Source organism: Agelaius phoeniceus, chromosome 5 (assembly GCF_051311805.1).
Source record: "Agelaius phoeniceus isolate bAgePho1 chromosome 5, bAgePho1.hap1, whole genome shotgun sequence".
Classification (NCBI taxonomy): domain Eukaryota; kingdom Metazoa; phylum Chordata; class Aves; order Passeriformes; family Icteridae; genus Agelaius; species Agelaius phoeniceus.
The window spans coordinates 17,984,797-18,220,588 of record NC_135269.1 but is presented as its reverse complement, the minus strand read 5'-3'; the positions used below and the strand labels follow the sequence as shown (position 1 = coordinate 18,220,588).

The 235,792-nt window shown below is 40.5% G+C and overlaps 2 protein-coding genes and 1 long non-coding RNA gene across 6 annotated transcripts; 2 read left to right on the top strand and 1 right to left on the bottom strand.

The window, feature by feature from the left end:
- Window positions 1–27,279: 27,279 nt before the first annotated feature.
- Window positions 27,280–147,678, top strand: ANO2 (anoctamin 2). The gene is made up of 23 exons (XM_077177994.1): window positions 27,280–27,373; window positions 31,614–31,765; window positions 33,239–33,293; window positions 33,810–33,858; window positions 36,699–36,754; window positions 37,010–37,051; window positions 39,867–39,931; window positions 51,577–51,711; window positions 54,103–54,263; window positions 58,167–58,249; window positions 67,223–67,234; window positions 72,147–72,230; window positions 109,977–110,039; window positions 115,941–116,142; window positions 119,876–119,987; window positions 121,204–121,261; window positions 122,117–122,217; window positions 129,593–129,741; window positions 137,893–138,045; window positions 138,152–138,204; window positions 140,212–140,393; window positions 145,577–145,682; window positions 147,118–147,678. The coding sequence occupies exons 1-23, from the start codon at window positions 27,359–27,361 to the stop codon at window positions 147,397–147,399; spliced, it is 2,370 nt and encodes a 789-aa protein (XP_077034109.1). The 5' UTR covers window positions 27,280–27,358; the 3' UTR covers window positions 147,400–147,678.
- Window positions 147,679–175,284: 27,606 nt separating this feature from the next.
- LOC129120039 (uncharacterized) lies at window positions 175,285–203,919 on the top strand. 4 transcript variants are annotated; one of them, XR_013182316.1, is made up of 6 exons: window positions 175,285–175,551; window positions 186,343–186,446; window positions 187,930–188,070; window positions 189,459–189,714; window positions 189,839–189,947; window positions 203,090–203,919. It is a non-coding gene; the product is annotated as an uncharacterized LOC129120039 (long non-coding RNA). The 4 variants fall into 4 exon arrangements; XR_013182315.1 differs by having other exon boundaries at window positions 186,343–187,020; XR_008534172.2 differs by lacking the exon at window positions 186,343–186,446.
- NTF3 (neurotrophin 3) lies at window positions 188,879–233,504 on the bottom strand. Its single transcript, XM_054632308.2, has 2 exons — window positions 232,958–233,504; window positions 188,879–190,004 (listed from the first exon to the last, which is right to left on the bottom strand). Exons 1-2 carry the CDS (start codon window positions 232,973–232,975, stop codon window positions 189,210–189,212), a joined length of 813 nt encoding a protein of 270 aa, XP_054488283.1. The 5' UTR covers window positions 232,976–233,504; the 3' UTR covers window positions 188,879–189,209.
- Window positions 233,505–235,792: the final 2,288 nt, after the last annotated feature.

Genomic DNA, 235,792 nt, shown 5'->3' with positions numbered 1-235,792 from the left:
CCTACTTGGGGGTTGGAGTTTGTCAAGCAATGTTCCTAAATTGCAGATGTTTTGAACAGCCTTGCAGAGGAGTATTCTTCTAACTCTGGTGTCCTTCAGAAATGCAGATCCTTTCTGACACTTATCTAAAAAGAGAGGAAGATAAATGAAAGCAGTTCCCTGTCTGTGCCTTGGATAACCAAACCACTTGCAGCGTATTCTGCAAGTAGCTGTGCTGTGATAATCTGATCATCTGGACCACTCAGCTCAGTTAATTGGCTGTTACTCAAGATTTAATACAGATCTCCTAATTAGGCAGACTCCTTTACTGCCTCTTTCACAAGCAGTGTGGTCCTTTAACACTCCCTCTCAGTCCTTCCACTTTTGGCAGTCTATGCAACTTCTTCATGGTGGCATTTTGGACAAGGACCTGGGAACACAAACAGTGAGGTGAATTGCTGCACATGTGGGCAACTCTTAAGTTTCCAAAAAGCTGAGGCAAAGGAGTGCCGAGAGGCTGAGTGAGCAGGTAGTGACTGGCTGTGAACTGAAACTGGAACTGGTCACCGATCTCTGTCCTGGAGGTACCTTGTCCTCAGAAGCCATTTACAACTCAATGGAGTTTGACTGGAGGGATGCTCCCCAGCCATTTTTGTAGAATGAGTGTAGTTCCTGAACATTTGCTTTCTAAGTTGAAGTCAAGATTCCCTGTACTGCTGTTCTTTGAAGATACATATATATGTAAATATACACCAAAACCATGCATGTGTGCATATTTAAAATTTTATATATATTCACATACATACACATACACAGAGCTTGTTTCTATAGATACTAATTCCTCCAGAATGTTTACAGAATGAGAACATGTAAGGCCAGATGTCATAAAGGCTTACAGGGTGGAATGAGGTCAGGCTGCATCTGAAGCAGAAGCCTCTGAGGCAGTGCTGTACCAGGCAGGTACTATCAAATGTGGAATGCATTCAAACCAAAACATTTTGGTTCAATTGGTTTAATTTAGGAAGTTGAAAAGCTTTTGGGAGAACAGGAATCCTCCAGATACAAATATGGCAATTGCACTTTCATCAAAAAACTTGTTCTGACTGGGAGTCCCTGACTGCCTCACCAGTTTACCAGTGTTAATCTCTTACAGTTTCTGGAGGCTTGGAAGCATAATGGAGATGAAATCATGTTATAAATGAACAGCAGCGTTTTCCCTAGGCCTAGTTAAAAGGACTGGAAAGTAAAAGAGGTCTTTAATTGACTGTGTAGAGGTCTTGTGAGATATCCCAGACTTAGTCTGAAAATACTGGAGAAACATTGTGTGCAGCCTTTGGAAATGAAACCTTCACTTATTAATTATTTTTCTTGGAGTTTCCCTCGTGGCATCATTACGTGCTTCGTTAAAGTGAGCCAAGCATGAGTCTGCTCAGGAGATGAGACAGGGAAGACTAGTGAGTCAATCTGTTGGACTGTTCAAGTGCTGCTGGACCCTAATCTGGTATTGATAGGAAATATAAGAATAATCATTACATTTAGGGGTCAGACACCCTTGTCCAAGCATTTCCTTCTTTAGCATTCTACTGTCTCCTCTCAGAATGTGGTGGTGGGGAAGCAGTTTCAGTCTGAGTATAGGGGATAGAAGGGTCTCAGCTAAATGAAGGGGAAATACAACCTCCAGACTTTAGACACCACAATGGATGTGGTGTCTCCCTGGATAGATGGAAGCTGTTGTTCTTATTCCTGGAGAAAAGTCCTGATTAGACAGAGGCAGTGGTGTATTGTCTCTGTAGTGATGATGGTGCTGACCATGTAGGCAGATGTGTACAGGATGTCTTCTCCTGGATATAAAACACTAATGCTGGAAGGACCGAGACATGGTTTTTCCCTCTAAGAGCCTTTCCAAGAGAATGAGAGTATGGATCAGTCAATCCCATTTCAACTGTGGCTCCACTAGAGGGGGAAAGAGTATGAAACATTTGTGTGTTGAAACAGGTTCTGTATCCACTGGTTTTTATTAGCATTTTTCACTGTACTACTGCCAGTATGGAATTGACCTGTTGGAGTGAGGAGGCCTCTAAGAGAATCAGAGGGGTGAAGCAGCTGTGCTGTGAAGAAAGACAGATAATTGGGAATATTCAGCCTGGAAAAGAAAGGGCATTGGCGTGACCTCATTAAGGGCGTCCAGTGCCTGAAGGGAGCCCACAGGAAAGATGGAGAGAGACTATTAACAAGAGCCTGGAGTGACAGGACAAGGGGGAATGGCTTCACACTGACAGAGAGCAGGTTTAGATTGGATATTGGGAAGAAATTGTTCCTGTGAGGGTGTTGAGGCCCTGGCACAGGTTGGCCAGAGCAGCTGTGGCTGCTTCATCCCTGGCAGTGTTCCAGGCCAGGTTGGATGGGGCTCAGATTAACCTGGGCTAGTGGAAGGTGTCCCTGCCCTTGGCAGTGGGGATAGAAATGAGGTTATCTTGCAGGTCTCTTCCAACCCATTTGTGATTCTGTGATGATCTCCATCCCCTCCAAACCCTCCATCATTCTGCTACTGTGACCATGTAATTTGTCAAACGCAAGAGATGGGGAGCATGTCTAAAAATTCCAGATATTACCCCCAAAGACCAGAATATGTAGGTATAATCTTAGATATACTTGATGAGCATTTCACATGTGTAAAGAGTTCTTTATGAAGAATGACCACTATCCACAAGTTTGTACCTCTACCTGATGCCACTGGATTTGCTCATATCACTAGAAACGAATAGTGTCTACTGACTGCAGTATTTTACATTCCATTAGCGAACCACCTGCACAAAACCTGCTTTATGTATTTATCTCTCCTTTTTAGACTTTGCTCTACCCTCCTCACACCCAGCTCGCAATGGACAGAAGACAGCAAAATCAGCAAGGGACTCTTTTTCAGCCTACAATAGCAAATACCTGACTGTTCCTCAGAATCGGACTTCCTGGCGCAGAAGCGGGACCAATGGAACTCTTGAAGCATCAGTGGTGTCCTACAGAAGTTCTGTAAGTAGGGTTTCATGTTCATTGACCTAGGTCAAGTGCATTTGGGATTATGAAGAGGCTGGAAGCAGAGTGAGAAGAGCAGGGTGCACTCTCCTGTGTGTTGGTTAAATCAGAACAGGAAGAAGAATCTTTATGAGGAAAGTGATACCACAGCCTCAGGTGGTTCATTTGTCTCTCTGTGTACAGCAAGAATTAATTTCTGCAGTAGTAATCTCACCAAGATTTCTGGATTGTTTACTTTGGCCAAAATCCTTCAGAGCAGGAATGTAGGGGGTTGCTCTTACCCCCAGTGGCAGAAAAGATCTGCAGGTTGATCACTAAATTGGGTGTTCCTGTGTCAACCCAGAGTCAGCTGTGACCAAGGGGGCTGGATTGGATTGATTCCATGTGGAAGTGTGGTGTGGCTGTAGCATTCAGAGGAGAGCTGTCATTAGAGGAGGCACATTTGGGATGTATTTGTAGTAATATATTTGCTACCAGACCACTAGAACAAAATAATCATAAAGTGCTGATCCTACCTTCCCATTTTCTTATTCCTTGGTGTGATGATTTCTTGTCTTGGAAACATCAAGAGGCAGTGAAAGCAGGACTTAAGCTGGTCATTTACATCACTGCTTCTGACTTTTACAGTGGCTGTGAGAGAGGAGGAGAGAAAGATCTTGATAGTTCCTTCAGAGGCATTTTTGAAATTGTGACTTTTTGTGTTCCTCCCTAAAAAATTCTTCTTGTGCCAGAATGTCACATGGTAAGGCAAGCAGTGCAAATTTAGGGGCAGGAAATGTCTTTAGTGAAATCTGTGGGAATTTTAATTAGCTTTCCATGAATTGGACACTCATAATTACGGGGATGGCATCTTGCTGCCAAGAGAGAGGAAAAGAGTCCATGGAGAGGGTATCACTCTTGACTCTCCTCATCCCCTGTGTAACTCCAGCAACCCCAAGTGTTGCTATGGTGCTCTCTCAGGTGGCTGGGATGTGGCAGGTGGCTCCACACAGTAACAAACAGGAAAACCTAGGAGTGATTTTCACATTCTACAACCTCCTTGTTCCCTCTCCTACTTCTTGTTCGTGCTTCTTGGTTCTGCCCACACTCTCCAGTAAGGGAGGAGAGGATCCTCAGAGCTCATCTTCTCTAGAGCCAGCTAATGCATTGCCTTGCACCAGTGACCTGCTGTGGTGACATCATTCCTTCTGCACTGTATAGCCTGAAACTCTCTGGGAGGGACACTAGAAATCTGCCACGGGTTTTCCCTCGCTGGGGCAGAGATGGATCTGGAGAGTTTGCATGGGCTTCCCGTGAGTAATACATGAAAATGTATCTAATCAGGAAATGGGGAATTGAAATAAAAGGATGTCTCAAAAGCAGTTTTATATTCTGCCAGGATGTAGTGCTGAGTGTAATTTTGGATGTGCCTAAAAGGACTGTATATATACTTTAGACATGAAGGGTGTGATGAGTGTGATGTGCAGAACAGATTACTCAGTGATAATTTTGTGAAAGGATGAAGGATGTAGCATACATGTAAACCCAAGATTTATTTAGTGACGTGACGACTGAAAGCTGCTTTGTGGGAGAGTATGTGAAGCAAAACACTCTAGAGAGCTCTCTGAAGGGCTTTACACGGCAGCATTGTGCTGGAAATGGTGGCTGCAAACAGTTTCAAAAACTCATGGGCTGCCTTTAATGAATGCCTCAGTGTCAGACTTCCACATGAATGCTGCAGAATTCCCATCCAGGCTGATGAGTGATGGCAGGATTACTGTTGGAGCTGCATCCCAGAAGGGTTCTGAGAGGGAGATGGTGAAGCAGGGATGGTCTGAGGGGCTGACTGGATGCAACATGGGTGGTTTGAAGGATTTTAGCCATAGATTTCTTTTTGCAGGAATTACTGTGTTACTGGCCAGTCTACAGTCTTTTCATATGTTAAAATATAAGCTAGCATGGCTAGCCATTCATGGGACATATCCTTTCTAATCCCTGGTATTTTCAAAAGTGTTTCTGTCCAGCCTGGCCCTTCTGCACCTTCTGAACCACATTAAAGATATATTTCTCCTATTCTGGCTAAGATTGATTTCTTCCCTTCCAACACTGATTTTGCTTCCCTTCCCTGCCTGCTTTGCTCCACAGCACATGGCACATGGCCTATAATGTGGTCCTTATTCTCACTTCTCTGTGCCCTTTCATAATGTGGGTGTCCTCTCCCCTTGGTTTGTGCACGTGCAGAATAGGGCAGAGTTGGGGTGTGCCTCTGTACCTGCTTAGGAATCCCAAACGTTGGGATAAACTAAACTAAACTATGTTTAGTTTATGGCCAGAGGAGGAATGAAGTGAGGCTGGTGTGCAAAATTAGTATTTGTAGGTCATACCTGGATTCTTAGTGGCTTCATGTGATCATGTGGAGATAGACCCCCCCCCCCCACCTACTTGGGCCTTTTGGCTTTCTTGTCTGTGCAACTCCCATGTTTCTGTCCCAGATTATCAACAACTATGTGGAAGGGACCCAGACAGGGGCGAGGGACAAGGCCTCCCCGAGTGGCCTGCACTTCAGGGACAGCAAGAGAAAGGTCGACTACGTCTTGGCCTACCACTACCGCAAACGCCTGGCCCGCCATGTGCCTGGTGCCGCCTCCCCGGAGCCAAGGTGTGGATCTGCCTCCGTGGCCCTGGTTTCAAATGGAAGCACTGGGAAGGGTCGTGCTGAGCCCCAGCAGCAGCAGCAGCAGGACGATAGCCAGCGTGCCCTGCAGGAGTGGCCAGGGCTGCCTGGCCTGGAGGTGGTGGAGCTCAGCCCGCTGGACACCCTGGAGGAGGAGAGGCGGCTGCAGCGGGAGGAGTACGAACGCAACCTGCTGGAGGCGGGGCTGGAGATCGAGAAAGACCCTGAGGTAAGAGGGAGAGATTTGTACCTCATACATGGCATCGGGTGTCCCGCTGGATAATGGACATTTTGGATGCCCAAAAAATGGTGTGAAGCTAAGAAGGTGGCCAGGGTGTGTTTGTGTTTCTTGGTCCTTTCTACCTGAGAAAGACATGGTGGTTATTGTTGTTTAATGTAGCGTTGAGTAGAAATTTCAATCTTACTTCAGGTGAAAATGTATTCCTTTGTCTAAATGTTCTTATGGCATGAAGCAGACACACTTTTCCTACCAAAAATCCCCCCAACAACTTAAATATTGCTAAAATGAAGAAAGTATCTCTTAAGTAATTTGCTGGAACACTGCTAAGACATTTCGTATATCCTCACAATATTTTCAGTGTGACTCTCAGCTTTCTTCTCAGCCATATGTAAGTTTTGTGTCCTTCCTTCATTCCCCCCCCCAAAATGAGCAGCCCCTATGCTTTGACAGGAGAAGATCCCAGCCTATGATGTTTTTATTCTTCCATGTGTGTGATGCTGGAATGACCCTATGCTCACATCAGCTGGGAGCTGTGGTTATTTTACTTGGCTGTTGCCAGTCAGTTGAGCACAGGTCTTCCAAATCCCATGTTGTTGCATTGAGCTCTCTACTATCCCTCTGTGCCCCTTTAAAAGTCATGGATATTTATATCCAATGAAGGGAAATCCCTGCTGGGTTCTGGTTTTAGGTGCTCTTGACACCAAATTTGAGAGATTTAGAGTACCTTTTTGTACGTGGTGAGAACTTACAGCTCGTGTTGCTTCCAGTGCAACCAGTCAACACTTCCACAACATGGAGCAAATCACAGACTGAATCTGAAAATTTGAGACTGACTGGCTTAGCATAGTGTATGCATAATTAAATCACTGGCAGGAGTAGAAAGAAATAGAAAAGTCTTTTGACTCTTAACATTTTCCTTGCTTAATTTTCTGAGTTGCAGGTGGCTCTGGGTTGTATTTCACTGCACAGCCTGGCTGAGCCATCCTTGTACTGAGCAGAAAAAAGTGATCTCAGATCCTGATTCTTTTATGATGTGCTCTAGGGTTTTGGTTCAGTACACGACCATCTTACTGCTATGATTTTTATACCAAATTGCATAAAACCCAGGAGAACAGCTGTTTTTGAAGACCCCTTTCAGTTCTGAATTTTGTCAGAACCCAAAAAGTCAAGCAGGAGATTTGGATTTGATTATTTGACACATTGCTTACCCTAAGTCTAGCTGGATACAAATTCTGTTTTGGCCTCCTTCCAAGTGATGGAACATGCTCTTAAATAATATACAAAGTGATAAATGATGTCATAAAGTGTTGATCAAAAAAGTCCTTTTTGTCACAGTCTTCACTATGAAGAGAAAAAGGCTTTTTGTAAAGGAACTGGGAAGTTCACAGGAAATTGTTGATCAGTTCTTTTATGGAAAAAATGAATTGATTTTGAAAATTACAAAAAAAGACATTCCATCACTTCTCTAACTGTGTGTGTACAGAGTCACTCCTGTCCCCCACCTTTCCTCCTGTCCTTCCCCAACACACAAGCTGTCTAATCAAAAGGGGAAAAAGTTTTCCCTTTCAGAATCTCCTGAATTTTTGGGGAGAAAAATCCATGTAAACTTAAAAACCCAACCAGCCAAACAAACCTCCCAGCCTGACTCAAATAAAAAATCCACATAGACTTAAAAACCCAACCAGCCAAGACCTCCCCAGCCTGACTCAAATCAAAGCTTATAGTGCTGCAGTTGATTTTATTTATGGGGTTAAAATTCACTGGTTTTTTGCAGTAAGGTGCTTCCTATTTGTCAGTGGGAGAAGGCCTCTCTCCTGTCAGCTGCTAAGGACAAAGCATAGCCATAATCATGTCATGTATATTGCTTAATTCAGTAGTATTTAAAAGTCTGAAAAAAAAAACCCATTTTTTTTTCCAAAATCTATCAATGCGCTGTGTGGATACTCCAAGGAAAACATCTCATGTCCTTAGTACATGTGAGACACCTTGCAGGCACTCAGTATGGACATTTAATTGCCTCAAAATATTCATTCATCCAAAGTGCAGAGGAAAGCCCAATAGTAGCTAACATTAAATTTAAAAGGATATGGAAATTTAATACGAGTCCTAGACCATTATCCCTGTTAATGAATGCCTCCTGAAGCCAAGGAGGATACAGAGTAATGGAGCATTGGAAAAAGACTGGGGTCTTTTGTGCTCTGTCTTTGGACTTTGTATTTCAATCTCTCAGCACTCAGAACAAGGCTTTACTTCTTTGGGGAGCCAATTACATAAATATTTGATGCATATTTTTCAGTGACTCTAGTTGCAGAAGCATTAATTAGCTAAAACATGTTCTGCTTCGGTATGTTACTTATATGGAGCTGAAATGTAATACACAGCTCTTATAAAATTAAAGTTGAACAGGCAAGGCAAGGTTTGCAATGGTAGTGAAGTGAACGTGATGAAAATATTGACAAGTTGATTAACTATTTAAGGGGAAATTATGTCTCCATTTTAGACAGGATTTTGAAGTAGCCCCATGGGATTTAAGTGTGATTAAATCATCAATAAAATAATGATCCGTAATAAAAGGTGGCTAAGTAGAATGGCTGTGCTGTCAAAGCTCAAAATCCATATTATAGATCCTGGGGTTTTTTTTAATAACTGTGCTGTGGCTTGAATAGATGAATGGGCAGACTGACTCACTTTTAATTTCCATCCAGACTCTTGGTGCTCAGCTATGAGGTACCTTAGTCAAAAAGGCTTCCAAGAGATTCAGAGAAAATTGAAAAGGAGTACAAAAATCATCTATGTTTTGTTAGTAACATTTATAAAGCTCTTGGGTAATCAGTAGTAAATTTCATCATTTGTCTGCAGATTAGGAAATGGAGTCATCAATATCCTGAATTTTAGATAAAGGTAGAATAGGGCTGTATATGCTGGTGCTATTTACAATGGGATTTGGGCCAGAGGCATCCTAATTTTACATATATTTTCTACGTAATGCTGTTTCTAGCAGACTTGCTTGGTAGTAATGGCCAATAGCCTCCTGAATTTGTGTTTTCATTTCTCTGTGTCCTGAGTTCTGTCACCTTCTGGGAGAACTACTTCAATTCCTACAAACTGCCTGGCAGATGAGAAGCCCACAGGGAATGGCTCATACATCTCTGCTGGGGGATGGACACTTGCAGGATAGGGCATGCACAGTAACAAAATCAGCTGCTTGGCCTGTTCACAGATGATTCCCTGAAAATATTTTAATTACCAGCACTCTCGTTTGCAGCAGAAGTTTTAATGTGTAAATTAAATACCTGGGGAGGTTTTGAAGGGTGACACATGAAGCCCTGAGGGATGTGATGCTGCCACAGTGCCTACAGAGGAGGCTTGGTGGCTGAATAGTGATAATTTCTCCAAGGCAATCAGGCTAGTGCAGCTTGAATAGCAGCTTCATGAAAAGTAGTAAAATATGAGATAGTTCGGGGAATTTGGCCCTGGGATTCGTTGCTTTTCTGAGCTATTAAATGGCAGCGGTCATGCTGCTGTTATTGAGGTGAGGTGCTGGGTGAGGACTGCCCCACCTGCAATACCTAATGAACCCTGACCTATTCTTTGTCACAGGAAAAAAATCCTGATTTTCAGAGTTTCTTTTGGAGGGAAAATGGGACTTTGTTTGCTTTCCTGTCCCCAGGCTACTGCTTGCTTTGTCTCTAGCAGCAAACAGCCCTGCAGGTATCTTTGGTGCCAAAGGAGTGTTCACTATTGACTTTCTGATGGTTGGGTAATTTTTCTGTGATATCACTATATTTTTTAGAGGCATTGCTGGTTAGCCATAAATTCACACCTCATGAAAAATCCTTTGCCTAAATCAGAGCCACTGAGAATTTTGCTTTGGAGCAGATGCAACACTGTAGATAAGTGTTCCCTGTTTTCAATATGTTGCTTTTATACATATATATATATATATATATATTAATTTATGTACTGCTTTATGTTGTAGATATAAAGGATCTGAGCTGAGACAGTGCCCCTCTCTCTCTTCTTCTCTTTTCTCTTTTTTTTTTTCCTTCTGTCTGCAATGAGACAAATGAAAAGGTATTCTATAAGGTGTCATTCTTCCTTCTCAGATTCAGGAATGGATTCTAGCAGGGAATCTGGGGGATATCTACAGGCTGGGGGATATCTGACAGTCAAAATTAGTCCTTGCAGGATAGGACTGTCTTATGGGGAAAAAACCCCTCAACTGTTTGTGTGTGTGGTGAGTGAGGGGGTGGAATTTGCTATTCTTTGGCATGTCCAGGGAAAGGTAATGTAAATAATGACTCAGGGTTGTGGGATTCTTGTACGTTTTGAGCTCTTCTTGCTTTACTGATTACTCTAATGGCTGCGTGTGTGTCATTCTGCCCAAATCTGAGTTGCTATAATGTCATGTTGATCATGACATTATGCTCAGACAGACAACCAATATTTTTCCAGGAAGTGAGACACTGAGAAGGAAAGGAATGATTCCATGTAGGGAAGAAATGTCTCAAGACATTTTACATTGTGTACACTTTCAAATGTTATATTGTACTTGAGAGGGAGGCATTTTGGAATGAAAACTGGATTCAAGATTTTCAACATGAACAGTGGAGAGGTCTTTTCAAGAAAAAACAAAGTAATTTCCCCTCAGTAATCAGAACATCCTCTTCAGCTCAAACTTAAATCCTTTGCAGACCTAAGTTCTAGGTAGGGGCAGAGTTCCAACAACTATGTGCTAGTTCCTGTGAATGAACACAGATTTAGTGGGGGGAAGCTGTCATAGAGAGAAAAATTCATTAACTGTCTCACATGGCTACATCCTGAAAAAAAGACGGAACTGTGATGTACAATCCACCAGTTGTATTCAAAGTGTCTTTCCTGGTCATTGCAAGGTCTGTTAAGTCATAGGACAGGGCAAATCAGTCAAAACTGTACCACAGAGTTGCTTCTGTCATTCCAGTGGTCCCAGGTCAGCCATTACTTTGTCCTGAATAGAACTACAAGGAAAAAAATAATTTAGCAGAGTGGCATTGGGCTGCATGGCTCTCATTAGCATTAATGAGAGTTTGGTGGCTAAATCCCCATGCACAGCATGGAAAATTTACCCTTCTGAGTGGGTTCTCTCCTTGGTAGACAGTGCTGATAAATGTGTAACCTCTATTGAACCTCTTTTGTGTACAGGTATGTGCTCACAGTATCAGGCCAAAGAAAAAAATCATGTTAGATCTTGATTTATGTAATATTGTGCTACATTCTGTAATATCCTGAAATTTCTGTGCAGTTATTCCAGGTCAGCATTAATGTAACAATGATTTCATCCCTGAAACCAAATGTTTGGACAAAATTATTTCTTTTAAACAGGTGCATGGATTTTTATTTGTTGTTTCTTTGGGGGGCTTTTTTCTTTGTTTGTTTTTGTTTGTTTGTTTGTATATATTGATAATGGATATGTTTTCTTTAAGCTCTGCCATCTAGGAATTAACTAATTGGTTCTCTGCTGGCTTCTCCCTTCAATTCCTGGATTCTATAATAATTTTAAAGCATTATAAAATCAATAAAAGGATTGACACCCATACACTGTACTTTTAAGGAAATCCTGCAGATGGAGTTTGGTAGATGATCTTGGAGTTTCATAAGACGTCTCTTGGTAAAATAAATACACAAAATATATTTGGGAGAGAATGAGTTACTTGTAGCTAGGGTGGGAAAAGGACTGAACAGCTATGTGGATTAATATTTCTTTTTTCTTTTTTTTTGGTAACAGCAACCTTTTCAGGGGAAAAAACAAGACACCAATAGGAGCATTTTCCTGGAAATGTAGAGGTGGTCATTCCTTTCCATAGGCTGGAGCTAATGCAGTACTCTGGAAAAATACCAGAATCCTTCTCTTCCAGAGGAGCCCAGTTGCACTTGCCTTAGTCATGTCTCAGCTACGACATGGGGAATTTCTCTCCAGCCTTTGTCTACATGTTCACTAAGCTCAGCTGTGGTTTAGCTGGAGTAATTCAGTAATACAAAGAAAAATTAACATTTCAGAGATATATAATATATATATATTCAGGATCTTGCAAATACTTAAGCAGAACTCCGTGCTGACACCTCCAAAGTGTTATTTCAAACTACTGTAATTTTTCCTTAATCACTTCAAAATGGGGAAGGATATTGCTGCCCATCCTATACTTAGGACTTTTCCTCAAGTCACTCAAAATCCTAAATCTGTTCCTGTTTAAACTGGTTACAGAGTGTGAAGGATGACTTGAGTTTCCTAATGCTTTGAAAGTTTCAACTCCATGCATGTCTTTTAAGTCACAGGGTTTTCAAGTTTTTCTGGATTAAATGTCATTGTTTCTATCTGTTGCTTGCCTCATTCCCATTATCCTCACTCATTTGTAAGTTTACCTGTCTTGGAAATCACTTGTGTTCCTGCTCTTTTTCCAACTCTCATATTCCATACTTTATTTTGCAGGCTTTGACTGATCATTCTTTGCTTGCCTCTGAAGATGTGCAAATGTTCAGCTGCCACTGAGCCCTGTAAGGTCATCAAGACAAAAGTAATGTCCTAAAGATTGTGTCTCTAAGGAAGGTCACTGGAAGGCTCTTCCACCCTTTCAGTATACACATTTTGGTTAGTGGGATCTAGGAAATTTCATACCATGTTTTTCTTGTTAAATTAGGGGTACTTTCAGGCTCTTACAGTGCAGTCAACCCACTGTGGTGCCCCGCAGCCCTGGTAACGCTCCTTGCTTGTCGCAGGTCTCTGTGAGTTCACTGGATCATGTTCATGCTCTGCCTGCAGTGGCACTGCTCAGCTTTCACTTACCACTGGTCAATGAGTGGTACCTGCTTTACCTCACCAGTGCTTGACCTGCTCACCTGCCTCTGGCCTCTGCATATTCCCCCCTGTCACTTCACTCCAGTCTCCTGCAGGGCTGCTCGCCTGGCCACCGCAGGGTGCTCCATTTCTGTCCACAAAGCTCTTTCTCCTTATCCTGTATCCTGTGACCTGTTCTTATTACTAAGAGGAAATTACTTTGTTTTTTCTTGAAAAGACCCCTCCACTGTTCACATTCAAAATCTTGGAAATCCTGCCACTTCTTGGTGCCACTGTGTCTTTGGTCAGTGTGAAGTCAGCCCTTCACCCTTCCCTGCTGCTCATCAGCTGCCATCAGTTGCAGGTCCACGTGAAGTCACAACATCCAAGACATCTTGATGACCCCTATGAGTCCCATTCACCTCAGATTATTCCATGGTCTGTGATCTTTTCCACAGAGAAAATCCCCAGCTGGGACAGCTGGACATGCAGACTTCATACTTCCCAACTGCTTCTCTCTCAAGAACTTCTGTGCAAAATTTCCTTCCTCCCTTATTCTGTCTTTTATTTCAAAGCCTTATTTCAAAGCTGTCCTTAGGAAACTGCTCACCCAAAGCTGGCCAAGTTCAGCTTCAGTGAGGCACCAAAGTTTGCTCATTAAGGTACTTGCTTTACTTTTCAGCTGATGTGTTGCAGGATGCACCTGAGAACACCACAGTAACGACCTAAGACACAGCTTGCACCACTAGGGACCCCTTGTTGTTTTTCACCTGGGAACCACAGTTCACAAGTGACTCTCCTGGAAAGTAGTTGTTGGTTTAGGGATGTTTTGTCACATCTGGCTGCCAACTGACAAGACTCTTCACACAAAGTCAGCACAAAGAATGCTTTTAGCAAGATCCAGCTGTAAATTGTTAATTTTCTTATCTTCATAATGTTCAGACTGTCGGGACAAACCCCCCCTATCAGGTGACTTTCTAGATGATGTTATAAAAGACAGCTCATTTTAGTATTTAAAAGTAGGTGTGGTTTTATAATGTAGTGATTGGTAACCGTCTTGATATCAGTATAGCAAATTCTGTAGTCGTGTACTGTGGTCCTAGCAATTCTCCCTTCCATTATTTTATAAGAAGATGAAAATGTAACTAGAATGTAAAACCAATTTTGTTAATGTTGTAGAACTTTAAGTACCACAAAAGACTAATAGGCAGCTCTAAAATGCATTCCTTCACTTGTGCATGTCAGTGCTAATTATCAAAGATAATAATTGGCATATAATTACAGAGCACTCCAATTTAATTAAAACCATAATAAAAAATGTAGCCAAGGGATTATACATCAAAAGCTGTAAGCTGAATCCAGGAATTGAGGCAGTTGGCATCCTACTGCTACCTGGACCCCTGAAACCAGATGGGAAAGTGGAAGAAATGAAAGAGGCAGAATCAGAATCCGAGGATGGCTCAGGCTGGAAGGGACCACAGTGGGTCACTGGTCCCACCTCTCTGCTCCAGCAGGGCCATCCCACAGCACAGGGCACTGGATTGTGTCCAGAGGGGTCTGGAATATCCCCAGTGAGGAGACTCCACACCCTCTCTGGACAATCTGTTCAGTGCTCGGTCGCTGTCCAGGACAGAAGTTCTGCCTCCTGTCCAGGTGGAACCTCCTGGGCTCAGTCCCTGCCCGTTCCTCTGGTGCCATTGCTGGGCCCCTGGAGCAGAGCCTGGGCCCTGCTCAGAGCCCTCCCTGCAGGCAGGGACACCCAGGGCTGAGGGCCCCTCTCAGCTGGGGCTCCTCTCCAGGCTGGACAGGCCCAGCTCCCTCAGCCTTTCCCTGCCAGAGATGCTCCAGGCCCTAAATCATCTCCACAGCCTCCACTGGCCCCAATCCAGGAGCTCCCTGTCCCTCCTGTGCTGAGGAGCCCAGGACTGGACACAGCACTGCAGATGTGCCACGCAGGGCTGGGTAGAGGGGCAGGATCACTCCCTGAGCTGCTGGCATTTTCTGATCACAGGCCTAAGGGCTCTTTCAAGTACTAGCAGGACAAGGTAAACTCCTATTGCCTGATACTCTCCATATCCAGGTGCCAGTATTCAGATACACTTTTGTATAATAAGTATAAAAGGATAGGTGCCTTTGAAGAACAAATTTCATCCTGACTCTCAGCTGCCTGTTCAGAGGAATGACAGGAGCTTGAGGAGCTGCTGTTACCTCCTGCAGTTCCTGGAGTGAGGTCTGGCCTGACTCATACCTGTGTCTTTCTCCATGTCAATGTCAAAACTGCTACTTTTAGAAGGAGTAACTGTTTTTCAATTTAAAATGTTGTTAAATACATGAGGGCAGAGACAAGAATCAAACTTAACTAGCCAAAAACTGTCATGAGACTGAAGGTATTTTTGGGCACAGGACCTCCTGTTCCTGTGTTCCCTGGCACCCTATCTGGGTTCCTTTCTGTTCTAGTTTCCTGTTTTCATCTCCTTTATTGTTGAACAGAACACAGCCAAAAAGTGGAGGTGAAAACTATGTGAATGCTAAGTTGTTTCACTGGAAAATGGGTTTATCCTACCATCCCAGGATGGTTTGGGTTGGAAGGGACCTTAAAGACCACCTCATTCCACCCCCCTGGCATGGGCAGAGACACCTTCCACTATCCCAGGTTGCCCCATCCAACCTGGCCTGGAGCACTTCCAGGGATGGGGCAGCCACAGCTTCTCTGGCCAAGAAATGTGTGAAGTCGTTTGTGTGAAGGAGAATGAGAATGAAAAATTGAAAGTTTTCCCTTGACAGCATGTCTGTATTTATCTTTACACTTATTTACCACAACTGAAAATCTGCTTTGCACAGCTTCTGTTCTGAAAATGTTTTTCTTTTACCTCCACACACTTGATGTAAATCTTCAGCTTTTCTTCCTCCCAAAAAATTTGTGTTGTTATTCTGCCACTTGCCTTTTAACAATTGACAGCTGTATTTATTATAGATCACTTTTTAGAAGGTATTAAACTTTAGTTAGTAATCATATGCCTAATAAATGATGTAGAATTTTGTAGTTATTAAATATTACTTAAAAATCTGTTTTGTTCAGTTAGTGTCAAGAGGTGCATTACCACCATGAATTTGGTATTATTTTTGTCCAGAAGCCTGGGTTGGACAAATGAATCATGATTAGATGTTGATATATTGATATATTAATTGCAAGCAGGCAAAGTTTGCTGGAGTGGAAATGGAAATGTGAAAAGCCCAGATGGTGTTTAGTCTTTGGTGGGGGCAGGAGGAGAAGCTTTGAACCAGAGTAGTTTCCCTGGAGGGGCAATGTTCAAGCAGAAGTTTCTAATTTGGTTATAAATAATTGTGTTTATATATCTATATCTATATCTATATCTATATCTATATCTATATCTATATCTATATCTATTTCTATATATGTCTATATCATCTATATCTGTATCTATCTATATCTATATCTATGTATCTATACTAACATGTGGACTTAAGGGGAATTAAGGCATTTTTTAGACTTCCAGAGTTATGCAAACCTATGTGTGTTTGTGCTTTTAGTCAAGAAAGCATTGCAAATAGATTCATTTGTTTTTGTAAACCATCTCTAAAAATATTTGAAAAGACCTAACACATGTTGCAAATATTTAGTTAATAGTCTTTGTTAAAGCAAAATTTGAGGAAGCTCCAAAATCATAATATCTTATCAATATTAGAGGTCATTTTGTATATGCATGAATGTTCCAGTTGAAGCCTGCTTCAGCCAAAACATCAGTTCAGTTATCCATGATTGATGTGTGAATTCCTTGGCAAAAGCCCCAATCAATATTTTTAATAGTGAATGCTAAATTTAAATTATATTTTTAATGTTTTCCCATCATATGCGTGAATTATTTAAATTATCCTTGATCACAAGTGCAATATTTGTGTAATAGAAGTGCCAGGATGGATATGTTGTTATGAAAGGCAAAGGCACAATTTTCTGTTTTGTTTCTTTAGCGAGCTAAAATATGCATCTAATTTTTCATGCCTTAGTCTCCTCTCTTTTCATTTGCCAGTTGCTGCTTAAATCTGCTGATTTTTTTCCTTGTTTGTTTTTCTTGCTTCAAGTTTTGCAGATTAAATCTCTCATCTCTGAATACTCTCCTTACTGCATGCCAAGAACGAAAAGCATTTTGTGATCAGCATTAAATTGATACTGATAGACAGAGTTGGTCATGCCCCCTCCAAATGGACTCAAGTTTTGCTTGAGACATCTTTGTTTACTGCTGACTGACAAAACAAGTGGGGGGGAAAATAAAAAATCAAACCCCTCCCACTTTTCCCTTTTGATCTCAGTCCTGATATATCCTTTGTTATAAACCTAATGATGTCACTTGAAATGTGATCATGCTGAACAGTTCATGTAGGCAACAGTTCTCAGGTGATGCCAGGCCAGAGGACAGTGAATGCTGTGGTAGTTTGTTATGAGAATGTGTCCTGAGGTTCTTTCTCAAGCAAAGAATCTCTCAAGTCCTCAGGAGAACACCCTCCTAAAGCTCTCAAAGCTTGGCATAGGAGTTTTTACTCCAAAAACCACTTCCTATGTGTTTGTGAATGCTCTCCAAGTATCCTCTTAGTATGTGAGGTTAAGTATGTGACCGCATCAGGGCTTTAAAGTCATGGCTATATTCTGCAGGCCTTAATGACAGTAATATAAATAAGTTTTTGTTTTCCCCACTGGTTTCTGAAAGCTTTGACTTGGCACTCATGAGCCACTGTCATCATGTATAGAAGGAACCACATTGGAAAGTAAATGTGTTAAGGGCCATTAAGAGAAGGCTTTGCGGTGACCTCATTGCCTTCCAGTGCCTGAAGGGAGCCCACAGAAAAGAGGGAGACTCTTGACAAGGGCCTGGAGTGACAGGACAAGGGGGAATGGCTTCACACTGTCAGAGAGCAAGTTTAGACTGGATATTACAAAAAAATTCTTCCCTGTGAGGGTGGTGAGGCCCTGGCATAGGTTGGCCAGAGCAGCTGTGGCTGCCCCATCCCTGGCAGTGTTCCAGGCCAGGCTGGATGGGGCTCTGAGCAACCTGGGATAGTGGAAGGTGTCTCTGCCCATGGCAGGGAGTAGGAGCAAGATGATGTTTCAGGTCTCTTCCAACCCAAGCCATTCTATGATTCTGTGATTTAGGTGTTCTGTTGCTGAGCATATCTTCCTCTGATTAAGTCACAGCCTAGCATAGTGTGCTTGTGGCTTTGTTGCTTGGTCTCCCTTTTGTAAACTTCTAATATTTAGCAGAAAATCATTATGGTAGAAGTAGAGGAAAAATATGACAGAACCATGCCAAAACAAAAGCTCAAAAATGTTTATTGTGATGTAATGCATATATATTTTTAAAGGCACGAGTGCAAGCAGTGTTAATGTATGATTTTGAGCGAGCTGATATAAAACAAGCAAAAATATTTATGAAAATGACAAAATGCAGAGTACTTCTAATGAGAAATAACATGGATTTTAAGATGTGGAAGATGGAAGGTACTTATTGTTATCAATGTATAGCACCTCATTTATTACAAAAATCAGGTAGTGATTTCCTGTAAATTTGAATTTGTGTGATGCCACCAGGATTGGAATAACAAATCTTACATTTTTTTCCATTGCTAATTCATTTCCCTCATGGCATAAAACACTTTGGCAGTGTATCATGTTAATATTCATATTCTGCATTCTATTTGCTAATTATCTTTTTAGTAATTGAAAGTTAATAGCCCACTTGACCCTTGTGTCTCTAGAAGTGATCTGTTCATTTTTCCACATAAATTGTCATATTTCAATGCCAAGCTAAAAGTTAAATCTCACTAAGATGTTTTTGTTGCATGCTGTTGTGAAATGTATTGGAGAACCTACAACTTTTCAATGTGTCAAGCTTTAGCAAACATTGGTATTTTGGTGTTTGCTGACAGTTTATTCTTAGAATCATAATAGAAAATGAAATTCGTGTTTCTTTTATAATGATTTGACAACTGATTTTTTAATAATCCTCCTTTATTTTTAGTGTTACAAAGGAGCAAACTGGCACTTATATATTCTGACTGGCTGGTGTCTACTTTTTGTATTGTCAAAGTGACTCTGAATTTATGGTGATGGAGAGCTAAATCCGGCCAACAGAGTTTAGGGCATGCAGAGAGCAGTACTGCCAGGATGGATGAAAAAAGTATGTCTTGTAATACTGATATCTACTGAGTGATTCCCTCTGGACCATATTTTTGGTGAACTGAGTGTATTGAGGCATGGTTTTCAAAAGTGTTGATAATTCAGCACATTCTGCAGAGATCACTAGAACATGCTGGCTAATTAACATTCCTGAAAATCCAATATTGTCCATTTACTGGCTGATTTCAGTGATTACCATGCTCCTGTGGGAAGGTACTATTTTGAGCCCTGGTACCACATTAGTTGAGGGTGCTGGATCTCCTAGAGCTACGGAAATATTCTGACACTGCAGTTTCCATCTATGAGTGACGTATTTCTTGGACACTGAGTCCCAGCCAATTTGCCAAGCTTCTTGTGCTCCTCTCAGCTGCAACATTTCTAGCAACTATTTATCTCTGCTTGATGAATCGCTCAGATTTCCAGGCTGCAGCTGCTGCTTTTGCTGCCTTCTAATCATCTGCAGGGTCTGCAAACACCCAGCAGAACTCCTCAGCTCCACATCTCCACATTTCATCTGGAGCAGGCTTGTGCCTCGCTGGCTGGGAACTGCTTCTCCAGGTATTGGCAATACTTCCATGAAATGATCCCGTGGCGGGAGAGATTCCCTCAGTGCAGTACAGGGTCTCCAACAGCTGCAGTGGTAAAATGTTTAGGAAACAGCAGGAATGGAACTTTTGTGATGCTTTTGCTCTGATGTTCTCCTGGTGACAGCTATGTCCAACTCAGCTGCTTTCCCCCATGTGATGTTGTTTGCCCACCTAGGAACTGTCTGGGGATCTCTCTCCCAAAGTCTGGCACAGTTTCTTCTTAAAATGCTATTCAGTTTTTGTACCCAAAAGGCAGAGGCACTTCCTTGCTGCATTGATGTTTATGTCCTTTTGTTGACTTTTAATTTGGCTTTGTCTGAGGCCCTGTAGTGCTTGTTCTGAAAGAGACTCCAGGCAGTCGATCCACACCCCATCTCCTTATCTTGCAGGGTTTTATAGAATTCCACGATAACTTCCTCAAGTTTCCAGAATAAAAGATCTCAGTCTTTTCAGTGATTCTATGTAGATGCCATAACAAGGCTTTTGTGTGTCCTCTGAACCCATTTTTGGTCTAACTTGTCTCTTTGGAGGTGAGGAGGCAGAGAGTGCACACTGAGTTCAAGACGTGGATACTGCTATGTTTGAATGGGGTTTTTTTCTTAGTCTTTGTATCTTTCCTAATAAAATGTAAGCTTTACTTCGTGGCTCTTATAAAATACTGAGCTGCTATTTTTTAAAGGATTTTCTGTTGCAAAATTGTCATTACTGACCAGTGTAGGTGAAATCAGAGCCCAGCATCTTATTATGTGAATCTAGATTTAACCCACAGATATTGCTTTATATTGATTTACATTGAGAGCTCTTTGCCATTGTTCAGGCTCTTACAAAGCTTTTCTATAATTTTTCAGAGTCTGCCCTTATCCTTGCTTCCTGAAAAACTTAATCTGCTTTATCTTTCTCCAGGCCACTTAAGCTGCTGTTGGACACTGCTAACACTGCAAAATCCCCTTAGTGACTTTTTATTTTTTTCCAGCAGTGCAGGTTCTCCTCCTACCCAGTTTCTTCTTGTTTCACTGATTATTTCTCCACCCCTGGACCTGTTGCCTTATCCAAAACGAGTCACGTGATGATACTGTGGGACTGCCCCTGACTCTCCCCCATCTCTCCCTGTTTGCAGTGAGGCTGTAGATGTCCATGGAGGTTTTGAATTTCCTTCCAGCAAAAAAACCAGCCCAGATACTTTGATTATCTTCATCTTAATCCTCTACCAGTCAGAGGATTATGCAAATACAACCAACCTTCCTTTTACTGCTACTGATCTTTGGAGAGAGAGACCTTGAAGGGCCACACCATCCTGGGAAAGCTTGTAGCCTCTGATTAGGAGAACCCTCTTTTTAAACTGAATACCTTTGGACCATCTGTTAACACTTTTAAATTACAGAACACCCCCTAAAGTATATTTGCTAAGAACGAATTTAACTTTAAAACTTTCAAGACAAAATTGAATCATCCCTTCATATGATTGTTGATCAGCTATGGAGGAATGAAGCAATATCTTCAAGTACCTTTCCTCTGATTTTTCAAATTGGTGTCCTAAGTATTTTGAATTTTTTTCTTTTTTCTCCAAATCCTTTTTTTCCTTGAAATTTAATTTGCTAGAGTGAGGGTTCAGTCTCTGTTTCATTAATCCCCCCACTGGGTACATGCCTGTTATCTGGTCTAAAGATTGACTTCCATGATCTTGCTGCTTCATCTGGAAAATTGTTTAGGCCATAAATCTCTGTGCAGATTAGTGAGACTCATTCCCTCAAGAGGAATTACATTTTGCCCTTTTAAATGTTAACTCTTTGGCCTCAAGAAGTTTGTTGATTTTATTATGGATAATAAAGTTTGATATGATGTATTTCACAGAATATTGGCTTATTTTTTAGCTAATTTGGCACTGAATGTAGCTAGGCCAGCTGCTTACGTGATTTTTAGTTGACACTACCGAAATACAGGAGGTGGTAGTGAAGACACAGTCCTCCCTTCCTCTGTGAGGCAGTTTGATTTGGCTGAGGAGACTCTTAATTTTACATTTTACTATATTATTTATGGTATTCAGTCTCAGAAGATGTGTTGAAATTCTGCCAGGCCTTCATGGCAAGAAATTTGTGTCATTGACACAGGAAAAATTTGCTGATAAAGTTATTGTAAATAATTAGAGATGATTTTGCTTTATGTTTGAAAGTCATACTTTTCATGCTGTAGGGATTAGTGGACAGAGATAAACATTTGGAAAATATCGATGAAAGTGCAGTAATTTTAAATACAAAATGTGTATTTAAAATGAATTAAAATGAATGACAATCCTGGCATATTTGTTAGTCACCTGCATATAGATCCTGCTTTGAACAGTGCAATAATGCACAGGTCTGTGCCCTGGGTTTTTTATTTTTTTTTGTTTGGCAGATATATAAATATATTCTACATTTGTGCTTGCGTTTCTGGCAGCTCATTTTCATTCAATTTTTCATTGCCATTAAAAATTTCCATCTTCTCTGGGGAAGCACACCTGTGTTTTTAGGCTTCCTGTATCATCTTCCATTCAGAGACATTTCCTGTCTGTACATGAGTGGGAAGATTTTGGTTGGAGAGGTTGCAATGCCATGAGGAAACATTGCAAAGGTTGAGTAAAGCCAATTGTTTCATTCCACAGTGCTTTACCTAAGAAATTGAGATTATTTAGGGTTTTTTTAGGTGTTTTGGCCAGATTTTTCATGACCGTGTGTTCTGTTCTTTATTATATTCTTTAACTGTTTGTGTTCACAGTGGGAGTAAGAGAGCAAAATAAACAAGATATTGACACCATCACTGTCGGTAGAAATTAAGAAAGAGAAAAGTAAACTGTCAAAATGTGTACATTTTGCAGCTTTGCTTAAGGTCTTGAGCATGTCTACGCACTGAGGTAAATCTACACCCTGGAGAAATAATGGAAAAAGAAAGGGGAAAGTTTGGTAAGGGTAAAAGGGTTTTGTGAAGGCAAATATGAAAATGACAGGATGCATTATATATAGCCATACTGTCTTATTAGTTTATTGCCTTATTTGAGCATTTTTCAATCTGGAACATATTTATCTTCACAAAAGGCTTTTGATAAAGGGAAGTTCCATTGTCTTCATACACTAAGAGGCAGTATTAAATTACCAGCCTACAATTATAAGATACAGCTTCTCCTATAAGCTAACATGAGCAGGGAGTTGCTCTGGACTGAGATGTCCATGTCAGGACATTATGAGTGTTGTTGTCTCACCTGGACCGGTGCTCTGCACTTCCTTTTCCTAGTGGAACAGGCCCACACTCTCATTGACTGATTTTGTATCTTGGACACAAAGCTCTGGAAACAGAAACACACTGTTTCACAGATAGAAATTCAATCTATTTGGCAGAAAACACAGCCACTTTTACACTCCCTGCCTGAATCTGGCAGTGCTGTGTCATGCGATCCAGTGCTACCCATGCTGGGGGCCAGTAGCTCAGCACTTGGCTTTGCTCTTGTGAATCGAAGGTGACCACAGTTCTGGGATAATAACAATAAATTGCTTTTTATTTGCAGTATCACATCACTTTGGTATTTACCTCAATTTCCAGGGTTGGTATCAGGAGAACAGATGTTAATTTTGAACAATTGCCTTTGTAGACATGATGGATCCATTTGGTGAGGAAATTAATGGGAAGACGATTACTTTTACTGAGCTAATAGGATCTGTCTTTTCCTCATTGCAAACTGTTTCGTTGTCACTTTCCCTGTGTTGTTTCATTATATTAAATGGAGCCATTAAAATATTGCTCCCAAGTGTTTTTCTGTCCGTTGAATAATCACTGAAGAATAAAATATTTAAAGTTCAGTTATTTGGGTTTTTTTCCCAATAAGTTTACATGATTTATGCCTTTTCCATTTCCTGTGCACATTTAAAAAAAAATTCATTAGAAAGATTGGCAGTTCCCTGGACCCCCTTAGACATTAGTTAATGACTTATTTTCAGCTTCTTTCTACCCTTTGGTGTTACTTTTTCTTCCTGTTAAGATACATAGCAGATTGTTTTTTCCTTTGGACAAGTATTTAAAAATAACTATTTATTTAATATGTAAGTTATTTATAAAGTGTATTCCTTAAATATGGAGTGATTAGTGATTTCATGATGAGGAAATGATGATAAATACTTACTAAGCTGTAGCATTTAGCAATGAATTCTGTATTTGCAAAGTTCCTAGGAACAGTGTACTCACTATAAAAAAAATAAGAAAAAAAGCCTGGGGCTCTTCCAAAATCAAATCATTGGTTTTGCCCTTTCTTGGCTTGATAGTGACTGACAAACTTGATGTCTTTAGTACCGTATGATTTAGCTTGTGTTAGAGGTGCCTAAATAAATTTAATTTTGCTTAGTTGTCTAGCCATGTTTCAGAATGTTCAGCTTTCAATAAAAAGAATAATCATTTTATATATATCTATATGAAAACTTCTGTAGTTATCATACATTTTTTTTCTGCTGTGGCCATGATGGTGATAAATTTGCAATAAATCTTAGACTTGCAGCTGATTCAGGTCCTCATTTGTTTTACTGTTAAGTCAGGAAAGATAGAAAAATCTCCTTTAGAGAAATTTGAATTTTATTCAGCCCATACATTTCCAGTCCAAGACAGAAAAAGTGCAATATAGGCTGCTGTTAAAGCCCTGCTTTAGAATCATGATAAACTGAAAGAAATACTCAATACATTTTTCTTCATGTGCTGATTGAAAAGCAAAGCAGACCTTCCAGATTTTCTTCCATTTGACTTTAATGCTGAGCTTTCCTATTGAAACAGGAAAGCCAAATTCAGCTTCAGAAAACAGGGAAGCAGCCAAGATATAAATATATCTTGAATAATTCTGAATGAATTTATTAAAAATCTTCCACTCTTGAAACTTATTGGAAGAAGTCTGTAATATGGAATATAGATTTGACAGGGAAAAAAAAGGCATCATGAAAGTGACAAATCTGTTTGTCATCTGCCTAGGAATACTTTGTAATTCAAATAATATAATCAGGGAGTGCAGTGATAGAGACATGGAACACTGCAGGGCCAAGGATAAAGTCCTGTGGGACATCAGCTGCAAGTGAAAAAGGACTCAATTAAGGATGGCTGTACTAAATAACGAGTGAATGGTCTAAAAAAACCAATGTTTGCCAGCACCACATGTTGGCTTTACTCACACATCCAGAGTACAGTGAATCAGCAGGAGTGATTCTGAGCATTCAAGATAGAAGACTGACAGCATTTCATTAGATCAAAGTGATGAGCATGTGAACAATTGTCATTTCAGGTGATTAATCAGAGGATAGCAGTTAGGAGGTGTCTCCAGTAAACAGTTATAAATCCACTCTGGCAAGGAGAAAAGCAAGTTCTAACTTTTGGAGATATTTGCAATACAAGAAACCCTCTGGGAATAAGTTAATTGAGCAGATCCTTGCCAGATGTCATAAGGAAAAAAGGGCATTTAAAGACACCTGGAACTGCTGCAGGTGAAGCCTGGAAAAGTGGGGAAATGAATCTAACCAGAGGAGTAGTCCTGTAGGTTTTTATTTTGGAGAGCCCATAGAAAATGAGCTAGATGGCTTGTCTCTTGAGCTATGATATTAATTTGGTTTCAAATTTAATTTGGTTTCAAATTTATTTTAAAATTCTTTGATTAATTTGAATGTTAGGAAGATACAGGAGTATGGTTCTAGTAATCCCAAGGTGAATATCCAGCAGCCCATTGTTCTGCATCTGGGAGCCCCCTAGTCTGGTTTTCCCTACTTTATTCACTTTGCATTAGTGTTTATTAAAATTACCTCAATTTCCCATCATGGGGGGATTTTAAATCTTTTAAAAGATTTGTAATGGTCTGATTCCTCATCATCTGCTATCACTTCATGAACAGCACAACTTTCCAATTTATTTTTGTTCAAATATACAAGGGTCATATTCTTCATCTGGTCTCTTTAATCAAATTATTTGCCTAATTTTATTTGCAATCTGTGTAGTCATATGAGCCCGAGGTGGAAACAACCAATTAGATCACACTGTCATTCCTCTTGCCAACATGGAGTATAATCCCCCAGACAGGGACATGTGCTTGATTTTAGCCAAAAGCTCAGAAGAAACTCCTGATCTTCACCCACTGAAATGTAACCTCTCATCTGTTATTAATCTATTTTCAGCAAATGATTACCAGAACATCTGGTCATGCCCAGTAAATTTTTCCTTCCTTCTCTTAAGGCTGACTTCCCCAGTGGACTGATGGAAGAGAGATTCTGCAGCTCTTTCTGCTCTTTAAAATAGCATCGGTCCACTGAAGAAATGTTAGCTGAAGGTGAGGGAGTGATTTTTATCATTCATGTTGCACCTATAGGGGAAATAAGAGCAAAGTGACTGCACTAGTCATAGGATTTCCATCTAACTTTTTATTTTTGATTTTTAATCAGGAAGCATAAGAACACATTCAGCAAACACATGTTTGGGGTTTACATAAAGATGGAAGCAGCTACACAAAGATCATTAATCTTGGCTTTAATGAAGCCTTGAATCAGAGGATCACTGAGGTTGGAAAAGAACCTCCCAAGATCTTCGAGTCCAACCTTTAACCAGTCACCATTTTGTCATCCAGCCCAGAGCACTGCCACATCCAGTCATTCCTTGGACACCTTCAGGGATTCACCATCTCCCTGGGCAGCCCCTTCCAATGCCTAACTACCCTTTCAGTGAAGAAATTCCTCCTGAATATCTTCTTGTGTCTACTTCCATGCCTTTCTCTAAGGGATATCATCTGACAGTCTGTGTTCAGGAAGATGATGGCAGAGGAGAGTTTTCAGGAAGGTTTTGAAATCTGAGAAGGCAGGAGCTGTTTGGATTTTTGTCAAGGAAATCCCCTCAAAGAGGAGGTGCAGTATGGGAGATGGTGTGACAGCTGGTCATTGCCTTGATTTCTCTGATATTCACTTTCTAATCTCCCTCCCAACTTTTCTTTCCTACATTTCCACAGCAAGCATTTATTCCTGTGATTTACTGGTACAATTTCTTTGTGTGCCTTGAGGAAAATGCTGTCTGAACCTTCCTTCATTTAATTTTCATGTTTTTCTCAGGGGTGCTACTTTCTGCTCTCAGGGTTCCTTTCTGTAGCTCCAATGTGCTACCAGGACGACTTTTGCATGGCTTGCAAAAAACTGGCTGTGCCAAAGCTGCTTTGGGCATTTTATGCTTCTGGCCAGCATAACCAATCATTTACATAAACACGAGGCTCATATCTCTTACAGAAGTTAAATTTTTATGTTTTCTTTAGGTTCGCTATTCTAACTGCAGATATTTAGGGCAACAAATGTTGGGCCTGATTCGCTGTAAGGAACCACTGATCTGATGAAGTGTCTGGAAAATAGTTGGGCAAAATGGAAAATGAGAACTAAAGCAAAGTCCACCCAGAGCAGGATAATTTTATTTTATCTTGTTTCTTCAGATGGACACAAAAGCCCACTAAAGAAATCAGATCCTTTCTCAAATATCAATGTACAAAAAAAAGCGGTATCTTGGGCGTTTCTCATTTACATAATTCCAAAATCTGGACCTGTAGCTTTCTGTCATCCTGGTGCACACACAGCTACACTGCAGGCAGTAGATTAATGGATTTTAGAGCATAAAAGATTCAGCTTTTAAGGAAAATGTCAGTTTGCTGTGATTGTTGCCTGCTGCTGGATGATTTTGTTGGAGCTGACAACTTGAGATATTAGAACTGCATTGTATTCAAGAATATTTAAATACATTTTTTCCCTTTTTTTTTATGTTTCAGAACAAGAGCCAAGGAGTTAGTTTTGTCCGTATACACGCGCCTTGGCAAGTCCTCAGTCGAGAAGCAGAACTCCTTAAAATAAAAATGCCCACTAAAAAGGTAAATATCTCCCATTTTCTATCAATATGTTTTATGATTGAAGGATCAGAATCATCATTGAATGTATAGAAGCCCATGGAGTTCTTTTGTTTCAAAAATCAGAGAAAACTAACTGCAGACTTATTTTTTCACATTTCCAAGTCTTTTGAGATGATTAACTGTTCAGAGCTATATTTAAGAGGGGATTTCCAAAGGGGTTTTTAAAGGCCACAGAGGCAGCTGGCTGATGGACTGCATTCAGAAGGGTGATGACAGAGGTGAGTGTTAAGGAGGGCTTTGAAAGCTGAGAAGGCAGGAGCTGTCTGGACTTTTGTCAGGGAAATTCTCTCAAAGATGAGGGGTAGTGTAGAAGATAGTATGAAACTGGTCACCGTCTTAAGACTTCTCCAAAGAGAGAGAGGCTCTTCCCAGAGAATCTGTTTTGGTGGTATCAATGACTTAGTGAATTCAGATCTGGCTGTTGTCACTAAAACTTCAGCAAACTCTTCTTTTCTGTCTGTTTTCAGAAGAGTTGCTGGCAAATCTTGTAAATTCCAAGTAGCAAAGTCCCCAATCTGTGTTCCTGAAATTATTTAGTCCATTGGTTAACAACTCCACTAGAGTCAGGGGAACTGCCTTGTGCTTTTAGTTAGTGATACTCATCAACTGCACTAAAGAACATTTATTTCTTTGCATTGTCATTAGAAATAAAGGAAAAATTGATTTTGTTTTCTCCCACTGTGTTGATCTTTGAGTTTTTCATCTTGTTTTAACCCACCAAAAGCTTCATTCTGGTTCACATTTCATGCTGTTACAACATGTCATTATCAGAAGACTGCCCAAATCAATCTTGCATACTCTCAATGTGTTTGCATCCCAGGGGAAAAAAAAAGGATATTTCCAATCAATCTTTGAAAATGAGTAGGTTTTAGACAGCTACAGTACTCCTAGAAACTTTCTACATATTTACCTCCTCTCTTCGATCTCTTCCAAAATTAATTCATTTTATGCATTTTTAGTGCCTACTTATTTCTCCCTCCTTCTGCTCTTATGGGAATTTTCTCATCCAAGTTTCTTTCAGATGCACCAAAGTAAATTTTACACTATTTTAATTGATGAGTATTGCCATCATTTTGACCTGGTTAAGGGCTGTCCAGGAGCTGATAATCTCTGATGGCACCCACCTCATTCACAACAGTTCTGCATCCCCCCTCTCTCCTCTGATTGGGAGAAAAAAATCTTCTATTACCTCCAAAAATAAAAAAATCCTCTCTTATCTCTAGCTGCAGAAATGGCAGCATTACCAGAAACAAGCTTGACAGAAAAGCTCTATTCATATCCTAGGGTTTGGGTGTTTTTTTGAAATTAAAAACAGTTGGAAGAGGAATTTCCTTTGAAAGAAAAGAAGTCCACTTTGAAAAAACTGAAATCTTGTATTTTGGCCATATAAAGTAAAAAAATTCATTCAGTAACCACTAAAAGGAAAGTTCTGGTTCTGTTCAAAGATACAAAATACTGCTGTCAAGGCACCTTAGGAATTTTCTGTGATGCTATTTTTATTTATTTAAGGATCATACTAAACCATTCAAAAAAGGCATTTTCAGGGGAAAGTATTAATCCACCTCTAAACATGAATTGGTTACAAATATTTTTTCCTAAAACATTCTGTTTTAAATAATCTTTCAGAATATAAGGCACGCTGAGCAAAGATACCCTCTGAGCCCTTTTAACTATATATAAACTTCTGGATATGATAACAGAGCTATTTTGGTGAGTGAGACTATGCCAGGGTCAAATATGAGTATGGGAAAAAAATAGGAACAACTGGGAGGGCTGCTCTGTGGCCAGTGCTGTGATGTCTCCAGCTTTAGTGAGTCTTGGGGGATTGAATCCTGTGACTGGAGTGCTGGGATAGGGAAGTAGTAAAGGCTGTTCAGGAGAGATAGGCAGAGATGGAGAGGTGGAGGAGTTGTCCTGTATGGAAGGGAATAGCTGCAGTTAAGGGATTATAAGACTGACATCTTCTAGGTGAGGGTTAGGGGGATGGAAAACAACGCAGATGTCATTGAGTGTTCTGTAGGATTGATGAATCATTCCATAGGCAAGCAGGAGAAATTTCTTGTGCTTGTGGGAAATGGTCACTTTGCAAACATTAATCGGGAGTGCTGTGACAAGCAAGTCTGAGAAATTCCTGAAGGGTGTTGAAGATAATACTTTGCAGATACTTTGAAGATAATGCAAGGATTCAGTGAGCCAATGAGGAAAAATGGTCTCCCAGACTGGATACTTGTGAACAGAGAAGGACATATGGGATATGTGATAGTAGGAGGTTGCCTTAGCTACAGAAACCATAAAATGGCTGAATTTAAAATATTCACTCTAATGAGAACAAAAAAGGTCAGCAGAAGTGTTGCTCTAGGTTTCAAGAAAGTAAACTCAAAACCACCCAGGGAGCTACTCAGCACTGCTCCCTGGGAATCTGCTTTTGAGTGCTCCATGAGTGCTTGATTGAACAGGGAATTCCTCGTGGAGCTTGAGAAGAAAAAGCAATTTTGCATCTCTAGCAGCAAGGCCAGGCCTCGCAGGAAGTTTACAAAGCTGTGGTTTGCATATTCAGAGAGAAAACACAAAAGGCCAAAACTTATCTAGAGCTCAAACTGGCCAGTATTGTGCCACACAATTAAAAGACTTTTTAAAGTATGTTAATAACAAGAGAAGGTGTGAGGAAAATATTGGAACAATCCTTGTTGAAAATGGTCACCTGAAAAATAGGAATGATAAAAAAGGGGCTTTCAATGCTTTTTTTGCCTCAGCCTTTAATATTAATTGTCTTTGACTGCCTGATCCTGAGGCAGAGAACTGCAGCTGTGGGAACAGTTTGTGGCTTTCCATTTGTGGCCACTGAATTTTTAAGGGCGCATCAGTATCCACTAGATGTCCAGAAGTCCATGGGGCCTTATGAATTGATCCCACAGTACTGAAGGAATTAGCAGGACCCATTCAATCCACTCCCAAAGGTCTTGGTACTTGCTGAATGGGAGCTACTTGGTGTTACTACAATTTACACAAGGGAAGAGCCAGGAAATGAGATCCCTAATATTCCAACATCAGGACTTGGAATAATTATGGAGAGAGTCATACCATGTGCAGCAGAAAGGCATTTGAAGGACAAAGCATTCCTCAGGCACAGACAACAAAGGGAAAGTCCTGGCTAACTAATTCTGTATCCTTCTACTATAAGGTTCCCTGCCTAGTGGTTGAGAGGAAGGTAGTAGATATAACTAGTTTTTTTCCCCTGGATTTTAGTAAAGTTTTTAATATTATTATATTTTAATATTATCCTTCTGGACAGGTGGTTTAACTGTGAGAAGAGCACATACCTGGAGCTCTGGGTAAAGAACTGGTTTCCTTTTTTCTTGTATTAATAATTCTGCTCTAAGGGTTTTTTTCCTGGAATTAGCTTGTGAGGGAAAAGAACTTTTTGGAACTGCAACCCGTATGGATTCAGGTGCATATACTTATATGGGAATATGTCTTCAGAGAAGGCACTTCTTTTAATTACAGGTTTAAACATATGTGTACAGCAAATTATTTTTTTTCCTGTTGCAGTGTGATGCCATTTCCTGTTTCACCTATCCCAACCCCCCAGGTGTGCCAATCTCTCCTTTCCCCTCCCCCTTTGCCCTCCTGCTGAGAGCTGTCCATCAATCTTAACATTCCAGCAGGGTTATGGTGTGGTTGGCAGAAGTTCAAAAGATGCCCCTCAGGTTCGGGCTCATTGGCCTGTCCCAGTCTCTTTATCCCTTGAGCCTTCCCCTCCTCCCACCTGGTTGGTGCCTCACCTGTCCCTTCCCCTCCTCTGTCCCCGGGCTTAAAAGGAGACAGGACTATGCGGTCGGTATTCTGTTGGGAGCTGTTACAACGTTCAGAGGTCTATTATCCTGGAATAAAACTCTGGATTAAAACTCTACAATAGAATCCTCTCCTGTTTCTCTTCACCATCGCCTGAACCTTTTCCACCAGAGGTGAACTGAGTTTCTACTATGCCTGGATTTGTTCTGAGTGCCCAGCTGCAGCATCCAGCCAGCCAAAGGTATCTCTGAGTTGAAACACCACAGCTGCTGCCTTTGGTCTAGCAGCAAGGGTCAGACGAGGCCAGGCACGTCCCACCCGGAAATATTTGGATTAATATTCCTATATTTTCCTTTATTTTAGTGTAATTTTGAAAGGGGCAAACTAATGTACAGTTTTATTTCTTCAGATGTATGAAATCACAGAAGAAAAAGGAATACTCAAAACGTTAAATGAAATATGGTGCAAATTCACTGAACCTCTGCAACCCCAGGTGCCACAGCAAGAAAATACCAAGATGAAAACCTTGTCCTACCCATTTTCCCGAGAGAAAATATATTTGTGAGTACTTTAAAATGTGATGGACTGTGAATGTGACAGCCTGGTCAGAGAGTGAGAAAACTGGATAAGTTTTCTCACAGTGGACATGTGAAAATTTTAGGGAGTTGTAGAGAAATGATGATAGCTTTTTATTATAAACAACCTGCAGGTGGGGTTTTCCTGCTCTGTTTTCCTGTTTTTCTCAAAGATTGTTTATAAGAAAGGTGTTTTTATTAATTAGCCAATCAGGTGAAATGTATTGGATCAGTCTATTAAAAGAGAGAATTTTTGTGTTAAAGCTGCTGCTGTGCAAACCAGCCTTCTGGTGAGTCTGTGTCATTTCTTACTCAACAGTGATAATGGACAATGAAGAAAGCTGGAATGTATCATTTTAGAGTTGTAATTTCTTTTTCCCACATTTCAGTCAAAATTCAGAAGTTCATCAAGCATATCTGGAAATCCTGAGGGAACATCCAAAATTGTCAGTTTTTCAGTGGATTAACAGAAATACAAGCTGCAGAGACTTTCTGCCAGTGTTCCTCTTACTTCTGTAGGATAAAGCACTGGAAGCAGTGCATCAAATAAATGTCTGTATGTTTAGCTTGAAATGTAGAAATCCTCCCAACAAATTCCTGATTATTTGGTTAAGGATATTACTGCCTCTTTTGAAAAAAGCAGGAGCTAGTAGAAATACAGCAGTGTTTTCCATCTTGATAGATTCATTGTAGCAATTAAAACTCAGCTAATAATATGCAGCTAAGGAGTACTTTATGTCAGCTCTTTCACTCAGAATAATATTTCTGGGCCCAGTTTGACATGAAACACTCTTTTTTTCCTTCTGGGTGTCTCCTTGTATTTATGTCCGATAAATAAAATTCAGTAATAAATACAGTGACCCACCATTTCATTTATTGCCCTCTGACAATTCTAATTAATTCTGAATATGAGTCAGATGGAGGAGAATTGATGGTTGATGGAGGAGAATATACTGGGAAGCTAATTTCACATATGATGATTTTGAGGTTTAAGGGAAGGCATAATTGTGGTGGAATAGTTACTTGAAATCAAGTGAAATGCTGACTGTTCAGTGGCCAAGAAAAGAGTAATGAATATCTGCATCAGGCTGGTTGAAACCTACTAACACAACCTCAGTATGTTATTGTGTTGAGGGCATGTTATAAGAAAAATATTAAAAGGTCATCTTCTGTAAACAATAGAGAGGTTCTTCTTCCTCAAAAGGTATTTTATATTAGCTAATAATTTTGCATATAAATGCCCACCATCAGTGCAATCCTGGTAGAGCTCTGAATGATTGGGTCTTATATAGCACATTCTGTTATGCTGTGCTGTGTAATCTGTATTCCCTTTAAACATCTACTTTTCTGATTAGCTGTGGTTTCTGAGTGACTTCTAAATTAGGATTTTATATGCTGTCTTACGTGTTGCTTCCATGTCTTAAAACAGAGCTGATTTTATTTTTTCTCAATGTTTTAGGTATAACATCAAAGACAAAGATACCTTTTTTGACAATGCAACCCGCAGCCGAATAGTAAGTTAGTAAAAATAACATAGCCGTGTCTTCTTGTCCTGAGTGGGATTTGCTAGTGGGGTTTAGAATGGGATTTACAGGGAGTGTTTTAGTTTCAGCTTTGCTGTTTTCATTAATTTATGCATTTGTGTATTCTTGCTGAATACTAATTCCTGACATATGTATATAAGGACTTCCTTTCTGGAGCTGCAGGAGTGGGAAATGCTCTGCAGGGAAGCTATTGACTCCTCTTCAGTGTTCAAAGCTCTTTTCAGCCCTACTCCTAATCTTTAACTAGATTTCCTGCCATATAGTTCTTATACTTCAAATACTTCTAAAAGGACACAACACAGCAGGCTTTAGCCCACAAATGTTAGGGCAGATAATCCAGTCATTAAAACTGCTAAATGATTTAAATATTTGTGCAAATGAACACGGCAGAAACCACCTATTTTAGAACTTTGTTTTATTGCTAATTCCATTATGAAATTCATGCTAAAAAGGATCTGTGTGTTGTCCCACTGTTCTTTTTTGCAGGTGAGGGAAATTTTGAAGCGCACATCCACAAAGACCAGAAACAGCATGGGTAAGGTGGAGGAAAGAGAATTAGAGGTGTTCTTTTGAAAGGAATTTTGTAGGTATCTCACAGAATATTGATTTTTCTGGCAGGACACAAAATATGCTGGCACATCTTCCCAAAAGAAAAAAAGTTAGAGATTGAATGAAATTTTTTTTCTGAGGCATATAATCAGAATTTATAGTTCATGGTTTAGATGGTAATGGGAGCTGGCTTTTCATTTCTACAGGTGCAGCATCTGGCACACTACTCACATTTAATGAATTGTTATAAAATTGGATTTGATTACTCTATGATCTGCTTTGGAAAATTCAGATGTCAACTGCAATATGTTGTATTATTTCTTGCAGGACCACATTTTTCTTGCCATTTCAATTGAATAATTCACCTTTCCAGGTTATTTTTATTGCTTCAGCTTTAAAAATTACCTCCCTGAGCTGCCTAGTGAAATATATGACTTAAATATGACTGTTTTGAAGATACTTTTGGGATAATGCTGAAATATTTGGAGCTTGACGTTCAGAATTTATTTAATTTTCTTGAAGTTCAGAGTTTATACAGGTGTACATATTCTCTTTTCTCTACTCTTTTCTCTCACCCTTTGTGAGATCATGGCACATGTGGAAAAGAAGTGATCGTCCTCCCTGACATATTTTCTGGAAATCTTTCTGTAAACTTGGCTACCTATGGACAGATCACAGTGACCAAGGGTAACATTCCTGGCAAATAAAGTGCTGCAGCAAGATTCTGCACAGTCCTGATGTGATTTTGGGCAGGGCAGCTCCAATAACACATTTTTGGTACAGGAAAATAGATTAATTTGGGTTTCTTTGAACAGGAGATAGATTTTGTTTTAATTACATAAAAAGCATGACAAAATGAAACACACAAAAAATGCTTTTTCTTTTTCAACCAAAACCACTTGCCTTTTTCCAGTATAAACTTTTAAATTTATGACTACCACACTGTTTCCTTTTAAAAAATATTAAAATATGTTTTTAAAAATGTCGGGCATTCTCAATTTCTAAAACATTTTTTGGCAGTTGCTGCTTTTTAAACTGTTTACTTGGTGGTGTTCTATGTTTTGATCTGCTCAAAAGTCTCTAGTAGGGCAATAGAGGGGAATGCTGCCTTATTTTTCTGGAGTGCTGGGAACCCTCCTGGAGACTTTGGAATTTTCTTCAGAGAAAACTGGAGAGAAGCTCAAGGACAGAGTAGGAAGGGACAGAGCACTTGACAATGGAGATATTTGCCTCTTAAGGTTTTCTTTACTTTAATAGCTTGTTCTGGTTCATAGTGGAATAAAACACATCATTAGAGATCAAAGGACTAGTAAATAACTTCTCAGGAATTTTTTAACTCTAGCATGAAAATACAGCCTGATGCACTTTAAGCTCAGGCCAGCTCAAGAAGTCATTTGACATGAAATAACTATTTTAGCATTCCCATCCTTTCCATCTTTCTGGTCTGTAGCCAAAACACGATTGTGCATCATGTTTGACCTAAACTCACTTATTCCTTTGATCTTCTGAGATCCTCCCCCAAAAGACCTCTGTTTCATATGTCATAAGGCTTTCCCATCTCACTGGTCTTAAGCATAAAACCACTCATCAGGAGAGGTTTAAAAGATTTTTTAAATTTTTTTTTCTTTTATTATTAGAGTTCATTGCTTATTTTGCACAAGAAGCAGGACAGTGATGTTGGAAGTGCTTATAGCAGTCTGGTTTTATACACCTGTTTTATGAAATTAACAATACTTCAAACACTGCTTATGGATTTTTTTACATCTGTGTAAGGCTGAACCTGATTCTGCTCCTATGATATTAAAAAAGGAAGGCTTATTTTCTTCTAGCATAACTCTGAGTCACTGTAAACTTCCAAACACTGAATGTTTTCAGGAGCAGGCTTGTCACTATCAAAGCATAATTTCCTGATTCTATGAATGCATGTAATTGTACTTGTCCTTCTGTGAAGGGAGACATTTACTGGTACTGCCTGTCTAGCATCCCTGACCAGAAGGTTTCTCCCAAATATTTCAGGACAATGTGTAATTTGACTGTGGATTTTCATCACTAAAGACATGATAGCTGGTTACTTGTTTTTCTGGGCATTGAAAGCAGAGAAGCCTGGAATAAATTTATATATCTATGTTTTTCTATATAACTAATAATTAGAAATTACTCATCTTGGGTTGCCTTTTTATGGAACAATTGTTTTCACCTCCAGGGACTGGATATGGAATTGCTGTAAGAGTTGCAGGTCTTGAGAGCCAGTAGGGATCTTGTGTCTGTGTACAGGTGCTGCAGTCACTGCCTGGAATTCCCTTGCAAAACTAAATTCCCTGAAGTGCCCATGGCCAGGTTGGATGGGGCTTTAAGCAACCTGGGATGGTGGAAGGTGTGCCTAGGGGGCAGGGACTGATGGATCTTTAAGGTCCTGCCATCCAAACCATTCTACGATTTCATAACCACAAACTTCTGTGGAAGTTTTTGTGGGGGTTGTTTTTAATTGTTGGCCAGTGGGATCTGTAGTTGTGACCATTGTAAAGATTCAAGAAGGACTTCTCAATGCTTTGCTTCTCAGTCATGTGGCTCTTCGCTGTCAGGGTGAGAAAGTGATCAGAAGAGTCTTTGCACTGTGCTGTTCACTGAAGAAAAAGCATTTTATGGAAGTGAGTTTCTCTGAAAAATGTTTTCCACAGCCAGGAACCCTATGTGGCTCTCTTCTCATTCTGAATATTGTCAGTTACACAGCTCTGTCCCCTCTGGAATGTTATGAAATGGAATCTGTAATAATGTTTTCTGTTCTATTGTGCCTGTTTACCACCTGCATTTTTCTTTTTCTTTTAGGCATTGGCACGTTAATAGCAAACAATGTTTATGATGCAGCCTACCCACTTCATGATGTATGTATGCACTATGAAAAAAATCCAGTCCTCTGCTGGTGTCACTCAGGAGACATCCATTCACAGACATTCTTAATTGCTGTCTGTGACATTGAAAATCTCTTTTAAGTATGATTCTAATATGAAAATTCCCATATAAGTACATTTCAAGTTGTGACCTAAAAGTAAAATTAGTAATGTAGGAACAAGTAACCAAACATTTCTTTAATTTTTTTCTGCTTTTACATCAATTATTAAATTATTTTCTTTCTCCAGGGTGAATATGAAGGCCAAAATGATGACACGAATGAAAGAAAGGTAAAATACATAGCAAAATTTATTTCATATTATATTTAACATAATAAATGATGTTCTAAATCTCATTGTAAAGCATTAGCCATTGTACAAACAAGTAGATGTTTTAACAAATGTATGCGCTTTTGGAATTACATATTTTCCTCTATTTCTACGTTTTAAAATGTTTTCCCAAGATTTTTATAATGTCTTCTTATAAAGCATGTCAGTTAATTTAATTTGAAACTTATATCTTGAAATACTTCCAGATTCCCTCTACATAAATATACATGATTTTCAACCTGTCAGGAAGCTAAAATTATTAAATAACTCATATAATAATTTTATTTTCCTAACCAAATGCTCCTAGAGAGCTGTGGTTACTAAAATAAAATATAGTTGTACTTTTCATTTGATTGTGCACTCAACTAAATGCATGGAATTTCTAAAAATCTGGTTCTAATTATATTGTAATTAAAGTTTCTAGCTATCAAAAGACATTCAAAAATAGATCAATCCTCAAAATAAACAGTGTGAATTCAAACTCTGTTTAATATATATGCTTACTTTTAGAAATGGGAAAAAAACAATTTATTTACTAATAAATAATTAATTTAGTTTTATAGATTACTAATAAGTCATCTATTAAGATCCTTTCCATATTGTTTTATAATGTTTGCTCATTTTCTTTTCCTTGATATGCAAACAGTGGGATAAGAAATGCAGAGGGAAAATAGAAGGGAGAGAAAGGGGAAGAAGGCACAATGAAGAAAAAGGGAATGTTTGGAAACCTCCAATATTTACTATACCATGAAGACTGAGTTCATACAAAGGAAGGTCATACAAATAAATCTGATTTCTTCAATGCTGAATTAATAAAATTTGAAAACATAATCTTTGTAGTTTTTGGTAAATAATGTTGCCATTCAGCCGCTAGATGTCTTCATGTGCCGTATACAATTTAATTTAGTGTATGGACCTTGGTAAGCAAAACAAAGTTAGAAAACAAACTATAAAAGAAGCATGTTTATTTGTGTCTGTTACTTTGAACTTTTTGTTCATGAAGGCATTATCTCCTCTGGACTTGGAGAATTTTCTCCGAGAGGCAGCTTCACAGATTACTGACTTGGAATATTTTAAAACAAATATTTTAGAGGAAAAAACTAAATGAACATCGGTCAATGGAGGAAAATTGGGTACTGTGGAATGTGGGGGGAAGAGGGCCTAGAAGGACCAGTGTCTGGAAAAATATTCCCCCTACTAGTTGTATTTTGTGCTGCCCTCTTTTTATTCTGCTTATTAGGCTCAGTTATGAAGTGTTAAGTATTAAAAACATAAAAGCTTCTTTCCAGAAATACTTCATTGATTATTCACATATGTCCCTTCTGCCTAGGCCTTGAATCTTCTGTAGTATTCCTATGCATAACATCATCTGTTTTCTATCTGAATCTAATAGTCTCAGTGTTTAATTTCCTGAAGAACCCTGATCACGTTTAAAAGAAAAGAGGGCATTTTTAAGCTTTTTTTTCCTTCTGCCCTCTTTTATTTTGCCCTCTTTGACTTATCTGTATCTTTTAATTCAATTTTCTCTTGTAAAAACCCCAAATATGAACTCAGTCCTTACAGGGTACTTGAGCCAATAGGGCAGCACAAGTAATTAAGATTTATGTACCAGTTTATAACATAAAAGGTTAATCCTTATCAACCTTCTTCAGGATTTCCTCAGAGAAAATGCACATTGACACAACACTTTTGTCCCATCCTACAAGAATTAGAAATCTGCAATGGAAACCTTAGACTGAGAGGGTTTCAGTTTTTCCTAAGACTAAAGGAATTTCCCAGTTTCAGTGTGATTTCTGCTCTAAAAAAAAAGTCTTTTTTAAGAATGGAATTGAGCAGCAGCATAATGGTAATAACTCACCATGAGTATAAACACTGGTTTAGTCTTTAAGTTTCTGGCCCACTGGCAACTTGTAGCCCTTCATTGCTGTCTCTATGTTTGACATTAAAAAAGTCCATTAGGGCTTTGTAACCCGCCTGGGAAATCCAGTCATCATATTCTAGAGCAGCATCCCTATTATTAGAAGCAGATCAGAAAATTCCTATAAACTTACAGAAAGTACCTGTTCCTAAATGGAATGCTATTTTAGACAGTTTTCTTTTTGCTCTTCAAATTCCATTCTGTAGCTGTGTTCAAAGAAGCCTTTGGGGAGTTTTAGAATCGTAATAGTTTTAACTTTCTTCTTTTGTATATGTGAGTGAATGTATTTATTAGTATGATTATTTATGAAAATAAAATAAAATTTTGTAGGTAATGCTTGGGGGTAATGGCAAGGGGTGTTTTTGAATAGGCAAGAACAAGCCTTCATATGAAAATATCCTTATGGCAGCCAGGACAATCCTCTTCAGTGAAGTCGTGTCCCAGAAACCACGGGAATCAGAGAGGGAATAAGCAAGTCTATCCCAAGTTCTTTGCCTGTTGCAGTTGAGTGTGTTGTGGTCAATCTACCCCAGGTCCTGCAAGGTTTCCTTTTATCTCTGTTCCTATTCCAGCTGGATTCCTCCTACTGCAAAAAGTTTCCGTAGAATCTGATCCTTCCTTTGAGCTCTCTGTAAGCTGTGGGGGGAATCTGCATGTCCAACAGCAGACGTAGCCTTGTGTTATGTCCCCAGCATGGGAACACAAGTGGCTTTTGTATGGGCTCTACTGGGTTTATCAGCCCCAGGAGTGCAGCAAATATTTTTCGCTCTTAGATGATTTTTGTGAAAACAGAAGGGATAACTTTTTTCAATTTAATTTTCAGACTGTTTTTTTTTCTTTCTTTCTTTGTTTCTTTAGCTGCTGTATCAAGAATGGGCAAGATATGGAGTGTTTTACAAGTTTCAGCCTATTGATCTCATAAGGTAATGTGGACTTGCATAAAACACCAAGGGACCTGGTACTGAGGTGATGCAGATTAACATTTCCACTTCAGCAAATGAAACCTTGGATTGATCAGAACATTGAAAATAATATCCCCACTGCTTTTTTTGTGGCTCTGATAATAATTTACTATAACAAAAATCCATTAACCATTGTTACCTATGCTTTTGGATAGTGTTTATTCCTGGAAGAATGTCATACTTGTTTTTGGGGTCTTTTAGGTATTGACTTGTTCAAAGGAGAGGAATTGCCTTTTACATTGGTGCATTTTTATTGGAGGGTTTGGTTACAAAATCTGGCAAATAATCAGAAGCTGGGATTCACATCATGAATCAGTGTGAAAGTATTTGACAGTTTTGAGATTGATTTAATTTTTTTACTCCTGATTTTACAAGTTTTATTCATCTGAACACATCCACATGTGTTCCCAGTGGGTTTTTCTTTTGTATATTTATAAATTTTATCTTTACAAACATGGAAGAAGTTGGCTCTAAAATAAGACAAAACAAACCAGTCATGATTTTTACGGATTTACCACGGTAATTAAAAGAAAGGCAAAACAATTTTTGTTGTATCGTATTTTGTTTGGACTATAAACACTAAGTAAAGAAAAAAAATATTTGAGTGAACAGCTGACTAGAAATATTCTTTTGTAAGATGTCTACCTAGGAAGAAATAAATGAAGATATTAAGAAATAGGAAGAAAAACCCTCAACAAATATCTGGTTTAAAATAATTTGTAATATAAGAAAGATGACAAATGTTACCATTTGTCTTTTGAATAATCAAACTCTAACCATTTTTTATTATATGATCTGCTCCTATGTGATTGCCTGCAAAAGCTGCTGTTGGTAATATGGATAGCCAATAAGTTTTGTAAAATATTTTTTTCTATTTTGAGCTAAAGCTGAAGTACTGCACATAGTTTTTCAAAGAGTAAAGCACTAACTTTTAATGTGAGAGGAACTACTCCTTATTGGGAGCAAGATGTTGCAAAATGGCAAGTGGAAGTGAGGCCATCAAACCCTACTAATGTTCTGCAAAGTTTTGAAATTTCCTCCTTTTTTTGCTTCAAAAGTTTTGTGCAAAATTTATGTACCTTTTTTATGGCAGTTACTGTGGGACAAGCTTCTGAGTGGAACAGGTAAACTCAGAATGAGATTACAGTACCCTGCTGTGTTGTTGGTAAATATTACCAGTGTTAAACTAAACTGTCACTGCCTAGAGGAATTCTCAAGTTTTAGCAGACCTGACAGCTCAGCTGAGTTAAAAATAGAGGTACATCTGCTTACACTCCATCTTAATTTGTATTTTGCTGTCTCCATTATAATGTTTCACTGTGCTGATATGATTTCATAGAAATCCTGTGGTTTAAACTTCTGTGAGAAACAGAAAAGAAGACCAAACATGTGCAATTGATTGTCTGTTCTCAGAGATGACTTTTCTTGCTTTTATCTTCCATATTTTGCTTGACTGCAAGTTTGACTGTTACCAATAAAATAAATGTGGTTTTTTTCCCCTGGGTAATGTTAGAGCTTTAGTGTAGATGTACCTGGAGAATGGCCACTCCTCTCTTTCTGCTGGTGATGTGGATTTCTTCATTTTTGTGCCATGGGGGTATCTGAGCTCAGCCTTGATGTGGGTACTTATTCCCTTAGCAGACATCAGTCACACATTGTGCTTTTTGGTTATTTACTGTGACCCTCCTTTCTTAGACTAATTAGATTGTACTCAACTTTTTTTTCTGTGGTTTTTTTTTTTGTTTTTTTTTGGTTTTTTTTCTGGTGCAACTTAAGTCTAAATTTAGGCCTTGATGGACAGATGAAGCAACATCCTTTTTACTTAAAGCCTTTCCTGCCCGCTGTTTTCAATAAGTGCCCTGCTAATTTTTAAATACAGCGTGCAACATATATTTAACTATTACTGTTTCACTCTTATTCAGTAGGAATGCCAACTGAAAGTCATTCTTTAACTCAAGTGTCTATGCTGGAAGATTAGATGTGGCACTGTAGAATTATTATAGGTTATTCCTAGTGCCTCAGGACCTTCCCTCTGACCACACAGTTGTTGCCAGTTCCCAGATGATTTTACACCTAAGACAGGAACCACATATTTGTTATACTCACTCTTGGTACAGACTGGGGATTCTCTTCTAACAGCTGTAATCCTCAGGGAATTTAACTGCACAGTCAGTCTTGGAAAATTTTAAAGTTCTTAATAACAAAAGGAAAAAAAGGACCATTATAATATTCCCCAACAATTCCATTCACTCCTGTCTTTTAATCTGTAAAAATATCCTTCTCTGGCTTTATGGACTGCTTTGGGCTATAAGAAAAAGCAAATATTTTTGGCAAGGAAATGCAGCTGTGAGTAAGTAAGGTTTTCCACCAAATAAGAACACAGTGCATGTTACATATTTCTATTCTAAAGCAGAACAATTTCACTTTAAAACTTTAAGGAAATATATAAGCAGATTGTGCAAGTAATACAGTGCATATCTTCTGCTGTTACCCTACTGCACTTTAAGGCCAACATCTTTTTATAGTTCCAAGAATCTCTATAGTGAAGATTCCTTCCCAACGTGAAATCGGTCCAGCTTGCAGTTTGTCATCATTAAAGCTCTAGGTGCAGGGGGAAGTGCTGTGCCAGCATACACTCATGCTTGATGTCCCTCCTGCCAGATTTTACAGCAGAGAGCTTCCTGGAGGGGGCCAAAAGCATGTGGGACTCTGGAGCAGAGTCTGAGCTGGTGAAAAATCAACATTTTCCCCATAATTATATCTCTTTTCCCTTTCCATGATCTCATTACTCCCCACAACTCCAGTTTATTTATGAATGGCCTTTATTTTCATGGATGCCATACATCCATGAAAATGGTTTGCATTTTAGGAGTTTGATGGTAGGGCAGCACTTTTCAGCTGAGTTGTAGGAAGTTTTCCCTCCCCTCACTGGAACCTCTCATCACAGGCCTTACCCAAGTGCTCCAGCCATTGTTTATTGCAAGGCAGAAGGGTTTTACTTGTGGTGCATAAATCACCAAGGAATTTGTGTTGAATTATTCTGCTGGATACAGGCCTGTGACTGGAGTGAGATGATTTACTTACAGCTCTGCATTTCACAGACTTTGCCAGTCCTGTAGGAAGTGCTTCTCTCTGTCTCTTTTGGCAAGGGCTTTGTCTTATTTATTGTTGCTTGTATGAGAGATGGAATTTTAAACCAGTAGGTTTGGATTGTAGTGGTGAGGAAAAACAGATCCTTGCTTTCTGATAAACATAATTCCCAGGCTTCAGATCACTGTCTGAGCACTAGGATCCTCATTACCACCTAGATTCCTCTCTCCTGCAGTGGGATTTTCAAAAGCTAGATCGAGCAGGAGGTGTGTATATCTGCATCAGGACTGCAAAGTCAAGTCTTGGATGACTTAGGTTGCTGCACAACTTCCTCAGATCTCCCCCTTTGACTGAGGAATTTTGTAGGCAGCTAGAAATCAGTTTTCATCATGTTAAGGACTGTCTCAGGCTAAGTTCAGTAGTGCCTGAATGATGCCTAAAGTTCACAGCCAGACACTTTTATTTTTGAATGGACATGACTGACAGGTCCCACCCAAAATGTGTCTTTGGATGTGACATCAGTGAATTTTTATAGGAAATGGAAGTTTCTTTCAAACTAGAGGAGGAAAAGACAGAGGTGAGAGGCCACATTTGGAGACAAATTGTGCACATTTAACTATTTATCTGTATGTGAATATTTGTAGGTGTGTGTGGCTAGGAATTGCAGGGAGTAGAAAAAAGCTGCTGTATTTGGGTGGCTATAGGTCTGCTTACTTTTCTTGTAGAGCTGCTCTTAATGTCTTATCTCTGTAGAAGGTTCTGGTTGTGGCTTACAGGGCAGAGAGAAAGTTCTTTCCTGACTCCTGAGTGCTGACCAGGGGTCAAGACCGACACGTTTCTGGTTTAAGAGTATTCCCTCATGCTAAGATCTTTTGTATGAGGATCCTCTCTATCCGTAAGTTATATTAGGACAGACCATGGCTTTGTCTGATCCAGTAACATTGGACAAAACCAGGATCACAAGGGAAGAGATCAAGAACTGGGCACCACATAAAAATTATGCCCAGAAAACACAAGTTTAAGGAAAGCTTTCAATATGGCAAATCTTCCACAGTCAGTACAGAGAGCAGAAAAATTAAGATTTTTATGCCCTATTGAGCAGGGCGTAAGAAAAGGATGGAACCAGGCTCTTTTCAGCTGTCTCCTGAGACAAGAGTTGATGGGCACAAAGGAGAGTGAGGTAGAGTAGTCTGTAGTTCCATAGGTCCTTCTTCTTGTCCTTCCTGAAAATGGGGGTCACATTTGTTTTCCTCCAGCTTTTGGGCATTTCTCCCAGTTGCTGCCATAAATCAAAGGTTATCAAGAGCTGCATTGTAATGACATCTGCTAGCTCCCTCAGCCCTCATGGGTGCATTCCATCAGAACCTACAGACATATGGATTTCCAGTTTGCTTTAGTATTCCCTGACTCAATCCCCTTCCACCAAGGTGACTGAAAGATAATTTTTTTATACTTGTTTTTAATTGGAAATGATACCTCTGCTTATTAGCCACCAGACGGTGTCTATCTGACAGCAGTTACACTGTGCAAGTGCTAACAAGGACCTACTTACTAAAATAAATACATGAAATTAATTCAGGGTCTGCAGTAAGGGTTAGCTATATGAACTTGAAAAGCAAGAAAACTCTCATGAAATACTATTTATTATAAATGAAAGATATTTAGGAAAAGATGCTGGTATTTGGGGTTCTCACTCTTGTGAGATGAATAAAATCACTTTAAATGAGATGAATAAAATCACAAAAATTATCTTGTGGAAACTGGAGATTAGAGGAGTGATGAGATGCAATGACCTCACATTTGTTCAAGTACAAAAAAGGCAGAAAAGCAAGTTGTAATAGGTACTAAAAAAATAGGAAGTAAAAGACTAAGTAACCTCCTTTCCTAAAAGAAACTCCAAAAGAAAGGTTGATTCACATGAAATAAGTTACTCCTTATTTGTATTTGTTTCTTATAGAGAAAATATTATCTGTATAACTGAATGAATTGCTTCTTATATAGAGTGTCACTTGGTGCCCTGAGTTGTTTATAAAATGAAACTTACTTCCACACAGGTGAGCTCTGATTGACTTTCATTAGCTTTGAATTAGCCTCAGGTAGCCATGGATTTTTAATTTTCCAGGTTAGGAAGGTTGCAGACTTTCTAAAAAATGCTAAATATAGAGAATGAACAAAAGAAAGGTGAGGAGAGGCAGAGTGTCCATGGGTTGTCTTATGCATTAATTCTTGGATGTGACACTGTGTTGCTCCTGTTGAAAATGCCTTCCCTGAGCACAGTGCGCTGTGGTTTCTGCAGGCTCTGGGACATTTAGAACTTTTTTACACTAAGCACATGACAGGAAACATCAACAGAATAATGTAATCAGGCACTTAATCCTTTCAAAGCTGTTCTGAAGTTTTGTATTGTCCCAAAACAGAGAGGAGAATACAATTACAGTGCCTCTGACTACCCAGCATCGTGTTGTTTGCTTATCCATTTGGCAGTTGTCAGCCTTAATTTCTGTCTCAAACACATTACATGTCTACTTATTATGCTTCTATTGTTCTTTCTCCTACAGTCAGTAAACAAAGGCTTTTTTCAGTTTATAATCCATCACTACAAGCTATGCACTTTCAGCTGTATTCTGACAATTTCTTGGAATGGAAGCATAAGGTTTGTGAATCTGTGAGGCTTAGAGAGTGGTTTGTCCTAGTTTTACATCTTTTCAAGGTTTGGCCTTTTGCTATTTTAAATTGCATTTAATACACAAATCCTGGCTATTATTATCAATTATTATTATTATCATAATCATCATCAATTATTATTATTAAAAATAATAATAGTATTTCCCCTTGGTTTTTGAATCCACTAGAAATTTGAGAATTTGAATATCCCCTTCCTCCACAACATCAGCTTCTCCCTGTTACTCCGCTGAAGAGTTATTTTTCTTAAGAGCCAAAAAAACAAGGAAAAAACATAGTTTTACCTCTAAGTAAAATTTGCAGTTTCTGTTCTCCATGGAGTTGCAATATTTTGACAGAGGATTTTTTTCTTCTCCTATAAAGAATCACAATTAAAATTCCACAGTGCCTTGAAAGATAAATATATCTGTAATTTAGGTAAGTTTGACTCCAAACTTTTGTACCATTGGAGGAAATATATACCTAATGGCAAATATTTTTTAGGTAATGTTTTCAAACAAGATCTTTAATGAAAACAGCTTGATTAAATGGCTGTGGTGGCACATTTTTTCATTCTGTTTTCAGGGGAAAAGGTTCAGGTTCTAAAATCCATTCAAAACCACACTTTTAATCAATCTCTAATGGACATTCTTGATTTTTATGCCCCTTATAGGGGGGAAAAAGTGCTTTTACCTTGGACGAAGTCTCCTTTCTTTGTTTTCTGTATGCAGAACCAGCTGGCCTTTCTAAAGGACATTTTCTTTCCTACCCCAAACTCAGATGCATTGCAGTTTATCTGAGCTTCTGTAGTTGTTATTTTTCCCACTCTTAAAATTTTAATTAAAAAAGTTTTTCAGTCCCTTGGCATGTTGTTCCAAGGGGGATTGTCTTCTGCCAGGATCTTTTCTTGGCTTCCATATTGCTCCATTTGGTGCACTCTCTGAGTATCTGGATTTAGCACTGATATGTTCCTTCTTGAGAATCCTTGGATGGAATATGTGCTGTCAGGCACAACCCTGGTGGAAATCTCCACGATCTCTGAATGCACAGCAGCCTCAGTGCTGCTGCTGAGCAGTAATTCCACCCAGGTGTCCCAGATGGTTGTAATAAATGCTTGAATCTTGCCCTGAGAAAATTTTCAAGCGAAGAAAGAATGGCAAATCCAGAAAAGTTTCAACATAGGCAGCTCCACCTGGAGTGAAATCTTGGGGTGTTCGGCAGTATTCCTGATTGTCTTGTAGTGACTGGGGCTTTCTATATACTCCAGCAGTCTTTCTGAAAGAACTCTGCAGTTTTGAGATGGAAACTTTGGATGGTGGGAACTATTATCTCAGAATCAAATGAAATATCTCTGTTTTTAACTTACCATGTGCTAGAAATTGCTTCTCACTTTCTAAGGGTAGTCATAGTTCTACCTGCAGCATAATGGTTCATTTTCTTCTGGTTGCAAAAGTGCTGAAAGAATAAATTGTGTTCCTGGGGGCTGTTGCTGCAGGTCAGAGATGGAACATGGACCTGGACGGGGAAAATGTTTTAAACTAGCCTTGGCAGTAAAGGTGTTCTGACATGAAACTAAACTGCTTGTCCTCTTCCCCAACAGCAGAAACACCAGAATTTCACCGCCAAACTGTGCAAATAAGTTTATTTGAAGGCATTAGATGTATGTGTGACCATTTGCACAGGGGAAACCTACCCAAGAGGCAGCTGTAAATCAGTTTTGTTTTGCATAGAAACTATTGCATCTAAATGCCTTCTCCACCAAAAGGCTGGTGGAATGAAATGGAGACATGAAGTAACAGCTGGCCTAAAGTGGGCTGTGGAAATTTAAAAACTGAAGAGTTCTGCACCGATTTCCTGGTTAGGTGACTCAGTGTCCACAATGCCTTTTCCTTGCTTTTTTAGCTTTGTTCCTGAACGTCTCCAGAGTTCTTTCCAGCGTGTGTCACGCACCACACGCTTTATTCACATTCCAGGTACCCACACTTGTTTTCACAGAATCAAAACTGAAGGGTTTTTTCCTTCTCTCTTTCTCCCCCGCTTCCCCAAACCTTAGTCTATTTATAAATTGTACAACTTGGCATGGGAGCACTATGGCCAACGTTTGAGCAGAGGGTTTAATAATCAGTTATTCTGTTTGATGTTGGTTTTGCAGCCAGACAGACAAAAGTGCATTGCAGATGTCTGATTTAAGTGTTATATGGGTAAAGCAGAGGGAACCGAGCCAATGTTTCTGCTGTGGTCTTCTCAACACTTCTAATTCTGGGAGGGAATACACTTTCTACAGGTGGTTGTTGTTGCTGTTGCTGTTGGGAGTTTTTTAATGCTGTTTCTGATAATCTGCTGGAAGAGCAGCTTTTGTTCAGTTTGTTCAGGAGTTATGGGTAATTTGACCAAATCTTTCCTTAAAGACGTGATTCTTGTTCATGAGAACTCAGTACTTGGTAGGTGGTCATTTAACCAGCCTTTATAAAGTCTTCTAAAATGAGAAGCACAAAATTTCATCTTATGATATGTCAACATACATAAGAAAAGCCTTGATAGGAGCACTACACATTCTTTATCAAAGCCATTTGCCCTTTAGTTTGGGGATAACCCCTGCCTCCATGGAATATGTGTATATAAAGGGGCATTTCCCTTTGTGCCAGGGGCACACTTTTTGTGACATTCTACAGTATCCATGAGCACACACTTTAGCTTTGCCTGGATATATGTGAGGCATATGGGAATTAGCTACTGAGGTAGGGCAAGACTCTGGTCTCAATTCTCCTCTTTTGACATGCCAGCTTAAATCGTAGATAATTCCTGTAGGATAATAAATCAGACTGGTTTTATCCCAATGTAAATGAGGGAACATGCCAAGTTCTTGGTGTAAATGTGTAAAAACTTCTAAAAATACTTTTTCTTGCCTTACATCATCCTCTACCCTTGAAGCACATTTTTTTCCTCCTCTGTTCATTTACTACTGAATCCAGCAGCAGTAGATGTTGATACAGGGGGTCACAGGTGTTTGCGCACCTTCACTGCTATTCAGAGGAACCAAAGAGTTCTTGGAATGTGTCACAGAAAAGACATGTCAGTTTCCTGTGTTCTTCTGACTTGATAAGCTCACATCTAAGTTGTTCATTATGTTTCCAAGCTCTGTCATTTCTTCTCCTTAGATTATTTCACTTTCTGGCACATTGGTGGACTGAGCTTGGGCAGAGCATCTTAATTATTTTCATTTTTCAAAACAGTTAAGTCACAAAACACAGTACAGTTTTCTTCTTCGCAACTGCATTTTTTATTCCATACTGCCAGGACATTGTTGAGCTCTTTTCACTTTCTTTTCGCATGGATACAAATAGCAACACTTCCCTTTATAGGTTACAGGTCACATTTCTCACTGGAAGGCTTAAAAATTTAAGGGGAAGCCTCTTGAGCCATAAACTTCAACTTTCATGACCCTGATCAGCTACTCTTTACTGCTGCTGGCATTTGAACTCTTTCTGTACCAATCTATGGTCCTTTGTCAAAAGAACAGAGAGTTTTGAACAACTTTGGACGATTTTTTTGTGCCTGCTCTGACCTATTTGAAACACTTTACTAGCTGTGCGCATTCCCCATTTCTACAAACAGGGAAGCAGTAAGAAGATATAATCAGGATAATCTCCCTCTGGTCCTCCTTTTCCTGCTTTAGTGTCAAATTTAAGGTTGTCACTTCCCAGTCAGGAGGAAACTTGAGAGCAAATGGATCTTCCCTGTATCCTGTGCTGTTCCAACACCATTGCTGCTGTAAGTTGACTCACACAAGAGGCTTGAAGAAAACCTTTAGGCCTTCTGGTTAGTTCTATATTTAAATCAATTATTCCTTCTCTCAGTTCATATTAAAAAAAGTGGATTAAAATGTGTGTGTTAAACAAGTTATAATAACAACATAGTATACTAACAAACAGGTATATTAAAACTATATATTTATTTTCAAATGTGAAAATAAAGGAAAGCTTCTTATAATTATCACCAAACTTACCTGGCATGTGCCAGGTAAGAGGGCAGTCCCACAGTATATGGCTTCTATTTGCCACAAATTTTTATCATTTCATAAAATATATAATTTCATAAAATATGATATATCATATAATATTTCCTTGTATTCTCTTTACATCCATTGTCCCAAGGTGCTTCAAATCTTAACTTAGTGCCATTCAAGCCATGCTGTGATGATTTCACTTGTGCTGTTTGATAATTCATACAGTTTGTGGCTTAGGGTACCTTGCAGTATCAGGTGTAGAGGCTGTACTCTTTTCCTTGAAGATTCGTGAAATTTCACAAGTTCTGGATGACATCCCCTCATACTGAAGATAATGTTGTCTGTATATCTCCTTAAAATGCTTTTGTTGTGCTTTCCCCTTAAGGACTGTTCTAAAGCATAAGCAAGTTTGGTTGGACATGAGAAATAGAGGCACTCAAAGAAGGCAAAACTGAAATAGGCAGGATTGCACTGCCAGTTTTCCATGGGAGAGCCTGGAAGTGTGGAGTTAGCTGCAGCTGTGATGGTGTGAGAACAACAGCAGGATCAGTAGTAATAAAAATCCCTCACTGTTGCTTCCCTTATCCACCTCTTCTGAGATGGAAGTGACTGTGGAGTCTTTTCTTGCTGTCCCTTGGTTCTCTGCCATGATTGCACTCCTGCTCTGTCTCTCCTGTGGCATGTCTGGCCCTTAGACCCAACTTCTGGAGTAGAAGATTTCAGTTTGGGCCTCCAAAAATCTCATTTAAGCATTTTCAGTAGGAATGATGCAAATCTGGGGTGCTGAACTTGGATAAAACTTTCCTAAGGTAAATGGCATCAGAATAAATCTCGGACTGGGATTGTGCTCAACCTTTATGAGGAGGTTTTCTTTCTTTTATTAGACACAATATAATGAATTTATTGTAATTTTTGCTGCTGTCAAAGTGTAAATGTCTCACTGACTCACACTCCATGCCATACCCTGAGTGCTGTCTTTGTAACTGCTTTCTGTACAACACTGTCCATCATCTTCTCTGGCTTGTGAAATGTTTTTAACCTTGTTATGTTTTATCTAAATTTTGGTGAATTCTTGAGTTCTATGAAGGTCTTTGGGTTTTGCAATATTTGTAATCACTCCTAACTGTACATTAGAATGATCAGTGAGGGTCATCCATGCTTAGTTTACTTCTTGCAGTGTGATTCATGAAGATGCTGGGCTGAGTTCTACCAGTTATTTATCAACATCTGCAGTGGGCTGTTCTTCAGAGCAGACACTGTTTTTTCTAACCACCTGTCCAGGGGCTGTTAACCTGACAAAATTATTCTTTCTGAAAAGCCAGTGCTAAGTGTGCAAGTAAACTTTCCTCCTTTAGCAGCAGTTCCAGATTAGTCATCTTTTAAGATACTAGAGGATGTTGTCAGTATGGTCCCATAGATGTTATTTCTATGACTCTCACTAACAGAATCCAGGAGTACAACAGAGGAAAAAAATTAATGTGCTCCTCTAAGGCATTAAGTATTTTCCAATGTTTTTTCCTATTTCACTGACTTCTTTTAAGAGATGCAAAGACCACTACAGTTTTCTCTGAACAGATATTATGTATTGCAGTGATACCTGCTTAATTTCAGCTCAGGAGAATGTACCAGGACCATCTTTAACTTCTCAAAACAGAGAAGCCCAAATTGCCAAATGCCTGAATCATCCCCTTCATTGATCCTATTGTCTTCAAGATCCACAGGGTTTTCATTCATGTCTTTCACAATTCGTATTTTAACTTTCTGGGTCTGTTTAGTAGCTGTAAAACACATTTTAAAATTATATCCTTGGCATGTGCTTTTTCTTTTTCTTTTTTTTCCTCTTTTTCAGGAAGTATTTTGGAGAAAAGATAGGACTTTATTTTGCATGGCTGGGTTTATACACAGAATTCCTTATTCCATCTTCAGTAGTTGGGATTATTGTATTTCTGTATGGATGTATAACCATCGAAAGTGACATTCCTAGGTAAGCTTATCTGTGATCCATTGTTTGTTATTTGAAAATTATAAGACTGTGCTTTTTCTTATTAATCTGTAGTGAGAATAACTGGTTTTAGTCGTCTGAAGAGCGGTGATGTATAATTACCAACCCTGCGAGCATGAAAAAAACACAGAGGCATTGAAAAGCTATTCGAAGGGCACATATTTATTTGATTGGTCAGTGTCTCACTTCCTGAAACAGAAATAGATAGTGAGTCCACTGTATTGAGTTTGTTTTCTAAGATATTAATTTGCTTTTTATGAGTACACATAGCTCACTGCTCAATCAGAAAGTTGTTGTATGAAACTCACCGAAATTAATGCCAACACTGTCCATGACTCTTGAAACACTTGATTCCCATTAAAATCAGACCATTTGTACAAGTAAGATGAACAATAGTACAAGACTTAGCAAATGCCAGCAGATCAAGGGATGTGCTTCTGTCTCTTTGCCCCTCTCTGCTGAGCCCCCCCTGCAGGGCTGCATCCAGCCCTGGGCCCAGCACAGGAAGCACAGGGAGCTGCTGGAGCCAGGCCAGAGCAGGGACACCAAGGGGATCAGAGGGATGGAGCAGCTCTGCTGGGAGGAAAGGCTGAGGGAATTGGGATTGTTCAGCCTGGAGAAGAGAAGGCTTTGAGGTGACCTCACTGTGGCCTTCTTCCAGTGCCTGCAGGGAGCCCACAGGAAAGAGGGAGAGCGACTTGACAGGGGCCTGGAGTGACAGGACAAGGGGGAATGGCTTCACACTGACAGAGAGCAGGTTTAGATTGGATATTGGGAAGAAATTGTTCCTGTGAGGGTGGTGAGGCCCTGGCATAGGTTGGCCAGAGCAGCTGTGGCTGCCCCATCCCTGGCAGTGTTCCAGGCCAGGTTGGATGGGGCTCTGAGCAACCTGGGATAGTAGGAGGTACCCTTGCACATGGCAGGGCAGTTGGAACTAGATGATCTTTAAGGTCCTTTCCAACTCAACCCATTCTATGATTCTATATTTGGTCTTCACAGTATTCCCCTTCTAGACACAAAATAATGCTGAGTTTTGTGTGTCCTGAGGGCAATATACTACACAAAGACTGCCAAAGTGATACCGTGATGTTAATGTCTGCTTCCCAGTGGGAAAAAAAAAAAAAAAATCTGTGTCTGATCTGTGTCTGACTTCTGCTGGAGACAAGATACTGCAGTACTTGTATGCTGATCACACTCATGACAGTCCCTGAACTGTAAGCTTTTAAAATCACTGCAGTAGGAAAAGGTTACTGATAGGTAAATGATGAACAGCCCCACATCTGAGGCAGGGTCTGTTTTCTTAGCTTGATCTGAATAAATCTTGGTGCTTGTCACGGTGAAAGCTTGTACTAACATTTAAAATCCAATGAGATTTATGGCTGAGATGTATCTGCAGCACCCTCTGCTGCCTTTTGAAATAGAGAATTACTGTAACAACATGAGACCTGGAAACAGCTGCATGCTTTTCAAACTATATAATATAAACATATTCATAATAGAGCTTGAATAGTCCTTTTTTTTAATTTGAAGTCATAAGGAAAAACCTATTTCAGGAGGGTCCATATAGGAACAATCATAATCACCGTATGCCAGCTATCACTGAAATAATGTGCCAACTCAGCTCATGATCCTGGCAAGGACATTTGAACTTTGCACTACTCAGTTCACCTAAGTGAGACTGTGCAGGTATGAAAGGCTTTCACATCCAAACGTCATGGAAAGTACTGAAAGCATTCCCAGCCCTGACGAGAAGTGTTTGGCCTGTTAAAGTGATAATGATAATGTTTTTTTCAAAGAGTTTTAGAAACTGAATACATACATAGCAAACAAGACAGAGTTTAAATGATAGTAAAGATCTTAAAAGTAAAGATCTTAAAGTCTGTAAAAAATCTTTTCTCTCATATTTTTGTGCCACCATATAAAAAAATGCATATTTTGACAACAGCACTGAATTTCTTTTGACACCACTTCAGTCTTTTTTTTTCAGTGTTTTAAATCTGATCTGTATCAAATCACATAACTTGACTGCAGAGATGCAAACTCCACTTTTGTGTTTGAATTTTGGTTTTTTAGTGTGCTTAACCTTGTCTTCAGTGATGTTGTCTTCCTTAACTCACTAATACAGTGCATTGATCAGTCTGGTTGAGTGTTGCATCATTTTCCTGTTGGCAAGGTGCCTATAAGTGTTTAAAAAATTACTATCCATGGCAATGAACCTTGAAGAAACACACAGTTCCTGCTCTCTGCAAGGGCAGGCCACAGATATTGCAGACAGCTTGTAGTAGCTGTGATGTGCTGCTCGATATCAGTACTGCACATCCACAGTTTCTGAGCTGGGATACTCAGAGGAACCTGTGCCCTTGTCTGTCACAGCAAAGAGATGTGTGACCAACGCAATGCCTTCACCATGTGCCCCCTGTGTGACAAGTTCTGTGATTACTGGAACCTCAGCTCTGCCTGTGCCACTGCTCGAGCGAGTCACTTGTTTGACAACCCTGCCACAGTTTTCTTCTCCATCTTTATGGCTCTCTGGGGTAAGTATTGCTTTGCAAGCTATTTGGACTTTTCACGGCATAACAAAGTGTTGTTTGATTGAATGGGATCCCTATAGCTTTTGGAAGCTGGCAATCCTCAGAAGTCCAGGGAGAGCTGTCTGTATTGAGACTGGGGAAAGAAATATCACTATCAACAGAAAGCCCTGGAACAAATGGAGTTGTGTAGTTCAGAGAAGAAAAAATGCTTTTTCTTCCTCTGCTGTCATGTTTAGAATCACAGAGTTATCAAGTCTGGAAAAGATCTAAAAGATCGTCAAGTTCAGCCTATGACTGATCTTCACCTTGTCAACTAAACCAGAGCACTGAGTGCCATGTTCAGTTGTTTATTAAACATCTCCAGGGATGGTGACTCCATCACCTCCCTGGGCAGCCCCTTCTAATGACAATGGGAAGAAATTCTTCTTGAAGTCCAACCTGAACCTTCCCTGGCATATTCTGAGGCCATTTTCTCCACAGAGGACATTACACTGTTAATGGCACTTCTAAATTTAATTAAAAAACTTAATTTGCCATGTATTTGCTAATTTTTCTTCATTTTCCATCAACATATCACACCCATTTAATACCTTCTGCATTTGGGACCAGAATGTATTTGAGGATTAGTATGGTGCAAACAGCTGAAAGGGTCTAATTTAGTCATGGTCCCACTTTCTTGTGGGACAATTCAGTCACATAATTTTATCAAAATTTTATGGGATTCCAAGAGCAATGGGGCCACTATCATTTAAATTATAATATATTTTAGAATATTCCATTTCAACAAGCTTTGTTTTCTTTAATGGCAAATATCCCTGTCTCCATGAGGATATCAAAACACTTCATAAGCATGAATGAATGCATTGTAGTATTACTCCTATTTTTCTGACCTCACCTCTGCCCTGGAAAGCATGTGTACTGTGCTTGCATGAATTTTTGCTGGTGTTATGCTCTCCTTTACTCTACAGCTTGTTTATTGTAAAGTTAAACGTGTTATTGCTACTGTAAATTGATTTTTTTATTTCCCTATTCATTGTTCCCAAAATGAGATTATCATTCTTAATATGAAACTGAGAAAATATGTTATTCTGTTATAGCCATCCCTCTGCAGCCAGTGTGTTATTCTTTGCAAGCCTATTAAGATTTTACGGCTTGTTTGAGAAAGGTCTGATTGGTGGCTTGGCATTGGGTGAGGACAGCAGAAGGTTTTTAAGGAATTTGCAGACAGAACAGATCACATGGAAGCAAGAAGCATTTATTTACCAGTTCCTGGAAGCCCTAGAGCAAACATTAGAGAGAATTATGACTGAGAAATAGAAAAAAAGAGGATTATTTATAGACTCTCAGAAGAATTCATTATACTACTTCAGATTACAGGGTAGACTGGCAGATTAAGTGTCACCTGCTGCTGTGAAGCTTAAGATAAATAAAATACAATTTTCCTGACAAAGAAACTCTACTGTAAACTGGCATCCATGCAAATGGCAATTGCCACGGAACCTCATCCATAAAAATTGTATTTTAGTATCAGCAATGCAAGGTGCAAAAGAAAATGTTGATATATCCTTGCACTCAGACAAATTAGTGGAATCTGTTATGGAACAGAACAGGATGAAAAGTTCCATATGCATTGCTTTTAAAAAAAGGCATATAAAAATAACAAAATTCTTTCAGAGCTGTAGCCCTCCTCCAAAAAATGTTTCCCACAGACTAGAAAAGTCTGTTCTTGGGACTATGATAACTGAGCTTGTCAGTTCAAGAAAATACAGCTGGCACACACAAAAAGCAACAAAGCAAAATAATGGAGTCTTTACTAACTCTGCCCAGCTTTCATATTAAGTATTACATTACATCAAATTTTGCTGCCCTACTATTAGAGGCTGTGCTGGCTATAGCTAGAGCTCAATCTGTTTAATGGCAGAGCTCACTCACACACTCATTCCAGCTGTATAGTTAAAAGAGCAAACTGTGGTGATCTGGGGCGGCTTAATTTCGTGAGGGTGTTGGGCACAGGAATTCATTTGTCTCACTTGTCTTCTCCCATTCTTTAGAAAGCAGAAGGCTTCCTATGGTTAATATCTCCAAAGGAATCATGCTTTAAGTGGCTGATCCTGATTCCTCATGAAGTATCTTTGTGATTCTAGCAGTCCTGCTGCAAATGTCCATATTCAGAGTAATGCCTGGCTGACTGGGCTTGATGTCACTGGTGTTCTGGTGTAAATTTCAGTGTCAGATGCCCTAATTAGAAATTTTACAGAATCACAAATCACCCAAATGGGTTGGAAGGGACCTTAAACCTCATTCAGTTCCAGCTGCCCTGCCATGGACAGGGACACCTTCCACTATCCCAGGTTGCTCGGAGCCCCATCCAGCCTGGCCTTGGACACTTCCAGGGATGGGGCAGCCACAGCTTCTCTGGGAAACTTGTGCCAGGGCCTCACCATCCTCACAAGGAAGAATTTCTTTCCAATATCCAATCCAAACCTGCTCTCTGTCAGTTTAGTTTTTCTGCTGGTGTAAGTCAGCTCAGACGTGCTGATTTCAGAGCAGCTGCTGCATCAAGCCAAGTACGTTTTTATAGAGCTAAATGTTGAACTGAGCTTTTGTATTACAGAAAAGAATGGAATGAGTAATAGCACCCTAGAAAATAACCAAATGTTTTTGTTTTTAGGATATCTAAAAACCCTTGAGTTTTCAAACCATGCTAAACAAAGCTTTTATATGTTCTCTCTTCTAAAAGGGATGAACACAGATAGCAACTTCATTGCTTAATGTCTGGATTTGCTTTCAGTGTGCTGCCAGTCCTGTCTTTAAATGATATTTATTTCTTATATAATGGGATGATACCTGTGAAGAAAATATTTGCAGCTAACTGTTGGGATAGATAATGACTTATAAGAGCCAGGTTATTTTCACAGAGTTCCCACTTTTCTCAGTGTTATCTGACAGTGTAGATGCAGTCAAGAGAAGCTGATTGGATTCTCCACTGTTGTCTGACTTGTGGGGTTATCTACAGGATGTTCAAAGTGATATAAACACTGCTGTGATCTAACAGTGTTTTTACAATACCCTTTTCACCCACTGAAGAAGTGAGGTGAAGCATAAGAAAATGAAAAACAGTGCCCCAGGTTTTATAGGTACAGCTTTATTGGTAGAGTTTTGGTGTTTTTAGTTGGCAGGTACCAGTTTAGCATTGATATTGTTATTGTTATCTGAAAATACCTGTCCACAACCCAAGATATAGAAGTGCTTTTTTCTAATACATCTGTAAGTCCATAAATTAGGAGCAACTAGGAAAAGGGCTATACTGAGTTAACATCAATTATGAGAGGACAGCCAGGAGAAAAATATGTAAATATGGGACAAGATGAAAATATCTGTTCCTTCTTATTAGTAAAAAAAGGAGAGGCAGAAGGCTGAACCAGAGGCCAGCCCTTTAGGGCAAAATCACCGTCTTTGACAGTAAAAAGCATTTTTACATTGAAATATATTACATGTAATATATTTCAAAATATCTCTTTCTACATCTTCCTAGGGATCCTAGTTATTTCAGTAGCAGGCTAAACCTACCTCAGAATGCTTCATGCTGAATTAGGAGAGATGATGTCGTCCATGGATATTCACAGTTATGGGCTCAGTTCCATTCCCTGACAAGACCTTAACAGTGGCTCTGGACAACCCATGTTCCATCTTTCTGTATTTTATTTTTAAAAGGTAGTAATTATTGTCCCACTGCTTTGCTTGAATTCTTTGTTAAAATTGGGCCTGAGGCTATTTCTTAGTTCTTAATTTTAAAGGGTCTAGCATAACAGGATTCAAATATACGTTGAAGCTTATAAGTAACACAAATGTTTACCACAAGGCTTTGGATTTATCATTTTTTAAATTGTTTAATTTCTTTTAAAGCTACCATGTTCCTTGAACAATGGAAGCGTTTGCAGATGAGATTGAGTTACTTCTGGGATCTAACTGGACTGGAAGAAGAAGAGGTAAATCTCCTCTCCCTGGGCTAATTTACTGTGTTAATTATTCTATAGATGCATATCATTGATGTATAGATTTCTCATGAGTGTTCTCCAGCCCAATGCAGTTTGTGGCTGTGTTTAGATAAAGGACTGTAACTGATACAGTTTGAGTATTAATGTTTATTTAGCAAATCCTCACCTATATCTTACTGTTCAGCACTCTGAAGTTAATAATGAATGTTGAAAAGGCTTATAAGGTAAGAACAGATCATGTTTTGCTGAGAATGCCCATCTGCCATTGTACAGTGTGCAATAACACAATGACAACTGAATAAATACTTTGTCATGTCACTTCATAATGTGTAACATGAATTCTTTGTGATGATGACAGCCACAGGTCACAGTACCATCAGCAATTTTTGCATCGAGGTCTGGGTGGACATCTATGATGCCTTAATATAGGTACATCATCCTGAGCTCAAGGTGCTCACCAACAGAGCTGTTTCAAAACAATAAATAGTCCGGGTTTATTCAGAAAGAGCTTTCCAATGAGCCATGGGGTCTCCAGACATAACCTGAACTGACTGAAAATGAGATGTACTCGTTTATTGGTATTTAAAATGTCCCTGATTTTGTTCATAGTTTCATCCTTTGATTTGCTCTAATGATTCTCTCTCATCCAAGGATTCATTTCTAACCCTGACTAAAGAAAGTGCACTGACTAAAATCATAAATAATTGTCATACTAAGAACAGGTAGAACAGGGTCATATTCCCAGCATCTTGGTTTGCTGGGAGGATTTGAATCCATGTTTTCTCTTCATGTTCCACCAAAGTTCCTTAAACAACAAGCCACCTACAAGTCTTCAGCCCTGCTAGTAGAGCTCAGCTCAAACAGGAGATAAATAACAGGAGCAAATACCATAGGGGAAAAGCAAGCTGACATGATGGACTTCATGATATAGCATGGTAGTGATGTTATTCCTCTATTTCCTATTTCCCAGATCAAAATATTTGGATAAAACAAAACAAAAACAAATTAAAAAAAAAAAAGGAAACAAAACAAAACCCAAACCAAAAAAGACCCTGAGAACAGACAGCACACTCTAGTATTCCTCTTCTTCCATCACTATCCCATAATGCAGAAATATTCCTTCACTGCTGACTTGACAACAACCTCCTCTCTTTTGTCTCTGTTTCTCAGCTTTTTCATGACTGTCTCCCCTGTTATGATGTGGATGATGCTCACAGTACAACCCAGTACTCCCAGTCTGTGAGTTGTCACGCAAACCCAGCGCATTAGCACATCACAAATTACAGCTTGTCCCACATGGGATGTCAATCTGCTCCCTGCCAGAGATGTACCAACTGCAGGGCAAACTGAGAGGCTGGAGAGCAAACTCTGGGTGGGCTCTGTGGCATATTTGATGAACCACCTTATTTTTCTGATTTTCTGAAGGCCTCCACCATCAGAAAATAGGAGGACACCTGCTGGATGAAGGGGAGTGGGAATGGGTCCTACTTGGGGAGGTAATTAAAATTCCTTGTGACACCCATCACCTACCCAGGTGCCACTTCAGAACCGGTATAAGGCTCTGGATGAGAAGGGTCAGCCAGATGATGTAGAAGAAAATTATCTGCCCAGTTACACTTCATCTGTGAGAAGGATCACCACCTGTAACATCAAAAAGAAAAGAGGTATAGTCGTAGTGGGTGACTCCCTTCTGAGGGGAACAGAGGGCCCCCATATGTTGACTTGACCCATCCCACAGAGAGATTTTCTGCCTCCCTGGGGCCTGGGTATGGGATATTATCAAGAGACTCCCTGGGCTGATTTGGCCCTCTGATTATTATCCACTGCTGATACTCCAGGCCGGCAATGATGAGATTAAAAAGAGGAGTGTCAGGACAATTAAAAGGGACTTTAGGGCACTGGGTCAAGTGGTTGATAAGGAAGGAGCACAGGTGGTGTTCTGGTCAGTCCCTTTGGTGGCAGAGACAAACAACAAGAAGGAATAGGAGAGCCCACATTACCAACAAGTGGCTCAAGGATTTGTGTCATCAGCAGAATTTTGGGTTCTCTGATCATGGAGCAACTTTTAAGGCACCTGGCTTGCTGGAACCAGATGGACTTCATCTCTCTGTTAAGGGCAGAAGGATTTGGCTTGTGAACTGGCAGAACTCACTGAGAGGGCTTTAAACTAGTTGGAAGGGGGAAAGTGACGCAGCTAGGCTCTCTGGAAGCAGGCCCAAGTGTGGTTTTAGGAGATTTAGGAGTGAAATCAGTAGCCCAGCTGAAGTGCATGCATACCAATGCACTCACCATGGGTAACAAACAAGAAGAGCTGGAGGCCATGGTGCAGCAGCAGAGCTATGATGTAATTGCCATCACGGAAATATGGTGGGATGACTCTCACAGCTGGAGTGCCGCACTGGATGGCTAGAAGCTCTTCAGAAGAGACAGGAAAGGGATAAGAGGTAGAGGGGTGGCCCTTTGTATTAGGGAGGCTCTTGGTGCCATGAGTATTGAAAATAATGACAATGAAGTTGAATGCCTATGGGTAAGAATAAAGGGGAAAGCCAACAAGGCTGACATCCTACTGGGAGTCTGATATCGTCCACCCAACCAAAAAGAAGAAGTAGACAACTTACTCTCTAAGCAGCTGGAGAATGTTTCAGGATCACCAGCCTTTGTTCTTGAAGGTGACTTTAACCTACCAGACATCTGCTGAGAACTTAATACAGCAGAAAAGAGGCAGTCCAGGAAGTTCCTAGAGTGTGTGGAGGACAACTTTTTGTCACAGCTGGTGAACGACCCCACCAGATGAGGTTAGACCTGTTGTTTGCAAATAGAGATGGGCTGGTAGGAGATGTGGTGGTTGGAGGCTGCTTGGGGCACAGTGATCATGAAACTATAGAGTTCTTGATATTTGGTGAAATCAGGAGGAACATCAATAAGACTTTTTCATTGGATTTCTGGAGAGCAGACTTTGGCCTATTTAGGAGACGTATTCAGAGAACTCCTTGGGAAGCAGCCTTAACAACAAAGGAGCCCAGGAAAGGTGGGCATGCTTCAAAACAGAGATCTTGAGGGCACAGGATCAGACTGTCCCTGTGTACTAAAAGATGAGTTGATGAGGTAAATGTCCAGGCGGTATAGGAAACAAGGTTTCAAAGGAATTTAGGAATAAAAAGAGGATGTATCATCTTTGGAAGGAGGGTCAGATCTCTCAGGAAGTGTTTAAGGGGGTTGCTAGGGCATGTTGAAAAAAAATTAGAGAGACCAAAGCTCATTTAGAACTTAATTTGGCAACTTTTGTAAAGGATAATAAAAAAAGTTTTTACAAATATCTTAACAGCCATAGGAAGGGTAAGACCAACCTTTGTTCTCTATTGGATGAGAGAGGGAACTCAGTAACTGCAGATGAGGGGAAGGTGGAGGTGTTTCACACCTTCTTTGCCTCAATCTTTAGTGGGAAGATGTCTTGTCTTCAGTACAGCTGTCCTCCTGGGTTGGCAGATGGTGTAAGGAAGCAGAATGGTCTCCCTGTTATCCAGGAGGAGGCAGTCCAAGAATTGCTGAGCTGCTTGGATGTTTATAAATCCATGGGACTAGATGGGATCCACCCCAGGGTGATGAGGGAGCTGGCAGATGAGCCTGCAAAGCCACTCTCCATCATTTACCAGCAGTTCTGGCTCACTGGTGAAGTTCCAGATGACTGGAAGCTGGCCAAAGTGACGCCCATTCACAAAAAGGGTGGGAAGGAGGACCTGACCTCAGTACCTGGTAAGGTTCTGCAACAGTTTATACTGAGTGTCACGACGCAGCGCTTGCAGGATGGCCAGGGTATCAGACCAGCCAGTATGGCTTTAGGAGGGATATGTTGTGTTTGACCAACCTGGTCTCCTTTTATGACCAGGTGACCTGCCTGGTAGATACAGGAAAGGCTGTGGATATTGTGTACCTGGACTTCAGCAAGGCCTTTGACGCTGTCTGCCATAGCACTCTCCTGGAAAAGCTGGCAGTACATTGCTTGGACAGGAGTACATTTTGCTGGGTTAGGAACTGGCTGGATGGCCGGACCCAGAGGGTGGTGGTGAACGGTACTGCATTCAGGTGGCAGCCAGTCACTGGTGGTGCCCCTCAGGGGTTTGTGCTGGGGCCAGTTCTGTTCAATATTTTTATTGATGACATGGCTGAGGGGATTCAGTCTTTCATTAGTAAATTTGTGGATGACCCTAAGCTGGGGGTGTGTGTCAATCTGTTGGAGGGTGGGGCTCTGCAGAGATACCTGGAATGATTCGATGGATGGGCAGAGTCGAATAGGATGAAGTCTAATAAATCCAAGTGCCGAGTCCTGCATTTTGGCCACGGTAAACCCCTGCAGCATTATAGGTTGGTAAGAGTGTGTCTGGACAGTGCCCAGGCAGAAAGGCACCTGGGGGCACTGGTTGACAGCCAGCTGAGTATGAGCCAGCAGTGTGCCCTGGGAAAGAAGGCCAGTGGCATCCTGGCCTGTATTGGGAATAGCGTGGCCAGCAGGAGCAGGGAGGTCATTCTTCCACTGTACTCGGCACTGGTGAGGCCACACCTTGAGTGCTGTGTCCAGTTCTGGCCACTCAGTTTAGGAAGGACGTTGAGACACTTGAGCACACCCAGAGAAGGCAACAAGGCTTGGAACACAACCCTTGTGAGGAATGACTGAGGGAGCTGGGGGTGTTTAGCCTGGAGAAAAGGAGACTCAGGGGGGACCTTATCACTCTCTACAACTCCCTGAAAAGTGGGTCAGGTGGGGTTGGTCTCTTTCTCCAGGCAGCAACTGACAGAACAAGAGGACACCATCTTAAGCTACACCAGGGGAAATATGGGTTGGATATTAGGAAAAAGTTTTTTATAGAAAGGGTGATAAAGTTCTGGAATGGCCTGCCCAGGGAGGTGGTGGAGTCACCATCCCTGGATGTGTTTAAAAAAAGACTGGATGCGGCACTTGGTGCCACGGTCTATCTGTCAGGACATGGGTTGGACTTGATCTTTAAGGTCTCTTCCAACCTAGTGATTCTGTGATTTTGTGATTCAAGTTCATCACTCACAGTTCAAAATCCTTATCTTTAGCTTAATATTTGCAAAATGCTGTGAAATAATCTATAGGTTTGTGAGGTCCTGTGATGAAGAGGCCTAAAGTGGTAAAAGTCAGTGGACAGGAACTATAAGATCAGCAAGAATCCTTTATTTATGACAAAGAAAGGAGTGCCAGACAAATCTCAGCGCAAGCTGAAGAATTAGGAACTTATAAGATAAGACTGGAATGGACCTTGAGGGGCCATCCCTTGTGCCTTGTAGGATCAACTCTACTTAAATCATTAGGGAGAGATATTTGTCTAATTTGTTCTTAAATAAATTCAGCAGTGGAGATTTCAATTCCTCCCTAGGTAATCTACTCTAATACTTCTCTATCTGTCTGCTAACAAGCTTTTCCTAGCAGTTTTCAAATCTCCTTGCTACATGGTAATTTTTTTTCTCTCACTCTTTTTTTTTTCTTATTTTAGTGTCTAAGGATCAAGACAGGGATTACTTCTGTCCTATTTTCAGCATAATTCAACATAATATCATGTTTCTGTCACCCTTGTTTGTTTAAGATGAACAAGCATCTGCTCTTTCAGTCTTAGTTCCTGAATATTTTCAGAGACTCATAGAACCACAGAATGCTTTGGGTTGGAAGGGACTTAAATATCATCTTGTTCCAACCCCCTGCCATGGGCAGGGACACCTTCCACTAACCCAGGTTGCTCAGAGCCCCATCCAACCTGGCCTGGAGCACTTCCAGGAACAGGGCAGCCCCACACAGCTTCTCTGGAAAACTTGTGCCAGGGCCTCAGCACCCTCAGAGGGAAGAATTTCTTCCTCATATCCAATCTAAACCTGCTCTCTGTCAGTGTGAAGCCATTCCCCCTTGTCCTGTCTCTCCAGGCCCTTGCCAAGAATCTCTTTCTCCATCTTTCTTGTAGGCTCTCTTCAGTTACTGGAATGATTTTCTATGTATCTCTTTATTCTTGTTCCTTTCTGGCCATTTTCTGGTATATCCAGATCTTTTTAAAAGAATAATAGACATGTCTCTTGACATGACATGCAGAAAATGACAGAGCCAGAGGACAAAGTCTCAGGCTGCATCAAGGGAAATACACGTTGGATATTAGGAAAAAGTTTTTCATGGAAAGAGTCATAAAGTTCTGGAATGGCCTGCCCAGGGAGGTGGTGTATGTGTTTAAAAAAAAGACTGGATGTGGAACTCGGTGCCACGGTTTAGCTGTGGTGTTAGGGTATTGCTTGCACTCAATGACCTTTAAGGTCTCTTTCAACCTAGTAATTCTGTGAATTCTGTGAAAATCATGCACTGTGTCATCTCCTGTCACTTCTTGGTACTTCAACAAAACCCCAAAAGTTAGATCAGGTTTTGTTCACCTTTTATCCATAAGATTCCTAAAGATTAGGATAAATTTGACTGTAGAAAGTTACTGGCATCAGGTTTCAGTGACAGTGAAGTCTTTACGAGTGTTGAAAGTTATGTTGGAAAAGGGAGATTTGTGTCTGATCAGGTTAGGCTAGAAAGGACCAGAAGTGGGATCAGTTAAAAGAGCAAGAAAGGGGCAAGGAAGAAGCTCAGGAGGATTAGGAGTTTTAAGACTAGATGGAGTTAAGTTATTTATTATCAATTTTGTTAGGAAGGGAAGGTACAGAACTAAAGCAGGGAGAAAAACAACCATAAATTTGAAGAGCTGAGAAGTACTTTGTGAAAATTATATTGAAATAAATGCCTTTGGTGTAATTTTTGTGGACATTGGCTATAAACCTTTCAGTAAATTGCTTTATTTAAACACACTGGGCCAAATCTCTTGCTTCAAAAGAGTCACACAAGATATTAATTTAGTTTTATTTATTTGTAAATATCTTGGCAATGGCAGTCTGGGAAAGCAGACTCCCTAAGGCTTCTGTGCATCTTTGCAGCTGGCAGCTGTACAGACTTAGATAATTTGTGTTTGGACACCTGAAATCCACAAAAAGAATGGCAAGCATTGGATACCAAGTGAAAAACAGCTAATTGTGTTGAAAAGTAATAGAGCATCCAATAAACAAATGGGAGAGAGAAAGAAAAGAAACAAACTCAGATCAGTACCATGAGAGCAGACAAAGCCTTGCGAACACTGAGCAGAAACACAATCAGAACCACAGAATCACTGAGGCTGGAAAGGACCTCCAAGGTCATTGAGTCCAACCTTTGACCAATCCTCACCTTGTCACCTAGACCAGAGCGCTGAGGCCATGTCCAGTCATTCCTTGGACACCTTCCAAGATGGTGACTCCACACCTCCCTGAGCAGCCCATTCCAGTTTTTTAACAACCATTGCAGTGAAGAAATTCTTCCTGAAATTCCTCTACTCAATGTGCCTTGCCACAGATGTGTGACTGTGTAACACAACAAAAGAGGTTGTGCATATCATTCTAGTTCAGAGTGTGTAATAAGTGATATGGCCAACAGTAAACCAGGAATAGAGATGGGAGAATCCATACCCTCTTCTGCTTGGTGATGAAGTACAAATGGACTCCAATTAATGACTGGGGGATAGAAACTCTTGCCTTCCCATGAATCTTCAGAAACGGTATTTCCAGGATATTTCTACTTTCATTTTTTTGGGTGGAAGAGATTTTCCCATTTTGCCAATGATCCTGTGTAAACTGAAATAGAAATGCAATTACAAAAGATGAAATTTTAGAATTTGGGCAAGAACTTGGAAGTCAGATGGATAGAGAATCTGCATTAACTGAAATGCCAAGGAATCTCCACTCACTGGTCTTGGTATTGTTCAAATAGTCAAGCTGTTATAGTGTTTTGTCATAACAGGGAGGAACTTGGATGTCTGTCTTCCTTAGGAATATTTAATTTCAATTTAAAATCCTGTGTTCTGTAAAATGTTTGCCAACCATTTTAGTTTACTTGAAAACTAATTCCCAAAGTCTGGTTATTCTTTTTGCTATTTGTTGAGTTTAAAAAAACCCCATAATTATTGAACTCTTAAGGGAAGTCTTTGATGTCACTGTGGATTACTGCTGAGTTATGACTAATAAGGAAGGTAGATTGAGTAAAAGAGAATCAAACAATATTAAAAAGCAAGCTGACTTGGTTACATTAAATATGTTTACAGGTACATTCCATTCTCACCTAACTTGATCTTGATTTAACTTTATTTTCTCTACCATGGTTTCAAAATTCATTTTGATCTGATCAGTTTGATGGCTTCACTTTGTCATCCACCTTGCAAATGATAGGACCAGACTCCTTTATCTGAAGTTTTAATAGTGTCTACTAAGCCACAAAGCATGAGATATTTTTGGTTGCTAAGATCCTCAAAGAGGAGGCTCTAATAAAATAACTGTGTAGCCCTCTTGTCCAGTATTGGTAAAAGGGGAATTTGTAGCTAAAATATTTTTCTTGTTTCAAATCTCTCCTTTCTGCATCCTCAAGTTTCTTGTGCCAGTGAGATCTTTGTTTGGATTGTTTTCTCCAGATGCAGTATCTCACATTTGTCCTGTAACTATTCTAATTTTCCTGTTGGGTCCATGTTCCCAAATATTTTTAAAATTCTTTGTATGTTTTTTAGTAACCTTTTTTGGGTTTCATTACTCTTTTCTGTGAATCTTCCCTGACCTTCATTAAATTCTTTCTAACACTAATTAGTTAGTGATCCTTGATTAGCCCTGTTATTCTAAACAAATCCTTTCAGCGTTATATTTAAGTCCTGTGTTTAGGCGGATGAGAGTTTCATTAGGATAGTTGGGGAAGGAATGCTGAAGAATGAATGTTATCCCTCAGCTCTTTGGGGAAACTGTTTAGTACCAGTTATTGCTCCACTAAAAGATTACACATGAAGGCACACTTTAAACATGTTTAAAAGTTGTAAACTGTAAGAACAAAGTCAGATGAAAATTTCTTTGCTTTCCAAGAAGTTGGTAAAGGTGTGTGATTACATTTTTTCACTCCCAGACTGTTGATATATTTCACTCCCAGAATATCCTGGGCCTTCAGCATATTTTCCTCCTTTATTTCTCTTCTACAGACATATCAACATGCTCTCATTTACTTTCATTGATTCCTTTTCTGTTGTAATGACCTGCTCTGTCCTTTCTAGAACTGAATTTTCTTCAAGGCTCAAAACAGTTGATTTTTTTTTTTATTGGTAGTCTTGATTCCTTGGGGTGTTGGGACGGGGCCGCTTAAAGGCTGGGTTACTTAGGGTGGCACAAGTTCTTCCCTCCCCTGGGTTCAGAGAGGTTAAGTCTGTCTTTATCCAGCACTGCCCCACTAGGAACAGGGACCACCTTGAGATCTTTCTTTGTTCCTCTCCTCCTTTCCACTGACTCAGGAGATCCAGGTAGGTAAGCAGGGTTTGCCAGGGATGTGCCCCTTGGAGAACACATAAGGTAGGGAATCAGGTGCTGTTTACAGGGGCCTGAAGTGACAGGACAAGGGGGAATGGCTTCACACTGACAAGAGAGCAGGTTTAGATTGGATAATGGGAAGAAATTGTTCCCTGCGAGGTGGAGAGTCCCTGGCACAGGTATTCCAGAGAAGCTGTGGCTGCCCATCCCTGGAAGGTCAGGTTGGATGGGGCAGCCTAGTCTAGTGGAAAGTGTCGCTGCGCATGGCAAGGGGTTGCAATGGGATGATCTTAAAGGTTTCTTCCAACGTTGTGTGATTCTACAATTTACACTCATCAGTATAGAAGTATTTAAATGGGTTGGATTTGAATTGTGTAAGGAACAACCATAAATGATGCTATATTCTGCTACAGTTACCCACAAAATATGTTACCTGCTGTTGAAATGGCAGCATTTGGTTATTTGGTCCTAGCTTAAGGGAACTTCAAAATATGAGGCCAAATTTCAAAATTTAGTTTTACAGGTATTTTCCCAAAGCATTACCACTGTTCTTGCTCAATGAAAGCAAACAAAGGCATAAAATCTCTCTTTCTGTCTGGAAAATACAATTGCATAATAGAACCTTCTAGTTTCTCTTGATGAATTCTGTTTTATGTTGCTCTAGAATATCTTTAATGACTGAGTTCCTGTATACTTACTCAGTAGCTTTTAACATTCCTAAACTTGTGTTCATGCTACATGACTTATTCAAGCTTTTGCTTTAATTTTTCATTTATCAGAGTTACTTTGAAAGTGATCTGACTAAAAAGATTGTGATAATCTACCAGTGACTCCATCCTGTCATATAAAACTATTTTTCCTTGATGAGCATCCTATTAATAGGGCAGTCTAAACAGATCCTTGGTGTGAATGACAAACTCTTCCCTAGACTTCTCACCCCCTGCATCCTATGTCACCATCATAAGAAATAGAGGGTTTAAGTCCCTGATTTCTAATAATTAACTCTTTTGCAGCAGAGAACAGCTGGGTTCTCTGTTCCACTCATTCCACATTTCCATCTGGCTTTGGGGCAGCAGCTGGGTCATTCCAATTTTTATTTGTGGAAACCTTCCTTCCCATCAGTGTGAACTGCTTAGCTGCTCTGCTTGTGTTCAGGATGTTAGCATAAGGATGTTCAAGGAATTTTCAATCGGTCTTTGCCTTTACTTAAAGTGTATGGCTTTTTTTGACAACTCCTTTGGTCTGTAAAATCTGGCATAGTTGCTACAGTTCTATTTTTTTTTTTTAAATACATTTCATGTGTTTGTCCTGCATGTTTGTAAAATTTTATTATCATTTTCTTTCTAAATCAAAGGGAAATTAAGGAGAGATGGGTTCACATTATTTATTCTTATCAAACGGAATCATTATCTACAGAGGCTTAATTTGATGAATAGTGGATACACATGTGTATGTTTGAGGCAAATCCTGGAGACCACTGACAAAGAAAATTCTCACTGTCAACATGAGTTTTGCCTGAGTAGATATTTCATATTTTGGCTCTTTGTTTTCAGAATGGGAATTATCGTTTTCCACTTGGAGCACTCATTTGGCCTCGGAGTACCTTGGCTCACATGGTTTTCAATAAGTGTACTGGCAACTTCCAGCATCCTGGGATTCAGATCTATCTCTACATGGACATTTGGCCTTTGTGAAGACATCACAACTATTTCTAGCTTGCTGTCCTAAGTGTAGGACTCTTCCCATTTTCAGACAAAGAATTGATTCTGAACCACACTCTTTTTACAGCTGAGTGGAATTGTCCCTTCACATCCATGGATGCATGGGTCAAACATCCCTAAGTCTGGACTGCAAAGAAATATTTGGTGCAAAATACTCATAAAAGGAATATATACAAAATGCATTCCAGAGAGCACTTTAGTCTGTTCAGTCAAGGGTAAGATGACTTGGCAAATTCAACAAATACAGATCAACTACTATTCCAATCCAGGTGTAAGGCAGTTAAAAGGATACTGGAATGTCTTACTAGGGAAGTTAAACAGAAACTTGGCCAAATTTGAACAGAATATGCTCTCAGAGCAAAATAGCAAAAATTAATTTAGTGTACAATGTTTTGCTTGGCATTTATTTTCTTTATTTCACCTAGTTTTCATTCAAATCAGTTTTCAAAAGATGCTCTGACCTCTGGAGACTGCCTCTCATGTCTCAAAATACTTTGCTTAGCAGAAAGTAAGAGAAAAAAGGAAGAAAACAAATTCAGGTCTGCAGCATAGCATAGTTTATCTAGATCTTCTCAGTTTCTTACAGCCTCATTTATCTCCTTCCCCTGCTTTGATCAAGCTGTCTCCTCTCATGTAGCCACCCATGCCAGATATCTTCATCCTTTCTTCATTTAAGTCTAAAGATGTTTGTCACATCCAACTTCTGAATCTTTATATAAGGAAGAATCATAGCAAATAATGCAAATCAACACAAGCCAGTAAAAATTTAAGAAGCATCAGGATAGAGGTGTTGACTGCAGCAACTTTAAATACCTATTGTTGTATCTTTCTCTGTCTTTTTCTCATCCTGCTTACCACCATTTTTGCTGCTGATCAGCTCATTTATTAGAGTTAACCTGTGCCTTAGTGTTTCTTGGAGTTCTGCATGTCGTCCAGAAGAGGGATCAGAGGGATGGAGAACCTCTCTTACAAGAAAAGGCTGGGAAGCATTGGATTTGTTCAGCCTGGAGAAGAGAAGGCTTTGAGGTGACCTCATTATGGCCTTCCAGTGCCTGAAGGGAGCCTCCAAAAAAGAGGGAGAGAGACTCCGCACAAGGGCCTGGAGTGACAGGACAAGGGGGAATATCTTCACACTGACAGAGAGCATGTTTAGATTGGATATTGGGAAGAAATTGTTCCCTGTGAGGGTGGAGAGGCCCTGGCACAGGTTTCCCACAGCAGCTGTGGCTGCCCTATTCCTGGCAGTGCTCCAGGCTGGGCTGGATGGGGCTTGGAGCAGCCTTGTGTAGATACCCAGAAAAGAAGTGTCTACTGAGTGTGTCTCAAACACTGATACCGGGGTAGCCAACGGAGCCAACCGAGGATTTTTGGTTGACACAGGCAAGGGCTGTTGGTACCAGCATGCCAGGAGGAAGAACAAAATGTGACTGGTGAAGGGGGACACGTGAAGGTAGTGCAGCACTTTTCTGGGGCAAATATCCTGGTCAAGTCCACAGAGGCACAACTAAAAATGTGCAGGAATGAGGCCAAGAAGTGGGCATGGACCGTAGGGGGGATCAAGACCACCCAAGACCCCTGAAAGCTCCTTGTCCAGTTCCAGAAAGGTCTGAAAGGATGGAGGGTTCAAGATAACTTATTTGACTGGAAAGCAAGAAACTTACTTTCAGGGGAGAAACCCATCCCTAAAAGGGAAACACCCAGCACTCCCAGGTGGCCCCCCTCAGGATCCTGGACACCTCATCACCCCATCAGGGATCAACACTGGAATTAGGGCTGCTCACCTCTTTCTCTCTCTCTTATTAATCTCCTTTTCTCTCTTCCCTTTCATCTCATTCTTTTATCCAAAGCCCAGTGCCATGTTCTTTTATAGTAGGTTAGGGATTACACACCAATTTCCATACCAAGTGTGTAATTAATAATTAAATTTTTCTGATTGTTTGCAAGACCCTGTGACTTTTGCTATTCCTTACGACCAAAAACATTTACACATCACAGTGGAAGGTGTCCCTGCCCATGGCAAATGGGTTGGAATGAGATGTAAGGACCCTTTCAACTCCGACTATTCCAAGATTCAATTATTTAAATGATACTTTATCACATACTTTTTGAATGCATTAGGAAAACCTCACTATCAGGATAAAAGAATATTTTGGAGATGTTACTGTGTTTATATTCTCACATGCAACAGAGAATAGTGAGGGTTGTGTCTGCTGTGGTGAAAATGTCATGTCAGTTCCATGCAGGCCCCCTTTTATTGCTCATGAGGATTTATTAATTTAAAATGGATTTTGTTCTCTTCATGACTATCAGATTAATTAAAAAATGTTAATAATCCATTATTTTGGATGGGGCTGATATGCAAGGGTTCTTATTGTAGTAAAGAGGGATGCTATGACCACTGCTGTAGGAACAGTCTTTTTTTTTGTGGGAGATATCAATACAAATTCCAGCTCTGCATGGATTCAGAACTTGGTGGGAATGAGGACATGCATGATACTTTTCTCTTTTGTGACTGCTCACTTGAAAAGCCTGGTAAATTTTTGTCATCTCACTTAATTTATGCTCTAATTTGGGAAAGGAAAATATATTTTGCAAGGGCACATTGAAAGGTTATTGATTAGGGAAGCTGGACCAGATCTGACAGCCTAGTCCAAAAGGTGTGTGGAGTTGAATCATCTTGATGGTTTTGTTTGTAAATGTGACCAAAAATTTTGGAGATTTTCTCTTAATCATAATAACATTTGTTTGTCTGTTTTTGTCTTTTTCAGGAGCATCCCAGGCCAGAGTATGAAGCCAAACTGCTGCAGAAAAAGCTGGAAAATAAAAACATTACAACAGAAAATTCAAACGAGGTGAGATGCAGCTTACTCTTTTCATTTATGTGGGATTTGTGTTTTGTTATGTTGTGATTATATTTTTGTCTGTCTCTCAGAGGTTACAAAAGGGACTTTTTGGTGCTGTTCATTAGCCTTTTGAGTTGGTAGGTGGCCATGTGCTGAAATGTAGGCCTGCAGTGCCATTCCAGGGCTTTGAGGTCATGTCTTTCAAAGTAAAGCAATTTGCATAGAAATGGGTTGTCAGGTGGTTCAAGACCTAATCTGTGGAGTAGTCCCTGATTCCCAAGAGAATCACCATAGAATTCTTATGGTAATCCCTCATCCCTCAGAATGTCAGTACTTTCTGCACAATGGAGAAAGCAGCTTTTATTATGGTGATTTCATTTGCAAAGGTAACCTCGGTGACTTTAGTGCTGCTGCAGTTACACAGTTGTGAAGTTTTAATGGCATTTCCAGGACAAATAGAAAAATAGTTGGTAGATAATTTTCAGACTGAACAGGGTTCAGGATTTTTATGTCTATTTCAAACTTTTTTGAACAAGCCCTTTTTTATCAATCCATCTTGTAAATTGTTGACTGAGGTCTATTTTCTTCACATTCACAAATTCTGTAGTCTTGGTCCATTAGGCTTGGTTAACCATTGCTCTTTCCCTGCATTCCATGTGTGCCAGAAAAGTCAAAGCATTCCAATATCATGTTCAGCTTCCAGGGAGAAAAAAACCAGTTTAATACGATTACAGGTTGAGAATCAGTATCCAAAGTGGAGAATTTTCAAGTTTTTAGGTTTGGTCCAACAAATTTAGCTTGTGGAACAACTACATTATCCCTTTCTTCTGCTGACCACTATTGTAAAGTGTTTCCAGGGAATCTTTCATTTCAGTGAGCCTGCCTGTTACCTGTTGTGCCCAACCAAACGCCACAGAAAATCATGGAAAGATTCTCAATAATTTTAGTGGTGGTTTTGATCTTGCCCAAGAAGCAGAGACTCACAGAGCATTGTGGGATCTTACACATTGTACAGCTCCTTTGGGCTTTCAAGTGAGGAATCAAGGACTGTAAAAGTCCAATAAAATAGTTGCTCTTCAGCTTTTGTTTTTTTGGCTTAAAGTAAACGGAAACTGGAAACAAGTCAGCCATTGATGCTGTAGAATATTATGATTATCTTGCTTATCTGAGATACAGAAATAATTATAAATTAGATATTAATTTAAGGTAAAACAAAAAGAAACAGAAAAAAGACCCAACAAAAATCCCCCCAAACACCAACCAAATGAGAAAACCCCACACCAAAACCTAAAAAACAACCCAGTAAGAAATGTTAAGTAAGTAGGTGGAAAACAAGGAACAATGTAAGATCCAGCACTACAAAACTAGGAAAAGCTCCTTTCAGACATCAAGAATGAAAAGTCTAACATGGTATATTTTTTGTCAAATTGTTTTCTGTGCCAATGTGGATGGAAAAAAATACTGAATTTCTGAATTAGTGTTCTCCAAATTACAGAAATATATTCCAAGCAACTGAGCAGTTTTCCATCAGTGAACATTCTGGCTTACTAATTCTGTCCAGGAAACAGCACATTAGTCTGGGTTTGGAAGATGTGTTGCTCACGCCTTTGTACATCAGTGTCTTATGAAATTGTGAGATCAATAGATGTTGATGTGAGAACTGCAGAAGAGGAAAAAACCTAAACATAACAGTTCCATTAAACAGTGCTAACTGTGGAAATGCACCATTAAATTTTGCTTTGGAAGACCTTGAAAAATTAAACATTAAAAGTGATGAGTATTTAAGATTGCAATAATTATTTAGCCTTATTTTTAGAGATTTCAACCTTTTCTTTTTGCAAGACCATTATCTCAGGAGCTTTTGTGTGGCAGGTTAATATTAAGACACAGGTTTTTGTGAGGTCTCTGGCTCTGTATTTCTGTCTTACTGAGTGGATGCCAGGGTACAGAACTTTGTCATATTACTAGGGGAGATCTAGCGGCTGGACAGGCATCAAAGTAGAGATGTCTCTGTAGTTAAAGATTCAATCCTCTTAATTTCTTGGTTTTGTGTGAGTACACAGATGTCTGTGAGGTTTCATCTCTTCATGTTTTGGTTGACAGTCTAATGTCATGGCATAAGTCTCTGTGAAGTTTTCTCCTGAATATTTTTAGCGAACTATTGTAAATTAAAGGCATATCTTTTTTAGTGTGGCTGGTCAAAAACTGTAGTATTAAGTTAATATCAAAGGATTGGCTCTGGCACTGCTGCCTAAAATTTCTCATTACTTATCTAACATCAAGTCAGAAGTCTCCAGTTCAGCAGCTGTGGCTTGTTGGGATAGAAATGATGCCAAAGAGTGGCTATTGTGAGCATACTGGTCTAGAGTTTACTTAAAGGCATATATTTCTATAAAATTACTGGCTTGTTTCCAGTATGTTAATTCCTGTGTTCCAGTGAGGAAGTGACTGATTTTATGGCAAGAAGCAGCTTTTATGTGCAAAGCTCTTTGTACAGTGCATTTTTCCCTTGCCTTACTCCAACAAGGAGTTCCTGTGAAGCTAATTGGGTTATTTTTGCAATGAAGGGGACAGGGGTTTGGTTAGGGGCTGCTTTTGTGATTGCAGGAGAAAGGTCACACCACTTACATCCTCTCTTAAATGATTACTTGGGAATACATGTTCAGAGGAAACCAGCACACAGTTTTCCCTCTCTGCTGTTCAAGTCATTAACTTTAATGAGTGTGGAAGATGCCCAGCACCTGTCAGGCCCAGTAAACATATGAGTCATTCTACCCAGGCAGCAAATTCCAAATCATCCTGATGAGCCTGGCAAGACAAAGTATGACACATCTAATACTTGCCCAGTGGGGTTTGTGTTCTAGAATATAGCTCTCGTACAAAACACCACTAGGGTGTGTTTCTGCTACTGGAATAAGAAAAGAACAAAATTTCACCCTCCACCAATCTGTTCAGGCTGTTTGAATAAATATTTTATTGGTTATTTGGAGAGCGAGAAAGAAACTGTGAGGGCTCAGAGAGCTTCATAAAAGATTGATGAACAGTAACACTAACTTCTATTATTTCAGGAGAGAATTCATTTACAGCTAAAGGAGGTGAAGCATTTGTGTGAAATGCCTCAGGTTAAGTAGCAAATAGATAAATAGACAATCTTTTGAATTATGACATTGATTTTAGAAAATTCTAAGGGACTGATTTGGGAAATCTGGAATGACCTGTCTTATAGTCAGTACTACTATTTAATTCTTTATGGTCATGTGCTATTTACAAGGACATGTAGTGACAGCATAATGGGGAATGAGTTCAAACTGACAGAGAACAAGTTTAGGTTAAATATTAGGATGAAGTTCTTCCCTCTGAGGGTGGTGATGGCCTGGCACAGGTTGCCCAGAGAAGTTGTGGCTGTCCCATCCCTGGAAGTGTTCCAGACCAGTTTGGATGGGGCTCTGAGCAACCTGGGCTAGTGGAAGAAGTCCCTGCCCATGGCAGGGGGTTGGAACTGACTGATCTTAAAGGTCCTCCACCAATTCAACCCATTCGATGATTCTCTGATATAAAGGCTTGCAATGTATAGCTCCTTTATTCATGTACATCAAAAGGCATTTTTGTTCTTGCAGCAGAGATGAAGGATTACACAGACGTGTATGAATGCATGTATCTGATAATACATTCATGCAAACACAGCAGATGCAAGCTTTGTAATGAAGCAATTAATGGTATATTTTGTTTTTCTTAAATGAACTATAACACAGAAGATGTGGATAGAAATCTTTAATGAATAGGGTTAAGTTACTGCATGTGCAGAATGTTAACTGAAAATGTGGTGGATATTTGCAGTCTTGTGAGAAGATGTTCTTCTCTCTCTGCAGTAGTGGAATCCTCAATGGAATTACACAGAGGTCAGGAAATGAAAATTGGTCTTGTGCCTGAAAACATGCAGATGGGGCTAGATCCAACTCTCACTGGAACTGATGGAAAGCCTTCCAGGCATTTTTGTGAGAGATGACCCTGATTCCTTTTCATTAAATGTCCAGCTGATCTGGCAAACATGATTCAACATAATGTGTGTGTATTTATATATACACACATGTGTGTGTGTGTGTGTGTGTGTGTGTGTGTTCTTATCTTTCCTATTTGGCAGGAAAGTGAATAACTCATTCTATATATTTCTCAAGAAAAATTTTCTTTATAGGAAAATAAGGGCTTGTCTTTTGGCTTGTGTCCTGACTTGGAGTAAACCCTAGGAGTAATAGATTCTGGCATTCTGTCTTTCCTTTAATTCATTTTAAATATGATACTGGCAGAAACAATTATTCAAATAATTAATTCAGCTGGTAATTGAAACAAAAAAGAAATATTTCTTTCTGAACCATCATTTCAGTTAACAACTGAGTTAAAGCAAGCTGATTTGGAGAGGAGGGTCTCTGATGTAAAGGATGATGCAGATAAATATGAAGTAGAATTGTACATTGCTAATACTTTATATATCTATTTTTAAAATTTCAACATTGCAAAACATGAAATAAAAATTCTTGCTAGCAGTTGATTACCAATCTTCCATAAGCAAATCTCCCACAAGGACTAAAATCCCTTTCAGATACTGGAGCCCATTTCTTCATTAAGCAAGTCCTTGATAAGATTAGCTAAAGAAAAAAAAAATCTCTTTTTATTGTAAATATTAGCTGAAACTCTGTAGAAAAAACCAAGATAATTGGTCATAAATACCAGTTTGAACAATCAGAATTATAAAAGAACTTTAAATATTCCCAGAGTTCTTTAATCCCTAGTATTTTAGCATTTATTGAACCATATTATTAGTACCATAGTATTATTATTAGATAAGCCCATCCATTTGATACAGTTTTTCTTAAACTGGCTAGTGTCTTTCTGGCCTCTTTCATGTCTTTACTTTGAGAAATATCTTTCTAAACATATGGGATAGTAAGATGCGTATGTAATAAATGACTTTTTTTTCTTTTCCAGCTTATTTCTTGCATCATTCACTTTTGAAAATAAAAAATGACTGAATGAAAATAAAAGAATGGCTGAAGATGAATGAGGACACATATGATTCTAATCTTCCACAGAGATTTCTTCCTCTTTTTTATACTTGTACTTGTTATAATTCTGGTTTTTTTAATGTTTATTTGACTTCTAGGCTATGGAAGTTTCATACCAGAGTATTCATAAGCAGAATTTATGTCTTCATAGGAGTGCTGACATGGTCTTTCAATGTGTTATTTAGATGTGGGGGTTCTTTAATTTTAGAGTACATGGCATGTGTTCAAACCTTCTCAGTATTGCTGTCTTGGAATTTAGTTATTGTTGTATGGAGTAGTAGAAGAAATACAGCTAAAAACGTCCCACTTGCTCCCTGTTCTTCAGAAAATCTACAGTGGGATTTCCTCTTTTGTATCAGACAGATGAACCCAATGTATGGCCACAGTGCTGTGCTCCTGTGTCTACAATTATATTCCAGCCAGACTTCAGTAGGAAATAGCTCTTCCTACACTCTCAATATGAAGTAACAAAATCCTTAAAAGTGTATTATAGTAGAATATTCCAAGTTGGGAAGGCTTTCAGGATTTTATGTAGTCCAAATAACTATTCCTGTCAAAAAGTGTGATCTCAAACTCTGTTACTCAGGATTTTACCCTGTCAGGTTATGGAAATCTCCAAGGATGGAGATGGTAACATCTTTCTTGACATGCCCTGACTGTCCTCATTGTGTGAAAACTTCTCATTATATACAGCCTGAATGTTTCTGCTTTGAGTTTAAGCCAATTGTCTCTTGTACTTCCAGCATTACCACAGTGAAGAGCCTGGCCCTGTCTTTTGATGAGCTCCTTAACTGTGCTGAGCAAGCCTTGTTCCTCAGTTTCTCTTCCTTGGACACATGCTCTGCCCTTGACTTCCATAAGTAGTGGCATTAATGTCTTCTACTGGAAGGCCCAAACCAATATTTTAGATACAGGCTAATGAGTGCTGAAAAGCTGAGGTAATCACTTCCCTGGACCCACTCATTGACACAGCCCATGTGCTGTTGGACTTTGCTGTCAGGGCACACTCCTGGCTCTTGTTCATCTTGTTTTCTGCAGACACCAAAGGGTCTTTTCACTAGAGTCAGTTCTCATCCAAGGAGTTTTCTGCTTCAAAGGCATTTGCTCTTGAAGTTCAGGAGGTTAGTAGAGACCTGTTCCTTCAGTCAGTCCAGTTCTCGCTGGATGGCAGCTGCATGCTTAAGAAAACTGACCATCTCTTGACCCACCCCAGCCTAAAATCATCATCCAGGACCAAGCATTCCATCACCTTCTCCTGGTCCCTTCTGTAAAACAGGGTGGTTCTAGGATGACCACAGCAGTACTCCAACTGTTACAGGTTTCCAGGCACACTTACTGACTAACACCCTCTGAGCAAACCATGGAACTCACTTTTGCTGAAGTCAAGGCAAATGGCAAGGACAAGTCTCCTCTTGCCCACAGGTCCAGTCATTTTCCTTATTGAAAGCAGCCAGGCTGGTGCAGGAAATGATTCACCCTTGGTAAATCCAGGAACGACTCTTCACAAATACTGACTTCTCGTGATGTGTTTAAGGTGGGTTTCTTCACTTTTCAAGAGACAAAAGTGAGACTTATTATGATTCCTTAATTATCATTATTTCTTAATTCCTTAATTATTCTTTTGTCCTTTCTGTGAGGATGGATACAAGTTTGTTCTTTCTCCTGTTTTCAAGGCCCTTCCCTCATCTTGGTGTCCTTAGGGAGATGACAGAGATCAACTTGCAATAACATCAGCTTGTTCATCTATCTTCCATTCTTTTTCTTCACAGTTATAAGTAAATGAAATCACTGCTTGTCTTTCCCAAAGGAGTAACTTTTATTTTTTTTCCTAGACAGCAAAAATGTGTTAAAGTAGGAATACTGGATACTTTTTTATTCAACTGTTAGAGGCTGAACAGTGCAGATGAGAGAAAGAATTTTAAGAAAATACTGTTTTACTTGTGAGATTCTGCTAAAAAAATTATAAACAAAAATAGTGGTCTTTGTTGGAAGAGTGTTTTGAACCGAGAAACAAGAGGAGGCAAGACTACTGTTTATTGGTCTTATTTGTGTAACTTATTAAGATTTTGGCTGAAGGAAGCATTCTCTCTTGGGTGATGCTATAGATTGCATTATTTAATCATAGAACTCTGACCCAAGCATGTGATTAAAGTTAAGCACAGGTTTCTGCGTCCTGGATACGGATACAATTAAATGCTTTTTCTGAATTGTGGCCTAAGCTTCTTATTGACAGCATTCAAGACGATGCAGATCTCTTTCCTATTAAACAGCGTGGAAAGACTAATTTCTATGGGTTGCATTCATCAGTATTTGAAATTAAGGGGAGTTCTGCCTGAGTAAGTAATAACGTCCTTAAGTCTGCACCTACTGACTTGCATTGTACCCTGTCAAAGACTATACTAACAGGTTGGAGTGCCACAGCAAATTTTCAGGCTGAAAAATAAATCTCTAGAAGTCTGCTGGGTTTTGACTTAATGCACTAGAAAAAACAGTAAGAAAAAAACTAGAGTATTCTCCCTGTCCTGGGAGCTGGTGACAAACCCCTGTAACCTGGAGTATATTTTTTACCTTCTGTTGAGCACACTTAGAGGGTAAATTTCATACTATTTATCTCCTACAGAAGCCCAGATTTGGGACAAAATTTACAGAAATTGGCTGTAGAAACAACGGTCAGTTAAGTTAGTTGCCAAGAATTTTTTTATTTGATGCATACTGAAATCCTGTCTGCAATTTTAAAGAAATAAACTGCATTTACATTCAGTTCTTTTGGGCGTCCATCCCACGAAGATTGTAATTCCATAAACTCCAAGCTTAAAGAGCTAACTAACTCAGTTTCAGCTGCTCAGTTTTTGATTGAAAAACACTTGCCTGCTTATCTGCAGATTTTTGTGTTTCACTTGATTAAGGATACGATGGCATTGTTTTTAGAAGCCACTTCACACTGTGGTATTTCATGTAGTAAATAAACCTTGACACCAAGGTGATCAGAGGGATGGAGCAGCTCTGCTGGGAGGAAAGGCTGGGAGAGTAGAAATTGTTCAGACTGGAGAAGAGAAGGTTTTGGGGTGACCTCATTGTGGCCTTCCAGTGCCTGAAGGGAGCCCACAGGAAAGATGGAGAAAGACTCTTGACAAGGGCCTGGCATGACACGACAATGGGGAATGGCTTCACACTGACAGAGAAGAAGGTTAGATTGGATATCAGGAAGAAATTCTTCCCTGTCAGGGTGCTGAGGCCCTGGCACAGGGTGCCCAGAGAAGCTGTGGCTGCCCCATCCCTGGCAGTGTTCCAGGCCGTGCTGGATGGGGCTCTGAGCAACCTGGGCTAGTGGAAGGTGTCCCTGCCCATGGCAGAGGGTCAGAATTAGGTTGAGATTTAAGGTCCCTTCCAACTCAAACTATCCTGTGATTCTATGATTGTAATTTGCCCAGATACTTTGTGGAGTCTACATTTCTAGAGATGAGTAAAGCCTGTCTGCAGAGAGGCCTGAGAAAGCTGCTCTCAGTGACCCTGCTCTAAGCAGGATAGAGAACTAAGATGGTCTCCAGAGGTCCCTTTCAATTCTAATTGTGCAATTCTGTGAAATGCAGGAAAGAAATGATTCATATAAGTGCAGACAAATTGGTTTGACCACAATAAGGATATTTTGAAAGAAAATATAATTTGAGCCTTACTAGAAGTACCTTAGCAATAGGACAAAATGTAACTTGGGTTTACTAAAGGCAGATTAATAACCATGCCATCTAAAGTTGTGTGTTTGATTAATGATATAATGGATTCCCTATGGCAGGGAAATGTAGTGTACTTCAGTTAACCAAATATGTATTCCACAGGGGGAATAGAATTTATTTAATAAGTTATTAATCAATATCTTTTACTGTGACTGACTAGAAAAGTGTGTGTAAGAATTTTCATTTCAAAGGAAAAGAGAAAAATCTGATTTTCAAGTAGCTGATTTGGTAATGCCACTACAGTGCCTTCTACCCACTGCTGTTCAGTGCCCATCCTTCTCTGTTGTCCTTGATGTCATAATTTTCCGTCATCCACTTTTTTTCCAATTTTTTAAAAAGGTTTTACAGTGTTGGGAATATCTTCCTTGAAGAAATACAATATATAGAGTGTGGGAAACTTTGCAGGTGATATCTTCATTTTGTGCAGGTCTACAGCTGTAGAATGTAGATAAGTTCTGTTCTTGAAAAATTTTTGTTTCTCACTTATATTACTAAATATATCAAAATATAACAAAATATATTTGTTTCTTGGATATTACTCCCCAAGGGTTGTTCAGTTATGGAAACAAATGCATCATGGCTGGATTCTGCCATTTTGTTCTTCAGGATTTAGAAGGCTGCCATATTAAAAAGAAAAATTTCCACCTACTTTCATTTATTCCAATGTATAATTAGTCCCTTTTCCCTCTGAGTGCTAAACCAGAGAATAACCCAGACCTTAAGGACAATTTTTGCTAGTTAGGTTCTCCTCATGGAAAGGAAAATCTAGAGCAGGTTCAGAGAGACAAATACTGAATCAGAAAAAAATGAAGTCAAGCAAAAATTTAACTAGCTTTTTAACAGTCTGAAGAAGAAAGAAAGCAGACAATTTCTTCCAGAATGGCTAAGATTGGATAGCAAAGTATACATCTAAAGCATAACTTAAAAGTTATGTTTGGAATTTTTTTTAAGTGTGTTTTCCTAGTTTTGTACTACATGATAAGAGAAGGTCTAAATGGGTTGACATGGAAGCTGGAACGTTGTCAGCCTGATAAATGCTGAGTTAGAAGCAAGGTTGAAAACTAAGGACAGGAAACATATAATGAGAGAATAAAAACAATCACAGGCTTTTGAGAAAAGGATTAATTATGAACTGTTTACAGAACTTAGGAAACATAAGGCCACAAGCAGTACAGACTGAACTGTTCAAAGTCCATAGCTGTGTTAATGGTGAAGAGTGAAGAAAATTTACTGTGGCTGCTCCATCCCTGGAAGTGTTGAATACCAGGATCAATGGGGCTCTGAGCAACCTGGTCTGGTAGAAGGTGTCCCTGCCCATGGCAGGAGGTTGGAACCAGATGGTCTTCAAGATCCCTCCCAACCCTAAACATTCCATGATATAGGATCCTGCTATCACTCTCCTGAGTCTGTTATGTCTGAGTTTTGGGGCACTCGTTGCAGGAAAACAAAGGTGATGGGATGTGGCGTTTGAATGCATTTGATTTGCACGTTCAATTGTTGCCTGAAGTGCTAGTTGGACTGATGAGATGAGTCACTTCCATTTGGGTAAATATTTTGGTTTATGGAAGCAGCCTTTATGACATCTTGGAAGAAATCTGAGACAGAAAGACCTTAGGTGGTCAAATTGTTAGTGGTACACAGCTGTTCTAAATTATATTGGCTTCCAGGTATGCCCAAAAATATATGAGGCATGAGCGCCCAAAAATATATGAGGCATGAGCAGTGATCTTCACATTCATACTTCCTAGATGTTCAGTGGAGCAATCAGGACTGGGAGAAGCTCCGGACTGTTGGCAAAGAGAATTATCATCCTTCATATGATACCTAATGGCAAGATCAGTTTGAATGGGAAATGAGTCAGTCAGCTGCATTCAGAAGGGTTTGGAAGGGAAAATTACCGTATTAAGGTTGAGACACTGTTTTAAATCCCTGCATGGCTTAAGTGTGTTGGCAACAATTTTATTAGGAAGAGAAACCTGGAGTCACAACCAGATGACACTGTGCTGATGCTGGTGGAGAACAGGTATTCAGCACAGGTGGCTTAAGAGGTGGCATGTTTCTCCCGCAGTCTCAGAGGGTCCCTGTTTGGGCTGCTTTTAGGGACAGATGCTGCTCACTGATTCACAGGCCTGAAGTACAACACCAAATACAGGTATCGGGAATGCAGACCTGGGGATAAATTGAATTAAATTCATTTTAATTTTATATATTGCTATGCTTTTTAAAGAACTTAAGCATACTTTCAAAAGATGAACAAAGAGCTGAGGCTTATGTATTCCTTCATAAGTACAGACAGGATCAGGAAAGACATAGTCTAATGCTTTTAAAAACAGAAAGGATACAGAAAAAATGTCATACCAGGCACCTATTGCACACTGGTTTCTTTGTCACAACATGACAATATTATATAAAGCTGATTAAGTGGGAAAATAATTGTATCAACCACTTACTGTCTGTAGTAAATCAGTAGCTAGTAATACTCATTTTTATCTAAAATTATTCAAGTTGCAGCATTTTACATTTTTATTTAACTTAGCTTTATTTTGTGGATTGTTGCTATTGTTCACCAGGTTAATTTTCTTTTGCTTACCTGCTAAGGCAGGTATGACTGGTTCTTTTGTGTCCCTCTTTCTCTGAGCCTCAAACAACAAACTTGTACACTGAGGTGTCTGTCTACAATTGACAATAAGAGAATTCTAATTGGCTATGTCAGCTGTAGGAAATCTTTTTAAAATCTTTTAAAGCAACAAGTTGATAAAGTCATATGAGTTATTTCAACTAAAATTATATTGAATAGTGGGCTAAAGTTCCTTCAGGCTATAGCTGCGGTTTTTAATTTTAGTGACAATAAAGATAAGTTAAGGAAAGTTATTTTCAAAACTAACAAATCTGATGTGATCGAGATCTAAATGCTGGCAAGACTTCAGTTTTCTTGAAGTTCTGCTTATAAAAAACCACTGAAAATGCTCATATTGAAGGATTTAATATAAATTAATGAATTCGATCACTGAGCTCATGTAGTGATAATTGCCTTTAAGGAGGATTTTACAAGCAATCAGAATACTAAGATGCAGTAGATTAAAAAAGATTGTTCAGCAAAGAAAACTATACCTTGGGAGAAAGAATGAGAGCAAGGGTAAATGATAAATGTTAAAAGTTCAGTTTGAACTAAATTTTGCAAAGGAACTTTTTTAAAAATGAAAAAAAAAGAACAAAAACCCAACCAAAGAATCCTAAAGAAACTGTAGATGCACAGACACAGAGAAGAAAAAAGGAATGGGGAAGAGTGGGCACTGTTCAGTAGTCCTGTTTTTAAAGGTAATCTAGTTATGATATTAAAATTAATCAAAGCTGTAGGATGATACAGATTAGGCAGGATCTCTTGAAACCTTCCAGTCCACTCCCCTGACCAAAGCAAGGCCAACTTTGGAACAGTTTGCTTAAGGCCTTGTTCACTCACATTTTTATAGTTCCCAATGATGGAGATTCTCAGCCTTTCTGAGGAACATGCTGCAATGTTGGCCTGACCTCAGTGTGAGGAGTTTCTGTGATCTCCGAAACCTGACTGGAATTTTCCCTGTTGCAACTTGTGTCTGTTGTTCTCAACTCATCACTCTGCACTTCCAAGAGGGTTCTGGGTCTGTCTTCCCTACACCCTCCTCCTAGACAGTTTTCTACAGCAATTGCATCTTCAGCCTCTTTTTTTAAGGCTGAATAAGTTCATTTCTTTAAGCCTTTCCTTCTAGGTAGAGCTATATCCCCATAACTAACCATCCTGATGACTTTATGCTTAACTTGTTTCTAGATATAAACGTCTTTCTTCTACTTTTAAAGGTCTTTAGATGCAGTCTCAGAAGAGGTCAATACAGTCCCCAAATCCAGGCTGTTGATAAATGTTTTCAACTGCATTTGTCTGAGTATCAGCTTTTGGAGGACAACAAGCTGTCATCCCAAGCAGGGATGTTGTGCTCTGAAATGTGCCATATACATGACAGAGATATGCTGGTAATGTTTAATGTATAGTTCTGTGGTTGACACAATTAAAAAGTCTTGCATTGAAAGAAGCAGTTGAAACAAAGACCAGCAAGAAAAGAAATAGTTGACTCCATAACAACACAAAATGCAAGATGACAAAGAAGCATAATATGTGTTTTTACTGTTTAATATCATAGAGGAAAATTCAAAACAGGCAGAAATACATTTACCACTTGAGGGAAGTACTGTACCAGCAAATGTGATAAGAAAGATTCTACTTTTAGAAACTGTAGTATCACAATATCGCTATGGTTTTCACAACCTGACTAATAACATGATTGAAAGTTGCTCAAAAGTTCTTAAGCCAATTAGCATTATTTTTTCATTATTAAATTACCCTCAGCTTGTAGATTTAATTGCCCCATTTTCATTTCTAGGGCTTGTATTTCATACTGACAGACGGCAATGCATGCACTAAGTTTTATGTGGTGAGGAGGAAAGTGTTTTATAGGGAATGTAAAAAGCTCTTATGGAACAGAGAGGTATTCCTTAACTGGGTTGTATATCATCAGGGTTTTAATAAATTTGACTAAGTACCTGATTATGCAATTCGTTTTTCCAGAGCCCTTACTGAAATCAAAAGGAGAGCTAGAAATGGAAAGTTTGCAAGACTAAGTCCTGGCATGAGAGAACATTACAGAAAGTTTTATCCTGGAAAGCAGACTCATAGCATCTTTATTTACCACAGCATTGAAAGTAGATAATTATAAAGAGTTTTCAACATCTCAAACCCATCATTATCCATATATTAGAAGTTACTTGCTTTGCCTTAATTATTTGATGGAAATTACTTTGTGGCCAAAGTCCACCAAAGTGGAGGGTTGTTAGTTTATTTCACCTGATTTAGAGACAGATTGTTAGAGATAGTGATTGTGCAGCTGGTAGAACCTTTGGAGGTTTTGATAAAAAGAAAAGATTATGACAAAGAATGTTAAAATATGAAGTTTTTCATAAGCTTTTGCATGTACATGATTTTGCCACCAGTACTAATCTTGCTAACTGGGGCCAGTCACAGCAATAAAATTAACGGGATATAGAAGGAATAAGATCTGTGAGTCATAAGGATTGTGTCAAGCCTTGAGAGCTTCATGTAATTTACTGAGACAGTTTATTTTTGAAGAGGAAACTGGCACAATCAATATGCATTTGATTTCAAGTGTATTGATTCCAGATTTTCCTTTAAAAGTTAGTTAAGTAAGCTTTTTACTCAATAGCCTTCCTTTATTGTAGTGTTTATGAGAATGTGGAGCTTCTCAGAAGAAGGGTAGAAATAGTTCTCCTTATTAATATTGTATGTCTATATTTTAAAAGATTTTATGTGTAAAGTAAATTGGCAGTGAATTATCTTGAAGTGCCTAATTAGTTTTTTCTGTGCATGAAGATTAATGAATGAGTTGGTGAGGATCATCTTCCATTTAGATCACAGTAGTGAGCACTAAAAGAAGACAAGCAATGTCTGAAATCACAAGCCTTGTTTTCCATTTTTGTTCTGAAATCTCCTTTAGGTGATTGTACACTTGGAAAGGTTAGGCAGCATTAATACAAGGGTTTGTAGCATTGATGTTTTCTTACTGAATTGCTGCATGTTCCGGGCTTTAAAACAATATCAGGGCCTCAGAAATTTAAAGCAGTCTTGATTTATACTGCATTCTAAGTCTGACTGTTTAAACCTTCATTTAGTATTCACTAAAGCTGAATATACAGATTTGCAGGATAGAAAAATATTACTAATGGGTGTTCATTATTTTCTGAAAAATCCAATGTATCTTTGTACCTCAATGCAGAATAATTGCCATATCTTTGTGAGTTCCTAGGAATCTGACTTGCACATTTGTATGTTGCACAAGTCTATTTTGTCTCACAATAACCACACAAGTGAAAATTTTCTTCTTAACTGCTCTTCCAGTACCTGAAGTGTACCCACAAGAATGACAGAGAGAGAATATTCACAAGGGCCTGGAGTGACATGAAAACAGGTAATGGCTTCACTCTGACAGAGAGCAACTTTAGATTGGATATTGGGAAGAAATTCTTTACTGTGAGGGTGGTGAGGTACTGAAATAGGTTGCCCAGAGAAGTTGAGGCATGTGTAGGTTGCAGCTGGGGCTGCTGTATTTGAAGTCTTCTCAGATATGCCTATCTTTTAAAAGACCCCTTTATTTTTTCTATGTACCCTGCTGGCTTCCATTATCAATATGAATGATACCTGGGGGATTTAAGCAGTGCTGATCTTCCCCTTGTTATTGGAGGCAGAGGAGAAGGACTGATGTCCTTCTACCTACACATAATTCTTTTTAGGGCTGAAGAAACTTGTTCATCTTGTTGAGTCTGAAGCTCTGCATGAGCTGGTAAATTGTGATGGTGACCTGAAAGAATTGCTCTATGACTGTGCTGCTAAGATTTGGCCAGCACACTCCTCCTTAGTCAGATTTTCTTTAGGAAGAGGTAATTATTTTCTGGATTACTCTGCAGCCAGTAATGATTGGTAAATAGAGATAAATATCATTTTCCTGTATGTAACTGTAGGGAAATCTTGTGCAGCACAAGTGATCAGTCGCTACTTTTGGGAGGGTGATAAGACCCTTATAAAATTTTGTAAAGAACTGTTATCATGTTGTGGGCTGGAAGAGAAGCTTCTCTTCTGGAAGAGAAGCTGGAAGAGAAGCGTGGACAAATTTGGGGTGTTGGGACTGAAAAGGCAGGTATCTGTAGGATATAGCATAATCAAGTGCTGCTTGATTATGGGGAACTGTAGAAGTGCTCCCATGCTCTGCATGAGGAATAAAGACAGGAATTCCATTCAGCAACACCACTGGAGAGCCTTTGCTTGGTAGATTTGTACCCTTTCATATGTTCCTGTCTGCTTGGAGAGATATCTGATAATACATTTTTGGGTATGTTTATAATTTAAATAGAGACTCGAGGAGGTTATAGCCAAGGGAATCATTAAACTTAGTATGAGAAGTGGAGATTTATGTAATAACTGTAGCAGAAGCAAGGACAAGAAGAATTTGGCTTAGAGGTAGAGGTGATGAAAAGAAGATTGAAAGACAAGGTATAAATGAGCCAAAACATGACAAATCTGTAGTCAAGTGCAACTTCAAGATGTTGTTTTCAGAAACAACAATGTGCTTTCATACAACTCTAATTTCCTGGTGTTGTTGTGAATTTAACATCAGAAAAAATATGATGTAAATAGGAGGAATTTCACTCATGACTTAATCTGTCTCTTGCTTTCTGTAAGTAAGAAGTTTTCATTTAATATTGGGGGAAACACTTCCTTTAATCTCCTTTAAGTCTAGATGATTTCAGTGTGAACTGAGCCTCAGGTGAAAAGCATTCAAGACTGTTTTGCAGAACCTCATGCCTGGTAGTAAACTTATTTATTTTAGAAGGAATAGAGAGAAATCCTGTTTTTAGCTACTAATTTATTTCCCTGAGGTTGAGACCATTCCTGCTGTTGTATCAGACCTACATGTGCTGGTCTGAATGTTGATGCTGCCTCCAGATCACTGCTTCTGGCAAAGGGAGTTTGTATTTTACACATACTCCAACACGTACTTAATACATTTCTGCTTAAGCATTTTGTCCTTTGCCTCACTCTGTTTGTCAAAACCACGATCACTTCACCACAGAGCTCTGTGCTGAACATAAACTCCATTAGGAATGAAGGTTGGAATTATGTGAGGAATATGCTGGCTTTACTGAACTTACTCCTATCACCATAGACAGCATAAGTGCACACAATTTGGAATTTTCCCAATATTTCTAATGGTCCCAACCTGTTCCTGATTTATGTGAGCCACCACTTCTGAACAAGACCTTGATCTCCACAGTGTAAATCTGGAGTAATTCACAAGGTCTAACTGAGGCTGAACAAAGCCAAGTGTTGGGTCCTGCCCTTGGGTCACTACGACCCCCTGCAGCAGTTTTCTCTATAAAAACTCTAAACAAAATTTAAAACCCAGTCCAGTGATTCTGGATTTAAAATTTAAAACCCAATGATTCTGAATTTCCAGGGTTTTTATTTTAAATTTTGAAGACTTTAAATTTTGATCCCTCGCTAGTAGAATATTATAATATCTTGTATTAAACATTTTTGTTTGTTTGTTAATTAAACTGCTACTGCCCATATTAATCCTTTCACTGATAAAAGTCCAGTCAAGCAAGTCTTGCAGTCATCAGTCCAAAGCTCCACAAAAGATGTTCCTGGTCCACATGGTGTATTTTAATGACGCATTTTATATTTGTGTCCAACTAGCAGGCATTTTCCAGATAGAGAGACATCAGTAATTCTCTATTCAGGGACAAGACTCTTATACATAATCCTGGAAAGTTAGAAAATGACATCGCTTTAATAATTGTTCCTAAATGCATTAAATTAAGGTAGAATGAGAGGTCTACAAAATTGAAATATTTGATTTGAATGTTGGAGCAGTGGCTGGTGAAAAGTGAAACGCCCAGGCTAGATAAGTGTCCAGCCAACCTCCAGCCAGTCAGGCACTTCCCCAACCCGGAGTCAGGGCCTTGTGCCTAAGGCGATGTCAAGCCTTGCGGACGTGTGGCCGCAGCAGAGAGCTCCGAAGTCGCAGGATGAAATGAAGAGGCGACCCTCAGTTTCTTCGGGGGGGCGGTTTTATTGGTAGGGAAATGTGCAGGTTCAGGTAGAAGGAGCTGAGGGCCCCGAGGCAGGGAAAGCCTCGGGTTTTACAGAGGGTGGGAGGGGTGAAAGATAGCAAATCAGAGAGGGATACATTAAGGATTGGCATGATCGGAGAACCCATCAAACACAGTTGCGGGAGGGACCCTGGCCCCTAACCCAATCACTCGACACCCTGGCCCGAACTCTCTAGAAAAAGAGGCAGGGGTGTCGAGTGACAGGCAGGCTGCCAGGGGTGGGGAACAAGAAAGATACATTTGGTAATCAAGACAACTGGGGAGGGGTTTGGGGATTGACACAAACTGGTAACAGGGCAGGACCTTCTGAGAGAACAATGGGGGGAAAACTGAACAAGCATAAAACACACCACAACAGAATGTGTACTAATGTATCCTTTAGTGCGTTTTTCTAGCTAATTTCTGTACTTGCTTTGTATGTGGGTTATTCTTTTCTGGTGTTCTTATAAAGTGAGCAAATATGTTTGGTTACTGGTACTTAGACTGAGAACTGTGGTCTCACTATTTGATTCTGTGGTAACCCCTTGTGGTTTTTTGTACCAGGACCTGTTTCTTAGTAAATATGGCCTTTGATCTCTTCAGTCACAATAACTGCAGGCAATACATACTTCAACAGATATTGGCATATGCCAACATTTCCAGAATATATTGAATCAGTGTCACAAAATATAATCAATGACTGACAGGTTTTTCTTATATTCATCAACAGTTATCTATTATGAAATTGTGTCCTTCACTTCATTGGAAGGGAGGATCCAGTGTTTTATGAGGAACTTCTGCTGATCTTATGTGCATAGGAAAGTTTCACATTTCTGCTGTTTTTCTCCTGCTAATTACTTTATGTGAGTGCAGCAACAGATGGGATACTTAGATCTCGATAGGGCACCTGGACCTGGATCTGAACTGTGGGAGCAGATTACTATTAAGCAGCTCCTTGCAGTGACTGTTGCACTGAGATGTTTCTATTTTAGGTAACTGTTTTGATGGACCATGCCTGTTATCCTAGAGGGTCTCGCCCAGCCTTTTTCCACATGGCAACATTCTTGGGAGAGAATCATTGTTTCTTTCTCCTGATTTATACCAATGGAATAGAGATACAAGGGTCAGAGTGAGGTTTTGCCTTTACAAGGAAATCGAGAAACACCATATCTGTCAGCATAAAAATATACATACTTGAGTTCTAGAGATTTATTTTTTCCAAGCAGGATAAACCATTTTTAAACAAAGGCCAAGAACCTTCTTCCATTCTAGTTACAATTACATATTTTAACTTTCACTACTGCTTTCAAACACTCAAGGAGAAACACAGACCTACTCTAACTACATATTCAGCAGCATTCAGCTGCAGTTTCAGCTCTTAGCCAAACCAAATTTATGATAAGTCGGAATAACTGAAATTTCTTCCCAAGCCCTGATGCATTTGAAATTAATAAATCAGATATTTTGTCATGATAATGCCACAAAAAAGCCCCAAATAATTTTCTATTCCCTTTTTCTATATATCAACAAAAAAAATGTAAACCAAGAGGTGCTTTCTTTATAATTATTGGCTCCTGCAGTAACAAAGATAAGGATTTTGAAAGCAGCTTTTGGCAAAATGGAAGAAAAATATGGAAAACAGAATGGATGGCCCAGGTTTTTTTCAGTCTGAAAAAAAATGTTAGAAAATAATTTGAATTTCTTGTGTGCTACTTCCTTTTATGAAAGTAGAAAGGGTGAACATATATAGAAAAAATTCAGGTGTATTTTGAAGCATGGTATTGACTTTTGGCCTACATTTGGAAAAGTGTCAGAGGTCTTTTCCCACTGTGCATAATTCAGGGGAGTATGTGGTTATGGGAGTATTGAACTTCAAGTCTAAGGAGCTGAAGTTCCATTGGTCAGTGAGCTAACTTCTGCTTTGCCCAAGTTTGTGAATGCAGGCTGACAGAAATAAACAGGGATGAAAGTTTTCCTGCTCTGCAACACTGATTTGAGGTCACCTGTACCATTCCTGTGACCCACACACTGTTAAAGGTGGTGTGCTGGAATGGGCTGCTGGGTCAGCACCAACACTCCAATACTAAACCCAAAGCAAATTCTAAACTTTCTATGAACATTCAATGTCTTCAAAATCCACCAGTAAATTCCCAGTTTTATGACCCTTGAAGTTTTATTACATACCTCAGAATATCTAATACTTTAAAAAAAAACCCTGTTTCTTGAAGTTGTGTGAATAAATAAGAAGCATTGTGTTATTTTGTTAAATTGCTGCTTTTAATAACACAGAATCATAGAATGACCTGCGCTGGAAGGTACCTTAAAGGTCAGCCAGTTCCAACCCTCCTGACAAGGGCAGGGATACTTTGCACCAGTCCAGGTTGCTCAGAGTCCCATTCAACCTGGCCTTGGACACTTCCAGGGATGGGGCAGCTGCATCTTCTCTGGGCAGGGAGCTTGGACTGGATGATCTCCAGCAGTCCACTCCAACCCTAAGGATTGGGTTTGTGGGTCTGTGATCTCAAAGACGGCTGCCTGGCACTTGCTTCATTCTACTTATATTTCTTTGTCATGCTCATATTTTTATGAGGCCACACACCTCTTATCCTTGTCTATTCCTTCTCAGCTTTTCCTCAGGATGTGATATTGCTGTGGGGACTGTGCCTGAGCACTCTGTGTTTCTTTGCCTAAAGCAAACACTTCTGTGTTGGTGTTACCCAGCCCAAGGCTGTGGCTTGTGCCCTAAGCTCAGCTTTTACACAGTTCTGCATAGAAGAAGCAGAAACAAATGTAGTACAGTTGAGAAGTGGAACAATTAGGCAGATTGATGTGCAACTAGCTGATACTGTAAAAATTATTATTACTATTAAAATTAACATTTTGCTGACTCTACACCTTTCCTATATCAAGCACTAGACATGGGGTACATTTCTTTATTAATACAAGTGTTATCAAACTATGAAGCATGGCCTAAAGCTTTGCTTCAGCTGAGATATGACTTCATAGTTCACAGCACTCTTTTCTTAAGGTCAGGAAATGGATCAATTATTGTGATGCTTATGAGCTCTGCAGCAGAGGTTCTTCAGAGGGCTAATTGTTACTTTAGGCTGCAGATTTTGCAAACTATGAAAACATAAAAAAAAAATTAAGGCCCTGCTTTTGGATGGGTAGTATTATTCCATGGCTATCTGTCCATATAGCAGTGAACCTCCAGTGGGGGGGAACCCAACAGGAGTTCAAATCTCACAGGCAGAAGCAGAACAGGCTTGCATACCAAGGATGCAAGAAACTGAAAGTACTAGGCAGAGGATTTGCTATGTCTTTGTGTTTTTCTGGATTGCAACATGTGGAGAGGAATATGACAGCAACACAATGGAGTTTTCTGCCAATTCGCTTATGGAATAGCGTGGTGTATCCCTGCAGGTAAAACATTGGCCCCAATGGACCTATTTTGAGCTGAAACTGAAAATAACTTAGGTGTGCTACTGAATGTTCAGGACTCTCTTAGCTCAATTAGAGCTTGCATTAACAGCTTGAGTGTGAAATTATTAAGTTATGCATGAAGCAGTGACAAATTTAAAACAATTGGAGTTAAACACAGGAGTTCTCCCAAAACAGGGCTGTAGCTTGGAATTTAACTGTAATGACAGGCCACATCCCTGGAACTGTCCAAGGCCAGGCTGGTTGGGGCTCTGAGCAACCTGGGATAGTGGAAAGTGTCCCTGCCTATAGCAGGGGATTGAAACTGGCTGACCTTTAAGGTCCCTTCCAACCCAAGGAACCATTCTATGATTCCACAGCTCCTCTATTCAAAAGGATAATGAATTTCAGCCACCGTGGGGCCTTTGCAGTAATATTTTAATTATAATATAGAATTTTGAGTCCACGGAACTTAAAGATCATCTTTGTCACTTTTGATCAGGATGTTTCCTCTCACTGTAATTACAAGCATATGACAAAATGTTTCTTCTTAATATAGTTATGATAGAACCATAATTCTTAGTATTTTATTACTACTGCATGCATTAGACTTTTGCTGTTTTTGTCCTAAGCTTCCCTATACAAATATGGACAATACATTGTGGTGCTGCAGAGATTAATTTTCTATTCTGATAAAACTTTAAAAAATTTTGATGAAATCTATCTCTATTTACAAATGCTAAATTCTTCTCAGTATTTTGCCCCCATACATTCAAACTCTCCCCCACTAACATACTGTTTGCTGCAGCTATTTTTTTAGTAAAACATGTTTTGATTTTAATAAAATATCTAAGTTCAACTTTTATAGAGTGAGGAGTTTCCAGCTGTTGCTTTTAAATTACTCTCTATTTCAAAATGGAATTTATGTTGGAAAGGTTTTAAAAATAGAAGAAATGAAAAAAAAATTATAAGTTGTTGACGTAAAACATTTGGTTCACAGTAATTAAAAACATTTTGGAAAACAAGCACTTTAGCTTTCCATCCTAATTTGGGACATATCTCCCTCATTTTCTTTTCTTTTTATGGAATGCAGTGAAACTTCAATTGAAGAGAAAAAAAATCATTTATTGCCCTCTTATCTTGCTTAAATGTCTATGAAGCCTAACTTTTCATTGCCACCTTTCATAACAGACCTATTGACTCTTTTTTTAGCATGAGGAGGACTCTTTGGTCCATTTTCTTCATTTTACTGATCCTTATGATCTCTATCAGTGAGAGACTCCAGTCTGAGATGAAAATTTGAACAGGGAGCAGGTGAAAAATATAAACACATGAAGAGAAGCAGTGAGAGGAAAATAGGAGCAGAATGCCTGTGTATTGTAGTGGAACCAGTGTTGGTTCTATGGGTAGAATTAGAAGACTGGGCAAAAGAAGGAGCAAAGAGAGAGACCTTTGCTAAGAGAAACAGTGGCCAATGTCTTCAAAGCAAATGGGATTTGATATGAATTAGTTCTGTGCTGGAGATTCTTTAAGGTGAAACCACATAATATGTATGAAGAAATCATAGAATCACAGAATGGCCTGTTTGGGAAGGGACCTTAAAAATCACCTTGTTCTAGCCCCTTGCAGGGACACCTTGTTCTAGCCCAGGTTGCTCAGAGCCCCATCCAACCTGGCCTGGAACCCTTGCAGGGATGGGGCAGCCACAGCTGCTGTGGGAAACCTGTGCCATGGCCTTACCACCCTCACAGGGAACAATTTCTTCCCAATATCCAATCTAAACCTGCTCTCTGTCAGTGTGAAGCCATTCCCCCTTGTCCTGTCACTCCAGGCCCTTGTCAAGAGTTTCTCTCCATCTTTCCTGTGGGTTCCCTTCAGGCACTGGAAGGCCCCAGTGAGGTCATCCCAAAGCCTTCTCTTCTCCAGGCTGAACAATCCTAATTCCCTCAGCCTTTCCTCCCAGCAGAACTGCTCCATCCCTCTGATTCTCTTGGTGTCCCTGCTCTGGACACCCTTGAACAGCTCTGTGTGGGACTCTAGAAGAGAAATGCTAAGAAAGGAATGATGTTGACAAAATAATCCATAGATTTTCTGTGAGGCACCAATGGAAAGATGCCTGTTCCTCACTCCAGAGGAGCTTTCTGGTGGGAGGCAGCACAAAGAAAATATGTGTCTTGCAGAAGAATAAGGCAAGAATGGAAAAATGTGCACTCCAGAAGTTCTGTGACAAAGGGGCCTTATGATGTCTGGGTTATTTCTATGGCAGAATAAATCCATGGGGCTAGAAATTGTGATAGAGCTTCTTTTGTGGTGGCTGGGGAAACATCCCACCCACACCTTGTCCCCAGAGGACATTCTGGTTTCAAAGGCTGGCAATCCATATGAAATAGCATCTCCAAACAGTTTGTTTTCATGAAGAAAAGCCACCTGGCATCCCTGGGGGTACTGGCAATGGGGTAGTTCAGGAAAAGAGAAACAGGTGGATGTGGGTGGTATTTATATATATAGTATGGAGAGTAGTAAAGAAAATGGGAGCTGCAAATCCTTGCTGGGCCTTTGAAGGCCCCAAAGTGCAGTGTTGGAGATTTGGACTTGGGAGTTTGAACTGTTTGAGTGCACTGAGATGGCAAGTCTCATTTGAACCTGCCAGTGTTGTATCACTTCCAGACCTTTGTAAACCAGATCTCAGGGTATGGTTGACCAACCATACACCATGCCTGGCAGGACAGTCACAGTGTTAGTTTTCACCTTCTTTAAAATACTGAGTAAATAGATTATTTCTTGAGCAAATAAGCAAACTGTTTTTTTTTTTTTGGCTGTTCCTCCTGCTGTCTGAAGAAGCTCATCTGTGGGGAAATGAGTATTAGACAATAGAAAAAACACACATCTTTTCTTAATAACATTGCACATTTAGTCTAAATATTTTAAAGATTCCAGATGCTTAATCTGTTGCTAATATGTTCAGTCTTATTTGGATATAAATGAAATTGCTTTGTTTCTGATGGAATGATTCTATCTTATTATTCCCATGAATAGATAATCATAGCTCTGTTAAAAGCCAATAGGTTGTTGGGCACTTCTACAGACATGAGAATTTATGCATTTTAGGCAATGGGTGATGCAGGAGCTGATGTCTGAGACATCAGATACTTCCTTTATTCCCTCACCCATTGCCAGGTAACAACGTTTTGTAAGCTGCTGATTTGGATGAGCTGTTCGGCCAACATCAGTAAGCCTGAACCTCTGGGTATTCAAGATTGTGTTTAGACCATGGAACTCTGAGAGATCTGAGCAATCCTTTCATTAGAGTAGTGTCTAGGCTGCAAGACTTTGTAGGGTTAGCACTGATTTTGGCCCCAATACCAAGTGACATGATGCTTTTGTTCACTGATTTAGGATTTGGGCTTATTGGAAGGCAAATTTGCTTGTCTGTATGGTCTGAGAGTCATCCCTTCATGTTTTTTCTTTTTGTGTCAAGGACAACAGGTCTGTTGACTCAGGATGTCACACTTCCCAGCTGCAGGTCAAAGATATAGGTCTCTGTTGGCTGTGCTGCTTTTGTCATGGGAGGACAGAATATTCTGAAGGCAGCGCAAGGCAGCTCTGTTGGATTGGCTTGCTCTGGACAAGGGAAAAATACCTCTGTGAGCTGTTGGCTCTTTAACTCCTTGACTTTGTGCCAAGGTGTTGGCTGCTGAGAAGCCATTTGTCTGTCACATCCAAGTTTCCTGGTTATATTGTGGGGAATGGATTTCTGTGAGGTGGTCATCATATATTTAATATCCTCTTTCGTGTAATAAGGCACATGCTTTCAGTGGCCTCTGAAGTGGTGTAAGATGGTTGTATTTGCTTACAAGAGTTAAATGAGTGGATATGTGAAGAGAGAATAATTTATAAGTGACCACACCTCTACTCACATCCTACCAGCAATTGTTGACTTGAACTAATTAACTTTTAAATTTCTTTTACTAGTGATTTGAGGAAAATACATTAGATTTATCAGCATTCTGTAGTTTTCTGAACAGGAGAAAGAAATAGAAAGAGCTCACAGTAATTTCAATGGTTTTCAGTCCACAAAGGTATTACAGAAAACAGGTAAGTATTACAGAAAACAACAGGTAGGTATTACAGAAAACAACAACAACAACAACAACAAAACCAACAGAAAACCCAAAAAACCCAAAACAAAAAACCCCCAGGAATTAAGCTTAGAAGGGTATATTGAGTTCCTGCACTGTGCTCCAAAGCAGGACCAGCTATACCCAGAGTCATATTTGCTTGGCATTTCTTTAAGCTGTTCTTAGAAATCTTCAGCAGTGAAGATACCATGGCCTTGTTATGGAACTGTTCCCAGGCAGTACCTTCATCTGTTTGAAGGATCGAAGGATTTACTGTTTCAAGGGTTTTATTCATGTCCAATCTAAATTTCCTGTTGGTATTTTAATCCCCTACTTACTTTTTATCTATATTAACAACATATATGAAGACTGTTTATCTATTTTCTTTGCATAAATTTCCTTCAAAATACTTTTTGTCTTTAATTTTGATATAACCTGCTTTCCTCTATTACCCAAGTTACAGAATGTCGCTAAATGAAACCTTCAGGAAATCCATAAGAACTATCAAACTAAACTAAAAAATTATAGAAAAGCAGATGGCCTTGATTTCAAAGTGCAAGTAATGGAGAATTCCTCAACATTTCTAGATTCCAAAGATCTTGCTTCCTCCATCCCTCGTCTCTACAGCTGTACCAGTGACCGTGTTCTATTAAGGGTGAAAAGCAAACATGTCTCTTCCTTTTTGAAAGAGGTCATTCACGTAGAATAAACATGAGTGGGAGGTCCCTACAAAAGCTCTCTCTGTCCTGGCATTACCTTTCCTTCCACTTAGTCATGGCTGATGGGAAGTTCAGGGAGTGACTTTATTACACAAGTAAACTATGGGGGCTTTGGAGAGACGAGACAAGGGGGAATGGCTTCACACTGACAGAGAGCAGGTTTAGATTGGATATTAGGAAGAAATTCTTTCCTGTGAGGGTGGTGAGGCCCTGGCACAGGTTTGCCAGAGAAGGTGGAGCTGCCCCATTCATGGAAATGTTCCAGGCCAGGTTGGACAGGGCTCTGAGCAACCTGGGCTAGTGGAAGGTGTCCCTGCCCATGGCAGGGTGTGGATGAGCTTAAAGGTCTCTTCCAATCCAGACCGTTCTATGTAACAGAAACTTTTAGATCAGGTTTGTGCCAAGAGAGGACACCCAACAAACCCCTACAATTTTCCCTTGGATAGAGTCAACCTTAAAAGTATTCTAACAGTTGAATGCAAAGAACTGTAGCAAATGAGAGGATCCATCTGCATATCTTTGGGAACTTTGAGTAAATACTGCACTGAGGACTTCACACTGTAACCTGTTTTTGAGAAAAACCCCTTTCTTTGTTAACTTTAGCTGAAATTCGATTACAATGGGGGATTTAAATGCAAGTTTCCATATCACTGTTTTCTGTGACAACACAAGAAGTTCAGAAATTCATTAGCTTGTTATGAGAACTTGGAGCAAGTTTCTGGGGGGAGGTAGAGCATCACAAATCACCCTATTTGACTCATGGCTCTGTCCAGAGATCCTCTCAGTGCATCCTCCTCATACCCGATCATCTTGGTGATCTTTTCTCTAATTCTGAAATAGCCCAGGTAGGCTCAGCTCAGGTCTGTGCTCATCCAGTGGAATATATGTGCCCATAGTCTACTTACATAGCTCTCTCCCATGTATAAACAACTGGGAGAAACATAAGCTCAGCCCTTGCTAGTGGTGAATGGAGAGTTTTTGGAATTTTGAATGTGTTAGAAGGCTGATTTTGTGCATACCACTCCAATTCATTTCATATCATATGGGTAGAATTTACCCCCATGCAGTGTGAATGTTTTAAGACATTTATCTCCTCACTACCTCTGAGGATGATCCAAGTATAAATTACAACCTTTTCTATACTCTCCAGACCTGATTTTCACACAGTAACTCCCTGCTCTCCAAGAATATTTTATATCATTTTTTACTTTGCTGAGCATTATTGCTGTTTCAAATTGTGCTCCTTGTTGGATCAGTCTTAATTTGCCCTCCTTGAATCTCATTCTATTTCACACTTGTATTTCTGCTTTCTCAACAGCCTGGTATTTAATCTTTGCTCCCTCCACTATTCACAACCTTTCCTAATTTAGTATTCTCTGCAAACCCGATTGACATGGCCTGGAGAGTTGTTGCCATGTTAAATGTAGGATAAACTGTGGTCCCTGACTAGATACCACCTCACAGTTTCATGTACATGTTTCCACTACTTTCAACACTTATTTGGTTTGGGATTACAGATGTTGTTTTGTTGATAGATCTACTCCATCCTTTTTTTTTGTTAATTGTAGGAAAGACACAGAGAAATATTTTTAAGAAAATTAAATGTGAAGCCTACTATTTCCAATTTTGCTAACTTGCTTTATAATAAATTCAAATGAGGCTTTTCAAAGCATCTTTCAATAGATCTGCATTTTACTGCCAACTGCCAACACATCTGTTTCTTCAGAAATATGGAAAAAGGGGGAAATTATCTGGGATGCTGGTAGGAAGTAGCCCCCTGGAGAGTTTTGTGTGTTTCCTACATAGTTTTAGCACATGTATACAATTGGAATAAATATTACCCAACTCCGCCCAGTGTATGAGTAGTTATCATTTCTCTGTTTGGAAATTGGAAAGGACTAGCAATTAGATTGCTATGGACCAGGGGAAGTTCAGGTTGGACATCAGGTTGGAAGAATTTCTTCACATAGAGGGTGATTAAACATTGAAAGGGGTTGCCCAAAGAGGCAGCGGAATCCCCATCCCTGAAGGTGTTTAAGGAAAGACTGGATATGGCACTCATTGCTCTGGTTTGGTTGACAAGATGGTGTTTGGTCCAAGCTTGGACTCGCTGATCTCAGGGTTCTTTTTCAACTTGATTGGTTCTGTGATTCATGAGGAAGTCACTGCCAATTTGATACCATCAGGAATGTGTATACATATATATATATATATATGTCTAAAGACAATGCTCATAATACCAAAATGTATGTACTTCATTACTCTTCCAACTCCATTAATAGAGTTTGCCTCCTTGTCTTTCCCTTTCCTTGTTTTATTGACACCTCTTAATCACTATACTCCCCCGCTCTTGTTGAGTTTTGGAGGGAGGCTGGGTGTGTGCGAAGGTACAGGGACACTCATTATGGACTTCTACTTGCAATAGACTTTCACCATGATTAGCCAAACAAAATATTTTCCCTTGATATGGGATCAGAGCCAGGGGCAGTGCCAATGACAATGACAGAGAAAGCAGGGTCAGGACTCTTCTAACTCCAAAATGTGTCCTTTTTGGAGCAAAACAGAAAGAGCTGTTGTACCTTGCTCTTGTATCTTTTCCCATCCTTCTAGTCTTCCATTTGCTATTTATCCAGAACTCTTTTCTGGATGCATGTCATCTCTCTGTTATTGGCAAAAGTTTGCCTCTGTAGATTGTGTTCTGCAACTGTGTTTCAAATTTTATAGCAAATTCAAATGTTAGAACACAAACTTAATTAATACTTTACAGCTGGTAATAAATGGTCTGGAGCCAGGGAAAGAATTTTGCATAGCCACATCCCCCTTTTAATTCATTCTCTACTCCTCAAACTTTTCATTACCAGCTTTAAAAGGTTGCTAAAATTTACACCACTGTGCTCTCCTCTTGTGCTGGTGTGATCATTCACAATTTGTGTAAGCTAAATTTGAAATTGTGACCCAAGGAAGCTGATAATGTGTTGCATGTCTTTGTCTCACGCTTTATGTGGGGATAAGTGGCTTCACATGGTGTTAGACAATGGAGAATCTTGTTCTAAGTGTGCAATGCCAGAGCCTTACAGTGAGATTTTGCTTCACTAGGAGTTCTGTGATGATTTCACAGCAAAAAGATGTTCAGTCCAGATTCTTCCAGCTAGGACACCAACACAGAATTAGGCCAGAAAAACTTCAAGGGAACATGGGAAGGACATCTTTCCTCAGAGTCTAGCACTAAATGCATCTCTTCTAGAACTGAAATCATAAGCTCAGTTGAATTTAATTCCAAGAACTGTAATTTGTGCTTTGCAAATTGCAAAATTGCCAACTGCATTACTTCCACTGGGCCCAAATTGCTAATATGAAATGTATAATGAGATTAAACAAGTGATTTTAAAGATAAAGTTCAGATAAATTGTTATCTATCTGTGACAAATAGACTTGAAGTTACAAAAGATAACATAATTTTGCACATTTTTATATTTTAAGGTGAGATACTGCAAGTAGTTGGGAACTGATTGTGTAACCCATGGACTCATATAGAGCTGTTAGTCCTATGCTTAAAAATTTAAGGGGGAAACTCTTAAATTAAATCCCTTCCAGTAATTTAAATGGTGCTGAATTATGGGAACTACTAAAAGGTATTTTTTTTTAAGTTATGCTTGATAAATTGTTTTAAAATGGGTTGTGTTTATTATTCTGTTAACTTCTCCATTAGATGTTCACAGTTTACATGACAAAGTGTGAAACCAGATTGACTATTACAATAGTGGTGCTCTGGATTTCAGGGTACAAAGGGGAGATTGGGGATCCAGTGAACTCCAAGACAGTGAAATCCATTTTTTTTTCTAAAATCAGTCTTTGAAACTCACTTTGTTTCCCCTGATAGTTCCATATCCAGTCAATATCAAAGCATAGTAAATTGATTTAATCATGCAAAGTAAAGTAGGCACATGTTTGGCTCAAAATCTGTCTTCCTGTGGTGGTTTGACAGAAAATGTGTTTTTTGGGATGCTGTGTTTTTGGCCAATGGATATTCAGACTTTAATATTGGCATTTAACCTGGCCACTGGGACATGGACACGCCTCTGAGAACACGGGGTTAAAAGCAGAGCTCTCCCCTGGGAGGGTCCTTTTGGGTTTCCGGCGGGAAAGAGTTCGGGTCTCTCCCCCGGCCCAGCTGCTGGCTGGGCAGGGGGAGGGGAAAGCCATGTGGCCGGGAGAGGTAGGCCTGAGCCCGGGGGTGGAAGGGTGGAAGAGAGAAAGAGAGAGAGACACCGGGAGCCATCGGGCAGCCCCCCCCCCCCCCCCCCCCGAGAGACACACAGAGAGAGAGAGAGAGAGATAGAGAGAGAGAGAGAGACGCTGCCTGAGACTGTAACCTTGAAGCTTGATAAACATGGGTCTGTCCATCTCTCTTTCGGGACACCTGTCCCCACAATCTCTCCTTTGGGACACCTGTCCCCCCCATATTTTTTCACCCCCTGGGGCCGAGGGGCATCAACACTGAACCCTCTTGGCTCTAAGGCCATTGCCTCCCCCTAGAATGCAGTCTCTGTATCACAAGGAACATGGGTCTGTCCATCTCTCTTTTGGGACACCTGTCCCCACAATCTCTCCTTTGGGACACCTGTCCCCCCCATATTTTTTCATCCCCTGGGGCCGAGGGGCATCAACACTGAACCCTCTTGGTTCTGTCCATGGCTATACAAAAAGAGTCCAGCAAAAGCTACTCCATCATCTCTTCCCACTAGGATTCTTCTCCATTCTTCTACTATCTCTCGCTTGCCCAGACCTCTCTCACACTGGCCCATTTCCTTCCTCATCTTCCACTCTATCTTCTAGGAAAGGTCAATGTTCTGTAAAGTTCTCATTCTCCAAAAAGGGGTTAAAAGCTCCTACAAGCGGCCGGCTGAACCCCCCCCCCCCTCTTCTCCGTCCCAGCCATGCTGCCGGCACAGGCCCATGTTTATCAAGCTTCAAGGTTACAGTCCCAGGCAGCGGCTCTCTCTCTTTCTCTCTCTCTCTGTGTCTCTCAGGGGGGGCTGCCCGATGGCTCCCGGTGTCTCTCTCTCTTTCTCTCTTCCACCCTTCCACCCCCGGGCTCAGGCCTACCTCTCCCGGCCACATGGCTTTCCCCTCCCCCTGCCCAGCCAGCAGCTGGGCCGGGGGAGAGACCCGAACTCTTTCCCGCCGGAAACCCAAAAGGACCCTCCCAGGGGAGAGCTCTGCTTTTAACCCCGTGTTCTCAGAGGCGTGTCCATGTCCCAGTGGCCAGGTTAAATGCCAATATTAAAGTCTGAATATCCATTGGCCAAAAACACAGCATCCCAAAAAACACATTTCCTGTCAAACCACCACATTCCACCCTTCGCCTCTGAGAACACACTTTCTAAAATTATTAACAAAATTACAAAACACTTCAACACTTCTACAAAACAGGAAAACCTTCATCCCCAGATTTTTACTATGCAGCTACCTTAACTCAATGCCTGCTTTGCTTATTCCTGGTCACATCTCACAGCAGAAACCAGGGAGAAGGTATCTTCATGGGGGCACTGGCATTGTGCCAGTGTTAAACCATGACACTTCCTTATGCTTGACTTTATTTATTTAAGAGTATTTTAAAGCCACATGTGGTATTTCATCACATTCTTTGAGACTTTTCAGGAGAAACATTAAAAAATATAAGCTGAGCAGGTGACAGGTTATCCCTTTATGCCCTAAGCTGAATTTGTGACATTCCAGTACCACCTTCTCTACCTATGGCAGGCCCAGGTACCACAGTCAGGAGCTTTGGAAATCCCACCAGATGTATTTGTACAGCTGGCCCTTTGCCTTCTCAGGATCAGCCTCATTATGATTTATTAACCACCTACAAAGAGCATTGACAAACAATGAATATTTATGACTACAGATGTAACCCTATTGTTTGTGCAAATTACAGTGTTTTCCTGGTAATATTCTGAATGGCTTCAAGTTGACATAAATAATTCATACTTGTAAAGCCATATGTTAAACTGTCATTGTAAAAGACTAAGTGCTGCCAGTTTTCACTTGAACCGTATGTAAATATCAAGCACTTGATATTAAACAGTGATATAAAATCTAAGCACCTTAATGCCACTTACACAATAAAGATTGTAATATGCCACAGTGCATTGAGTGCCAGTGTCAAAAGAAGTTTAACTGCAGCAAAGGAACCATTTTTTTTTCCTGAGTAAATTACAGCATATTAATTTAACCACGTCTGGCTTTACAGATTTAAATTACAGTGAGAGCAGACCTCCAGCCTTTGTTATTATTACTGTGTGAAGGAAACAGCTTGAAATATTAACACAAATCTACTGCAAATCGTTAGTTTTTATCAAGGTACTCATTGCATGCATGAGACATACATTTACATACATTTAATATGTGTATATATATGTGTGTGTGTCAAATGCTGTGCAAATGTCATAGAATCATGGAATAGCTTGGATTGGAAGGCACCTTAAAGACCACACAGTTCCAAGCCCCTGCCATGGGCAGGGACACCTTCCACACCTTCCAACTTGGCCTTGGACACTTCCAGGGATGGAGCAGCCACAGCCCCTCTGGGACTTTTTATTTTTCACTAGGAATTTCAGAATGTAGCATCAAGACGCATAAGGACTAAAAAGCTCTTGGATTCATGGATTCTTCCCTCCATGCTGCTAGCATCTCCACTGACAGAGATGAGGCTGGTATCCTTTTTCCTGCCAGGCTCCATGTCTGGAAGCACAGCCCTCACGCACCACATGACATATTTCTGGTCCTGTGGGAGGGCTGAGTCTCCTGAGGCACAGAGACTTGGCTACTCACCCACACTTCCATGAGCCCTGTTATGTGGAGGGTCAAGTCAGTTTCCCATGTCAAGGCTGTAGCCTGTGGGAGATTTACTTCCAACCCCATTACAGGACAAGAAATACAGCTGTGGGCTTGGTTCATGGTTCCCATTCTGAGGGAGTGGTCTCAGCCAGCTTAAAAGCCACGAGGTGGCCTGATCATAGTTCAGAAGAACCCACAGCTCCACCTCTGAAGTCTCTCAGTAGATGCTCTTAACTGACAATTTTGCAGCTAAGTGACAAGGCTGTGAAGGATGCAGATAGGCAAATTCAGCTTGGAAATAAGCCATGCATTTTCAACAGCTAAGGTAATTAGCAATTTGAATGACCTAATAAGGCTTGTAACTGAATGTTCATCACAGAAATGCTCAAGCTGTGGTTAGAGGGGTTTTTTTTTTTAAATAGTTAAATCACATTTATTATCCTTATAGCAAAAATCTTCTCAAGGAGGTTATGTGGTTACAAAGGAGACTAAGACTGGGTGGTTAAAAATAACATTGCTTAGCCTCAAAATCTATTAATTTCCATGATCCCAGTACTGAGCCTTGCACACACTTCTCAAAGCTCCCTGTTCTGCATTGCTTCCACAATTTAGATTTAGAGTGTGTCCACTGAAAGCTCCACTGACAGATATGGTGTGTCTGTGCTACTCAGCATGTTTCAAGGACAGCAAAAAATTTTAATTAAAGGTTTTGCAGTTCTTCATGTGTCTCCAAATGAACCTTGGCAGTTTGTTTTCCATGTGCAGTCCTGAGACAGAATATTGCTCACAAAACACAACCATATTTACTGTTAAAATGCCATTGCTGCTTGAGTGAGAAGAATAGAAATTAAGTTCTCTTTTAATGGGTTTTAAATCAAAAGTGCTTTCTTTTGCTTCAGTGGGAGTGTGAAAATAGAACTTCTAGATTCAGACAGGGATAAACACAGGCATTGCAGATGCTCAGCATGGCAGCAGTTTTTTCTTTCCTCACAGAAGTCTGAAGGCTTATACAATCCCTCAAAAAGTTTGAGTCCCTAATACAGACTGAAAGAATCCCATGAACTCGGCCGAATTTTCTTAATTGCAATGAACATTGTGGCTAGTGCATGATCCCAGGAATGCAGTCCTTGATTGTGCCTCTTTTTGTGTCATCACCCTGGAACTGATTATTTTTCACAACTGCACATTCTGCAGGCCTTTTCTGTCTCATAGTTTGCAAATGGCTCTGAAGGATCCATTTCTCCTTGTCTTAAACTTATTTCAAGGCCAAAGTAACACTATAGGGACCCCTTATTTCAGAAGCAGCTTGTTTTATGCCTTGTCTTGAGCCTGCAGGGCACAGACAGTGCTTTAGGTGTCACACAAATACAAAAGAGCTGCATTTGATACCCCAATCCATATTTCTAGGTGTTCATTTGGACAGTGCAGTTTTTACACAAATTAAAGCTTTTGTACTGAAGCCAAAATGAAATCAGAAATCTACTAAGAAATGTGTGCTTATAAAAATGGCAATTACTTATTTGAAGCTTCCTGGGCATACTTAGAGATGAATTTCTGGATTTTGCTATTGGAAATATAATTTTGTAGCTTATTTTTGTTGCTAGCAGTGTAAGACCTTAGAGAGGAGTCCTAGATTTTGTTCTTCCCTGAGCATCTTTTACTAAATTCCAGTCAGTTATTACAGCTCTGTGCAAGTCCAGTGAAATCACTGGGATTACCCAGGTGCAACCACAATGAAGACAGGGAATTTCAGCACTGGAGCTACAAAGCAGGACGGAGAAGAAAGAAAATCTCTGGTTGTACTCCCCAAGTGCAGGTTGAGTTGGCATTGCTGATGGTTAGAAACACCTGTTTGGAGGAGGTGTCATCTTGAGGGAAAATATCAATTAATAACTGGAATACTTGTGATCTGAGCAAAGTGGCTGTGGTTTAATTCCCAGAGAAGCAGAGAACTGTTTCCAAAAGCTGTCTGGTGCTGTCCCAAGTGCAGGGTACTTCCAGGTTTCCACAGCCCAGAAGCCCTTCCACCTGAAGATGCAGAGCTGGATCTTTGCCATGTTAGGTAACTCATATGGAAATAAACTGTCCAGAAAAATAAAGAAGAGATTTAATTTTATCTTTCTTTCTTTTTTGAATTTTTTTTAATTTCACTTTTTATTTTTAATAGGAAAAGAGCTGTAGCTCTTCAAGGAATACATTCCACACACAATTAAACATTAAAACAGGAACACATAACTGCACACAGACCAAAACCTGCTTTTTCCTCCACTAGAATTTTAAATCCGTCATTATATTGAAGGAAAACAAAAGTAAGATTTTTAAAGTAAATCTTTTAGTTTGCCTCTGGCACAAAACCAAACAATTTATATTGTGAGGTTTTCTGGCTGCATATAAATATTCCCCTGCAACACAGTTCATCATGGAGAATGTTCCTCAGCGTAACATATCTGTCACTGAGATTGTTTTGCAGATGATCCATTTTGTCTTGTTGTGTTGATAAATACTTACGCTTTTGGGCTGCTCCAAATAGAGGATCATCCAGCCCAGTTCCTGGCCCTGCACAGGATCCCCCAACAATCCCACCCTGTGCCTGGCAGCATTGTCCAAATGCTCCTGGAGCTCTGGCAGCCTTGGGGCTATGACAGTTCCCTGGGGAAATGGGAATTCCCTGTTCAGTGCCCAACCAACCTCTGGGGGTGGTTTCCTGCTATCCACCCTAAACCTTCCCTGACTCAGCTTCATCCCACTTCCAGGGTCCAGAGACCCTGTCTCTGGTCACAAGAATAGAAGGTAGCTTTCCACTGCCTGGATGGATGAGGATGAACTGGGAAAAACTGAGATGGACTAGGAGCTCTGGGAGGGAATACGAGGAGCTGAAACTTCTGGGATGGACTGGGATAGACTAGGATGAACTGGGAGATATGGGATATTGAGTTAAATTTCCAGATTTGTTTTTGGCAGTGTATGCTAAGTAGCTCAGTTTCTTCATCCAACATTGCCTTTATTCTCATGTTGGCTTAGCAACTCCTCACGTTGTTCAGATCTCCCTTTGGCTGAGTGCTACAGTCCATGGCAAACTCATGGAAAAATAAGGTTCAAGGAAGCACATACATGAAAGAGTGAGCTGAGAAGATGGCCTGCTGACCATCCTGGTGTAACCCCAGCCAGCAACCACTCACTCCCCAACAGCAGGATTGGGGGGAGAATGGGAAGGGTAAAAGGCAGAAAATCCCTGGTTGGGATAAAGGTAGCTTTATAGCAAAGCAAAGCAAAACAAGGAATTAATTCCCTGCTTGCCATGGCTGGCAGATGTTCAGCCATCCCCAGGAGAGCAGGGCTTCATCACATGCTTCATCACATTCCTGTTTCTCAGGAAGACAGACACCATTACTCCAAATATCCCTCCCTTCCTCCTTCTTCTCCCCACTTTATACACTGATCATGATGTCATAAGGTTTGGAATGTCCCTTTGGTCAGTTGGGGTCACCTGTCCTGGCTGTGTCTCCTCCTAAATTCTTTCAGCAGTGTGGCAGCAGAAAAGCAGGAAAGGCTTGGCTCAGTGTAAGCTCTGCTCCACAATAACAAACCCATCTCTATTATCAGCCCTGTGTTCAGCACAAGTACAAAGCACAGCCCCGTAAAGCCCCTAGTGAAACTGTAAAATGTGGTGTCCTTCAGGCCTTCTGGGAATATAATCACTTAGAAATTCTTTATGTCCTGTAGAATTGCTGAGTGGTAACGGCCAAAATGCAATGAAATGCATGTGTGCATTCACAGGAATGCTTTTTCAAGTAGCCTTCCAGCTACGTGCTGGACTCTGTGTATGAACTGTAAAGAGTATTTTTGTGCTGTGTATACTGGGCCAAATTATTGGTGCTTCTGGTTGGGTCTGCTGTGCCCCAGTGCTCCCAGGACTGTCCCAAAGGAGACGAGGTCACAAGAGGGGCTGCTGAGTAATGATCTCTCCCAGTGTCTGAGGCACCACCACCATGGCAATGGATGTATAAGGCAGGGTTATGTCCTGTGTCTAATTCCACATCCCGGTTAGAAAATCCGCAGCTGCATTTCTGCACTTATATGCTGCATTCCTAATTCTACTTTGGGAAAGCTTCTTACAAAGGCACAACACTCCCAGATTTTTATGTTTATCCATGGGCAATTGTGCCTTAGAAATGGTTTATAGGAAACCTTGGACCTGAATTCTAATCTGATTTAACTCATTTAAATTCAGAATCACTCTGAGCTAACTCCAGTGTAAGGGTAGTACTGGTCCATGGGGCAGCAGTGGTGCGTCACAGAAATACCAACAGCAGCTGTCTTTGTGTCCTTAGTTAATTTGATTATATAGTTTTAGTTTAACTTAAACAAAGCAGCAACCTTATTATTATTTTAAGAAATCTATTTTGAGAGGAGAGAATCGTATTTCTCACATAAATCCATCTTCAAATGTCTTCTTTAGATGTACATGCAGCTGGGGCTGGAGTTGAGTTTGTGTGGGGAGGAGAAAAGTGTACTGGATTTCACTAATCACAGTTGCTTTAAATTATGCAGGGAAGAAGGAGATGCTGTTTATGCATGAAAAAAACAAGGTTGGCAGTGGGGATCAGAGGGGCCTTACTTTTGTAGTTTTCCTCTGCTATAAAACAAGTACCAGGGGAAGGACTGGGATGCCTTGCCAATCATTATCTGAGGGGTCACATTTGGTGCTTGTGACCACTAGGAAAAAAATCTGGATTCAATGGTAATCAGCATTCTTATCATGATTTCTGTCTCAAGCACTGTTCTTCTGTAGTTTTACAAGAAGCAATTCAAAATAAATGCTTGAATCTTGCTTTGCCTAAATGTGAATTAAAGTCAATCTCAGGGATTTCTCCTGATATGAACTTTAGTAGGACTTGAATACCTGTTTTCAAATACTTAAATCATAGTTGTATAGGATATTTTCTTAATTTTGCCGACAGTTTCTACATGTCTTATTTACTCTTCCCCTCCTTTTTCTTGAATCAAAATCTACTTTAAAACATCAGTGTTCTAAATCGCATAATAAACTTCAAAATCACAGCCGGGGAATTGACAATGGCTCTCAACAACAAATCCTGTTAATCATAATATTTCCTATTGTACAGTTCTGTTACATCTCTTATTTTATGTGTTTTGCCTACAGAATGAAAAGGAGAAACTGACATGGAGTGACCGCATGCCTGGATATGCAGTGAACTTTGGACTGATTCTATTCATGGTAACATACTTTTCATTTCTGCTTGTTTATTAGGTGTGAGAAACTTTGCCATGAGCATCTAGAAGGAAACCCTTGAATTGCTGTTCTCAAATATGTTAAAAATCTGAAGGTAAGGTCAGTTTGGGAGAAATACTAGGAAGGTTCATGGAGCTCAATGCCTGCCTCCAGCTTTAATCTCTTTTTCCAAAGGCTGCTTGTGGAAAGTCTGATTTGCTGCTAATGCCAGCAGTTCATTACACAAATTCTGCCTCTCCCCCAGGGTTTCTGGTCCATCTCTGTTATCCAATGAAGGGATAACATTGATGTTCAGTTGTGAGCACAGTATTGCATATGTTGGTCACAGTGGCGTTCAGAAAGGTTGAGCCTCTGAACAGGCGACATCCAGGTGAAATAAATCAGTTGCTAATAAATATTTATCCAAGACACGTTCAGGAATGGACACTGTACAGTAGATCATGGTATACAGTAAAATCATGGTACACAATCCTTCCTTGGGAGCAAGAATCAGGTGTGCAGGAGAGCCCCTAAAGTGGGAACACCATTGTCCTAGTCAAAAGTCAAGTTTCCAGCAAAACAAACCCATCATGAAGCTACTGGACTTTGTAAACAGCAACAGGAAGGCCTGGGTAACAAACTTTAAATTACATGGTAAAGGATCCCATTATCCCTCTGGTTACAGTAATTACTGACTGAAACCTTCTGTTCATACCTACAGCCACTCTAAAATGGCAATGAAATAGGCCTGTTTACACCATTGCAGCATGTAACTAGGGAAACTCACTTGCGGCCTAAATTATTTTAAGATGGCTAAGTGTATTTCTAATTTACTCAATTTTGCATATACTGCACCAGATGTCCTGAGAAGATTTCATTTCTTTTTCTGACAATCAAATGCTCACATTGAAGTTAATATGTACACCCTTATAGATATATTTATATATTTATGAAAAAGTATGCATAGCATATTCAGAATATTTTCTCTACATTTTAGAGGTGTCCTCTATGGATGTACTCACAGCATTTTGAGTGAGTTTACCATGCTGTGGCCATACCCAATATTTACTTTTTAGACAGAATCTCTAAGTGTCATGAGTCATGACTTCACTTAGAGCAGGCCACACTGAGTCTGACTAAGCACACAGCCCTGATTGAGCTTTTACAAGTCATTCTTTTGCAGACAAGGTGCTTACATGTGCTCTTCACTTTCACCACATGTTTAATTCTCCCCTAAGCATGAGCCTAAAGTGCTTTCCTGACTCATAACCTAGGTATTACCCTTCCTACTTACTGTAACATCTCAGAGAGATTTATAAAGGGTTATTACCTACAGTTTGTGAGATGTAAAATGCAGAGCTCCAATTCTTCAACTTCTGTTTGTGACTAGTAGAACTAGACTGACTTTCACCATCTACAAAGTGGACACAATGATCTTATTTTTGCAATATTTTGAGTATTATTTATATATAAGTACCTACAGGAGACAGCTTGCAAACCATGCATGAAATTCAAACCCACTCTTGATGAGGGAGAGCATGCTCTGCTATTCTACTTGGATATTGCAAGTTGCTCTTTACTGTATTTGATGTTTCCCTTTTTCCTGCTAGATTAGTTAAAGAGGAATTGGAAAGATCAGACTGAAGTTTTGTTGTCAGTCTGTGAAATAGAATTGTACTGAGAAACCTTATTTGGCTTGTTAAGCTCTATTATTATTATTCACCCAGATTAATTACTTTAACTATAAGGCCTACATACAAAATAAATAATAAAATCTTGAATTTATCTGGGTATGCAGGGGTACAAGATTCAGACACAGACCTGCACACAAGCAATTTGTAGTGCTGCAAAAGCGATTGTTGAATTTTTAATGCTAGCTTTCCCAGGCCAAAAGGGAAAGGGTGTTCCAAATCTATAGGTGTTTTCCATGACAATTTCTACATTGCTATAGAGTGATGCTGTTTTGTTCTGTTCCTCTTTCCCTGAGCTTTACATCCCATACTTTTCCTGGTCATTCTTGAAGCTGGTAATGGTTTTCTTAGTGTAAAATCTTTCCTTTTTTTTTTCCCCTCTTAATTTCCATACTTCTGTTGTGTACTTCACTTTTGTGAATCCTCTTTCGAGAATTGTGTCATGGTCTTTTCTTTTTTTTCTGGCTTTTCCTCTGTCTGTATTAAGCTAGGCATGCTGGTTTTTTTTGTTCAAAATGCAGGTTGAAAAAAACCATTCTGTTTGCTTCTCTCGTCCACTCTTACATCACCAAACAATTCCAAGGATTAATTCACACATGTGTGGATGCTTTAAAATCTGATCAAGTCCTTTTGTTGTACACAAAGCCTCACTGGACTGCAGAGGGGGCAGAAGATCCAAGTCTGATTTAAGCTATGCATTTTTGCAGGGATTGTAGGACAGAAGTTCACAAGTCTTATTTTTGCAGAGTGAGATCAATGGTAGCAGGAGATTTGAGCTCATCTGGGCATCTAAAAGCTTTTCTTGAGTATGATTAACAATAACACAATACAACTTATCAACCCCATATTTAGAAGGCACATGTTGTGGCAGAGATTTCTGAATTGGTGTAAAGATGCTGGTAGTGCTGGGAGAGAGCAGGGTGACATGGAACAATGAATCACTGGGGCTTTTCTTTGTTTGGCTCAGTCAGAGGAAGGAAGAAAATCAATTTGTGTCATGGCAGAAGAGCTCAGCCTCTTCCACCCTATTCTCACTCACATGGTGTAATATTTGACTCTAGAATAGCTCTACTGGGGGGCCAGAGAACTATCTGGACATTAAATTGTTATCCTACTTGGATGGAGGTAGCAGCCTAGCCCACAGGGTTTTATAGCTTCCTTCTCATATCTAGTTTGCTTTCCTGTTTGTCTTCATTCATACCAGGCTCAGTAGGTGACCTTTTCTGCAGCCAATTTTCACATCTGTTTCTAAGCAGTTTAGTCCTGGATGGACTAGTTCAGCTATTCAGGGAAGAAACTGCCATAATGGGGGGGGGGGGAAGGATGGCCAGAGGGAATGTTGGCAATGACAACAAACCTCAAAAACCTCAAAGTGGGCACCTGAACAAATGGTGGCCTGCCTGATCAGGAATCTGGGCAGAAGAGGTATTTTCAGGAATGAGAGAAATGAAGATACAGGAACCATTCCCTCTCAGTGACTGTCTGGGGAGTGAGAACTGTGCTTACAGTAACTGTGCAGTCCTACAGGCCCTCCTCAATTTTCTCTTCTTGCTGGATGCACAGATAATGAAGACTCCTAAAGGAGTATTTTTCCATCTGTGTCTAAACAGATGTTTAAATTAAACAGCTGAGCAACTGAGAGTTTCTGAAGCCCTGGTGCATTTGCAAATATTTTTGTTCTTTAAACAAATAAGACTTTTTTTCTTTTTTTTTTAGTAATTTTGTACATCTTGCTATGGCATTATGGCATTGCATGGATTTGAAAAGGTTGCTACTCTCATCCTCCAGTAACGTTCCTTGGGGTAAGGGATCCCTAAAATCCTTCTGTCAGGTTCAAGTTCATTGAACTTTCATGATCTGAAATTTCCTCTTTTTCTGTTTAGTGTGGATTGTCCTTGACTCTTCTTCCTGTACTGTTAAGATATAATTCCTAAGTGGGAATTCATGATGGAGAGAGGTGTGTATCGAGGCTCAGGGATCCCATCAGCTCCAGAATGAGGCATCCAATTTCTGATTTTCCTTGTCCACCACCGTAGTGAAAAAAATTGAAAAGAAATCCCGGGGAAAAAACCAGGAAGACAGTATCAGGAAGATGATTAAGAAGGAGGAATCTGTTGCTCAGATTAAGAAAATGAAAGGAGCTTAAGGTGTCTGTAGAGGTGGAAGGTGAAGTAAATTAATACCAGGTGGTGCTGGTTTGTTTTCTTCCTTTGTTGGGGATTTTACTTTCTACTCTAGTGATTGTAATGGGGAAGCAAGGAAAAAGTTATGGTTCTTGTGTTCCTACACCCCTTCTGTCACAGCAACGTAGTTCAGCATGAATGTGATTTTTTATTGTCTGTTCATTTGGTAGGTAAGTCAAAAGAAAAATAGATATAGAAACTAGAAATGTTTCCTTGACACAATGAAAACTACAAAACCAAAGGAAATAATATTTTATGTGATTTGAAAAGTTTTCATTTAAACTGTTTCAGGTTCAGGCTTTTATCATTCAACCTACATTTCATTTAAAATTAATGAAACAGTTCTTTAAAAAGTAAAATTAGATGTTTTACTAGGTCTAACTATTACTATTTGCTGACAAAACATATTTGACAATTTCATCTGAAAACTCCAGGAGTTTCTCCAAATAATTAATTCTTAGTATATTTACTAGTTCTTCATAAAAGTGTGCCCAGTTTTCACCTTCAACCTTTAATAATTTAACTCTGATTCTTATTGTGGTTCTTTTGCAATAGTTCCTTTTCATGCAACAACCTTCCCCTGCATACAGGAATTCAATAAACTATTGCTGGATCATTAAAATGAACTGTTACATTTCCTTAAACCTGTGTTTTGAATCTAGGCCCCCAGGCCCATTTTAATAATTGCAGTAGTCTAATCTTTCACATTGAGGTAGTCTCTTTCATCTGATGATCTCAAGATGTTTTACCTAAAATAATGAATGTACACTGGAATTCTTGCTAAAGGCAAAAATGAAAGGGAAAAATGTACCTTCTCTCCCTTTTGTGCTGTGATGATGAAAATTTGCTATTTTTTATTATTGGTTTAATGATTTCTTTTTCATTGTGGATTGGTTTAGATTATTTTTTTTAACTGAATACCACAACCCTGTGAAATTCAAATTCTTCTTGTGGGAACTTGATCTTAAGTAGCCGGGCCAACTTTCCTCATCTCATGGGTCAAAGCTGGCCTATGAAGAATGCCAGGGATACCAAGTGATTTCTGGGACACAAATGTAAAGTGAAGCCCTAATAACCCTGCTTAGACCAGCCTAAAAGGAATAAAAACAGGGGAATAATAACTTTAATTTGTAAGTTTGCACTTCTGCTGGGCACAGGTGAAGCTGTTTGAGCCAGTAAATCCCATTTATCTGACTGCACATAAATACAGGCCTTTCAGTCCAAGCTATCTGAATCTATTGTCAGATAAAAGATCTTACTTAATTCCTGCTTTTGAACCCAAATTTCACTGCATGAATGATGTGTGTAGCTTTAATCAGAATGGACATGCCCATCTGCAGGAATCCATGGAATCAGTATAAAAGAATCACAGATTGGTTTGGGTTGAAAGGGACCTTAAAGGTTATTTAATTCTAACTCCCTACCAGGGGCAGGGATGCCACTCACTGGATTGGGACACTCAGGGCCCCATCCACCCTGGCCTTGGTCTCGTCCAGGGATGGGACAGCCACAGCTTCTCTGGGCAACCTGTGCCAGGGCCTCTCCACCCTCACAGAAAGAATTTCTTCCTAATATCTAACAAAAAATGTCCTCTTTTGGTTTAAAACCATCCTCTCTTTTCCTACCACTACCTGCCCATGTAAAAAGTCACTTTCCCTCCTTTTTATAAGCCTCCTTTAGATGCTGAAAGGTGGTATAAGATCTCCCTGAAGCCTTCTCTTTTCTAGGCTAGACAACTCTCTCAACTCTCATCCAACTCTCTCAAACTGTCTTCACATGAGACATGCTGTGAAGCATCCAGCCCCCTGATCATCTTGTGTCAGTTGAATTGTTGTGCCAGTTTGGAGTGCTGCATCAATTTCCTTATTTCTTATTTATACCCCTGTTTGCTGGAGAGTCTTTTATTTCGATCACCTTCATGTTGTCTCGCACTAAGAAACAGCCCTGTGATGCCAATTCATGGAACACACCCAACCTCCCAGCTAAAGCTTCTGTTTCCAGGCTGAGCTAATCCATGTGTTAATTGTTTGCAGATCATGCTGGCGTTTTCAGCAGTGTTTGGTGTCATCGTGTACCGAATCACGACAGCAGCAGCCTTGTCCTTCAGCACAAACGAGACAACCAGGTCCAATGTTCGAGTGACTGTGACTGCCACTGCTGTCATCATTAACCTTGTGGTAGTCCTCATCCTTGATGAAATTTATGGAGCTGTGGCCAAATGGCTGACAGAAATTGGTAAAACTGCCTCGCCACATTCCTCATTAATCCATGTATTGACATGAGGGGGTGCAAGGAGGGTCCAAGAGGAGTATTTCCTCCTGGGTGGGGCCTGTGAAAACACTCAGGCCTGTGAAGGTACCTCTTCAAGCTAAGAGCTGCAGAAAGTCAGAGGGTTGTTTAAAAAATGTTGATGGCTCTGACAAAGTTACATTGATGTTGTTTCCCTGATGAAAATTTTAACTATTTCCTTACTGCTCAAATGATTTTGGGGGCATGTCTGGGCTGGACTTTTTATTAATGATTTTTACTCCAGTTAGTGGTTTGACTTTAAAAGTTTATTTTAAACATCAAAATATTGTTGCAAGCCTGGCTATTTATTTCTTTTGAAGAGAAGTCATTCCTTTGACTCCTATAGAGCTTTAGGCCTAAAGCATTGATTTGTTATATACATTAGGTTTAAGATGTTTACTAATAGGGGTTTAGGCTGGGCTTTATTTTATTATATAAATTTGACCAAGCACCTTTACATGAGGTTACTCTTCAGACTTCTGTTTCTTCTCAATTTCTTAAAACACTTTTAAATCCACAAATGAAAACATCTCTTTCAGTCCTATTTTTGGAAGAACATTATAAACTACAGTTTTGCAGCTGTTAGAGGTCCAAGCCTGAATTGTGGAAGTATGATCCTGTTTAGAATAAATTCCTAAAGTATTTGAAAGAAATTAAGACAGAGCAATTAATTTTCCAAATTGTCACTTTAGTGGGTTCATTTGTTTATTTCTGTTTTGCACCAGGCTTTGGGCAGATTGTAACAGGGTTACACAAATGGACTCTGTTCTAGTAGCATAAATGAGCTCAGGCTCACTGTTCAGGCCAAAATTGTACCCAGATTTTCAGCTTTCACATGACAGACTGCTAACTGTGTGTGACCTGATCAATTCTGTTCACTGCACCTGCCCAGGTAAGAAAGGGCACAAATGTTAAGGAATGACACAGCTCTATGGAAAGAGTAGGAAAAGATAAAGATGAGATTTCTCCAGCAGCTTCTAGGCAGGAGCTGGGAAGTGCTAGGCACCGCCATGGCCTCTCTTTGGGAAGTGCAGGAGAAAAATCTCTCTCTTTGAAATGTGCACCATGCTGAACTTTGAAAGAAACAACAATTTCGTAGTTGCTGATTATTTCCCCCCTGTCACTTTGCATTAAATTCTAATCCTGTCATTATTAGGGCAGCATTCCTAACCAATCATCAGATATTTTGTTTAAGAAGGATCCAGTCAGAATAATCTCTAGTGCTACAAATTACATGAGTTAGAAAGTTCACTCAGGCAGCTTTCTCCAGTGATAGGCTCAGATGCCAAATGTAAACAAAATGTTTAAAAAAATTACAATTCATGCATGCTGATAAATGTTGCTTAACTTGTGAACTCTCATTACTGAGAAGAGAAAAACACTCTCAATTCTCATTTCACACTGCACTTAATCCACAAGCTGAAGAACATACTTGTTGGGCTGAAGGAGTAGTTCTTGACAGCATAAGTTTCTATTCCTGGCCCAAGTACACTCGAATCTCTGTTCAGGTAAAAAACTACATCTGTAAGCACAAGAATAGCACTGATAGCAATTGGGTTAATCATAGGATCACAGTCATGCATATGCCTCAATACCTCCTCAGTCAGGAGGAAAAGAGTAGGACTTTTGTCGTTATTAATACACAGAGCTCATACAGAGTGGAGCAGGACTCCTGTGGGCCCAGCGGAGTGGGGCACTGATGCTCCTTTATCACAGATCAGACCAACCAAAGTGCAGATGGTATCCTGCTATTCCCAGGAAGAACATATTCTCTTCAGTAATCAGGTGGTGCCAGACAAGATTTACAGTTCACTTGTAACTCAGGACCACACAATGGGTTGGGTTGGGTTGGGTTGGGTTGGGTTGGAAGGGACCTTGAAGCTCACCTCGTTCCAAGCCCCTGCCATGGGCAGGGACACCTTCCACTAGCCCAGGTTGCTCCCAGCCCCATCCAACCTGCCCTTGGACAGTTCCAGGGATGGAGCAGCCACAGCTGATCTGGGCAACCTGTGCCAGGGCCTCACCAACCTCAACGCTTCCTTGGGGCCAAGGAAGAACCAGTGAAACAGGGACAAAATCAAAACTACTTGTGTTTGTCCCTTGCAAAGGCAACAGCTCCTTCAGAGAGCTAAGGCCCATTCCACCCTTAGCTCAACTCATCCTTCACCTGCAAAGTTCCAGCTGCCTAATTTTGGCATAACAACCCACCACTGAGTGTTTAATTTTTTTTGGGATGAGGGAGTTTTCTCTGTTACAAATACACCTATTCTGGCTGAATGCATTTCTCATGCAGCACACCCAACGAGCTGGAGGACAAATTCTACACATGCCTCTACAGCTATGGTATAGGATGTCTGAGGGAGCCTCTGGGACCATATATGGTGTGTAAATGTTCATCCAGAGGCTGAGCTCATCCCTGCGGGGGTTCTCTGTAAGGCAGAGTTTAGGATTTTTCTCCCTCAAATGAAAAGTTGCACTGCTGTTATTCGATATTCCTGCTGCCCTGAGCTTTTCTCTTGCAGATCTATTCAGTGTATGGGATCACCTACAAATTGTTTGAAGGTTTAATTAAGCTTTTTTTATACTTATAGGTGGGTTATGCCGTAGGGCTCATCAGGTTGTGCACTGATCTTTTATGAAAATGTGGTTGAAAGTATCACAAAGTAAGTCAGGCAGTGAGGGCTCATTAGGCTTTTCTTTTCCTTTAGTGCTAAAATAATTATGCAGCTTTTTTAAGAAAAAACACCCCAAAAACAACAGCAAAGCAAACAGAACACTCAAACTGTGCCTGAAACAAAACCGTAAAAGTACAGCAGTATTTTTAATGAAGTCCTTAAGCCAGAGCTCTGGATCTCCTTATTATACCACATTTTCCCTGTGCCACAGAAATTCAGCCAAGAATGATAAATTAAATCATAAAATTATCTTCTCTCACATTAGATACAGCTCAGGATAAGCAGAGAAACGCAAGGGTTTCACCCATATAAAATCTTTAAAAAAGGATCCTACCATCAGTTTGAAAAACCTCTGTCTTATACCTGTCCTTTCTGCTGCCAGAAAATTTCCACAGAAATTGAAAATAAGTCTGGGAACAGAGTAATGAATACTGAAAATATTTAAACCAAGAAATATTGAAATACAGAACATATGTAGTGAATTGGTAACAAAAATGTGCCATTATTTTTGCACTTAATTCACTTAATACCTTATTCAAAAAGGTATTTAGTCTTGTATTTAGCATTAAACATTTCAAGTCTCACCAGAGAAAAGAAGGCTTGTGGACTAACTTTCCTAACTGGAAAGTTAAGGATGCTTTTAAGATGGTTTTTTTTCTGGTTGAAAGTCTTTGTACTTTGCTTTCAGCATTCCTCAACTGAGAATATGAATGTTTTGTTATTTTAGTTGTGTAACTGTGTAGCAGATATACTCGTGTATGTTAACATCCATATATAGAGCAGAGTAATTTATACTGCTTTTGCTTTGTGGAATTGAATATCTCTGGAAATCAGGTCTCAGTGACAGACCTAGTGGCTTTGGTACAAATTAGAGGTACAAAAGAAAAATTAATAGAAGCCCAAAGTTTGAAGTTTGGGGGTTTTTTGTACATGTTTGGGGATTCAGGGAGTTTTATATTACTTACTGATTCAATTCTCTGGTTTGTTTTTATTTTTTTTCCCAGAAATACCAAAAACAGAGAAAACTTTTGAGGAAAGACTAATTTTGAAGGCATTCCTACTAAAGTTTGTGAATTCTTATGCATCAATTTTTTATGTTGCCTTTTTTAAAGGAAGGTAGGATAAATATCCTTTACGTATATGTATTTCTATATATGCATTTTTATATAATGTGTCTATATTAGTGGATCTGTGTATAAAAATGAGCACAAAGGCCTGGGAGTGGTCATCTTTGCCAGGTCTGAAAAAATATCTCTGACAGGTTTATCTAAAGTTAATAATTCATTTTGGTTTTTTAAAAAAGTGTATTTTTTATAATGAGTGGTGGTGCTTACAGGCTTTAACTTTCCACAGTTTAACAAATTTTCCTTGAAGCATCATTTGGCAAAGAATGGTCTTCCTATTTCATTTAAAACTATGGAGCTCTTTTTTCTATTACTTTCACATTATTTTGCATTATTCTCACGTATCAAATTAAGAAATAACTACAGTCAACTGGCAAATGTAGTGATTGACCAAAAAGCTAATTCAGCTGTCCTGCTAAATAACTGTGACTTCCTATGGGCTCAGAATCCTTTTATTTTGGGACCCAGTCATCCACATGCTTTTGAATGGGAAGCTTAAAATGATTATTTGCTAAAACTTTGGTAAAAAATGTTTAAAACATCCTCTGGATTCTGTTTACTACCAGAACAGAATGCTCTTCCTTTTGGGGGCTGTAAAATTTTTTAATCTCTACTCTTCACTAATCCTATCCAGCACCTTTCATTTGAGGATGAATGATGCATTTTGCCAGCAGTTGCAAATATTGTAAGACACCAATGAAAAAAAGTCACCAAATTCTCTCTTTTTTAACCATATTTTTGTGTTATATGGTTTGAATAAAGTCAATATCATTGTTTCTCCTGGTGTAGCCAGAAGAGTCTTGGTTGTGTACAGATGTATAAATAATTCCATTCAGAGCATTATTCACATGTAAGAGAATGTGACCTAGGATATGTGTCCCCAGATATATTTGCCATCTCTAATCAAGTGAGGTGTTTTTAATTATATTGTTTTATCACTGAAAAATATTTATTAAAATTATTTTATCCAGATGTAGTAGAAAACCATTCATAGAGGCCTATTTCTTTGAAATAATCAAAGCTGAATAGATGCTGAGCCCTTGAAAATTCATGTTTAAGAAGCAACTTCTGAAATATTTTGACTAATGCAAACGAACAATCTTGATTTCAAAATTAACTTATTTTTGTGTTTTTATATTAAATCATAGTGTCAATATTAGCTTCTTTTTCTTTTTTTATTCTAGTTTATATATTATTTTTGTTTTCAGGTTTGTTGGCCGTCCTGGTCATTATGTGTATGTGTTTGAAGGTTACAGGATGGAAGAGGTAAGTACATATGAAATTCAAATTACAAATAAAATCCTTTACACAAAGAAATATGTGTACCATGTTCAGTGGACTATGGACAACAGGGGAAAAATAGAAAACACATGCTAAAATAAGAGGTTAAATCTTCAACTTGAATAAGCAAAACCCAGGGTGTCCATCTAAGGAAACTTTATATTCTTTCTTTCTGCAGTTTTGACTGTTTCATGGTCTTTCTTAGGTGAAGCTTCACCATTTCTGTCCTTTATTACTGGGCACTAAGGCACAAACATTCCATGGTTTGGTTGAGGCCTTCGGGAAGTGTGAATCTGGCTTCCCATTCTGCAGATCGCTAAAAGCTTGGCAAATTCAATAGCTTAAAAACCTGGAGCCATTTTGTGCTAAACTTATAAACATTTTTTTTTTTAATCCTCTCATGAAGGGGATTGCTGCTGTGGGTATTCCCTTGAAAGCTGAGAGACATACTCAAGGTTTGACAATAAAGCTGACATAAAAGTCTTTACAAGATTGAAGGTTTTCTTTCCCCCCCAGGAGAGATCAGATTGAAGAGTATCGGTGATCCTGCATTATGGTTATTACATTGATTATACAGTAAATATTTTTAAAGGAAATATAGGAGACCCAGGGCACCATGAGTTGTTTCAGAGCTCTGCGTATTTTCCATAATGAAGTTTAATGAGAGGAGATGAAATACTTTGTCAAACACAGATTTGAAGTAATCAATGAGCTCCGTGATCTCACAAAAAGTGGTGGTAGGGACAGTGGGCACATGGAGACACTGGCAGCTCTCCCAAGTGGATATTTTTGAATTAATTCTCTAAATCCCTTCACACTCTCTGTTTTTTTTAATTGCAGTGTGCTCCAGGAGGGTGTCTGATGGAACTCTGCATTCAGCTGAGCATCATCATGCTTGGAAAGCAACTGATTCAAAACAATCTCTTTGAAATTGGAATCCCGTATGTATCCTGGCCTTTTCCATTATGTGTTATTCCTATGGCACAGTAAATCAAAGCCTTGATCCTTATTCAGATAAATGGGACTTTTGCCACTGCCTTCAGTGGGTTCCAATTGAATGTGATGATAAATCACATTTTTGGTTGTGGTGAAATGATCTGGTTGTATTTTATGTTGAATAATTTGCTATATCTTCACTAAATGGCTTAAAGAAAATGATTAAATATATGAAATAATTGATTTAAATTAATTTTAGAAACCAGAGAAAGGTATGATAGATCTCCTGGGAGTTTTCAGAGAAGCTTTCAGGACAGCAGCATTGAATACAAATTAGCACAAAGTGGAGGGGAGGTATTGTGGGGGAAAGCAATAGCCCATAAAAAATGTTAAAATCTATTACTTGATCTATGACTATTTTATGGGTTTGGGGATGAAATCCACACGTTTCCAAGGTGCCTTTATGTCATTCTGGGATGATGCAGGAGCAAGCAGAGACACTGACAGCTCAGTGCCTTTCTGCCATGTACTGCTTCAGTGCTCAGTTCCCTGCTCCAAATACAGCAGGAAAAATCACCAGTGCCAAGGGGATCTTCAAGCACTGAGAATCCACTGAGAAAGTCCTGCTCCTGCTTCTTGGGAGGTTTGCTTTGTGGTGGCAGTGGCCTGTGAAATGTTGGAGATGAAGAGTCTGGTTTAGACATCTCAGCTCCACTGAAATGAGGCAGAATCTTCCAACTCTGGTGTCAGCAGCTTTCAGGTCACATGCCTAAGGCCATGATGATGGTAACTAGAAATAAAGAGGAGCGATTATTAAAAGATATGAAATATATTTCAAATGAGCCCTTTTCCTCCCTTTTCTCAGCAAGAACTTTTTTTTTTCTTGCAAGGAATTTAAATAGCGAGAGAGAGAAAATTCCCAAACAAATCAGATGTAGATTATGGATGGCTTAATTATTCTTGTGTCAAAGTTTAATAGGAAGGCCTGTTTTGTGTCTGCATCTCATTGAGTTTACATTTTATTTTGAGAAAAGTGTGGTAAATCATTCCCAAAATATCTGACATGTTGAAGGCTTAAGCTTTCTCAGTGTAAACCTTCTGTAATTTGTTTCTCGTCTTCCAAAAACTTACTGCTACTGGACTTTTTAAATGGGAATTTTATGATGTTACAAATACTGTATTTATTATTTTTGAATCATGAAAGCATGGGTTGATCTAGTCCAAACAGAAAGTCATGTCCAATTATTTTTAATTTCCCTCCCTTTGGTGCAACAATGTGATAATTTCATCTAATTTTTCTCCCTCAGATCTGCTCCCCCACCCTTCATTTAGCAAACTGTCGTGGCCTCAATTTTTAAAACTGTTTAAAAACAATCATCCTTTCATCCTCTCCTTCCTAGATAAATACCTCATTTCAGTCAGAGGGCTATCTTGTCATATTGGAATAAACATATCTGCTTTTCTTTGCTTGTCTGCATTCCCAAGAAAATTGTGTGTGTGTCTGTAGGGTTCAGCCCTTCTCCTTGGACCTATTTGCACCAGAAGAATAACTGAGCACGTAATTAAATCAGAGTTAGCCTCCTGTTCCTGAATGGACCACTGTACTGGTTTGGGCTGGTTCCTCAAGGGTACCAGCAGCTGCGTTTTTCATTCCCCCTTGCCTTGCGCCTCTTTGGAGGGACTGAGAGACGGGGTGAATAACACAGATTCTTCCATTGGCTCCCTGTATTTTCACTGTGGGCAGAGTCCGGGTGCTGCCACCAACCTTCTCCATGTGGAGAGACAGAAGGGGATATAATAAATGGTGATTTGATCCTCAGAATCTGGTGCTGTCCCTTGCACATCTGTAACATGGAAGCACCTCTCTGCTGAGTTATCTGATGACTCTCATCAAAAAACATTTTCTTCCACACTGAAGAATTTCACTGAAGGATTTCAAGTTTTTTTTTTTTTAGGAAATCTTTTAATTTGATTCACCAAAAAACCCAAGGCGTTTTAGGTGATTTGCAGAAATCACAAATCCCATTTTCTTCTCTTTCTCCTCAAAAACTACTGCTAAGTAGATGATCCAAGCAGCAGTCATCCTTTATGTTCCTAGAACCCCAAACTGGAAAGAATTGGAAAGCATCTTTCCATATCTTCATTCTGCTTTATCCATGGTCAGTACCGGGTGAGGATGGAAAATTCAGATGACAGCCCTGCATTTTTTGGGTACACATCCTTGCTTTTCCTTCAATGTTTCTGTAGAAACTGCTGCCGCAGCTATGATAGATATAATTGCTGATCTCCTGAACCTTGCATGATTTCTTTTTTTAATTTCTGCATCCAGCTATAGCAAACCAGATAGGTAAATGCAACAAGATTTGAATTATAGAAAACTAAGCCCTCTTGAACTGAAATGTGTGTTCTATGGGGCTGGAATTCACAAGTTTAACAGATGTAAATATGCCAAAGTTCACTCAGATGTATCACATACCATCATTCTTTTACTGTTGCCATAGGAATTGACCCTAAAAGGCTGCAGGGCTTGAAAGCCTTAACCGAGAGTTCTTTTAAGACCCTTTTCATTTAGTTCTGTTTCTTTTCTGAACTTACTGAAAAAAAACCCATCCATGTGGTTATTTTATTACTCTCTGGTTTTGACCTTGGTGTTAAACCCTTAGGGTGAAATCCTGGCCCTATTGAAGTGAACAGCAAAACTATTGAATTTAGCGAGGCCATGGTTGTGGCCCTTTTATTCAGCATCGATTTCCATCACTTCCTTCAAAATATACTTAAATATGCTGGATGACAATACCAAGAGTTAATAAAATCCATTTAAATACAACCCTTCATAGCTACTATCTCTTATGTTGTTTTTCACCTTTACTAAATTATTCTTAATTAAAGGTTTGGGTGGGGATTTTTTTCCTTTTTTTTTCTTTTCCTGTTTTTTATTGTAGTTTTCCTCTGATTGAGAAACCAATAAACCCCAAACACAACTGAAACTTGTAGAATCCAGGATATCTGAGTGTGCCAAGGAAGCATGGCTGTACCAAAAATTTGTGTGAGAACAAGAAATTTAGATACTTTTGTTCTTCCCCTGCTTTGTTTTTGTGCTGTGAATGTGAGAAGGTGTTTCTTTATGTGAACTGACTGTAGGAATATGACTGAAGGAGGGCCTGGATCTTCAGTGTTCCTTCCCAAAAGCAGGAAAGAAAATTACAGGCAAGGACGCAAGAGTCTGGGTCACTGCTCTTCCTTTTGTCCAGATACAAGTGCTCCAGCTACTCAACGTAGGAATCTTTTCTGTTTAGCTTTCTCTCTGCACCTTTTTATATTATCCTACAGATCAAAAAGCATCAGCTGGAAGGAGAGCCTTAAAACCCCACCTGTTATAAATAATCCTTTGTTCCTGGCAGCTGGATTCTAGGGGCTTTCTGTCTTTTCATGTAAAACCTCCACATGCATCTCTGTTCTAGCAAGTATTCATAGAATAATGGAATCACAGAACGGTTTGGTCTGGAAAGGAACCTTAAAGACCTCCCAGTTCCAATCCCCCGCCATAGGCAGGGACACCTCCCACTATCCCAGGTTGCTCAGAGCCCCATCCAATCTGGCCTTGACAGTTCCAGGGATGGGACAGCCACAGCTTCTCTGGGCAAACTGTGCCAGGGGCTCTCCACCCTCACAGAAAGGAATTTCTTCCCTATATCCCATGTAAACCTGCTCTCTGTCAGTGTGAAGCCATTCCCCCTTTTCCTGCACTCCATCACTTTCAATAGTCTATTTCCATCTTTCCCACAGGTTTCCTTCAGGCATTGGAACACTCAATTAAGTCCCTTTGGAGCCTTCTTTATTCCAGGCTGAACAATCCCAATTGTACAGCCACTGAAGACACAAACACTTGTGCCAACAAAGTAATTTTCCTGCATCTGTTTTCTTTCAGCCTGCCCTCCAGATGCCCCACTTCTTCAGCCTCTATCTATTCCACTCTCACTCACTCCACAAATTTTTCGTTTTTTCCCATTCATCATTATTCTTTCCCCTAGATCCCCCAAATCCAGCTGCTCCTTCTTACTGCATCAATAGAGAAACTGTTGAATCACCTCTCTGATTTTTGAAAAGGAGCCTTCATCTGATCACCATGTGCTTACAGCCCAGCCAGGATCGCTTGGAGCTTGATTTCTCTCTTTTCATCATATTTTTTTCTCAAAATCTTGAGTGTAATTGACAGGTAGTGATTTTATGCTCACTTCAGATGCTTGTTAACGTGCATAATGCAGTGCTTATTGGTTATACTGGGAATTACAATCAGCATAATTCAACAATGTTCCCACCTCTTACCTAATACAATAATTTGGTGTCAATCCCCTCTGAGAAGCTGCAGTGTCATTTTTAACTGCTCTAGACACAGCCTGACAAAAGCCTGGTAATTTTCTTTCTTTCTCATCCTGCGTTGATTCTTCTCACATGCTGTTCAGTTTCCTTAAGGGTGCACCTTGCTTTTTGACATTCCCTGGCAAAACAACCAGAAATAATGGCTATTCTACAGCTCTATAGTTTTCCCTCTTTGCCCAGATCTGTGTGGAATCATGAAACATTGCTGCATGAGCGTCTTCAGCACAAAGCTTCTGGGACACTTATCCTGAATGGGCCAACTTACCACTTCCTCACTGTGGGGGGCTGCCCAGGAGGAAAAAAAAATCAGAAGCTAAAAGAACTCTTTTTCTGTCAATTTTCTTTAAAAACGTTGATCTGGGTAATTAAGAAATGGGCTTCAAACAAAGGCATTTAAAAAGCATACGCAGTTTTAGAATCACAATGATAAATACAGATAAAGGGTTCTGCAAAACTCATTTTCATCGCCCTATTGCTGCCCATTGCTGTATAGCTGGAGAATAACATCCTGCAAATCCCTCTTCTCTGTTCCTTTAACTTTCTGACACATTTCTGCTTGGTTTCAAACTTCACATGCTTGGATATGATACAAAGGTACTTTTTGTTTTTTGTGGAAAATTTGAAATAATTGGTTTGGCTTGCTTTCAGTCAGTTGATCTTTCAAAAAAAAAAACAACAAAAAAACATAAAAAGAAGCATGCAAACACTCTTCAAAGCTGAACTCCAAATGGTTAAAGTTGCTGTTCATCATGCCTGGCTTAGAGATAACCAGATGAAAAATTAAAAATTATTCTGAGCAACTGAGCTCTGGATTTGGTGTATTCCCAAATAAACATTAAAACCAACCACAATTGTTTTATTTACTAGATCCTCGTGGGAGATGTATGTATGTATTAATCTCCAGAACTCGATTCTGTGGTGCTGTAGCTGAAGGATTAGATCACATGTGCACAGATTTCACATCTAAACACACTCAAATTTTATCTCAGCTGCTGCTGTGCTGTGACAACAAGATCATCTTCACTCTCATCCACCCACAGAAGTGTGAGAGACATTTACAGCTTGTATCATTTCATTGGAACAGAAATTAGCATTGTCTGGAATCTATTGTTCACCATCCTCTGAGAGTCCCTCCCATTAGGAAATTAATTGAGATATGTTGGAAGAACATCCTGGGAATTCTTTGATTATTTTAAATCCTGCCCCAGCCTCCTACCCTCTGAATGATACATCACCTCTGTCACCAACAAGTTCCCTTGGCTGCCATAAAGGCAGAGGGGGAGAAAGGGAATCTAGTGTCTTGAAATGGCTGAGTTTGCATGATGTAAGAGGTAAAAGTCTTTGAAAGGGTTAATCTAATTCTATCTGTCTCGTGAAGCATTTTAAATTTACCCCCACCCTTTCATTAAAACTGTGCAATCTGAGTGTCCTGGTTACCAGTAATGCCAAAGCACTGATGATGTTACCATCAGACTTGGGAGCTACATCTTCCTTCTACCTCAAACAAAACCAGAAGTTGTCCTGTTGATTTCTGAAACTTTATGATCCAGGATCTGAGAGGGCTTAATGCAATCTAGACCTGTTTAAAGAGTGTCTTCCAATCCCAAATTCCTCCATACTGGTGATGAAATGCAATGGGTCTTGTAAACACTGGTAGGTGCAGAAATTCCTCAGTCACTGTGGGAACACAGTGATCCCATGGCTCAGTGCAAATTTAGGAATGAAGCAATAAACCCACACAGCAAAGTCTTTATTGTGTTTGCCAGCTTTTGTTCCTCAGCCTTGCCCTGCTACTGAAGCCAGGGTCCAGGAAAGTCGTTCTGCTTCTCTGGAGGTCCAAAGGAAAACCCCTTCTCCCAAATATTCCTGTATCCAGGCCACACACCTACAGTTCAAAGACTTTATCACAAGCTGTGGGGGAAGATTTTGTGGGAGAGCCCTGCTTACACTACTGGCAACACCTCATTGGAATTAGTCTGGATTTCCACTAATGGCACATATGTGAAGTGTAAAATAGTGCTGTATATTTCTGTGGAAGATAAATATCAACTGCAAAAGAAAGATATGCAATAAGTATAAATCTGGCTATTTTATGCTAATTTGACTGTATTTTGCTGCCTTGATTGTGAAGAAATACCTCACTCTACTACTGTGGTTTTCCATGGAAACTTCTCAGTGTATAAAATAGCTTGAAGTTGCTGATGCATGTGTATTTCAAATACCACAGAGGGTGGGGGAACTTTACTCTTCATTTAGAAATCATTCATTTTACTCTAATTTATTTGTCAATGTCATTAAATTTGTATCCCCATTTCAGTGGGGCGATGTTTGATACTGCTTTTTCTACTGTCAGTACATTCTTGCACCCTCTTTTTTGGAAACATCCCATAATCACAGAATGGCCTTGGTTGGAAGGGACCTTGAAGCTCATCCATTTCCAGCTCCCTGCCATGGGCAGGGACATCTTCCCCTATCCCAGCTTGCTCAGAGCCCCATCCAACCTGGCATTGAACACTTCCAGGGATGGGGCAGCTGCAGCTTTTCTGCACAACCCATGAGCATCTGGCAATTCTTTGACATTAAAATTCTATTATACCGGAAGTTCCCAATTTTTATATTGAGATGAAAGTGTGCCTGTAGTAAAAATGTGGAATGAAACCACTACATTTTGCATTTTGTTAAAAGAGAGGTACTCACTATGTTGTTCTTGAGAATACTAATTACTAATATTATCTAGGTTCCAGGATCTTCAGGAAGACCCCCTTGGAATATGCATCTAGAGAGAAAAATTATTATAAAGTACTGGATTCAACTCCACTAGCTTGTACCTGTCAATAAACAACATCTGAACTTTCCCAGGGTGGTGTAAACTCCCCCTGTGATGTGCCAAAGTAACACAGGATTAATTTTGTGTTGCTGTGCAAAGACATAGGCCAAATCTTTTAGGGAGAAAAAAAAAAAACAAACAGATTTAGTTCAATCTGAACTTTTGTTCCTCAGGAAGCTCAAGAAACTCTTTAGGAAGCTGAAGGATGAAAGAACTGAGGTAAAGGAAATTGGCACCGACCAATCCAAGGACCCTCAGCAATGGGATCTTGACTACATCTTGGAACCTTTCACTGGGCTGACTCCAGAATATATGGAAATGAGTAAGTTTTCAGAATTTTCTTTCCCTTTCTGCAATAACCATTGCTTTACATAGGACTGAATGCCAGAAGTGGTCATGAGAGAGGGAGAAAAGTACCCCAGCACTTGTAGCTTGCAGAAATTCCATGTGAGCCAGCAGGGCTATGAGACTACAATAGTGCCAACAGAGAAATAATGATGAATCCAAGAATCTGTTAATACTTCTGATGCCAGATTCCAGTGTTCCCAGCTGAGGAAAGTGCACAGAAACCATTTAGCCAGAGAATCAGCAGCTATGGTTAGGAGAGATCTCTGGAGATAGTTGGTCCAACCTCTGGCTCAAAGCAGGGTCAGCTAGAGGATGTTGCTCAGAGACTTGTCCACTTGGGTTTTGAGTATTTCCAGGGATGGAGACTCAACAACTTTTCCTGTATTTGATCACTGTTACACCAAGGATTTTTTAATGTTTAAGTTGCCCTCCCTACATTTCCATTGGTGCCCTGTGCCTCTTGTCCTTTCACTGGGTGTCCTTGAGAAGGTTTTAGCTCTGCGCTCTCCAACTGGCCACATGGGTAATATCCCCTGAGCCTTTTTTTCCTGTGGTACAGCAATTCCAGTGTTCTCAGCTTCTCCTTGTTCATCTTAAGGTTTATCTTAATCGCTCTCCAGTGGATTCACTGCAGTGTGTCCATGTTTTTCTTCTACTGGGGAGCACAGGCCTGTACCTGCCCCCATGCAGAGGCAGGGAAGGAGAAAGCAGGAATGCTGTGGGTAGAGGAGTAGAAAGGAAAGAAATAATCCAGGCAAACCCAAGGTTTAGGTGACACAAGAATTCAGGGAGAAGCACAATGGACAGGGTGTCTAAAACGAGACATCTGGTTAAATATTGAATGTAGCAACTCCTGTTTTAACACAAGTCACTATTCTCAAAATATCTAAAGAGGAACAAATTTGATAGCAAAAAAATTAAATATCATATATGGTTTATCTCTCTATACAGAAACAATATTTGTTTGTTGATATAATTTATAATTGAATTAAAAATGAACACATTAAAATTTATAGAATGGTGAATTTATGTAATTCTATAAATGCCTAAGTGTATACGAGGTATTTTGCATGATGACAGATTTGAGGATGTCTTATTAATATGTTTAGGATCCTAGCCTTGCCCTCAAGAATCCCTCACCTCCCATTATCTCCCTCTCATTGTTCCAACTCACCTTAGGATCTTGTCTATGTTGTCACTTCTGTTATCTTATCCTCTTCTGCACTTAATGATACTTTGTTGAAAAATTATCCTTTAGGACAAATTTTTTTCCATGACTTACTTCAGCACGAGATGATTTTTCTTCCTGTAAACTTTAAGCAAGCTTCTTAACAATTTTTGAAGTTGAACAATGGTAAAAAAAAAATAGACATTTTTTCCTGTAAATTTTTTTTGTATTCTTGGGCTCAGGAATAACCCAGAAATATCTGTTTTTAACAACCCAAACTTCTTGGTTAGCTAGGTCTAAGGACAAGGAGGATTAAAGTCTAAGGACTTTAGTTACCAGTAACAAATATATGCTGGTGTGATGTTTTTCAGCATTGCTTGGGTTTGCTGTCAGTGGCCTTGATTCTGCTATGTGAAAAGTGATGCTCCAATGCTGTGATCCCCGCCCCAAGCCTGCCAGAGCTTGGACAATGCTCTCAGGAATATGGTGGGATTCCTCTCAGGAATATATGGGGCTGTCCTGTGCAGGGCCAGATGTTGGACTTGGATGGCTCCCTTCCAACTTGGGATATTCTAGGATTCTATTCCATGGCTCTGACTTATACTATCAAGGTTTAAGCTACTGATATAAATCACTAGACACTAAGCCTGTCATTTAGATCAGTCCCTTGTTCCAGGTTCATAGACCACAGTGAGCTCCTCAGCCTGCAGCCACTCAGGGGTGATTCAGGGAAAATTAAGAGATTAATTATTGGTCTAAACATTTGTTTACAATAGGAGGATGAGCTTCCCAAGTGGAGAAACCTCACAGTCTGCCAAGCTGTGCCCTGGCTGTGGGATCTGCAGACAAATGTTCCGCAGATGAAAGCCAAGCTGCACCTCCCAGCCCCATTTGCTGCCCTGGGTCTATGTCCCTGCTCTCAGCTGTCAGATCCACTGCTCAGACCACCCATGCTGGCAGGAAGCACTTGGTGCAGCTCAGCACTGAACCTGTCAGCTGGGATTGTTGTCAAGGGCATCATGCTGCAAGAGGCCGCTCAGCAGATTATTTATCTATTTCTCTAACTTTGAGTTGAGGACAGTGGGAAAGGAAGCAATGCAGAAGGCCAGAGGAAGATTTTTTTTTTTTCTCCTGAATTGCTTAAAGAGGCAGGGTTACTGGAATTCAGGAAGAGGCATGATATTAAGGAAAAAAAAGAAATCTGGCTGCTGTTTCAGAGTGTCTTAGTTTTCACACTGATTTATTCAGGCAACCTCCCTCAGGGATCATTGGCAATCTGGAATAAAGCAGCTGAAGGAGGAATTGCAGATGGGGCTTGCTGCTTTTGGGGTTTCCCCATGCAGATGGTTGTGACTGTGTTCACAGGGGTTCTTGGATGAGGGAAGAGACGAGAATGTCGACTCCATGTTCAGAAGCCTTGATTTATTATTTTATGATATATATATATATATTACATTATAACTATGCTAAAAAGAAAAAGAAGGGCAGGTTTTCTCAGAAGCTAGCTAAGCTAAGAATAGAAAAGAAAAGAATGAAAACAAAAGCAGCTCTCTCGGACTCTGTCTGAGATAGCTCCGTCTTGATTGGCCATTAATTATAAACATTCAAGATGGCCCAATCAAAAATCCACCTGTTGCCTTCCACAACAGCAGATAACCATTGTTTACATCTTGTTTCTGAGGCACCAGCTTCTCAGAAGGGAGAAAAATCCCAAGAAAAGATTTTTCACAAAAGATGTCTGCGACAGATGGTGATGGGGTTTCATGCAGAAGCAGGCAGATTATGTATCCAAGCGTGAGTAGTCACTACATTCAGGTTTGTCCTGCTCCCACTTTTAAGGACGGGTGACATCCTTAGCTAAGACTTTTGCCTCCAAGTCTATCATTCACTAGGCTGTACCCTAATCACAGGCAGTCCTTGCCTTTTTTATCCATATATCCAATCTCTTTTACTGATTTCTGTCAAAACCTGGAGTCTGGCCCACTGCCCACATGGCAAATCACACATTCTCTTTGCACTTCATTATGAAACAAATTAATCCCATTAAGGCAGCACTTCTCGGAGGGACACTGCTTGGAGCAGTCTCAGGATGTGTTTTGCAACATGATGTGCCACCGGTAAAGGAGTTTTTGATGATAACTATCCCACTTAAATTTTGGGATGTCCATTTCCAATCTGCTTTCATTTTTCATTCTTATTTCTTATTCTAACAATCCTGAAGCCTTAGAGAGACTTCCACCTTCTCATTCTCCTACCCCTGCCCTCATTTAAATCATGGTAGGTTCATAGAAATAGCAAGATTTACTGGTTATTTTTTTAACCTCCTCTGTTTTCCCATTTGGAAAAGGTTACTCTGTCTTTGTTTACTGAAACTGCTTTCTCCAAAATATCAGTTACTCAAGTCCATGCCAACAAATTAGATTAGCTGTAAGAAGGAATTTGTTTTACAATGAGGATGGTGAAACACTGGCATAGGTTGCCCAGAGAGGTGGTGCATGGTCCATCCCTGGAAACATTCCAGGTCAGGTTGGATGAAGCTCTGAGCAACAGGATCTAGTTGAAAGTCCCTGCTCATTGCATGGGTTTGGACGAGATGACATTTAAATGTCCCTTCCAGCCCAAGTGATTCTATGGATAAGATTAATTTTTAGGGTAAAAGTCTTTGAATCTGATTTCACCAGCAGACTCTGCTGACCTTTTTTGTTGTGCAGGGTTGGCTGCAATAGCACATCTGCACAAATATTTGACTTGCACCAATGACATTCCTATGACTGTTTTGATATTATTAACTGACGTGTTCCTGCATTTCTTAGTGGAGACACTTAAAATGCTTGAGTGATCAGAAAATCTTGCTCAAGTAATCCTGAAACATAAATTATCGCTTTCAATATGTGTCAAATTTGTCCTTAGCATTTCCTTCTTCCAAAACTGTGCAAAGACTTTTGACCCAGGCCAATATACCATACCATGTGCATTCCCAAAGTCAGTAGAATGTACAGCAATTTCCTCTTCCACATGGCAGCAAGTTTGCAATGTGTGCAACTGGCCTGCAATGATAGAAGTTGGCAAGAAATCGATATTTAGAGTAGCAATAAATATTGCTAATGAAAGAAATTTTATTAAATTGGCTCCAAGAGCAAAATGATGCACATGAATGTCTGAAATCTATACCACTCATGTTTCCTTGAGAAGAAACTGAAATCAGCAGTGATTTTCATACTCCTGTTTCATTTGGTCTTCCCTTCTCTAGCCTAACCCCTCTAGGAGTCCAATCTTCATGTAGCAATTGATTAAAAACATTTTTCCTCAAGGAGAAGTAATAATAAAAGGTTTCATCATCCAACTTCTGTTTAAAAACAATGGCACAAGGAGAAAATGATCAGATTCAATGTCTGTAGCTACTGACTACTATAAGGATTAATCTTAGAGGTTTGGAAGAATTTCCCCTAAAGCAGGAAAAGCCATCAAAAGGCAATGTGTGAGGCAGAAAAAGAAAAATAATTGCTGAAGGGAAACCTGCATTTTTGTATAATCTCTATAATGATGGTTTTGAAAATACCATTGATGGTTCTGTGTAGGCTTGTTGCATACATTTATTACAGAAGAGTTATAAACTACCCCTTTTCCTTAGTTTTTCAGCCAGGCCTGGCTGTATATTGAAAATTTTCTTTCTAGGATTTGGAAAGCTGCTTAGCACAGAAGTGATTTTTCCACTGTTTATTTCCAGTAACATGTGATCCTATGACAGATATTTTTGATGAAGAAGAGAGGAAAAAAAACCCAATAAAATTGTAAATAAATACCTTGTCTTAGGTGAGGCTTTGAGGTAAAAGATACTTGGGTTACTCACACTACTGAGCATGCAAATCTTGTAGAAGTAGTGATCCACACCATAAAAGGTTTTGTGCTGGGGAATGATTCTGTATCCCTTACACAAGAACAGCACCCACCACCCTCCAGATCCATAATTTAAAAGCTTTGATTTGTGCTCTTAGTCATAACTTAGAGCCCAGACTTAGAGGAACAGGGTGTGTTGCTGTTGGGCTGGGGTTCTGCTCAGACCCTGCACAGCTTCTGTGAAGAGTGGACTTCTGAGAAGTGACCTGAGACAATTCTTTGGATGCTGTTTGTCCTTCAGAATTTTTGTCTTGGGCCCAGGGCTGGATGAGGTGCTGCACATGTGGCATCAGGTGTTGTGAAACGCAAGGGCTGGCTCTGAGCCTTGGCCTCTTTCCTGCTCAACTCAGTAAAGGCACCACCAGCATGTGCTTTGGGCTTTTTCCCTCATCAGAAGGATGAAGGCTCTGTCTCAGTGAATGTTGTATTGCACTAAAGAGTTTATTTAGTTGTTGTTTTGCACTGGGTGATTTGAAATTTGCACTGAGTATGTTATGTCATGTGGATTGTTATTTCCCTTCTCCCATCACATGGTCTCTCACTCATCCACCCCTCTGCCCTATACCCCTGGTGGTTACCCCTCCCCTCGCCCCTCCTCAATGGTATCCCACTGGCTACAGTCCTCTTCCCCCGCCTCCATTCCCTTGGGTATCAAAGTCCCTTGCAAGAAGGAAGCCCCCTCTTTTCTACCTGGGGGGTTGCAAGAGTCTGAGGTGTCCCTTCACCAGCTTACAAACAGGACACTTGTTCCCACATGGAGAAGAGCGTTTCTGTTCTTTTGCTTTCGTCCATGTAAGACTGTGTGGGCCAGGGTCCATAGCTAGCCAGAGTGGACTCAAACAACAGCCCGAGAGACACGGATCTTACAAGTGACAGCACATCCAGGGTCCTGCTTGGATGCCCCAGGAGAAGATGTTTCCCATGTCCCTGACTTTCCACTATACCCAGCCTTCAATTGCTGTATTTTCCAGCTTGTGCCATGAGCCTGGGCAATGTTCATCTATCATGTCTCCAGGCTGCCCTACCAGGGGGTAGGAAAATGATGAAACAAGATGTATGGCCAGAAGCCCAGTTCCTGGCACAAGTCTCCTTAGCCTTTTTCACTGTATGTGGACACATAAAGAACTTTGTATGGAGACCACGTGTCAGAAATGTGAACATAAAAAAGGGTTACTATCGAGTTTTTCTGGCAAAAAAAAGGACACCTTGGTGTCAACTGTACTTGATGGAAGAGTGTAAGTGTCCTAAAAGTATTGTAAATATTTCCACTGTGAAAGACAGACATCCACAGAACTCCAGGATGCTGAGATGAGATTCCTTCTGGGATCTGGATAGAGATTCTTCTCTTTGTAATTTATTCAGGTTTGTTTCTAGAAACACTGATCACACTCTACAAATATCTGTGAAATGCTTAGGCTGTTCAAAGACTCCTCCATTTAATAATTGTTTGCTAGTTTGTTGCACACCCCATCTAAATTCTGGGTTTGGCTTTGGAATTGCTTTTCCTGCCTGCTTTTTGCATAATTTGCACTTGCATGAGAAGGAGTTGAGAAGGTTGAAGAGGTTTCAAGATGGCTACACAAACACTTCTGGCACAGAGTTTTTTATGAAGACACATTTACACAATTATCCAAAAGTCCTTTGCATACCTTGAACATTTTTTCATGAACTTGAAAAAAAATTAAACTGCATTTTCCCAGACAATGAATGAAGGGGCCACAAACAACATCAAAGCAAATGCGTGTGTGGTTTATTCTTAAAACATTGCAAATACTTCTTTTTTTTTTTTTTTTCTTATTTTATTTTTTTACAGAATCCTCCCAGCTGTATTCCTGCTAAATTCACTTAGAACCAAATAAGGCATATTTTGGGGCTATGCATTTTTCTAAGCATTTCACAGTTTTTGGGGACATTACTTTAACATCTGGTTTTATTTCCTTCTTAATTTCTTTTCCTGACTCTGAACATAAAATAGTCAGGAAAGTACGATTTCAATGGTAGGATGTTTCTATGCTTTGAAAAAGCTCCATCTTAGTGTATACACTTAAATTCAGAACAAAACAATAAGAATGAAACTCTAATGGCCATATAATTGATATACAGAGATTTTACTTTCGTGTGCAAATATATTGTTCCTGAGATTAGAGAGGGGAAATATCTGAGGACTTGTACACAAAAAAAAGGTGTACGTGAGAGAAGGTCCTGGGGGAAACTGTTTCAAGAGTTAGTTGTAGGTTGTGACAACAATGCTGAAGGAAAATATTTTAGAGTATAATATTGTCCTATGTGCACAGAATATTGTGTTATTTTCTCAGAAAAATGCAATTCCTCCCTCAGTGGAGAGAGAACTTATACAAGGATTTGCCAAAAAAGAAGCCACAGTAAATAGAGCATTGAAACACACCAATACTTTTTCTATGGTAATATTTTTTTTAGCTGTGAGATGTAGATCACAGCCAGATTTCTTATTTTAATATATATATATATTAATATATATTTATATAAAATTCACCTTTGTTTTGCTTTAAAGAGGAGTATTTCTGAACTTGGAGGATATCAGTTGCAGAAGGAGGCATGAAAGTGCTGCACAACACCACTGGCTTCTGCATCCACAGAGACATTTCTGTTCTTGCTTTTCACAGGCTGCCACCAACTTTATCAAAAGAAGCTGGGAAGAAATAGTAGCGCCTTGTAGATTTTCTCCTTTTGCTTGATTGTGTATCATTTTCCTTACAGGCGAAAGGACAGGAAAGAAACAGCATGGACTAATCAGTTAATTACATATAAATGCAGAGAGATAGACTCTGAACTTTTTGTCCTTTATTAAATTTGTTGTTTCCTTTGGTTTGTGCTTGTGCTAGCAGCTTGAAGCTTTATTGGAAACATTCAAAAAGCACAGTGACAAACTTTTGTGTCTTCATAGCCCTACTCTGGGATATTTATTCCTGGGACCAAACTGGGAAGTGGAATTTTATGGGGTTGGTAATGCACAAAGGTCATGAACAATTTGCTGCTCCCTTCAGAAGCTATCAAAAAACATTGGCTTTCTTTTTCCCCCAGTTATCCAGTTTGGCTTTGTCACACTCTTTGTTGCCTCCTTCCCTCTGGCCCCTGTCTTTGCTCTTCTGAACAACATCATCGAGGTTCGTCTTGATGCAAAAAAATTTGTTACTGAGCTGAGGAGGCCAGACACAGTGAGAGAAAAAGATATAGGTGAGTAATGAAAGAGCATTGCAGTGAAGATAAGACCAAAAATACAATTAAACAAATAAGAAAATTTATAATGAACCCATTAATAAGTTTTTTCTTTCACTTACAGGTATTTGGTATAACATCTTGAGTGGTATTGGAAAGCTTTCAGTGATTATTAATGTAAGTGTTTGGTTCAAGCAGTTTCTAACCATGGTCTTGGGAGCTTCTACTGTTCCTTCAATGTATTTTAAAATTCTTTATAATTTATTGTTTATAATTGTTCATATTTTATTGTCGCTTCGACATAATTTAAAAGTGGCATCTAATTTTCTCAATTGCTCCAATACAAAAGAATACAGATATATTATGTTTATTATGCCATATGTATTCCCTAAATAAAATTTTCCTCTATATGCTTTAAGATAAAACATCTCATGCCCTAGGACTTTAATCCTAATAGTTTCTAGTGGGTTTTTAGCCTAGGGATCATAATCTTATAGAATCGTTTATGTTGGAAAATACCTTTAAGGGCATGGAATAATACCAGAGATATTAAAGGTATCAAAGCTCTTTAGAAAGGGAGGTGGTTTCACTACTGAAGGGAGAACTTGTGGAGAGGTTTTATGCAATTTCTTTAATAAAATAGCTCCCAGCACAACAGCACAGCACTCTAATGCATCCGGAGGGTAGTGTTGTTTCACTTGTATGGAGTTCACATTGTTCACTAATTGCTCTCCAGTTTCCAGGAATTAAGGTAGGAAATCTGTGGAACCCTGCTCATCCCCATAATCTCACTACCAGGCATGGACTTCAGCTGTCCAGCACTGAGCTGTGCTGGAGGAGAAAAACTCTCTTGTTTTTCTCTGAATACACTTTGCACATTTATGATCCTTGATTATTTCCTGTGTTGATCAAACTCTGGAAGTGTTTATTTCCTGGGGATTCCAGTAAAGTATGATTAGATACCTTTTCTTGAAAGAAATGTAAATGTGTGCATACCTGTTTGAAAAAGAAATACTGAATGCCCAATTCTGTTTCTCCATCTGGATAATATTGACACAGGAAATTATTATGTAGCAAAATACAGTTTTAAATCATCATAGGATTGTAAAATGGTTGGGGTTGGATGGGACATCAAAGATCAACTCATTCCAAGGCCCATGCCATGTGCAGGGACACCTTCCACTATCTCAGGTTACTCCCATCCCCATCCAGCCTGGCCTTGGACACTTCCAGGAATGAGGCAGCCACAGCTGCTCTGGGCAACCTGTTCCAGGGACTCAGCATCCTCACAGGGAAGAATTTCTTCCCGATATCCAATCTAAACCTGCTCTCTGTCAATGTGAAGCCATTACCCCTTGTTGTGTCACTCCAGGCCCCTGTCAAAAGTCCCTCTCCAGGTCTCTTGAAGTCTCTTCAGGCATTGGAAGGGGCTCCTAAGTCTCCTTCTAAATCCTATTTTTTCCAGGCTGAACAATCCCAATTCTTTTGGCCTGTCTCCATAGCACAGGGCCTTCAGCCCTCTGGCCATATTAATGGTCTCCTCTGGACCTGCTCCAACAGGAGAGAGTCCAGAGCAGAAATCAAAGGGATTCTTAATGATATGATGTAGAGATTTCTGTGACTGATTGCCCTCACAATTACACCAGATTTATAGGATACCAGTCTCACGAGATTTAATACCGGCATGAGATCCCCCTGTGTGAGATGTGTGAATCCTCATGCTGAGGGGAAAATGGACATTTACACTCAACAGGTTTGGTGTAACTACACCAAAATATAGCCCAAATTATACCAATTGGCTATTAGGTCTTGTTGTAGGTTTTTTTCAAACTAGTGATAAACCTCCTAATGGCTCCAGAGATGAAAAGAATTGGAGCAATGTACAGTCCATTAATTGCTTTTGCCTCTTCCTTAGCTGAGCCTTCCCTTGGAGAGAGCAGATTACTGTGCCTTTCCTTGGAGAGAGCAGATTACTGTGCAAATATTCAGTACCAGTTCTCACAATATAACTCTCCCTTCATTCTGTACCAATTCTGACCATATAATTCCCTTCACCATCACTCTAAATTTACCTGAACATGAAAATTTTCCCCTGAATTGCTTAACGTGGAGACACAGATTCACGATGCTGTTGTTTGCTTGTTTTTTTTTGTTGTTTTTTTTGTTTGTTTTTCCATCTCTCAGGCTTTTGTCATTGCTGTCACCTCCGATTTCATCCCACGCCTTATGTATCAATATGCATACAGCCAGAATGGAACCATGCATGGCTTCATCAATCACACCCTCTCATACTTCAATGTCAGCCAGCTCAAGGCTGGGACACAGCCAGAAAACTCCCTGTTTGCACAGGAGGTTTCATTCTGCAGGTAAAGTACTTGTAAGGGCAGTTTGCATAGTTGAGGGAATTTCCTTGGCTCTTAAGTCATTTTTCAAAGTGGGAATTGATAAAATTCACTTATATGGCCACATATTCAGCAATATTCATGTGCCTTTGAAAATGTGGTTCTGGAAGTGCTGCTTTTAGAGAATTTTCACTGTGTCACAAGGTCTTTAAAAGGGTTTTTTTCAGGGCATTAAAAGGCAAAATATACAATTTAGACAGACTTGATCCACAGAAAAAAAAGCAAACTAACACTTTCTTTACTGACAGATACAGCTTTATACATTAAAAATAATGATTTTTTTTTTAAATGGACACCCAGTAATTTGAACCAGATTTTAGTTTCTTTTCTGATTTTATTTATTTTATGACAGGCTTTCTCTGTCTTTATTAAATTCAGCCCTTAATTGCTGAGATATGAGTTTTCAATATATTATGCTTATCTTTAGAACCTGCACCAGTCACCATGTACCTGTCTTCTAATTCAGATACATCTTTTCTGATTGGGGAAAAAAGGCTCAACTTCATTTAAAATATGTCCCAAATACTAGATACTGATAGAATAGTTCCAGTTTGTATGAGAAATCACTAATGTGGTTCCAGCTTTCAAAGTAACTTGGTATTTTTGTAATAATATACAGAAATTCAAAGAGCTGGTTTAAGGCATTACAGCTCAACAGCCTGTCTCCCCTTCCTTCTTAACTCCCTTGAAATCACCCTGTGCTTGGTCTCTGCAATGGCACAAAATAATTATAAAAGTTCCTCTTCCATTTATTTAAGGATAGCCTTAATGTAGAGTGGTTTTCCATCCCTTGCTTTGATGTGCAATATATTTCACACTGATTTTAAGTGGGGTATATATCTTGCCCAACTATAACCCACAAAATGACACATCACAATTTCTTCACTGGAAGCAGGGTAAACAGGGAGAGAAATCTGTCCCTGTCACTCTGGCAGTGCTGTTGGGATTGCCTTTGTGGGGAACCTACCTTCTCACGTTGACTACAGCAGAGGACAGATGAATGCACTCCTAACTTTTAAGCAACTTATAAGCTAGTGAGCTCTGCAATTCCCCATTTCTGCAGCTGGAACTTGTTTGTTAGCAAAGTGTTCCCTGTTAGAGTATGCAGCATCTCCAGACTTTCAGATCTGTAAGTCTGTGAAATGCTTTTCCACTCTAGCACTTTTTAATTTTTCATCACATGAAATTCGCATGTGTTTTCTTTCAACAAGCATCTTGATCCACTTCACTGTGATTTTGCTACTTTCAGTATGCTGCTTTTTACCTTGTTCCAGCCACTGGCCTCTGTTTATAGATGCTTAAGTGCTGGCGTGTTTGGAAATACGTGCATTAACAGCAGGGTTAAAAGTGCTCCACATGGTATGGTCATACACAGCCAAATACTCAACAGAGCCCAAATACAGGGAGAAGGGAATCATCTACACTGTGTTCAAAAGTGGTCCCTGCCTGATGACACCATCTGAGAAGAGGAAAAAAATTAATGTGTTAGTATGAGTAAGACAGAACTATGGGAACATTTCTCTTATCAGGACACACTCCGAAAAATATGTCAGCATACACAAACACTGTTTCTCATTATCATCTGCCTCATTTGAATCTTACCAAAATCTCAGCTTTGGACATAACTATCACTGTGATAAAGTATGGGGTCTCTAACTTGCGTCCCAAGAGACAGGCAACCAAACACTGCCCCTCAAGCTGGAAATAAAATCTGTATTTCTGTTTCTGGCAAATGCATTGGGAACAAGCTGACCTCTCTTATTCTTAGATTTCTGTGACCTCTGGAGATAAATGTGGTTGTAATGAGGCTGCACTTTTCTCCTTATGGGCATTGCCAGAGATTAGGTATCTTAAAAATAACCATAACAAGCCAGAAACAACTCTGCCACTGAACATACAGAATACATTCTTCAAATATTTAGAGCAGCATTTTTTTTAGTGCTGTGAAGTCTTTGGCACTGCTTCCAAAAAAAGGTTGCTGTAAAGCTGTTCTCATGCACAGTATTAGTTGTAATTTTACTTTTTTTCTTTCAGGGAAAAATTTGTATAGCTGAAGGCAAAATAGTAGCAAATGGGTTATTTTTATTGGTTTTTCCCTTTTAATCCTTGTAGCCTTGTATGATGATGGAGTACATACAAACCTACTGGTCACACTGAAAAAAGGAAGCAGCAGTCATTCAAGAGACTTTTCCTTTAACATGGGTCTGCTCCAACATTCAACGACTTTTTAAAGTGTTTTTTAATTTATTTTCTTAATGTCATGGGATTAATCTCATCTCTTCCTAATGATCAGTGGTGGATGCTACCTTTTTTCCCTGACTAATATTTTTTTACTCCTGCACTGAAGATTCTGTGATTATGGATGTTTTCTCCAATTTCTTCTAAAGGCCAGATGAAGAAGGAAATTAAACAGATTAGCTTATTTGGACTGATTTGAAATTCCACCTATATACATAGTTAGATTTTTTTTTTTGCCAGTCTTTTTTTCCCCCCACACAATAAACTTCTGAAATACATTACATTGTCTTAGCTCTAGCTTCAATTCCTCAATTCCTTCCACCCAGCTTCCCCGCTCCTACAATTCTCTACTTTCAGTGCACATTTTTCTATTCTTCCTAATAACTTTTCTGTGCTCTATTCTTCAACCATATTGACCACTTCATATTCTTGTCCTTTTTCTGTGGAATTACAGTTGCTTGCTATTTTGGAAACACAATTGTCTTTGCAGCACTGGTTGGTTGCTATTCCTACCATATCTGCTGAATCAAATATTTTAAAAATGAAGCATTGAAGAGGTGAGGGAATCAGAGAATCATAGAATATCCTGAGTTGGAAGGGACCCACAAGGATCATCAAATCCTGATCCTGTACAGAAGACCCCAAAAATCACACCTGTGGATATTGTCCAAATGCTTCTTGAGCTAAAAAGATGGTCTTTGTAAAAAATAAACTACCTGTAGAATCTAGGGGTTAGAAAAGGCCCTTTGGAGTCCCATGTGCCAGAGAATAATTAAAAATGGAGGTGGGGAGGAGGCCCAGCTACCTCATCTATAGCTCTGGCAACATTTTCCTTCATGATAAATCATTTGCTAGTGTTCTGTTGAGTGTAGGTTCAGGCATCATAAGCAGTGTGATTCCCAGCTGAGCCAGGTGAAATCTCCAAGGGGTCTGATGTCCTGCAATACTTACATAGTTTGTGAAGCTCAGAATGCATTAAATGGAAAACCCATCACAGTTGGTGACCCTTCCAGGTGAACCTGGGCTCCATTTCAAGATTGGGATTGATTTATAGTGGTCAGCAAAGTCCACAAGAAACTCAGTGGCTTTCCTTGGCTTTGATGTTCAAGCAGATTAAGTTCAAGGGAACTGACTTTGGCCCTTGACGCAGCACTCGTACAGATTTGAGCAACATGTGGGAGTCCACAATGTCCAGAACAGTACCAGAGGGGGGATCTGGCAGTGCAGGAACAGCACAGGAATCCTAAGACAGGACGTGTGCATGCACTGCTGAGCAAAACCATCCAGGGGCTAACACAGCCCAGGGAGTTCTTCCCAAAATTAACACAGCCCCCAATTTAAAGTGGTATTCTCCTCCCCATGGGCTGTACCTCATGTCCTTTGTCTCCAGAAGCTGCAGCACAGAATGACATCCAGCATTCCAGACTCAGTTTCTTGGGGGTGGGGAACAGCAGGATGTAGGGAATGCATGGACTGCAAATGTGTAATTTAACATGCAAAACCATGTGGGTAGAACCTGAAGGTAATTTTGGCAAGCGCACCTGCAAACTGAAGCTGACAGATTTTATATATGAACCCTCTCCATTATTCCCCAATGGAAGCTTTTGCACAGTCTAATGAATCTTACTGTCAGGATGGGTTTTGTGGTATTCAAAACAGATTTTCCCTTTCTTAATTTCATCCCATTACTCCTAGTCAAACACTGGAAATGGCACTAAATTATCCCTTTCAGTCCTAAGGGCACAATTTGCGCATGGTTATCATGTCCAAGTGTGGCTGTTACTAACCAAAGTGGAGCAATACATGTGCTGCTCTTTAATCTTCTCGATGAGTCAATCTCCTCAGCCCTTGTACTGTTCTCCTGAACTACCTTTAATTCATCGCTGTCTTTTTCTTTGGTTTCCTTTTTTATTTTCTTTTTTTTTTCTTCCCCCCCCTCTCTGGAATCTGCACAGCTGAATGGCTGAATGCAGTAATCCAGGTGTGGATTTACCTGGGCTGTTCAGAGGAAGGCTAATTCCCCGCCCCAGCACCATTGTGACTTTTGTTGATACACCCACAAGTCATGCACTGTCCTGCTGCCATATTTCAAACTTGTGCTAACTTGCTGGCCTCTGCAAGCTCCCGGCTATTTCCACTTTCAAACACTATGCCTTCAAAGATCCTTCAAGTGTTTTATTTTTAATTATTTTCCATTTCCCCATATTATTCTCATTGTGTTTCCTGTCTCCATTGCTTTCTGTATTTCCTGCTATTTGCAAAACTTTCCAATTTAGGAGCATCTGTGATTTTTATTAGCCTGTTGTTTACTTCCAAATGATTGATGATAATACTAAAAGCAACAGTCTTTACACCAAACCACTAAGGCTCTGTTTTATCCTGTCCAAGGCTAGACAGTTAATTTAGGAAGTGCCTTCCCCATGGCTCCCCCTTTCGTTAATGCAAAGACAGGAATCACCAAAGCATGAGTCACATTTTAGGTGGGCTGAATTATTCCCTGAATTAATCAAGTTTTAGGTGAAATGAATGCAGGTTTATCTCCTTCAGTCTGAAAATGCCTTGGACTATCTCTCTGTTTTCATTTCAGCATTTTATTCCATGTACATTGATGTCAATTTACATTATAAAATAAAGGGGACTTCTGTCAATCCTCTAAAATATGGACATTTCAAAAGTTAAAAGAATGTTCTGACTTTGGTTACAACTGTGAAAACCAGACTGAGTGTGTTAAATTTAGTGGAGGTAGTCCAGCTCTAATTCTGAAGTTGTATTTCATAATAAGGGTTGAAGTAGGAACATCTGGAGGATTTGATTCTTTGAGTTTTGTGATCGGAAAATGCATTAATCACAGCAATTGGTGCTGGAGGAAATTGCTGTAACTGTGATAACTGAGCTGTTTCCATCTCCAGGTTCAAAGACTACAGAGAACCACCTTGGTCCCCACACCAGTACGAGTTTTCTAAGCAGTACTGGGCGGTCTTGTCTGCTCGCTTGGCTTTTGTGATTCTATTTCAGGTAAGTTGCTTCACTTTCAGACACAGAAATATCATCATAGATGAATCCAAACGCATGTTCCAAACCAGCCCATGTCCAAGAGACGTGGAAAGCGAGACCCACAGCTTCCTTAGCCCTTGGTGTTAGCAGTGATCCCCAAAATACCCCAGGCTTTTGAATGTTTAAGTGGACTTTGTCAACTTTCATACTCTCAGAGGCACCACTTGTAGAAAGCACATAAATGCTGTGTAAGCTTGTTAACGGCTGTTCTTTACCCAAAACAAGAAATAAAGAGAAGTAATAAATCATCGAAAGGTTTTTCTACTCTCTTGAATGGAGCAGAGTAAATTGTCCCCAGTGTGAGGATTTCATTAGCAAGGGATTTGCCGTCATGGCTTGCCTTTCCAATGGCTTCCTTCTGCCCTCCTCCATGATCTGGGATCCTTCCACAACCAAATTGGGCCCATCCCTCTTTTTCAAATCTGTCTTTCTTTTTTCCCCACCTGCCAAGTGTTCCCAAGTTTCTATGAATCTTTCCTGGTTTGTATTGCCCTCTTCTGCTTCTTTGCCGTGCCTTCAGTAATTTTCCACCACTGGCTGCAAAGCACTTGAAAGCAACTGGTTCTGCTGGGCTTCAAACCCTCTGCCTGTTCTGCCAGAGAACATTCCCTGCTTAATTAGCTCCATTGTCTTGGATGGGGATGGAGAGTTCGTGCTAGCAGCCCCGTCAGCCAGCTGCTCCCACACGTTTCCAGGCATTACACAAGTCTCTTCTCAAAGCACTATGACAATACAAACCCTCAAAACATTTCTTTCCTATAGATTTCACAAGCAAGCAAAACTTTTTGCCCAGTCTGCTTCCTGCTTGATGTTATAAGCAGCACCTGTAATCACCTTGACACCTGAGGTTTGGGATTTTGGCTTGCACAGTGTGGCAGTATAAAAAAAAAATCCTGCTTATCAGCAGACAGAAGGATTCGAGGACAGAATGGCCATGAAAGTTGTCTGCTGTGTGCTCAGGCCATACTGGAAACACACGGGTGTCTTTGCCTTGCGTTTCAGGATTTTTGATGGTATTGGAGGATGTCCTTATATTAATGAATTCCGAACTCAGTACCAAGGAATTGCATGTTGAGAACTGAGCACCTTTGGATGTCTGTAAAGAATAAAGTTGGTTTAGTTACTAAGGCCATAGATTAATTGATGATTCTATGTCCTTTCCTATTTCAAACCTAACTGAAGCACGTGTTTAATTCAGCCTCTACACTGACGGGTAGCTGTGCACAAACCTGAGCTGCTCCTTGAAATAAAACCTTAATCAACTGCTTAATACCACACACCACCAGCAAAATGTGTTTGACATCTGTCTCATAGCTATAACAAAGGTTTGGTTTTGCTCCAGTGTGAGTATTTTTGATTTTTCATGCTTGCTTCACATCTACTGCTGTGCTTGCAGAACCTGGTGATGTTCCTCAGTGTTCTGGTTGACTGGATGATCCCTGACATCCCCAAGGACATCAGTGAACAGATCAAAAAGGAGAAGACCGTGCTTGTTGACTTCTTCCTGAAGGAAGAGCACAAAAAGCTGAAGCTGCTGGAAAGCTTTATTGCACACGACAAGCGGAAGCACAGGACCGGGACCAAAAGCAGAAGGACCAGGGCTGCCAGCTTCTCCCAGTGTCACTGCAGCCCCAAGGGCAGCTTCACTTCCTTCAGCTCACAGCACACCGTGGTGTGACTCCTGAGGGAGGGGAACAGCCTGTGCTTGCCTCTGCTTACTACATGGTGTGATACTGAGCCTAGAACAAGGGAAGGAGAGAAGGGACAGGGAGCAAAAGGAAGCTCTTTTGCTTCCTTAGAATCTCCAGATGTGAGTGGCTCTGTTACAATTTAAATGCCCTCTGGGCTGCAGCATTTCCAGTTTTCATCACTGTGAGATAAGGGCTATACTGGGGCTGTAGCTGACAATGCATGCGAGTTGGGAAGGCATGCGGGAATTCTCCTGGCGGGAATTCTCCTGGCAGGAATTCTCCTGGCAACCGTCCCTCCTCCTGCAGATGCCCGATGGGGCACTCCTGCTCTAGTCTCTATCCTTGGGCAGGTTGGACTGACTGTGGGGAAGGACTGACCATGGAGAAGGACTGTCTTTGGAGAAGAACTGACCATGGAGAAAGGGCACACACCTCATGGTCTCTTGGGCTGCAGATGCCAGCAGAGGGTTTGCAAACATGTGGAGTCTGAAGGAGTCTGTGCTTCCCTAACCTACACTGCCAGAGGGTGCCACCTCTGGAGGGCATGCAGGGCTCTGGGAGATTTGGGAACAGAAGGAATTTAAATCACTGGGCACTTGCATCTATGGATATATTGTGCTTTGCTTAGCAGTAGCTGGAAGGCATATGCTGGTGAGTAGGGAGGCCATCAGAATGGCTGAAGCTCCCAGAACCAGGGAAGCTCCTTTGCACACATTGTCCTGAACAAAAAGCTAAAAACCGAACCTTGCATGTTTGATTCTCCTCTCACTTAGACTTGGAATTCAGCCAGTGTCAAGAAGAATCATGCCACTGAATTACCAGTGCAAAGCTGAGGAGTGAGAATGGAATCAAGCCCTGTAAATCACGTGGCATCTCCATGTACACTGTATGTAAAGTAACCAAAATTGCTGCTGTTGTGATTTACTGTAAAGTAAAATATTTTGCAGAACTGCATTTTGCTGGAAGGTAAACATGTTCACTAAACAATCTTTCACCTACAAGCATTTAAGGAATAATTTTACTCTGTCATTAATGAAAGTTAAACTTAAAAAATCTGTTTCTTTTCCTGTTGATTTTGTCTCTAACCCAGCTTGAAATTCAGAGTCTGCACAAAAGGTTTTCTTCTCATTTTGTCTTCTCAACAATACTTTCAAAACCAGAGAAAATACAAACCAAAATAAATACTTCAGCTTCAGCCATTCTATTCAGGATTTCTCTTTAACATAATAATGTTATTTTATATATATCTGAAGCCTAAAATTTTACAAAATTTTACTAATGTCTTAGATGATTTTTCTCTGTGACAACTTTTGGTACATAAAGGGAGGTGCAAAAATAATTATTCATTTAGTGCCCAAACTAAGGCACCTCAAAATGGGAAAACTGTTTCAGGCGGGCTGAAATGAAAAAAAAAAAATCTTGGAGTTTCGTTTTTAAAATTTACTTTTGGGTTATGTATTTCTTCAACATAGAAATGGACTTTGAAAAGATAATGTTGTCTGAAATAAAATTGCAAATGTTTAACTTTGTTGAAAAAAAGTGAGTCCTCTCCAAATGTTTTCCTCTTTTTTCCTGTCAAAACTCCTTGTTTTGTTTTGTTTTGTTTTAATTTTTTTAGGTGATCGAATGAGTTTTTTGTTTGTTTGTTGTTTGCTTTTTAAGTCTTTGGCTCCCTTACGGAAACCTGTGACAGGGCTGAGACATAACCTTTGATTTCTTCCCTCTAAGATCAACATTTAAATGAGGGAATGGTATCTCCTCAAAAACAAATTGTCTCATTTTACTTTCAAAATGCCAGCAAAGCCCTGTTGGGGATTCCATGGTCTAATGTATTAAGAGAGTCAATATTTATAGCATCTATTCCCTCTTTTACACCAAGAGGATGCTCTGCTGTTGGACCTGTGAATTTGAAACTGTTGGGGCTTTGAAAGTATCTGTGCTTGTTTTGTGCAACCCTAGTTTTTTGAAATTCAATCAATTCTCTTGTCCTAAGGTGACGTTATGATGCTTGTATCCCCATCCATGTGGTCTGTTTATGCTGGATATCATGTTCTGTGCCTTCAAGACTGGCTCTGAAGAGTGAATGTTTTGTTTTGGTTTTGCTATCAGCCGCTCCCCAACGGCTGGAGGGACACAGAGACAGGGCAGCACATAGTGCTGCTTTTGCTTTTTGCTTGGCTTTTCACTTTGCTCTTGCTCTTGCTTCTGCTTTGCTCTTGCTTTTTGCTTCTGCTCATTAGCTAGTTTAGCTAAGCAGTCCAAATTTTCCCTGGACTGTTTCTCCTTTCCCTTTTTTGGACCTACTTGAACCTGCTCCAGACTGGGACCTAGGAAACACTGGGAGTTTGCACCTTGTGGCCGCAGCAGCTACCCCAGCACCAGAGGGACTGAAAACAGAGTGACCACCCCCAAGAGAGACTTTCTGAATTTGTCACCTTTTGCAGAGCAGTGAAAGAGTGTTGCCATCCAGTATTGTTCGTTTTGTGTGCTGGGGGATGCTGTGCCTGTTAAATAAACAGGTTCTTTCCACTTCTCTCTGAGGAATTCTTCCCGAACCGGTTGGGGGGAGGGAATCCTTCCAAACCGTGTGGGTTTGCTTTCTGGAGGGGCCCCCTTTTGGAGGTTTTCTCCCAAATTTGCCCTAAACCAGGACATCTCTTCACTCCAAAATGTCTCTGATGGGGAGAAAATATCTTTCTAAACAGTAAAAATATCAATTTTGTTTGTCATAATTCTTCCTCACCTTTTTCCAGGAATGTGGGAGGGTGTGCAGAAATGGATTTAAAAAGGGATTGCACACAGGTTGCACAGTGATGAAGGATGTTCAGAATTAAGGGTTTCCTTAAAATAGCACCATTTTGTACATTTTGTACACTCTCCCTCCATCCAGGAAATACCTTTTTAAAAACTGTGAGTCACTCCAAAGCAATCAGAAAAATGTTATTCCAAAGTTGAGTGCATTAGGCTGTTGTTACATAGGATTTCCATAACAAGCAACTGAAATGCTGACTGTGGTCCAAAAATGATAAAGTTGTTCTTGATTTCCTGGCACAAGGAACTAGAGAAGCCAGCAGATGCACACTGATGCTCTGCAAGTTCTTCTGAGGTTTATATATTTCACCCAAACAAGGCTGGGAAAGAGGTATGTCAGCAATCCCGGCTGATGTCCAGATGGGATCTCCCTTGATATCACAAATGGGACAGGCAGCTCAATTATCTTTATCTCTGATAGACTTGCTGTTTCCCCCTTAAACTTGAGAGTTTCATTCACTGAGGATTCCTGCTGGTTTGATAGCTGACTCAGGTGCACTCCCTGAGGATTGCACCCTTTGTTGTATTTCTATGGCAACCTCTGGATTCTCCCGACACTGCTTCCCATCAGCTGCTGTAATTGTAGATCACTGATCAGGTATTTGGGCATTCTCAGGTTCCAGCTTATCTTTTTTGGACAAAGCCAGACTTTATCTCCCCCTTTGTTATCAGCAGGATAATTGTAAGTCCACCCACAGAGCTCCCCCTTGCCATAAGTTGTGCTTCAGAAGCAGAGAATGGCTGTTCCAATAGAAGTGCATGGGGATGCTCCATAGGGACCAAGGGAATAGAGATGCAAGTAGAGGCACAAAGGTAGCAAAACCTGTGGGCTATTGTCACTCCTTGCTTTAGCAATGAAAACCAGCTAAAATCTCCGCAGGGAAAAGGGGAAAAAAAGTAAGCAGAGAAGGAATTGCATACAAATTTAGTGCAGAATTTCATAGCCATTTTGGACCACTCCAGATATAAAGTGGAAACCCCAATTAAACAGGCAAACAAATGAAAAGCAGCATGTCTGTGTGTGTGAGTAGCTAACACCACACTGGGTGCTACAGCTAGTACCAAAACTCCAGATCCAAACTCTAGTATGCATGGAGCTTCATCAATAGGAACATTTGAACCTCCATATCTAATCAGAGCAGTGCAAATAGGAAGCAACAAAAAGGAGGAGTGGAATGGCTTGTATAAAGCTTTACCAGCTCCAGCTGGATGTGAGCCTGTCACGTCAGGCAATGTGAGGTGTGTTTACCTATCCAGCAGAAACTCCAGTGTGCTGCTCTGTTTACCACAACTTCTCCCTGGGACTGGTGGTGCAGGATAGTGTCAAACAGCTTTGAGGAGTTATTCAGGAGAAGAAATGGTCCCAGATGGAAGGAGCTTCCTGCTCCAGAGTCACTCCATACTCAAATGCCATCAGTAAGAGGATCTATCTGATCCACACAGCCACGTGAACCCTCTTCCTGTGCTTATCTCTAGTTTTAAAGGGGGTTTTTAGGAACTGAGTGAAGCTGTGGGAATGTTGGCCTTTTCTGTCATGTCTTCTTCATGCAGACCTTGCCCACTTTTTAAATCACCAGCCCTAGATACATTTTTTTTGTGATGGGTATCACTGGATTTCAGTCCTCATCTCGGGATATAAAAAACTTTGCTGTCTAGACTACTCCTGCAACATTAATGACACTCAAACCTTTCGTTTTTCCAAGAAGAAAAGGGTGACCTCTGTGGAGGTCTGCTTGTTAAATAATTGGTTGGAAATGCCCAATCCACCACACACAATATTCTCCACTATTAGAAATAAACTCCTCTGACTACAGCAATATAACATCTGTTGCTGCTCTGCAGTCTCACCCTTTAATTAACCACAGATGGTCTCTCTGTTCCCTGTCTAGTCTAATTATTTTGCTTTTGAAAAGAAAAAATAAAACAGTTTTGTTTGTGAGCTGATCTTTGTAGGTAAATTCCTGAACACCTTGTACTGGATGTCTTGTGTGTCCTGGAACATAAAATTTCAGATACAACAGTAGAATTGCATTTAAAGGTAGGAGACGAGGAGGATTTACACCTGAACTCCCAGTTCTTACCTTGCAAGGGCCACCAGTCCATGGTTCATCTGAAAGGCTCACAGACAATGGAGGCTGAAGAATATTTTTAGCAAAAATACGAGTACAGAGTCTGTATGAACCACATGCATCCTTCTCAAGGAAAGGTCTGCACAAGATTTTTACTAAACGTGTTTTGATCTATCCTAAATCCCCCAGTACCACCAAAACTCTGAATATTCCCTGCAGTTCCCATCCTTTACCCATCATCTGCAAATGTATTCAATTATTAATTGATTATTCAATTATTAATAGCTGCATTAATTAACAGGGTGCCTTGCTTCCTCTTTCCCAGCCCCAGAGGAATTGTTAAAATCAATCAGATTCCATAACAACTGCTGAGACAGACTCATAATACTCTTTATTTGTACATAATGATCTAATTAAACATTTTTATTTTTGTGTATTTTCGGTTGCTTGTTGACACAATTCTGCAGCTTTATTTTTTCTGATTCTTAGGACTTTCACTAAAAACAAGTCCTCTAGTCACAGTGTTTCCAAGCCACTCCTGGTTCCACAGATACAGCTTCAATGAGCAAAATTATTACTATCAAAGAATTATATGTGTCTCTAATGCAATCACCTGAGGCAAGGAAGATTCAAACCTCACTGGAATCAGTGGAAGTCGTTCTTTTGGCTTCAGTGTCCCCTTGAGCTGAGGGTTTTTTTTTCCTCTGTTCAATTCCGTGTGCAGCTTTTAGCAGTTAGGTAGAAAAACTGGGATAGCAGTAGAAAAATGTGCATCCCCAGCAAACTTCCATTGCTGTGGCCCTCAGTGAGTCCCACTGTGGAAAATGTGCAGCAGTTTGGGATTTGACCCTTCATTTTCCAGCTATAGGATCACTCTCCAAAACTGGCTGGCAAATTTTGTCTGCATTAATCCTGGTGTTAGGGCTAGCTTTAGTGAACTTGATTTTCAGAACTGTACTTCCATGGGGAAGGACTTAAGGCAGACACAACTGTTAGTCACTTTTGAAAGCTATCATCCTTGAATTTAAATATACAAGGAATATTTAAATATATAAGGAATATAAGGTTCCACCATCTGGTTAAACTTGTGCAGTTTATATCACAGATATCAATCCTTATATCAGGCTCCCTGTAATCGAGCATTGTAGTGTCTGATTTCAGTAACTTCAGGGATGTGATTAACAGAGAAGCAATGTGATCCATCAGCTTGGAAATGCTACTGCAGCCCTCCAACTGAACCATGCATTTTTGAGAAAGACTGTGGAAGTTGTGCCTTTAGGACCAGAAGGAAGCTAGGTAGGAAGGTAGAAATGGGCAAGGAAAGGAGCTCCATTAAGCTGTGGGGATAATGAGGGATCTGCACAATTTTTGCTGGTATATCAGAGCCTCATAGTATCTTATTCCAGTCCACAGCCTTATTCTTTGCTGGAGGAAGCTGTTCTCTGCTTAAAGGGAAATCACAACCCTACTTGAATCTGCCCCACAAGGTGAAATCTGCAGTGATTTCTGCAGTGATTCCTGACTTTCCTGATGCACTTTAAGCACAAAGGGCAGCAGAAATCCAAGCAAAAACCTTGAACAAATACACAGAGATATTCTAACATTTTCTGCCCAGCACTCATACAGACACCTCTCCTAATGAGCTAATTCTTAAGAGGATTATTTTCCCAGAGCTTTTCCAGTAGCCACTTTAAATAAGGGTCAAACAAACATGACAATATTCTGATATTCAATCTTGCAGGTGTGGTTTAAGATTTCATCTGGCATCTAGTTTTCCCCCCATCTATTACGAAGCTTTTTTCAAATGATGATTATTTTTAATTCAACAGCTATATCTGACTTGTACAACTCGAATCTCAACTAAATTCAACAAAACATCCTCTGTTGATGCTAGGAGAGGATTTTGACTTGTTTTTGTTGTTATTTTTCTACATCTAATCTTTTGAGATACAACAACATATTTTCATAAGAGTTTGGAAATACAGAAGGTCAGTAAGGACATAGCCCTGTTAGGATATTTAGATCTAGAATTGTATTCCTACTGCCAGGACTGATGAAGAGCCTGAAAAGGGGAAAGATTTCGTTTACAAAATGTGACTTAGCTATAAAACCAAAATAAATCAACAGTAAAGACTGGATTAACGAGTTTCTTTTTTTTGTCTTTTTTTTCCTGACAAGAGTAAATAAATATACCCCTGACACTGTTCATTCCAATGACATGTAGAACTGGTTCCAGCAGATGGAGCAAGAAAGCAGAAGGAAAGCAATGCCACATACCCAGGGCACTCAATCACAGGAGGTGAGTATTGAGTATAGAATCATTTAGGGTGGGAAGGACCTATAAAATCATCATGTCCAACATGTTCATGGGGCAAGACATGAACTGCACACAGGTTCACAGAACAAGCTACAAAGCATCAAGAGGAGAAAGCACTTTGAAAGCTAGTCCATGGCTTCAAGTTCAGTCAGGAACACTCTTCACCTAACTGACATTGACAGGAGTTTTTCCTTGGAATTGGCTTAGTAGCTGAAGAAAAATAACTTGGGATTTTCTCCAAAACCAAGAAAATACATTAATTATAACTGGCTTGTTAGTCTCTTGGCTTTAGTGGAGATTACAGCAGCTTAATCCTTCAGCAGAAGCTAATGCTGTGAAGAAGTATTAAAAGAGAGAAGCTTTACATTTCCCATATATCTCAAGCCTCTTATTTCTCACTGCCTGTCTCCTCTGACTCTGCATGTGCTGCATGTTTTATTGTTTATTATCAATTTGTGTGTCATGGCAAGGATCACATGCCCTGCACAGGCACAAACCAGCTGAGCCCCAGCTCCTGGGAGACACTGCAGCACCTTGGGAGCCAAAATAAGGCCAAGCTCTTCTTTTGGAATGAAATGACTTTTTTTTTATTATTATCATTTTTTATATTCCTTCTGCCCAAGTTAATATCTTCTAAAAAGTTACCATCTTCTAAAAAACAAAATAAAACCCACCATCAAAACAACCCCCCTTGTTATGGTGGAAATGAGAAGAGGTCATGCTGAAATCAGTGATTTTTTTTTTTCACTGGACCTATTTATCACAGAAGCCTCCGGCAGACGAGCAACAACATCCGCGAGGTCTGTGTCCCGTCATCATCCCAGGAAATCTGTGACACCCAGCTGAAGGGAAAAGGGAACATCTGGGAGCACCGCTCCTTCCTCTGCTCACAGTTCCAGGCTCAGGGGAAGTCTATATTTTTCTTCTTGCTCTTTCCCTAACTCCCAAAGCTGAGACTCAGCCCTGTGGGACCATCTCCAAGCCCTGTGTGGTCACCCCCACTGGCAGGTATTTTAGAGGCGATTTCCATAGGAGTTTTTCGAGAGAAGTCTGCTTGGCTTCACTTCCCAGCTTCATCTCTCTGTGATTTCCTGAGTCCCTTTGCCAAAATTGGGCTGACCAACTTATTCTGAAAATATGTGGTCAACTTCCTTTTAAAATCATACAGAAAAAAACACCCAAGCCCCAAGAAAACTATTGCAAAGATGCTGAATTCCTTTAAAAGAGCCTGCTTTTTGAAGGGCATTTTTGGCAGAGACTGTGTGTCTATGTTCACCATGTGTAGGACCCGGCTGGGATGAGATGCTGGTGCTGGCACCTGCCTGCAAGGCTGCCTTGAAGCTGGGCAGACTCTGATCAGTGACTTGGGTGGGGCACACACATAGTGGAAATCATGGAATCATGGAATGGTTTGGGTTGGAGGGGACCTTAAAGATAATCTCATCCCAACCCCTGCTGTGGTGTAACTGAGGCCTTCCAGTGCCTGATGTGGTGTAACTGAGGCCTTCCAGTGCCTGAAGGGAACCTACAGGAAAGATGGAGAGAGACTCTTGACAAGGGCTTCGAGTGACAGGATAAGGGGCAATGGCTTCACACTGACAGAGAGCAGGTTTAAATGGAATATCAGGAGGAAATTGCTCCCTGTGAGGGTGGGGAGACCCTGGCATAGATTGTGCAAAGAAGCTGTGGCTGCCCCATCCCTAGAAGTGTTGAAGGCCAGGCTGGATGGGACTTGGAGCAACCTGGGATAGTGGAATGTGTAGGTGGTTCCTGTGCTGAGGTTCCCATCCCAGGGCCAGCAGCAAATGCATGTTGGTGCTGTGGTCATTCTTTTATTGCCCTCCTTTCTGTGACATGTTTCTGGGGCTGCCTCAGCTTTAGAGTGCCCAGCTTTGGTTTGTAACGTCACGTCACCCTTGCAGCAGCACTGGTATGGGAGCATCTGTGCCTGTAGTGCATTATAGACTGCAGTGGTTCTTCCTGCTGCAGGTAACCCCGGCAGGTTTGTATGGTTCCCTAGTTTCTCTTTTTTTTTGATTAAAAAAAACCAAACCAAAACAAAAATCTGCCAGTTTTTCTATCTATTAATTCTCCCTTACCAGGTTCAAAAGCAGCGACTCACTCATGTCCAACAAAAGAAGCCTTTTCTCAGATGTTCTCTGGAGGTCTGCTGTTCCCTGGTGGTCCTACAGCAGGTCATCCAGGAGCAGAGAGGAAGCTGAGGTGTGTGTCTGGAGCAGGGGGTGCAGGGCAGCCAAGGGAAAGAACAGGGATGTTCCCACCTACCAGCCCTCGCTGCAGGTGTGTGTTCAAGTACACACCACTCATACGCTGCAGGGACAAGAGGAGGAGGGTGGGCACCTGATGTGAGGAGGTAAACCCAGTTCTTCTCTCCGCTTTCTCTCCCTCCAGTAAGAGGACAAGAGATGGGAGTGAAGGGAGCTGGAACCAGGGAAGGAAGGGAGCCAGGGAGCAGGAGGCTGTGCTCACACAGCATTTCGCAGCTGTCCCCTGCCACTGCTTGCACAAGCAAGTGCTTGGACGAACACCTGCTTGGACAAACAACCACGTGGAGCCCTTCCTGAGCTGCACAGGACCAGGCCCTCTGCCTGGGCCTGGGGAAGCACAAGTGAGGGAACCTAGTGCAGAGAGATATCTGGCACTTTTAATTAGTCTATTTTTGCAAAGAATCTATGTCTGGACATAAAAAATTTCCATTCCAAGCTGTAACAGAATTGCCCATGTCAGCTGCTCAGGCATCACTGCCCTGTATGGCACATCCTTGCAGAGATGGTGCACTTAAAAGAAGCAAAAGGGCAAAGAATTCTGCTCTGAATGTCTGTAAATAATTTTTAATTAGCACCAATTAAGGGAGAAAAAGGGGAGGGAAAAAAAAGAAGTGTTTTGCTTGTAGATGCTTTATGATGGAAAAGGATGGGATTTGTTAAATAAATAAATAATTCCTTTTGAATTAGTCACCAGGTCTAATTAAGTGATACCAAGGGGACAAGGAATCAGAGGAGCAAGTTTGAAAGAATATCTAGCTTAAACATAAGATAGAAGTAGTATTTGAAAATATCAAAATAAACAGTGTGCATGAATGTTTTTCTTGGGATGAGCCAAGGGAAATATTTTCCTGGATTTGGCCCATACAATGTGCAACAGATGAAACCAATCTGGTTGTTCTTTTGAATGAATTGCACAATTAGTGGATAAAGGGAGATCTAGTGGATGCTTAAGCAATGCCTGTGTGTCATTTGAGCAGCATTACCCTCTAAATCCTGATGTTTGAGTCTGCCTTATCCTATAATTGACTTTCTCTGGTGGTGGTGTGACTCCTTTGACTCCAAGGGGCTGATTTCACCTACTGGAAAGAGGAAACATCTCTTTGATTCCTGGCAAAAATTTTAGATGTTTCAGCTCTACTGGCAAGAAGTCTGCACTTGCTGGGGGATTTTTCTGCTCCTTTAAAATAGAGATACAACTAACATCTCTAACGTGATCCCAGGAAAATCTATTAGTCACAGCCAAACCATCTAGGGAGCCCAGGGGATCCTCTGCCCTTGCAGTGCTGCTGCCAAGGGTTTCCTAAAGCCTATTGGGTTTTCATTCCAGCAGCTACCCATGGGTTCTCAGCACAGCTGTGGGTGTGGAGACCAGACATCCCCCTTGGAGTGGCCACCTGCTCTGCCCTCTCAGACTCTGGCACCAATCACCAAAGCAGAGGTGAGAGGAGACCCTTCAAGATCCAATAAGAAATTTCAGATCCTGTACTGTCACTGCTGAGGCATGCTCCCCATCTGCTCCTGCTCCCTTCCTGTGTAAAACCTAGGGAAACTTCAGGGAGCTCTGAGGAACACCTCCAGCTCTGGAAATGAGACAAAACAACACAAAACCGGTGGGATTTACATGCCTGTTGTGGCACATGGTAAGCATTAAATGCAGAAGAGGCTACAATACCACACTGTGCACAAGTTTCTGTTAAAACATAAAATTTGCCTCTGTCCTCAGTACAATTTGCTAGTAACAGTAAACCTGAATTTCCCAACACTGTTCAGGAAAGATGTTTTTTTTAGTATGTGCTTGTGTGTATCCCTGGTTTGTGCGATTTCCAAACTCAAAGCTACGTGAAGCTGGAAGGAGCTTTGGGAGCTTATATCAGCGCACATGAACAAAAATTGTCATAATCCACTGTAACAATCAAAAAAACCATGCATTAAAAAAAAAAAAAAGGTGAAGCCCAAATAATAAAACAGCAATAAAATACTACAAACACAAGAGCTTTGTTTCTGCCTCTGCCAAGGGAGACGAAGCTCAAAGGATAATTTGTGTTCAGCCTTTCCCAGTTGAGGCAGAAACAGAGCTATGCTGCATTACTGAGATGAAGGAAGTGCAAAAAGGGATTTTTTTTCCTTCCCCTTTGCACATCTGCCTTGTGTTATTCCCGGAATCCTGATGTCAGTGCATCTGAGGGAAGGATTTGGAGAGTGTCACCTGCTCAGCAGAGCTGGGTGTTTGAAGGTGGGCTGGCAAGGCTGTTGTAGGTGGCACTTGGCAAGGTGTTGTAGGGGGACAGCACAATTTGTTGAATTCTTCCATCCCCAAAAAGAAATACAGGTTGTCAGAGAGAAATATTAAAGGTTGATTCCTTCTCTGCCTTAGAAGTTTCTTTGCACTGTGTTGGGTATCCCCTACCAAAAAATGTTTTAGAAATGGTGCTGACCATTGTAGTCAGGGAAGGAAGTGTTATTCAAGACAGTCCTTGTGCTGGCTTGGCCTTTTAATATTAACACAGCTTGCTACAGAAACTGGGACAAACTCTCCCTTTGCCATGGGAGATATTACTAGAATGAGTAAAAAATGAATCTACACTCCTCTCAGCTTTCAGGAGCAGGCCTTTTAATCATTACTAAATGCATGGCAGATAGGTGATATAACATGATAAGTAGAGAGAAAAATGTGGTACCTCTAAAGGGATAGGGTAGATTATTTATTTAGTTAGTTAGTTTGTTATTTATATATCACAGTTACCAGATGCATTCAAAACTTTTTATGTTCTTTTTACATTTCCAATCCCTGTTCTCTTCAGAATGGTTCTCCCAGGATTTTAAGGCAATAGATAAGAGAAATGGGGTTAAGCTTTTGCACTGGTGATATAAACCCTTCTTCACCTGCCAAATGCTCCAGGGATGTTATTTATGGCCATAATTGATACTATTGAAATTAAATACCTGGAGACCTTGTGTTTGGCTGCTGGAGTATGACAGGTAGCTCACTTTCTTCCTTTTCATTTTAAAAACAGGCTCTCCTTGGACTACATGTCTGTCCCACAGAAATATGGCAGAGCTGAATTCCCTGATGTAAGTCTGCTGCCTCCATCCTGTCCCTGCTGATATCCAGCACTGGTTATCCAAACTTTCATCTTTTTTTCTTTAAAACACTGCCATCTGTTGTTTCCAGATGGTTCAGTCTTCTGTTTATCCACAACTTTGTTCCAGACCATATGGAAAAGATATCTATTTTTAATTAACCATCATATTTTCTTAAAAAACATACTACAGAGATGAGAAAAAAAGAGGCCTTGCTTACGCAGAGCTGCTCGTGAAGGGATGACATTTTATTATGCACTGGAGCTTCAAGATTTTGACCATGTGGCCATTCAGAACATTCAGATACCACAGAAGCTGCCAATTTTGCAATAACACAAACATGCTTGAAGCATTTGAAAGCTCTTGTCATATATATATATATATATATATATATATATATATATATATATATATTTCATTGGTATTAACACATTAATCAAGTCATTTCCATAGAACACTACTTCTAAATAGGCCATTTTCAGCTTTTTCCCTCTGCAGTCAGAAACTCCTCATAGAATCATAAAATGGTTTGGGTTGGAAGGGACTTTGAAGATCATCTTGTTCAAAACCCATGCCATGGGAAGGGATACCGTTCACATTTCAGGTTGTTCAGGGTTCCATCCTGGCTCTTCAAGGTTAGTTTCCTCCCAAAATTCTCCTGTACTTGTGCTGTGAGACCTCATCTTCACCATGAACCAGAGAGCAGTGAAAAAAAGAGACAATGAGGACATTGCCTTCAACTCAGAGCAGACATGAAGGAGGTAAAAAAAAGTCAGTAGAGGTACTCATCCAGGAATTCATCTCGATGAGATCAATTCCTTCTTTTCTTTCCTGAACCTGAGTTTCTGATAAAAGAATTTTCAATGCTAAAAAGTGAAGGAGATACCAGGCTCGGGCAGAAATAGATTTCTTCAGGACTTAAAAAAGAAATAAATATAAAAGGATGTTATTTTTAGGAACTGACTGTGCTTATCATTCTTCAGTTCAAAGGAATATTTAGAATGAGAAGTTGAGTTTCCACTCAAAGCCATCCTCTTTGAAGCAGGATAAAGGCCTGGCCTTCCATCATTCAAACAACTGCAAGATTTTGTCCTCCTGAGTTACAGTCTTGTCCTCCCAGCCACCCACAAGCAGCAGCCTCCCCCAGATACAGGCAGATTATGGCTCTGTAAAGTGACCCAAGTTGAAACTAAGGAGGGAAACAGGTGTCAGGTGGCCAGCACAGACTGGTACAGAACTGCTTGGGTCTCTCGAGCTGTTCCTCCCCTCTAATTTACCAGCTCTCAGTGTAGCCAGGAGCAAAAAGGAAATAAAAGGCAGTGGTGCAGATGTGGGAAATCCTGCAGGCAAGATCAAAATCTAACTGCATGCTAAGTGGACAGACAATAATAATGTGTGTTACATTTAATTAATCAGAGAATTAGCTAGCCCTAGCTGAACACTGGCTCCTTTCTGGTGAATATTTACAGGCTGCTTCTCAGCTTGAAACAGAGCCATATAAATTTTTTTGCCCATTACTTGTAGTACTTTATCCAATTTTCATCCACTTGAGAGTGCTTGAGTGCAGATCCACCAGAGTTCTGGAAAGGAAAATTGTGTGAGGGCTCTGCAAAATGTGCTTTCTTAGATGTAAGGCATGGACAACGCAGTATCTTTCACTGCTATTTTATATTACTTTATCTTTTTTGAATGATCAAAAGAATACCTGGCCAGGTGAACAGTCAGAATGATCTTACTGTTCTATAAAGCTCATCTCTGTGGGACATTGTGCCTTTTATCAGCTCATTTTACCTGTCAGGAGCTTGTTTGGCCTTTTCCAACGCTACTTGTTTCAAAAGTCTTCAGTGTTTACATCTTAGTACCAGTGAAGTGGAGGTCCCCAAGTGATATTCCCATTTTTAAATATATTTTTCACTTTTTCTCTGGAAGCAGTGATCATTAGCTAGGAGTGTGTTTGGTCATAAACAAACAAAATCCTTGCATGAATTTACAGACAAAAAGTTTTTGGGATTAGTTGAAAAACAAAATAGGGTCGTTTTTTTTCCCTTATAGGAAATTGTAAGTACAAGAATATGATGCAGTCCTGGGTGCAAGAATCCCAGCCAGATCCAAATGGAAGCGCACAGATATTGGGGACAACAAATGATTTCAGCTTAGTGTTTATTTGGGAACAGCAGAGGGAAAGAGGCTGAGGCAGAGGCACAAACAATGTTAGAGAAGCCATCCTCTAGTGTCAGTCCCATTTTGCACTGGAGCACAAGCAGTGTGCTTCTTTAATGCAATAAGAATATATTTCCCCCAGCTCCAGTGACTAGAAAGAAGCATGGCAGAACCAGCCTGTGATCTGACTTCCCTGTTTTCCCTATGGTAATGTGAAAAATGGCATATCACGCTTGGGCTGGTCTGTGATTTTCTGGATGGTCTCTTCCTCTAGAGAGGAGAATTATTCTCCAAAATTATTATAGAGCCCCAGAGTGATCACTGCCCATTGAGGGGTCTGTGGATGGACACATTTTCCTCATGGCTCTGAGATGACAGAGAACACCCTGCTCCCTGAAGACATTCCTGCTGTTCTTGAGCATCAGCACTGATGTTATTGATGTCCCAGGTGCCTCAAGATGGCTAGTGGGGATTTCCAGAGGTTTCACAGGAAGGAAAGCTGAAAATGTGGGAACCATCCCCTGTCAGGGTTCATGTTCACATTCAGGAAAGCTTTGTAAGAGAAATTCTAACTGTGTCTGCAGCTGGGCAGGGCTGACATCAGACAGAATTTCTGATTCTGAAAACGTGTTGCCTGGAGACCAGGAAACACAGTGAGGTCTGTGTCACCTTCAGTCCTCTGGAGACTTAATGCATTAAATATTTGCCAGTCTTTTGGTACAGATGTTCATGCAGGACTGCTGAAAGAGCTGCACTGCCCCTGGGTCCTGTTCTTGTTCCAATACATAAATTATTAATTCTCCTTTTGTCCTCACATACTCTTTCATGTACTTTCACAACACAGCTTTGGTGACTACTACCAATTTTTACCTTGGCCCACCCCTGTTGGTGGTTGAGTCACTAAATTTCCATTGTCTATGTGACACAAATAAACAAAGAGCCTCTTCTTAAGGAGTCTTTTTGCAGGGCTCCACTTGTGCTCTGTGGTTTATATCTGAGACATTGGCATGGCAAGCGCAGGCTCACACCTTGCTGTTATGAGAAGTGAGGAGAATCACCTGAGGATCATTTCACTCAGCCCCATACAAACAAGTCCTGCTGCCCAGAGGTGTTGGAAAGATCCTCATGGCTCTGTCTGATTTGCCACAAGTCCTGTGGGAGACCTGTGCCTTTCTGTGGGGACAGCTGGGAGTGAGTTCAGCTCTGCTGGTGAGCACAAATGGACAAAGATAAGTAAATAAGAAAACAAAATTGAATTGTTGGTCTCTCCTTTTTGCCCAACAGTGCTTTAAATGGCATTTTCCAGTTTGAGTCAGCTGAGAGGTTCTTGGCAATGCTGCCCCAAGCTGAATTTTACTGACTTGCAGGCTAGAAGTTACAGTATGCTTCTGCCACAGGAAGAAAGAGAAAGGAAGATGAGGGAGGTAGGAGAAAGCAAAAAGGAAAAAAGCCCTGGAGGACTGGGAATTTGAGACCTAACACAACAGGGGATGTGAAATATATGGGAATGGTGAGCACTGTTTCTATGTGAGGCTGATTGTCCTGCAGAAAAACCAGCTTGCAGCAAAGATGGAAGGAAGAATTTTGATTGTCCAAAAATCTCCTTAGGAAAAAGCCTAGGCATCTAAATGTTTTTATGCACTTATCAGTCATCATCTCTAAGTGCTACTGTGGTCACAAAGTGACTGGACAAATATGACATATATTTGCTCACAGATGCTTTTAACCCAAGAGGTAAAAATTGGGCTTTGGCAGACCCTAGTAGCAGACTCTCAGTGTCTTCATGGGTGTGGGAGCCCAGCAAAGGAAAGAAAACAAAAGTTGAGATTTGGGGAAATTTGAGAACCTTGCAATGAGAACTGGCACTTCTGAAGGTGGGACTGGTCCTGATCTTCTGCCTGCCTTGAGATAAGTATCAAAGCTGAGGTGTTGAAATGTCAATCCCATTCTGCTACTGGCAACATAAAAATAATTCCTGGACATGTCTTAGACCTTAATTGCTGCTAATGGTGTGTTGAAACACCTACTGGTGCGTAAAGTCCCTTCACATGAAGTACTTCATGTACCGTACTAATTTAATATTCCCTTTTCCTATTTGAATGTGTATGATGAGTGGAATTCATTGATCAAAGATATTGCTGAGGGAAATGAAATGTCTGGGCAAGACAGAGAAGCGCCACATTGAACTGAATGAGGTTTTTTCTGATTGGTAGATTGGCATCCTTGGTAGAATTTTTAGCTACAGGATAAACCATAACCATTCTTCATGGCAGTTTGAATGATGCTGCATCAGACATTGCAAAAGGTCAGTGTGAGGAGAAAAGTCAGCAAAAATGCAAGTCTTTTCTTTCCTTTCAAGGAGACTCATCCAAGTATCTCAGATGCCAAAATTTGAATAGGTTTATGTTTCATAATCTAAAATGTAACAAAGGAAAACCAAGAAAAAGTTTATGGTAATACCCATGCCCTCTCTCAGTTGCCACCTCAACATGGTTAGTTATATTTTACCTAAATATATGAATTTGTGCTGAGGGTGATAAGCTGCTTGGAAATAAAATCCACAAGCAGGGCTAGAAGTTAGGTAGAACCTACTTTTTTACTGTAAATGCAATACATATCTGTGTGTGAGACAGAGGGATTGGCTGGGGCTTGGAGACAGGCAGTGATCTCAGAATACAGGAACACTGTTGAGCAGAATGAGCCATTCCTCTGAAGCATTTTTCTGTGTCCTCTGATAAAAGGGTGCATTTGGGTATGGTCACTTCACAATGCTACCCCTAAAGAGGCAGAACCTTGTCTGCAGCAGGATCAGCCCAGTGCTAGCAGGAGACACAGGCAGCCTTGTTCATCACTGCTCTGCTGACTAACCTTGTGGCCTCATCCTCATCACCCCATGTCGGTCCCTTACCCTGCCTCGTGCTTTATCCCCTGGCCTTTTGTTCTGGCTGCAATTAGGGTGTCTGCCTCTCAGGGCACTGACCATGTCCTCTTATCTTTGTGGAGGCTTTTGTGACCTTAGCAGAGATGAATGGGAGACAATGACCTCTCTCATCATTGCTTTGGGTGATTTTGGTGATGGCTCCCTGCTTATCTAGAGCACATTTAATCATGTAATACATAAACTTCCATCTGGTTTGCATATCCTGACAAAGCTGATGAAATTGAGTGGTTTTATACTCAGCTGCATTCCATGCAAAGGTTTTGCAAACTTTGGTAAACTGATTCAACTGGATCTCTCCCCTCTCCATACCTCCATTATGGTGAGATCCAGTGGAATTTGCATGGGATGAAACCAATAAACTTCAACACTGGCTTCTTTATACTAAAGAAAAGTCAAGCCCAGCAGAGAGGCGTGGGAGGTGAAGGTTTTATTCCTGATCTCCTCTGTGACCTTGAGGAAGTTGCCTCACTGCAGCAGTTCCCATCCTAGTTACACTTCTTGTATCCTGGCTGTTGAGGCTGGAAATGCTTTTTGGGGGAAGGATTGTTTCTGCATGTTTATGAAGTGGTTCACCAGCCATCATCCTGATGGGCATCTTAAAGCTCTTTCATGAGATCTGTAAAACAAGATTTTCTGACAGGAGGAACAGCTTCTACTGACAAGAGAAGTAAGTTCTATTATAGATGTGGAAGTGAAGGGACAAGCAGAAAAAACAGCAAAGCTGGGAGGCAGAGCCTACTGGTTGCCATAACCATTTGGCAAAAGTTACAAGTTTCACAGTCTCTGCACAAGCAATTCAGCCTATAATTATACTCTGCATCAAAAAAAAAAAAAAAACACCAAACAACCAAAAACCCCCCAAACAAACAAACAAACATATCCCTGAGTGCACACACAAAACTTCAAACTAGAATGCCCCCTTTTTTGGTAAACTTTTTTTTTTTTTTAACTGCACTGGTGAAATGAATGTATTGATCAGTGGCACTAAGAAATATAACTAAATATTAGTAAATTTTATTTTTTCAGATATTTCTGTCACATACAGCAGCTATAGCTGGGATGGAGGAGGTGAAAATTCTAAAAGACTGTATTATTTTATCAGATTTCTCTGGGTGTTTTTAATGCCTGTATCTTGCAGCTGATTGCAAAGGCAAAAATTAGTAGGGATCTGCTCTCCTAATAGGATTTGCACCCATTGCAAGCCTGGGGCCTCAGGGCAGAGCCATCAGCCAAGTCTGCTTAAACAGACATGGAGATCCCACTGCCTAACAGCCATGCAGCTAGAAAACATCTGTATTTTCAACGGAGCATCGAAAGCTGCCTTTTCAGAAACAGCCTGTAATCCTATTTATGACCCTGTGACTGACAGGCATCTGCATTCCAGACAAAGTACAGAAGAGTTCTCAATTACAGGAAATATGTAGAAAGTTGCAGCAGGTTATTTGCTCATTAGACCTCCCCCTCAGTGACTGTGGGAGTGCAAGGCATGTTGGTAAACTCTCCGGCTACCCATCATTTGTCTGTCATAATGCGATCAGCCATTCATTACTAATGAAAAGCTAATGCCTCGAGGGAATGCAAAGGTTGGAGTTCCGAGTGGCTTCTTAGGAAGATAAAAGGGGCAGAGCTAATTCTGAACGGATGTCATTTGTGTTTCCATGTGGCTGTGCCTGCTTTCATCTTTGTTTTAAACCTGTCCAGAGTTGCAGCCCTTCTCAGTGTTAAAGGATTTTGAGTGCCACTGAATTGCCTGATTAAGGGAAGTAGGAGTTTCTTATCTCTCCCGATGTCTTTTTTTGGAGAGGGTGAGAAATGGCTTCCAAAGGATCAGCTGATGCTTGTGTCAGATCCTGTCCTCAGCAGCCATGGTCAGATCTACCACAGCTCTTCTCAATTGTACATCATCCTCTTCCCACTTAATGGGTGGGGAACTGAGCTGGGAGGTGAAACGTGACTGGGAAAAGTTCATCCATCTTGTCACTGCTCTAACAGAAATTCACTCCCACTTTGCTGCTCCCATTACTGCTGCTTTTCACCTGCTGAAGGCATGAGCTAGAAGTAGTAATTTGGGGTGTTTCCACTACAATTTCTAGAGGAAAAATAATGAAGTTTACTTCCCTGTGCTGAGAAGAATGAGGCAGGCATGTCCCCCTTGCCTCAATGCACTGCCTTGGCCAGGATTTCAAGAGGATTAGCATTCATTATTGTCTCTTCCAGGTGGTCAGAGATTCATATTCAGCCTTTACAAGAAATTGCAGTTTGATTGCCTTTACTTTTTCTATGCCACACCAGCTCATGCCAGGGACAATTCTGTGATCCTGGTGATTGTCCTAGGATCCCACTGAGGTGATCATTATTATATTTAAAGTGTGCTGTTCTCAAAGTTCAATATAGATGGATCTGTGTGCATCCTTAGGCAAGAGTTTGCTCTGACTGCTTGATGCTGCAGGAAAAATACAGCACATTTCTGATCCCTAGACAAGTCCAGGAGGTTGGATAGTTCACGTGTGGGAGCAATGGATAGTTCCCAAGAACTACCTGCAAGATGCAGAGAATTTAGGATAAATTTGCCATCATCCCAGCCAATGGTGAGATCCTCAATGCTTACACATGGTTGACAGCTCAGTGATGTTTTCAGCCCAAGTTATTTGCCCACCCCAAAGCCTCACGTCCAAAGGATCTGCGTTAATTCCAGGAAAATGTGTGCCCATTTCAGACATGAAAGATTGAAGGGAGACAGAGACAGAGAGGAGCTGTGTGAGTGCACGTGCAAATAATAAGTGTCCCTTTCTCTGCCCCCCTCCCAGCACCCACTGCTCTGGAAGACTCTGGGCACCTTGACAAGATTTAACTCAAAAAATCTTTTCTAACTGGTCAGCATGTCCTTAAGTAAATCTTAAAACCACCACAGAGTTAGGCAAGAGAGGAAATAGCAAATCCTGACATCTCCTACACATGCAATGCCCGGAGCAACATATGGAGAAGAATTAGGAAGAAACAAAAACACCTTGAATTTCTCCTTGAAAGTGTTTGCCACAGTTGGGCCTTGCATGTGATAGAGGAGATTCAGCATCACAGGTCACTGTATCTGAAATTATTGCTTTATTGGCTAACTGAATATCTTTGGCCTTAGTAAACAACGCAATAATAATACAATTAACTTTTAATAGAAGTCTCCAAATGATGCAATTCCATAATCCCTGAAATTCCAGTGATTCAGGTGCAGATCACCAAAGAGACTCAGCATTAGAAAGTCTCAAAAAACTTGTCTTGAAAAGCAGGACAGGTAAAGGATGAGAGGAAAAATTCAAATGCATTTTGCTGTTGGGAAGCTGCCATGGTGTGTTTAGCACCTGGGGCATTTGACTTAAAAAAAAATATTAAGATTCTCTGCTTCAGGAGATATTCCCCACCTGTATCCCTCAGGTGTCCTGTGCAGGGCCAGGACCTGAGATTCAAGGATTGTTCCAACGCTGTGCATTCTATGATGCTGTGAAAACTGTTGTCACTCTCTGTGGCTCACAACATTGTTTTATTAATTACTGTTTGATAAATAATGGTTCTTCTGAATATTTATACAGAATTAAGAAGAATAACACCATTTTCCCTTCACTGCCTTCTCTCCTCATTGCTCTGACCCTGTTGCATGTGGCCCTTCCAGTGGGATACTTTTGGGGTGGGAAGAGGAGTAAGGAACAGGAGAGGAGTAAGGATGTGTTTTCACATCCTGGTTGAAATCTCTATGTACTTCATTAGTTACTGGATGGAAAGAAAGGTCCCTATGAATAGTTTTATTATCTGAATAAATTTGATTTTTGCCTCAGTGATCTCTTACACAATGAGTTTCATAATACAATAAAATGGTGTGAAAATGTTTAATTACTTTGCTGCCACCTTGAGTCTTTTCCATTTAATAAATCTAAGTTTTATGTTTGTGGAGTGCCTCATACCCTGGATTTTAGTTTGGACTCTGAGGCTTAAGGTGCTACTACTGAACAGAAGAGAAGCATTGTGTATTCCAAGAGTTTACAGCCTGTTTGGCTGTCCCTGTGTTGCCTTTCCTAACAGAGAATCAGCAACTCATGAGGCTGTACCCAGCTCATTTGAGCTGTGGAATTGCAAAGGTTGTATTTCAGAGTGCCTGGAGCTTTTTGATGATGAATAATGTGACCCTGGCAAATCAGATGTGCCCAAAAGTACTCTAGGGACACACACATTAAAATGGCTCACAGAGTACAACTGCTTCTCCATGGTCAGTTAAAACAGCTCAATGTGGCATGAAACCTAAGGAAAATTAAATTACTTCTTGTCTCTTGACCTGAGCATATCAGAGCTTCAGATAACTATATATAGGCAATGGAAAATATTCATTGCCTATAACAAACATCGTTTACAAAATTCTCTAAATAGGGCTATTTTCCACTGCCAAATATAGACTCTTAAATGAAGCAGGAAAGCCAAAAGCCCTACAAAACTGCCTTTATAATCTCTGAAGGCAGGAATGGTCATGGCAGTCCTTTGTGCTCTTCTTCAGCTTGCAGCTTCAGCTCTACCTTACCAAAGTCAGGGGGAGTTTTTCTATTGACTTCCAAGCTGTCTGGAACCGTCCCGGTCATCCAAGATTTACACACTCATTTTTTGCTTCTCAGCCCAAAATTTTTGTTTTGACTCCCAAAAGGCAGAAAACAAAGGATATTAAGCAGATCTCTAATTGAAGGCCTTGACAGAGTAACTTCACCTTAAAACTGAGGCATCTATGGATGCTTAGGACCTCTGTTATTTTTTGAATGATTTTGGCAGTTCTGAGCACAATCATAAGGAGCTGAACGCTCACTTGCTGTGCTGAACAAATAAACCTGTCCAGAATGATGTTACAGGGAGTCATTCCAATCACACAGTTAATAGCCACCAAAACTATGTCATGCCTTGGAAACAGGGGTATCCAAAAGCAAAGGTCATGTTGATTATGGTTGTTTTATAAATCCCCGGGGAATGGGGAAAAGGATTCAAAGTGGAGTGCTGAGAGTTGGAATAGGCAAAGTGGGAATGCATCTTCTGTTCTGATAAGTGTGCATGTGGTGGGGAAGCAGAAAAGTGGCCTTTCTGAGGGGAGATGATCCTGTGCTGGCTCCCTGGCCTGTCTGACAGGGAAACCACCAGCCTTTTCCCATGAAATGCCAGGCATATCTAAATTTATATAAATAAATAAACTCCAGGTGAACTCCTAGCCCGCCTTACAATAAATGTCAAGCTTCTGTGGATTTCCATCCTTAAAGAAAGCATAAATCCTTTTGTTTCATTGTTGTTCTTCTATTATTTCTCTAGAGTCCCATACAGTTCTTATCAGACTTCTAAAGTCCATACCCCTTTGGTGTATTCTCATAGCTGCCAATCTTAACTGACTCCTTCTGCTGCTGCATACCATTCTCTCTCAGGTCAAGGCTCCCCATGACTGGCTATCCCACCCCCTTTTATCCCAGTCATCTTCATTGGTTACAGCTGCAGCCCAATTAAGGACATCACAGCTGCAGCCCATCAAGGGCAACCGGGACTTCTGGGGCAAAGCCTCTATACAGATATTCAAATACAATTCCTCTACTATATTTCATATTTGAAAAAAAAATCCTTACAATAGAGATGAACAAGACTAAGACAAAAGAGAGGAAATAAAACAGACTCGAAATGATAACTTACTTACAAAAAAGTAGAACTAATTTCACACATCTCCATTTCATAGAAATGTATAATACTTGTCAAAATACAGAGATTGCTATTTATTGTCCATCTTTTATTAGAAAACGTCTTCCACTCATTATGGGGCTATACGATTCCTCCCAAAACTATGTATTTAATTTTGGAGAGAGACTATTGACAAGGGCCTGGAGTGACGGGACAAGGGGGAATGGCTTCAAACTGACAGAGAGTGGAGTGTAATTATATAATAGGAAGAAATTGTTCCCTGTGCGGGTGATGAGGCCCTGACACAGATTGCCAGAGCAGCTGTGGCTGCCCCATCCCTGGAAGTGTCCAAGGCCAGGTTGGATGAGACTTTGAGCAATGTGGGATAGTGGAAGGTGTCCCTGCCCAAGGGGGCTGGAACAAGATGATCTTTAAGGTCCTATCCAATCCAACCATTCTGTGACTCTGTGATGATTCTATATGATTTTTATTAAATTCCATTTCAAGTAAAAAATGAAGGCTTGTACTCTACCGGATCTCCAGATATCATTTCAAACCCGTGAACAGTGTTGTCACACATTGGTTTTGCACTGTGAGAAGCTAAACACTTGCCTAAGTCTTCTTATAAGCAGAGCCTTAGAATCTTGGTTTAAATGACTCTTGTTTTTTCCCGCCTCTGTTCTTGAAATCATACCTTAGTGTTGGATTAAATAGAATACATGATTCTGACTATAATCCATTTAGGTAATAATGAAACTATTCTGGTATATTTTTTGTTGTTGTTGAACATGCCTTTCTTAATTTATTTAAAACATGTGAGAGAGAAAATGTTTGAGTCACTCCAAAACTGAGACTATTTGTCAACTAAGACCTGACAGCAGGGAGGCTGGTGCCAAACTGGCAAACCAATGTCCAGGCCTCAACTGGACTTGAATTTTCCTAATTGCATGTTTGGCTGGAAGCTGACAAACAAGAACAGATCCAGCAGTGCATCAGCTCTGTGCCATTCATTAATTTCTATCAGATCATTGTAAGGGATGGATTTAAAATGCAGCTATCTGGGAATTTTGATGTATGCCCTTGAAGAAAAACTCTTTCTTGTGGAATGAAACTCTAGAGAATGATGTTTTCTTGTACCTCAGCCTCTTCCCTCCTCCCACCAAACATTAGGTGCAGCATACACATGGGCAAACTGCTTGTGGGGAACTTCTGCTTCTCCACCTGGTGCTTTCTTCCTTTTTCCCAGCATTCATAGACGTAGGGCTCTGAGGTCAGCCCTGCAGATCTGAGAGCAGGACTTTTCCTTTGGGCTTTGGAGCTGGGCTGAGCTCTTGGGCTGTGGGTGAACAGCCAATCCATGATGCCCTGCTATGCAGAAGGCAGGCAGGAGTTTCTCCTGCGCAAAGCTTGGAATGACCAAGTTTGTTAGAACAAGTGGCCGGGCCCGAATGGATGCTGCCTTATCTAACTGATTGCACTTGGAATGGCTTCATGCCTCACAGTGCTTTACAGATGCTTTTTTGAGGGAGGTTAAGCAAAAGACAGCTACCAGAGGATAAGCTGTTTTTGAAGACATTTGGCTCTTGCAGCAAATTCACTTGCCAAAGAAAACTCTGTGTTCCATTTCTATGAGAACCCCTGGAAACATTACTCCTGTTGTTGTCTGCTCCTCTCTGCTTTCTCAAGCAAGTGACTGTTTTCACTAGACAGGAAATCTCTTCCTTAGCCTCTTTTTTCCTCCATCAGGGCTGCTTCTTTTGCTTCCTTGCTTTTCCTTTCACAAATATTACAGGTTTCTGCTGCCACTACTTTATCTCCTTCCTTATCACATGCTTTTCAGCCAACAGCCTTTGCAGAAACCAATTTTACCTCTGTAAATCCGTGAAGAGGCAATTTCACATCATCTAAACTAGACAACTGTACACTAAAGAGCTCTTCCATTGTGTGCAGAGCTTTGTTGGACACATCCCTGGCTGCAGGAAGTTGAACACCAGGAATCATTATTGTGTGTGGGGTACATCACCTAATGTGGCATATGACAGCATTTGATACAGAAAAAAAGATGAATTTTTAAGCTCCAATACAGTAAAAAAATCCAAATTGTCTACACATTTTGAAGGGAGCAAAAATCCAGATTTTACACAATTAAACCAAACTTTAAAGCAGGCTATGAAGGGACTTGTTCTATCAAACCATGGAATAATCTTAATCTGCCCTCATATACAGGGACACACACACACACACACTGTGAGTTGCTTCATGTTAAAGCAATGAAGAAAACTATTTTAAAACTTTTTCCCTTTCCAACCAATAAATCTTTTGGTACCTAATTTTTTAAGGAGTGTGTCTATGGAAAGGGCAGTCTGGCTCAGAAAGAAAAGGTTTCAAACTCTCAGAAGTTCCATAGCCCTGCTACTTCACCTAGAGATCTTAAAAACAATAATTGGAACATTTCCTGTCTGATTTTCTTATCCCTCCATGGTAATTTCTTCCCACCTGCACTAATGCCTTACAAGGAACATTTGTTTTAATGGCAGGGTATAAAGAAGTCCCCTTAAATTATTGCCTTTGAATTTCTATTATTAAGTGTTGAGATGATAAACTTAGCCCCATTTTTGATTGCCAAATCCATGAATGCTTACTCTCTTAGTAATGTTTGAAATGCATAATATTAAATGCTAAAATTCGGGTTCCAGCTGCCATATGTTCAATATCCATCACTCCACCCGATTTTCCTCATGGTTGTTCTTGGGTGTAGGATTCAGCCCATAGATCCTTTCTAAACTCGCTCCAATATTGCTGCTGCTCCAGTGTGAATGTAGTATAAGAAAAATCAGATTCAGGCCCAGATATTCATTAATAACCCAATATTAAGTTGCCCCTGGAAAACTTTCATGGCATGTCAATAGCATGTAATCAGTCATGATTACATTAATGTAATATATACATAATTACATATTAACACTGTAAAAATATACATATACAAAAAAATATACATATACATAATTACACATTTACACTGTAAAAAAGCTACAATCCCCACAAAACATGGAGTGGGGATTGTACTACTTCAGCTAAGCAGGGGGAACTGGGGTCTGGTGTCACCCTCACGGAGATGACTGGCACAGAACAAATTAGTGCTTAGAGCAGGAGCAGAATGAGTCTCATGACATTTTCAGAACACTTCAATTAGTGGAAAAAAACCCTCCACCACATTTCCTGAAACAGCCTGCAGCAGATGAAACCTGCAGGGTAATTCCTCTGGTGTTAAGATGTTTGAGAGGGTCACAGCCTCCTGTGTCTGGAGGCAATCAAAGATGAGTAATTTATGGGTTGTGTGCAAGTCCGAGTTATTGCATACACAACAGTGTATCTGGTGATATGAATTTAATGAAGTTTTACAAAGTAAAATATTTCCAATATTGACCCTAATGTTGATTTTATATTTGTGGAAACATGAGCAGAGCATAGAGTAACCTCAGTGTCAGAAGGAAAATGATGGCATTGGTAAAACAGCTAAAATTATCTCCTAATCACAGGGGAAAATATGAAAAAAACACCAAGGTTTCAATTCTTTCAGCATTTAACTAGTTATATGATCCAATATGAGCAAATAAATCCCATCAGCAACATAATATCTTTTTTTTTTTTTCCAGTAAGGTTGGAACGAGATGATCATTAAGGTCCTTCCAACCCAAATCATTCCATGATTTTATGATTCTATGGGTCTATGATTCTGTGATTCTATGGTTCTATGATGCAGAAGATGGAGAAGAGCTGCTTCAGACCAAGTCTGAGCCCAAATGTGTTGCCTATTCATATCCCACAACTGCAGATATCCCCTCCTGACTGTCCCAAAGTCATGATGCCATCTCTCATGATGGAAAAGGTTCATCATATGTATTGTTTTGGGGGCTTTTGTGGTGGACAAAGGTCTGGGGACAACATAGAGGCTCCAGTTGTCCTATGCAGCCATGCTGTAACAATCTTGGGAGAAAAGCTAAGGGGAAACTCCTTTAAATCCCACTGATATTGATTTGGTGTCTTCACAATCTCCTGTGCCCTGTCATTGGGGTGTTTCTGCTCTCACTGTAAAATATTTGACACAGTAATTTGCCATAGAGGAGAGGGGAGCTGTAAATCTGTAACTGGAGTTATTTTCACCTGTTTTGAGCAGTTTAAAGTGCTTTCAAAATATTTCAATTAGATGGGCAGCTATTGTGGGTATTATGCTGAAAAAACAAACTAGAAATATCAGGGTGAATACATGAGTAATGTTTGTTGCAACAACTTGAGATTTTTTTAGGGCGCATTTTGATTATTTTATTTTCTTTCCTTTCTGGACTTCTGGAATGTGTCTTAGCACCCTTCAGAGTAACTCAGCAGTGACGGCACCTCACTCCTTCTGTGATGGAGCTGTAACAAGTACTCTGCTCGAGCATGCCCTCCCTGGGTAACTTTGTTCACGTCAGTAAATCGAGTCCTGCAGGCTTGTGCAGAGCTGCACAGACTGAAGTCCACAGCAGTTCTCACATGCTTAAAGACATGCTTCAGTATTTCCAGTACCAGGGCCTGCCTTCTCCCAGTGGGGAATTGTGTTCTTCCAGAGGCATTTGTCCCAGTGTGCTTGTGGAAATCTGTCCCTTTAAGTCTTGCAGGGCTGAACAGCTCCAGTCTTCCCGTAGCCATTTTGCAAGTGCTGACTGTTGGGTGCGTGTTCTGGTTAGTCCCTGTCCTGGTTTTCCACATGTCTCTCTTTCTACCTCTGCAGCTCACAAAATGCCTCACCAGAGGTAAGTCTGTCTTTTCTTTTGTGTTTGATCATGGTAAAAATGCTGTAACATGTTGTTTGTGGTATGAATGTCCATAGCTTTAAAAAATTCTCTGTTCCTTTTTACTGAAGAGCAGGGTCTGTTCCAGGATGCAGCACTTTGCCAGAGTACACTAAGGAGACTTCTGAAGGCTCTTTCTTTTGCAATCTGAAGGGGTATTTTTGTTTTTCTCTGTAGCTCAGGCAGCTTCACTGTCAGTGGTAAATGCTTTAAACAGGTGCCAGACAGGTGCTCTGTTTATTGCATAAATAAAATTCATTTTGCAGTAGTCTTGGATTTGAAAATATAAGGCAGAGGTATTAGCTGAAGGTAGTAAGAGGCACGGTAGGTGAAGAAAATGTGATATGTCAAACAAATATCAATTCTCAGACCTCTGTCATGCACTGAGTCACTAAACAGCAGCACTGAATGTTGACACCCTTGATACATTCCATATTATGTCAGCTAAAAATCTGGATGCCACTGAATGGTTTAAAACTAGTTCCTGGAGAGTAATATGTAATCATACTGTGATAATGAGTATACTGAAATAATAACTTTGAAATAATAAAGAGTAGTATTTGCAAGAAAAGGAAGTGAATTTGGAAGCCTGATTTCCATCAGAAAACAAAAGTTTTAATTGAAAGAGCTGACAGGCTTGCCTACAAAAAAATATAACAGCAGGGGATCTACAGAATCTTTCTCTATGAATGTGATTAGCCTGCAGGAAATTCATACGTAAGCTCAGGAATCTACGCTTTTCTTCCGGAATGCCAACAGCTTATCCTGGGGAAAAATGTGAGTAGTGGCTATTACATCATAAAGCAGCCAGTTACACTGCAAGATGACAGTCATTTTCTGCTTTATGCCTCTTCCAAGCTTCGCAGGGGATTTAGGAAGAGCTGTTAAGACTGTAAGATAGAAAACTGCAGAAGCTGTTCCTGTTCTTAATTTGTCATGTACCACAGTCTGGAAAAAAAAAAAATCTAAAAGGGGCAATGGTGGAGAATGCCAAGCTGGCAGAAAGCAGAGTGCAGGGATGCAGACAGAATCAGTTGCCTGTGTCCTGTGCTACTACAAAATGTGATGCTTGGGAAGTGCTAAGAGTGTTTTCAGATCCTGACCCTGGATCTTGTGACCTGTGATTCTTCTGTGGTGGTTTGAGTGTTTGCAGAGCTCATCCCCAAGGAGAGGTGCTGCTGACAGATGCAGCATTTAACCCCTTGCAACAGCTGTGGCTACATTGTGCCCGCCTTGTGTGGGTTATGCTTCTGAACTGACATGGAGGAGAGCTCTGCAATCCTGAATTGTAGCACACTTCAGTCTGTGCTCTGCCTTGGGCCAGCCACTACCTACACAGAAGCTCAAAATCCCAGGATTGCTCAGGCTGGAAGGGACCACAGAAAGGCAGCTGGGCCCACCTCCCTACTCAAGCAGGGCCATCCCACAGCACAGGGCACAGGATTGTGTCCAGAGGGGTCTGGAATATCTCCCGTGAGGAGACTCCACACCCTCTCTGGATAATCTTTTCAGTGCTTGGTCACTGCCCAGGGAAGAAGTTCTGCCTCCCCTGCCCGTTCCTCTGGTGCCATTGCTGGGCCCCTGGAGCAGAGCCTGGGCCCTGCTCGGAGCCCTCCCTGCAGGCAGGGACACCCAGGGCTGAGGGCCCCTCTCAGCTGGGGCTCCTCTCCAGGCTGGACAGCCCCAGCTCCCTCAGCCTTTCCCTGCCAGAGATGCTCCAGGCCCTAAATCATCTCTGCAGCCTCTGCTGGCCCCACTCCACAAGCTCCATGTCCCTGCTGTCCTAAGGAGCCCAGAGCTGGACACAGCACTGCAGATGTGCCTCACAGGGCTGGGCGGAGGGGCAGGATCGCTCCCTGAGCTGCTGGCACTGCTCTTCCCAATATACCCCAGGACACCACTGACCTTCTCGTCCCCAGGGCACTGCTGGCTCATGGACAGTTGCAGCAGTCCTAAATGGTGGGGCCAGGTTTTGTCCTTGGAGCAGTGGAAATGGTTCAGCTGGACACTGGGGCAGAATGGGAGTGCTCATCCCTGCAGGATCTGACATGCCCCTGGGTTTTGTGAATTCCTTCAAACACCATCAGCAATGGAGGCTGCTTTCTCAGCTGCCTGCTTTTGGCGCAGGTGCTGTAGGAAGATTTTCCCGTGTACTTGCAGCCCAAATGTTGCCTTTACAGGCAGTAGAAATCATTGTCTGGTGCAGAAGAGATGCCTGTTCCCAAGTGCATGCAAACATGTTTTGATGTGCTGCCTTCCTACTCCTTGGCTTGTGTTATAGGAGCAACATCAATATAGTGGGAAATCCTTTTAAAACATCTAATATTTCATTGTTTCTTTGAAGACTGCTGCCCTGGCCTGTGGGACAGAGCTGTGCTGCCATCTCAGAGGAATGTGGCCCTGCCTTTTTCCACACGTAGCCATCCTGGCTGAGGGCCTGTACTGATGAAGAAGACGGTGCCTTTCCATTCAACCACCTTTCACTCAACCATGGAGGAGAACTTTGTTCTGCCTTGCTGTCCAGCTGTTATTTTACAGCTCTGTGTTCCCAGATTAAGGAACTGGTTATATTTTTAACTCCCAAAATGTCTTTTCCATTAGCTCTTTCCCACTTAATCTGTGTGGGTGGCCTGCAGCTCCTTGGCACCAGCTAACACTTAATCTTGGTCAGTCTTCCAGAGCTGGTTGATCCTGTCACCTGCCCAGCCCAGCAATGGATCATTGTCTTGCACCCAATTCATCATCTCTATTGCAAACTGCACATTTGAGGATTGGCATTTTGTCCCCACTGCCAAAATGTCCAAAGGAGTTGTCTCTTCCACCCCCCTTGCTCTCTCTTCTACCTCATTTGAAGCCATTTATCCTGGGATTTCCATCTCTGTCCTATGAACTCTTTTATTTTTGGTCAGTGTTGACAGCTTTTACTTCATTTTCAGAGCTCACACTTGTGCTGAAAGCACCTGGGACTTCCCCTTTACAGAATATCTTAATTTGAAATGCTGCGATTTGTAGGTAACCTATGCTAGGAACAAGTCTTCCAGCCCACTGGAGGCTTCTGGAATTACAGAGTAGGTCCATAAAAAAAACCCAACAAATTAAAACTCACATGAGGTAAAAGGGAATCTATAACTATATAAATGTATATTTACCTGTGATGATAAATTCTATTTTTTACTATTTTAAGGGAAAATTAATTCCATTAAGCACTAGACTCATGTTTTCTGGGCACTTCACTCCATCAGTCCCAAAAATCCCTCTCATTCAGCCCAACCCCCTTTCTTCTCATAGGTAGTTCGTACTTTTAGCCTGTCAGTGCGTGTTGGATCAGGAGGCAGACAAAGTGGTCTGCAAATAAGATTGTGATCCTGACAGAAAATGAGTCTATATCCTTATTTGTCCTTCTTTTTAAGTCTTTGATGGAATTCACCACTCCCTAAGACAGGGGTGCCCATCCCGCAGCATCCAAGCTATTTCCAGCTGGCCAAAAAATTAATCCCACAGTCTGGTTTTGGCCACCTTTCCTTAGAGTCCTCCACATTTGATTGACAGACTAATAAATTCATCTGGAGAACTAATAAGAACAGAACAAGAAGTTAGCTGGGAGGGAAGAGAGATGTGAAGGCAGGTGTTAGTGCTGTCCTGACAGCAGTTTGCCAGCTGCAGTGACAGATACTGGTTCTTTTCTTTTAACACCTCTGGACCTCCACAGTGAAGGATCTCACCTACCCTGACATTGAGGATGACATTAAACTGCATTTAAATCTGTGTGTTTGCTCTAAATTTCCCATAAATTTTTGGAGCCGTCTAGCAAGGACTTGGAAAAGCGTAGGACTTTATTGTAGCAACTTGCTTGATGGGGTATATGGATGGTAGGAGGGATAAATTCACCTGCAGCCTTCAAGCAGGTATTGGAATAAGAGATACAAGACAAGGAGATCATTACCTAAAAGATTTTCTGTTTCCTCAGCATCTTTTAGAAAGTGCTGCTGTCAAACCCCTCACTTGGAGGGAAGTGTTCAATTTGCCTTCAGACTTTGATGTGAGCACCTCAGTCACTGAATTGGCCTTGATAACTTCACCCTAGCTGTTCCCGCAGTTATCCATAGAATGACTTTTCCCCCTGGCATTCCCAGTTATCTCTGCACGTAACGGACTTCCCTTTCCCCAGTACCCCGTGCAAGCAATTGGACTTTTTCAAGGAAGAATTTGTGAAGTGCTGCCAAACACTTTGCTGCTAATTTTTGTGCTTTGATTTCTAAAAACAATGAATGATCAGGTTTTTTTTGTGTGTTCTTTTCATTGTTCTATAAATCCATGTTGTTTTATTGACCATGGTTCAATTATCAAGCACATAACTCAGGACCCACTAGAAGTTTTTTGAAGTTTTTTGCAAATTTCCATGGTTTTTGGATCAAGCCTTAAATGCTAACAGATTATCTTTTGTACTTCTTCTTCTGGGAGTTTAAAGCAAAATTTGCAGGATGGGAACTAAGGGGCTTGATCATATTATTGTTCCATTTGGGGTTTTCTTAGTGAACAAGTATAAGTTCCAGGAATAAAATCACTAATGAATCTTATTATTACCCTGATCCCTAAAAACATTTGAGCATGGGCTCAGTTTTAAGCATGGGGTTAATCTTACCAACTTCTTGACAGCTTTTTTTCCTTTAAAACTGGACATGAACTTATTATGGGTTATTTTGGATCAAGACTTACACAAGCAATTAGAGTGAATTAAATCCACTTTAATGCAGACCAAGCCAAGGAACTGTCTCTCAGTAAATCCGGATTGTGGTTATGGGGTGGTTTTTTGGGGTTTTTTTGGGGAATGAATCTATAAACCACTCCTACAGACACTATTAGCAGAGACCCACTAAGGGCTTTAAGCAAAAAAATCTCCCTGACCGCAGAATTTCAGCTCAAGCTGTTATATTTTATTTTGTTGGGAAATGAATGGATTTTGCAAGGCAGAGGGGGATGAACCTTCTAGGAGAAAAAAACCCCAATTATTGCTATTATCAAAGGTCAGCTTATTTTTTCCCTAAGTTTGCAAACTTCTGGATTTCGTTTTTCCTCATTTTCTCCTTTTCTCTGCTAAAGTTGGGGTTTTTTTAAGCTCTAGTTTTGGCTTTCCAGTGAATTTCTTTATATCAGCTTTTGTGTTATTGTTTGTATTCACACCTCCTAAACTGTAGCTATTCACTTATGGAGCCTGCACTGTTCCCACTGAGCAAACCATTGCTTGGGGCAATACAATATTTAGTAAACACTTCATGAGAGAATGGATGACCTCAGGGCTGACAGAAGTGGACACTTCAGATTATATTTAGAAACTGTAAAATCTCTGGTATTTATGAAGATTTTATGGAAAAGCATATGAAGAGAAAAATCTCAAGGAAATTTTCCTAGCCATGAAGTCAAGCTGTATTTGCAAACTGAGCCATTTTTGAAGGCTGGTAGAGGCGTCAAAATTCAGGACATGATGCTTAACCATGATCAACCATTTCAGTTTATTTCAGGTTGTAGTTCTGGAATGTTTCTAATGTAGCAAATTTTATCATGCTAATTATGCTCAGTAATACCTACTGAAAAATGCCTGGGAAAGCCAAAACTATGAAGTCTCTGGTGAACTAAAAAGAAACTCACTTGGGCATCACTGTTCAACAGAACTAGGATCTTTGTCTTTGCTCTGCATATACTGCTGTTGCCTAAAACAATTTTGTTTCTGAACAAGAGCATCTTCACTGAGCCTTCAGAGTGTACATTCTACCTTCATCTCGCATCATTCTTGTGCTGGCAGTAGTTACAGATTTCAGAATTTAATTCTGAATGCCAGTACCTGCACATCTAACTTTGATTTCTTATCATTTGTTCAGACAAAACCAGACCACTGAAGTTCCATCTGAAGCAAGAATCAGAGTTGATGTTGAATTCTCTGCATTGTGGTTCTCAGGAAAGATTGCTTAGCTGGTGGCATGGAAAACCCCTAGGGTGCCTAGTGAGCAGCATTGAGTCAGTCTGAGAGCTGTCAACAATATCGCTCTGAGCAGGGCAGAGGTAATTTAAAGCATGGAAGTGTAGGTCCTATAATCTATCCCATTAACTAATTCCATTGGCATCCATCCCTGAATTTCATGGGGCAGCAGCAACATGGCACACAGAAATTGAGAGTCTGATCTCTCACAGAGCCCACCACCTGCTTTCAAATGTCACAGATGTAATTCCAAGCTTTATTGTATCAGTAAAAACTGGGACTGATCCCACTGAAGTCAGACATTAAACCTGCATGAGATCAGAATAAAGCTGAGTATTTATTAGTTCTGTATGTGACTTAGATTCTTTTCACTATTCATATAATTTTTCCTGAACATTCTGAATTCCAATATACTGTTCAACAGCAATTACTGCTAAAAAATCCCACCAGATTTTGCCTTTCATTTTGTGTGGACCAAGTCCAGCCCATTGCAGCACTGGCTTGATATTTCTTAAAGTTGGTTTATGAAATGGCATTATGGATCCTTCTCCTTGAGATCCCATGGAGGGAGGTGAAGGGCATGCCCTGGATCAGCCTCTGTAATGATCGAGTTGTCCTTGAGCTGCCTTTGCCTGACTGTTGTGAATGGAGAAGTGTGTTCTGCAGCTATTCTGTCACTGCTCTTCGTTTTTGTGCCACTGACACCCTCAAATCTCCCTGGGCATTCAGGAAAAGAGAGGAAGGAGCCACAGGGATTTCTGAGCTCCTCTCTTCAATCCAGGTTCTGTACTGAGGTGCTTTTCATTGTCACTCACATGCAAATTCTCCCTGCATCAGGCTCTCTGTCAGGAAACTTCACCACATAATTTTGTAGTGAAGGGAAAATAGATCACTGAAAAACTCTGCTCAATGAGAATTTTCTTCTTTCTCCCTAAGTTCTATTCTCCAGTGCCCTCATATCCCTCTGAGAAAACTACAGGCAGAAGGCCCTTTCTCAGAAACCCATATCTTCCATTTCTGCAGAAAAAAAAAAAAAAATTAAAAAAGCCATGGGATTTTGAGACAAAACTGTTCCCATGAGAATGCCCTCTTGCATAATTGCTGTTATCTGATTATGGTGGGAGAAGGGATTTTTTTCACCTTTACCCCCGCCTAGGACAAGTATGATGTCCTGATGCCAAGTCTCAGGAATCCAAGATTATTGACCTAAGGAATAAATGCCTCTGAGTCAGATCCCAGGATCAGAAGGATCCTGAGGGCTGCATTTTATATGTTTGTGGGATGTAGTTTTCAAGGAGGTCATGTAATAATTATTGCCCCATCCATCTCCCACTTCTTTCCATCACCTCTCCAGCTGACCAGATTCTTCCTCCTAACATCTTCAAACATGTGATAGCATGGCATAGACACTGTGAATGTGGCAGCTGAGCTCTCACTCTCCGCAGAAAAAAAATTTCCTTCCTGTAGTTTTATCCTTAGGACATAAACTCAGGGATTATGCTCTGACCTGAGATTTGGCTCATCTATTACGGATATTCTGAATGCTCTGTCAGCAGTGTGGAAATGAACAAATTTCTGTTTTCTGAACTTAATGGGAATCACATTGAGTAGATTTGTGCAATAAGAAAGATTATAAAAATTATGCTCCATGTGAGCAGTGGGTTGTGTCACATACAAATCTGACTTGAAATATTTGTAATAACTTGAAAAAAGCTGTCATTTGATATTTTAAAACATATTTAATCTCTCTTAGCCGGAGAAACCAATTCTGTTATTTTCACGTTTGTTTTTACTCTCTGCTGTGCAAACGTGGGACTTGCAACTCTGACATTGCTCAGCAGCTTTACAGCCATGTTTCTGCTTCATTATCCACAAAGATTGCACACCCCAAACCTCTACAAGCAGTAAGTTGAGGTGATTATTTTACAAAATGTGGTGAGTAAAACAAAACCAAGATTTGTATTAAATTCCTCTCTGAGACACTGAGAACATAAATAAGACAGAGGTTATTTGCAGTGCTGGACGCAGTATTTCGCTGCATACTTACATTTCCAGAGTTCTTTTCTTTTGTAAATTGCTGCTAAAGATATGTGTACTGCTCATACCAGACAGTTCAAAATTTATTTTAAAACCTAAATCCCTGGAACTGGACAAAGTAATGAGAAATTTTTATGAACTCATGTTAAAAACTGTGCTTGTTTTGTGTGGTGGATAATGCTTCCAACGTGGGCTCCCCCTCATGCATTCAATGTGGATTTAGTACTTTCTGAGCCAAATTTGGCCATCACTTAACGGCTTCGTAGTCCTGAGCGCTGAAAACAGGGGCTACCACAGGGTAACTGAGAGCAAGGATTCGTCATTTGTGCACAGCGAGTGTGGTTAACTCCTCATCAACACAGAGGGATTAACCCCAATTAATAAAGGTTCATTTTGCTTTTGAATTACCGCTACAGATTATCTAATGGTATTTATTTAACCCTTATCATAGCAGGAAAGAGCCTTTCATCTGATGTTACAGTTGAACAGCTGAATTCTCCCTCGCTTTCCAAAATCTCTGCAAGATGTTTGCCACCCAACAGCTCTGACTCCCTACATGTTTCAACACTTCCTTTGCTTTCCTCACACCCTCCATAGGAATATTTTTGTTTAGAGAAAAGGACCATGTAACCTGCCTCCTTAGCAGTCTCCCCTGGATGGAGGGAGGAGCTGGTCTGTCAATGACTGGTCTGTCAATGACTCCATCTGCTCCCTGTGACACAGGTGAAAAGTGACAATGCACTGTGTTTTGGAGAGGGCCAACGCTGCAACCATGGCAGCCTTTTACAGAAGGTATGCACAGATTCACACAAGACATGTTTATGTGAACTGAGAAATTGTTCTCTTGCCAAAGATCATCCCTGGAAGTGCTCAAGTGTAGGCTGGATGTGGCTCTGAGAATCCTGGTCTAGTGGAACGTGTCCCTGCCCATGGCAGAGGTGTTGGAATGAGATCATCTTTAACGCCACTCCCAAACTTAAGCATTATAGGATATTCTGGGCATCTGAACCCTTGGAGATGCAGAAAGCAAACCTTGATCACCAGCCCTTGATCATGCAACTCAAGACTGAAATCAGAACAGGAGATGTGTGAAGGTGGATGCAAAGATGGCACAGGGCTGCCTTGTTCTCTCTTTGTTGTCATGTACACAGCCACTTCTCAATCAGCCATGGTCATGATCTCATCTATTGTGTGGATAAGAGCTCCAAAATAGAACCCTGTGATCAAAATGTCCAGGAACATGAGGTCATGACATCAAAAGGCCAGTTCCGTGATGAAAATTTGGCTTTCAGGCGCCACTGGCTTCAAAGCTCAGTTCTAAAACAAAGGAGAAATCTATATTTGGGGACATTCATGCAAAGCATTACCACTCATTGTTCATCAGAGGTGCCAAAGCAGCTAGAGATTACCATAAACAAACAAACAAACAAACAAAAACCTCAAAGGGACAAGAAAAAAAAGGAAAGGAAAGAAAATGATCCAGCTCATGAATGTAACGTGCTGCAGGAAAAAAAGACTCCCCCCCACCCCTACCCCCCTGTTAGAGATTAGCCAAACCATTAAATTAGGGAAGTCATTGCTGGACTCTGCAGTCACCTGCCCAGAACTGCAGGGACCCACAGTGGTAGCAAGTGGCCAACTTTCCCGGGAAAGTTTTTTGTTATCCTCATATTGCTTGGTTTTTTTACACCACATCTGTGCTTGCTTCGTCATTCTGCCATCTGCTGTAACAAAATACAGACAAAGCATTTCAGAGAACAACCCCTCCACACTTTAAAATGCTCCAAGCTGGAGCACAGCCTTTTAACTTCTTACAAGCTCTAGTGCTTTTTATCTGATTCTACTCCTCTTCCTCCTCTTCCTCCTCCTGCCCATATCCATGATGAACTACACATGCTTAGCAAGCACGGAGAGCACAGAATACCATTGCTTTTGCCACAATGTTTCTATTAAATGAAACAAATGTTCCTGTGCTTGACTTCACTGCACAAACGTTTGCATTTGCCAAGAGGTCAGAGATAGCCGGTCATTATCATGAAATTTTTAATTTTGAAACTCCCAATCAGGCTTGTTTCCTGTTTAGTATTGTCTGCAGATACACAATGCAAAAGCCTCGGGTTGCTAAAGAATTGAAATAACAGAGTATGAGCAGAGTGGTTTTGAGCACACACTCTGTAAAGTCCAGTCAAAGTTTCTTCCTGGTGCAGCCGCACAAATCTCTTGGTAGCAGTAAACTCTCTGCACAGACTTCATTCCTGAACACATGTTCAAAGGTGATAAAATAAATGCAGATGGTTTTCCAAAACCTCAGTGGAGCATTTTTTGCTGTTACTAAATGGATTGGAAAAAAACTAGTGGGAAAAAGCAGAGAAAATACATTTTGACACAGACAGGCAATTTCAGAATAGCATTTGGTCATTTGGGAGAAAATCTAAATATAATGTGTGTTTATAATGATCTATTGGCAAAACAATATTGACAGAGCATCTGAGCTGCCTAATGGAAGTGATTTTTAGAATCCTTAAATTAAACTGGCGTTGAGAGCTGAATATTTTGTTTAATTACTTAACACAAACAAAAAAAAAGTTGGATATGAATTTTGAATTCATTGTGCCATGACCAAAGTCGGCAATAAAACCGTCCCTGGCTACAGTGAAAAGAGAATTAGACCTTAACAAATTTATTACAGCCTTTGTTTACAAACTCGTTACAAAATTATACAGCATCTTATGCATACACAGGATTTACAGGAAAGTGTTACTGATGTGTGGGATTGCTTTGCTCCCTGGTCGAGATCTGCAGGTTTTTCTTCAGTTGGGGCCTGATCCAGATTCCACCAGAGAAGGTGAGATTTTTTTTTTTTTTTTCCCCCATTGACTTTAGTGGAAGCTGGATCAGATCCAGAGGGTAACACTTCCACTCATTGTTTTCCTGGGATGGGAAAGGGGCAGCCAGTCTAATAACTGTACACACCACACTCTGTTCTCATCTCATGTGTTTCAGATGACAGGCATATTTACTCTGAGATATTTTTGCTGGCTGCTTGTAAAATACTTGTTAAAGTCAAGAGTCAAAGACCAGTTCCTGTTACTGGATTTACAGTGGAAAATGACAAATGGCTTTCTTTGAACCCTTAAGGAATGAACCTCCCTTGATTTTCAGTGAGCATAAAAAAAAAGGCATTAGAATCAACTCTGATGTTGTCTATATTGTTATAGAGCTATGTTTTCTTTCTTGTCTTCAACAGATCTTCTCTGGATTTACAGTAACAAAATCTGGAGAAATGGATTTATGTAAACAAAAGTGACATCCACACTGCCAAACAAGGCAGTTTCTGATTAATGGGATTGGTCTCCTTACCTCCTCTTCTCACGTGGAGATAGGCCTATGTGGCACAGTGAAACAAGGAGATCTCTAAAGTTAGTGATCCATAACTATATAAGCTCTCAATTGCTCCCAGCATCTGCAAATGATCTTTATTTGGGAACTCAGGGTGTAAAATCAAGCTTTTAATTTACAAAAAAATCCAGTGTGGCAGAACTCTGAAAAATATGCTTATTCCCCCAAGCCAAAATGGTTAGTTAAAACTTAAACTTTCCTACTGGGAAAAAGTAGCAAAAGCTCTGTGGGGTTGGGGCTTTTTTCTTTTTAACATTTTTGCCAAGAAATGAGAAATATTCTAATCAGATCTATCAGATACTGACTTCCTTGTTATATTACATCCTCTCATTTTAATGACTGCCTTGTTATTGAACCTCTGAAGTGGTTATTGCTGGAAGCAAAGTTAGGATTTAGTGCTGAAAGTGATGATATTTCCTGTGAGGTAAATACCCTGGCCTCATGCTGAAAATGAGATGGTTCTCAAAAGCTTTTGAGATGGTTCTCAAAAGCTTTGCTTCTGGCCTCCCCTGAAGAAAATACCCACGTGCTCTAACCTGGCTTTCCAGGACAGGACTGTTCCATTGCTTGGCCTCAAGGCAACCTGTCCAGCTCCCTGATGGTTTTATGGTGTGCAGTGCTCTCTGTAAGGGATTAGGGGATACCCCACAGTTTGCTGCCTTTCATGGCCTGTTGCATGTTTGAAGCTGGTTTCGAGGGGTGAAAGCTGCATGAGCAAAGGCATCCTGCAGCCTCATGTTTGAGGGCTCTGATCTCATTTCCATTTGTGATGCTGAACACGCTAAGGCAGCAGAGGCTATAGCTGTAAACCCCTCAGAAAATAAATGAGGGTAAAACTTTCTGAATAGCTGGTATTTCCCAGCCCTAGCTGTGGGTTAGATCTATCTGGACATGGATAACATGCGGCTCAATCTGAATTCTGTTCCTAGACATGAACTCTCATTTGCTTCCTGGGAGTGGGATCCCAACCAGGGCATTGCACAGCTAACGTGTAATGGGACATCTCTTCAAGTAGTGTCATTATTCCTGTCATCAGTGGAGCTACATGACAATCCACAGAAGACTCTGAGGTAAATACACGCTAGCACATTTGTTTCTCCTAAGCAACAACTCATATGTTTAATTGGGGAGCTTCAGTATAACTATAGACTTCATGGATTTTAGCCACCATCCATTTCACGTTCCTGTGAAAGGTACCAGGTTTCTCAAGCAGTTCAACACCTTTTTTTCCCCCTGTGAAAGATGAAGAATGGATCGCTGAGGAGAAGGAAACCTTCGTACGGGCTTGTGGCTTTGATATCCATGCCAGGATATTGCATCTTTCTTTACTACAATGTGCAAGCCAATGACTCTTTTAAGGTTAAGACACTCCCAGCTTTGTTTCTAATTTAAAAACTCAGAGAGGAATGATCCAACAATGCAAGCAGAAGATAATTGATTCATGTGAGGAGGAAGAGGCTGATCACAACAAACCATCTTTTATGTATTATATTAATGATCCATTTAGATCAGTTCTTGACTTCAGCAAGTTTTGGCTACAAATATTTCAGATTTTTTTCATATTTTTTCAATGATGCATTAGAAACAGTTGCAAAACAAATGTGCTTCCTAAACACAAATGGATGTTCCTGGATTATTAGCAGCCATTCTCAATTGCTATCAGAGGGAAAATGGTCATTTCACCAGCAAAACTGGCCTAACACACAGAAACTTTATTTTAGGGCTACCTGATGCCTGAAAATTTGACATCATCTGCAGACTGCAACGTGTATTTTGGTCCATTTTTTTTTTGGTGGTGAGGAGTCAACACTGCAGATCCAATTAAATATGAATGTATAGAGCAGGGAATATAAATATGTACACAAGTCTTGGCATTGATCTGATTTTTAACAAGTTTACTAAATGACAGTCACTGGTTTGACAATACTGAATGAAAAATACTGATTTTACAGATTTTACAGGAAGGTTAAGGTATGCTGCCGCCAAGCAGTGTCACAAACATAGTCTAAAAAACCCCGGAGTTGGCCACAGTAGAGGCACACACCCTTTGCTCTTGTTTATTGAGAGAGAAAGCTTATATACTGTAGATTTGCTGAAGTTTAATAAATAAGGTCAACTTATAATATATATAAAACAATATAAACATTTATATGCTACATGCGTATCATATAATTTAAAGTAATAATTTATATAGCAAAGAGATGCAGAGCTATGTTCTTCCTATTTTCCTGGACAAGGCACACACACAGGAGGTGTCTATCCGTATCCACCTCCAGCCCACCAGTTTGTTGTTTTCTGAAGTCAGTGCTCTGACATAAGTTTGGGATGTCTTGCATTGCGAGTTCCAGTGCTTGTCATCAATGCCACGGCAGCCATTTTTTACAGGCTTGGCCTCTTTACACCTCGTTTCATAAAAGTATTGTTTAACTGGAGAGTTGCCCGTTTTAATTTCTCCCAGAACAGTCACCTGGTGTCCCCTGATGTCGATGGCGGAGGATTTGTCCGTGACCCACAAGCTTTCACTGTCACAAACGGAGTATTCCCCCCGGTGGCCCCTGTGCTCTGCATACCTCTTCCGCCGGGAGGTTCTGTTCACCACCACGGAATTCCCGATGTAATCCTCCATGAGGTACAGGGGCGGCGGCTCCAGCGGCGTGTTGTCACTCAGAAGGACTCGGGGAGAATTGTAGCGTCTCTGCTGCCTCAAGAGATCTGTATCCACTGAGAAAACTGGCTGGAAGTCTGATTTCACATTTTCCTCTCTGTCTATGTCTTGCTGAGCGTCTGTTTTCTGCACTGTGTTTTGATAGTTTTCCTTAATGTCTACCATCTGCTTAGAAAGCTTGTTTTTTAAAATGTCTGCCTGAATGAGTTTAATAATAAGAGAATTTATCGAATCTTCTGGCAAACTCCTTTGATCCATGTTGGAAGACTGGATGCCACGAAGGTAAGTGAGAAATATCACATAAAACAAGATGGACATCACCTTGTTCACCTGTAAGATCTGCAAAGAAACAGAGAGTCAATGTTAAAACAGTCCAAGAGGGAGGTTTGCTAGAGGCTGTAAACATGAAAATTGGTATTTTTTTAGTTACATCTACGTTACTAAGATATGAGACATATATAGAGGTATGGAAACAGGCTGTGTGTTTCTTTGAAGATTCTATTTGTTATAATTTATAATGAATGCGAACTCTCTTCTGAATTTTTTTTTCAATATTTCATCTATATTTTAGGCCGTGCTTTTCCCCTTTCCATGCACAGTGGCATATATATCAGTTAAGCCCTTTCTCTGCAGAGGTAGGTAGTTCTTGGGATAGCATGGCCTGGGCTTGGCAGCAGAGAGAGGCCAAGTTACTTCCACAGAGGTTATTCCACAGAGAAGTTTAGTTTCAAACTTGCAGGATCATGCACAGTAGAAAACTGTCTCACTATGTAAAATGAAAAAGTTCTGACTTTGCTAACTGTTGTCAGGTTTTGTGTGCTGAGATCTCTCAGACCCATCTAATTCATATTTATCAAGTGGCTTCTGTTTAATGTTACCATAAGAAGGAAATAAATCCTGTGTTTCAATAGTGCTTTTGTTTTCTTTCTTTCTCTAGTAAGGGAAAGGGTTCCTGAAGGAAAATGATGCAGTCAAATCAGAAAGTGATTATTAGGCCTCTATAATACAAGTGGGGAATTCAGAAGGACCCAGTGACCCAACTCCTATTTTGTTTTCAGGACTGGGGATCTTTTCTTGGTGGTTTTTAAAGAAGTTGCATTTATATAAGGTGAAACAAAACTGACATCAATTAGAAATATTCAAGGACAGATTGAGGACATCCCTCTCCCCACCATCTCCGAAAACTCAAAAATCTTGTTCAATGATTCAGTATTTTGAAAACCATTTCTAAAAGTGTGCTGCTTCTTGGTACTTTGCCATGTGCTGCTCTATATGGCTTCCTGTGGTCTCCTTCTAATTCTACCTTCTGTCCATATTCTAGAAGCTCATTTGGCACTTCTTTTTTAAGCCTTTCTGTCGTCTTGTTTGTGTAGCTGAGAGCCAGGAGCAACTGTCCAGGGAGGACAGATTTTTTTTTTTTCCTTGTATATTTGGACACCTCTATATTTGGTATTATCATTAATATTTAAATTAAATCAATTTTCAATGTAAAATCCTAAGTCATGGATGTGAACCATTCACTAAAGTTCATACCTGTTTATAAATTTGCTGCACAAGTAGTGGATTGAAGGAGAAAATACAAAACTCCTCTTAGAGCACCCTCATAGTCTGTGATAAACCCTGACTGTAATACTCCTTCAAATTACTCAGGAAAGCCTTGAATTTGATTTTCCTGCTCTGCAAACACATCCACCACGTGTCAGAGACCTCTGGCATTCTGGGATGAAGGCATGAGTCACAGACCGTGGGACAGATGGAGTTGGGAGGATCCTCAGGACATCATGTAGGCCAATCTCACTGCTCACAGGAGTATCAGCTAGGGCAGCTTGCAGAGAGCTCTGCCTACTCAGGTCTGGAATATCTCTATGGATGGAGACTCCACAACCTCTAGACAAGCCATTCCAGTGTTTCACCACCCTTAAACTTAACAAAAAATACATTTCATGTATCAGCAGTGTTTCCTATATTTCAGTTTTTTCCCATTGCCTTCTGTCCTATCATGGACATGCCTGAGTAGAGCCTGGCTCCATCTTTATTAATCCCTCCTGTGAGGTATTTCTGCACTTCAGTAAAATCCCCCTGGAACTTCTCTTCTGCAGCATGAACAGCCCCAGCTCTGTCAGCCTCTCCTCTTGGTACAGTTGTCCTAATCCTTAATAATTTTCATGGATTTGCTCCTGTACTAAGGAGCCCAGAACTGAACACAGCACTCCAGATGTGCCTCACCAGTGCTGAGATAAGGGGAAGGATTCCCCTCCCTCCTGAACAGAAAATTTTCCACTTAAAAAAAAAAAAAATCACCATTTTCTGCTTAAGAGGGTGAGCCATTTTCTGTTTCAGAAGGCAAAGGAAAAAAAGAAGAAAAAAAATCTTTAGCTGAAGAACCTTCTATCCACTCTAAACAAAACTCCTTTTTGCAAGATTGAGTCCCCACTTTGCAGTTTGGAACAGCAGCAATATCAGAGCTACCCTCTGTGGATGTGTGAGCTGTCCTTTTATGGACAAGAAATGTGTTTTCTCCATTCTCAGTTTGTCACAGTGTGACTTCACCTAAATCTAGACTGTTAGCCTGCAGTAACGTTTTGCTTTTGAGGGGGGAAAAAATCGAAGATGTTCAGTTACCATACAATTACTGTCATACCTGAATAAATACTAACTTAATGTAGATGGATCTCAGAGCCCAGACCTTTTTGTCTGTGCAGCTGCTGTGCAATTTTGCCTTCCCTCAGCATAGGATTTTCTTTCAAAAACAGTAAAAATATTATTAAACAGATGTCATTGAGCAGATTTCTTGCAGCACCCAGAATCCACACATGGGATGACACACAAGCCCACAGCATGGTGAGCAAAGTTCTGATATGGCTCAGCCCAAAAGCCAGAAGCATTATTCATGCCAACATGCAGCTGCATGCAATCCCTGCTCTGCTCAGTCTCAAAATTAAGTGGCACTAGTAAAACACACAAGTTGGAGTGTGATGAGGGGGGAAAAATAAGGCTGGAGTTCCTCCAGGCTCTCCTCAATGTCATGCTGCACACAGAAAGGAAGGGCTGGGGACCTGAGAGCCGGAGAAGCTAAAATGAGCTGGTTTTCTTCTCCGTGGAGGAACCTCATTAATGGGAAAAATGTTGAAAAGTGTTTTCCTGAACTTCATGTGAAACGTATTATGGATTTGGTGGGAAAGATGCTAACTTTGAAATTCAACTTGTAGTTTGATTTATTTTGCAGATTATTTGCTGCAAAAGTAAAAAGGTTTTAGAACAAATATTTATATTTTTCTGGGTGCAAAACTTTGACAAAACCACAAGGATTGGTGAGATTACAGTTTTCAGGGAGTTCCTCCAACCTAGCAGGTTCATAAGTGCTGTTCAGAAGTTCCAGTCCATGACTAAAAATTGTCAGGCTGTCGATGAAGTCCAGCACCTCAGAGTATGTCTACAGCACTCTTTTAGATAGGAGAAATGAGTGTTATTGGAAAACTCCAGCTGGTTTATGGCCTTGTCTGTAATGTGGTTATAAGACACATTAAAAGTATATTTGTTTGCAGGTCTGGGGAGTATTGCATTTGATGAATGGCTCTTTGCCCAAAATGGAACGTTGTGCCTGTCTGAACTGCAGATAATTTGAGATTTATTTGGCATGTGTGTTGTTAAATCTGTAAAAAGGAGAGGAAAATGTAAAACATTAAAATGTCTATCTTTTCATATTTTCAAAGCAAATAATTCTGGTGTTTCTGGCCATGCCTCCAGAAATTCCACAATGCAAATCACAAAGCAGAACAAATGCTTTCTCAGTGCAGACCAGTGAGTAAATTATCTATAGAGGGGACTCAGACTGGGGGCATGATTTCAGCATATGTGTCCTGTCTGAGGGAATACTGACTCAAATTCCAGGTTCCTGGAGGGCCTAGGATTCTGTGAACCTCAGCAGAAGCTACTTCAGCACAAGCAGCTCTTTCTCTGGCCTTTTGGAGAATGGTCTAAAAATCTCCCAAGAATTAAATCCTTCATGTGACCTTTTCTGCTCTTTCATTGGGATTTTTTTGTTTTGTTTTGTTTTGTTTTGTTTTTCAATTCAGATTGTTAGATTGTTCATTACAAGTGGAAAGATTTTGCCCAAGTGAAATTATTTTCCTTGGTTAGGTGATGCTAGTGAGATACTTTTGTTGTTCTTCATGGTTCTTCTTGGAATTTTCCACATGTAAATTCCTAACAAAATTTCATTTTGGCTGTGTTTGTGGCCGGTTTGCACTAAGCAAATTTGACTTGGAGACTGCTAACATTTGTGGCTCAGAGAGGAAAAGCAAAGAACACGGAAAACAAAAGCTCGTGCATTGCAAATCTGATTGGTCTCCCAACTGTGGCTTTACTCTATTTTTTTTTGTTTGTATTCCTGCCTATCACTGCAGTTTTAACAGGCTATTCATTCTGTCTGAGCTAGGTGGCTCAAGGTCTACATTTAAGGAGAAGTTAATAAACTTACCTCTTCCTTCCATTGATATATTCAATCCCTAATAAACTCTGGCAAACCATTTGCTGCTCTTTTCAGACTCACCACTTTATGTAGTAGTGAAAAATTTTGTTCAGTTTTGTTTGTGGTGATTTATTCTGGTCAGTTTCTGAACATTCCACACAGGGGAAGAGCGAGACATCATTTAAAAAGTTCTGCAGAAAGCATGAAATCCTAGTACTGTGAGAGACTGCCCAAGTATTTACTTGTAAGTCATTGCTAAGAGGAAGTGGAATAGAAGGAAAAGTGACTGGTGAGTTTTACATTCAGAATTGTAATACCCCACATGATTTATGTAAGCCAGCTTGAAGTGTTTGGCACTTCCTTAAAAATTTAGGAGCAGCTTCAGCTCTTCAGACCAAGCAACTAATAATCCTTTGTGGTGCCTGACAGCTTTTCCAAGCTTTTACCAAAGAGGAAAGCATGATTATTGTCACTGTTTGTTGAACACTGCTTCCACAACCTCCCAAGTCATGGATTGCCCTGTTGATTCCCTCTTCCTAATAACTATGTTGGGAAGAAATGCAACCCTCTTCCTCTGTGCTTTGAGGGACATGGGTAAGATACAGAACAAGAAAAGAATTCTGAATGTTCAAGAAGGTGGGAAAGTGACATAACTGTGTCTGAAAATTTGCACTGTATTTCAGAATGGTAATCAACTGTTTGTACAAGATGGATTTATGAAGGTAGGTTGCTGGAGAGTGCTGAATGTCCCTGCAGACACCCTCCTGAATGCTTTTGCTTCTGAGGATATGGAAATTTCAACAGAGACAGATTGAAACTAAAGCTTTCACAAGAGCCAGGCCCTCTGAGAAGCTGAAGAATTCAGAGACAAAACCAAGTGATGGCAGCCCAAAGTGTTAACCCTCCCATCCTGGGGGGCAACCAAACTGGAAGTTAGAGTGAGGGGATTGGAAACGAATCCATTTCTCTGGCACACTGGCAGGGGAGTGCAGCTACAAATCTGAGGGGAAGCCCACCAAGGTTTCTTCATCTCTGCAGCAGCTCAGAGATGTATTAATTAATTTACTCAAGGCCCTCTCCTGTTAGGCTAAGAAAGAGCAGCCTCCTGGAGACCCTGTGATGCTGGATGGTCTGACATGTTTTTCCATTTACATTGCCTCAGGACAACTCATTTTTTTAGGGGAAAAAAAAAAAAAAACCAAAAAACAAAAAACCAAAAAACCTTGGCACTAAAAGAACACTATTTGTTAGTTTTTCTGCTATTAGGATACTTGAAGGGAAAACTGTTTTCAGCTTTGCCTTTCAATATATCATTATTTTGCAAGATTTTACATTGAAAGCAAAAGAGTTTCTGGGGTTTTTTTTTGTTTCAGAAGCTGAAAACAACTTCTGTCATTTTTAACATCATCTGATTTCCTTTTTCTTTTGTGAAGTAAGGAAAATAGCAAAATCCAACAAACAAACAGAATAATCAAGGGATGTAAATTCAAAAGTGCAGCGTCTCATTATGAAAAATCTTGTATTACTAAGCCTGATTTATGAGTACAGACAGGATGTGCACCCACAAGGAAAAAGAAATACAGGGAATATAGGGAATGCTAGTTAGAAATGAAGTGAGCTTTTGTTTGGGTAGAATTAAAATAGACCCTGAAGTTAACCTGAGATATTTCTGTCATTAACATTTTTTAAAAGGGCGTTTATTTGTTTTTCTGAGAGCTCTGCTGTGACCCTTGAACACAGATGTTTGCACTGAGGGTACAGAATCACTGAATCACAAAATCATTAAGGTTGGAAAAGACCTTTAAGAGCATCGAGTTCAACTTGTGACTGTCAACGACTTAGTCACCCATCCCAGAGCACCGAGTGCCATATCTAGTCATTCCCACCTCCAGGAAGAGGGACTCTAAACCTCTTGGGCAGCCCTTTCCAGTGTTAAGATGGTTTAGAAGAGACAACATTGGTGCTCTGGAGTTTGTCCCAAGCACTGAGCCTTGCCGGGGAAGAGCCGCTGCATTTCATGCAGAACTGCACCAGTGTTTGCTTTTCCAGAGGCCATGACTCCACGTTTCCCTGAATCCACACGCAAATACATCCATGGCCACTCTGAATTGCCTCTCCCTATGCCTCAAAGGTTCACAACCCCCCAGATACAAAAAGTCTCATTAGGCTTGCAGGTGCAATGTATCTGATGCAGCATTCTTAAGAAAAGGATCCCAGACCTGATCCAATTATTTTAAAACCACCATAGGAACTCAGTGAAATCAGCATTAATTGGACAAAGCTTTTGTACAATAAGAGAGGGAGGGAATGACACTGTAATTACATACAGCTGATGTTTGAACTTTAACATACAGCATGCAACTGAACTGTTTCCATCAGAACTGTGGTGTGAAATTAGTATTACTGTGTATAATTAACATCTTTTCCGTGCCCTTTGCACAGGTGCAGTAGCTCGCTCACAGCCAGCTTAAAATGAAGTTTTTAAATTCATTCTCAGAGAAAAAGGAGTCTTCTATTTCTGGTGAAACAGAAGTGTTAGGTGGCGGGTAAGGTTAGAAGTTTGCTTCTTTGCAAAAGATGTCAGACTTTAAAAAGAGCTTTGTACAGAAAGAGCTTGTTTGTTCTGACCAGTTAAATAAGATTGTTAATAGGAGACATTGCCTCTACCAACAACTTCTCTTGGTAAAATCATGAGGGCTCTCTTAGAGCTGCTCCCAGGTGCAGAGTGAAGCTCTTGAGCCTCTCTTATGAAGAGCTCAAAAATACAATGTATGCCCATGACAGGCTTGTGGTTTTTCTCATTGCATCTGAGTCTTTCAAAAAGCCATTGCCCCTTCAGAGCAAAAACGTCATCCTGCTAATTGCATTAGTTTATAGCAAATAACAGTTTACACATAGGCCTGTCCTGAGGGTAAGGGCTGTTCTGGCAAATCCAGCTCCTCTGCATTTTTTTCCTGGTAGAAATCTGCCTGAAAAGGAACTTTGCTTGGGAGTTCCCCAGTTCATCAATGTGCATGTGGATAAAATTTCCTGTATGCAATTCTCCTCGAGATGTGGAAGTGTTCCAGTTTCAACTCTCAGTTCACACTTTACCATGAGTTTGACTATATTTGGGGATTAATGCTCAAGGGTGGCAAGAGTATTCTGGTCCTAGTCTAGCAGAATATCTGATTTTTAAGTTTGTGAGTCAGCTCGCTACAGTGCAGACTGCTCACATGTTCAGCTCATGTTTGAATGCTCTGCTAATTTCCATCCAAAATGTCCAATAATTTGCAAATCAGGATCTCTAGAAGCCTTTTCAAAGTCAAAGCATGATTTCTGTGTTCTCCCACTGTACTAATGCAAGCTCTGCACCTCTGCCAGGTCCAAAACTCGTCTGAAAATGGCCTTGGTTTTTGGAAGCCATGGAGGTTTTTCTTATCTTTCAATCCAGATACCATTTTGCTGTTGATACACAATGCATTCCCTGCTCCCCCTTGCCAAAAATCCTTGAAAGTGGAATTTTAGAGCTGGGAGTACTTTAACACATGTTGTCTCTCACCCAGCATATGATCTCCAGATATTTGACAGAAAAGCAAAGTCTTAAACTGGGCATGTGAAGGAGGCAAATGAGATGTACCACAGCTGGTCATACCTCTCCTTACACAGTCAGTAACTAGTATGGCTTTTTAGAAAATCCCCTCTTACTGAAGAAATTCTGGTTGTGAAAAAGATTATAGAAGGGTAGGATTGAAGTAATTCTCAGGGTACGAGAACCAGGAATGGAAAGAGTAATTTTTTAGCAGACTTCTGGTCACCTCTTTTCAAATGCACATTTTATATATTTCACAAAAGGATCCTACTCCCATCTAACCATCCCAAAATTCACAGAATCACAGTCATGGAATGGTTTGGGTTGGAAGGGAACTCAGGGATCATCTAGTTCCAACTCCCCTGCTAACAGAAGGTAAGAGAGGGCTGTTTTACAGTTTGGATAGTGAAACCCAGGTAGGTTGTATGACTTTTCTTAAGTTATGCAAGCCAAAGCTCACATGGGAAGAAAATGGGAGAGTGGGCCTTCAGACCTTCCTCTCGTGAGGTCTGGGCTGGCCTAGGTTAGTTCTACGCACTGGATTAGCTTCTTCCTTCAGCTTCTTCCCCACACTCTGCTGGCCTTAACCAAAGCTGGCCAAAATCAGAAGTAATTCCATGCCATTATTTCTTCTACTGAAGTGGTAGAAAAGGGAAACAGTCCTTACTTGAGTGAGACCAGAAGTAACTGGGAAGCAAGCAGAGGGAAGGAAAAAGATGTGGAAAGCATTGCCAAATGTGTCCGTGGCTGGCTCATGCACAACATCTCAGGTGTCTTGAGGAATTAAGAATAACTTGGAATGAGCTTTAAAAAAAGATCAGGCCAATGTAAATCGGCTGTAACAGTTCAGTAGTTTTCCCCAGGAACTGACAAAACAATCAATGGAAGGATTTTTAATTCTGCACATAGGAAAAGCCTGGTCCTAGACTTCAATTTGCACAGTAGAAATCCCTGATTAAAAAGGAGCCAAACACTGTTGTGCTTCAGGAAGTAGGAGAATTAGGGATGCTTACTTTGGACGATGGTGTAACTTTACAGCCTAAATGAGGGGAGATGCACAGCTGCATCTCCCCAGGAGCGGGGAACTGAATATATTGTGAGTCAGTCACAGTTCCTCCCTATCTTCCCTCCACCACTGCTTGCATTCCCTTTGCTCTGCTACAAAAGTCAATTACTTCATCCTCATTTTTTTCCTTTTTTCCTTTTTTTATTTTTTTTTAAATTTTTTTTTCCCCATGGAGCAGTTTACTCTCCCATGCTCCCAGCCAGCTCTTTTGGCGAGCAAGGAAGTGGAGTGGGGTGAAGCTTGGGCTCTCTGCACTTCTGTCATCTCAGTATCCCCTCTCCACCCACTTCCTCTCAGCAGGGAGTATTGGGTGAGCAGTCCCTGCTCCTCTGGCTGCAGGAGGAGTTGTTCTGAGCAAGCTGAGCTTGAACAGGCATGGGAGAAAAGCTAGGGAAGCGGGGGGGGACAATCCTCCCTCCTTTTTATATTCCTGACGAGGTACCAGCTCTGGCAACATGTGATGAGTAGCAAGAGTATCCTGTGCAAATTCTGAGGTAAAGGCCTGTGTTCAAATGAGATAGGATATTACTAATGCTGGAAAACTGGGGAGCATAATCTGTAAGTCCTCTGAAGGACCTTCCTAACCTGCTCGCAGTCTGTTACTAGAAAATATGGAAAGGAGCCCACTGCAAAAACAAAACAAAGCAATCACATCCTTAGGAACTTTGGGGAGGCAAACATATGGGAGAACTTTTTACAAAAGGTGAGAGGTCAGTCAATGTCTTGGGATAACTGCATGTAAAGGGGATAAAAAGTTCTCAGGCCTTTTTGACAGTGAGAACACAAAGAGCTTTGCTGAGCTGCATGCAGGAGTAATGGGCCTTTTTGATGTAAAGCAGCTTTTCCTATGGCTGGAGGTGAAGGGAAGCCTACACATATTCAGGAGATATCTCCTGTGCCCTCCTAGGAAAAGACAAAACCACACACAAGCTTCTTTTCTGTCCTGTGCTCCCATCATCTCACCCTACACCAACATCTCTGGGCTGAGAGCACCTCAAACCTCAGAAATTTCTTCCTTGACAGTGTCATGAAGGCCTCCTTCTTGTCTGCATTTATATGAAGGCACAGTTTGGGATGTCAAACCTCCAGGAGGGCTTTGATTGAGATAAGATTAGTAGAAAGCAGAAGAGAACCTGGCAGGTCGAGCCTGGGGGTTTCAGACTGTCTGGACCATGGAACTCAAGAGCATGGGCAGAAGTTAGGTTTACAAGCAAAATACTTTGCTAGAGTTACCCAGTTAAAGATAAGACATGTATTTTTAGACTGCTAGAAATTAGGGAAAATTGAAAAGGATATTTATTCCCATTTTAAATTATTGAATGGTATTATGCTTGGAGACAGTTGTGTATATGCAACTCTTAAAAACTAAAGCTTGAGGCCAAACTCTGCTTTTGGTCACACAGAAAACAGGCGATGGCAGACTGAGTTGCATAAAACTGAGGTCATAATCTGGCATAAAGTCTGAGCTGGCTTGGTTTTCTCTTCAGCTAATGTCAGTAATGGTAAGCTGTTATGAGGAAACCCAATAGGGAATGGGTCAGGTGTTAATGCTCACAATCAGCATGATTCCAAATAAACTGGAGGAATTTAAGAAACAATGCTGTGTCTTCTGCTTAAAAGTTGCTTGCATAGACTTAAAATACTCTTTAGACTTAAAATAACTCTGCAGACTTGTGTGGTGCTGCTTCAGATTTACCTGAAGAAAGTGTGACTGTTTTTGGAAGATCTTTCAGTGGCCGGTCTCTAACAATATTGAAAAATGGAATATACAAATACCCGAACATCAAGCTGGTAAAACAAAATGATCTTCTTGTCCTCTTTTCTGTGTTCTATCACCAAGTTGAAGCTAAGATCAGCAGTTCACCAAATTATTTCCTTTTCCTTACATTTGGGAATAATACTGAGCTTAGACTGAAGCTGGTTGTGCTGGTCTACAGCTATGTGGAAGAAAAAACCAGCATTACTGCAAGAAAGGAGACTAGTTCATCTACATTCTAACAGAAAAAATGTCTTTAATGCAGGTATCACTCCACAAAAATGTATTGTGGCTTCATTGCCTTCCTCCTAGCGTTCAATTTTTGTCAGTGAAAATGAGAGTTTTATACATGGTGTAAAGACAATGAATGACCTCTCAATTTTCTTTAATTTGTTTCTAACTGAAGAGAAATTTTCAGGCTACAGTAAGGTTCATTATTTGAAATTGAAGTTCTGTATTAGTGTTCAGTATTTTCCTTCAGGAGATAGAATCTGAAATACCTAGCAGGGAGGCTGAGGAACAACTTGTTCAAGGACTGTTTTGTACTGAAGTCTTCACTTATTAAACTCCTTGTAAAAGCAGAAAATGCAGAAAAAGAAGGTTTTAAAGCCATTACTATTGAACCTAAAGAACATAGCCCTTAAAATGTTAGTAGCTCCTTGTCCTTTGTGTTCTGGGAAGGCAAAATTGCAGCCCAATGAAAATGGAACAAACCAAACCCCACAAACACCATCGTTAGGAAGGTGGAAAGAAGAATAAATAATGCTTATACTTTGGAGCACAGGCAGTGCTTGACTCCCCTAAACAAATACTCAAATAAATAGGAATTGTATTCCTTTTGAAGCTTCCATGGTTGTAAATTTCCTTATGGAGTGCCCTGTCATTTTCTTTCCTGAAAACATTGATGCTCTCTTCTTGAGCTGTAACGTGTTCCATATGTCACATTGCCTTTGTACTAAACAGTTCAGACTCAGCTCTCCTTTCATCCCCCTGACCTAATTTTAAAGTCTTATGGCTGTGGAGGACTAATCTGGATCAGTTTGATCAGACCCTCCAATTTTATAAATGCCGTTTAACACACCACAACTTTTTTCCCCCTTTTCCATAACAATAAGCTCAACCAAGTTGTTCTTTGTTAAGTGTTGCTCTTATAAACTCCCTTAAATTCAACCTCTAATTGAACAGTGCTCTGTGTCTCAGTTCATTATTGTACTGCTTGCTTTCATTCAAGTGAATTTTTAAAGTAATGCAACACAGAAGCTTAATTATCATCTTGTTTTTCTGGTATTCTCTGGAGTAAATGCCAAGGAGGATTTGTTTTTGCTGGTTTTTTGTTGTTTTTTTTTTTTTTTTACTTTGCATACAGCATAATTTTTTTCCTGCTCAAACACTTCTTTTGATCTTATTTCTTTGAATAAATTGCATTTAGCATCTTCACAAGTGTTTTTTTTCTTCATGCTTTCCCATCATTTTTCTGTGTATGTAATGTATATGCTTAAACATGGTCCAGAGTGTTCAGTTCACTAATACAAAAATTCTCACTCTTGGTGTTCCTGTGCCTCACCTCTTTCTCTAACACTGGTTTAGACTGGGAAAAACTCCACTGCAGCTGATAAAGTAAAACGTGTGCAAACTAAGCACAAGTGACAAAAGAAGGGCCGCCTCTCTTTCTGATTCTGTTCTATCAATATTCACATTCTTCAAATATTCCAAACCATAACCCTGACACAATATCTTTTCAGTGGATTAATCTGCTTGCTCTCAGTTCAGTTTCTCTTTGTTCTCCTGGTGGGGAAAGAAAAATCAAACCATTTTAAAAACGATCACATAGACAAGTTGCACCAGCTCAGCCATGAAATTTTAACTGAGCCTGTATCAGAGGCACTGGTGTAAAGCAGAATCAGTCAGGGACTGCAATATTAGGAAAAAATTCTCCACAAAAAGGGTTGTAAAGCATTGGAACAGATTACCCAGGGAAGTAGTAGAATCACCATCCCTGGAAATGTCCAAAATACATGTGGATATGGCCACTTGGAGACACAAAAATACATGTGGATATGGCACTTGGAGACACAGTTCAGTGTGGCATGGATCTTCACTCTCTCAATGTCTCTGCTTGTGGAAGGCAGCTCCATCTACCTGTACCTGATTGTGCCTCTGGTTGTTTCTGGGTGGACTCAACCTGGCAAACATGACATAGGCCCAGGCCAGATCTATACTACTGTTTTTCATGTTGTTTTTTAAATCAAAATCTCTGTCAGACAGAGGTTTGCCTGTGCACCACGAATACAGATGTGCTGCTTCAAAGTCCTTGTGTTGTACAGCTTATGCTTGAGAAAGGGCATGGCTCTGGTGGCGGTGAAATCCTTTTTTTTTTTTGTCATGTCCTGTCATCCCATTAGAGCTTTTTAGGCAGAGACAACTGCCTGAATTGTGGCTCTAGACAAGCCCTTTTGCTCTCCTCAGTTTCAGGAAACTTGTGATTTGGTATTTTTAGAGTATTTACTGTCATGGTATTCCCACCAGGCTGAATGGTGCTCCAGCGATTCCTATTTTGCAGGTGAAAATCTTTCTGCAAAAAAGAGGAGCTGACCTGCCTGAGGTGCACAGGAGGCCTGTGGCGTGACAGGGCTGGACTGGAAGAAGTCAATGCAAACAGAGGCCAGAGAAGCTTCTAGGTTTGGACCTGCTGGTTCCTGCAGCAGCGCACTTCATTGAGTAGTACCAAAAATGAATTTTGTTTTGTGTTGTGATTTGCAGTTAGGTTCTTTGGTTTCCTAAAAAATCAAATTGCAGCCAAAACTTCCGCAGCAGTTTGGATGTTCTTAAATTGTTACGCTGTGTGGATTGCCTGATACCGATGGCTCCAGAATTCTCTCCTGTGGAAACCCAGGGCACCGGGAATATTTCTCTGTCTGCTCTGGGGTGCCAGGGGAGCACTGACTTTGACCCTCATTCATGGAGAAAGTTTCCTAGACTTCAAGACAGACTAGAATCCACAAAAGTGTGAAATAGATTATATAAAAGATTATAGTGTAGGTGTATCACTTGGTGAGAAATTTAGGTTTTGGGATTTTTAATATGTTGTGGATGGAAGCAAGATGGAGGGCACAGGCTCTCATCCTGGGTTTCTTCTTCATGCTTCTTCCTTCTTCTTCATGGGATTGGGTGGCATTTTGTAAGTGTGAAGAAAAGTCTTTGGGATCAGTTATTGGGTTAAAAAGGAAAATAATCTAGGTGTCAGTTCTTAATTGGATAGTTTAGTTTTAAATGACCTTGTAACAAGAGATTGTTGGCCATTTTGTACCTTCTAATGAAAAGCTACCGAACTCACAGTAATGAGACTGTTGTACTAATAAGAAATAATAAACACCTGAGTCCAAACATAAACTACTGTCTCAAGTGCCTTCAATCCAGACCCAGAAAAACTGATGACTGGTACCCCCACACTCTCCCTTGCCTGGACTTCCCTCAGGTGGAATAGCTCTTCTGTCCTTTCTCTCTGGCCATCTGGTGAAACACCTTGAGATCCTCTCTCAGCAGGGGCCAAGTTAAAAGTTAATTAGGAGGGACTAAGAGAAAGACACATGGGCTGTATCACCCTATCAGACTCACATATTACAAAAATTGCTGGGAATTAGGTGAGATGGGCTATGGAGACATGCAGAAACACTCCTGGATTTTGCCCCATATCTTTGTTGGAGCCTTCTGCTCTGTGCAGACCACAACAGTTTCATTCCTTTATTCCCTCTGCCACAGCCCCAGTTTCCCCTGGTGTCTCCTCCACCAAGAGCAGCTATACTAAGATGTTCATTCCTCTCTGCCATCTCTGCAAAACAGAAGAAAGAAGAGTTGCAAAACATAGTTTCCCCTGATTCACATGTTGTTTAGCAGGTACTTTCTTAGTCCAGAGAAGTCCCTGAACACTTTAGCTCAGGTGGGCAAAGCAGGACAGGCTTTGAATGCAGGAAATTGAGTCAAAATATCAGAGAGCAATTGAGGTTTACATCTCTACTATAGATTTTTCTCTTAGAGCCCTGCAAAGTTGAGATGGTGTTGTTTGAATTGTATAGAAGAAATTAGTGTTACTTGTACTAGAATTTTTTGAAAATGCTTTAAATCACTGGAGCTTGTCTCAGGTACCAAGAATCTAACTGGGGTTTGAGCCACTATTTAAAATTGGCACTCAGAAGCCAAGGAAGTCTCTCAGAAGCCAAGGGAGTCTCAAAGAGATAAAAGCCATGAATCTGGCAAGAAAAAACATGAGTCAATGTCAAAAAGTTTACAAATTGACCATCTGAAAATATTTTGGCTTCAGTTCTACAGATCAAAACAGCTTATTTGACTTGAACTTTAAAACAAATAAACAATCAAAAATATGTTTAGAAGGACAAATTGTTTAATTGTTTACAGTGAACAGGCCTTCCTTCCAATGGTTTGAATTTAATTGATTCTATTTTTCTGATCCAAACCTTTTCAGGAATTTGAGAAGGCTGGGATGTACAGTGTGTTTACTACCAAGTGAGAATTTCATTATGATTTCTCTAGGAAGTCCATGACTTGAAGGATAATATAATTACAGTAGAATTGTAAGATCTAACAATATCCACAGGATCTGAGGAACAAAGATTTAAAGGCCTTGAAAGTCCATTTTCTATGATGATCCAGGCATCTTTTGCCTAGAATTTTGCCTAGAAGGCCAGATCTTCTGTAGTTTAGCAGCCCTGAGTCATCCCACTGGTTTGTATCACTGTGAGGATCTGGCCCTAACCTGAAAATACTCCAATGCTTTGTGAAATGATCTCATTAGGTGAAAAAACAATGAACCTTGATTGTCAGCATGTGTCATTCAGGAGATGAGTTTTGGTTTGATGCCAGTACACATTTTCACCAGTTCTAAGATTGGCAACTTTATTTCTTCATGAGAAATTAAAAAAAAAATCTCTCTTCTCCTCCCTCCTACCCATCTTTGCTCTTCTCCCAGCTGTCATCACTATTTACAGTTTAAGTGAAAATATATATTTACAAGTACAGCTTACTGCTGTGTTTGCTGGTATAGACTGCCTGAGGGCATATCTGGGAATCAAGTTCCCATCTCCATCCAGAAATTCACTCCCTCCTCTCCTCAGCCTTGCCCCTCCCTGGCCCTGTTTTCTTAAGCTGGGTGTTCCCTCTCGTCTCTTGGATTCTGATCTCTTTGGGAGGGAGACTGATGCCTTCCTTCATTCCAGGACACGAGCGCTATCGGATGTCGAGCACTAAGTGATGCTCCCATCTTTCCCTGGCAGGGAAGGCCAACCCTCCTGCCCTTATCCAGCACCTCCTGCTCGGAGAACCTGCAGGCTGGATGAACTGACGCTGCAGAGCAAAAGTTTCATGTGCCTGCCCTGCAGCTGGCTGGCTTCACTTCCTGGGGCTGTGTGTGAAAGCAGACTTGGGAGAGGGTTTTGTTTTCAGCCTTATGCTGTGGCCCTTTTCCTGGCTGGACACATACCCATTGGACAATCCCACAGCATCCTGCTTGCCTGCCAGCCCCAGATGCCAGAATCATGTCCCCATTTCCTCTCCCCTTACATGAGGAATTCTGCAGGGTCTTGTTTGCTACAACACAGAAAAGTTGTGTCTCACACAGTTTGGGTGCAGTGAGGCCAGATCCTGAGCGAGGCTTCCAGATGTTATTGCAATAGTAATTAAAAATATACCATAACTAAGTGAATGAGGTACAATACATTTAAAATTGTGCTTTTCAAATGCATTTATAAAAATGTTGCCCACACCCATGGTCTTGTCATAACTAGGCTTCATCATCGTGCAGATTGTGTTTGTGGAATTCCAAGTGCTCAGGACTTCGAGTCCTGCTGAGACCAAGAAAAAGCTGATAATTCTCGGAAATTTTGCAGGATACCTCCTCAGAGGTCAGCTAGTCAGAAAGGAGTGTCCAGTGGTTAAGTCACTAACCTATGTTCAGCTCCTCACTCCCCTGGGAATTGCCTGTATAAGTTTGGGAAAAACATTAATGACTTGTTTATGCTGCTAAAATTAACTTTTTTTTTTGGTCCTGCAGCATCACTGATGAACATGAAGCTGCTACATGTTGCACCAGTAAAGACAAAACATGTTCATTTTAGTCTGAGGTATGTTTGCTGAAGTTGATTCACTAGCACAGATGAAAGATTTGTTTATTTTGTAACTAGAATGCATTTAGTGGTTCTGAGGTAAAAGAAGAATGCTGCTTTTTAAAGCTACTTTTCTACCTGTGAAATGGGAATGAAAGTAATTAATCCAAATGATACTACTGAGATACTGTAATTACTTTAGAAACTGAGAGGTTATATTTGTGGTGGGAGCTGCTGTGGGAGATGAAGATAGCTCTGTATCCAAAATTCCCTAGACATATTCAAGTATGGGCAAAAATATATTCAGATATTTGTCTCAACTGCACAATTCACTCATCTGTGTTACAACAACTAAAAACAAAAACTAGAGAAAACAAAGTTTTTGCTGGCCATTATTTCCCTAGCTGCAGAATATCTGTAATAAAAGTTTGCATGAACATAGCTGCAAGTGGTGCTATGAGACACAGACAGAGACATGAGTCTCCCAGGAGACTCATGATTGATGCAGTTATCAGTGGTCTGTGGGTAGCTTGAACAGTGCTTGAGAAAGGTGTGCACCCACTCAGCCTTCACCTCCAGGAGGATTATAACAGTGTGTTTTGCTGATGTTTTAGTAGATCATAGTACCACAGAACCACAGAACTTCCTGGGTTGGAAGGCACCTTTAGATCATCTCATTCCAAACTGCCATGGGCAGGGACACCTTCCACAATCCCAGGTTTCTCAGAGCCCTATCTAACCTGGTTTTCACATATTTTGCCTTGTCTTTGTAAACCATAACACTGATTTTGCTAATAAAATTTATCCAGACACTAATTTTTGATTCCAGCTCCTTATTTGTTTTTACATAAGGCCACACAGAAGCAATTTCAGTTAAAAAAAAAAGTGACCCTCTGAACTCCCTGGAAGTGTTTACATGGGCATGAGTAACCATAGAAACCTTGTGTGCTGGCTCCCTCTGTTATCAGTGTGAAAACATTTGGGGTGATCATAGTAGTGAAGTTTTTTTGTGGATCTCCCCCTCCTACATGTAAAACCTCACAGCGATGACTCAGATGAGATCTTAGTTCAAGAAAGAACATAAATATGTTCAGTTCCTTTCAGTGAATCATGCCCTCCAGAAAAAAAAGGGGGAAAACCAGTATGATGGGAAGGATTTCTGAACTCTGATAGAAGCACTCACCTCCTCAGTTGACAAAGATGCTTTGCTGCCTTTGCAGCTTTCAGAATGAATAACCAAAGAACTCTATAACACTCTGGGAAGTGACAATGACTTTAAAGCCCTCTTTCTTTGATGGCTTTAGAAAATAATTCAACATTTTTAGACAGGATAGGTATTTGAGGAATATTAATAGGATGAGTGCATCTACCAGCTGGAAAAGTCCTGCTCCTACATAGTTTGTCAAAGATGCAGCTTCCCCAGAATGTGGGATTGATAAAGAAGAGAATCCAGTTTTTTATTCCCTGCAGAGATAAATTGGAACACTAAGGGGTTTAGCACATGCAGTCTATGTAGAATTACCTTTTGCTGATAATTTTGTTCTGCAAAAAAAAAAGTCCCTTGGTTAGGGATGGAATCACTGCAATGTTTCAGCAAGTCCTCTCCTCCCTTTTTCACAAAAACTCACACAGGAAAGCATGAAAATTGTATCTTGTTCCTAAAGTATGTCAGTGAAAAAGAAACTTATCACCCTAAAAATGGACATAGAGAAGTAAATTATTAGTATGAAAAGTGTTAAGTAGTCATAGTTTCACTGATCCCAAAAGCAGAATATCCTAGTTCTCCCGTCACACAGGTTGCATGACATAATCAGAGCCTGTGATCCTGTGTTTTTCTCAATCTTTTATGACTTTTCTATTCATCACTGGTTTGTAATCTGACAACCGGAAACATGAACAATCAAATGAATACTACTCAGACAAAAATAATTCCAATTAATGAGCCTCCATGCACTTTCTCAATATGATTTCAGCTATTTTCATGCTTCTAAGCAAACAGCTATCTATCCTGCATGCAGCACATTTCAGGACCAGTCCAGCTCCATGAGAAGTTAGTGGGAGTCTGTCTGTCTGTCTGTCTCTTTTTGGAGATATGGAATTAGACTGATAAAGCTGTGAGAAACACTGGGGAACCCTTTGGGAATGCTTACTCAGAATTACTTAATGAGTCAGGATGAAAATACACAATCCCTCTGGCATTCCGTAATCCTTCATGTTTTCAGTAATACCAAATGTTAATATACTGGAGACTGAAATTTATCCCCCAAACCCACCAAACCCACAGTGAGACTAAACAGGGGGGCTCTCATCTCTTCACATCATTCATCTCAACGCTGTGTCAAGGACGCCTAAATTCTGGGAGGTGAGGAATGAGATTACTTGTGCCTCTTCCACCTTTTGCTCCCCAATACGCCCAGATGTGGCATTCAAGGTGGCACAGATCATCAGTTTGTGAACCTGAACTGTCCAATGTGAATGGTCTTCTGCCTCCTCAGGCTAAACCTCTAACTTCTGGTATTTTCAAATAGGCAACTTCAAATCATTCCTGCTTTGAAAGCCTGAGAATGTGTATGAATCCAAAATCTTGACAGTCTGTAGATATATGAACACACTTTCAACACACTTTCAACATCTTTTCCTTTCCTCGTTAAATCACCTCTTTTTTTTTTCCCTCCATGGTTAATGTACTGGGATTGTAATTTTTTATATTTTTTTTAACCAGAATTCTCCCATGAAAATGGCAACTTTATGATTTTCTATCACTCCTATTGGAGCTTGACTGTCTGCTGCAGTGTCTGACTGGTGGCTGACCCACTTGGCACTTATCGTGCAGCAGGGACCTCTGAAATAACATATCAGGGTCCCATTTGCTTGACAGCCCCTGGTTATGACTGAACCATCACAGTGTGGCACGGCAAGAAAAACGCTACTTTATATTTGAACCATCTGGAAGCAAGGACTTCAACAGACATGAATTAAAGTTTTCTTTGAAAGGAAACATGTGAGTTGCTCCACACAGTTTATCTTTCAAAATACTGCCTTGAGTAGGAAATCATAACCACTATGCTTTGCAAAGCTTGAATAAAATAGGAAGAGCTAAGAAAAAATGAAGTTAATTGAGGATGAGTAATGAAGGAACCCAATTAAAAAAATGGATGTAATTCTGCCTTTATTGTTAAATATGAGTATTATACATAGGTAATTATAATTACCTATGTATAATACTTATATTTAAAAATAAAGGACGTTCATCTGAGTGCAAGTCATAAGAACTAGTGACAATTTCATTAAAATCAGACTAAGTTTGTCTTCATATTAAGCCAATTACACTGCATAAGTGTAATTAAATTAATTTCAGTGACTTTATACCTCCTAATATTTTTCTTTGGTTTGGGACTGTTTAGTAAGCCAGCATCATTGCAACTGTTTCTTGTTTTTATAAACACAAAGCCAAATCCCTAGAGCAGAAACTCTTCCTTAGAAACAATTTTCCAGTATTAATTTTACCTGAAAATTCAGTTTTCCAGGATTTACTCTGTGTGTTGGGGTGAGTGGGCTCCTTTTTGTTGTTGTTGTTATACAGTGCATGGAAGAAGAGACATGGAGCTTCAAACTTATGCTACACTCAGAAAGAAGAGAGGTGGAATAGATTTAATTGCCTGGATCCTATGTTTTCAAAGGTCACCTCATATTTCTAAAGATTTGCATTATCAACAATGATTATAAATCTTTTGTTTTATTTCCTGCTAGAAGTGATTTGAGGAGGCTGGGTGAAATATGCCAAGAATTCTGTTCCCACATCCCAGCTCTGGGATTAAATTGATATTTCACCTTCTAAACTGATGCCACCTTGCAGTTGAAAGCTGAACTGTCTGGAAAGACCACAGGCCATGCTGTGGTCTGTAGAAGTTTCTCTCTATGCTGGCAAATCTTCAGGTTTCTCATCCAGTTTTAGGTGGGGTTTTTTGTTGTTGTTGTTGTTTTTTCACATTGCCTTCATTTGACTCCAGTTGGCACACCAATAAATTAGAGGCATCCCGTTTTGCCTCACAAACCCTAATAGCCATAAGGATTGTATTTAATGAAGTGACTCCCACCTCAGCAGAATGAGACTGCTTTGACTACATTACCATGATAATCAACAATTAAGTTGGCATTTGCCAGCCATAACCACAGATGTCTTCTTTGAAGTGTGGGAGAAACAGCACTAATGTCAAATACCACACTGTGGGAACACTTGGCATGCATGACCAGCACAAGGAAATGAAGTACTTGGCCATGCTCCTAGAAGATACTGTGATGAAAGTGACATAAATATATAATTAGAAGAATCCATCCATATATCAACAAGCTCTGCATTAATCAGCAGAGATAAATCTGCTGATTACTGCATAATCCATGCATCAACAACCTCTGCACCTGCTTTGCTGTAAAGGTGTTGGGGAAATCACAAGCATTTTTCATTGTTCTTCAGCTCTTCTACTGTGGAGGTATCTGAGACAACCACATCCCTGACTCTGATTTTAAGAAGGCTGCTGAGGGGCCCTGCTTTGACTTTGATCTCTACGTGTACAATAAGCAGAGCCACCCCGGCAATGCCTTTGAGCAAATAGCCATCTTTAAATCACAGTCCAGTAGTAGTGCTCATATTTGGCTTGTGCACGTCTTGCTCAGTTCCAGTACAGTAAGTTCAATAGGCTTGGAGCTGAATTGCAGCACAGCCATTAATCAAAAGCCCTATAAAATTGAGTTCCAGGAATTTATAAATGCATAATACAAATATGAGCTGTGGGATTTTTTCTGTAAACACTCCATCTCAGTGATGCTTCTTGTCTCCCCAAGCACTAGCCAGCATAGCTTGTTCTTGATTCCTATCTGCCTCAACATTTTACCTTGCTTTGAGCCTGCCTGCCAGTTCACAGGCCTTGGAAAGGGGAGAGAGCAAGGAAATTGTCAGCATCCCAAAAGCCTACCTATTTTTTTTTTTTTTTTTTTTTTTTTTGACGTGACCTATTTTTTTTAATATGAACCCCTAGGTCTGTCATCAACCATTTGCCTAATTTCTGGAATAAGATGGACAGGACCTGATCCCTCTGACCCACATGCCAGCAGCCTGTCCATGAAACATCAAAAGTTCAGTATAACCCCAAAATCCACCAATATACTTGGGAGTCTCTTCACTAACTTCATCTGAATTGATCTACAGAGTTCTAGTGTCTTTGCTTTCAGACTGGCAGAAAAGAAATAGTACTTTTTGCTTTCTCTGAAGGCAGGTTCTCTCTGTGCTTTCCTTTTGTATGAAGACTCTCCACTCCTCTCCTTCAGTCCTACTATGTGTTAAATCCCCAGTTTGAGCTGTCACAGATGAAATTCTGACACTGGAAAGTTTTTCCATTGGTTCCACCTCCTTCTGAGACCACTTAACCCTCTGAAATGCTGCTGGGTGATTCATTTGGAGAGGGCTGAACATGGAGATCACTTTCTTTGCCTTCCAGGAATGGCCTGCAAAGGACTTTCCTAGTGAATTAATTTTCATGTACTCTGCAATGCTCTGTTGTGCCTTCTCCAGACTGTAATGGCATAAGCACATGTTGGTCTCTGACTCAAAAAGTCTTGTCAAGTGGAGAGAGGAGTTTTCTTGCAGGTCTTTGGTTTTTTGATTTTTTTTTTTAGCTTGCTTTTAGTTTGGCATGTAAGCACACCTCAGTAATTCATAAAGCACTGAAGATATTCATTGTAGCCCAAGTAAATGGAGCCGATGTTTAATTTTTCATTTTTAAGTGCTGATGCAGAGCACAATATTGCACATGCAGCTCACAAGGCTCCCATCACTAGCATATGGACTCCATTTTAAGCCTATAAATCACATGCTAAGTATAATGCTTGTTTGTTAAATCTTTCCTTCTTGTTTGTTCTTATCAACATCCAGTAATGATATATATATATATGTCATGCAAGACAGTAAATATGCTGACATTTCAAGGAAAGGTTCAGTTCCATATCTCTGCTGAATAATGATTTTATGCTGAAACTAGCATAAAAGCTAGGATAGCGATAACCTTTAGCAGAGCCCAGAGGAAAGAACACAGCAGATAAATGTGCTCCTATGAAAAGCAGCAAAATTCATGTAACACCCAGCCTCCATTTCAGGGACTCCAGACAATTGTGTTCCCTAGTCCTGTTCACTCCCAGGTGTATTCCACTCAGAATGAGAGGCAGGAAATTGCATTTTCATCTTTATTCTTCCGCCAGCTGTAAGCTAAACCCATACTAGAAGGCTATAGCAACAAATGCATCAAGTACAAGAATCTCCTGCCACTTTGCTCATCAGTCATTTGAACTCTATCCTTCTATTTCTCATGGTTGTACCAGATGGAGGAGGAACCTTGCCTACATGATGCAGTTGTAAGAAGCAGCAGATGAGGCTTTGCATGGTGCTGTTGGTTCCAGCACTACCAAAAATGGAAAAAATGGAGAGGGACCACAAATGCTTCAACCTGAGGAAGAAGCTGAATGGTGGAACTGAAAGTAAGAGATCCTAAGATTCAGGAAACCCTCAATGACCTGTTCAGCAAACATGTCTTAATTTTCCAGTAAAATCCTGTTACTAATATAGGCTTGCTACAGAATGAGACCTGCACTTGTACCTCGATTTCTAAGTGATGGTTTTGTGAGGAGAAAATTAAGATATGAGCCAAAACCCCATGATCTCAAGTGGCCAGAACAGATTTTTGTCTCTCTTAACATGACAGTGCAGTGAGATAAGAACTGCTTGGCTGAAGAACCAGGCAGGCAGAGGGTGTCCTTCTAACAGCAACAGGTTGCTTAGAAAACATGCAGTTTTCATCACTAGAGGCTGCTGAGGACAGGATAAACAGACATTTATTTACAGGGAAGAGTTTTTGAATAGGAAAATGGTGATCTCTTAATTTATGATTCTGTGTGATTTTCTTGACTGAATCTTTTACTCTATGAGATTCCCAGGGCTGCTGCAGGAGGAGAGGGAAGTGTGCTTCATGTACAAAAATATACTTGCAAATTTATGGTCAATAGATGACAAAACTTGCAGAGAAACACTGTGATATGTTATTTCAAGTTTTGCGTTAATGCCTATTTCTGAATCCATTGTCCTTGCAAACTCACTCAGCAAAAGGTAACAGATATTAAAAAATCCCCAAAACCTACCACCAAAACAACTGACTTAAGCTTTTTCCTAAACTTTTTCCCTTCTTCTGCTTACTTATGGCTCATTGTGTAAGAAAAACCCAGAATATGACACTGATTCTGTACCCGTGCTATGTACAGGCAGAAATCTAGGTTTGCCTGCCTGTCAGGGAATGCATTTAGCCCTGAGCCTGTCTATCTAACTAAAATAGTTATTGAGATCTGGTAAACAAAATATGCAACGATGGTTTCCGAGCTTCCCTGAATAATTCTATGCAACCGTGTATAATTACAATTATCATAAATATCCTCTGTTTGCACAACACCTCAGTGGAGCTGCTGAATTCTCTGTGGCCTCTATACATACGGTGCCATGAAATACAAACATTGCCTCTGCTTAAACACTCCTTAACAAACACACTGCGAAAGCTGTTTGTGGAGGGAGATATCAGTCAGGAATATCCAAGCCTGGGTTTATAAGGGAAGAGCACGGAATCTTCTATGTCTGCATGAGATATGTTGGTGTAAGAACAGCAAAAAATCTGGTAAGAAATCTCACCAATACTTCATAATTCATAGGAAACTGGAGTTTCCTTGGAAAAGTAAAACTGGGGTAAGAATTGAGCACATTTTAAAAACACTAACAGGTAAAAACACTAACTGTAAGCTCCCCCTCTTTGCAGAGTATCAGCTAAGCGCTCTCATAGAAGTCTAGCACATAGCAGGTGTTGAAAATGGAAATGCAATTTCCCAGCTAGGCAGACATCCAATATTTATGAGCCAAGTCTGTGGAAATAGCAAACTGCCAATAGGGACAGAATAATTTAGCGGAAAATCAAGCAAGTTTTCCACTTCAAGAGAATTTGTCATTCACCTTGTGTCCGATCCTACTCCTACCAGTGTCTGAATGTATTGTCTGGTGCTGAAGCCATCCTACAAGACACTAAAACAAAGAGATGAGCATTCTCCTGGAGAGAGCTGATCACAGTTATGTAGGTATTTGGCAGAGCCAAGTGATGTATGGCTGAGAAAAAGAAAAAAAACCCACACACACCTGACAGGGAATCAACCTACTGACTTGCAGAAGCACCTCTCACATTTCCTAGGCAAGGTTTTAAACCCAGATTAAATGTTGCATTCACATTTTGAAAATGCCATAGTTTTGTCAGACATGCTTAAAAACTTCTGCCATGTTTGGGTGGAAATCTTAATAAGCAACAGAAGCTGCTCTGAGATCTCTGGAGCAGGGAAATGTGACCCTTGCACATTTGGACTGAGGTCAGAACCAGAACTGCAAAAATAGAATGGCTCTGGAGGAGCAGGTCTTGGGCACACCTCCTGTTCAGTCAAAATTCAAGGTACTTGGATTTTGCCTGTAGTTAAGAGAAGAAGAATTGATAATTGCCAGACAGAGGGATCTGCGCCTGTCAACACTCCTAACTCAAAAGTCAACTTCCAAATTTGCTTGAGAATTTCCTGTCTCCTTCTGATAAGGCTCTGTCTCCTTTTGGCAGACTCTCCACACTGAACTGCCAAGCTATGCATAACAAGTCATGTTTCATGGGTATTTGCACAAATTTAGAAACTGCTGGCATCACCACACATGGCCCAGATATCAGTGGATCAATGCAGAGCATTAAGGTGTGGGGAACTGAATGAATATGTCAAAAATATTAAAATATTCAGTGCATTCCCCTTTTTCCTTCTGTCTGAAGCTCACTCTGTTACAAGACTGGGGAATAGGCTGAACTGAGGCTGAGCTCTTGGAAAAATAGGCCCTAAGAGGAAGAAGAGCTTGAAGCTGGCTCTCTGTAAGGGTGAAATTCAGCTTTGAGAACTAGTTTTAAGTGAATTATGACAGCCCTGCCACCACCCCAGTGTGTTTGTCATTCAGGCAGACATGCAATAACCCCCAAAGAGTGACTGCTTTTTTTGAGCTGGAACTTACTCCTGGACAGTTTGTTGTAAGCACTTGGTCAGAGTCACAGCAAGACACTTTGGAGCCTGTTTTCACAACCCTTCATCCTCCTTTCCCTCTTCTTGGAGCTCCTAATAGCTGCTGCCAGCAAAGATTACTGCATCCTCAAAGATCTGCAGGGTCCCCTCTTAGAAAAGGGGAGCAGTTTTGCCACGTGACTCTTTTGGTGCTTGGTCCTGATCACCTTATTCCTTGCTTGGCTGGATATCCCAAAATGTCAGGCTGTACTGCTAAGAGGATGGGTTTGTCCCATCCTCTCCAAGTCCCTCCACTTCCAAGATGTCCCCATACTTATTTTTACAAATTTACAATAACCACCCTCAGATCAAAGTCCAAAATTCCCTTCAAATTCCCTCATTCCTTCATGACCTTGAAGGAGTGATTATGGAAAGCAAACCAAAAATGGGGACTGACCACTAGCAAAATGTGGGTTTTCTTTTTTTTTTTTGTTAATGAAAAAATATTTCTATTCTCTCAAATTGTACTTATTTATTGTTTTAAGCAGATGCATCACTTATAAGCTGAAACTCCATAGGTCAACATAAAAGAAATTTATGTGTAAATAGAAAGGTAGTCTGTATCAATGTGTCCACAAAATTTATATTGTGATGCTTTGGAGACAGAGGCCAAAACATGACTTTGCACCTGCTCCATGAAAAATGAAGTTTGTTTCAACTGAAATCCCTCAGAAATGTTCTGTTCATCGGAGGAAATCAGCGTATACCCCAAGAGCTGAGTGTATAAATGGAAAAATATAAAGAAATCTAGTTGCTCCCCAAAACAGAAGAAAAAGGGAATGAATGAGTGAATAAACAACTGAATGGATGTCAGAGGGCTGTGCTGGGGTTTAGCAATGTATTACTAATAAGAGCCAGTGGAGGAGTATTTAAATATGCAGTACCTGGGTTCTAGCAATGCATTACTAATTACAGCTCAAGAAATTTTCTTTAGAGCATTCATTCAAACTGGTTTGGGTGTGATTTCATTGTGACACAGGCAGACCACTGCCTGACAAATTCCCACCCCGAGATATTTTCAGAGCAAGGGTTCAAAATGGGGTTCAAAATGAAAACACATATCCTGGTGAGTTGTTCCTAGTACAACCAGGCAATTCAAACACACATGGTAAAGCTGGTCCAATTATTTTTAAAGAATTTTAAGGGATTTTTCTGTGGTGAGCTCTAGCTGTCAGTCACCTGGTATCTTCTGTGCATGACTTGAAGATTCTCACCTGATAAAAACGCAGGACATTTGGGGGGGGGGGGGGGGAAGCCCTATATAGCCATGCCCAGTGAGAAGGGCTGCATTTTTCAGATGCACACCCTTCTACAACCAGCTGAGGAAAGGAATTTACTCACTTAAAGCTCCATGCAAGTGCAAGTTTCAGCTTGTTGTGGGTGAAGGAGCGTGGAAGCTTTGGTCCCGCTCTTCTCCAATAGCATGATTTTAACTCTGAGGGACTGCTGATCCCTCTGAAACAGCTGAACTGATCAGCAACTCAGATAATTGCATTTCTTTTCCGGTATCAAGGCCTAACTATAAACCTTTGAGTTTGCTGGGTTTACAGAGGCACTGAGTAGAAGGACTCTACAAACTGGGCTGTCAGCACTGAAGATCACAGGTTTACACTGTGAAAAAGTGCTTCCCTCACTGCAACATGCAATAAATAAAATTAAACTGGACAACAGATTGATCTTCCTTCTGAAATAGAAAGGAAAGTTGTCTTCAAATTATTTTAGGGCAAGTAACCATCAGAAGACACAAAATTTTAAATAAATAAGATGTGTCTGCTCTTCCAGAATTCCCCATCATAGAGACAGTCTGGTCTGGCTCCCAGTTGCTTCTAAATAAATGTTAAAAACTAGGTATGATAAGAAAATAGATATGAAAATATTTTTTGGAACAGAAATATTCTTTAGCCATGTGGTTATTGCTTTAGAACTGGGGGTTGTTCAGCCTGGAGAAGTAACTTCATTGTGGCCTTCCAGGACCTGCAGGAGCCTACCAGAAAGATGGAGAGAGACTCTTGACAAGGGCCTGGAGTGACAGGACAAGGGGGAATGGCTTCACACTGACAGAGAGCAGGTTTAGACTGGATATTACAAAAAAATTCTTCCCTGTGAGGGTGGTGAGGCCCTGGCACAGGTTGTCCAGAGCAGCTGTGGCTGCCCCATCCCTGGCAGTGTTCCAGGCCAGGCTGGATGGGGCTCTGAGCAACCTGTGATAGCAGAAGGTGTCCCTGCCCATGGTAGAGGGTTGGGACAAGATGATCTTTCACATCCCTTCCTTTTAACTTGCTTTAAATTCACATTTTAGGCTGTAGATTAAAGTTTGGGCTTTTTTCCTTGTTGCGGGGTTTTTAATAATTATTTTTTACATAAAGAAAAACTTTTATTGCAAGGAAATTAGATATTGTCAAGAGCAAAAGAAGCAAGTTTGAAGAAATGTTGACACAGTTTTGATTGTGAAGAAGGAATTCATAGGTGAAGACACATTGTACTAAATCTGTACAAACATCGAGGAGAGAACTTAGCAAGGGTCAGAGGTATTAAAAGTCTTTCATGAAATGGGAACGCAAGTAAAAAAAACTGTTAAATCATCATCTGATTAAGTAGACGGAGATGCAGAGCAGAAGTCTGATAAAATAGTTCTTTTTCTGTGCCTCAAAAGAACTTTGAAAAAAAAATCCAACCTTGATTTTAACCATTAAGGATGGTTTCACTTTCAGTCTTTTTGAAAGAGGAATGCAGGGTTCCCTTAATTCCTTTTTTTTGTTGTTGTTGTAGTTCTGTCTAACCCTCACCAAGGAACAGTGCATTATAGAAGGAGAAAAATGAGCAAAAGAAGATCATATGTAAAGCATGAAGAGAAGAAAGATGATGATGAGAAAATAGAGATGCCAAAGGTCCTCAAGGAGCCCAACCTTTCCTGAAGTCAAACAGACGGGATTCAAACAAGAATTTGCCTTCTCACAAAAATAAGGAATGCATTGAAAAATTACATAAGCAGCAATAACTGGGGGCTTGGTTTTGGGGGCTTGGTCCGAGGTCATAGATTTATTTAATTATCATGGTATCAGGAGAAGAAGAGAAAGACAGTGGTAAAGAAATTTTGAAAGGTATCAGCATTATATAAAGATGAAAAAAATTTGGGAGAAACCTTTTTTTACACAACATATTGAAATCTTTTTCAGGAATTTTCAGAGGAGCTTGTGGACGTCATCTACTCAGATGATGCTGGGGTACAGAGACATCAAACTGAAGGAAAAAAAAAGAATACTTCAAACTCCTGATTTATATTTAGGGAGATAAAAAAGAGGAAAAATTGCCAAGTTGCACAGCAGAAGCAAAACAAATTGCATGTTTTGGAGGAAAAACAGAAGACAATCACAGCTGACAAGGTTACCAAACCACAAACTCATAGGAATATGCAGGCACAGGAGATAATTGAAGACTACAGGCAAAATTTGACAAAAGGCAATCAGAGCCAACTTTTAAAAGAAGCATCAAGGATTGCATTATGAGTGGAAAAACAGTACCAGTTTATGCAGCTCCAGCTTTTGGAACGACTTTGCAAAAAAAGAAGAAGTTTTGCAAAAAAGAAGCAAAATTCTGCAAAAGATGTCAAATGAAGGCTGAGGGTATTTACCAAGACACTCAGTCTGTGTCCATGTCTGAAGAAAAAAAAAATTGATTGGAACTCTTGGACAACTTTATACACACACACACACACACACACACACACACACACACACACACATATATGTCTGTATGTTTGTATGTATGTATATATATGAGAGTCACAGAACCACAGAATTATTTGGATTGGAAGGGAAGGGACCCTGAAGATGATCCATTCTACCCCCCTGCCATGGGCAGAGACACCTTCCACTAGCCCAGCTTGCTCAGAGCCCCATCCAACCTGGCCTTGGACACTTCCAGGAATGGGACAGCCACAGCTTCTCTGGGCAGCCTGTGCCAGGGTCTCATCACCCTCACAAGGAACAATTTCTTCCTTATATCCAACCTACATTTTCCTTTTCAGTGTGAAGCCATTTCCCCTTGCTCTATCACTCCAGGTGCCCTATTTGTATTTTTTGGGTACTGTATTATCAGTCTCCTTGATATGCAGATGGGAAATTATTTGCTCAAATGTCCCTCAATATAAACCCCAAAGCAGAATAGCCAATAAATAAGATTAAAACCAAGGTGCTGTGAAATCTCATAAATGAAATGTAAATAAAACATAATTAAAAAAAGAAAATCTACTCAAAGAAAGAGCAAGGCATCTTCAGTCTTATTCTGCATACAGTTAGTGCAGATATATATATATATATAAATTATATTTACACATTATGGAAATTATAATTTCCAATATTTAAAGCAAAAAATTCAGTGATTCAGACACTCTCCAGAGATCAAACATTACTATAATGATTTCTGTGCTTCAGATTTCCCATCCAAAGGTGCTACATTTCCATTTCAAACTGTTATAAGAACAAGGTCCAAATTACCTATATATAAATTCAATTTAGCATAGTTTTAAAAGGATTTGACAGAGTTAATGTACTTTAAGTGGAATCCAGATTGCAATGTGATTGGAAGGTAGGAAAGACCAAGGCAGACAATTTCCTGTGGCATAAGAAGTAAAACTTCAAATTAATCTCTTTCCTTTTTCTGTTCAGAACTGGAGTTTTCAAGGTAACTGAACAATTAGGTGCAAAAAGATACAGAAAAAATGGCTTTGCAAAATCATTCATCCTTAGTGTAATTCAGTCTTTGTTGAGACAAGGTTTTGATGTTGATAATTGACAAAACTGGGCTGGTGATGAACAAACTTGACACCTGGCTCTTTTCATACTGATCCTTCAGTCTTTCCAGATGGCAGAGTTTACTTCTGTTCCCATCTGTTCCTTTTCAGTAAGGAAAAGGGAGGAAAACCCAAAATTGCTAAAACATTTTATGGCTTTTAGAAGTATCTCTGAGGTTCTTTTCAAGTCCTTTGCTCTGGACCACATTCCTGCGGAAGGCTGGCAATGACCTACGATTATTTGCCTCAGATCAAAGGTAGGATGCCAAGTTTCATTTTTCAGATTTGGTCTGACATAATTCATCTGGATGAGAATTTCATGGATAGAAAAATTGAGAGAGCTGGACTCACCACACCAACACCTTCTTGTAAAAAGAGAGGAGAAAACAAGCAAGGAAGCAAACAAGCAAGCAAGAACAGTATCAGACTGTGATTAGATAATTTTTGACAGGTCAGAGCAGAATTTAGGAGAAAGCTTTGCTAGTTTACAGTTGGAAAACTGTTCCTACATTAAGAAAACCCTAAATTTTTTTGCAGACAGAACCACTGTCATTCCCCTGGCTATTGGCAATAGTTTCTCTGTTGACTTCTCAGGTCTTGACTCTGGTCTAAATTTTCACTCCCTCAAGATGAACTTATTCCCTGGGGCTTACATTCTTCCATGTAAGTGGGGTCAGAATTAGGCCTCTGTTAAGTTAGTTATCTCCAGAGTTAGCAACTGGCTGTTCAAGAATATTCAGCAAGAGGAAAATAGAAGCTTATGGATGGGAAAAGATGGAAAAAACCCGTAATGAAATCCATCAATGGTAATCTGCCAGGTAACCAGAAAATAATTTTAGATGCTTCTTTGTAGTTTATAAGTTTCCATGTATTGCTCAAAAAAATAATTTATCAGAAGAAGATTCAGAAAGCAATTGGAATAAACAAATCTCCCTAAATAGCCATACATATTTAGAATGTTTATGAATAAAAATGAAAATAATTGAATGTACGGACCTGGCTGAAGGAAGGTTGTGGTGCCCATCTGTACTCTGCTCTGGTAAGATCCCACCTGGAATTTTGCATCCAGTTCTGGTGCCCCCAACAGAAGAAGGACATGGAACTGTTGGAGCAAGTCTAGAGGAGGCCACAAAGTTGATAAGAGGACTGGAACACTTTGCCTATGGAGACAGGCTGGGAAAGCTGGAGCTGTTCAGTCTAGGGAGGAGAAGGGTGTGGAGACCTCACAGAACCTTCCAGTATTTGAAGGGGATACAGGGAAGCTGGAGGGGGACTTTTCATCAGGAGCTGTAGTGACAGGGCAAGGGAGAATGACTTCAAACTGAAAAGGGAAATGTAGGTTAGATATAAGGAAGAAATTGTTCCCTGTGAGGTTGGTTAGGCCCTGGCACAGGTTGCCCAGAGAAGTTGTGGCTGCCCTGTCCCTGGAAGTGCCCAAGGCCAGGCTGGATGGGGCTCTGAGCAAGCTGGGCTAGTGGAAGATGTCCCTGCCCATGGCAGGGGGGTGGAATTGGATGATTTTTAAGGTCCCTTCCAACCCAAACCATTCTGTGATTCCTGTAGAAGACCAGGAAGATTTCTGATTCCAGTCATCCTAAAGGATCATATTGGCCTAAAAGCAGCTGGAAAAAGGCTGTAGCTTGGTTCATGTGCCTCACCAAGCAGTCTGGATACCTGAGAGGAGCCTCTGGTTGTTTACACTGACCTGGCAGAGCAAGGGACTGTCCTCTGTGCTCACCCTGGAGGTTTGTTGGCTCATACACTGCTGTCTCTGCTGCTCCACCAGAGCTGCTTTACACAGCAGGATGTCTTAACAGCAGCCTGCAGGGTGTCTTTGGGTGTCCCTGGAGAGCTTTGCACTGCTATCCAAGTAGAAATAAGGTTGATTATCCTGGTGCAGTTTTGCTAATAGATTGGAGAATCTGGAGACTCTCCATGAGAGAAGGTGCAAGCCTGGTAATTTGTATGGAGTTACCTCCTGGAACACTGTCCAGGTTGCTGCAAGGATACAGACATACCCACCATCTTGAGGAGATGGTACTGAGCTTTTCAGAGAACCGCAGGATTATTGAGGTTGGAAAAAACCTCCAGATCATCCACACTGAGTCCAGCCTGTGACCAAACACCACCTTGTCACCCAGTCTAGACCACCGAGTGACAGGTCCAATTGTCCCTTGGAGACCTCCAGGGATAGGTATTCACCACCTCTCTGGGCAGCCCCTTCCAATGCATGACCACCTTTTCCATTAAGAATTTCCTCCTGATGTCCAACCTGAACCTCCCCTGGCACAGCTTGAGACAATTTCCTCTCATCCTGTCCCTTGTTCCCTGGGAGCAGAGCCCAATCCCTCCCAGCTGTCCCCTCCTGTCAGGGAGTTGTGCAGAGCCAGAAGGGCCCCCCTGAGCCTCCTTTTCTCCAGGCTGAGCCTCCCCCCCCCAGCTCCCTCAGCCCTTCCTGGTGCTCCAGACCCTTCTGCAGCTCCATTCCCTTCTCTGGACATGCTCCAGCCCCTCAATGTCTTTCTTGTAGTGAGGGCCCCAAAATTGGGCCCAGGACTCAGGTGTGGCCTCACCAGTGCAACCTTTCTTTTGAGAAAGAGCTGTTCTCCAAGAACAGACTATTTATATAAAATATTTCTGTTACTTTCAACAATGACGCATTTTATTTTCACTTTTTCCTCAAGGAATGCCATCACAAAAAGGTAATCGCTAGAATTTAACTAAAGAAAAAATAACATTGAAGCCAAACCGCTTGTCTAAAATGGTCTCTTGCCAGCTGTCCTACTGCCACCCAGGACTGTGTTGTTGCTAACAACTTGTCCATGGGAAAGCACTCAATCCTGTAGTAATGAATGGCACTCAAGCTGGATGGGGGATGGTATGAAAATTTTAAGTGGAGTGGTACAAGCCCAGTCATTTGATGAATTTAAAATTAGACATGACAGAGCTTTGAAGAATATTCTATCTGGCTGGCTGAGATCTTAGAGAGACAGACCGTATTAGGAGATATTAGACTGAACTAGAGATGAATTTTGTTGGATTTAATTCTCCAGTTCTGAGGAATTTCTCTTTGCCTCCTGAGCCCAAGAGTCCCCTGTGAGGTAGAAGCATCATGCCCTTGTTTTCTCTAGGTTAATGTGCTTCACTGGCTTTGTCCTTGTAGCTCCAAGTACCAATTCCCTAGTCTGTGGATGGCTGGTGGATGAGTCAACAAGGACACAGGGTTTTGAGCAAGGGAGAAGCCTGAAAGGTTTTTAAACTTTGGTGTCCACAGAGACTTAGTTGAGATTTATTAGAACAAGTGGGGAATGCTTGGTCTCTGAGCAACTGACAAATTCCAACAACAACAAAAAAAAGGTATTTGTTGCAATTTTTCCAATCAAAATACCACTTATCAAATATAGGCATATTCTCTCCCCTTCTCTGATTTCTATGGCTCAACATACTAAAATGCTTTGGATATGCATTCATGGTTTAAAAAATCCCCAAAAACAAACCCCAAGACACAAATTCAAAGTAACAGCCTCACAAATATTAGTAAGATTTCCTGGGTGCAACTGAGAAGAGGATTTGACCTGCAGTCAGGTGTGTTTTTTCCATGTTTGCCCTGATCCTGTGTTAATTAGAAATGCATTGGAATCAGTGGAAGTGCTGGTGTCAAACCAGAGTCAGGAAAGGCAGAGTCTGAACCAGAGGTACAAAGAAAGATTGAGGTAAAAAAATGAACTCATCAAAGGACAACTAAATCAATAAGATTTGATAACAGTGGTTCAAAAAACAGATGATGTTGAAAATTAATCAGCTTTTATTTCAGAGGAATGAAGCAAATGAGAACCTCTGGGGAAAAAAAATTGACAGGAAGATTTCCTACTAGAAGAAAGACAGGAAAAAAAATCACTGGATTTTAAACCATTTCTGTTTCCGCAAAACTCAAACTTTTCCAAGGGAGACCACTCCCTATCCTAGCACATGCGAAAAGCAGGTTTAGCTTATCAGGGCAACATTTAACTCCATGAAGCTTTTGTTGATTTTCATTTTGTTTTAGTAAAACAACAACAACAACAACAACTCCTCCCCAAACTCATCTTGCAGCAGTATTTAGATTGTTTCTCTTTTCTCAGAGCTTGTGATGGTTTGTCTTTCAACAGGAAAACTAAACATATTTCCTGATTTAAAGACTTAAAAAGGCAGTTTGAACAGCACAGGAACACAGAAAGGCAGTTTGAACACAGACATTTTCTCTGAGCAGGAAAAAAGTCTCTACCCAGATTAATTAATGCATACATTTTGTATATATTTTGTATAAACAAATTAATACTTTGTTCTAGTTACATCTGGAGCATATCTAGGAAGAAAGACATATTGAGGCAGTATTTTCTAAAGGTATCCCTATATGATGAGATGGTTTCATCTCCATCATAAAGAGTTTTACTCTGTAGAAATCATAGAAACATAGAATGGTTTGGGTTGGAAGTGACCTCAAAAATCACCTCAATCTGAAAGTGTTAAAGAGTAGAGCTGAAGAAATATTAAATGGGAGAAGGAACAGGCTGCAAATGGATAGAAAGAATGGAAAGGATAGAAGAAAGTGCTACATAGAAGGACAGAGGTTTGTTAGAAAAATGCAGAAAATACCAGATTCAGAGGAGAAAGGCCTAAGATAATATGTCTAGGAAAAATCAATTCAGAGCAAGTGAATTAAATGTTAGGGAGAAAGTTGGAAAGGTATAATACCAAAAATTAGTCATGATTTAAACAAGGAATTAATGCTGGATTTATTAGACTGAAGTTATTTTGCAGTAGAAGGGAGACACAAAAGAGAAAAATAGTGAGTGCAAAAAGTCAGTGTGATAGCAGAAGGCAGGCAAATAGAGGAAAGGGGTCTCCTGGTTTTAGAACATCACTTTTATTCCTGAATGCCTTAGTGCCACGAAGTTTGGGATGAAATTGGGGGAAGTCAGAAAACTGAAAAAACATTATTAAGAAATTCAAAGAAATGCTTAGAGGAAAAAAAAATCATATTAACCCTGTAAGAAAAGAAGGAGCTTAAACAAAGGACAGCTTAAGTAAAATATATGAGGGATATCTTTAGCAAACAGTAACAAAGAAGGAAAGTTGGTCATGATGTTAGGGGATCTAAGTGGGACAACAGGCAAATATGGATAAACGGCAAAGAAAAAACATCTTTTTAGGAAGATTTTTTTAATGTTATGTATTTATCTGCAACATCCATTTGGAAAGCCAGTCATGTAAGATCTGACTGTGCAAATTGTTTGAGAAATGAGTGGAGGATATCATTTTACCTCTCACAGGAGCTGAAAACACTGAAGTAGGTAAATATTTTTTAACTTTTAAATGTACAAATCCAGGAAAGGCCCCTCAGCACATGAAATGATGCCTCCCTCTTAACAACTCTGGTCTCCATCAGATTTATGAGGTCTATATTTGGACCTAAAGGCTAAAAGTATCTCATCTTGGTTTGGAGCAGAAACCAAATACTGCCCAAATCCCATCTCTGGAGAGGACAGAAGCTGATTTTGTCTTGCAACTGTGTCTATCTCCTGGGTGAGGCAGAATTCACCAGAGAGGATGTTGTATTCAAACTTGTCTAACCACAGAGCTTTTCAAAAGAAGTGGTTGGGCTTAAATGTCACACTCACAACCTGAATTCATGTAGATACAAAATACTTCTTCCTTCTGCAGCTCTACAATTCCCTGCGAGTTACCTCTGACTGTATAGATTCAGATTTTTGGGAAACATGGTTGAATTTTTTTAAGGCAATGCCTAGAAATATATATTTTTGAATTAACTAGATTCTTGCATGCTAACTCAGCTACTGTATGATTAAACATGTAAAATCTATAGAAGGGTCAGACTCAAAATACAGGAATTTATTTCTGGAATGTATGAAAGAGCAACTGAGAAGAAGCACATTTATTGCTGTGGTTCCATTATGGGCAACATGCACATTGGAAATGTTGGAGAAGTTGATGCAAATCTTACCCTGTGGGTTGCAATCCTTCCAGAGTGTTTTTATCACCTCTGGTGTAGGTTTTTTTAACAGATAACGCAGATAAGTTATTTAACAGATAAGTGGACTTTGCTCCACAGAATGAGTGGATTTTCATGACTACAGAAGCTGCGACTCCTGCTCTGCCTGATGGAAACGTGGAACAGCCTGTCATCCTTCCTGTGTGCCTTGAAATGCAGCCACCAGGCTCCTTCTCTGGGCCTGAGATGACAACCAGCAAATTCTGTTTCGACATGCACAGACATGTAGCCTTCCCTGATGCGGCAGCTCAGTCACGCAGTCCCTCAGGTGGGAATTCCACACACAAACCCAGAGGCCAAGCTGGAAAAGACTCTTCCTCATGTGTGTGAAGAAGTGGAGAGGAGACGGAGGCAGGGGAAGATCAGAGAGGGAGGAGTATATGGTCCTGCTGTGATCTTTCAAGTGCTTGCTGCTCTGAAGGAAAAGGCTACCTTTCCTGGCTTGCTTGTAGTGTGTGAAGGAGAGAAGGAGGCTCTGAACTGAACAGCATGCTTGAGTGAGGGTTTTTAGTTCCTTGGGAAGTGCAATCTCCCTCGAGGTTTCCTGTAGAGGACTCCCCTTCCCCTATGGACTTAAGGCTTGTGATACAATCAGGAGCATAGCTGTGGATGTTGCTCCTAGCACTCATTTCACAACCTTGAAACTACTCCATATCCACCCTTAGCACTTCTCTCTTCACACACACATCCATCTGTCCCCTCAGAAAGTGACTGATCCCCCCATCCCTCACTGACAGATGCATGAAGACTCTCCCACACAGCAACAGAGGCCATCCCCCTCCATCAGCCCTTCCAACTGGCTGCTCCTGGACACCACCAGGAGACACACACACACATGGCCAGTCAAACATCTGCATGGATAACCAGATGTTCCAGCCCCTTACAAGCAGATTTCTATGGCTGTGTCATGGCTGCAAAGGATGCAGTCAGGCACAAATGCCCCATATTCTCCACACTGAGCACAGCTTGTTCACTCTTGCTTTGTTCCCTTTCCTGCCACAACCCATCGATCCCTTTCTCTTTTCTCAGCCAGATGACAGGTTGATGCCACTGTTTGATTTTGATTTTCCTAGTGCAGGGAGCAGAGTGGTCAGAGGTCAGGGGAGCACTGGTGGCAGTGGGCTGAGCAGGCTGTGTGGTATCAGCCCATCTGAATCCCAGTGTCTGAGACTGCATCTCCCCCTCATGGACAACTGCTTCACCATTCCCTCCACCCACAGCCTGCCATGCTGGGAAGTTCACTCCCAGCAGGGAAGAAAGGTCCTTCCCACAGACTGCAACCAGCTGCAAAAACTGCCAGGAAAAATTATTCTGCTGGACAGCTTGAGCTGGACTCTGCAGTGAGAAACCAGTGTAAAATATGGGACAATGGGTTCCCAACACAACCTATGGCTACATGAACACTAATTGCTTATCATTTCACAGGCTGCTTGCTTTTATTTTACCAGGAATTTGTCCTTGCAATGAACAGAAAAGGGTTCAATGAACCATAGTCCATGGGACTGATGTTATTTAAGGTCTGGGCTCAGTGGCTTCAACCTTTACGTTTAGAGATTCTGTGTGATCAGACGGACTTCCTCCAGTGCAAGTTCCACAGGATTACTTACAATCTTCTCACCAACTACACCTGCTATGGGTGGAAACAAGCACTTCCCTACTCTGTGTAGAAGAGCCCAAAGTCCTAGTCGACCCACACAATTTGAAGATGTTTTTAGACAAGATTTGAAAAACAGCTGTTGTCAATAAATGCAATTGTTTTGAAGGGAAGTAAGTTCCTAGTGCTTCTCTCTGACACCCAAGATGTATCTTATGTTTTCAACCCTCAACCAACTGCACATTACTCCAGCACTGCTTCAAGCCATGGAGAAAGCCAGTGCTTTCCTCTTTCCTACGACTGACATCTGTAGTCCTTCTGTGTGCTTCAGCCCAATGGTTGTTCATCCAAGAGCCCTGTTAACTTGTCCCAGAGAAACCTCTCTGCCCTTTGTGCCAGGAGCAGTATTCAGAGGTTTTAACGTATGAAAATAAAGTACATTGGTATGCTTCTGAATGAAACTGGTTTAAATATCATAGTTAAATCTACTGGGATTTTCTAAGGATTATTATAAAAAGTGTGCAAAAAACCTCTAGAGGAGAGCCTGCCTGCTGTGCAAGTCATGCAGAAGGCAGGTACATCTAAAGCACGTCAGATCCTTTTGCTACCCACGCACCAAACCATTTTCCTGGTTAGTCATCCTTTCCTACCCTCCTTCTCAATGCAAACATTGCTTTCCTAGCACTCACGAAACTCACCCCTGGTGGTGGCCTTATGTAAGTGATTTCGACATGGAGAGCTCTGCCACAAACAGTGGACACGTGATGCTCCACTTAGCCTCTGGTAGCCACCCTGCACGTCAGCATGGCCTCCTGGGTGGCTCTTTGGGACTTCCACACGGGCCTTCATCTCTTACAGAAACCCAGGGCTCTTACACACTCCTCAGGGGTTTCAGCTTCTTCCTGGATTGTCCTCATCACCTACAACTCTGCCAGTCCCATAAGCACAGCACCCACCAAACATATTCACCCCTGTCCCTTGTGCATTCCATGTATCCATGTGCCTATCGCCAAGGTCTGTATGGATTTACCTGTGCCCTTGCACTGAACTCCCAATCTACTCTCCTGTTGCACTGCATGCACCTAGGGCTCCTTGCACACTTAACCTCCCTCACAGCAAAAGGCAGATAATGAGAGATGCCTTAAGCCTTCATAAACTTTTTCTCACTCCTCATCACTCTTCCTTCCCCCATAAGTGGTTTTCCTTTTCCCCACACCCAGGTCTGCAATTATCACCGGTACTTCTTCCCTCATTTCCTTTGAGCATGCTGTGTACACAAATCTCTCTTATCAGACACAACTTTTCCGTCCCTTCACCTTCCTTTGCACAGTCCTTGCAAGCAGGCACAGCCTGACAGGTCCCTTCCTCACTCTCACACTGCTGTGTGTCAACCCACACTGAGCTCCTCACCCCTCATAACAGGAACTGTCATTCCCATCCATTTCCACCTCATGCCCTACAGCTCCCAACTCCACTTGCCTCCCCACACACTTCACACCTTACTTTTGGCCTCAGCACAGCCATGTGGCTTATACAGCCCTCCAGGTAGTTTTTCCTCCCATTCCTTCTCCTCCCACCCCTTTATGTCTTTAGCCATTTCTCCACCAGCACATTTGTTCCATTCCCTCTTGCTGTTTCACTCAGCCAGTACCTACCACAGAGATATAAACACATTTGTTACATCTGTTGCAACAGAAAATCGTTCCTTTTTTGTTTGTGTATGTTCTCCTCCTCCCACAGTCTTCCCATTATTCCTTGCTTGCTGTTCCTTGCCCCAACTGCTTCCCCTGTAACTTACTGCCTATTCTTTCCCTGTGTTGCTCCTACTCTCCAGCAAAGAGACATCCCCAGTTCTGCTGAACAAACCACTGCACCTTTGCACCACTCCCTCTCTTTGCCTACTAAGAAACACACCCCCGAATTTCCCTTCACTCTCTGCTCTCGCCCTGTATCTCCTCTAAACCACCTCTTTCCTAGGCATTACAGAAAGCATAGGTCTTCATTTCATCCTCTTTCATGCTTCCTACATTCCTTAATTTTTCCTCATTCTCATGCTCCTCAACACCTGCCATGGCTTTATATCCTTGCTGTAGTTCATCCTGCCCCTGTGACTTCCACTCTCTTGAATTTCCTTCCACCACTTCCCCATGGCTTTTTCCCCAGTTCTGTCTTTTTCTTGCAGGCAGGCAGCACACTCCAGCAGACTTTCAGCCTGATCTGAAATATCTCCAATTAGTTACCCCTTCACATACTTACAGGACCCTTTTCCCCTCATCCCCTCATCACACCCTATCTCCATCCAGGTAATTTTTCCCTCTGTGTTCCTGTTCTCGGCACATGTTTCCATCACCATGCAAGCCTTGCCTTTCATACTCTGATACCTTCCTTGTAAATACATCCCCATATCTATTTCTTGACAGAATCAAAGGTGTCTCCTTTTGACGCCCCCCACAAGCATCATATAGCAGATTATTTTCCATACCTTTCTCCAAATAGCTAATACTTCACATTTTAACTCCTCCTCCAAACATCCTTTGTGCTTTCACTTTTCTCTCTCCAGTCCCACTCCATACTCAACCTCCCCCTTGCAGACACTACCATCCTTGTATGTCCCTTTCATATCCTCACTCAGCCTCCAGCCTGTACCTTTTCCCAACTCTCTCTCGTGTTACTTCCTCTTGTGAGCTCCTAAACTTTCTGCCACCCACAAAGATCCTCTTTTTCCAGTTGATGTGCAGCAGTTTCCCTTTCAAGCTGACCACCTTTGCATGTCTCACCTGCCTTTATTGCCCCAGCGCACAACAGTGAACATGTAGCACTTTATTTCTGTGGTATTGCACCTTCCCTCCAGTTTTTATATACCTTTATATGCACCATTTCATTTTTTGTTCCCTGAAGAGAAAAACACTCCAACCCACAGCAGAACAATACAAACAAAACCAAAACCCCTTAAACCTACGTGTTCTGCATACTTCAACATGTACACAAAGCACCCCCCTGCTGGCTCGGCTGGTACCTCCACTTCTCCCCATGTTTTGGCTCCACCTGCAATCATGCCTGGATTTTGTCCCCCCACCATGCTCAGACAGAGTCCCTGGTATTTACATATGTATCTCAGACCAGTCTTTTTACTACCAGCAGCTGGGACCATGCTGAACTCTTCCATTCTCTCATTCTCTGCTGCTCTGCTTTTGTCTGGCAAGGCTTTTCTTTTTCTTTTTTTTCTTTTTCTTTTTCTTTTTCTTTTTCTTTTTCTTTTTCTTTTTCTTTTTCTTTTTCTTTTTCTTTTTCTTTACTATTAGATTTTCCTTTTCCTTGCATCCCATTTATAGGTGCTTCTTGTGCCACTTCTCTACTTGCAAGCTTGCACATATCAGGTATTTCTGTGCCTGAAAGTGCCTCTCCTACTTGTCTGGATATTTTCCTGAAGGCACAAATGCAAAGGCAAAACTTTACATACCATTTGCACTCCTCATGCAACAAATCACATGAGCCTGAGAGCAAAGAGTGTCTTCTGAAAGACTAGCTCACAACAATCCTCTGGACCGTATAATACACATCCCTGTCTATTTAAAAAGGGGGGGGGGAGAAGTAACCCCTCACACATACACACACACACACACACACACACACAGAGTCATCTCTAAATAACTGGTTTTGCAATATAGGAACCAGACAATGTGCACATAGCAGACCTATTCAATCCAAAATATCCATTACTCCAGATACTGCATATTTATAGTTATAGCTTTTATATAGCTTTCCCATTTATTTTAATGAAGGATTAAGAACTGATCAGAAAACTATCTAAACCATTCAAGGACTTTTTCCCCTCTTGGCTAAGAGCAGTTTGGTGTCTCCATAAGGACTCGCCAGTAACTGACGCTTCAAGCTGCATTTCAGCTGCTTAGATGAGAAACAGCTTTCTATTTTGCTCTCTAGATGTGCATCTCTGTTGATTAGTTGCCTACTGCATTCCTAGAAGGTACTCACCAAACGCTGGAAGCTGCAATGTAAGAATAGTTTCCCTGCTATTCCAGCACAGAGTGAGTGTATCTTTTTCACCTAGACACAGATGTGCAGGGAATCTTTTGATCTCCAGCTCTTCCCACAGAATTTAGTGTTTGGGTTAGAGGAGAATGAGGATTAATTCAAAGGTCATGAAGAGGGTTTCCAGTGTCTGGCATACACACAAAGTATGAAAGCTCCAGTGAAGCTGGTTACCTGTGGCAGGCAAGGTCTAGGAATTGGGAATTTTGGCTTTGCTTGTCACGGGCTCTAACTTTGCTGGAGGGCAAGCATGCTATGTGTGCTGAGGCTGGTTCTTGCAAACCACGGTCAAGATTTTCAATCCCTTTTGTTATATCCGAACTTGCTGGTCTCCCTCTTAAGACAAAACCTAAAGTCTCCTTTGCTTTTTCCTCTTAAATCACATTTCCTGTAGCACCTTGCATTTCTCCTTCACCACTTTCTTTCCAGGGACCCAAACAACAGCGTGAGGAGCAGGAAGAGAGGGGAACCTCAGGACTGAAGCAAACTATAGGGCAAGTAGGGGTGAGGGAAGGAGGAGGCACAATGGGAAAGGCAACATTTGGGACACATCTACCCCTTAAAAGACTCGCACCTCCTCCCCATTATACTTCTTTAAAGGCCCCCCCCCCCCCCCCCCCCCCGCTCTCTTAGGACCCCATTAGAAAATGTCAAATTTCCCTTACCGTGGTAGGAGTAACCATGGCATCCGTGTGAATGTTTCCAGAAAAGTCGACATGAAGAGAAAGGTGGGTGTAAATATGTTCATTCAAAGTCCCAAAGTTGGTCTGCTTGGGTTGTGGAGAGTTGCTCTATGGGAGAGGAGCCTTAAACTCTGAGTCCTGTGAACATAATCTGCTCGATTATAACAAACCAGCTCAGCCAGATGGCTCTGTGCTTCGTGGATTAACCCCTTTATTGCCACACTTTGCTTTTCCTACCTACCATTTATAACAACCTTGCATGGCTGGGGAAATTCAGAGAATGAGACATTTTTTTGAAAATGGCAATACTGTCTTAAGGTTCTTTTTCCCTCTGTGTGCTCTATAAAAACATCCTGTGCCTATTTTATTTTCCTTTTTTTTTTTTTTTCCCCAAATCCAATTGATGGCTTTATTCCTCTTCCTGGCAAAACCTCTTCATATTATTAAGAACATTATTAGCACCAGGGAACATTTTAGAGAATTCTTTTGTTAAATCACCACCATCCCTTCCAGACTGCGATTCTCAGCAGATGAGTATTTTATTGCAGGAATGTCTCCGTGTTTGCACTCTAATGGTCCATCCACTCCCCCCTTCCTGCCCCTCTGTCCCCCACGCTCCCTCTGTCTCCCACATGCACACACATGCACACACTTTGCTCACACTGCCAGCATGTGCTGCTATTCCTACCTGTGTTCACAAGTCACTGTAGGACATGTCAAGCAGGTGAAATAGAGACACAGAGCTACAGTGCCACAAGCCCCTGCTCCCTTGTTCTGACTTCCCTTTTAACATTTTTTTTCCAGTTATTTGCAAATCTTTGACAAATTTATTTCTTCAGTCAGTATTTCTGTCAAGAAAGTCACCCGCCATGACACAAAAAGAAGTGCTGGGGGAAACACTCACTGTTAAGAACAGACTTTAGGATGGATTTGTGTACAGTTCCTCCTCTTTTGACTTGCAGATTTGTCCATTAAGGATGGCAAGTGCCAAAAACATGGAAAGTTCATCAGCAACCAGCAGCGACTGGTTCCCAAACTTTTTATTTAGAGAGATCGCTCACAGAGATGGCTGATAAATTTAGCTGCATGCCTCTAAGTCTCTCTCTAAATTTACATGCTTAAGTCATCTTTCTTTTCTGTTTGATTTGAGCTTAATTGAGCAAGTCATAACCATAAGAACGTGGTCATATAAGATACGAGGTGACACTTTAAATCATAAGGGTCACGAAATTGTTTCCTTAAAGAATACTTTTACTAGCTCAATAAGTTTTTTCTGTTCCTGTTTAACCATGGATTTTTTCTCTTTCCCTTCCCTGTTTAAAGATAATTAGCCCTCTCCTGCTATCAAAGCTTTGTACCATCTCCTTTAAGACATTTTAATCTACCTGGAAAGTTGTCACAGTTTTATTGAAATATTTACCACCATAGATTGAAATACAGACAATGTTGTTAGTTGCAATTGTCCTTTCTCTGGAATTTTTCAAGCATAAAGTGATCCCATTTAGAGGATTCTGCAATTTAAATGGTCCTGCTGAGGGGATTCCACAATTTGTGTCCGTCTCACAAGTTCCGCCTTTCTCACCCAGATGGAGAATAAAAGTCATCTTCCACCACCACTTCCTAAGAATTCTATACTAAAACTTGCTGCTCTGTCAATTTAAAAAAAAGCAAACCAAACAAAAAAACCCCAAACCCCCCCTCCCACTAAATAAACCAACAAACAAAACCCCAAACCTCCTCAAACTTGTGTAACTCTAGTTCCATTTGTTTTTGTCTCACCCTGTTCCTGAATGCTGTTTCCATCTGATTTAGAGCTTTTTCAGCTAAGATGAGGGAACTCAAATTAAATCCTGTGCATCCCCCACCCAGCCCAAGCACTGCATTCAGATCTGAGAAATACCTAAAATGTGACTCAGCTTTTAATCTACTGAAGTAGACAAACAGTGCTAGGAATAGAAAACTGTCCTGTGGCTGGTGAACAAACGTTCCTCTGAAGGTAGGCAAAGGGTTAAGCCACTGAAGGCAGCCCTAGCCCAGGAACTTCACATTTGCAGTAACGAAAAAAAAAAAAAAAAACCACAGAAAAAAAGAAAAAAAAAAGCAGCAAAAGAAGAAGTCTAGAAGCAAATAGAAGCAAATGACCTGGGCAGAAGGGCTGCCTAGCTCTGATGGGAGTCAAACCTCCCAAAGCTTGCATAAGTGGAGGGGTTTTGCCCACTGTCTGGGTCTGTGGGCAATCAGACCCCTTGTAATTTGAGATGTGACACCTTAATCTCGCCAAATATGTGTGCACTGCAAAAAGCATTGTAGACAGCCTGTTTTCCCAGCCAGGGAAAATGGAGACGTGTTTGGTCCTTGCCGTTTTCCAACCTTTCCCCTACAGATGTTTCTGTTGTTCTGAAGCTGCTTCTTTCTAGGTATTTCTACATCTTCAGCTGTTATTCTGGGCGTGGGGTGGTTGTTTCCCTCATGTTAACCCTTAGAATAGGTGGGTTTCTTTCACACTTTCGGCAGGTTTCTGAATTCTTAATAAGAAGCAATCCAGCTCCCAAATGGTCACCTTATTTTAACTGTCACCCTTGGATCTGAGGTTCTGACATGGAAAAAAAAAGTTAAATATAAAAAAAATTAAAAATAAATTAAAATATTTCTTTTAACAAGTCCCTGTTCTGTCTTGAAGAATCTGAAACATTGCTCAAAGCATGCTGGAGAAAGTAATCTTTGAATTCTGGGGATTTTAATTGGGATAATTACAAGACATTGATCTGATTAATTAGGCACTTGACCAGACTTCAAAACATGTGATATTTTATATAC

What these genes read in the sequence shown, in the direction of transcription:
- ANO2 (XM_077177994.1), top strand. An exon ending in TTGGACTGATTCTATTCATG is followed by an intron (nt 110,040 to 115,940) that starts GTAACATACTTT and finishes AATTGTTTGCAG; the next exon opens with ATCATGCTGGCGTTTTCAGC. An exon ending in TCCAGAATATATGGAAATGA is followed by an intron (nt 129,742 to 137,892) that starts GTAAGTTTTCAG and finishes TTTTTCCCCCAG; the next exon opens with TTATCCAGTTTGGCTTTGTC.